Raw genomic sequence first — 288,358 nt, 5'->3', positions numbered from 1 at the left:
TCAGTTTGTTCTCTGTATTGAAGAGTCTCTTATGGTTTGCCTCCTTCACCGTTTTTATCTTATTTTCCTTCCTTTCCTCTGTGTTCCTCTGTTGATTTTCTTAAATTCCACATATGAGTGAAATCATGCTAAGGGAAATAAGTCAGTCAGAGAAAGATGTAATAAAACTTCACTTTTTAAAATTTTTTTGATGTTTATTTCTGAGAGAGAGAGAGATAGCGAGAGCAGGGGAGGGTCAGAGAGAGAGAGATACACACAGAATCCGAAGCAGGCTCCAGGCTCTGAGTTGTCAGCACAGAGCCCGACGCGGGGCTCGAACCCACGAACCACGAGATCATGACCTGAGCCGAAGTCGGACGCTTAACCGACTGAGCCACCCAGATGCCCCAAAACTTCACCTTTAATATACTGCTTACCCGTGTATCATCTCATCTAATACAGACACTCTGGAGTAGGTATGTGATTGGCAGAATTCTCAAAGATCCCCCAGATTCTTGGCTCCTGGAGTACACCCACCTTTTCCCATTATTTGGTGAAACATTATCCTAGGTACTGTTGTGAAGGGATGTTTCAAACATAATTAAGGTCCCAAATCAGTTGACTTTATCAGTTGACATAGAGAGATTACCTAGATGGGCTTGCTCTCATCACGTGGGCCTTTCTAAAGCAGACAGCTTTCTCTTGGTAGTAGTAGTGGAAGTCATCAGAGAATTAAAACATGAAAAGAAGTCTATGTGGCTTCCGTGGCCTAAAGATGGAGGGACCACATGACAGGGAATGTAGGCAGCCCTCCCCCAGGAACAAAGGACAGCCTCATGTTAACAGCCAGTAAGATAATGGAGACCTCAATCTTATGATCCCAAGACAGGGAATTCTGCCAATAGCAAGAACAAGCTTGGAAGTGGGTTTTTCCCAGACTAGGCTGACAGCTTGATTTCAGCATAGTGATACCCTAAGCAAGAGCCCAGCCATGTCTTGTTGAACTGCGGACCTACAGAACAATGAGTTAACAAATGGGTATTTCTCAACCTACTAAGCTTGTAGTTGCTATGCAGCAGTAAAAAACTAATAAAAGTTATCGTAGCTATTCTTGTTGTGGAGGGCCTGAAAAGTTAAGTAATTTTCCCAAGATCCCTTAGATTTCTAAAGGCTCTATTACTATCTTGTTACTCATGAAGCGTTTGGGCAAAAATCCATCCCATTATCTTATTATCTTGTATCATATTTCTTTACTGAATTATATCTGTTTGGAAAGGATCATATAGCTCTATGGGAAATATGCCTTTCATATTTATGGTACTATAAAAAATCTGTTTAATGCATGAGACAGAATGAGAAGATAGGCACCAGGAAGAACAAGTCCATAGGGTCAAACTTGAGAACTTACAGCTTTGAGAAGAGGGGAAATTATTCTGGAAGGGTCAAAGGTTAGAAACAAGCGTAGGTGTTCACAGCTTGGACGTGGTGAAAAAGAGGCAGATCTAAAAGCTGGGAAATTAAAATGAATCAAGGTGAATCAAGGTAGGAGAGACAGCCTGGGGGCTTTTGATCAGGGTCAGAGAAAGGCTCGTGGAAGTGAAAAGGGACCAAATAATCTCTGAGGTGACCTCAACATTCTACAGTCTGGGGTTTTCTCACCTTTATATCGTCTTTTTCATCAATGTTCTCTCTCCTGCTGCTGGGTGGGTCTTGAGCCCGCAGATGAATACAAGTAGTGACAGCGGCTCGGGGACTCAAGGCTGCAAAAGAGATCGGTTCTTCTTTCTTGGCCACCAGCAATCAATTTCATGGATCCTGTGCTAAACCTGGAGCATCACTGTACCTTCCAGGCGGCGATGTTTGTTTTCCTCGTGGACCCTGGAATTTTTACGGATTCTATATTTCATGTCTTACAATTTCATTCCAAATAAACAGAAAACAGGAGGAAGGAACCTCCTAAATAAATCACTGGGTGTTGAGAATGACATTGCAAGGAAAAGCAAGCCACCATCTGTGGTTACCAGAGTTTCCTACGAGCCTAGAAAAAGATAATTCTGACCACTGTCTCCCACAAAGTGAGAGCCAAACTTCCTTGTGTAATCAGAGAATTATATAACATATTCTGAACACTTACGCCTCTCCTAGACCCCTTCCCTTTCAGACTAAAGGAGAAGCAGTTATGCCACTGTCTTGGGTGCCTCCTATTTCAGGAGGTAGTATACTAGGGATGGCTTGACTACTAGTCTGATATTAAATTCCTCTTTGAGGGGAGCCTGGGTGGCTCAGTCTGTTAAGCGTCCGACTTTGGCTCAGGTCATGATCTCAGGGTTCATGGGTTCAAGTCCCACGTTGGGCTCTGTGCTGACAGCTCAGAGCCTGGGGCCTGTTTCAGATTCTGTATCTCCCTCTGTCTCTGACCCTCCCCTGCTCACACACTCTCTCTCTCTCTCTCTCAGAAATAAATTTTAAAAATAAATAAATTTCTCTTTGAATATTAATTACCCAAATCAGGGTACCAGAAGGGGTGAAATAGACGTTAGGTGCCAGCAGACCACATCTGGCAGAGCATCCTTCAGCCATGGTAACTGATTCAGGGGTTGGGCTTGTTAGCTAATCAGAGACAATAAGAAGCACTCTCAGTATTCTGGTGCTTGATGAGGGACTTAAAACTATGTAGACACAAATCTGGAGGTACTCGAAAACACATAATCCTGGGTTTGTTTGAACATAAAAATGACAAGCTCTTCCATTAATAAAGAGCTGACATTTATTAAGTGGCTACTCTGTGCCAGACTGTAGGCTTGACTTTTTATATGTATTATGTCATATAATAGGTCATATCATAGTCACAAGAACCCTATGCAATAGGTAGACTATTATCCCCATTTGGGGTAGATGTAGAAGTGTGTCTCTAAGATCCTCCTTCAGGAGAGGGCTTACTGACTAACTGCTAGAAGGGTGCTTTTAGCCATCACATGCAGAGTACCTAAAGTCTTCTTGCCCAAAGTCATGCCTTCCCAGACGGCTCATATGCAGGGACCAATCCTGTGAGGGCTAACTTGGCTTAACACAAGACAACTCTAATGGTTTATTTTATCTTCGGAAGTTCCTGTGGGAGGGGCCAAGACGGACATCAGCCCTCCTTCTCACTCACACTTCCTTACCTTCTCTTTCCTAAGTGTTAATCCTACAGACTTGACACTCTGAGAACCATCTCTAAAACATCCAGCCCACAAAAGTCCATTCCAGAGTCGGCTTCCCAAGGAACCCACCTGCAACACCATTTTACAGATGGAACAATAAAGCAGGAAACCCCTAGCTAAACCCATCACTTGGCATGGACCAAGTGGCGTGGACCTTTGGGGCCAAGGGTGCTTAAATAGATAAATCTTGCTTAAGACTGCCAAGGCTCGTCTGGAATTTGGAACGGGACTCTGGGAGGTGTCTCTAGGAAACAAGGCAGGGAAGGCGCGGGGAGTCTGTGAATGTTGACTGGAGCTCCACCTCGACTGAAAACAAACAAGCCCCATTTCTGCTTGGTGTCCTTGTGACTGCAGGAGATGACACACAGACCGTTGCAGTAGCCTGCAAAACAATGAACTTTATCTCATTCTCTCCAACTCATAGCCTCTTTGCTAAGAGTGTCAGTTAAAACAAAAACCAAAACCTAAAACAAAGAATCGGGGCATCTTAGCACATTGTTAACTATAGAAGGAGCATCTTACAAATTTAATTCCTTTGTTTTGGCCCTCGCTTGTGTTCCACAGATTTCATGTTATTTAAAATTATTTCCAGTAAGAGGTACAGGAAGACTAATTTATGCAATTTTTTGTAAGCATCACTTTCCATTGTCTTTTGAAATATTATATTTGAAGCTATTATGATTTTTTAAAATTGCATTTTAATGAATTCCTTGGAGGACACTGTGATTGAGAGGCATGATACCTGCCAAATGATGAACTAATAGAACATTCTATAAGGAGTTTATCGGGGCTCTTGGGTGGGTCGATCGGTTAAGCATTTGACTCAGGTCACGATCTCACAGTTGGTGGGTTCAAGCTGTGCATCAGGCTCTGTGCTGACAGTGTGGAGCCTGCTTAGGATTCTCTCTCCCCCACTCCCTCTCTCTCTCTCTCTCAAAATAAATTAAAAAAAATTTTTTTTAAATAATTTACCCAAAGAGTCTTTAGATGGGACTGATTCATCAAGCCACAGGACAAAAACAAAAATGCATAATTCTTGAAATGTTGATAAGCACTTATAATTCACGATTTGTAGGAATAGTGAATGGAATTCCAAAGTAAGGAAGGAAAGTAGCTATAGGAAATGTGTAGGAGATGAAAGTATATCCAAGGAAGAGATGGAATATCTGAATAAATTGGAGGAGAAAAGTGCTAAAGACCAGCACTGAAATCTCTCAGAGTTAAAATCATCTGAAATTCCCTTCTTAGCAAAAGCACTTAATTTCTCACACTTGGAGATATTTATTAAGAATGTATTTCCAAAGGGGCACCTGGGGGGCTCAGTTGGTTAAGCTTCTGACTTCAGCTCAGGTCACGATCTCACAGTTTGTGAGTTCGAGTCCCACATCGGGCTCTGTGCTGACAGCTCAGAGCCTGGAGCCTGCTTCCGATTCTGTCTTGCTCTCTCTCTGCCCCTCCCCCACTTGCCCTCTCTCTCTCTCTCTCTCAAAAATAAATAAGCATTAAAATTTTTTTTAAAAAGGAATGTATCTCCAAAAACAAAACAAAACACAAGCAACAACAAAAAAGGCTGTATCTCAAAATTTTCCATTTGAAATCCAAAATGGAAATACAATAGCTCTTTTTGGATATTCTGTCAATAAGAAACACGGATGGAATCCATTCAATCCACTGGAAGTAGTGCTGTAGAATGGGGTAATTCTTAAATTTCTTTCTTGATACTCTTTAGACACTCTTTAGTGTTGGGTTTCTTTTTGTGTGTGTGGGGAGAGGCAGGTGGGGAAGTGAAATGAAGAGAAACTCAGCAGCGTAAAGGCTTCAATATCAGACAAGCAGAGACATAAGACAAAGCAAGACGAGACCGAGACCAGACACCGCCACCCACCACAGTTCCAGTGTCAGCCTGTGGCCAAAGCAAGGCCAGATCTACACGTGGGCGACAGAGAGAGACTGGGTTGTAAATTGCCCCTATCAGTGATGAAAAAAAACGAGATTACACACAGCAAATGACACCCAGTCGGGAGAATTCACTTTGTCAATTCTGCTAGCTAATAAGCCTCCATTCCAGTTTGATGTGTGGGGGAGAATCCAGCCTTATCCACAGAAAAGAATCAATCAGTCCTAGAAGCCTCTGTCTTCGTCATCTTTGGAGTACTGACCCACCCAGAGGCGGGAAGAGCTAAAGACTTAGAGGCCCCCACTGGCCCTCCTCCACCCCTCCACCCTGAGGTCTAGGCTTCACCTGAAATCATAAAATAGATACATAAGTAAGATTCCAGACATGCTGAACCCATCGTAGCCAACAGACAGGTCTCTCAGAAGCTCAGAGGGGCCGCAGAGCACAGGCTGCCCGATTTTCGGATGCCACGGGGACTCCACTCAGTTACATCGGTGGCAGTCACTGCCTGAGAGCTCTCGGGAATACAGGAATTCAGTTAAACCAATTGCTCTTGTCTCTGGCTCTGGTCAAATCCCTTGCTGTGCTAATGTGATCCGACTCATTCAGCGCAAGCTTCTGCCCCACTCAGAAAGAGCGGCCACCCCCAGCACTCTGGCTGATGTCAAGTTAGGGGAGTTTTCGAAACGTTCCCAGGAGAAAAAATAGGTTATTACCCTCTCTTAACTTACTTCCTTAGTCTGATGTCTTATAATAAATTTTATGAAAGCCTTCTACTGGTAGAAATGTATGCAATCAAAATTAGCAGGCATATCCAGAGTAGCTTCCCAGATGAAACAAAATGCTCTTTGGACAACTACAGACAGCGTGAGCTGTTCTTTGAATGCTCTAGGACCACGTCCACCGAAATCCTGCATCTTGCACACTTGCTAAAGGATTCCTCAGAGATTGAGTCCACTTGTTCTTTGTTTATCTTTATCTCTAACACAAGGACTAGCTCCAGGAAGCCCTATGGAGCATAAAGATCACATATTACACATACTAGTATCTTCTCTGTGCGGAATCTGTGACTCCCAGGAAAATCCAGTGAGATTATAACCTTTCAGGGAAAATCAACAACAGGAGCTCACGGGCTATGCACACGGTCGGCACGGTTGATTTGTATATAACCGTTGATGCAAATTAAAGCACACACCTCTCCAAACCAAAGTCATTTTTAGAAAGCAGACAGCATTCTTGAAGAGCTGAATTGCCGTGTAATTATAATGCATAAATGTAGAATAAAATGATCTCGGGAGTAAGAGGTCTCCATCCATCCCTTTTCCTTGAGTAGGGTCATGCCTTTGGAGAGAGAACTTCCACGTCTTGTGAAAGGAAAACCTCTTTGAAAAGTTGCAAAAGAATAGCCAGTTATGAAACATGACACAGTTCCTGGTGAATGGTAGACATGGCTCTTAAAATTTAGTCGTCAGTCGATTTATCCCTAGGGGAAAGATGGCATAAAAGAGTGGACTGTACAGAGGCAGAGGCAAGCTGTGGAGAGGCTCTGGAAATGTGTTAATACTGTTTTCTTATGACCATAAGAAAAAGAGGGGGCGCGGAGGGAAGCATTGTGAGGCGGTCGCTGGAATAACAATACAAAGCAAGTTAAAAAAAAAATCAAAGGACAGGATCGGCTAGGCAACTGTCCAAATGCTGGCAAAATCAACTTGGAAGGCAAGCCGAGGTATCCATGGAAAAGGTCACAGCCCCTTTCTTTGTCTCTCTCCAGTGCCTGTGAAGAGACATCAGGGTGGGGTGCGATGAAGCACCAGCGCGACCCCAGGTGCTGTGGGCAGGACAGACGGAACGAAGCAGTGGGTTGGGCTTCCGCTGGATACACGCAAAACCCTCCCACGGGGCTCGGCCCCCCGCCCCCAACCCCAGCCGCTCGCGGCGCCCCCTCCCGGCCACGCGGGCAGTGCGCGCCCAGCTCCTGCGCCCAAGCTGACTCCTTGCTTTCAGCCCAGAGGGAGACGGTCAAGACCCTCTTTCTCCGTATCCCCTCCAAGCAGCAGACAGAAACTGATCCCCGGGCTTGGGCTTTTTGCTGCGGTCCAGGCCCTTCTCCAGGAATAACTTACTGAGTGACATAGCAGGGAAGGTGGGAACCGGAGGCTAAACCCAAAAGGTTCCCCCAGCGTGGAGCGCCCCCACTTTTGCAGCTTCATTTTGGAGTGGTGGGGGTCGGTTCGGTGGCTTTCGTGCCGGCTCCGGTTTGGGAAGGGATCGTTGGAGGGTCCCCCAACCTCCACCCCGACCCGGGGAGAGGTCTGAGCGGCGGGTGGGGGTCTCCGGGCCTCCAGCTCCTCCCCTCCGCGTCCCCGCCCCCTGCCTCTCGGGAGCACACTGTGTGGCCGCTTTTCTCCAGCGCGCGGCGCTGCGCGCGTTTTTATCCCCGCAGCCGAGCCGGTTCGTGCGCGGCCAGCGGGGCTCAGCCCGTCCGCTGGAATTGAGGAGCATTCATTGAATCTGCGGCTTTCATGACGTCTCCCTGCGTGGCCCATCACTTTTCGCCCCACCGGGAATTTTTTTTTTTTTTCCGCCACTCTTGCCTTTTCCCCGTTCCCTCCACCGGGTCTCCCGCCCGCGTCCCTCCCCGACGCGCACCCCTCCGCCCCTCCTTTGACCCCGCGCCCAGCCCTCCTCTCCGCTCGCGGCCAGAGGGAGCCAGTTTGCAGACGGCCGCACCTGGCCGGAGAGGTTGGGCGGGTGGAGGGGTGGGGATCCGCGGGAGCCGGGAAGCCAGACCCAGAGCTGGAAGCACCGCCAGGAGAATGGAGTCTCCTAATAGCCTCCCGGGGCTGGTGTGAAATTTGACCACCTGATTCCAGTTTTCTTTCCTCTCCTTTTTCCTTTTTTTTTTTTTTTTTAATTTTCTACCCTCAACATCCATCGTGTAGTGAAATATCATATCTTGCTCCGTTCCAAGAGAGGAGATCATGATTGAGTGAAACCACCCTGTCCACAACAAGGTAAGCGGTGCGCTGAGTTGCTCGAAGGCGAGAAGCTGGCATCAATCTGGGCAAAACGTTTCGTGCCCTCGGGTCCCCACCTCCCCCTCCCCATCGCCGCCGCCGCTGCATGCTCCACGCTGATGAGGAACATGATGCCCAAGTCAAGGGAAAGGCGAGGGAGAAGCCGGTTACATAACAGAAGGGAAATCTGTTTCATACGGTTTTCATTAGCAACTGGAAACTCACAAGGGGGGCGGGGAGAGGAGGGGTCTGCATGCCCTGGGCTCAGAGAAACCCAGTCAGTTATTGCAGACATCATTTCAACATCCATTGGCAAAGAAGAAATGCACTGATTAACTGGCAGGGGCGGCTTGCGGTGTAGTCATTTCTAGTTGGGAAAAGCCCATTGTCTTTATGGAAAGCTGTATCCTTGTTCTTTTATGCATAGAAGAGAAAGACAGAGACGGAGACAGAGAACACGAGGAGAAAGAAAAGGAAAAGTGAGGGGTGGGGAGAAACAGGCAGAGAATACGAAACAATAACTCCTAACTGTTCTCTATCAGTAAAACCAGGGATGTGATGGGATGTGATATGATGGCTACAGTGATAGGAAGCTCCCCCTAGAAGTGAACTGAACTGTTTTGTAATTGGAAGGAAAAAAAGAAAAGAAAACCCCTTTAGATAAAATGAGATGTTTCTGGCATTTAGGGATTGGACAGATCCCCTGACTTGCTTCCTCCTGGGTATATTTTCATTTGCATCAAGACATTAAGCTTGAATTAGTTTTTAAGAGAAATTAACATTAGTATTCCCCAAACCCAGTAAAACCTTGGGTCGATCCACAGGTATATCTCTTGTACCAGCCTCAATATGGAGAGACTCTTAAGGAGGTAACATGTCTTAATAGGAACAGCCACAGAAATGGGGTGAGGTTAATGGAGAAACAGAATACCAGAATTTTCCAAAGAATCCCGCCTCCACTCCCAAAAAAGGAAGAGAGAGAGAGAGAGAGAGAGAGAACTCCAGTGTTTGGGAGTTGGAGATTCATTATATGTTTAGAGTGTCTCCTACTTGCTTTTATCCAAAGTCTGATGGCACTGGACAGCCCCCACCATACAGGGTGCAATGCCACATCCCTACTAGCTCCTCACCCTGCCTGCCTTTCTTCTGCTGAAAAACAGAGGAGGGGGATGCCCAGGAGCTGATTAGAAAGAAGGGGCTTGCTATAGTCAGGGAACTGCTAACTAAGCTTCGCCCATTTTGCCTGGAGAAAGAAAAGAGCTGAGTCTCCATGGCGACCCAGGTGGGAGGGGAGAAGGCAGCTCCAGTTACAAAAACGCGTTGGACAAAACTTTCCCAGCTTCGGGCTAAGAAATAAGCCAGTCGCGTACCCTGTGGAGGGTCCCAGGGACCTGGCTCTGCCCAAGTTGCTGCCTGCGACCCGGGAGGGGGCTGCCGGAACTGGCCGGCACCCACTCAAACCTCCCAAAGTTGCCCAGAGGCCACGGAGATGGTTCCGGCAGCAGGTCCGAATTCAGCACCAAGGCCAGAGCACAGGGGCCAGGTCCCCGCCTCCCAGCTGGCTGCCCCTGGGAACATTATTAGCTCCTTTGGTGACCGGAGCAGTCACTTTCTGTAAAGGAAGGATTCTCTTGCCCGTGCAGAATCTGGATATCTGATTATCCACGGAATTGCGTGGGACAGAGAAGCTTGCAAATCATCCATTTCACGCATGGCGGTGCATCAGAGTAACTATTCAAAATCAAGAGCACTAAAACAGCAAAAGATCCAAGCTGAACTAAGAATGGAGAATGATCCTGTCCTCAGGGAGAAAAGGGGCACGCGGGCGCACTCGCGTGAGCGCACACACACACACACACACACACCCTGGATCAATCTCGGATGAGAGCTGCCTAGTTTCCACCAAGTCCCTTTGGTTTCAAAAGCATCCATTGATTTCTTACCCTGTCACTCTCCTCTTCACTTTGTATCAGGCTTAGGTGACAGAAAGACTGTAGGAACACCCTGTCAGCAAGATACCAGTTAACCAAATCCTGTCTAGAGCTCCTGAGCCCACAGAGGGTAGAGAAATAAATTACTCTCTTTCAGACCTGACGGACTCTGCTAAATAGAGCCAGTGAGCTCCAGGAAAGGGAAGTGAGTGTGCTAGTGAGGTGAGACGCAGTAACTATCTTTAAGCCAGCATGTGAACGGGGTGGCTAGATTTGTAAGGTTGCAGGCATAGGAAACAAGGAAGAAGAAACTGCAAGAGGGGGGGACTGATGATCACTCGAGTCCATTTCGGCATTCATTGAGTGAAAGCAGGTAAGCCTCTCTTGCCATTCTGCCTTCACCTTAGGCAAAGTTGGTCTCTATCCTGCTGTCCTCATCTTGATCGTAGATCCTCACACCCCCCAATACTGCTGAGGAAAAATAGTAGAGGAGGGTGGCAATCACATTTCTGACAGACAGCTTTTAAGAGTAGCACCCAGGTGTTACAGGCACAATTTGAATCGCAGAGCCCAGTCGAAGTTTGACAATTGGTTGGGAAAACTGATAGCACCTTCACAATACACTGGGTTGCTTTTCTCTTTTGAGGATGTACTTATATGCGTTTAGTCTTGAGCTCGTTCTAGGTTGTTCTCTAGGAAGGTAGATTTGGTGAATCCTGATTTTCTTTGCTGGGCTTTCCAACTGTGAGCATGCCCTTGCTTTCTAAAGGGGATGCATGCAGAGCACTTAGGACTTGGTTAAAGCAGTGCGCTTATACCTTCAAATTTTCGTGGTTTTTTTTTTTTTTTTTTTTCATGATCTCTACTGAAGGCAGAAGCAATCTATTCCAAACCTGGTCAAATATGAGAGGTGACACAATTTCTTCTATTTCAATTCCTGATAGATGTTGATAAGTTTATCCATGATGTGATTTATAAGAAGAGTTGCTGCCTAAAGTGGAGAGAGGTGGTGCATGGAGTGCTGTTAGGACTTAAAGGAAGTGTACCCTGGCTTGGTGCCATCCGATATTATCAGCAGATGAGAAGTCAAGACTGGTTATGAAGATAAAGCCATACAAAAATATATATCATTCTATTAAAAAAAGATCGTTTATAAAGTAATGTATTTGTGAGTTCTAAAGCTCTATTTCTCTTATGAGTTAAAAAAAAAAAGATGGGAATGTAAATGATCTAGGTATAGGAAATTGCTCAATCAATGATCTTTAGTTCTGGTAGATTCTATGCTCATATATTCAGTGCTAATTTATCAAACTAGGATTTGCTTTCTTCCTGGGTGGCTAATTGCTGAGCAAAGCATCATTATGTCCTGATGGCTGTCAATGGCATACGCCAAAATAATTGGTTTACCCATTTCAAGTAAAATTTGTTAAGGAGACTTAAAATTTATCCCTGTGCACTTGAAACCTTTTTATAATATTTTTAAAAATAATTTTGTCACCTTACCCTGGCATTTCCTTAACATCAGTAAATAGTATAGATTAACTTTTATGATCCAGGTCTTTATTTAATACATAGGATTTACATAGGCTATTGCCTTTCAGTATATAGAAGTGCTTTAATTCCCTCTCACATCACCCCCCCATCTTGTTACAAAGTATCTCTGCCTTTACAGGATAAAATAAGACATCAGAAGAGCTGTTTAATAAGCAATCAAAAATCACTGGCAATTAAAAATAAATAAATACACCCTTATCGAAGCTTAACCCCATTCTGATGGGTCTACCCATCAGTATTCTACCCATACTGATTTTCATGGGTAGAAAGCATTGCTTTTCCCAGCGGTTGAATTGTGAGGAAGTGAATCTTCATGAAAATACAATAAAGCTTCTTTATCAAAATGGGCAAGTAGGCAAGTTGAAGCTCTTTTCTTTTCTGATGACTCTTCTTTAAACAAATGGTATGTAAACAATATGCAGATTAATAAGGGAAATAGACCAAGAGAGAGAACAAGGGGAAGGAAGCTATGGGAAAAGGCTAGTGTTTAAAGCTCCTGTATTTTTACCAGCTTTAAAGTAATGACACTTTTGGGGCGCCTGGGTGGCTTAGTCGGTTAAGCGTCCGACTTTCGCTTAGGTCATGATCTCGCGGTTCGTGGGTTCGAGCCCCGCATCGGGCTCTGTGCTGACTGCCAGCTCAGAGCCTGGAGCCTCTTTCGGTCTGTGACCCTCTCTCTCTGACCCTCCCCTGCTCACGCTGTCTCTCTCTCCTAGAAATAAATAAAACATAAAAAAAAAAATTAAAAAAAAATACAGTAATGACACTTTTGAAACCAATGTTTTTTGTGTTTGTTTTTGTTTTTTTAACTCAGTGTATCAAGACTTTAAGGTTTGTGGAATTGAGATGTTTAAATGTAACATGTTTGGATTTATAGTTCATTGAGATGGCATTTATTATTTCTTCCTTTTATTTTCAAATGTCACTTTAAATTTCAAAAGAGAATTGATTCACTCTGGATTTTTTCAGAATTATTAACTTAATAATATCAACTAAAGGGAAATTGGTAGTTAAGTTGAAAAATCATCAAGATATTTGTTGAATTAAGATTGTTTTAGTTGTAGTTTGAATGTTTAGGGATATTAAAAAAATAAAATGCAGTCATTTAGGATAACACATTTTAAAATGTATTTTAAATAATTAGTTCTAGAAATAATTAGGATCCTATATAAAGAAGAGTGCCGTAATGGTATTCTGACCCTCCTCTGACAAAGTACTAGAATATACACATACCTGATATCATTTTACTAGTACTAATTAATAACACAAAGTTGTTTCTCTCAAATAAAGAAGGGACAATGTCATTTTTTAAATTTAAATTTGAGATACAGGGGCGCCTGGGTGGCTCAGTTGGTTAAGCATTTGACTCTTGATTTCAGTTCAGGTTATGATCTCATGGTTTGTGAGTCCAAGCCCCGGGCCGGGCTCTGCTTGGGTTTCTCTCTCAATTCTCTCTCTGCCCCTCCCCTGCTTGTGCATGCTCTCTCTCTCTCTGAAAATAAATATTTAAAAAATAAAATAAACTACAATTTGAGATAATCGACATACAGTATTATATTATTTTCAGGCACACTAGATGGTTACTTGACATTTGTATACGTTGTGAAGCGTCACCACAATATATCTGGCTGTCATCCGTCACCCCACAGAATGAGTACAATATTACTGACTATATTCCCCATGCTGTCTATTACACAACATGATTTATTTATCTCATAACTGAAAGTTCGAATCCTCAATCCCTTCCACGCATTTCATTCCTACCAACCACCCCCACCCCCTGCAACCACCAATCAGTTCTATGTATTTGTGTGACTGAGTTTTGTTGGTTTTGGTTTTTTTTTGATTCCATGTGTAAGTGAAATCACGCAGCATTTGTCTTTCTCTGTCTGACTTATTTTGCTTAGCAAAATACTCTGAAGATCTGTCCATGATTTTGCAAATTACAAGATTTCATTCTTCTTATGGCTAAGTAGTATTCTGTTATTTATTTATATATTTATTTCTATGTAAATTTATATATAAAATTATATAAAATATATATATTTATATATAAATATATATTTATATACTTATATAAATTTATTTTAAAAAATATATACACACACACACACCACATATTTTCTCTTAATTCCTTTATCAATGGGCACTGAGGTTTGTTTTCATATCTCGGCTTTCGTAAATAATGCTGCAATGAACAAAGTGCATATGTCTTTTCAAATTAGGGATTTTGTTTTTTTTTTCAGATAGGTAACCACTAGTGGAATTGCTGGATCGTATGGTAGTTCTATTTTTTTATTTTTTGAGGAACCTCTGTCCTGTTTTCCATAGTGGCTGCACTAATTTGCATTCCCACAACCGAGCACAAGAGTTCCCTTTTCTCCACATCCTCATCAACCCTAATTATTTCTTGTCTTATTGATACTAATCATTGATTGGCATGGAGTAATATCTCATTGTGCATTCCCCTGATGACTAGTGAAGCTGACCATCGCTTCATACACCTGTTGGCCATATCTGTATCTCCTTTGGAAAAATGTGCAGATTCTCTGCCTACTTTTTTAATTGGATTGTTTTTGTTATTGAGTTATATTAAGTTTTTAAATACATTTTAAATATTACCCTCTTACTGGACATGTGACTTGTGAATATCTTCTCCCATTCAGTAGGTTACCTTTTCATTTTGTTGAAGGTTTCCTTCACTGCACATAAGACTTTCAGTTTGATGTAGTCCCATTGTTTGTTTTTACTTTTGTTACCCTTGCTTTTGGAGACACATCCAAAAAAAAAAAAAAATCGCTAAGATCAATGTCAAGGAGCTTACCGCCTATGTTTTATAGAAGTTTTATGGTTTCAGGTCTTAAATTTGTCTTTAATCCAATCTGAGTTGACTTTTATATATATGGTGTAAGATAGTGGTTCAGTTTCATACTTTTGCATATAGTTGTCCCGTTTCCCCAGCACCATTTATTGAAGAGACTATTGATTCCCCATTGTATATTCTTGCCTCTTGTTGTAAATTGACCATATATGTGTGGGCTTATTTCTGGGCTCTCTATTCTGTTAATTTACGTGTCTGTTTTTATGCCAATATGATACTGATTTGATTTGATTACTGTAGCTTTGTGGAGTATAGTTTGAAATCAGGGAGCATGACACCTCCAGCTTTGTTCTTTCCCAAGATTGTTTTCATTATTTGGGGTCTTTAGTGGTTTCATACAAATTTTAGAATTATTTGTTCTAGTTCTGTGAAAAGTGTCTTTGGAATTTTGATAGGGATTGCATTGAATCTGTAGATTGCTTTGGGTAGTATGGACATTTTAATAATATTAATTCTTCCAGTTCATGAGCATGGAATATCTTTCCATTTATTTATGTCTTTTTAATTTCCTTCATTGATGTCTTACAGTTTTTGATGTACAGGTCTTTCATTTCACTGGTTCAGTTTATTCCCAGGGATTTTATTAAGTTGAGGCACATTCCCTCTATATGCACACTGTTGAGAGTTTTTATCATAAGGAGTTGTTAAATTTGATCAAATACTTTTTCTGCATCTATTGAAATGATCATATGATTTTATCTTTCATTTTGTTAATGTGGTGTTTCACATTCATTGATTTGTAGGTATTGAACCATCCTTGCATCCCTGGAATAAATTCCACTCGATCTTGATGTGTGATCCTTTTAATGTATTGCTGAGTTAGGTGTGCTAATTTTTTGAGGATTTTTTATATACATTCATCAGGGATATTGGCCTATAATTTTCTTTTCTTGTAGTGTTTTGTCTGGTTTAGGTCTTAGGGTTAACATTGGACTTGTAAAATGAATATGGAAGCTTTCTCTCCTCTTCAATTTTTTGGAAGAGTTTGAGGATAGGTTTTAAATCTTATTTGAATGTTTGGTAGAATTCAGTAATGAAACCATTTTATCCTGGACTTGTGTTGGGATGTTTTTGATTACTGATTTAATCTCTTTACCAGTAATCAGTCTATTCAGATTTTCTATTTCTTTATGATTCAGTTTTGGAAGATTGTAAATTTCTAGAAATGTATCCATTCCTTCCAAGAGGTTCAATTTGCTGGCATATAATTGTTCATAGTCTCTTATGGTCCTTATCATTTCTGTGGTATCAGTTGTAACTTCTTCTCTTATATTTCTGACTTTATTTATTTGATCCCTCCCCCTTTCTTTCTTGGTGAGTCTAGCTAGAAGTTTGTCAGTTGTTTATCTTTTCAAAGAACCAGTTCTTAGTTTCATTGGTTTTTTTTTTTTTTTTTTAGTTTCATTGGTTTTTAAATTGTCTTTTAAATCTTTATTCCATTTATTTCCATGCTTATCTTTATTATTTCCTTCCTTCTACAAAATTTGAATTTTGTTTGTTCTTCTTTTTCTAGTTCCTGTAAGTGTAAAATTAAATTGTTTATTTGAAATTTTTCTTAATTTTTTTAAAGTGGGCCTGTATTGTTATGAATTCAACTCTTAGAACTGCTTTTGCTTCATCCCATAGATTGTGGTTATCATATTTCTATTTCTATGTGTTTCCTGGATTTCTCCTTTGATTTCTTCTGTGACCCAGTAGTTGTTCAATACCATGTCGTTTAATCTCCATGTATTTGTAGATTTTTCAGCTTTCTTCTCATAATTGATTTCTAGTTTCGTATCATTGTGGCTGGAAAAATGCTCACTATTATATCAGTCTTCTTGAATTTATTAAGACTATTTTCTGTGACCTAATGTGTGATCTAACCTGGAGAATGTTCTTTGAACACTTGAGAAGAAAGTCTATTCTGTTGTTTTGGATGGAATTGCTCTGTATGTATCTATTAAGTTCATTTGCCCTAATGTGCCATTTAATGTCAATGTTTTCTAATTTATTTTCTGTCTGGATGAGTTATATATATTGATGTAAGGGAAATGTTAAAATTGCCTACTGTTGTTGTACTGCTATTAGTTTCTACCTTTACATCTGTGAATATTTGCTTCATTTATTTTTGTGCTTCTAAGTTGGGTGCATATATATGTACATACACACATATGTATAGATGCATTTAGATATATATGTTATATATGTATGTGTGTGTGTGTGTGTTTGTGTGTGTGTATATATATATATATATATATATATATATATACACACATATATAAATGCTTTATCTTCTTGCTGGATTGACCCCTGTATCATTACATAGTGCTTCTCTTTGTCTTTTATATCTTTTTCTGATATAAGTACAACTATGCCAGTTTTCTTTTCATTTCCATTTCCACAGAATATCTTTTTTCATCTCTTGTTTTTAAGCAGTTTGTATCTTTACTTCTAAAGTGAATTTCTTATAGGTAGCACATAGATATCTTTTTTAATCCATTCAACCACTTTATGTACTTTTTGATAGGAGAATTTAGTCCATTTATGTTTAAAGTAATTATTGATAGGTGTGTACTTATTGAAGTTTTGTCCATTGTTTTCTGGTTGTGTTTATAGTTCCTCTCTCTTCCTTTCTTCTCCTTCTCTCTTCCCTTGTCGTTTGATGATTTTCTTTATTGTTATGCTTGAATTCTTTTTCATTTTCTTTTGTGTATTTACTGTAAGTATCTAGTTTGTGATTACCATGAAGTGCACATATGTCATACTATGTATAAAACAGTCCATTTTTAGTTGATACAGTTTAAATTTGAATGTATTCCAAAACTCTATATTTTTACTTCCCCTTCTATGTTTTATGTTTTTGATGTCACTTTTGATGTCTTTTTACTTTATGGATTCCTTAAGCTTTATTGTAGTTTTAGTTGATTTCACTACTTTTGTCTTTTAACCTCCTAAGTACCTTTACAAGTTATTAACCCACTATCTTTACTGTGTATTTACCTTTTCCAGTGAGGTTTTTACTTTCATATGTTTTCTTATTATTAATTAGTGCCATTTCTTTTCAGCCTAAAGAACTCCCTTTACTATTTCATGTAAGGCTGGTTTAGTAATGATGAATTCCTTTAGTTTTTGCTTATCTGTCCTTCAAGTCTGAATAACCTTGATCTTTCTGTTTCCTCAATTTGCTTGACTCTGTTTCTATGTGTTAGGCAACATAGCTACCTCTTTCAGGCTTGAAGGAGTATCCTTGCATAGGTGATAAACCTTGTTCAACTTTGTCCTAGCTTATGGTGGTTTCTTGAAACTTTGTGATTGCCTAAACTGCCTGAGATATTATTGATATGCCCCCATTGTTGAGGATGTGCCAAGACCTGTCAGTGTTCTAAGAGGGGCGAGGGGACTCTGTTTAGCATCTAGCTGCAGGCTGACTAAAAGTCAGACCTTCAGGCAGTAGTTTGTACAATATGCAAAGATCTACAGTCTTGGGAGACTGCAAGCATAATGCCTGTTGACCTCTGGGCCAGGAGATCTGGAAGTCTCTCCTTTCAGTTGCAACGGTTGCAAAAATTGGGCCTTTAGACAAGTGTATAAGCTTCTGTTCAGAAGTCTCATTGTGTGGTAGGTTAGCCAAGAGGGTGCATGAGGTTGTGATTGTGTCTCCCTGCTTTTGTTCCCTGGGTGTGCCTCCTTAGCCTCTTGACGTGTGGGAAATCGGAAGCCTGTCCCTCAGAATGAATCTCCAGGCTTCAGTAAGTAGGTCCTTTTCACAGGAAGACCGAAGCTGTGTTTGTCTGCTGTCCTTGCAGTGCCGTGGGGTGGTGGCCTGCCAAAGCTATCATTCTACTTGTTACAGTCTTACGGAGCTCCGGAATGTCAGTTCTCTTAGCCACCAGAGCCAGGTGATCAAGGAGTGTCCCCTGTGTGGGCTGAATGTGCCTTCTGGCTTTAGCAAGTTCCTGGGAGAGGGCAGTGGGCAGGACAATCTCCCTGGCTTCAGAAAGGTGGTGGGAAAAGGTCTTGTCTGCACATGGCTGTGGGCTTCAGCGGTGCAGCAGGAGAGCGTCTCGTCTGGCTTGAGGCTAGGAGCAGGAGAAACTCGTGACTACCGGCGCTGCCAGCCCCAGCCAGGGAGCAGGGGAGGCCGGCAGTACCTCCACCCTCCAGTCTCAGCAAGCAACACAGAGGCTCACCCGGCCCTTCCAAGCAAGTTACGGGGAGGGTGCCTTGTCCAAGCCCTGTTGCCTGTCTTCGCAGGCTAGATAGCGCGGGCAGCAGTCGTGTCCACCGACGCCTCCGTTTCCTGGGAGTGTCCCAGCTGTCCCCCGCCCCTGCAGCAGGTGCCTCCAGATCAACAAATGAATGTCCCTCACACATAATCCAGGTACTTTTTGACCTGCAGGTTTTTGCTGAGGGAAACCAAAGCCCAGCCCTCCAAGAGGGGTATCTCCATATCCTACAGCACGTTGGGACTTCCAGACATCCGCCTGATCGGTTCCCAAGCTGGACATTCTGAGGGCTCGTCTTTCTGGCACAGATCCCAGAGGCCAGGGTGCCTGACGTGGGGCACCAAACTCTCGCTCAGGAAGAAACACCTGTCCGATAAGATCCACCCCTATTGCGTGTTGCTGCACCAGGGATGGGATTTCTTTCAAGACTGTCTCTACCTCTCCTTCCCATCTTAACGTGGCCCTTTTATTCTTTGTTGCGGAGAGCAGTTCACCTAGTTTCCAGATCTTTTCCAAAGGGAAATGATCCATGTGTAGCTGTACATTTGATGTGTCTGTGGGAGGCAGTGAGTTCATGGTATTCCCAGGCTGCCATCTTGGACCTTATCCTTTAGAACAATGTCATCTTAAAAAGAATACACAGTGTTCCCTAAACTGGCAGTAGCCTTGATCTAACCATACCTGCTGATCAATTATAGATATTTATTTATTACTGAACTGCATGGTTATTTAAATAAATCTTGAGAGAATGATTTTGCATGGCATCCAAACGACCATTCAAACCTTTATCGTGTCCAGATGCATTCAGGCCATCATTCAACTTTTCTAATTACCATGTATGAGGTTAGCCCTACATTTGAAACAAGCGGCTCTTCAATTCATGTCTTTACAGATTTATGCTGCTCAGATTAAGCCCCCAAGGCCCCTTCAGTCTCATATTTCACATTTGTTCTCCATGGCTGTCCTGAGAACCAGAGACTGCACAGCACTGATGGTTCGTTTAGTGAAAGATTCTGGACGGTCACCGCCAGTCATACTCTTAGTCACTGAGGCGTGGCTTCTAGCGTGAACACTTTACAACATTAACCAGCAAGTGAATCTATGGGTAAAAAGATCCATATCCCTGCCAACAATTGTTTTGTGGCGCTAAATCTGAACATATATGCAGTGTGAGAGATAAATCTATAAATGAAGTTCAGATGCTGGTACTGTGACAGTTTCCTCTTTAAATTTACAGGCATCTACTTTCTTCTGACCCGGGATAAGAATGGACTTGTGTCTTTGTTTCTTGTTTTGTTTTGTTTTTTGATGATGCTTTAAATCTTCCTCATATCATCCAACAAGAATGTGTGTAAGTGTGACATTGTGCTTGGGAGGTGTCATTCAGTGATGAACGGCACAGGCTCTGGCGTGTCACTAACTGCATTTGCATCAAGCTTTAGGTATTAGTCAGCTCCCAACAGCTTCGGCACAGTAACAGCAGTCTCAGCATCTCAGTGGTTTACAAGACAAAGGTTGATCTCTTCCACAAGCTGCGTACTTTGCTGGTCAGCTGTGTTCCTGCCACCCTGTGTCTTCCTCCTTCTGGGATCCAAGCTGAGGGACCAGTCTGATCTGGGACATTCCATGCTAGCGTCTGAGGGAAAGGAGAATGCCAAATGAAGCAATGGCTCTTAAAAGTCCTGCTCAGGGGTGGCCCAAGTTATGCAGTCAGAGTCTATGGACCAAAACCAAATCATGTGTCATGTCAGTATCAATGGCCGATGAGATGGAGAGGCATATTTATTCCACACTGAAGCACCTGCATTTAGCAACAGGTGCAGATATATAATCTTCTTACAAAGAGGGAAGTGAATAATTAGGGACATTATATAATCCACTACACTAATTATGCGACCTTGATCCACTTTAAGCTCTTGGTTTGCCTATCTATAAAATGAAAATAATAGCGTCCTCCACCCCCGAGATGTTATGAGGATTGATGTGCTAATGTAAGGTTCCTCGCACAATGTCCAGCACGAGTATGCACTTTATGAATAATAAATGCTGTTATTCATTTGGTGCAATATGTCATTAAACGCAGTCCTCTGTGAGGCCATGTAGACTGTATTAATGAGATAGCTGTTGTATTAGAAAATCCCTCAATCTCAACAGCTTAGCAAAATAGAAGGTTGTTTCTCATCCTTGTAAATCTAATTGGATGATGCCATACAAGGACCACACACAGGAGACTTTTAATGATCCAGGCCTGGAAGGAATGTGTATCACTTCTGCCCATATTCTGTGACCTTGCCTAACGGCAATGGCAAGGTTAGCTCTGTGCCCGGGAGGCAAATACACTGGTAGGGTAAGCACACTAGAGTCTTTGGATACATATCCAATATCAAACTGGTCCATTTGGCTGCTTTAATACAAATGTCTGGCATCAAAGAAATACAGCTATTGTAGGTCAGGGATAAAGTGGGGCAGAGCAAATGATTTGTACCCGTGGTGGGAAGATCCCCAGTGGAAACAGTATTTTGTTGAGCTCTTGAATCATTCTTTAGCAGTGTATTAGTTTTTAACAAATTAGTTGGGATCTTTGACTTTGGAGCGAGTGTCTTTGATGCTTACAAAAGAGATGTAGATCCATATTGTTTGACTCCTGGTCGCTGAGCCATTAAAGTAGACACAAAGAAGAAGAATTGACTTTAACAACCCATGCTCAGGAGCAAGTTTCTGATCCTGACAGTTACACCCACATTGTGTCTAAGAATGCTCAAGAATTAGATGCTGTCTTCCAATCTCTCGAACTTGTTGTTGACTAGCAATTTGCATTCTGTCTTGAATCACATAAACATATGTAGGTTAGACACATGCTCTAAGTTTAGGGTGAGTTAATCTAACAATAGTGTGTGTTTTCCTCAAAATAGACCATGTAATTTGTAAGTAGTCTTTGAGAACTCCTGCCTGCCTCCAGGAAAGCAGGTATCCTCGGAAACTATAATCTGTACCTCTTCACTAGAAGGGAGACACCAATAAACTTTTTTAAGTTTATTTATTTTGAGAGAGAGAGAGAGCAAGGGAAGGGCAGAGAGAGAGACACACACAGAGAGAATTCTAAGCAGGTTCCATACTGCCAGCACAGAGCCCAACATGGGCTTCAAACTCACGAACCGTGAGATCATGACCTGAGCTGAAATCAAGAGCTGGATGCTTTCCTGACTGAGCCAGCCAGGGAGATGCCAACTTTAATGCTCAACCTACAATCTAGAAAAGATGCATATTGGGTGGAGGTATGGAAGATAGCTAGGAGAGAAAGAGCCAGAAGAAATATAGCGGCCACACCGGATGCTGCCAGTGGTCCTCCTTCCCTGCCCTCCAGCGTGGTGCCAAAGCCACAGCCCATGCGGGCAGGACCCAAAGCTACCAACCTGGAATAGTGACTATACATCCTTCCGTGGGGCAGCTGTCCTGGATTAAAGAACTCCTGAACACTTTAAATACCTTGCCATTCTAAAGTAATATCTAGAGTGGAGCTTCTGATACATGGAAAGAGTGTTTTTGAGGAGAGAGTGTATTTCACTGCTACCTCCTTTCATTTCTACTTAAAAGGGACACAACCCAACTCAGTCACATGCAGAAAGGAGTAATCAGGATGATAGGTAAGTCCAAATTGTGTGATGTAAGAAACAGATGAAGGAATTGAGGGGGGTTCCCCTACAGAACATGTGGGGGTGGGAGGGCATGACAGTTGTTTTCAGGAATTCTGACACAATATTTTAAGATAAAGGGAGGGATTAACATTGATCCGCTAAGCTCTCAGAAATATACCTAGGACCCAGGGGTGGAAGCTGCAAAGTGACACAGAAGGGAGACTCTCCTATAGGCAGAGCTGGGAAGAGGCAGTATGGCCCGCACTCTCTGTTGGCACAGCTCTGAATTCCCTGTCACTGGAAGGCATGAAGATGCTGGAAGAGCCAAGAATAGGTGTTGGACTGTTTCAAAGTCCCCACATCACAAAGGGCTTGCAATCTTCCGGACAGCAGTGACTACCCTCCATGTCAGTCAACACATCACACTGGACCCCAGCACTCTATGAGTCATGTGGGGAACCATCATTTCTCTCTGTAAAAGAAATGAGTCCCATTCCACAAAATGACATTTTGGTCCGTACGTGAAATGCATGGTCAGTGAGAACAGGCCTGGAACATAGTGACCGCACGACTAAGCTGCAAATCTGTCAAATTCCCCACCCAGGGGAAAGACTTACCTTCTGCTTTATGTTTTCCATCCAGCTCTACCTTCAGTCAACAGTCAGGGGAAGGAATAGATCTTTGGAGGCTTTTCACAATGCTCGGAACTTATTTGTAAACAGCCTCACGCTCTTTTCGGAGCCATGACCCAAGCCACATCAGCCAGAGTACCTTTCAGATCTATGGATATCTCTTATGTGCCAAATACAATGCCTGTGAGATAGAATCCCCACTCTTAAAATAATCCAGTTTCCATAATAGCAAAGAAGGGGTGAATTTCTTCCTTTTGAGGCTGTATCCTGGGGTAGAAAATCTGAATTTTCGTTAGCTCTCCTGGTGTGTCCACGCTCGCCCTGGGGAAGCAGCTGAGGAGAGACGACACAAAAAGGGAACCAAAGAAAAAGGCTATAGTCCGGGAACTCTCATAGAAGGATTCCTTCATTGAGAAAGAGGCTGAATTAGGCAGCTCCCTCTCTTATCAGCAGCTAAGGAGTGTCGAGCCCCAAACTAGCACCCCTCCTGCCTCCCTTCCCACCATGAGTCAGTCTCTGTGGGCAGAAAGAAGCGTCAGAGCTGACAGAAGTCATTTTAGGCCACTGGTTCCAAAACTGTGTCCCTGAACCAACAGCAGCGGCATCACCAGAGAAACTGGTTACAAACACAAACTTGCAGGTCCATACCAGACCCTGTGAGTTCTGAATTCCGGGGATGGGGCCTGCCACCTGAATGTCCCCTCCAGGGATTCTGATGCACGGGAAAGTTCGAGAACCACTGCCTTAGGTTTTCCTCAAATCTGCTTTGAAGAGGAATCTTTGCTCTACCCCTTTGACAGGCTTCTTCCTTTAATAAAGAACAGAGCGCGTTCTTCTGAGAGTCTTGCACATCTGGAAGATGGCCCTTGTCTTCCACTCCATGAGCGGACCTAACCTGGACTCAAAGCCCAGGGGAAAAAGACAATAACAATAGGCCTTTGTTCCAACTGATAAAATACGCACCAGCACACTAAGTGATGAAGATTATGGGCACAAAGCGAGAGCTTTTCTGTTGCTCTCATTGTATAAATAAACTGCTTAGTCTTCTGGAATTCCAGTTAATCCATGCAGAAGTTTTCTAGTACTTATTTTAAATTAAAAGTCTCATCTATTATCCTTTAAATAAAAGACACTATCAGTGAATAAGAAGGGTGTACCCTCGAGAAAAGCCACATTACAAAAATTAAATAGAGGGATTATCACAGTAAACCTCCATGCAGTCTAGTGAAGAATAATTAGTTATGTAACACTTGCTTTTTTTAAAAGCATGTCTTGACCATCTACCTATTTCCAGAAGCTAACTTTCAGTAACTACACCCTGTATGTCATGGCTCCTGACACAGGTCAGTCAACAAATCTTTAATGAGTATCTACTGTGTAGAGAAGACTGAAAGGAAACAGGAAAAAAATTTTCTTTAGAAATAAATGGGGGCACTAGTTGGTTAGGTGTCCAACTTTGGTTCAGGTCATGATCACTCAGGTTTCTGGTTTTGAGTCCTTTGTTGGGCTCTGGGCTGACAGCTCAGAGCCTGGAGCCTGCTCTGGGTTCTGTGTCTCCCTCTCTCTCTGCCCCTCCCCAACTTACTTTCTCTCTCTCAAAAATAATAAATATTTTTTTTTTAAAAAGGAAGAATGTTCAGGTACCTGGGTGGCTCAATCGGTTGAGCGTCTGACCACATTCAGCTCGGGTCATGATCCCATCGTTCATGAGTTCGAGCTCCACATCCTGCACTCTGCTATCAGCACAGAGCCCACTTCGGATCCTCTGCACCTCCCTCACATTTTCTCTCTCTCTCTCTGAAAATAAATAAATAAACTTTAAAAACTAAATAAATAAAATAAATTAAGAAAAGAAAGTTTTAACTCAAACCCGCAAAGGCATTAGCCTTTAAGGAAATAAGAGTATCAATGAAACAATAATACACAACACAGAGAAAGAAGCACAGCCTTGAACAAGAGAGCGCTGGACTTTACAGTACAGGCAGGTGTTGGTAGGGAATCATCCAAAAATATTATGGAACATGAGGAGTCTTGGAAGAAGTAGCATTTCGATGGGGAAATGGAAAAGGAAGGCCTTTCCAGACAAGGACTCCATGTGCATCCTGGGAGTATTAGCAGTGAGGGTCCATCAGGCAGAGGCATCGTCCGCCACTCCAGGGAGAAAACAGAGAGCATCCTTCGGCATGGAACTTGAGGGCGTAGATGGTTGAGTGCTAACTGCTTTGATTGGGGGCTGGGGGAGGATACATGGTAGATTTTTACCTGGCAGCTATGGGCAAGGCGGACTTGAGCGGAAGCCCTGGGAGCAGGACACTACTGGACACTGACAGGAAGGGAAGAAGACCAGACAGAACATGCCCCGAGTAACCTGGCAACAGAAAAATTGTCCCTCCTAGTGCCTTTAGTGGTGCTGAATCAGATCGTTCATCTTGAAGGGATGGATCGCACTCGCTTCTCATTGCAAAACCTGTGTTGCTTCATATCCGTCTGAAAGTCGTTCATGGTCACCTGTGTCACACTGCAATATTTCCTTTGCCCGTGGAGTGAAAGTCATCAAGGCCTTTCTGGAAGTCGCTGGGGATTAAGCCTGGCTCTGAACAGCAGGAATGGAGGCCAAGGGAAACATGGAGTCTTAAGTGAAGCTTCTCAGTGCTTGTCACTCACCTGGAGCTCCCACCAAAGAAAAAACTTAAAATGGGCTTTACATGGACCTGCCTTAGGTCCATGGAATAACCTCACTGGCCTGGCCCACTTGCGCACAAGATGAGCTGGGGGTCAGATCCGGAACTGCAGAAAAAGTGAAGATCATTTTAACAAGGCATCAAAATAATAAAATGATGAGCTAAAATACCTTTCTGTAAATGAGTTTTATTTTTCAGGGACATGGTTTGTTTCATGCGCACCATTGAGATAACAGTCTTCTCTGTTCTCTTGTGCCTAAGTGAAGTCTATGTTCAATTAGCAGTGCCGACTTTTTGTGGAACTTGGCCATTGTGGGGAGAACAGAGAGGGTACGTTGGGCACTAGGCTATAATATCATGGCTCTTTTTAAAAAATTTTTTAATGTTTATTTATTTTTGAGAGAGAAAGACAGAGCATGAGTGAGAGAGGGGCAGAGAGAAAGGAAGACACAGAATCCAAAGCAGGCTCCAGACTCTGAGCTGTCAGCACAGAGCTCGATGTGGGGCTTGAACCCACGAATCACAAGACTATGACCTGAGCTGAAGTTGGACACTCAACTGACTGAGCCACCCAGGTGCCCCCATGTGGGGTTCCCAGATCAGAAAGTACATCTCTCCTGGAAATTCCTGGTTATGAATAACCACCAAAACAATACCCAAGTCGTCCATGATGAGCCACCCATAAAGTGTATAAAGCTTGGATTGTAAAGCAGCTGATAGAGAAGATGATATGGTGGTTATAGAACTTTTCTGGGTTGGGAGAATGTAGTGGTAATCCACCAGTCATTTAACCAGTCAAACTTCCGGGTTTTGTCACTGAGTTCATAAGATTTTCTTAAAATAAGCAGTTGTTAAACTATACTAGACAGTTTTTTTACCCCCAACCCCAAAAGTAGATTGTTCTTTTCCTGCAGAAGCATGGGGAGGTTCTTAGCGCTGAGGAGGGCTCCTGAGTGTCCTTGTGAGAAACTGTAATCTTTGTTCGACTGCTCAAGCTCTTGCGATATGCAAGGTACTAGCACATTCCTTTATTTGGGTAAGGAATTTGGACTCAAGTCCCTTCTTTTCTTGTTAAGTTTCCAGATGAGCAGTTGGTATTGCTAGAATAAAGTGACACTGGGTGTGTGGAGGGCAGTAAACAGAGTACTCACCTAGGTGATGAACCCTGCACCCCCATCCTGGCTTCTCCCCAAGCCCTGTTCTAGACACAGGGTAGAGTCATTTGTTCCTCGTATGCTAAGCACAAAACAGATCAATTCACTGTGTGCTTTTATAGCACCCCTAAGGTTTTGTAAATGACCAACGATATGGGAAAAGACAAGAAAACCCCACTGAGTTGGCAAGGAAATGGAAAATGTTGAGTAGGGCCTTAAGCCCTTAACAGAAGAGAGGGATCTCAGATACAGAGGGAGGGGGAATGGACAGCTGTTTCTAGTAAGAAAAGAGGGAGAAAAGAGCCCTGAGATCTGTGACCAAACCAGAGCATCTGATGCCCTAAAATTTCTTTAATAGGAAAGGAGAGCAATTTCTTTGCTGTCATCTCAGAGGAATCAGAAGGATAAACCAAGTGGCTTCTTGACTTAAATGTCCAGGTCACCAAATCTGAGGTGCCACCCAAATTCAAAGTCGTGCTCTCTCTCACCCCTGAGCTTGTCCCTCTCGCTGTGACGCTGCTCCATGGGCCTCATGGGCTGATGTGAAACTGCATGCTTTGCCTCTCTGCCGGGCTCAAACCTCCTCCCCGACAAGGGCTGGACTGAACCTTCACTCCTTCCCCTCCAGGTTTCTCTCTAAGAGTTTCATGGAAAAGCCATTCAAAATATTGTGTTTGAATAACATTTTTATAATGCCTACGTGTTCTGATTCCCAGTGAGCTCTTGGGCACTAGTAAAATTATTAAAAAATGGTTTTCTTTGGAAAATGAACACAAATAACATTATTCCGTGTAGTCAAATTGTAGCTATCTCTAAAAATTCAGAACCCACTGAACAAGAAATTAAACAACCAAATTTTGTACATGGAGGTCGGAGGCAGACATCTAGGAGGGAAAGAGACTTTTTCTTGTCTTAGAAACCTTTACTGGTGGAAACATCTATTTTATTTTTAGTTTTTTTCTTGTTTAAAGTCTATTTATTTATTTTGAGAGGGAGAGAACATGAGCAGGGGCGGGGTGGGGTGGGGGGGGAGAGACGCCCAAGCAGGCTCAGTGCTGTCAGAACAGATCCAGATGTGGGGCTCAAACTCATGAACCGCAAGATTGTGACCTGCACTCAAGCCAAGAGTCAGATGCTTAACCAACTGAGCCACCCAGGAGCCCTGGGAACATCTATTTTAAATGTCACTCAAATGCAGTATTTGAAAGCAAAAAGAACAGGAATCAACATGTGTCTGAGAGAAGGTGAGGAACATCACTTCTCTGAGTCACATAAAACTTGGTGCGCAGTCACTTTCAGGTCCCTGGTTTCTGACATTTCAGTATTGGTATTTTCCTTCTGGGTTGCTCTGAAGATCTTCAGGACCTAAGCCCTCATGACATTGGCTGCAACCACATTTCTTTTTAAGTAAAGCCCAAGAGATTGGTGTTACCTTTGAGTCATGTGGTTCTTTAGAATGAGCTTTGACAGACAGCATTGTTAGATGAGTTATTTAACTTCTTTCTATATCAGGTTTCCAGCTATAAAATAGGGGTGAATCTGGGGAGAAACGCAATAAATCAGTAAGCTATTTTTCTACCCCCCTCTTCTAAGAGGTTATGGAAAATTAAAATAAGCAATTTAATGATTGGAACACTTTTTAAAGGCCAAATGTATACGGAGGCTTCATTTGTAAACCTGTACAGAAGAAATAACTTTCTGGGTAACATCCCAGAAACACCGCGGGCACCCATATTAGAAAGAATGAACTGTGTCTAGCATTGCTCCCTCACCAAAACAGGGAGGTGAGCTCATGGTCTGGAAAGATCTTTCACAGCTAGACTTGAAGTCTTACAAATCCTAGGTTGAAATTCTGTTTAAACCTGAGTTGAAGAAATAATCAGACAATTCAATGAAACCAGAACACCCCATTCCTGAATTCAATCATTCGGGGCGCCTGGGTAGCTCAGTTGGTTAAGCATTCAACTCTTGGTTTTGGCTCAGGTCATGATCTCAAGTTTCATGAGTTTGAGCCCCATGTCAGGCTCTGTGCAAACAGCACGGAGCCCGTTTGGGATTCTCTGTATCCCTCTCTCTCTGCCTCTCCTCCGCTAATGCTGTCTCTGTCTCTCTCGAAAATAAAATAAACTTAAAAAAAAATAAGGTCGTATAGCAAAGTAAGTACCGAATCTTGTGAGCACAGATGAGGGTCAAAATGTGTCTAGCCTTCCATGGATGGACGAGAAGGGCTTTCCACGTGTTTGCCAATATAACCAGGCAGTCACATATAGGGTTTCCTACAAGTGGCCCTTTTCAGATGCACCCTGGGGAAACTTCTACCCATGGAAATGCACAGAAAGTATGTCTTGGCTTCTAGAAACCAATCTTCTCTTTCTCTGAAAATTTAAACCTGCAATTTTAAGTCTCTCATTGGTTTAACATTTCTACAAAGCAAGAAATGCTGATTGCTAATTCAGAAAAGTAAACAAATGTTGACATTTACAAAGCCTGTGCTCATACAGCTTGACTAAAGATAATCAATACAGTCCATGAATTTTACCTGGCCATTTCTTATTTATTTGCTGCACAAGTAAGCTGTGTACAATGTAGAAACATGTGAAAATTCAAATAAGCTAAAAAAATAAAAAAAGGAAGGCAGGGGGTCAGGCAGATGTCAAAGAAGTTAAGAGGTTAAGGAAGGAAGGAGGGAAGAAGGAAGAAAGGAAAGGGAATAGCACAAACAGTAAAAATATGGGCTTATTTATGGTTTTTAACTAAAATTGGATCATCGTATACACTGTGGATTGTTTGCCTTTCATCGCTGCTAATCCATCCTTAATTTCTTTCCAAGTCAGTAACTGTAGGTATTGCTTGCTTTGTTTGGCTTCATTGCCTTCTGCCTTGAGCCTCACGCTCTGCGCCTCAGCCACCTCGCTCGCTGATGCCCCTGGCTGCTCTTGAACATGATAGGAGCTCACTACATCTGAGCCTCTTCACTCCCTATTTCCATTGCAGACATTATTCCTCCAAATTCCCTTTGTTCCCCTGAGTCTTTATGGCAACGGCTACCTTCTCTGGGAGGGCTTGCATTACCACTCTGTGTATCCGTGACCCCCCCAGATCCTCCACCCCTCTCTGGTATACCCTCCTTCCCCGATTTAATTTCCTGCACAGTATTTGCTACCTTCTGACAGGCTGCATAAATTAGATGTTGATTTTGGTTATTTTCTGTCTCCCTTAAGAGAATGTCAACTCCCTGGGAGTGCCATTTTTCTCTGTTTTGTTAACTGGTCATATTAGATTTTTCTAGAGAAAAAGAATATATATATATTTAAATATATATATTTAAAGAGGTCTATTATGAGGCACTGGCTTATGCAATTATGAAGGCTGAGAAGTCCATGATGTGCCGTCTACAGGTTGGAGGCTAGGGAAAGTACATTCTGTAACTCAGCTGAGGTCCATAGGTCTGAGAAGCAGGGGGCTGGGTGATATAAATCCCAGGCTGGAGGCAAGAGAAAATGAGATGAGCTGTCCCAGCTCAACAGCGAGGCCAGGGAAAAGGGGCAAATTCCTCCTTCCTCTGCCTTTTGTTCTATTCAGCCCTTCAAAGGATTGGAAGATGATATGCCCCCCATACTTGGGAGGGCAGCCTGCTTCGCAGAATCCACTGATTCAAATGCTGCCTTCATTCTGACATACCCAGAAATATCTAATCTGGGTACCTCATGGAACAGTCACGTTGACACATAAAATTAACTGTCGCACCAAGATTACCCCATCATTGCAAACATTGCCCACGACCTAAGATGTACTCAATATTGTTGAATAAATATAGACTATCACGGTCATGGCTGCCTTGTTAAGTAATTCTAAAGCATATTTACTGCATAGTTATTATATCCTTTATTTCGGACAGTTGGGTTGTTTTCTCTTTTCGTTGTTGTCAACACTGCTATTATAAACAACCTACGCACACTGTATCTTGGTACGCACCATATCAGAATGTCTCATTAGTGTAACGTATATACATGTAATTGCTGGGTAAAGAGGTAGGCAGTGTTTTTAAAGCTCCAGTTCACCAGACTGCCCTGCAGAAGGCTGCACCTGTTTGCATTCTACCAGCGCCTAAGAAGAGGGGGATCTCCAATCCCCTCATTCACTGACCGCTCAAGCAACACTAACTGGAAGCAAGGATGTTTGAAAAAACTGGTTGAGGGACTTCTCAGCCATAAGCACCCATACCCACTCAAGCCAGTCAGCCAGACAGACCAGCCCAGTCATAAAGAGGGAATTCATAGCAGACATTGGGCAAAAAAACTCTCCTGTGGCAGAATTCACATGCTACAAGGTTTCAGAAATCCTGTCCCACGCGTTCAGCCAACTGATTCTCGCAGGAACCCCGAGAGGAATGGCTCATGTTGATGTCCCGTTTAGTAGATGGTGAACCAAAGCCAAGTTCACACGAGTGGATTATGCAAGATGACCGTGATCAGAGTGAGGAGTCCCAGCATATGGCCTTGAACACTTCTTTCGAAATTCTTTCAAGATTCTCCCAGACTTTATGAAGATCTACTCTCCAATAACCAAATTATGGAAAGAGCCCAAATGTCCATCAGTTGATGAATGGATAAAGAAGATGTGGTTTATATAGACAATGGGATACTACTTGGCAATGAGAAAGAATGAAATCCTGCCATTTGCAGCAACATGGATGGAACTGGAAGGTATGCTGAGTGAAATAAGTCAGCCAGAGAAAGACAGATATCATATCTTTTCACTCATATGTGGAACTTGAGAAACTTAACAGAAGACTATGGGGGAAGGGAAGGGGAAAAACAATTTCAAACAGAGAGGGAGCCAAACCATAGAGACTCTTAAATACAGAACAAACTGAGGGTTGGGAGGGGGGTTAGGGGAGAAGGAAAAAATGGGTGATGGACATGAAGGAGGTCACCTGTTGGGATGAGCACTGGGTGTTGTATGTAAGCGATGAATCACAGAATCTACCCCCGAAACCAAGAGCACACTGTATACACTGCATGTTACTTAACTTGACAATAAATTATATTAAAAAAAAAAAAGATCCATTCTCTGACCAGTATTCACACAGGCTACCTGTGTCTAAGGTGCATTCTTTAGAGGAGGTTTTAAGAGGGTCAGCAATACTTCCGTGGTGTATTGGCTTCTTATAGCATTATTATAATGTTTGGACTTGAAAGCTTGGGGGGGAGGGTTGGGGAGACCAAGAGAAGACAGGGAGAGGAGGAGAGAGAGAGAGGGAGAGAGCAATCCAGTGAGGAGCAGTTCCCTTAACAATAGCTTTTGTAATATCCTCGGCCGTATTTCAGGACCAAAAGAGCTTTTCCTCTGAGTCCACAAACTATTATTAGTTTCACATGTACAAGAATATCATTAGAAAGATACGATGATTTCTCCGGAGATTATAAACAAAAGATACAAATCTCTTCTTCTTGCCAACATGGTTCCCAGCCCTCCCAGGAGCGTCTCAGCGTAATATTTTCTCAGGAGACAGAATCATCTCTCTCTTTATTAGCTGCTTTCTGCCTTGTAACATAAATGCTCTCATTAGGTGATGGGAGGTTTTTACTTTTAACCAAAGGGGGGAAAACGTCTCTATTTTTTTTCATGTGAGATTTTTACCTGTCTTATTTTAAAACATTGAAAAATACTCTCTTGCCAAAATAGCATATTTAAAACTTTGTCTGCATTCAGACGTCAACAAAGAAACCATGAAAAGATGGCAATCATTATTAACACCTGTAGGTAACGCATAAACTAATAGGAACAGAACTCTCTGTCCCTGGCTATGTCTTTCATTTTTAAGGAGCACAGCTGTGTAGATATTAAAATGATTTCATTCTCCCTGTACCTCTGCTAGCCAGTGCTTTGGCATTACCACCATTTCACAGATGGAAAGGCTGAGACCCAGAAGGGAAGGATTTTATCCTGCAGCAACGCATAACACCTGTGGGTTCCATTCTGTAATTCCATCCACCATCCATAACCTTTCTAGCGCAAGTTTAAAACAGAAAAAAAGCAGTAATGCAATATTGACATTTTTTTAATTTGAAAGAAGTGAAATCCACTGGGAATAACTCTTGAAACGCACTTTGCAGTGGCCCATCTGGAGTGGAATTTTCCATGATCAGAAAAGACTTTAGAGCCAATCTGATGGCCAACTGAAAAACAACAGATTCCACAGACGCCAGGCTGGATCAGACAGTGTTCTCGGGCAGCCCTGGCCACCGGGGCCACGCAGCTACCTTCCCCCAAACATCAGTGGTTCTTTGGAGCCTCCAGGGGACATTGAAGGGCAGCCAGGGTGGAGCACCCACGGCAGCAGGTGCATACAGCCCAGGGTTCAAGGCTTTCTTCACTGACAGTAATGGGCATCTTGTCTTACACTGTCCCATGAGCTCCTGCCCAGGAAGCACGTTCCCCTGAGTCATATTACTTACCTCAGTCCCTGGGCCAACGGGGATCGGGTCCTGCTGGGTCCCAGGGGCTGCATAATGCCCAGGAACCAAGTGAAAAGGCTTTTCTTACTGATGGGCAGAGCAGAGCCCATCTGCGGTGCTGAGGGGACCCCCGAGCTGGGTAGGGAGCAGCTGTAAAGTGTGCACAGGCCTCTGGGGAGGCAAGGCTTAGAAGGCAGAGCCATCCCTTGATGGACACAGCCACCTGAGGTAACACGAGAAACGACAGAGGTTGGCGCGCAGGGGAAGCAGAGGGTCCCGTGACAGGTGTGAGGAGGGGGCGAGGGCCCAGACCCCAGGGACCTGGTTCTCCTGGACCAGGACCTTAGATTTCATTCCAGATGCAACGGGGCGCCAAAGCCAGATTTTAGACAAGGCAGTAGAATGAACAATGTTGCTTCTGGAAAAATGATCATTGTGTTTATCCAGTGGCAGTATCAGTTACAAAACTAAATTTGTCGGTAAGACAGGCAGAATAGAGCTTATTTTTATTTACTTGTTATTTTTTAATGTTTATTTTTTATTTTGAGAGAGAGAGAGCACGAGAGGAAAGGGGATAGGCACAGAGAGGGAGAGAGAGATTCCCAAGGAAGCTCTGCACTGTCAGCACAGAACCCAGTGCGGGGCTTGAACTCACTAACCATAGGGTCGTGACCTGAGTCGAAGTCTAGAGTCCAATGCTTAACCGACTGAGCCTCCCAGGTGCCCCTCTTTTTAGAACCAGTATTCCCCTGGGGCACCTGGGAGGTGCAGTCAGTTAAGCATCCGACTTCGGCTCAGGTCATGATCTCATGGTTCGTGGGTTCGAGCCCCACATTGGGCTCTGCTGACAGCTCTGAGCCTGGAGCTGCTTCAGATTCTGTGTCTCCCTCTTTCTCCGCCCCTCCCCTGCTCACACTCTGTCTCTCTCTACCTCTCTCAAAAATAAATAAACATTAAAAAATTAAAAAAAACAACCCAACATTCCCCAGCACCCCCAGCGGGCCCCACCCCTGCCGAAACCACACGCAGACGCCTCGTCTATGTGATCTACGTCTGGGGGGCTTCTCCTTGGGCGAAGGGTGTACATGAAACACCCACGCCCGTGGTTGAGACCAGGGCTCGCCCTAGGCCCAACGTGGCCGTTCGTTTCTGCCCCCACGGGCCGTTGTGGCCACGGGTTCTCTCTCCCCGTTGCCCCAGCCTCACCTGGCACAGGTTTGGCTGTCATCGGGAGTGACTGTCCTCACACGTTGCTGTCCCTCCCTGCTGGGCAGAGACAGGATGGGGGGGCCACACCCCAGCTAGGGGTCTGCAAGGTAGCAGAGGGCCTTCCTCCCAGAGCTGTCTTCAAAAGATTTGGAAGCCAGGGCGGCCTCCCGGAGTGCAGAGAACGCCAGCGTCTAGATATTCTGCTTAAATCCCTTGGCAAGATGAAGCCACCCGTGGGTTCCCGCGGGCAGATCCCCGGCTCCCCTCCTGGCTCAGAGCCACCCCAGCCCGCTGCTCCAGCCCCGGGACAAATGAATCCCCAGCGGCTGCAGCAGCAGCAGACACTAGCGCCGTCTTTGCCCTTTTGAAGCTCAAGTGCATCTTCCCAGGCAAACCTGTCTCCTCTCCCCTCCGGCTCTGGCGGGGATGCGCCTCCCAGCCCGGTGCTCCCCGCCGCCTCGGGGCCCAGCTTTCTTCCCTCCGAGGCTGTCAGCTTGTCTGTTCCCCTGACAGCCGTTAGCTCCTGCCAGCGAGAACCGCCGAGAGCTCCTACAAGGCTTTGGAGGAGTTTGTTCGGCCTGGAGCCCACCCGCCGCCCCCGCCTGTTCTCCAGGGCATGGTCGTGCAGGGCTCTGCCCTCCTAGATGCCTGTGGCCTTGAGGTTGACACTGAAGCCCAAGACAGGACACCTGGGCCCCTTCACGGCGCACAAGGAAGCGCACGTCCCACCTCGGACACCCCAGGCGCAGCCGAACCACACTGTCAGGTCACTGAGAAGCTCGAAGCCCACACAGGCCTTAAGGTTCCAGGTGGAGGGAGGGTGTGTGAGGTCGCCGCCGGGGCAAAGTGCTTCAGAAACGTCAGCAGATGCCACGGGGCAGCAGGGACTTGTCAGGCCTTTGTGAGAAATGGGTCCGTCTTTAGGGCCATGATGTCACCTCGGGACTACCTGAGAAAGGACAAGATTCGGCACCGAGGATGCGCCTGGCGTTTCCAGCTTTCGAAATAGGCGACTGGAAGGAGGCCCCACTGTCAGGCTTTGGGGTGAGCGTGAGGGGGTCTCTGACGCCCTCTGTCTCCACCTCCCAGCCCCCCGTCCTTGCAGCCCCTTAGAGAGGCAGTCAGGACCAGTGGAAGGCAGCGGGAGGAAAAAGAAATGAGGGCAGAGATGCTGGATCTTGGGAAGGGGATCATGGGGAGGGAGGCTGGTAAGGCCGGGATGCCATCTTTGGTCAGAAACAAAGCTGGGTCCATTCAAGAGTCCAGTAATGCGTCCCCACTAGGAGCGGATTGCCCAAAGGGGCTGGTAATGGGGTTATATTGAGGTTAGCTGCTCCCCACTCTTTCTTGGATGATTCTAGGCCTTTCCATTTTCCAAGCAGCTCAGCCTGGGGAGATGGGTCTCGAACATCAGGGTCTTTGAGGACAAGCCATGTCGCCTCTTGAATCCTTAAGAAAAGCCCTTCTCTTGCTCATCCCTAAATGTCAGGGACTGTTATCTGGGACTTAAAAAACAGCAGGTCTGGGGCGCCTGGGTGGCTTAGTCGGTTAAGCGTCCGACTTTCGCTTAGGTCATGATCTCGCGGTTCGTGGGTTCGAGCCCCGCGTCGGGCTCTGTGCTGACTGCCAGCTCAGAGCCTGGAGCCTGTTTCAGTCTGTGACTCCCTCTCTCTCTGACCCTCCCCTGCTCACGCTCTCTCTCTCTCTCTAGAAATAAATTAAAAAAAAAAAACACCTTAAAAAAAAAAAAAAAAAGCAGGTCTGCTCTAACACGGAGGCTGTAGGAATTTTTTCCTTGCTTCGCACATAGAATTTTAAGTGAGAAAATAGTAAATATGACACCGTGAGCACAATTTATAAGTAAAGTGACGATCTCTAGGTTCTTTTGAAAAATACAAAATTGTCATCACCGCTCTCGCGTTAGCAAAAGAAATTTGGAAAGAATGTTGTTATGTTGGTATTTCTTTTTCTCCTAAAACTGGCTTACATATAGGGACCCAAGAGTGGTCTCAGAAGTTGAGAGCCAAACTTCCCAGGCAAGTTCACATTGCACGTCGGAGCCAAGGGGCGCGAGTGTTGACTCTGCTCTGAATCAGTGTTTCTCAAACTGTAAGGGGCATAGGAACCATCCGGGGCTCTTACAGAATGCAGATTCTGAGCCTGGGGTTATGCATCTGTGCTCCTTGGTCATGCTGATAACACTGTAAGAAACTTCCACTATTCTTCGAGTACCTTACTCCTTTGAGGAGTTTAGACAGATGTCAAGAAATAAAGAATAAGCTTCCCAGACCATTCCCTTCATATTTTTGTGGATTTTTTTTGAATGGCTAAGGAAGAATTACAAGGCTTCTGGAAGTTAAGAAATGACAGAGAATGACAAGGTTTTGATTAGACCATCATTTAACAGATGATTTTAGGATTTCAGAGGGCATGATGTTGGAAAGAACATTAGAGAAAAAAGAGAAGAGGCCAGCAGTGAGCACGGCCTGTTTGGGTCTATTTTTGACACTGCCCTGGGTTATGTATATAGCATCTCTCTGCCAAAGCGGATTACAGAGACTTGGAAGAGGTTATTTATTGAAGTATTTTGGAATCAAATGTTACCTTTTACAATTTAAAAAAAAAATCAACATCTTCTGGTTCCGGAAAGACCAACGAAATTGCTGCTGCTGTCCTAGGAATGTAATCCAGAAACCAAGGCAGACAGAAGTATCAGAAAGCATCAGTTCTAAATAAGGGCGGGGTGGGAGGGCAGTCAGCAGATCAGAGCAAGAGAAAGACCTCCCTCTGCCACCAGTGAACGCCTGCACACCTTCCCATTCATACAGAGCGGGCTCTAGTAGGTGCTCGCCAAAGAAATAAACATCTTTTTGCCAAAAGGGGGATGGGAGGGAAAACGATATCCAGGAACTCAGAGATAAGCAATGAGAGGAAGCAGAAAGATGGATGGCAAAGGAAGCTAAAATCCTTGGGATCGCTCACTTTCCTGAATAGTGATTTCCTCTTAAAAACTCCTTAATAAAAATATTATGACCTCATTTCCAAGGCCACCAGTAGACAAAAGTAGGGATTTCCTTAGACATCCTAAACCTAATGTGCATTCTGCACCCCTTTTCCTGACTTATCAACCCATCTTTGTTTAGCCTTCCATCTCGATCATTGCTTTTATTCAGTTCCCTCATTTATACAAGTGTAAATGTCCCTATATTTACAGGGGATCCAAATGAGCAACCTTCTTCTAAAAACAATTGCCCAAATATACTCCACATTTCCCAATCCATTCATCTCTATCAGATATGTTTTAAAATGCTACATTTTCAGGGGCGCCTGAGCGGCTCAGTCAGTTAAGTGTCTTGATTTGTGATTTCAGCCCAGGTCATGATCTCATGATTTGTGAGTTCAAGCTGCACATCCGACTCTGTGCTGACAGCTCAGAGCCTGCTTGGGATTCTCTGTCTCTCTCTCTCTCTCTCTGCCCTTACCCCACTCATATTCTCTCTCTCCCTTCCGCCCAAAATAAATAAATAAACATTGAAAAAAACAAACCAAAAAACCCTACATTTCTGAAACAGATTCCAGAAAAAATTGGTATAATAATAATATCCATTATATCTGGAAGTGAGAGAGTGTGTATTCTGTGTCCCTTCCTCAGTTTTTGAAATAATTTGTAATAGCTATTAGGAAATGGAGCGAGTGGCATTTTTATCCACCAGGATGGTGACAAGGTTTCTCCTTCACAAGCGGTGCACTGAGTGTCTCTCTCATCATCACCTGTGCACAACTGGGATGCTGTGTTTGACCCGTGTGGCTCAACACATTACCTGCACATTAGCGTCTCCCAGGAGGCTTTTAAAATATACCCATGTCTGCTCCTCACCCCACACTAATTACATCAGAACCACAGCAGGAAGCAGCTTCCACACTGGTGTGTTTTACAAGCTTCATATGTGGTTTTATCGGGCAGCCAGGCTTGAAAGCCACCGCTTTAAAGAAAAATAATCACGGTGCTTTATAAAGATAACTGCGAGTTGTTAAGCATTTAAGCTCTCAACACGAAAATCTTTTACATTCTTCTTGTTACCAAGAACCATTTGAAGGTCATGTGATGTGTATCCCCCACCTTACCATCCTAAACCCCCTCCCCATCGTACATCTCCCACCCTCAACCCACATATACCATGGTCACCACCGCCTCACCTCATCACCACCGTCACCATCACCACCACCACCACCACCATCACCACCATCACCATCACCACCACCATCACCGCCACCATCACCACCACCACCACCATCACCATCACCACCATCACCACCACCACCACCACCACCATCACCACCGTCACCATCACCACCATCACCATCACCATCACCGCCACCATCACCACCACCATCACCACCATCACTGTCACCACCACCATCACCACCATCACCACCACCATCACCACCACCATCACCACCATGACCACGACCACCACCATCACCATCACCACTGTTCCCACCACTACCGTCACCACCATCACTGTCACCACCACCATCACTACCATCACCACCACCACCACCACCACCATCTCCACACAACCACCACCACCACCACTAACGATAACAGCCAGAAAAAAAGTAAAATACAGAGGGGATGCACTTACCTTGAATTATCAGTTTTTTAATTTGGACATTCAAATCTTTAAATTTCTTTTAAATATTTATTTATGTTTGAAAGAGAGCCAGACAGAGCATGAGCAGGGAAGGGGCAGAGAGAGAGGGAGACACAGAAACTGAAACAGGCTCCAAGCTCCACGCTGTCAACACAGAGCCCAACACAGGGCTCGAACTCACGAACCGTGAGATCATGTACTGAGCCGAAGTCAGATACTTAACTAACTAAGCCACCCAAGTGCCCTGGGCATTCAAACCTTTAGATGGGTGATGGGCATGGAGGAGGGCACTTGTTGGGATGAACACTGGGTGTTATATGGAAACCAACTTGACAATAAACGATATTAAAAAATAAAAAATAAACAAATAAATAAATAAAATTCGTATAGGAATGGTCTGGGGTTGGGGCTTATTAGCCTGGGGCTAAAACATTTGCAACCTGGGCTCCCAATGGTTTTTTTAGATTTAATTGGGTGCAGGAAACCCTGGAAAAGCTCCCTCTTATTCAAATAGCCTACAAACAATCAATCAGTGCCCCTTTACGCAAAATTAAAGTAGGGCTTTTTAAAATTATTTTTATTATTTTGTAGCATTTAAGGACACATTTCTAATCAATGCTTAATAATTCTTGGTTTTCTAGCTGGTACGAAACCTTGATAGGTGCAAGGCCAAATTTTGACTGACGTATAAAAGGTATTTTTGCTACAACTAAAAATGACATCCTATTACAGGGTGGAGGGGGCAGGGAGAGAGAGGGAGAAGGAACGAGAAGAGAATAAGCTAACTTGCCTTTATGAAACTCATGTTCACCTTTGAATCTCTCCAGCCCACAAAACTGTTCTATGCAGACAAAAAGGAGTAAAAACTCCTGCCCTTTGCCTTCTGCTTTGCTCATTCCCTCCATGTGTCACCGTCTGGAGTCACTGAAGATGATTCACGTAGATTCGGGAGATCAGGTTCTATACCCTTGGAATTCCTTGGGTTTAACTTCAGGAAGAACGTTCTAGAATTTATTGGCAGACTCTCAATACACATTATTTTACAGGAAATGTTCTTACAAAGGTGCCCCTACAGGCCATCCTGCTACAGGCGACGTTGGAAAAGCTTTTTGGGAAAAACCCAGTAGGTCACAGCCTCACGTGGCACTGTTTTGTTTGCTCCCTTGCCCGCTGCTTGCCTGGATGTGGGGGAGGTGGGGAGAATTCTAGTCTGCGTTCTCCTGAACTGTGCCCACACAGCAGGCTTCCCGGGTCCACAGGACGCGCAGGGAAAAGCCTTTTGATGCTCGGAACTCACACATCCTGTGCATCTGTACGTGGTTCACATTTGCCTGGTTCTCGCCAGCCCCAGAAATCAGAAGTCTCAGGGTGTGCTTCCCCACAGAGGAGGTTCACGTCCAGCCAGGAGTCCGTGTGCTGTATAGACGTGCCCATCTCACCAGGTCCGAGTTCCTGGAGCCATGCCTTCTCGACCCACAGGAGGGGGCCTGGATGCAGAGGGATCATGTGATGTCAGTTACATACTCTCCAGAAGAAAGGGGTTAAGAACAGGCTTCTAGGGCTCAAGTTCTTTGTCTTAGAAATATGACTGGATTGTAGAACCTTTCTGAGGGCGACAGATGTGCCGCCTTCTGATTTCTCTGATCCTGGAACCCAGAGAACCAGGAAGCAAGCAAGACGAATGAATTCCTGCAAAGTGGCTTCACTCCCATGAGTTGAATCGAGTCCCCTGCCCCCAAGACACGCGGAAGTCCTAACCCCATACCTTGGAAGATGGCCTTATTTGGAGACGGAAGTTTCGAAGAAGTCAACGAGTCAAAATGAGGCCATTGGGTGGACCCTAAGCCAGAATGATTGGTGCCCTTACAAGAGGGGACACCAGGGGGTGATGTGCTCACTGGGGGGAAGAGGCCACATGAAGATGGTGTCAGAAATGGGAGAGATGTGTCAACAATCCAAGGGACACCAAGGGCTGTTGGCAATGCCCAGCATCGGGAGAAGGGCATGTTGGGGGCTTTCTAAGCCACCACAACTATCAGGAGCACATTTTCGTTGCTTTGAGCCACCCAGGCTGGGGTACTTTGTTGCGGCTGCCTCCCCCCCAGACAGACTATCCAAGCTTTCCTGTTCAGGGCCAACCTGCCCTGAGCCTCCCTCCCCAGGGCCCCCCTCTGCAGGGGCCCACCTCCCCCAGGAAGCCTTCTCCAAGGCCCCTGCTTGAGCTCACCACACGCTAAGCCTTATCCCTCGTCACAAGAGGCTCACGGAAGCCTTTTCTCCCCTTCGAAGTCATTTGTAAGGAATCGTACATAGGAATCTCACAATCGCAACATTTACAGAGTCCAGAGGCCAAACGTCGCTTCCTCGGGCCTGAACCCCACCCAGGCCCCCACTCCTGGGAGAGAGCAGAACAACCCTTGCCCGTTTAAGGTACAGCAAGTCACGCATCATTTACATGTGTCCTCGGGGCCACCTCACAGACGGCTTCTCGCTCCCGCTTGCAGATGCAGGTGGGTTTGCAGGGGAGGCCGACGCAGCGACGTGTGCCCTGGCCACCTGCTCCCCAGCGGGACCCCAGCCCTTCTGGCCCAAGGCCAGTCTAGATCTCGGCGCTGGGCTTTCTAGCAGGTTTGTCGGTTACTGGGCCCAGCTTGAGCAAACCAAACGCAGAGCCCCTCTGGCCCGCAATCCCCAGGCTCGCCTCCCGCCCACTCCCGGCTTCCAACTTGAAGGAGCCGGCTTTTCCTCTCTCCCGGCCAGGCTTTCTCCACCTCCCTCCCACTCTAGACGAGGGGCTCTTCTCTCTTCTCTGGTGAGAAAACAGCTGCTCTGTCATCACATCTGCTTTCCAAATCTGGAAGTCCTAAGCTTTATGCTCCTCTGAGTCCACCCCCCCCACCGCCCCCCCACCCCCCGCTTTGTGCCTGGTATCTGAAGCCAAACTTTGGAGAACTTAAAAAAAATATCTGTCTGGATCTCACGTTCCTAAGCCCTGGCTCTCCAGGCTGTTTGGATGTCAAAGCCAAGAATGTTGCCATTTAATCTTACCGTTTTTTGCTCCCCCTTTCCCTGGGCCAAAGACCTGTGGCTTGAATGGTGGCAGAGCAGAGGACAGGGAGGGATACTGGGAATGCCACGGAAGCCTCAGGAGCAGGGGGGGAGGGAGAGGGTTCGGGGGGAGTCATAAAAGGTCACCAGCACCCCCAAATCACGCCCTATAGAGAGGCTGCCTGTCATACATCCACTATCTTTCCTCCTCCAGCCCCGTGAGCCTGGGGAGCCAGCCCTACCTGGGAACTGTCGATCTCAGTTCCCATGGACTCCCCACCCCAGCCCTTCCCCAGATTTGCTATACAGTCACCAGATATCCAGCTGCAGCAGCCACAAGATGACACTGGGTCCAACTGGCCCAGCCAGCCGTCTCAGCCCCGCATACAGCTCCTGAATGCCGACTGCCATGGTGGGGTTGGCATTTATGCCCCAACAGGTGGGAGACTCCAACCTTCCTCGAGTGCTGCCTTCCTTTGCTTTATCCCAGTTTGCCTGACTTTTTTTCCACATTTCCAGGGGGGAAAAAAGAGAAGCTGTATCCAAATCAATGAGGCATTTATTGTGGTGAAGTGCTTGAAGTCAAGCTATTTCTAACCTCAGGACCTTTGCACTTACTGTTCCCTCTGCATACGTCACTTCTTCCCCCAGAAAAATGTGCATTCTATTTCTTCTCACTATCATCTGATCAGAGGGGTGATCTCCCCCTAAAATAGCCACCTCCCCATCACTCCTCATCTTCTTTTTTTCCTTCTTTTAATTAATAGACATGCCATTTTCTGAAACTTACTTTGGACCTATGATATGCAGCTATGATTTCTTTTTCTCTGCCACCAAAATGTAAACTCCATGAGGGTAAAGATGAGCCTTGCTCATCGCTGGGTTTCCAGGACCTTGAACAGTAACTGGCATAGAGCAGACATTTAATAAAGATTTGTTGAGTGAATGGTGACAGCCACCACTAAGAATTATAACCAAACTTGCATAGGGCTGGTTTTGCAATGTGCCTACCTATGGTTAATAACTGAGGTGAGGAGGGTATCTTAGTAAACACGAGACCCCGTGCTGACCTGGGCTAAGGCATGACTGTAAAACAGAATAATCCTACCTTGACCCTACAGAGTCGGCATGAGAGTTATTTCACTTAGGCGCTTCCCACACACAGACCTTCGCCCAGGGTCTTGGGGAAGACCTTGATCCTGAGGGGACGACAGCCGAGTGCAAGCAAATCCGGGAACTTGAATGCAGTGGGGGAGGGTGGGGAGGAGGGGTGGGTACAATGCCATCCATCAACCTGGACAGAAGGGCAGCAGAATTTAATAAAGAGCAGAAACCCAAGGTTGAACCAGGCAGGAAAAAAAAAATGAGTGAACTTTAACTAATTGAAACAACATAGCCCGAGCGCTTTCTGGAAGCCAGCACAGTGCTAGGGGCTGGGGATACCACACTCGAAAGCCACCATCCCAGCCCGCAGGGAGCATTAAGCCAGAGGTTCTAGAAAAGGCTGTGAAACCAGAGCGGTAGCTCGACTTTGAAGGAAGCTGATGTGCGGCAGTGAACTTGGGAGGCTCTCAGCCCCACTTTCTCCAGTGGGCGCATTCACAGCCTTAATCATGGCTTGTGTTTAAAAGAAGCTTACACGCCCTCTGCCTTATTACAAGTGCCTTTTGCTGACTATTTTTAGAGGATATTAATCACGTTACCTTTTGATTTGGAATCGGGACAGGGTGAGCTTTAATTACAGGAGATTCTTTAAGGAGCTTGGAAAGACCCAGGTGACCCGTCCCCAAACCCACCTGGTTGCTGACCCTCTACTCCTGCGATCAGGGAGAAGGGGGACACCGGAGATGGCACCACGTGCCCGGGTGTCCCCATGCACAGCTGGGAACAACAGGTATCACAGTCGGAGGGTGATGGCCGCGTACCCTATTCCACCATTAAAAGCATGACCCAGACACTGAGGTAGAGTTATGCTACCTTGAAGCTTGACAACAAAAGATAAAGGGGCTTGTTTTATATATAACCTTTCCCCTTCCCCCCAGGTGTTTAGAGGGCTGTGGCCAGCGGGTTAGAAGTGTTGGCAGCCGGTTGTAGAAGCTCTAGAATGTACCGAGGGTCCACTTCCCTTCTGCCCCACTCTGCTCTGGGAGAATGTCTTGCCCATAACAAGCCATGGCCCTTTGTGTTACGTCATCTTCCAGGAGGTGACAGCCTTCCAGGACACTTTGGTGCAGTAGTTACCAACGTACTACACCCGCCGTGTGACACATGACCACAGAGCCATGGCATACGGCACCTGGCATCTGCTACCTCGTGGCTCTGTGGGTCAGAGGCCAGCCGCAGAGTAGCTGGGTCTGCTCAGGGTTTCACTAGGCTGCAGGCAGGGTGTTGGTGGGCTGCCTTCCTTTCTGGGACTTCTCACAAACGCATGTGGCTCTTGGCAGAATTCAGTCGGCCAAGCGTGTGACTTTGGCTCAGGTCATGCATGATCTCACAGTCTGTGGGTTCGAGCCCCACGTTGGACTCTGTGCTGACAGCTCAGAGCCTGGAGCCTGCTTCAGAGTCTGTGTCTCCCTCTCTTTCTCTGCCCATTCCCCACTCATGTGCGCGCGCGCTCTCTCTCTCTCTCAAATAAATAAACATTAAAAAAAAATTCTCTCCTGCAGGGAAGAGCTCAGTCTCCTTTAACTGCTCACCTGATTAGGTCAGACCCACGCAGGACCATCTCTCCTTTCTCTTAACGTCAACTGATTCTTCAGGCTTAATTATATCTACAATTCCATTTATAGAAGCATCTAGTTTAGCATCTGAGTGGGTGGGTTCCTAGGAGAAGGTGTGTGTACACCAGGGGTGGGGATCTTGGAGAACTCTGCCAACCACGAGCCAAGAGCATCTCCATTCGTGTCTTCTAGGGTTCATCAGGATATCGAACAATGACGGTTGTGAAACTTTCCCCCCCCCTCCCCCCCAGTCCCACCGTGAATGGGGGACCCAGCCAGCCCCGCTGTGTGTTGAAGGGGACTTTTCAAGGGACCCGTGTTCACCTCAGCATTAATTCTCATCCATCCCTCTGCCAAGGTATCCAGGAGCAGTCAGGCTGGAGACGGGTGGGTACGCGGTACAGATGGGATCTAACACATGGTGTCATCTGCTCAGAAAGTGTGGCCGAGCACATACGGTCCACAGGCACTGAGAAGAACTGGGTGGCTTCTCTGAGGATGAGCAACTCTAGATCAGCTAAAGAATAACAGAGAAAAGGCTGGTACAAGACCGCAGAACAGAAGGCTGAGAGGCAGCAGGCACGTACGCAGCAAGGTTTGGGTGATTGATAACTAATGACCTTCACTATTTCATTCTGACTCTAGAGGTGTCAGAAATGTCCCGCCATTTAGAAGTTCAAGGACGGGTGAGTGGCTTAGCCGGGGTTCCCCAGACTGTGGTTCTCAGTCCAGTGACAGCCCAGCCCTGACCAGGTCCCCAGGGATGAGACCCAGATGTGTGTTTATGATGATACTTTGAAGTGATACTAGAGAGGTGCATTGGGAACAGACACAGTGTGGGAGTCTGAGATTTAGTGACTTCAGGCTTTTGCTTTGGGCTTCGAGATGTTGTGAAAGGTTTCTGAGTAAAAGCAACTTGTGACATCAGTGGGCAGGTCTCCACCTTCAGAAGAAGCCGGCAACAGGACTGGAGGAAAGGATGGGAAGACAGAAAACAGAAGACGGGGGAAGAAGACAGAAGGCGAAGGCAGTGGGTTGGTTGAGAAATAGGATGCGAGCAGGTAGAGGCGCCCAGAAAGGCTCAGAAAGGAAGGAGAGAGCAGAGACATGAGTCAAGGCTCCTCCTGCATGGGTCGTGGGCCTGTGAACTTTCACGCAGTAACGACTGACTGTCGGACTCCCTCCAAAGCCACAGAAGGCATTTACCTCACTGACTTCTAGATGTTTTCCTCCGGGAGAGGGATGCAAAGGTGCAGAGCCCTGATGGTGTGCCTGGTGCATCTGGCTCTCAAATACGGAGCCCCTGCTCAGCCGAGATCCACAGCGGGGGATCAAGAATCCGGATGAGCATTCCCCCACCAACCCCAAGGAGAAAGGGTTCTACTCCAGCAACGAAGCAATGTGGCTCCATCGCTTGAGATGTTTTAAATAGATGCCAACCTTCTGGAAAATCTTTCCCCCACAGACATCCCATGAGGCACCAAAACAAAGAACAGGTAAACCAAGGAGCAGATAATACCGTGTCGGTTGCACCTTGACCTCCAGGTGTCTTCCTCTGGTGCTGGGCCTCCGCAGTCACAGGGCTGGGCAGTCACAGGGCTCTTGCAGGCTGCAAAGTCAGAGCGACTGGAGGAACTGAATGTTGACCTACAAAGGACCTCAGCATTCGTAGCCATCAGGCATCACTAAGGACACATTGAACAATTTCAAATCTAAAAGGGATTTGAATGGCTTTGAACACAATAGCCCAAGCAACCACAGAAAACGCCCGGAAGCCACACAACTAGAAAGCAGTAAGAATGACATTCAGGCTCTTCCTCTCTCCGAACAAAGGCAAAGATAGTGCCGGCCTCCCAACCCCCAGATCGGGGCCACGGCCCCACCCCCCGTATCGGCTGCTTGGTCAAGTGGGACCATCAGATGACAAGTTCCCCGTCCATGTTGGTGGCAGCTGATTTCCTCAGCCACGAGACCTGGCCCTGCTAGAGCCGAGGGGTCTGCAGCGATGCCATGGACACATTGCCACCTATTTTTATGATGCCTGAGCTAAGAATGGCTTTCGCGTTTCTGAAAGGTTGGGGGGAGAAACGATATTCAATGGAGACTACATGTGGCTTGCAAAGAATAAAGTTCTATTTAGTGCTTTATTTAGGAAAAAGCATGCCAAACCCTAGATTCCAGCGAAAGCCTACATTTCCAAAGAATTGCCAAAGGCTGAGGGAGGGGAAAAGACTTCTAGAATCGTATGCAGCTATTTGAAGACAGAGCTGGAAGCTAGGACTCAAGTCTCTTATTCTACTCTCTAGAGTGAGGGCTGTCGCAGTGTAAAAGCATGTGAACACACACTTGCACACACATGCACAGATAGACACACACAGTCACACACATACAGTCAGAGTCATGCAAAAACACTCATACACATGTGCACATATGCACATGAACACACATGTACACACAGCACGCACATGTGCACGCAGGCCCCACAGACCCCATGAAGACTTGACATTGGGACCTAACATGAACTAATGATACGGATTTTTCTTCATAACCTGTTAAACATTCTTCTCTGAAGGCAAACTCAAGTGCCCTGGAGGCAGAGGCTGTTTTATGATAGTCAGACCTCAGCAGTACTGTCCCAGTGGGGGGCCATGGAGAATGTACTGGAAGTGCCCTGGGGACGGCCCCAGGACAGATGCCTTCATCAGCAGGGGCTCGTCCACCCTCCTCAGGATGCCTCTTGCTGTTTTCTACAAATCACAAGGACCTTGGCCAAAGGGAGGAAATGCAGAGCCACGCTGTCTGCCCCCTTTCTGTTAATGAGTGACTTTGCAGGGGAGAAGGCTTGGGGACGCCTGTTTCCGGGGAGATCTGAGAGAGGGGGAGACGGGCTTTCGCTGAGCACTGAAGGGTGCAATGAAACCCCACCCCCTCGAGCGGCGGGGTTCTGAAACCAAGTACCCATGCGCAGTAGCTTCCGGCACCCGTATCAGAGAGGTTTTATCCAAGGCGACTTTGACTCCACAGCCGGAAGAGCCGCCTCCCCCCCCCCCCCCCCCCCCCCGGCCCGTACCGCATACTCAGCGCACTCTGTCCACCCGCTGCCTCCTCCACTATGGAAACAGGAGAGAGCCATTCTGGCCACACAGTGGAGAAGAGAAAAGGAAGACGAAGTTTATGGGGTGGAGCCAGATCAAATTTTAGGAATGGAAGGCCTTGGAGCCGCTGAGTGAAGTGCGTCTATGTAGGAAACGCGCCTCCAGAAATCACAAGGGGAAACCCCCGCCTCTGTTTGGATGCTTCCAAAGATGGGAAGCTTGCTACCTTACAAGGAGGTATTGTGCCTGAATCATGAGTCCCCAGTGACCTCAGAAGCCAATACCGATGCAAGAACAAAAGGGTCTTTATTACAAGCTCAAGCCGGGTCTCACCCACCTACCTACAGGGCAGCAGCAGCAGGGGGGAGCCCCGAACAATGGCCAGCAGGGTTTTTAAGGGGTAAGGGATGGGGGTGTTACAGTACACATATAGTACACCAATCACATTTGTACAACACCCCTGGCAACAGCCTTGACCATTCAGTACCTGTGAGGTGTCCAGTTACTTTTGTCGGAGCCCAATTATGGCCTTTTGAGACTCCTTTGAAAATGATCAATTATGAGGTGAGTCAGGCACGGGGGAGCAGCCCGCAGGAATGTTTTTAACCTCCTCTCACTGGCTAATTGGGAAGGGGTTCGGCCTTGAACAATCTGCAGTTTTTTTCTGAGACTGCTGCTATGTGCAGCCCGAGGTTGTTTTTAATGGGGGTCTTAATTTTAAAATGGCGTTATTTAGGCTCTTCAGAGGCCATCTTATCTTTAAGGAACTTTGCTTGTGAGATTCCCAAAGCACGTATCTTAAACGTCTCCCTGTCTGTCTCAGCACTGCACTCCCGCTCGGCACCCGAAGCAGGTCTGGGGACCCAGCTGTCTTCTCATTCACTGTGCCCTGAGTGCCGTGTCCCTCCAAAATTCACACACACAATTCACACCGTCTTTTTGTGTGGACTTCCCTTGAGTGGGCAGAAGAGAATGACTTGGCTCATAGTCCTGGAGCGTCACCATGTGACCGTGTTTGGAGGCGGGTCTCTGGGAGAAGATTAGGGCTCGAGGAGGTCATGAGAGGGGGGGCTCCCTTGGTGAGATTCGTGGCCTTAGAAGAAGAAGAGAAAGCGAGATCTCATGGTCTCTTCGTGCACACGCACAGAGTCAAGTCCATGTGAGGACACAGCGAGAAGCCGGTTGTCCGAGGGCCAAGCCAAGAGTTCGTGCCAGAAACAACCCTTGCCAACACCTTGATCTTGGACTTCCCGCCTCCAGATCTTTGAGGCATAAATGTCTGTTGTTTAAGCCCCCCAGGCTGTGGTATTTTGTGAGGGCAGCCGGAGACACAGACTAAATATACTTACTTTCTACAAAACTTTCTCTATGACAGGATCCCAAACTTTTCAGCTCTCAGCTGCCTTCCTTTGGGTCTGTGCCGGCTTGTCGAAGACACACACATATTTCTGCACCCAGAATGGGCACCTGCTTCAGTAGCTCCTTGTTTCCTGATCTGTCCTCCAAACCGAACCGGGAGCTCCTCAGAGGCACACACACACACACATTTGCAGGCAAATACAAACACCAACTTGTGCCTTATTTCCCATGTATCTCAAGTGCAGGCTCAGTACCTGCTACAGAGAAAGCGCTCCATGAATATTTAATGCATCTGTGAAATAACTACTGCAGGGAGATGAGCTGTCTTATCTGCAAACTCTATGGGAGCCCACGTTTTCCCAACAGTCTTCTTCCTCCTCGGTGTCCCTCGAACGTCCCTCTAAGAACCTTCCCTCCCTCCCGGACCATCTCTACCTGTGGGTTCAAATCTGCACATTCTCTGAAATCTTTTGGAGTTTGCCTTCCAAACATTTGGAGCCCAGTTCTTGATTTTCCTCGGAACACAAGGTCCGTGAGCTGTCTGCATGTTTCCCTCCAGTGGACTTCAGGGTCCAACCAGCTTGGGAAACACTCGGCGAGTGGAGAGGCCCAGGTGGAAACATATTTTGTTGAACCCAAGGAACTCTGTTGTTGTGAACAACCTATTAACCTCTGAAGGATAATGGACCTTAGAATAGCCTGGTTGGCCTTTGCTTGACTGCCTGCTTCCCTCCACCTCCTCACTATTGCGTAGCCCCTGTTGACAAGACCATGTTCAAAGAGGTCCCAAAGATGCCCCCTTTTGGGTGCGTGACTCAAAGTCCACTGGAGCATGGACTTCCCTTGAGTGGGCAGAAGAGAATGACTTGGCTCATAGTCCTGGAGCGATCTAAGCTCTCCTTGTACGTGAGAGTCTGGGCTTCCCCCAAACCAAGACTCCCTTTCACGGAGTCTCTCCAGAATTCAGAGATGGTGTACAGTCGCTTCGCAAAAGCTGGTATGACTCCTTTTTCCTGGACAATGCCTGCATTTTGTCCTTTTGAGATAAGAGATAGAGGAGGAAAGTTTAGGATCCCATGAATTGGTATATAGTGGTTGAAATGTCATTCTGCTGCTTCTTGGGCTTTCCAAAGACCAGGCCACGCTCACATGTCAGCTTGCAAGAATGCTGCTTTTTTCTGAGTATGGTTTTATCCAACCTGGAGCTACTGCCCTTCTTTCCTCCCAAGTCTAGCTTGTGTACATGTGTACATGCAAACACACACACACACACACACACAGAGCTCTTTGCAAGGCAGGCATCGATTTCTTTCTAGCAGCCGGGCATCTGCGTCAAGCCCTGTGATTTCACGATGTCTGTAATGCTAGAGAACAGAACCCACACTGTCGTAAAGGGAGAGAGTGATGTGATGTAGGGTAACGGCCCTTCCCTGTACCTGGAACGACCTCGGGTGAACCCCGGCACAATGACCTTAAAGCTGTCCTGTACCTAACTGACCCAGTGATGGATTGGGGAACAGCCAGTGTTTGTCGTAGCTGATCCCTTCACCCCCCCCCCCCCAGGCTGCCTTGTTCCGGCACAGAGAAGCCTCATAAATAAGAGCTTCTTATTAAATGGACCATCACTGGAAGCCTTTAGGAATATAAGTGACATCCTGGTCCAACAACGAAGCCCAACTTTGTTTTGGAGACGTTTCGTGCTCCCCTGTCCTCAGAGTAAATGAGCTGTTCATGTATCTGCCGTAACCCTATCTACACTGTGAGCCCTGAGGGAAGGGGCAGGGTTTTGCCGTGGCTCGCCTCCCATTGCTCAGCACTCAGCTGACGATCAATACTGGGTGCATGGCAGGATGTAAAGAGCCTTTGTTGAATTGACTTCCTGCTGAAGATTGGATCCTTTTTGCCTTTCTCAATCATTCTTTCCAAAATCTTCCTGCAGAGCGTCATGTGAGCACGAAGGATGATGAGTAGCATTAACGTCTTCCAAGAGCTCACGGTGTAGAACCAGATTCAGGCATGTACACAACCAGCTATAAAACGAGGCGGTATGAGCAACAGGTGGACATACTGGGAGCATCATGGATGACCGCCATTTTCGGACTGGGCGTGTGAGAGGGAAGACAGCCTCCTAGTGGGGATCAGTGCTGGGCCTCCATATGCCATTGACCTCCTCCCATATGCCCCTTTCACCTTTCTTTCCTTCTCGATTCCCCCATTCTGCACTACTTTTATTCTTACCTTTGTGATTCAGTGACACGTAGAGTTTACTAGAGACACTAACTACCCTGATAGGCTCTCCACTGGGTAACAGTGCAGGGGCCCCTGGGTGGCTCAGTCGGTGAAGGATCTGACTCTCGATTTCAGATCAAGTCATGATCTCACAGTTTGTGAGATCGAGCCCTGTGTTGGGCTCCTTACAGACAGCACAGAGCCTGCTTGGGATTTTCTCTTTCTTTCTCTGCCCTTCTCCTGCATTCATTCATTCATCCATTCATTCATTCTTCTCTCCTCCTCTTTCTCTCTCTCTCCCTCCCTCTCTGTCTCTCTCTCAAATAAATGAACTTTAAAAATGCAGATGAATGAACACAATTGGAACAAATAGGCTCCCTGGTTTCAGATCCTGCACCTTCCACCGCCCTGGCCGGTCCTGGCCTCCTGCCTGAGCTGTGCTGTGTAAGGAGGACGTTGGTTGACCAGCAAGCCTGCTGGCAGGCAGCCCAACCCATTCAGGGATGTCTAGAGAGCCGTGCACTGAGCTTGTCTTGTCACTTGCTGACTTAAAATGCTGCTAAATAAATCGCCACAATCTCACAAAGCTATCTGCTTGGAATTTCAAGTCATGGTGGAAGGAAAGAGATACAATATAAGTGGATATATATGTGATATACTAGCTCTGTTCCTCTCTAAAGAAGGTAATTTTTTAAAAAAAAAATCCCCTATCAACACAGCAATAGTCACAATGGGGTGTGACATTATAACTCCATGCCCAGAAATAATTCACTTATCCTCCATGGTTACTTAGTGTGAAACTAACATTTCGCTGTTTTCTCCCTCCAGCCTCAGTTATTCAGCGCTGAATGCTTATTGTTCTACGGGGCAGATTGACAGCAGACAATAATCACAAAAGGAGCTCAGTCTCTGAATGAAGCCATTTAGCCATCCCTTCCTGTGGAGGATATTTTCAGACTTGTCATTTTTTTTTTTTTGACTTATGCTTTCTTCAAGAACATCTCATGATCCCTTTTCTTGCTCTTTAATTTGCTCCTCTCCAACTTGTGTTTTATCTTGCAAAATGTCAAACAAATTAAGTGTATGAACTTCTGGTGCGCTCCACAGAAAGAGACAGACAATATACACCCACTCCTGTTCTGAAACCTGGTATTCTATTAGGTTCAAACTAAAACAACAGGGTCCAAATCTATTAGCTACAAATCACAGGCATGTTCTAATGCTGTCGGTCCTCCCATCGACCGTAGACTGGGAGACTCTGCAGGTGGTGCCCGGGGTCTGGAAGAATGGCCCTCCTGCTTTAGACATTCCGAGCTGTCGAGATAGTCCTGGGCAGGAAAAGTGAGCGAGAGGGAGCTCAGGGGTTACCCATTATCACTGAACCAGCTGTTGCCAGTTTTCAAACCAGGCTTTGATCCCTTCCCTCCCCCTTTTTTAAAAAGTTTATTTATTTATTTTGAGAGAGACAGAGACAGCATGAGTGGAGGAGGGGCAGAGAGAGAGGGAGACAGAGAATCCCAAGCAGGCTCCGTACTGTCAGCTCAGAGCCCAGCAAGGGACTCAAACCCACAAATTGTGAGATCATGACCTGAGGTGAAACCAAGAGTCGGTTTCGCCTAATCGACTGAGTCACCCAAGCACCCCGGTCTGTTTCCCTTTTTACTTACTCCTGTCACTGTGGGTTCACTGCTGGAAGGTGTAGAATGTGCAGATAGCGTCTGTGTGACACATAGGTGCCAAACAGTTTCTGCGAAGCCATTCGCTCTCCATTCAGGGGCTGAACGCTTTGGAACATGACTTGTAAGAATAAAAATGCTGAGTCTGCTTGGACTTGAACCATACAAGATAAACTAACCAGTGAAGGTGCTGGTGTTACAGCTGCACTGGCCAAGCTTTGAGCTCTTGCATTCAGTGGCTTCTCAGATCATTGAACCCAGGCAACCCCAGGTCTGATGTGCTTGGGCTCTTACGTAGTCTTCCCAAAATATAGGGTGTAGTGGATTAAATCATCCAAAACACTGCTTTGAGCTTGGGCTTGGCCAACTTGCCTACTTCCTGTTATCCAGGGTGTGCACACATGAACCTGGCCATGTACATTTCAGAGTGTGTGCTTGCTCACTCACCAACACGCACACATGTACTACTGTGATGCGCATCAGTTCTCCTGTGTAGGTGCATGGGTGTGTCTTTGAGGATTGTGGCTCTGCAGTCACTCCCTCGATTTGAATCTTGGCATGCCCACTTATTAATGGGGTGACTTTGGTCAAATAACTTATCCTCTGAAACCTTTAGTTTACTCATCTGTAAAGGTGGAAATATGGAGAGTTTCTATCCCAAAGGGTTTTGGTGAGAATATAATGAGATTGTGCGTGGAAGGTGTGTACCTCAGAGCGTCACACATCTGGGCCCAGTTGTGGGCTGTCATCCCACACGTTGACACAGGGGTCAGTGTTCAGAAGGGCCCCATGCTTGGCTTAATGCTCTACTGTCATTGTATTGAAATTCTTAATAATTTTTTTAAATTTAAACTCAAGTTAACATACAGTGTAGTATTGGCTTCAGGAGTAGAACTGCAGTGACTCGTCACTTATATAGGACACCCAGTGCTCATCCCAACAAGTGCCCTCCTTGATGCCCAGCACCCATTTAGCCTATCCCCCACCCACCTCCCCTCCAGCAACTGTCAGTTTGTCCTCCCTTGGAAAATGTGTTATTTCTTTTTAGTGTTGATTTATCTTTGAGAGAGTTAGAGAGACAGAGTGCGAGTAAGGGAGGGGGAGACACAGAATCAGAAGCAGGCTCCGGGCTCTGAGCTGTCAGCACAGAGCTCAACATGGGGCTTGAACTAATGAACTGTGAGATCATGACCTGAGCTGAAGTCGGACGCTTAACCGACTGATCTACTCAGGAGCCCCAGGATGTATTCTATCTTGATGCCCTTCTGCAGATGTTACTTCACGGGTTAGGCACTGAGTGATTAACGAGCTTCACTCTCAAAGGCCAGCCTCAAACCACTCCTTGCCCTGTACTGATTGTTCAAAGCAGCCCTTAGGGTGTTCATGCCTCATACATATTTATTTTCATCTGCATGTAAACGTTTGTTTGTTTAATAATTAAACTCCCTTTCCCCCACCCCTTAAAGACAAAGCTAGCCTACATTTTTCAGGGGGAATTTGCCTTTCATTTAAAAATCCACACGTTTCACTTAGGAAAAATTGAGATCCATATGTTTCTGACTTACCTTAAATCCGTCACAACATTTTAACAGCTACCAAATGCCCAAGAAGCACTTTGATGTTTCTTAATAAGTTTTTAAGAAGCTTGTTCTTAAAAAAATATAAGAAGGAACAGGTGGTTGTACTTTGTGAATGAGAAATACACCAACACCAAACTTCTGCCGCTACGCACACATTTCACGCCACAGACTCACTTCTCCGTCTCTGTTGACTCAGCAGTTTCCCCATCTCTCTGCCAGTTTTCTCATCTGTCTGCAAAAGCATATAGTTCTTTGAGTGGCTTCTTCCAGACCTGAGGGGGAGCCATGAGTCATGGGTGAAGAATACCGAAGAATACAAGTCCTGCTGGTGTTATTCAGGAAGAAGTCTCAGCGCCCAGGGCATTATTGTGCCCAGGCTCTCATCTTCTTGTCAAGGGTGGAGCTGGCCTTGGGGCCTCACCTGGCTCTCTTCCATCCATCCACCTGCATGTTCTGCTAGGAAAGTGGGCGGAAGTTCCCAGGGCCCACATCAGCCTTGAACTTCATGCCTTGATTCCCATCCACTGGAACACTCAGCACGCACTTCAGTCTGAGCTCTCGCTCTAGTCTTAGTTACGGGTGCCGGGCAGAGAACAGGATCAGAGGGGTGGACCCAACTCTCGTTCAGTGTCATTGGTGGCTGAGAGGTCCCCAGAGCCATATGCTCAGTCCAGAGCCCACAGCTGGCCTGACTCCATCCATCATCTGGCTTTCCTCATGTGAGTTCTTCTCTACTCTGCTGTCCCCTTGGATGTTATTAAACTCTTGTATCAGTGGATAGTGAGAGTCTTCAGAGCCCTCAATGTCAAAAGGGGAAAATGTAGGCAGGAGATGGAAGGTAGTGGCTGGGAAAAAAGATTCAAGGTTGTGAGAAGCCCAGAGCATGACAAAGAAATCCGGCAGAAGGAGATACAGCGCATCTCTGTGAGACTGACAGACAGTCCCCCAATCCCACCACGAGGCTCACAGGAGCACCCGGATCAGGCTGCGGCCTCCGCCGCAGGACCCAGCCGAGCAGCAGGTGCGGTGGGCGTGGGAACAAGGAAGCCCATGACGGGCATGACAGCATCACCAGATCACCCTTTAATTCTGGTGGGATGACACCCTCGAAAAGTCACTCCTGAAATCTACAAACTTCTTTGCCAAGTATAAACACGGGATGATAAAGAAGCCAAACCGTTCAGGCGCCCCTTGTACCGTACTCACATTCTCCTTCAAGTGATTTAGAACTGCTCTTAATCCCTTCCCAAGAGCAGCGCTTGAAGGCAAAACAAAAAATTATTGAATCGTTTCACTTTTTTTTTTAACGCACTATGTGGAATACCCCAGGACGATTCTGGCAGCGCTCTGAAACCCAGAGATGCAGCTTTCAGTCCTTGCAGACTGGGTTCTTCAGATTCCCAAGAGGCCCCGCTGGGGGGTGGGTTTGGGTCCCTGCCAGCTAGGTACTTGGGCTTGAGCCAAAGAGATAAATACTGGGCTTCAAGTAAAACAAATGCTTAAAAGGTCTGTTCCACTCCTAAGATCTCTGTTTAATGGTGGCTCTTGGTGACATTATTGCTTTCAAATCTTCAATTTATCTAACCAGACACATAGAGCGCTGTGTCCATCTGTGTTTCAGTGGGCCAGGGAGACTCATCAATCGTGTGCCCTCTTAGTGACTGCAACACACACGCGCCACAGGAAAGGGATAACTCAGCGGGCAGTGAAGCCCCTGCGTGCCACGCTTCCAGGATGGGAGGACTTACTACACAGGATGTCTACTTTGGAACTTTGGAGAGCTGTGGTCTTTTTTTTAAATCCCCTACATCCTCCCAAGGATTGGTGCCCTTCTCTACTGGGTTGCCTCTGTGCAAGTGCATTTTCCAACTACCACTGTCCATGGCATCTGACCCCTCAGGCTTGTCCTCGAGAGAACACAGTCCCTCATTCGAACGGCCTTGCCCTGGAGCCCAAACTCTACTACTTGGTGTCCACCAATGGGGCCACAGCCATCTGGTCAACCAACACATTAATGGTAGATGTCTTGGTTTTCTGGGCTCACCTTTTAGAGAATCCCAGATTGGACTTTGCTACCGTGCTTGGCAGTACGATGACATGGGAGGTTGAAAGCAGGATAAAGCTTCCATTTTACCCAAAGGGTGGAAGGGTGCTACAGAGCATACACAGGACCTATGGGCTTCCTTCCAATTACAGTGAAGTCTTCAACTGCCACATTGTATGTATACATTGTTCCAAACTCTTGATGGGCTTGAAATGAGCAGAGTGAGCTAAACTCCAATTATACAAACATGCAAAAGCCTAAGGCAAATGTTCCTATCAGAATCCAGCTTAGCCAAAGCCAAGATTTATTAAAACTGACAACTTGGGAGAATGGTTATACATTTAAAACACAAGCTCTAGGTAATGTGACGAGTCTCTCCCCCCCGAGTCTTAGAATATTTCTATGAATTCATATGTGAAAAGCACAGACAGCAATGCCTGGCATATAGTAGGTGATCAATAAATGTTAGCTGTTCTTAAGATCAGTAGAGGAGTCCTGTAGGAAGAATGGGGCTTAGAGTCCATGGAAATGTTGCTAACAGCCCTGTACCAATAGCAGCGGTTCCCAGGCAAGAACTCTGGCTTCTTCTAGGCCCCCCATAGCATGTGATTCATTATTTACTCCCGAATTCTGCAGATGATTGACTCATAGGCTGGTGTGACAATCCCAAGAAGCAACACACCGCCTAGAGCTCTGCTCACGGACCCACAAAACCTTGTCTCCCTGCCCCCCGCCCATTTTAGGGCCACTGTGAATTCCTAGCACCACATGCAAAGTGTGCCCTTCCATCTTCCTCCCCTTTGATCCCCCTCTAAACTTATGAGGGATACATCAAACACACAGCTTGAGAACCACGTTTTAAAACTGTCACCCACATAAATAACTTCCATGAGTTTTCTGTACTGTGCATTCTGAAGCACATTTTTGGTTCAGTTGAAAACTCCTAGTTCCTGTTCCCTCACCACCGGTGTCTGCCCATCGCAGGAGCCTGCTGTGATTCTGCGTGGGCTGTTACGAAGGTCTTGGGCTGTGTGAGTCCCGTATTTCCCTGACTCATCCCGCCCAGAAGGTCTTCTGCCTTGGTCCGGAGCTCCGCTTCATTCTGAAGCTTCTCTTAACAGCAGTCCAGAGAGAATGAGAGAGTCAGTACTCCATCTCACTCTCCCAAATGCCTTTCTTGATGACGTGTGCAATTTACATCCTGAAGACGCACTGTTTCTAACACAGTACACACATATTCCATTTAATTCTGTGATATTTTCCTTTAAAAAGCCTTTGAGGAAATTTTTTAGAAGTATGTTCTAGAACGGTATAAATCTCTAATCGCAGATCCCATACGACTCACCCCAAAGTCTGCAGTACTTCTCTGTCCATGTAGCACTGTGGCAACTGAGAAGAAAAGAGGTAGAATGTGTTCCCCTCTGCTCCGTGTATTGCAGTGTTTACAGACGGCCCACTGACCATCCCCAATGTCACCGTGGCACTGGGATGCCAGACAGGTGGGAGCCCTGGGGTTCTATCTCCCTTCTCCTGCTGGCGATGAGGTCCCTCCCAGGGGAGGGACAGTCCCCACCCCTGCCCAGTGTTTCCATCCACACAGGGGAGTTAGCAGTGTCTGCTGCCCTACCTGCCCTCCACAGGAAGGCCAAGTGATAATGAAGGTGACCTCCCTCTCCCCCACTTTGCTCTTTGGACACCTTTGACACATAAATCCAAAGTGCAAAGTACCGTTAATCTCTCAGGGCTGGTGACCTTGGATGATCCCCTCCCCCAGCTTTCCTCTGTGTTCCTCGGTCTCATTAGTTGCCTGCTTGTTGTCGTAATATATTTACCACACAGCTTCTGTTATTTTTATCATATGGTTTGTCACCATCTGCCGTGTGGCTCTCTGAGTGACATTGCTCTTTGCAAGGTAAGGTCTGGCCCGCTACACGATCTATTTAGTCTCCCTCCTTTTACCATTTGATCCATTTCAAATGCAGCTTTCGGAAGCCGATAAGATACAAACAAATGCACATGCATAAACAAACGTGTGTAGACATATGAGAGACGGAGAGTGCATTTAACTCTTCTTCAAAAACACCATACCAGCATCTCTGGTATCAATCTCAAAGGGCAAGATAAGGGAACTGTATGTTACCCTAATTTAAAAAGAAACATAAAAGAGTTTAGTTTTCTTCACATTGTCGCTGCTGCAAGCTTGCTGCCCGGACCTTCTGGGGGCCCGGTGACCACTCAGCTGCTCTCACCGGGCAGGTTCTGATCTCTTGCATCTGAGGAAAATGCAGCCTGTGTTGTGCCCAAGAAATCTCAGGTGTTGTTAGAGGGTAATTAAAAAAAAGAAAAGTTAGGGGCGCCTGGGTAGCTCAGTTAGTTAAGCGTCCAACTTCGGCTCAGGTCGTGATCTCACTGTTTGTGGTTCGAGCCCTTCATTGGGCTCTGTGCTGACAGCTCAGAGCCAGGAGTCTGCTTCAGATTCTGTGTCTCCCCCCTCTCTGCCCTTCTCCTGCTTATGCTCTGTCTCCCTCTGTCTCGAAAATAAATAAAACATTAAAAAAAATTTTTTTAAAGAAAAGTTAAGGGACACCTGGGTGGCTCAGTTGGTTAAGTGTCCAACTTCAGCTCCGGTCATGATCTTGTGGTTTGTGGGATCGAGCCCGACTTTGGGCTCTACACCAACAGTGTGGACCCTGCTTGGGATTTTCTCTCTCCCTGTCTCTCTGCCCTCCCCCCAAATAAATAAATAAACTTTTTAAAAAATGTGTAATTTTGACTCTCATCCAAACATAAAATGAACATGTGCCAAAGATTTTCCTGAACTCATTCCTTAAGAGAGGAACTCATATAGATGTCACATGTTCAAAGAAGTCAAAGAACCACAAAGTTCTACGGAGTCCAGGATTGTTGAGATGGTTTTCCTATGGAGAGGGAGACCTATTAAACCTCTGTGGATGGAATTTATCTGTGGGTCTGCTCATGAGAATTATTTTGCCTTGGTAACTATAATTCCATTGTCATCAGTTCTCTACAATTTACAAATTATAAAAATAGCTCCTTGGCAATAAACAGCTAGAAGCAGGAAACCTAGAAGAGTGTGCTCTAAATAATGCATCGTTTTCCACTGAAAACATCCATTATTCACCACTGTTTATTCCTAAATGTCCACACACAAAGCCTGGCTGCCTATTCTTTGCCCTCCATTCTCCTTCTGGCAGCCATTAGCATCTCCACTCATCCAGTGGCCTCCCACCTTGACCATGGCCTTGTGGCGGGTGAGTCTGCTGATTCTAGTCATATAGGAGTCTCCATTTGACCATTCAGCAACTTTCTCTACTGTGTTTCTGATCTACACTTCTCTTGCCTGTTCTCCCTCTTCCGCCTAGTAGCTGCTGGGCAGTGAGCCAATGTCCAATAAGTCATTACATCAGAATGTAACCCTGGCCTCAATATCCAGCTAGCGTGAGGTCTGCTCCTTCAGTAAGAGCTGCATGAAAATATTTGAGAGATCAGGCTCCTGGTTCCATGAAGTAAGAATCAGTGGCCTGTGGCCACACAAAGCCTTACCTTCTCTATCCCTCTTCCATCCATATATGGATGTGATCACCTTTGGATATGATCACAATATTTCAGACTCATGTATTAATTACACTTGTTCCCTTGGGTATCAGTCAAGGTTCAACTGGAGAAGCCAAACCGACAAAAAGTATATAGGAAGGGGCTTATGGCAAGGAATTGGCTTCCATGATTGAGGGACTGATGAGGCATGTCGGAAATCCACAGGGCAGGCCATCAAGAAGGAAAGACTGGAACTCTCCAACATGGGCTGAAACTCTGTCCACAGGTGGAATTTCTTGTCTCAAAGAGGTCTCAGCTCTATTTTTACAGTCCTTTGACCGATTAAATCAGGCCCACCCAGGTTATCTAAAATAATGTCAACTGACTATAGACGTTAATCACATCTACAAAATACTTTCATGGCAACACTTTGATTAGCATGTGAGTGGATAGCTGGGGACTGTAGCCTAGACAAATCAACACATGACTTGGGAAACAGACAATTGCGATTAAGACACAAATTGGGTTATGTTGTAGGGACAAAGAAAAATCACTTGACCAGTGCTAGTCACACACCTTGGGTTCCAGACCTGGCACTGTCACTGAAGCCATCAACCTCAGTGTACATCCTTCATTTGCAAAATGAGCATACCCGGTCCGGGTAGGGTACCTGATCTACTGAACTAGTCGATGCGACGTCTTATATTTGTACAGAGTTGTGGCTGATGTGTGTATTGGCAACTAACTGGAAACTGGTGTGTGTCTTCCAGTTTACTCTTAAGACAACTGCAGGTCTTACCAAATCAGGTTAGCGTAGCCTGTCCCGTAGTGGAAACAACTAGCAGAGAAGACCAGAGAGGGGAAGGCAAGAACAGGAAGTCCAATAGCAGGTGAATTTTACTCCTGTGTCTTCTGACATGTTCAGGATAAAACAGGGCTACATGGGATTATGAAGAAAAATTTAAACCCAAGTTTGTGGAAGCTTGTTTCAATCCATTGTCATGCAGATACCAACCAAATACCAAAAAAATCTTATTCCTCACGTCCCCTGTTTTGAAGCTCAAAGGCCATGAGGGGGTGCTCTCTAAGACAGGGAAATAGTAGATTCTCAGTTGGGAGAATTTGCGTGTTACAAAATTTGGCTTTCACGCAAGGGGGATGATGGCTTATGTCTTTTCCTTCCATTTCTTTAATCATGAAAAACTAAGCTGACGCTTCCAATGATTAGTGCCATTAATCCCATCAGGCTTCAGTGAGGAGGAACAGGAGCTGGACCCAATCAGAGACTATTCATTCATTGATCTCTAAGGTACTGAGAGAATCCATTGTTGAAATATGCCCTAGTTTCATCACATTCACTTATCCTCAACATAAAAACATCACTCCCTTCAACACAGGATCTTGTTTTTTTCACTCAGTCATTACATTGTAAGACACACCGTAAAAACCAAAGAGACAGTGACTGGGTCAAGGTCTTGAGTTTTTTAATGTTAGAGTGTCAGCAAGAGCATAACCTCTTAAGGTCCTTCCAAAAGGATTTGCATCAGGGATCCTGGGTGGCTCAGTTGGTTAAGCTTCCGACTTCAGCTCAGGTCATGATCTTGTAGTTTGTGAGTTCGAACCCTGCATCTGTGCTGATTTCTGTGTCATTTGGATTCTGTGTCTCCCTCTCTCTCTGCCCCTCTCCCACCTGTGCTTGCTCTCTCTCCCTCTCTCTTTCTCTGTCTCTCTCTCTCTCAATCAGAAACAAACATTAAGAAAAGTTTTTAAAGGGATTTGCATTGAGTTCCCTATATGATGTGTACGGATTCCTTCTAAGCTGCCCCCCTTTTATAGAGTTGTTAATTCCATAGGCCAGGGTCATTGGTTCTGCCTCTGGCTCCTAACAGAGGAGCTGAGATCCTCATCCTACAAAACAAGTGCATTCTGGGAGCACCTGGGTGGCTCAGTTGGTTAAGTGCCCGACTTCGGCTCAGGTCACAATCTCATGGTTTGTGGGTTCGAGCCTCGCATTGAGCTCTCTGCTGACAGCCAGCTCGGAGCCTGGAGCCTGTTTCAGATTCTACGTCTCCCTCTCTCTCTGATCCTCCCCAGCTCATGCTGTATCTCTCTCTCTCTCTCTCTCCCTCTCTCTCTCTCTCTCAAATATAAAGAAAACTTTTTAAAAATTAAAAAAAAAACAAGTGCATTCTGGAAGGCTTCTCCACCCTGGGCCTCTGTCTTTCCTCTTCTCTTCTTGTGCTCTACAACACGGCCAAGAACTGGACATTGATGTGGGTGGCACATGGGTATCAAGGAAGAATACCCACAGGTACCTAAAAATGCTCATGCAATATGCCAGTTCCATGTTTTTCTGTACAGATACCTGACTGCAAGCAGAACTTAACGGGTCTGGGTATGGTGATCACTTCTCTAGACTGACTTGTTTTGTAATACATTGAATGGTGGTGAGCAAGCAAATATTTCACTCAACCACTGACATTTTGAAAAGGAAAACTGTTAAGGAATTGGACGTTTCTTTCCTGCGTCTCTGTCAAACGTCAGGTATGGGCGGATGTGTCACCGCAGGCGGCTGTCACACCAGCCCCAGCCCTCCAACGCGGCCAGGGCTGCGCGCCCCGGACGCACTGGCTGTGATGAGCCTATATCTTCAGAGAGTGTCTCCTGGGCTCCCCAAGGCACTTCAAACTCAACTTCCAAACTGTCAAGATCGTATAAGCTCTCACTCCCCTGCCCCCAAAAAATAACAACTTCCATATTTTTTCACTGCTTGAAGAAATAATACAAGGCAGAGAGACTTGCATACATCATAGAACGGTTTGTTTCTTGCACAAAGCCTAGCGATGCACGGATCAGCCGAACATATTCTCGAAGCAGAGCCTTCGTGTAGAATGGCTCCATAAACCCATGAGCTCTTAATTCCTGCTAGTTATGTGTTTTGCCATGCGTAACAAAGTACCTGTGAAAACCTATTTTAATAATGTGATTTCTTTATACACAAAAATCGATTTCAGAGGTCAGCCACACACTGTGAATAAAGCAAAATGGAGCCCAAGACATTAAAAATATGAATGTCTGACATAAGATGTACTTCCTAAAGACTAAACTCTCCAGAACTCTATGATAAAATGGACGCAGCCTTGTTCGAGTCTTACCCAGAACTCTAAACCAGCTCTACCGTACATCTCAGATGGGACTTGTGATGTAGCCATCAAACTTAAGCAGTTGAGGGCTTAGTGTATGGCCAGAGATCCGTTCAGTTCTTCCACACCCTCAGAGGCCACTGTCATTCTTACTTTTGGAGGCAGAGTCCAGGCATTAACAGTCTCCGAATTTCAAAAGCTTTGAACCTAAAAGATCGTCAATTCATGTTCTTACTAACTTGAACAAAGACCAGCTAACAAATCAGGAACTACTCCTCCAAAATGTTAATGAATAAAATAAGACAAAATAAAGCAAATATTTTTAAAGAAAAGAATACAGAACTTGTTTAGCCTCTCAGTTTTACTGGGTTGGTCTTCAGCAGTGCGTTTTTCCCAGCTGTTAAGGTCAAGTGTGTCATTTCCTCACGGGTACTGCTCGACTGTTAGTTGTCTTGAATTCACCTTGTCAGAATCTTTTTTGCCTTTTTAAGAGTCTCTGTTCTATCTCCTGGAAAACCTTCCAGGCTATTGTGTCAATCTGACCTCTTCGCCTTTGACTCAACTCTGCATTTTTCACATTGGCAACAAAATATGTCACTTGTCAGTCAAGACTTCCACTCAGGCTCTTTCCGATTAAACCCCAGGGATGATCTGGAGGGATGACTCAGCAACTTAACCTTTTTAAGGCATTATAACTTCATCTCAAACCCAACAAAATTCACCCAACTAAATCAGCCTACCAGACAGCACAAATATAAGAGGAAGAAGCCCAGTTTCTTCCCATTTGTCTGACAATCCACACCTGGTAATCACCTGTCTCTATAGCAAAGTCAAAATTTGCCAGGTTAGTGCCCAGAGGAGGCAGGTTCCCTGAAGTTGACAGGTGCTGTCTCAGCTTTTCGTGATTTTTAGCTTAAGCTACCTTCCCACTAGGGTGGGAAGAGGTCAACATTTTCTCTGCCATTTCAGCTACTTATTACAACTATCTTTTATGGTTAGATCTGACTTAGATAGCAGGACAGGTCCTCACCAAGCTAAAGGAGAAAAAGTGTGTGTGTGTGTATGTGTGTGCACACACACATGCATGTATGTCTAAAAGTCACATTTACAAAATAGAAAAGATAAATTGCAAGACTTCCTTGCTTGCCAAAAAAAAGACCCACTGGCTGTTTAGATAGTGACCCTCACACCTTGCCCATTGTGCAATAAGTTAGACCTGGATTTAAAATTCACAATCAGCCTTTGGGGAATTGAATTGTACTATAGAGTGAGGTCTACGTAATCATAAATAACCAATGTCTAGCCCTTCCCTACAGCACTCGTTGCCAACCATTGGCAATTCTGGCCCCTTATGTAATATGGAAGCTGGTTCCAAGGTTGGCTTTCAAACCTCGGTGGAGGTGTTGAGGATCAGGGCCAAGGGACGGACACTGGCTGTTTGATTAGAATGGAGATCTGTCCTGCCGCAGGGCTTGAACCGCCTGCCTAACCGTGTGCTGACCAGAAGCTCTGGGGAATTCTGCCTCCCTTTCCTTTCCAGTCTCTGGGTCACCAGGATCCAACATCAGTTCCTCAGTACAGCTGGTGGCCCCCTACTTGCCTCAGGACTGTGAAGGGGTCACTTAAATTTTAGGGGAGCAAAAACTAAGGCACGAGGTATCTCCCCATATGGGGCCCCTCAAGAACTCAGCATATCCCTCAAATGCCTCCTCTCAGTGCTCAGCTGCTCTGTACTTTGTGGACACTGGATAGGGCTAGGATGGGAAGGAGGGGTTCACATGCTTTCGAGAGGTAGTTAGTGAGAAACTGAATACCCTGGGTGTGTAAGAGGGAGGGGTACGAGAAACTCCTATCCCGTCCAGATATAGTTAGTGAGACATTGAAATGCACTAAATTCACTACTCACTACTCAAATACGAAGTTCACTATTGATGTGGTTTGGGAGTGGTTGTGGGGGTCTGGAACCAATGGCCAAGAAAGAATTCTTGAGATGTCTTTGGTATAAAAAGGTGGTTTTATTAAAGTACAGGGACAGGACCTGTGGGCAGAAAGAGCTAAACTGGGGTTGTGAGGAGTGACTGATTATATACATTGGAGTTGGGGGGGTGGGAGATAAAGTCAAGAGGAAGTTGCTATGGGGTGCCTGGGTGACTCAGTCGGTTAAGCGTCGACCTCGGCTCAGGTCATGATCTTGCAGTCACTGAGTTCGAGCCCCACGCAGGCTCTGTGCTGACAGCTCAGAGCCTGGAGCCTGCTTCGGATTCTGTGTCTCCCTCTCTCGCTGCCCCTCCCCCACTCATGCTCTGTCTCTCAAAAATAAATAAACGATAAAAAAAAATTAAAAGGAAGTTGCTAAAAGGACTTTGATAAGCTAAAAAAGATTCACAAGATCCTGGAGGCCTGGCTATTGAGCTAAAGTTATCTTTCCCTCTAGCAAAGCATTAACATTAAGACAGTCGGGGGGTCCTGGAGGAATGTTTTACTCCGCCTGCCTCAAGTAGTGGTCAATGGGCTGCAGGGTATAAAGAAATTTAATTTGGTCTACATTTCCTTCTTGCCTTTGTTCCCCACATCACTATGGAGCGGCAGGTGATGTTAGGGCTTCAGGAAACTGAGTCCATAGGTTTCTGGAGATCACCCTTTTTCCTAGTAAATCATTAAACCAGTTGCAAACTGATGGAGACTCCTGTCTGTGATCTCTATCAGTTAATCATTTGTTTTCTCCTTTCTTTTGTTCCGGGGGTGGGAGGCAGGGGAGGTGAGAGGGCAGCCATTGCTGCAGAGTGTTCACTTGTGCTTTGCCCTCACTTGCCTTTGGCTCCCTCATCAACTACCTCATCATTCTGTCCTGAAGATGTTATGGGCTGAATTGTGTCCCTCCAAAACTCCCAGCACCTCAAGATGTGACCCCATGGTTTTTACAGGGGCAATTCGGTTAAAATGACATCATGAGGGTGAGCGCTACTCCAGTATGACTGATGTTTGTAGAAGAAAAGGAAATTAGGACACAGATGGGCACAGACAGACGGCCAGATGAGGCCGTGGGGAGAACGGTTGTCCGCGAGCCAAGGAGGGAGGCCTCAGAGGAAACCAACCATGTGGACACCTAGGTCTTGACACGTGTAGCCTCCAGAGCCCTGAGGAAATAAATTACTGATGTTTAAGCTCCACCACCACCACCACCACCACCACCTCCACCACTTCCCCCCCCACCCCCACCAAGTCTGTGGCTCTTTGTCACCACAGCCCTAGCAAACTAAAACATCAGAGTGACAGTCTACAGTGGGGAATCAGGAAGCCATGAGTAAATAAATACCAATTTTATGATGATAACAAAACCCGTGTCATCCTCACCACCCTTCTAAGTGCTTTTCATTCCTCACGATGTTCCCAAAGCCTGAGTGTCACATCACCTCCATGTTACAGATGATGAAAGTGAGGCAGAGGGAAGGGAAAAACCTGCACGGTGTCACACAATGTAAATGGTGGAGTTGAGATTTAAACCCCAGCAGTCCGACCCCTCATTACATTTTCCACTCTCATCTAGAGTGAAGATGAAAGTTGCCAAGATAAATAAAGCAGAGAGAGGGCTAGAAAGTGATGGGGGTAGAGAAGACCTCTACACTAGGTCGAGTGTCAGGGAAGACTTGGAGGAGGAGACAGAGAGAGACACGCAAAGACACAGAGGAAGAGCCTCCCTGACAAGTGCAATGGCCCAGGAGGGGATGAGCGTGGTGTGCTGAATGGAGAACCAGGAAACCGGAGAATGAGGGAGTGAGTTATGGGGAGTGTGCTTGGAGAAACTGCTGGGGCTTGTAAATCACCAAAAGCTTAAATCTTGTCACAAGTGTGCTGGGAAGCCATCGGAGGCTTTTCAGCCAGAGAGCAAGACCCTCTGACTTATGCTCAAAGTCAATACTGACCCCAGCTGCCATGTAGAGAAGGGACTGTAGGAGGTGCAAGAGGGATGGCAAGGAGATCAGTTAGGGACAGACCAGGCAGAAAGTGACAGTTCCTCCAGCTAAGGTTGTAGCTGTGAAGATGGTGGGAAGTGGTCAGTTCTGGGATTGACTTAAGACATAGAGCCCCATGGTCTTTTCCCTGAAGGGCTTAAACTCATGTTGGAGAAAATGATCACAGATGAAGTCATGGAAAAACAGGTAAAGGCCAACTTGTTAGATGTTGACTGTGAGTGTGATATGATTCAGGAAAGAAAGGAATCAAAGTGAGGCTGAGTAGCAGCTGGGTTTGGGATTATTCTCAACTGGCGAGGCAACAGAAACAAAGATGGAAATAAGCTTGATGCCTGTGGTGAACAATCCACCTGGATGGCATGGCGGGTAGACTGGAGCCGTGTTGCCATGGGTGTTCAGAGCCAGACAGCAGAGTGTGTTTGATGGAGTATCGACAGGGAGCCATGGTGGAAGGGACACACGAGGTGAAAAATGAGGAAGAATAGGAATTAAAAGACAGAAACCAGAGCCTAGGAGATAAGCTAAGGGGCCATTCTGTTAGTTCAGGGGAGTTTAAATGAAGGTACTCTACCATTAAGAGACAAATACAAACTGTAACAGAGAATCGAAAGCCCTAGTACATCATAACATCATGATTGAGATTCTGGTTTTACCTTTTTTAAGTTGACTGTAATCTCCCATTGAAACCAGGAAATTTCAGACACAAGTAAATCAATAAGACCATTTGCTGGTCTGCCCAAACCCCACATGAAGCAGAGATAGCAATCGTCATCGTTATCCCTACCACTGAGATGCAATGAAACCTCCATCGCGTTGTCAGAAGCCCTGAAATGAAAAACCAGGATTGCTCAGCCCTTGATGCAGGTTGCCTGTGGAGCTTTTGAAGTATTATATATATTTTGAAAAAGCAATAAAAATCCATAGTCAAAATAAAAAGTACAAAATCACGGATAGTGAAAATCCTCCCTAGACACCAGTTCCCGGCCTTCTGGCCCAGAGGCAACTCCTATTAGGAGTTTCTTGTGTACCCTTCCACAGAGAATCGATTCATGTGTTCACGTGCAGGTGTGTGTGCTTACATGTTCTTTGTTTTATCTCCTTTAAAAATGTAGAGTATATACATATATATGCATATATTTACAAATATACATAAAATGTAGAGTATTTATATGTACATAGTCTTAAATACAAGTGTAAGACTGCCATACACTCTCTTTTATAAATAGCCACATCTCATGGAGACTTTCCTTGATAATTTTTCCATAATAAATATCTAGGTAATTATATATGTGTGCATATATATATATATATTTAGAATTTAGAATATATATGTATATATTTATTTAGAATTGTTGCTTACATTAAACCTTAAAGTCCTACAAGTATTTGTATTGTCTTTCTGTCTTTCATGTTGTGTTCTGTGTTTGCTTTGTCCTGTTGTGCATGTTTTTTCTTGAAATTTGCAAACTTGGCAGACCTGTGATCTCATTTTATTCTTCTGTAATATATACTATTGACAGAATTTATTGCCTCTCCACGATAAACTTGATTTAAATTCAGGTTCTTTGACTTTCATCTACCCTTTCTCCTTCTCTTTCATTACCTGATTTTGACAGATTATGTGGTTATTCCTGGTTCATCTAAGGTTTACCTTTATTGCCTTCAATAACATTCTTATAGGTTTCCTACATAACCTTTTTAGTTTTAAACATATCTAATCTTCCTGGCTCTGTACAGTAAGGAGCTTAAGTCTCTTTTACTACCATCATCTCTTCCTCTTGACCACCTGGATTTTGTTAGTTATATTACTTTAACATTACCTTGGTTTTCCCCTCTCTCATCTTTTCTATAATCATAATTCCCATGACTGTTTTATTCTTAAATCTGTATGTAAGTAGATTCATCATTTACTGCAAACTTTGTCACCATTTCTCCTTTGTTCCCTTAGATGGCCGAGGTGTGTTTTAATGGTGTCTTCAAAAAGGCTCAGAGAGAATTAGATTCTTTGAGTGCTTGCATCTTTAAAAGATATCTCTCAGGTATCTTTATGTTGGGATGATCATGTGGCTGGGTATAAAATTGTTTTGTTCCACTTGCTTTCCCTAAGGATTTTAGATAGTGTTCCATGTCTTCTATCATTGAATGTTTTCAGACAGAAGTCTCAAGACTGGTTTTACCCTCTTTTCAGTGTGTGCTTTGTGCTTTGATGCTTATAAGATTATTTCTTTTTCGTTAAAGCTCAGAAACTATATTGGGTTATATAACAATGCCTATGAATCCTTCCTCCTCCAGGATATAGTATGCCCTATCAATGTTAAGAATTTAGTTTTATCAAAAATTTGTCTTAAATGATATGTTCAATATTTTGTCCACTGATTTATTTTGTTTTCTTCTCCAAGGACACATGCCATATGTTGAGTCAATTTGGTCTATAATCCATGCCCATTACATTCTATTCAGTCTTTTTTTTTACTTTTTGTTTGTCCATTTTCTTTTCATTTTGCTGTATTTTCTCAAGTTTGTGCCCCATGTCCTTGATTGTTTTTGCATTGATATCATTTCTCTTTTTGCCAAATCCAGTACTACTTCTATTATCATATCCATTTTCTCTCCTCTTCTAGATGAAGTTTATGTTCGTTCTGTTGTTTTATCATCTCCTCCTCCAGCTCCTGAGTATCTGCGTTTAGCTCTTGAAATATTGTACTTAGCTTTTCACTAGTTCTCTGAGTTTATGGAGAAACATTTTGTTGTATTTTCATCTACTCTATAAAATGTTTGTGTTATTTCCTTGACAGCTTTTAGGTTTTGTTTTTTTTTGGTTTTGGGTTTTTTTTTTGTGTTTTTTTTTGCAATATTTTGGATAGATTCCTGCTCATTCCTAATGAATGAGAGAAGTCCTTCCTTCCTGGATCAGCTATCTCTGAAAGGATGGTGAGAGCAACCAAGACAGCACGGCGAGTTAGCAGGGAGTCTCTCTGGCTCCATGTGAAGCTCTAATAGTGGGTTTTGTCACAGAGGTTAGCCCTTACAGCACTAGAACTAACAAAGATTGAAAATCCCAGAAATGCTAACTATCGCAGTTTCTCCTTTACTCAGCCATACAGAGAAATCGCTTCTTGCAGATCCAAGCATCTTCTAATTTCCTTCTGCATCCTGTAGCCCCTCTGTGATGTCACACACTAACCAAGGAGGCTCTCAGAGCTGATCGTACACCTTTATCTTGTTGTCCTGAATATCACTCATACCTCGGATGTGCCCCCAGGATGGAGAAGGCCATCCTGTGTCGGCTCTGCCGACTGTGTCCTCAGTCCTCTTTCTTCCCTGACTGCCTGCATCCTGGCCCAATTTCTGCTATCTATGGTGCATTCCCCTCTGGTTTGAGATCATAGACATTTCCTACTTTCAAAAATGATGATTCCTTTTGTGTTTCTTGGTCTTTTTACTATTTGTTTTAGAGAGAGAGAGCACAAGCAGAGGCGGGACAGAGGGAGAGGGAGGCCCCTGATGTGGGGCTCAATCCCATGACCCTGGGATCATGACCTGAGACGAAATCAAGTGTCAGATGCTTAACCAACTGAGCCACCCAGGTGCCCCTCTTTACTATTTTCTAAAGGAGGCCGAGAAGCCCTTGTCTCACCATCTTAAAATTAGGTATCCCTACAGAGAATTATTTAAATAAATACCTATTCTTTGCTCCTACACGCAGAGATTTCAATGTAGTATGTCTTCGATGGAGCATTGGGGTCTCTAGGCTTAAAAAGAGCCCAGAGGCGATAAGTGTTTAAAGCGCATTTAGAGAAGCATTCTGAAGGGTGCCATCGAACGCTACTTCTGTCCAGAGTATTGACTGGTGAGCCAGGCAGGAGGATCTCAGAATGGAAAGAAATCAAGTAACCATTGTATTTATCCACAACAGCATCCTAGCCACACACCTCCCCCACCGCAAAGACTGCTGTTCAGATGTGAGTTTGAGGCTTAACCTCACCGTGCTGGTTTTTCACTTTTTTTTTTTAATTTTGAAAAATTTCAAATCAACAGAAGTATTACAAGACGAACACTTGTACCCTGCTTGTACCCTTCACCTAGATTCCTCGACTGTTACCAAGAGTCACATTTGCCGTATTTGTACAGCCTCTCTCTCTTGAACCATTTGAGAATCAGGTTGTAGGTGGAAGGATACTTCACCCCTAAATAAGTGAGCGTGTATCTCCTGAGCACAAGGACGCTTTCTACATGGATCTGAAGCCGACCTGGTGCTGACTTGTTCCTCTAGGTAGAGATAGAGAGCCGGGAACAGAGCCTCTGGTTTCCTACATAGGGGCCAGAAGCACAAAATCTCTCTGGGTTCCAAAGTGAAAGCAGGGAGTAGGGAGAGGGCAAGAGTATGATAGCATCTGCTATCTCATCTCAGGGGAGAGAGTCTGGGCCACAGGAAGGAAATGAAAACATTAAAGCTGGTCGCTGCCTTATGCAGAGGCCTCCTGTCCCTACCCCCACACTAGGGAATATGGCCCAGTGAATGCCGCAACACTGTATAGAATCGCCTCTGTGATATTTAGAAAGCAGCATTCTGTGATTTTAAAATGCAAGGAGCCTGAAGAACTTCAGAAAAATGATGTTTGGACACCCTCACCGCCTGAGCTTCTGGCCATGGCTCCCTGACTGTTGGAAAAAGCAAACACCATCTGCCCCAGCGCCCGGTCCCAGGGAGGATCCAGCCTTAGGAAAGAATTTTTGCCTTGAGTTCCCTGAATCCTACCTCCACTCCCTCCCTCTTGCCTTCTGCTGTCCTCTGGGACAGGGAGCCGGAACAGCTGCTGCCTGTCAAGAGATCACGGCTCCTGGCCATGCTTGGCCAATAGCCTACCTTGTAACTAATGATGGTAGGAGTCATTTTTCCTTTCCTTTGGATAAATGTCAAACAATTAGGAAGCACTGAATTGTCGGTGAGAAGCTCATTATGGGGACTATGTGGTTTTGAGGAAGATTCACTGTGTTTGAGCAGAGCCAGGCTTCGTGGTTCAGCAGCAGGAGACGGCCATATGAACACAGCACATGGTTATGCAATGACTCGTCCACAGGGAGAGGGGCCCCAGCAGATGCAGTCGCTCCCAATTCCTGCCTTTTGAATTGGAAGTTTATGGTTGCATTTTTAGGTCTCATAAGGCATAAGGAAAGCTATTTTTTCTGCTCTATTTGATTTTTTTGTCACAAAATGCTTAAACTGCACAAATGATGCAAACCCATTTTCAGCGACACAGACTCAGAATCTCAACCATCCTCCTCTCTCCTCTGTCTTTATATAGGAAGGTCCCTGGGATACTCCGAACAGAACAAGGTGACGATCAAGGCAATTCTCCAAGAGGAAGGAAAGAGAGGGTTCGAATAGAAAGGCTTATGAAAATGAAAAGTCCATCTCTCTCTTTCCTTTAAAGCCCTGAGATAGGAAAACCACATTCCACTCCAAAACATTCCCATTAACTGCACCCTTGCTGCAACGCTTAGAATGAGGGTGGACCAGAGTGGCTGACTAGGAAGGGAGTGGCACAAGGTGGAAAAAGAAGGAAAGATTAGAAGGATAGAAAAAAAAAAAAGAAACAGAAAAAAACAATTTTTTTAATATTTAGTTTGATTCCATTGTGGTCAGAGAACATAGTCTGTGTGGTTTCAGTTCTCTTGAGTTTGTTGAGGTCTGTTGTATGGCCCAGGATAAAGTACACCTTGATGTATTTTCTGCGGGCACCCAAAAAGAAAGGGTATTCTGCTGTCATTGGGTGACGTTGTCTATGAGTGTTGACCAACCTTATTGGTTGATGGTGTTGTAGAGTTCCTCTGTATCCTTGCTGCTTTTCTCATTAGTTGTTGTAGCAATTGTTGACAGAAGAGTGTTGAAGTTTTCAGCTGTATGGGGTTTATGGGTTTGATTCTTTATCCTTTCAGTTCTATCAGTTTTTGCTCCATATATTTTGCATCTCTGTTGTCTGGTGAGTATACATTTAGGATTGCTACGTAACTTTAGTTGGTTGATCCCTTATCACTATGCAACAGTTCTCTCCATCCTGGTATTTTCTTTGTTCTGAAGCCCGCTGTATATAATACAGCTATTCCTGCTTTCTTTTGACTAATATTTGTATGGAAAATCTTTAGCCATCCTTTTAGTTTCAACCTACCTGTGCCATAATAGGAAATAAAAAGTCTATTGTATTTTCCTACATATGTTCTCATTTCATGTCTTTCTCCCTTACGGTGTTCACAAATCCTTTCTTTTTCATTTCTTCTTTGTTTAGATAGCTTTCTTTAGTTATTCTTTTATTATAGGTCTGCTGGTGAATATGCCATTATCTTTGAAGTGAGTTTCTTTTACACAGCATAGAAATGTGGAATTTGCTTTTTATAAACTCTGTCTTTTCATTAGTGCATTTAGACCATTTATATTTAGTGTAATTATTAATATGTTGAGGCTTAAGCCTTCAGTTTTATTATTTGTTTTCTGTTTTTTCTTTGTTTTTTGATTCTCTGTTTACTTTTACCTGAATTTCTGTGGCTTACTTGAACAATTTTTAGAATTTTATTTTGATTTACCTATAATGCTTTTCAGTGCATCTCAATTTACTTTTTCAGTGTTGTTCTAAGCATTATAACTTATCTACTAGTGCCAACATTTTACCAGTTCCAGGATAGTGTAGAAACCTTAGTGCATTTTGTGACCATTTGCCCTTCCCAATTTATAATATAATTATCTTAAATATTTCCTCCATATACATTGAGAATCACCTTGCACTACACTATAATTTTTGTTTCAACCATCAATATAATTTGGAAAACTAAAGAGAAAAAGGAAAATCTGCTGTATTTACCTATATATTTTTCTTCCCATGTCATGTCTCCCTTTATGATGTTCCAAAAATCCTTATTTTATTATTTCTTCCTTGTTTAGATTAGTTCCTTTAACCATTATTTTAGGGTGGTTCTGCTGTTGATGAGTTCTGTCTTTCCTTCATCTGAAATGTTTTGATTTCTCCTTAATTCATGAAAGATATTTTTGCTGATATAGAATTCTAGTTGACAGATCTTTTCTTTCAATAACAAAAAAAAAAATTGTTATTACCTTCTGGCCTCCGTGGTTTCTGATGAGAATCCACTGTCTTTTGAATTCATTTTCCCCCCAGAGATAATGTGTCCTTACCCTGGATGCTCTGAAGATTTTCTCTAGTTCTCAGAAGTTTGATTATAATGTGGATTTATCCTTTGGATTTATCCTGTGTGGGATTCACTCAGATTTTTGAATTTGTAGGTTATTTTCTTTTTGGTAAAATCTGGGAATAATTCAGCCATTATCCCCTTAAATACTTTTTCACCCCCATCCTCATTCTCCTCTCTTCCTAGTACTTTATGATGTGAATATTATATGTTTTGTGGTAACCCCACATGTTCCTAAGGCTCTGTTCATTTTTTTAGTCTATTTTCCTCTATCGTTCAGATTGCATAATCTCCATTATTCTATCTTCAAGTTCACTGTTTCATTCCTCTGTCTCTCCACCATGCTGCTAAACCTACTCACTGAGTTTCTCGTTTCAGTTATTATAATTATTAGTTATAAGATTTCCATTTGGTTCTTCTCTATACCTTCTAAAAATTTTTGGCTGATGCATATTTCTTTGCTGAGACTTTTTAATGATGGCTGATTTAAAGTCCTTCCCAGTAATTCTAAAATCTGTGTCATGGCAGCGTCAATGTTTATCCTTTCTCATTCAGTTTGATCTCTTTCTGATTCTTGTTTTGACAAATGATTTCTTTCTATTACAACCTAGACATTCTGGGTGCTACGTTATAAGACTCTGAATCTTATAAAAAACTTCCTTATGGCAGGGCTCCTCTGACACCATCTGAGTGGGCTAAGGGGGATACCCCCTCATAATTGTTTATTGGCATGTCAGTCTCCATTGACAGGGTGGAGGAGGATCCTTGTTACTTCTGGGTGGGAATGAGCGTTCAGGCTCCCCGCTGGACTTCCAATGATACTACCGTGGCTGGAATAAAAGAGGCAGCTCATTATGCTTCCCATGTGATCTTTACCACACTTTGGAGGAGTTACATTGTTACTGTTCAGTGGTAAATGGAAGCCCTGACTCTGCACTAGGATCCTTTAATGCTGCCCCAGTGGGAATGGGGAAGCTGCCTCATTACTGCTGAATTTGAAGGTAAATCCAGGCCTCCCATGTAGTCTCTAGGGGACCCATGACCCTTCAGCAAGGATGAAAATCTGGACTTCTTTCTCCGTCTTCTCTGACACCACCCTGGCAGGAGGTTTGGGGCACCTTGTTACAACCTGGCAAGGCTGAAAGTCTAGCCTTCCCGTTCATCCTGTACTCTTGGGGGGGGGGGGTGGGCAGGGGCAGGGTCAGGGTTTGTAATTTTTTCTGTGTAGTTTGGCTGGAGTAGAGCAGTTACGGTCTTAAAGTTTTATTTCTAGGCTGCCTCTTCCCTGGTCCTTTGGCTAGAGGTGGCAGACTTCCCTTGGGATGTTTTTATCTGTACCTGTTGACATTTCCAAGTTGCTGGCTTCTCCAGTATCCACTCTGAGATACAAGAACAAAACAAAACAAAACTTAGGAAACTCAACAGCATGTCGTTCCTAAAACCCCAAGATCCCTGGCTGGTCTGCCTTCTTCTCTCCACTTTTTTTTTTTTTTTTTTTGAGTCTTCTTATGTTTGTTATAAAATACAAAATATAATCTTCAAGGAGTTTTAGTTGTACTTAGTGGGAGGAATAGGGGAAAACTACATCTATCCCTTCTTCCCAGAAGCAGAAGTCAGGAAGGTAATTTTAAATAAGAAGGAAGGAAACACCAAAGAACAACAAATGAAGAAGAAGAAGATGATGATGATGATGATGATGATGATGATGATGAAAAGAAGAAGAAAAAGAAGGAGAGAAGGAGGAGGAGAGGGGGAGGAGAAGGAGAAGGAGAAGGAGAAGGAGTAGAAGAAGAAGAAGAAGAAGAAGAGGAGGAGGAGGAGGAGGAGGAGGAGAAGGAGATTGGAGTGGTGTTTCCTTATTTTCCTTTTTTCTCAGAGATCTGTGCTGCTGAGAATCAGTTGCAAGTACCAAATAAAGGAGTCACTTTCTCTTTCTTCCCTCCTCTGCCCAAACAGAAGTTCAAGCTGAAAATATGTGGCACGGAGCACAAGAAAATGATATGATGTCTATCAATAAATGTTCCTCATTCTACAGCCCAGTAAATGTCACATTTGGTTATGAAATTGAATTTTGAAAAGAAACATTTTAAAAATATTCCTCCAACTTCGTATCTTTTGTAACTGTTGACACAGATGAGATTGAAGAATCAAATCCCGGGTCCCCTCTGCTCTTTCACATGCATAAGCAAGGAGCTGACTTTCTGAGTGATTCCAATAACCGGGGTTCTCAGCTGCTCTGGTGGCTCCACTGTGACACATTTGAGAGAACACACCCCTTCCCTGGATAGTGACAGTGCCCAAGATTGGCCTGACCTGGGAAGGAGCTGCCATTGTACTCCACTGGTTCCCCATCTGATAGGGGATCCCCACCTGGGTCATCCAGTATTGGACAGCTTTGTCTTAAATGATTAATCTCCTGTCAAAATACATGACCATAAGCCTCTCAAAAGCTCTGCAATATCATCGCATCACAAGCCTGAGCCATGAATGAATGAATGATTAAATGAATCCTTTCCTTTGCATCACAACCCAGCCTGTTCCCAAGGGGAAGCATAACGAATGGACTCATGCAGTACAGAACAGCGCAGTCCCGGGGAAGGAAGCTGGCTCATTCCAGCCATTGGAAACTATAGGAAGACATTAAAAAGCAAGAAAATCTTGGTAACCAAGATCCTGCCACAGTACCTTTGCACAGGGCTCTTTAATATAGCATCATTAGACAAACATAAGGCATTCTAGTGACCATGTCAATCATACCACTTGAATGACTCCTTAAAACAAGGTCAATGTGCCAGGTCAGGTGACTATTTTCTAAACATCCTTGATATGTCAAACTAACTAACCAATTACTTGTATTTGACCGGCCTGTCTCAATCATCTCCTACTTCACTTCCACCACTACCTTCTCTGATCCAATCTCCACCCCTCTCTGGTTGATCTAACAAGAGAAACAATTCCATACAAACAAAAATAAAAGGAGTCAGAAGGTTTTTTTTTCCTTGAGTGATGACCACATCTCTGAAATGATTTTAATTTTTTAAAATGTTTTTATTTTGTTTTTGAGAGAGAAAGAGACAGAGCAAGAGCGGGGGAGAGGCAGAGAGAGAGAGAGAGACAGAACCCGAAACTGGCTCCCGGCTCTGAACTGTCAGCACAGAGCCTGACGTAGGGCTCGAACTCACAAACTGAGATCATGACCTGAGCCGAGGTCGGACCCTTAACCGACTGAGCCACCCAGGTGCCCCTGGAATAATTTTAGAATAGCTCTTCTAGGTCTTTTCATTGCACGACTTCCTGGAGCAGAAATCCTTTTGGAATGTTCTGTACAAATGATCAGTCAGCAATCCACATCCAGAAACTCATGACTACACGAGGAAACCCTATTCATCCCACTCATATTTTAGTTTTCCTTCGGGATTTTGTTTTTTCTTCTTTGGAAACAAAAGAATTAATCCTTTTTTGGTTTGCAGCTGTTCCTGAAGTTGTCATGAGTATTTGCCTCTTTTGTACTCTGTTTTGGCAGCCATGGGTCCAGAAATGAAAAGTCCTATGACAGACGATTGCCCAGATGCTGGGGTGCAGACAGTGGTCACCAGGAAAGGGATAGTCAGGGACAATGTCAAGACAATGTCAAACAAATCTGCACCAAGTCCTCAAGGACAAATAGGAGCTGATTGTGCCCGCAGAGAAAGCAGGATGAGGGATGAGCCACGCAATGTGTTCAGGTCGCTAAAGAGGCCCGTTTGGCCGGAGCATAATGGACCTGGAGAAGGAGGTGGAAGCCAGGTCTGAAGCGAAGGTCCTGACCTGCCATGGGATGAAACAGAGCTGGGAGGGCAGATCGGCCATTGCAGACTCGACGTGCCCAGAACTTGGATTGTGGACAAACCAGAAGAGTAAAGGGAAAAGAAAGGAAGTAATAATATGGTATCTGCTCCCCTTCTGGTGAACAGAGAGGGCTCAGCAAAGCTTGTGCCTCAGACGAAGGCAAGCAGGAGAGGCATTGGCCGCTGTGAGGCTTAGGATTCTTGCAAGATCGCTTAGAGGCAGAGCGCCCCTGCGGAGAGCTGCTGGCCCAGAAGAGAAGCAATAGATTGGGTGATGCAAGATGCACAGAAGATCTCTGCTGCCTCCAAGATGCTGTGCTTTGCAGTTGAGTCCCGGGTAGGCTGGGGCTGAACCTGGCACCGACGCCTCCTAGAAGCAGGGGTGCTTGCCCAGGAAAAAGTCCCCTGATGGCTGCCGACTTCCGCTGCCTAGAAATCCTCCGTGTCCTTCTGCAGCCTGGCTCGGTATCTTCTTTAAAAGGAACTTCTTGGTATGACTTTGGTGATAATGCTTGTCCTACATTTGATGATATTTCCAGGAGCTCTAGGAAAGGAGGAATGAGTCACTCATCTTATTCAAAGAAACCAACCACACTGGGCGTTCGGGAAGCGTTGCTGGGATGTTGGTGCCGCGAGTCTAGAGGTTAGCCCACAGAATTTCAAGCAGGGGAGGACGCAGGCAGAGGTGGGGCTGGGGGGCGTTCTGCAGCAGTTTTCCAGCTGTTCGCCCTTCAACCCGCTCCTCCTGGCAGAAGTCCATGAAGCCTGTGCTCCCAAGGAGGCACCAAAGGAGGTGCTCCAAACCCCTTCTTCCAACCTGAAGCACAGGTAAATCGAGGAGATTTAGTACAAGCACAACCTTGAACTTGATTTCATTTTTTAATGACATACTCATACCTCAGTGCATTAGGGCTGTCCCTAGTCTGCTCAATGTGGCCACAGTGATGCCTTTATCAGGAACCCAGCAGGGTGACCTGTCCAGAAGGGATCCTAGAAAGGGTGTCTGGGTGAGGCAGTGGCTCCCCGCCTTTTGCAAAGGAGGCTGTATCACCAGGGGCATCCTTCATGGCCCTGCTTCAAACAGTCCCCACCCCAGGTATTTTACCCGAAACCATGAAAGTTTGAGCTCGCTGTAGGAGCCTTGCACTGAATAAATCAAGGGTAAATACGATCTAAGCAAAATTGTATCATAATCTGAAGGGCAAGTTCTTAATTCTTCAAACCCCTTTGCACCTTGGCTTCCCGGGAAGGGGATGCACCGTTTCCCCAAGGTGCTCATGCAGGTTCAGACCTTGGCCCCCACCCACCCCTCACAGCCTCAAACACCACGCCAGCCCCCGCCGAAATCTCCGTCCTGAGCTACTCGGCCCGGCACCATGGCACCTGGCACCATGGCCCTCCACAGCGTACACCCTGACTTGCAAAGTCAGCCCCGTACCGTCTTCTCGTGCTTGCCCGCTGAGCACCTCCCCCACCTTTCCTTGTGCTCTGTCTCCACCTAAAACACCCTGCCTCGCTGCTCCCCTTCCCTTATTATTCTTCCTTTCTTCTTGACATATTGAAGCCGTTCTTCCGTGGGTTAGAACTTCATTCTCTCCCGTTTCTCTCTCTCTCTCCTCTCTCTTTCCTTCTCTCCCTCCACCTCTTCCCTTTGATGTCCTGGGGAACTCTCTTCCCCTCAATACCATGTATTACAGCTGCGTATGTGCGCTTCTTATCTCCTTGGGTAAGCTGGTAGCTCCTTGAAGGCAGATACAGAGCCTTCCGTACCTGTGTCTCCCTCTTGTTATATTTAGTGCCCATTTTGTGTAAATCAATAAATGTTTTAAAAATGAGTCTAGACAGGATGCTGGATCCTGACCACCAGCCTCCAGCTCGAGCACCTTTGCATCCAGCAGAGCTGGTTCTCAGAGACTAGTTCTTAGGGATGCAGTTCCTAGTCACTGAGTCTTAGGGACGCCGGTGGCCCCAAGGTGAAAAGCGCAGGTGTAAAAGGAAGACTTCTTGGGTTTGACACCCAACTCTGCTCCTCTCCCAGCTGTGTGGCCCGGGGGTAATTTGCTCAGCCTCTCTGTGCCTCAACTTCTCCATTAGCAAAGTGAGGATGCCAGTACCTATTTCATAGGGCCATTGTGAGAATTAAGTGAGATGGTCCTGTAATGCACTGTCCATGCTGCCAGGCTGTCTGCTAAATGGGGAAAAAATGTTAGGGATTATGATTTTTATTGTCCCAAACCATACTTGCATGCTGACAAAAAGCTAACGTGTGGTTCTTAAATCCTCTGCCTTTATATTTTAGTGGCTACTCAAGACAATACATATGGTACCATTTATGAGGGCACTTATTTGATTGGCTATCTGAGGATGTGGTATTTTCCTTTTAAATCAGTCCCCAGGTGACCTGCAATGGCATCACGTTGGGAAAGAGGGGGTGGGACGGTGAGGCTGGAGACCACAGCCGGCACATTTCTAGAACCCTGAGAACAAGATGGGAGGTTGGAGGGCCTCCGCTTTAACCTGGAGGTGAGGTCCAGTTGAGGACACAAGTTCGTAAAATAGCATTATCATTTCCCACTTGATATAAATGTTCCTTTAAACAGTTGTAACTTGAAAAAAATCACAGTTTGGTGACGACTAGAAGGACATATTTTAGGGAGATAAAAATATCCTAGATGTAAATATGACTGGTTTGAAATATATCAACTATGATGAGTTTTCCCCTCATCCATAACAGCTCGCTTTCTGGGGAGCAGAAAGCGAGGCAGTTAGCACTGCGCTGCACACAGACCTCATTCAACCCCGCCAGCTCCTGCCCGTGGCCCCAGGCATGGGCATGGACATGGCATGGGCAGAAGAGCCCCCGTCCACCTTCTCCAAGCTTTGGACACATGACTCCATTCTCTCTCTCTCAATCTGTCCACGCCCCCATAAACACACACACACACACACACACACACACACGTGCGTGCACACAGTTCTTAGTCTTCATTATGAGCTACAGTTAGACTCAGTTATAATTGCCCTCATTAACAACCTCTCTGCGATTTCAGACAGAGGGAAGTATATCTCTGGCACAATCCCCATAGAAAGCCATGCCATCCTCAGCTGAAATAAGAGTGTGGGTATAACTCTCACTCTCTCTCTCTCTCTTTCACACACACACACACACACACACACACACACACCACCAATAAAACCGTTGAGCTTTTATTTGCATCCCCAGGTATAGAAGAAAGAGCACAAACAATAAGAAAACGAAATTCCCACTCTCCCTGAAGGTCTGTATTCTACCTGACGAGTTTGATGTGATTTTAACAAGACATACAGAAGTTGTTCAAGTATCAGTGGGCATGTTTTGCTCTAACACATCATCGTGATTCCTCGAAACTTTAAATGTGTCTGTTATTCCATCAGATGCATGACAACGCAGTGGTAGGTAGAGTAGCTCCTAGAGTAAAATAATTCAATTTTTCCAAGAGGAACCTTGGATTCTGGTGGAAGGTTCTGGAAATGGGGATGTGAGGTGCATGGCCACAAGCCATTGACACCATTCCTCCTCAAATAGCAAGAACAGGCTAGAACCCTCAGCCTCACATGGTGAGAGATGATACACACACGCTCACACACATGGATATAATCCATGAGTGTATTAACAGACATTTTCTCATTATTTCTCACAACGGGCTTGTGAATGAGGAAACACAGATAGACATTCTCTATCCTACTTTACAGGTGAGCACACAGAAGCTCCCAGAAGTTCACAGCAACTGGCTAAAAAATGGCAAAGCCAAGTCCAACGGCTTCGTAGACCTAGGTTCTTTCCTAAGGACTCTCCACCCTCTGTACTTCTCACTCACTCATTCTCTCTCTCTCTCTCTCTCAAAGGGATAAGAACATGCAACCATGACAGACACAGTAAATAAGAACAATAAATCTTCAGAGCAAAGTACAGATCCTGCATTCCTGGTTTTCTTTTCATTTTACAAGGGGCAAATCCATTCTTTATCTCAAATATCAAAACTCTTGCTTCCCAGAAGATACTTCTTTTTATTTTTTCTTCTTTAAAAAATGTTTTTTTCTTTCATAGTTTATTGTCAAGTTGGTTTCCATAGAACACCCTCTGGAAAACAATGTGGAGATTCCTCAAAAAATTAATAATAGAACTCCCCTATGACCCAGCAATAGCACTGCTAGGAATTTACCCAAGAAAGATACTTCTTGGGGCTCCTGGGTGGCTTAGTCGGTTAAGCATCCAACTTTCGCTTAGGTCATGATCTCGCAGTTTGTGGGTTCGAGCCCCGTGTCGGGCTCTGTGCTGACTGCCAGTTCAAAGCCTGGAGCCTATTTCAGAGTCTGTGTCTCCCTCTCTCTCTGACCCTCCCTTGCTCATGCTGTCTCTCTCTCTCTCTCCTAGAAATAAATTTTTAAAAAAAAAGAAAGATACTTCTTAAGGAAAATTCTTAAAGCAAACACATCTGTTTTTTTTTTTTTTTTTAACTTAAGATATTACCAATGCTCACACTGTCTCCCAAATGAAATACGTATGGACACCCTCTTCACGTGACTCACTACTGCCGGGGGCACCTTAGCAAACATCCAACCAGACTGAAAAGAGAAAGCCCAGGATATTGGCAGAGAAAAAGAAAATGACTTGCTCAGGACCACAGGGCTTTTCGGTAGCAGAGACTTCTGGTCTACCATGCACTGTGTCTTGGCCATGCTAGTGGCACTGGTGGGAGCCTTCAGATGAGGCTACTGGGAGGCAGGACTTGACTTTCCCAAAGGCCCTGGAATCTCTTACCCCATTGCAAATGATGCAGTGTGATACAAGGATGCATCGGAGCATGAACAGGTGTAGAAATAAAATTCAGGAAACACACTCAGTGGAACAGAGGGGTGATGCATAGATTTACTTGTGTGCCGTGGAGTTCTTAGGGATAAATTTGGGACCACAGAGAGGAAATGGAGACTGGGGTGTCTGGGCAGAAGGAACAGCGATGGCCAAGGAAGGAAAGTACTTATAACAAGAGAGTGAGCGTGAAGACGGGACCATCCCACCAAGCAGCCCCAGCTCAAAGACCAGGGTTGACTGCTTACCTGCCAGACAATCTGAAAGATTTCAAGCTGGGCATTCCTGGGTCAAGTCCTCATTTTTGATAGATCCCCAGGGCTGCTTCAGAAAACCTCTTCAGTGTGGAGGTGTGACCAGAAGCAGGTGGAAGTAACATTAATGGTCCTTTTCAAAAAAAGATAGCAGCTAAGGGGGGTTAGATTGAAGATATGTGAAATCTTGGGGGTGTGGAAGAAAGAGAGGGAGGTGTGTTCTCAGACTTCTGGCTTAGGCACAACGTGGGTGGTGATGCTGTAAACTGAAGACAGAGAAGGGAGAAAGAAACCTGGGTAGGCGGGCTGGCGCAAGCGTGTCAGGGACAGGGTAGCTTTGGGTGGCTTGGTTTACAGCATCCATGGAGCATCTGGGGGGAGCTGTCCAGCACCCAGCAGGAGTTCAATGGAGAGGTCAGAGCTGGGCACATAAATCGAGAAGTCATCCACCACTTGTGGAAACCAGGGATGTTGTGGTGGAACACAGAGAAGACAAACCTGGGAAACCCCAACATGACACCGAGATTGCTGTGTGAGGAATCACCACACACAGTACCCCCACGGGAGGTGGCCTTTACTATTTCCAGGGGACTAGAGGTTGTTGATGAGGGGAATAGATCAGCGTGGTGGAAATTCCTCTCTGGGCAGGGTATTCAGTTTCCTCGACTGCATCACCGTTGGGTTGGACTTGACCATCTATAAAAGAATCTCTTCTAGCTTTCATATGCTGTAATTCTCAACTTCTCTCCAGTATTGTGAATCTGGTCCCTGGAACATGTACGCTGGAGGGAAATCTGAGCTTTGGAAAAGAAAGAGGGTTTGCTTGGGACCGAGGGTGGGATGCCAGGGCTTTACCAGGCACACGTGCAATGCAGTTGCAGCCCTCAATTCCCTGACAATGAGGAAAGGACAGGAGGAGTTTGAATTCATCCCGTAGAATGACTGAACCACTTACACGGAAACAGATGCCACGGTTCCCACCTTAAGTCATGATATAGATGAGTCAAACCCAGAGAGCTAAATTTAGGGTTTCTAAGGTTCCCTCCCCCACTGGTGTCAGAAGCTCCCATTTGACTACAGGGAAGAGAAAAATGCTGATGCAGGCAGTATTTGGTTTCCCCAGGATTAGAAAATCCAACACATCTGAATTAAAATAACTGCAAAGGGGGCGGGCACCTGGGTGGCTCAGTCGTCTGAGCCTCGGACTCTTGATCTCAGCTCAGGTCATCATCTCACGGCCGTGGGATCGAACCCTGCATACGACTCCTCACTGAGTGTGGAGCCTGCCTGGGATTCTCTCTCTCCCTTTCTCTCTGCCCCTCCCCTGCTCATTGTCTCTGTCTCTCTCCCTCCCTCAAAATAAATAGCTGCAGGGTCCACTCACCAGCAGGAAGCCCTTGGGTCCCAAGGATAAAGTCGTGACACACACAGGAACGTAGACAAAGCTGACAGGGCCTCAGAAGGATATAATGCCTGGAATCTGGGTGCCAGTGCTCTGGGGACATTCACCGCTGGGGCCATCGTGGGAGGGCCAAGCTGAAGTGGTCAGTGATCCAAGGTGAGGACCGAGGGGCACAGAGCCGGAGAATGAAGGAAAAGCAGGTCCTATACCAGGACACAGGGAGGAGCCGTGTTACAAGGGGGTGCCGAACCCGCAACAGAGCTAGGCGCAGGGTTGCCGTGGAGGGTCAACCCAGAGCAAGCAGAGCGAGAACAAGGTTCCTACAGGTCACGGGTAAATTCTCACCACAGAGTTGCTTCTATGCATGAATTGTCAGCAGCCACTAGAGTGAGCCCCCTTTGACGCAGCCTCTGTGCCCATTCCTGTGAGCCCGTGGCCTGTGACAAGCTTCTTTTTGCCTGTCTTAGTTGAGGCTCTAGGCCTCCCCATACTCAGGCTATTTCCGCATCTCGGTGGAAACCACGTGGCAAGCGTAATATCTCGGGTTAGATGCCACTGCAGGTAGGATGGTAGATCACGGTTCCTCAGTCCTTCTGTTCTCAAGGGCAATTTTCAATCTAAGTAAGAGGCAGCACACTGATTTCATTGCTGTGAATTCAGGGCTCATGACCATCAAGTGCACTCGTGATGTGCAGAGTAGTTCGTTGACACTCAAAGCGATCTCTTGTAGTTGGGGAACAGCGGTGCCAGAAGGGTGAATAATCATTCTGTTAGCTGTGCGCCAACAGCCAAGCTGCGATACCCCAACTAAGTGCTCGCCAAGCAGCTGTGACTTGCTCAGGGCTTGACCATGGCCATGGAGAATGAAAAATGCCACCTGTGGCTTCTAAGAACTAAAAGGTTGATGGCAGAGTAGCTGGAGCATGACCACATGAAACCAAGAGTCAGTGACTTACTGATTACATACGAAGGAATACTATGGTTGTTCATAAACAAAAAGGCACAGAAGGAATAATGACAATAGAAAATAACCAGAAACTATTTTCGGCCTATCAGTGTGGCCAAGATTGAGGGGGGGAATGTTCTCATGCTATTGGCAAGTAGGCAAGAACGTAAGGTAATGAATACCTTAAAAATTTTTTTTAATATTCACTTATTTTTGAGAGGGAGAGAGGGACAGAACACGAGCAGCGGAGAGGCAGAGAGAGGGAGACACGGAATTGGAAGCAGGCTCCAGGTTCCGAGCTGTCAGCACAGAGCCCTATGTGGGGCTCGAACCCATAAACCATGAGATCATGACCTGAGCCGAAGTCAGATGCTTAACTGACTGAGCCACCCAGGCATCCCAGAAATGAATACTTTTATACACTCTTAGATTCAATATTTTGGGGGGACAACCAATGTGTGTCAAAATTCTTAATACTCATACTTCCTGAATAATTTGAACCCTAAGAGTTGTCCTCAATACTTAACAGGACAAATGCATCAAAGTGTGAGTTCAGTGATGCTGACCACAGCATTTTATAAACTAGTGGAAAATTGTGAGCAAATTAAATGGAATCCGGTTGAAGAAATTATGGTGTATTCATCCATGATGAATCCTGTACAGTTATTTAAAAACGATGGTGTCTTCTACCTCACTGACATAGAAAGATGTGTGAGGTGGTGTAAGACATGTGCATATAGTGTAGATATTTATATTTATAAAAAGGAATTACATTTCCACATCTGTATATATTCATAGGTACAGAAATGGGAATAAAAAGGTTTTCACCAAAGTGTAAAATAGTTTCCTCTAGGGCGGGTGATTTGGGGAGAACTATATTTTCTGATTTATAATTTTTCAGTATTTTTGGAGTTTTTAAATAATGAACATGTATTAGTTTCATGATCGGAAAAAGAATAAGGCTACAAAAAAGTAAAATAATAGAGGCCAATGTTTCAGCTACTGTACATGTTAAGAACCCCAGGAAATTAAAGAAATATGAAAAAACTGAAGAGAACTTTACAGTAGACATGACCTTTATTCTTGATAGCTCAAAGTAATTTTTTAATTAGGGCAGATTCAATTTATGTATGTATCATTCTGGCTCTCAAACTCAGTGGGAAATAACCTATATCTCAGCTGAAACAAAATGTTTTCAGCCCAAAATAGATATGGTTATAAACCCATCAAAAGTGATAACGTTCAAAAGACCCCAGGAATTTCAAAAAAAAAAGTAAGACAAAGGAAGATGTATGAAATCTACTTAGCTTTTAGAAAAAAAAAAAAAAAGAAGAATCAAATGACTACGAAAATACCAGCTCCAAAAATACCAAAAAAGCTTCACCAGAAGAAAATAGAAAGCAAAGATTGGCATACGGATGTCAAACATCCAGTGTCAGAGAGGTTTTGAAAACTGGTCGTGCGTCACCAATTATATATATCCAAAATCAGTGTGACAGACACTTCCTTCCAAGAGCAATGGCACGTTTTTTTAATGCCCTAAAAATCTCTTCTCAGTGACTGATCGTGTAGCCATAATATGAGATTTTTAAATTCGGTTCATCGTTGGTGACCAAATTCTAATGTAGGAAAAAGAAAGAGACAGAGCTGTATCTGATCTTTTGTGTCAGTCCCCATCTCAGAGGTGTCTTCTACATAAATGTCTTTTCTTCTCATCTCCAGAAAAAGCACAAAGAAGAAACTACAGCGATGGCCAGGTTGACAGAATCCATGAGTGAGTAACCTGAAATTTCTTCTTTATTTTTGGTTTTAAAGGGAAAACCACAAAATCACGCGAAACCCCCTTTTCTCTGTGGTTATCTTTCCTCCTCATCCATTCTCGTGATCAGCAAGGTCTATTTCACATACACGGTATTATGTGGATGTTACAGTGTGCTTTAGTTGGCATTCATCTCATGTGGGATTGAACTCTGTGCTGAAATTGTTACCCAAAGTATGGGATTTTGTTTGTAGGTCTGTGGTGGGGATCGGGACCCACAATAATTCCAATCTCACTTTTAGGAGGTTTAGTTAAAGTCAGCTCAAGTTTTATGTGCAGATATTTCATAGGCTGGATAATCTGAAGAGAAGAAAGAATGGCTTGTCACTGTTAAACCTTTCTGGTGTACTTCAGAATTTTAAGATACAAGGATTTAAAAGTGGAGTGTTTGATGTGAAAGTAACTGGTAATGATTCCGGTTTGGAATAGATCAGTGGTATAATGCTCTAAGCTCTTACGTTAGATAAACAGGATACACAAAGCATCTTTAAGAGGAAAGAGGAATTAATTATAATAAATCCTCCTGCAAGATGAGAAATGTGGTTTTGTACGTTGAAGCTTAAATATTAAAGACCTCGTGGATGTGAAATAAACAGACAATCAGGTTTTTTCCCCCTTTGGAAATATGCATTGTCCAGGTGATAGAATTCATATCTAAAGTCACAAGGGAGGCTTGCAAACACTTCTCCATCATCATTCGGGCCATGAACACCTTATGAAATTTGACCTGCATAGTGAACCATTACTCTTGCCCACATTTATCTTGGCCCCTGCTTCCTCTTTCTGCTATTCCTCAAATCATGAGACTATTAAAACATAAGTGTCCTTCGATAGCAGAGTCAATGAATCCTCATTCCTCAAAGGACTGCCCCCTCCAAGGAAAAAATGATGGTAAAAAGCCCTTTACATTGCATTTTTCATTCCTGACCCCGGATCCCTAAGTAATTTCCTTTACCTTGAGCGCATGCTAATTTCACCAAGTAAATGATACCTCCAGGGGACTTACGTGCCTCTCTCCACTCATTTCTGCATCATCCCTGCCCCTTCTCTGCCTCACCCTTCTTTCTAACACTAGTCTTGCAGACTGAAACATTTCAAAGCATTTGCTACTTGGTTTGAAGAACCCCAAACTGGCTCTCTGCAAGGGAGGGGATCTAAGTCACCGAACGCACTCTTCTCAGACCTAGAAGGAAACAGTGGGGTGGGCAGTACCGTTACAAAACTGATGAACCTGTGTGGTCAAAGTATGCAGGGACCGTGGACAATACCAGCCGATTCGCAATCCACAGCGCTTTTGCAGATTTAGTTCTAATCTCTAACTCCAAAGTCACCAGCACAAAAGACCCATAGATTCTCTGAGTGCTGGAAGGGTCAATGGCCTGGAACCCAGCATCATTATCAACAAATGGTCTTGAGCGCGGGGGCAAATTGAACTGGATGGTGTTGCATGTGAGTTGCGATGCTAATAGTTTTTACAATTAGCTCCATGTTAGAAATTGATATTGTAGTTCAGTGAATTTGTTAACTAGCCGAACTGAATTGCAAAACATTAGGGGTCAATATTTTCGACATGGTCAGTATTTCTGAGAAAGGTGTTTTAATTTTTCTATGTCTGTGGGATCCAGAGGCATTTAAATAAAAGCTCCCCACTGGACTACTGAGTTGTTAGGTTTCAGTTTCCGGGTTACTGCCGCAATAATTTCAATGACTTTGATCTATGAATCTATTGGCCTAAGAGAAGTCTGTAAAAATTGAATTCTACCCCCTTGGGGTAGATGAAAGGGCATAGCCATTCTTCTAATTTGCTTTTGTCTTTATGAAAAAGATTACATGGGTACGGTCCACACACAAGGAAGTTTAAAGAGAGAACAGATCTTGGAATCGCACCCAACAGTCTTGTTGACTGAGCCTTATAGAGGTAAAGAACACTATCATAAAAAAAAAATGCCCCCTATAACTCAGCAATAGCACTGCTAGGAATTTACCCAAGGGCTACAGGAATGCTGATGCATAGGGGCACATGGACCCCAATGTTCATAGCAGCACTCTCAACAATAGCCAAAACATGGAAAGAGCCTAAACGTCCATCAATGGACGAATGAATCAAGAAGATGTGGTTTATCGGGGCGCCTGGGTGGCTCAGTCAGTTAGACGTCTGACTTCGGCTCAGGTCATGATCTCACGGTTCGTAGGTTCGAGCCCCGCGTCGGGCTCTGTGCTGTGAGCCAGCTCAGAGCCTGGAGCCTGCTTCAGATTCTGTATCTCCCTCTCTCCCTGACCCTCCCCTGCTCACGCTGTCTCTCTCTCTCTTAGAAATAAATAAAACATTAAAGAAAAGAAACAACTAATTTGTCTAAAAAAAAAGATATGGTTTATCTATACGATGGAATACTACATGGCAATGAGAAAGAATGAAATCTGGCCATGTGTAGCAACTTGGATGGACCTTGAGGGTGTTATGCCGAGCGAAATAAGTCAGGCAGAGAAGGACAGATACCATATGTTTGCATGTATAGGTGGATTAGGAGGAACTTACCGGAGGACCATGGGGGAGAAGAAGGGGAAAAATAGTGGGGGAGAGGGAGGGGGGCAAACCATGAGAGACCCTTGAATGCTGAGAACAAACTGAGGGCTGATGGGCGTGGGGGGAGGGGAAAGGGGGTAATGGGCATGGAGGAGGGCACCTGTGGAGATGAGCACTGGATGTTATATGGAAACCAACTTGACAATGAACTATTTAAAAATGAATAATTCTTGTAGGCGCTCACTATGAAAGTTAATCATGCAGTCAATGCTAATAAACATTTCATCAACACTAAACTCAGGAATAATGTTATACACAGCTATACATTGATCCTACATAGGAAATCTGCAAGGAAGGAAATACATAATTATGCGGGAGATTCTATCCGTAGGCTAAGCAAAGAATTAGCATACAATTACTACACAATACATTTGATGGGAACATCAAATCCATGGCCACTGGGGAAAAGGGACATAAACAGAACCACAAATGCCCAGGACATAATGCACTGAATGGTTTTTCAGAGTTGGTAAACACTTCGCTTGTTAAACTGCCAAGCAAAAGCCATCTGGTTACGAGAACATCTCTGTGTTTAACCAGAATGGGATTTTCAATTCTCCTGTCACCACAGGGGTCCAAATGTGATCAATGGATATGCAAATAATGTAATAAGGATGGGGTATGTTGTTCACCTTCTAGAGCAGGGATAAGCAATATATTTTTCTATGGGCCATTAATCACCACCTCAAAAAAACAAAAAAACCTATGGTGGTCTCCCAATTTTTTTTAAAAAAGGGCCAGCAGAAGACACAAAAAGGTTAGCAGATTTTTAAATGTTTAGTTAAAAGAAACTTTAATAAAAGTAAGATGACTCTTCAGAATATTTTTATGTCCCACGGTTGAAATGAGGAGGGGGAGCACCTGGGTGGCTCAGTCGGTTAAGCATCCAACCTCAGGTCATGATCTCACGGTTTGTGGGTTCGAGCCCCACACTGGGCTCTGTGCTGACAGCTCAGAGCCTGTTTCAGATTCTGTGTCTCCCTCTCTCCCTGCCCTTTCCCCACTCATTCTCTGTCTCTCAAAACTGCATAAATGCTAAAAAAAAAATTTTTTAAAAAAGAAATGAGGAGGGACAGGAAAAGGTAGAAAAAATAGAGACAGGATGGAAGAAGAACAGATGAGGAGGAAGACATAAAGAGCAAAAGTACACATGAGAAAAATAAAAGGGAAAAAATATATATGAACAAAGACCCAGAGGAAAGATACAAAGTCACAAGGAGCAAAAGAAGACAAGTAGGAAGAAAGGAAAGGAGCTCCAGAGAGGTATTCCCAGAGGATCTAAAATTAGGAAACTGCACACTTGCATTAACCAGCTGTGGACTTTGAACCTTTCGAAGGCTATTGATCTTTTTACCACTGCCTGTTGACATTTTAATCTGTGTCTGCACCTTGGAAGTGGATATATTCATAGTTACACCACCAGAAGCCCACTCTGCATGGTGCAAACAAAACCCGCAATGGAAGAAATCACTCTGAGCTTGACCAGCACTTTCCTATCCCAGCGGCTAACTGGAATCAAGCTGAAAAAGGACGCAATGCCAACCTTGTCTGTAAATCGGCATACGGTGACGCAGACAAGGAAGCCCCATCTTGCACTGTGCTGTCATTGGAGTGGTCTGTCCTGGCCACTGGAATCCAAGTCAGACAGTGACAGTTTGGAGATGTCCAAAAGCGTGCAAATGGCCTGGGAGCTCTGGAATCCTGGTCTGTCGCAGCTGCCTTTGTGGGCTATGCTTATGTAAATTTCTGCGGATAATTCACTTCCAGGTCAAGCCGTGCTGATGCATCATCTTCGCACTTTGAGCTCCACGAAACGTGTCAACTGTAGCAGGGGGTGGGGAGTCCACGTGGGTGCATCAGTAATGTGGATTATAACCAAATATCTATCTTGCCCATCGCGATGGGGTTAGAGGGTGAAACAGGTAGGGACGCTGGCCCTGACGCCTCCTCCAGGAGGCAGGACCCCTTCCAAAGTCCCCCACCCAGCCCTCTGCTGGCGTCACACTTCCGCCTCCTTCCCCACAGCACCAACGTGTCGTTGGTCATCACTGCAGTGACAAACGGTGCGCAAGACTGACCCGGCTAGCTCCAGATCCCGGCAGGAGTCTACTTTCTCGGCTTCCTTTCTCCCGCCACCGCCCAGAGTGTGTCACTCTGGGCACATGTCCCCTAAGCATTCCCCCTGCCAGCCCCAGGAGCCCTTGCTGTCCTTCTCCAGAAGCCTCTCTGCCAGGCCGCACTGCCAACCCCGGCCGCCCTGCCCTCCCCGCGGTTGTCACAACCGCCACACACCTGCACAGGACAGAGGAGTGTCCCCCATTTCGGGACCGGTCCTTCTCAGCACAGGCAGAGACGAGCGGGCCAGCGGTTCCTCCCACCACCTGTAACCAGAGCGGGGGTGGGGGGGGGTGGGGGTGGGGGGAGCCTTCCGTAGGTGCTGGGAGGTCCTGACCGTCTGCACCAGTGCAGAGCGAATCCCTCCTAGGCTGAAAGACACCGCGCAAAGCTAGCCCAGATTTGAAACTGTTTCGTGTCAGAAGAAATGAAGAGTGAGAAGCAGCTACAATCACTGCACATTAAATTAGCTCCATGCAGATGCGGTGGTTTCTTTAATCATCTCTTCCCTCATCGTGGCGATGCTATCCTAACCCTGGCGTTGTGGTAAGGCGTGGGAAAGTCAGAAAACCGGGTCCCTGCCCGCACGCGGCGCGGCGGCGTTGTGGGGAGGCAGGGGACCCCAGCCGCTGCGCAGTCTCATCCTGGCAGTGGCGGCGGGACAAGCATGCAGCTTGGGGGCCGGTGCCCAGCAAGGCTCTCCTTCCGCAGACTTCCAGTGTGTGCGTGCGTCGTAGAGGCACCCAAAGGGGGTGCCGTGCCACCAGGCGGCCATCGGGAATGGGAGTGCCAGCGCCCCAGCCCCCGGCCCAGGGACGGACAGAAGTGCCAATGGGGGTAGAGCGCAGTACTGATGTGGGCTCGCCGCGGAGCCCGGGTGGCACGTGCGCAACGCTCACAGCGTCCTTTGACGACCTGCGCAGCTAGGTTGTCTCCCAGGGAGAAGGGGCTGCGCTTCAGGTTTGCAAGCGGATCAGCCTTTTAGAACGATCGCCTCCAGGCCTCTGAGCAGAGGCAGCCGGGGGCTGCGGCCGCGGACCAGGGTGGACCTGAGTGTGTGAAGGGACTGACCGAGAGGAGGAGGAGGAGGAAGGATGTGGGGATACTGCCCAGGCTTTGCACTTTGGGGAGGAAACTGGTGGAAGCTTCCACGAGCCCCCATGGCCGGAAATGGCAGCAGGAGATGGAGTGACTTGAGGCACTGATGGGATGAATTCAGATCTGAAGGTACTGAGTCAGGCGATGCTTGGTTGTTCAGAGTCTCTCTGTAGGAAAAGTGTCCCCTGCTCTCGCGGGTGCAGATGGGGCAGCTGTGAAAGTGTCTGGAGAGGCCAGGTCATGCTCTGCTGACAAGAAACCATTTCTGCCACTTAACACACACGCGCACACATAGACAGCCATCGGCATGCGCGTCCGTGGTTATTTCTCCTTCCGGCCAGGTGTCCACGCTGGTCGGCCATGCGCTCGCACTCCAGGATCACCTGGGTCCGTCTCCACCAGCGTTACCGCCTCTCCCGCCGTGAGAGGGGGAGAGCACGGCGTTACCAACACGGCCCCTTAAAGTTCCACCCTGAAGTGACACATGTCGCTTCTGCTCTCATTGCATTAGCCACGCGTCAAGGCCACGCCCAACTTCCAAGATGGAAAGGGGGTGCTTGGGAGCAGGGGGGAAGGCCGAGACCGAGGGGTTGAATCACCTGTACGCTGGAAATGCCTAGAAGCCAGACAGAGGGACAGGGAGACAGCTCACTGCTGAGCAATGGTGGGGACACGGTCACCCCTAGGTCAGGGGCGGGGGGTGGAAGGAGGCAGCCCCTTAGAGCCACACAGGGAACAAGATTGCAGCCCGAGGCCCCTCCTAGAAGAGAAACAAAGATCCTGAAAAAATACCTAAGGAAAGGAAACCAGGTGGGAACACGCAACACAAAGAAAATTCCAGGAAGCAGGTGTCAGAATTCTCCTTGAAGGTCTCTGTGTCCCTTAGCCTGGGGGTTCCTGAGACCCGGAGAATGGAAGCACCATCCCCTTTTGTGATCAGCCCAGGGGATACTGTGAGCCACTTATCCCCGTGGGGAAAGTGCCCGCCCTCCCAGACACAGGGTGCCGGTGCCCCAGGCCAGCCCCCTCCCCCCAGGGGCAGGGTGTGGGGTGTTGGCACAACACGGCACTCAGCAGCCCCCTCCCCAGTGGGCAAGGACCAGAGCTGCAGGTCGGAGCACACGCAAGCCGGCTTTGGCCTCGTCCATGGCTGGTCCTCTCTGCTGGACCAGGAGTTGGGGGGACTGGGGGGCGGCGTGTGCAGGACAGTTGAGGCCGGGCAGAGCTATTCTTGGTCTGAAGTCAGTAAGGTGCTGAAGCCCGGCCCACCGGGGAGCACCTTTTCAAACATACCTTCTCCTCATAAAACTCAGACCCTTTAAATATTGATGTCCGTGCCTCAAGCGCAGGCCCGCACGGGAGGGCACAGCATCCTCTCTTGAGTGAGCCACTTAAAGTCAAGTTCATTGCCCCTGACTACTTGGTCCTGCCATCGCAAGGCCTGCATCACACGTCATTACCTCAATCTCTAAATGAGTCCCTCGGTGACAGCCAGCCAGGGAACTCAAGGGTCCTTCCCATAGGGGAGTTTCAGGTCTTCCTGAGGCCCCCTGAGCTCTGGCATCATGAGCTCTCCCTGGCCGCGTGTCCTCACCTTTCCACGCTGCCCCGCCCTCTCTTCCCATCTGCCTTCCCCCGTGATGGGGGGGTGTGCGTCATTGTGCCCCCCTGGCCTCCCTCCACCTCTCTCCAGTCCAGTAGCTCCCCACCCCCTTCCGTTCTCATCTCCCAGCCTCCCGTGTGGATGGGGGGCCAGCCCCACCCCCTCCCGCAGGGGCAGGGATGCTGATGGGCTACGGGCCGGGTGCAGGCCAGCAGGCAGACTGACAGAAGCAGCCCTTGCCTTACAAGCAGCTCTGACAGGTGCTTCTGGGAACAGATTCTGGAAGCCCAGCCTAGAGGCCAGCTCTCTCGCTCTCCCTGGACCCCGGGAGCTAGATCATATCCCTAAAGCAGCCCACCCACTCACGCCCACTGGACTGGCTCTGCCGTCTTGACTAGCAACTCAGGACCGATGCAGCCTCTTTTCTGTGCATTCATTCCTGGCTGACCCGGGGGTCGAGGGGAGGGAAGCACAAGGGTGGACGCTGAGAGGGGCCCGCTCAGAGGGGCGGCGGAACGGAGATCTATCCAGAAGGTCCCCCAGGCAATATACCCTTTCAGTCCCACCGCCCAGCAAAAAAGCTTCCTTTGATCCAAAGCCCAAGACAGTCAGCAGGCGTTTCCCTGTCTGTGAGCCTCCGAAAAGCTGTTATTTTTTTCCCACTATGAGGCACGTGCCTGTCCTTACTGGAAAGCATCTTTCAAATTCAAGGATAATTGCTCTCTAGTTGAGATCATGGGCATGTTCGGTGGAATCAGAGCTCCCAGCTCTGAGGCCAGAGAGCCTGTAATGGATTCTAATCCTCATTCAGCTTAGTGGCCTGAGCCTCCTCCCCATGAGGGTAGGCCCTCCTTCCGTCTGGTTGCCCCTCCTCACCCCTGCCCATCCCTCAAGGCTCCTGTGGTCTCCATCTGCCCCTCACTGTCCAGCCTCCCTCCAGAGGTTGCTCCAGCCTCGCTGTCCTCGGAACAGCCTGTAATTTAAAGGATTTCACTGGTAGAAACACATAGCACATTCAAAACGGCAAAGTGAGTAAATTTCAGCATAGGGTGCCCAATATTTGTATAACTTATTACTGATCTTGGTGCCAGTGGAGATGGGGCGAGACCCATTTTCTCAAGCTCACTTGAGAGAAGTGTCTAAGATCTTGGAGATCACTTTGACCCTCACTTTCCGGTACATGTCGGGCTTGATCACTGAGAAACTCTTTTGACACTTGCACTTTCTCTCTGGAACCTGGAAGATTGAGGTCGAGTTTTCTCAGCTTGGGCACCATTCGCATTTGGAGCTGGGTAATTCTGCGTTAGGAAGTTTTGTGCATCGTAGGATGTCTGATAGCACCCTTGACCTCTACTCACCAGATGCCGGTAGTACGTCCCCCCCTTGTGACAACCGGTGACTTCAGACATTACTTAATTTGCCTTGGGGAGCAAAGCCCCCCACTGCTAAGAGGTTGGGAATTGCAATTCTAGATAAAAGCAGGAAGAAGGTGAACAGACCCCAGTTCCTTATTCTGCAGCAATGGTGGGGTTTGCTAGTCGATTGCAGAATTCACCCACAATGTCCGCCCGCACCACCGCTTCCCACCAACATGTGCTTGATGCAAGAATGATCCACCTGAACCCCCCACCCCCACCCCCCCGGCGGCCAGCTCGGGAGTCTGCCTAGGCTGCTATGACTTTAGGGACAGCCGAGTCATTGTATTTCTATTTTACTGATGATGCAATTGAAGTGCAGAAAGATGAAGTGATTTTTCCACTAGTGCTCATGAGGGGAGCTGGAGAGACCACAGCTCTCAGGGCCAGTAGGAGCCGGAGAGGTGGAGAGGGAGGCAGAGACCCCGGCTCCTCTCGAGTTGCTCTTTCCAAACAGGACTTTTTAGGACCTCCCGATTCGCTCTCTCAATAATAATTTTTCTCATTCGTTTTGCCTTTCCAAGCCCAGCTCTGGGACAGGCACATCCTCTCCAGCCTTCTTCGCTATTTCCATGTGTCCCCATCTCAGGGGGCACCGTGTCATTGGCATTTCGCTGGAGTGGCTTCCTCTCTTGTGTGGGATCAAGGGGACTTTGGGCCTCCCTCATTTTCCCCTCTTTTTGCAGAAGGTGAGCACACACGGGGCAGATGTTCGAGCCATGAGTCACTGTGGTGGCAGCTGCCAGAGCCAGGCCGCTGTCACCATCTGCTGTGGCCACAATCAACCAAAAATCCATCTCCATCCCCTCCCCCAACCCACATGTGCCGCAGCAACAGGCCATGCTCCTGAGCCAGTGGGACATTCAGGTGACTCCCCAGAGCCACGGAGGAGCCATGACTCCTACTCCAGCCCCAAGTGTAGAGCCACCTGTCCAAGCTGGGGACGCAGATCCCCGCGGGAACGGGAAACACGCCCACCCCCACTTGCCTGTGCTCCAGCCCAAAGTAAAAAAGTAAACAAATACATTTTTAAATTCTCTTCCCTCACACTTCCTCCCTCGCCTCCCTACCTCCCACCAACTGCCACCCCGTCTCACTGTCCCTCCCCTCCCTCCTCCCACACGTGGCCACCTGGCTTCAAGAGTCTGCTCCAGCCTCCCACCACCTGCCGCCGGCTGGTGATCCCTCCCTCCTCATCCCCCCAAGCCCATCCCTCCCCCTCTCCCCACGTCAACTGCTCTGCCAACAACAGGTCTCATCAAGAAAGACTGAGGGGAAAACCAGAGGCCATGTGTCCCCCAAGGTGGGTCACCCAGCGGCAGGCTGTGGGGCTGGAAGTTGGGGTCTGATGATTTCTTCTGCACACCAGCAGTGTGACCACAAGGAAGACCGGAGGGTGAGACAGCTGCCCAACCGGGCAACCAAGGGTGAGCATGCAAGTGTGGGCAACCCAGAGTAAGGGAACGTGAGCCTGTGCACGTTGAAGAAGCCTGGGATGAAGCCCCGGGGACCCGCATGAGCAGATGGTCGGAGGGAGCAGTGGAGGATACCGAATTCTAAAGGCTCCAGCTCAGGGCACCTGGGTGGCTCAGTCAGTTGAGCGTCTGACTTTGGATCAGGTCATGATCTCACGGTTTGTGGGTTCGAGTCCCATGTCGGGCTCCATGCTAACAGCTTAGAGCCTGGAGCCTGTTTCAGATTCTGTGTCTCCCTCTCTCTCTGACCCTCACCTACTCACGCTGTCTGTCTGTCTGTCTCTCTCTCTCAGAAATAAATAAAACAATTAAAAAAAAAAAAAGGCTCAGGCACAGCACCAGGGCTGGGGAGGGGGCGCTGGCCCTGCGAAGCGCACACTGTTTCTCTCCCAGACAAATGTGATCTCCTGGGCAGAGGAGGTGCTTTACCTTATGCAGTGTTCTTTGTCTCATTGATATTCCCAGTAAAGCAAGCCCACGAGCTCCCTGAGCTGGGCTGCTGCCCACCCTCCCCCCACACTCCCAGCCTCCTCTCCCTCCTGGCGACAAGCTGGGACAGCCCTGGGCTCACCACTTCCCACTGCCTCCCTGAATTTGTCTGGGGAGGAGAGACAGGCAAGGGAAACACCTGGCTTCTAGCGCTGGGGGAAAACTAAAATCAGGTGGAGGTGGGTGGCACCTCGTGGGAGAAAGTCACTTCCCAGACTTCGCCAAGCCTTGGCTTCCCCGGGAGGCAAGAGCTAAGGGGATCAGCAGTAAAAACATCTCTGCCTACATTTCTCGTGTGCTTTTCTGCTTTGATTCCGTCTCCCTCACAAGATATTAAATTTCAGGCTCAAAGGCTTTAAAAGGAGGGAGGCATCTTGATTTTAAATATTGACTCAGAGAATTGCTTCGCAGCCCAGAACTGCATTCATCAAGGTTTCTACACAATTAGCAAAACATCCCTGGCAGACATGGTGAGGCCAGCACGGTCCTAGGGAGAGGTCTGTGTCATTGTGACCCCAAGCACTGCTGGGGTCCGACAAGATGACCTCCTGGCTGTGAGCCCACCAGCAAATTAACCGTTCTCTGCAACCGAGAGCAGCAAGCACCCAGTGCCGTTTTGAAAATGTACATAAAATTATGTATATGCATATACGAACTAATATGTATATCTACGATGTATATCTACATACCGAAATACAGATAAGTAATTGTATTTGACCGTGAATTCACATGCATAAGCTAATAGGTACACTGAACACTTATATACGTGTAGAATATATACTCTTCTACTGAAAACTAACCTAGAAAGTATTTAGCATAGCAATTGTCCCATGAAACTTGCTATTATTCTCACACCTCATTTTACTTTCTCTTCTCAAGCTATTATAAGAATATTCATATTGTCAGGGTACCCGGGGGGCTCAGTCAGTTAAGCAGCGGCTCTTGATTTCAGCTCGGGTTATGATCTCACGATTCGTGTGATAGAGCTCCAAGTCAGACTCTGCTCCGACAACGGGGAGACTGCCTGGGATTCTCTCTCCCCCTCTCTTTCTGCCCTCCCCTCAAAAATAAATAAACAAGGGGGCCTGGGTGGCTCAGTTGGTTAAGCGGCCAACTTCGGCTCAGGTCATGATCTCATGGTTTGTGAGTTTGAGCCCCATGTAGGGCTCTGTACTGACAGCTCGGAGTCTGGAGCCTGCTTTGGATTCTGTGTCTCTTCTCTCTCTGCCCCTTCCCTACTCACACTCTTTTCTCTCTGTCTCAAAAATAAATAGCGTTAAAAAAGTTAAAAATAAACAAACATTAAAAAAGAATATTCATATTGTCACATTTCATCCCCTTGTACTATATATATACAACTCTCATAAAGATCCAAGAGTTATGACATAGCTCTATGATTTTATAAATTGGCGTTCAGCCCTAAAAATTTCTTGTTGACTGATTTGGGCTACTTGAGAGCTTTTAATATGTGGTGTTTGTTTCCTGTGGTACCTTTGTTTTGACAGGTATTACGGCACCTTACACATGACCTTATGAAAGTCTCCTAGGGGTGCCTGGGTGGCTCAGTCAGTTAAGCGTCCGACTTCGGCTCAGGTTATGATCTCATAATTCGTGAGTTCGAGCCCCATGTCAGGCTCTGTGCTGACAGCTAGCTCAGAGCCTGGATCCTGCTTCGGATTCTGTGTCTCCCTCTCTCTGCCCCTCTTCTGCTCATACTCTGTCTCTCTCTCTCTCAAAAATAAATAAACATTAAAAAAGAAAGNACTCTGTCTCTCTCTCTCTCAAAAATAAATAAACATTAAAAAAGAAAGGAAGGAAGGAAGGAAGGAAGGAAGGAAGGAAGGAAGGAAGGAAGGAAAGGAAGGAAGGAAGGAAGGAAGGAAGGAAGGAAGGAAGGAAGGAAGAAAGAAAGAAAGAAAGAAAGAAAGAAAGAAAGAAAGAAAGAAAGAAAGAAAGAAAGAAAGGCTCCTAATGGCCCCATTGCTATCTACAAGTAGTCTTTTTCAACTCCATCTACAGACACTTCCCTCTTGATGTCACCTGGCACCGATGTGACAGTGATGGTGTCTGCTCCCTGGACTCACACAGCCCAGCTCCCAACATTGAGAGAAAAATCGCTTTTGATTTTCTGACGTCAAAGCCAAAGCCAACAGCACTCTGTTCTGGGTCACTAGGGGTGTTCCTTACTAGATCTTTATTTAACTCAGATCGCAGCTCTCGTTCTCACCCAGGACCTAGTGTCCGATTAAATCCAAGAGTACCCAGTGATCTGTGTGTCCTGACCATGAAACAGTCCCCTTCCCCAGATCGTTTTCTCCTCCATGTGCTATGCCCCTATGCTACAGAGCCATGCCTTTGCTCCCCTGTTTTCTAGCACACAATTGCAACAAGAACACTCTCAGTAAGATAGTGGATAGGAAAAAAAAAAAGTATGTTTTTTTTCCCCAATATCCAGGATGCTGGTCTGGGTTGTTTTTTGTTTGTTTGTTTTTTTTAATCCAGAATGATCACCTCTAGGAGCCCCTGTGGGGCTCAGTCGCTTAAGCATCCAACTTTGGCTCAGGTCATGATCTCATGGTCCGTGAGTTCGAGCCCTGCATCGGGCTCTGTGCTGACAGCTCAGAGCCTGGAACCTGCTTTGGATTCTGTGTCTCCCTCCGTCTCTGCCCCTCCCCTGCTCATACTCTGTCTCTGTCTCTCTCTCAAAAATAAATAAACATGGAAAAAATTTAAAAAAAAAATACAGAATGCTCTTCTCTTGTGTATGTTCCAAATTCTCTTTCCTTGGCTTTAGTGAAAGAAAAGGTGTCAGACGCATCTCTGAGAATCTCTAATGGAGAAGATTTTCTTACCATCCATTCCTGTCAGACTTCTAAATACCACTCTGTGGCCACTGAGGAAGGAAGAAATAATTTATTGAGTAAATCAAGACTCGTATTCCTCAAAAATTACTTTACACAATCCTTCTCTGCATCCTTTTAAAAAACAACCTGAATTTTTAAAAATAAATCAAGAGTGAGTCCATCACAAATAACTACCAAGTAAGAGCAAGTGCTTACCAGTCGGCGGCAGCATGTGTGTGTTGGGGAGGGGAGGTAATTTCTAAAATGAGCCATGCCCTGAAGGCTGACCAGAAGAGTGTTGTACTTTACTCCCCCCTTTCCATATCGGAAAGACAGAATCATCCGTGAGGATTAACCTTGAATCTGCTCCCTGTAAAACACAAAGGTAACAATTTACACGTTTCTGTGCTTGATGATTCTTGGCCCCAGAGTTTCTCAACACAGAAGCTGAGATTCGAAAAAGGAGAGACTCTTCCTTAGGAGTCCAGGAAGGCTTCGGGAAAGCTGGGCCTTGGAGAATGAACAGGGTTTCCCAAGGAGAGAAAAAGGGGGTTACAGTGTAGGTTAGGAGGCGGTGAAGAGCACGGGGGTTGAGATGGGGTGAGGGTCATCCTCTTAGGGGACAATAATGGACACAGAAGAGCACAGGTGTGTATGGAGAGCAATGATCAGGACATACTGACTAATGCTCGAGATTTTACATAGGGAAACAGTAAAACAGTAGATGGGGTCAGTGAGGCATTGAATGTCAGATAAGACATTTTTAAGCCCTCTGACAGACCAGCATTTTCTGAAGTATATTTCTAGGGACATTGGTCCCATGATATCTTCAGAATAGGTTTTTAACAAGTAGAGTTGACGCAGAGTGTTGGTGATGCATCAAGGTATTTCAGGAAGACCTTGCTCCTCTCGTTGAAATTCCTAAGGTCTACCAGTATTTTAAAAAAAGCTTTACGATGCCCCAGATTAAAGAAATCTGCTTAACTTCCACAGCCAGGTGAACAATGGGCCTCCACAAGAGATCCGCCCCCCAATCCCTGTGACTGTTACCTTGTATGGAGAAAAGGCAGGGGGAGGTCTTGGCAAATGCGATTAATTTAAGAACATTGACTTGGGCAGATTACCCTGCATGATCCAGATGGAAAATCACATGTACCCTCCCAAGAGGAAGGCTGAGAGGGATTTGACCTCACAGGACAGAGCAGAGCAAAGAGATGGGGGAATGCTAGCCCTAAAGATTGCAACAATGCAGCTGCAAGCCCCGTGGCCTCTGGAGACCGGAAGAGGCAGGGCAGAGCCTCCGAGGGAGGGCGGCAGTGCTAACGCCTTGGTCTCAAGATTTCTCAGCTCCAGAACTGTGGGAAGATACATCTCTGTTGGTTGGTGTCACTCAGGTTTGGGTAAATTGTGATGGCAGCCTCAGGAAATGAACACAAGAGAGACGTTAATTGAATGACTGTTTCATTTTACAGTGACATTTATTTGACAGATATATCATTGTAGATATTTTAAAGGCGTTAAATGTGACATTAAGAAGAGATTTGGGGAGGGACGCCTGGGTGGCTCAGTTGGTTGAGCATCCCACTTTTGATTTCAACTCGGGTGTTGATCCCAGGGTCATGGGTTCAAGCCCTGCATCGGGCTCCACACTGAGTGTGGAGCCTGTTTGGGATTCTCTCTCTCTCTCTCTCTCTCTCTCCCTCCCTCCCTCCCTCTGCTTCTCTCCTCCACTGAAGTTCTAGCTCCCTCAAAAGAAAAGAAGAGAGGAGAAGAGAGAAGAGGGGAGGAGAGGCGAGAAAAGAAGAGAAGAAAAAAAGATTTGGCTAATAGACAATCTGGCATATTTATCAGTTGGGAATTTTGGATTTTCCTGATACTCATTGACCCTCTAAGTTGACCAGAACCAAAACATGCTCTATTTTGTACAAAAGCCCCTTTTTGATGCCAGTTCCACTAAAGTAATTGGCATTGTTATATCAGACACAGCTTAAATGTTTGTTAGAAACGGTTTGATTCTACAGCCCCTGCACAGAGCGGCCAACCCTCAGTGAACCTACGATGGGGAGAGAGTTTTATTATAAAAGAGACCTGAATCCATGGAGATTTAAGAGTTCTTTGTGAAGTCTCCCACTCACTGGCCTTTGGGAGCCAGCTCTGGCAGACCTGTGGACTCTAACATCTAAAGAAAGCCATTTCGGGGACTCCTGAGTGGCTCAGTCAATGAAGCGTCTGACTCTTGATTTTGGCTCAGGCCACGATTTCACGGGGTTGTGAGATCGAGCCCCGGATGGGGCTCTGCTCTGACAGTGCAGAGCCTGCTTGGGACTTTCTCTCTCTGTCTGTCTCTGCCCCTCCCTCCCCAAAATAAATAAATAAACTTAAAAAAAAAAAGGCACTGGGGAGGAAAATACAATTAAGGAGTCTCTTTGGACCGATAAAAGCAGTAGCCAGTAGTCCCTTAGAGGCTGTGGAGCAGAGGGTTCTGTGATATTTCAGAAAGGAGAGCTGCTGGGTGGCAGGGGCCCCCGAGCTGGTCCACGGATGCTGGGGAGAGTGAACCAGACACCTGGCTGCCCCCCACCGCCTTCCCACCCACAAGAAGTTGGGGTGACCGCCACAGCTCCACACACTCTTCATTGTGAAAGAAGTCTAAGGGCCACTCCCCGATTCTCAGACCATCCATCATAGGGGACTTGTCTTCCTCCAAATGCATCTGGATTCTTCTCCCAAATGCCTCTCGAAGGGCAAACCCGGGGCCACCGGTTCATCCAGGAATAGTACTTGCAGGTTGAACTTTTTTCAGAAGGTCTTATTTGAACCACTGTGGGTAATGCACATGTTTAACAAAGAGGGATGACAGTTTCCTGTGTATCGATTCTCCCCAGTTTGAATCCTTGTGTTGACTCAGAGATGAACTCTTATCTCTGCTCGCTCCTGCCCTCTGCTCACCTAACGAAATCTATAAAATGATCATGGCAATAGAATTCTAATCCGATGTGATTACAATAAAACTCTGCCATTCGGCGTTTCCTATGTGTTTGCTGTGTGTCTGCCCTTTGGCTGCATGAAATGGATGATATAGACTCTGTGCGTGAATAGAATTTTCTAGCTGATTAACCCAAATCTGGTTGACTGGGATTGTCTTATAGCTATATACCATACATTTGGGGAAAATAAGAAAATGACAAAGAAAAAAGTACCCAATCTGCATCCCTAACAGTGTGGGCATAAATATTTAAGGAGATGACTGAAAATATAGACTTGGTTTACAGGGGCACCTGGGTGACTCAGTAGGTTAAGCGTCTGGCTCTTGGTTTCTGCTCAGGTCATGATCTCATGGTTCATGAATTCAAGCCCCAAGTCCGGCTCTGTGTTGACAGGATGGAGCCTGCTTAGGATTCTCTCTCTCCCTCTCTCTCTCTCTCTTTCTCTCTCTCTCTGCCCTTCCCCTGCTTGTGCTGTCTTTTTGAAAATAAATTAAAAGTTTAATAACAATAATAATGACCCTCTGACAGGAAGTAACTGCCTCATAGATATGGGGTTTCCTTTTAGGGTGATTAAAATGTTTTAAAACTAACAGAGGTTACCCAACACTGTGAATGTATTAAATGCCACTGCATTGTTCACTTTCAAATCGTGAGTTTTATGTTATATGCCTTTCGCCTCAATTTTGAGACCGTGACTTCCCATATTATGTTCTGATGTACCAAGGACAAAACAAATCTAGCCAGGTCCTCACTAAACCATGCCAGCAGAAAGGCCCAGAGGCTAATAAATCACTGTGGGAGGGACTCTTCTAGGCTGTCAAACTAGTTGATAAAACGAAAATACTTCTAGGGGCGCCTGGGTGGCTCAGTCGGTTAAGCGTCTGACCTTGTCTCAGGTCATGATCTCATGGTTTGTGGGTTCGAGCCCTGTGTCGGGCTCTGTGCTGACAGCTAGCTCAGAACCTGGAGCCTGTCTTCGGATTCTGTGTCTCCCTCTCTCTCTGATTCTCCCCTGCTCATGCTTGCTCTCTCTCTCTCTCTCTCTCTCTCACTCTCAGAAATAAAACATTAAAAAAAAATTTTTTTAAGTACTTCTAGAAAATTCCATGTGCCCTCTCCATTTATGACTTTCTAAATTAGAATGTCCATTTCTGAGTCTGGATTGCTTGAAGCCTTTCCCATAAATATGGAACCCTCAAAGAGCAAGGAAGATTATAGCCTTAAATTCTAGAGACCATAGTTGTTTCCGTAAGAGAAAATGTCATTTAACTGATGAGGACGTGACATAAATAAACCACTGGTAATTTATTGTTGAGGTTGGAGGTGCAGGGGTGAGGGGGTGATAGGGCAGTGGAGGTGGACAGAAGAAGCAAACCAGAACCAGAAGCTTCCAAATTTCAATGCTGAGGCAAACATTTTTTACATAAAAGTCTGAGTTGGGAAAAGCAGAGTCAAAGAATAAAAATAATTAAAACTGCAGCTTTGAAGATGGGCAGAACTCGTACGTCAGGGCATTTTGATGTATTTTGGCAGGAATCAAGACAAATAATCAGATAAAGGATTAGGTACTTAACAACAGTGCTAGAGGGAAAGCAATGTGAAAAACACATTTGTCAATGACAGCACAGCTGGGGTAGGAAGACGAGACAGGGAAGTGACTTCTCCTGTCAATTACGTGTGGCTGGGGGATAATATGCAATGGACCTGGTCTTTGTCCCCGGGTCCTGGCCCAGAGCTCCGAAGCCGCTTCCAGTCTCCTCCTGAGTGATGAGTGTCTTTGCTCTGTAATGAGGTGACTCTTTTTTTTTTTTTTGAAAATATAAATTCTTTTTTTTTAAATAGTTCATTGTCAAGTTGGTTTCCGTATAACACCCAGTGCTCATCCCCACAAGGTGATCCTTGATGGGCCCCTATGTCACTGGAGGATGGGGGCTGGTCACCTGAAACACAGAGTGTGGCCTGGGTGAGGGGAGAGGAGGCTGGAGGCTGAAGTCATTCGGGAAGCCAATGATTAATAAGCTCGGTGGAGCCTCCTGGCTGATGAAGACTTTGACGTCCCGGGAGGGACGTTTTCTCAGTGCCTTCTTTACAATAAAACTAAAATAGCAAGTGTGGAGCTTTCTTGAGTTCTGGGAGTCAGTCTATCAAATTATTGTATCTGGAGGGGTCATGGGAACCCCGGAATTTATAGCCAGCAGTGTAGTCAGAAATATAGGTCAAAGTGTGCCTGGGTGGCTTTACTTTTTAAGCCGCCAACTTGGGCTCAGGTCATGATCTCACTGTTGGTGAATTTGAGCCCCGAGTCAGGTTCTGTGCTGACAGCTCGGAGCCTGGAGCTGCTTCGAATTCTGTGTCTCCTTCTCTCTCTGCCCCTCCTCCATTCACACTCTGTCTCTGTCTCTCTCTCAAAAATAAATAAACAATAAAAAAATTTAAACAAAAAGAAATATAAGTCAAAAGAGCAGGTGGCCTGGGGACCCCTGAAGTGTGTCTGGCCTCTGAAATGGGGCAGTGTTGTGGGCAACTGAGCCCTTAACTTGTGGGGTTCAAAGCCATTGCCAGGTGATTAGTGGCAGAACTGAAATGCAGTGCATCCGGTTAGAGTGGAAACATTTTATATATTTTTATTGTGTATTTATTACATATATCATAGTTCAATTTCCCCCTCACCAAGCAAGGTGAAAAACATCCTTAAACAGGTAAGAATTCTGACAGTGTAGCTTTGGGAACCAAAACAAGAAAAACTACTTCAGAATTAAAGTCATTTATTTTCATTCATAATTATGAATTCTGAGATAGTCCTAATGCAATTTTTGGCTCTTTTTTTTTTTTTTGTCAGGCAGAATATATATTACTTCTATTCACATGAAATTAGAAACGTAGGTGAGTTTTTTATCCTTATTTTTTCTCTCATCATTTAGCCCAGGTTTTTCTGGTAGGAAAGTTACTTAGAATTTAATTAATGCCTTATTGGTAACCTGGCTTTCTTGATAGCAAAATATAAAAGACGAATGGATCAACTTTCAACAGTTTTAAAAGGCAAAACTGCATTCTTTTAGGGGCCTTTACTTATATCAGAACCAGCAGCATAAAAATACAAGAAAGTGGGGCACCAGTGGGTGGCTCAGTCGCTTAAGTGTCCAACTTCGGCTCAGGTCATGATCTCACAGTTTATGAGTTCGAGCCCCGTGTTGGGCTCTGTGCTGACAGCTCAGAGCCTGGAACCTGCTTTGGATTCTATGTCTCCCTCTCTTTCTGCCCCTCTCCTGCTCACACACTGTCTATCTCTCTCTCTCTCTCTCAAAAATAAATAAATATTTTAAAAAAAATTTAAAATATAAGAAATGGCCGGACTTAAGAAGTCTGACAGATTTACTAGAAAGTATAACCATATAATTTTATAAGTATGGTTGACCCTTGAACAACATAGGGTTAAGGGCATTGACCCCTGACCCCCACCAACAGACAGTTGAAAATTCACATACAACTTTTGATTCCCCTAAAACTTTACCAATAGCCTCCTGTTGACCCGAAGATCTGCTGATTACACAGTTGATTAATACCCATTTTGTGTGTTATATGTGTCAGATACTGTGCTCTTACAATAAGGTCAGCTAGAGAGAAAAAAATGTTACTAAGAAAATCATAAGGAAGAGAAAATGCATTTACATTTACATCTCACTGTATGTATCGAGAAAAATCTGTGCCTAACTAGACCCATGCAGCTGAAATGCCATGTTCAAGGGTGAACTGTAGTACATTATTTAACAGGGAATATGGCTTCAGATGAGCTTTTTTTCTTCTTTAAATATATCATTTCCTTTCAGATTTGTCAAATAAAATTTCAATCTCCAAACATTTGCAAACTGCAGTCCCTCACCATGACCACCTTAGTAAGTACGGACGATGGTTCGACTCTACAGTAGTGCAAAAACAATATATATTCCATGGAAACCCTATTTTGGAATTTGGATTTTGTTCTTTTCCCGGGTGCCAGTAGGAGGTACCCCCTTCTCTCGTGATGCTGAGCAGCCCCAACCCCCGTGGCTCCCAGGTCACGACAACAAACACCCAATACACTAGCAAGAATTCAGCACCCATCCAGCCATACTCCTTCAATTACATGAGATAGGCAACGCTTCGTTATCAAATAGGCTTGGTGTGAGATGATTTTGTCCAACCGCAAGCTAGTGTACATGCTCTGAGCCCAGTGAAGGTGGGCTAGGAGAAGCTATATTTGGAAGGATAGGTGTGTCGAATGCATTTTCAACTGACGATATCTTCAATTTAGGATGGCTTGGTCAGAGTGTAACCCTGTTGTAAGTCAGAGACGGGTAACAGTGGGTTTTTAATGCCAGGAATCGACAAGTCTAAGAAGCAAACAAAAGCACAGCCTTCAGTTTTGAGACAAAGATAGTCTCATTTCAGTTCTAAAATCACAGACAACTTAGCACAATTTGCTCCTCACATGAGCTCATCCTCCATTCCTTCCCCCAGAGAAATGGTCCAGGCAAAATGTCAAATGAAAAGGTCAAATTGAAAAAAAAAATGTGGAATCTTTCACGAGTTGCTGCCAAAAGGATTCAGAACAACAGAAGGAACTGTAAACAAAAAGTTAAAACAAGAACCACCAGAGGCACACATCCAGTTGACCCCGTGTGGATGAGATCACGGAATTTGAAAGACTGTTCAAACGTTCAATTATAATGATTTGAAGAAAGCTTTAATATTAACAGAGAGGCAAAATATACCTGTGAAACATACTTGTGGGCTTAATTTTTTCAGCTCATCAAAGATCTGTTTTATCCCATCTGTTAATATACATACGTTGCCAACAAGCCTTTGAAGTCTTCTTCCAGTGGTCTACCCTCCTATCAATGGGGTACATACCGCTCTTGATCCCTGTCCGAAATGCAAAACGATTCAGTATACATTGCCTACAGCCTTAATACACATCCTGAAATGGGGGGAAATGTAGAAGGAGAAGAAAGAAAGTTCTTTAAAAAAATCAGGAATATTCCTCTTGAAATCACCTCCCTTTTTTTCAGTGAACTGAAAAATACTATTGTGACAAAAAAACAAAAACAATAAAACAACAAAAAAATGAAAACAAGGGAAAACACATTATGACCACACAGAAGACCCAGAAGCCAACTGGAGGGTGATGGGTGGGTCCCAGCACTATGGGGAAATTAGGATTTGAAATTGGCTGTCTTGGCGGTTACTATAGGGACCTACATGTGACAGCACAATGGGGAGGTGGTGAACACCTTCCAGGTGGCATGGCGGGCGGAGGGCACTCACTTGGGCTTCTCTGGATTGAAAACATGGGATTCCCTCCTCATTCAGATGTCACTGGCTCATTAGGAGTCCCCAGGAAGGGGCCCTGCCTTCTAAAACGGCATGTTGAGTGTTTCCATTAAGTGGCTCACCAGCCCCCGCCTTGCAGATGATGTATTCCACGCTGCAGAGGCCCGATGGATGGAGAGGCTGGTTTCCATGGAGACATTCCGCAGCTTTGCTGGTATTCCCTACAGAAGGGGAGAGACTGCCCCAGAGCTCAGTGTGTGTGTGTGTGTGTGTGTGTGCACGCATGCACACACTCAGACTGACTGTACATAGCAAGGCATGTAAGATCGTTAAAAGGGGCAACTGGGGTTTGAAAAATAAGGACCCCATCGGGGAATGTTTTGCAGGAAACAGACCTTTTTAGAGCATCCTTAAGCTCTGGGTTACGTGTTCACCTGGGGATGAAGCAAGGTGGCCGTTTTGGCTGCATTCTGGGCACAGGCAGATGGGCCTCCTGCAAGGATCCCCCGTACCTAAGTGGGCAAGACCTTCTCCGGGGGCCGAAGGGCCTGGCCTGGCAGGAGCTAAAGCCCAGCCCCATCACCCCACCGCCTCCAGGGAGCCGGGGAGACCATGGAATCACTTCCCAGAGTGATTGTCCGTGTGCCTCAGCATGCCCATATCGGACCAGAACACCAGCAATGCCAGTAAGTCCCTCTTGGGAGATTTCTGGGCCATGATGGGGATTCCAGTGTCAGCGGACTTGGAAAGGGCTATCAGAGTCTGCAGGGAATTTCTGGCCTGTGGTGGAAACTCCCTTGCTCTCTCCACAGAGAAAATGCTTTAGAGAAATGCAAGAGCATCTCCCCTTTTATTTGGGAATTTGGTCTCCCCATGGTCTCAGCACCCCATGGTGTGTGTGACTTTGTGACTGTGTGACTTTGGGGAAGTGACTTGACCTCTCTGTTTTGCCATCTGGAAAACAAAATTAATAAACTGGTGTGTATATAGTGCTTAGTATGTGTCAGGGGCTTTTCCAAGCACTTTGTTTTCTCATTAATTCATCACGACAACCGCCTGGGATGAATACAGTGTTATCCTTGTGCTATGAGTGAGGAGGCTATAGCTCAGAGAGGTTAAGAAACATGCTCAAGATTACACAGCTAGGAATAAACAGTCAGGATTCAAAGCCAAGCTCTATCCCAGGGAAGTTAGCCTCCACACTGTAGTACCTCGTAGAACGCTAAGAATACTGAGTTATAAAACAACTTGCCCAAAGGTATACAGCAAGCATGTGAGGGCTCTGCATTCAGGCTCCAGAGCAATTTGGATCACAAGTCGGAAAGCCTGGGGTTCTCTGGGATTCAGCACGATGCGTGAGTCTCCCTGGGGAGGCGGGGAGCTGGCTTCTCTGGGGACCAGAGCAGCATCCAGGCTGCGGCGCTCAACAGGGTGAGAGGCCCCCACCCCATGCCTCCCTCCACGCTCAGCATGCATACCACCCTCCGCGCCCCTCCCCTGTCAGGGGATCCACGGTCAGTGGAGTTCACTTTGAGAATACGGAGGAGCCTCCCATCCCCAAACCAGCACCACCCTGGCCCCCCACCCTGAGGTCCAAGCCAATACTAACCGTTCCAGTGCCGAGACCACCTGGCAACCTCGGTTCGAGAATTCACATGGAGTTGGGAGAATGCATTGTGACAAACAGTTAAACCATCTTGATCCCTAAACGTGTCATTTGTCATCACAGCAGCTTATATTCACGTGCAATAACAGCAACACAGATATGGACCGGAAAATCGGTTATTGTGCCTCCAGTGCTTAGGACACACAAGTATCTTCAAACCCTTGACGTGCCTTCTCCCCTTACTCCCCGTGAGGGATTTTAGAGCTGATGGTCACAAGTCTAAGGCTACCTCCTGAAGCACCAGGGGCCGCCTCTGTCGCTGGTCCCTGGGACAGTGCCTGGCACAGAGCAAGGGTCCATGAAGGGGTCTTGGGAAGGGCTGGTACCGAGTCCCCAGCCCCGGGGTACTTCCCCCCAGACACTCCAGAAGTCCAGGTGAGGAAGCCAGTGCTGCTCTGGGCTTGGCCTCTGCCTGGCTTTGTCCCCTTCATGGGCCAGTGTGGCTGCCAGCTTTTTCCGTGGTCACCTCTAATGAGGGGGTGGGGGCCAGAGGAGGGCATGAAGGCAGAGCCCAGGCTCACCAGGATGCCCACCCTCTCCACACTTTGCCTTTGCTTCTGTTGGGGACCCACCACCACCTCCCGTGCCTTCTGCAGGGGGCCTGTGTGGCCCCTGTGAAACACCAGAAACATTTTGAAATGTGGTGTGTGTGCTCACATCCATTTACATGCTGGGGGTTGAAGCCAAGGGCAAAAAGCTTTTGTCAGACTCCCTCTGGGGAACAGTTCTGGAAAACTAGGATCCCTGTTCCCTAAAGTCTGGGCTCTGAATAGTCCTCAGAGTCAAAGGGGCCCTCACTGCTCCAGCAGGGACCACCCCCACCTTCACCCACGCCTGCTCCAAGCCAGCTGCCAATATGGAGCCCAAAGCCCTCACCATCCATCCAGTCCCCACATTTATGAGGAGCTGATTGCACTCACCAGCCCTGTTATGGTCCCTCTAGGGCTGCTTTATAGACCTGCCTTGTCCACGGCAGAGCGGATGGGACAGATGATCTCCCCAGAGCGCCAACCTTCCACGACCTCCCTAGAGGACGCTCCCAAACCCCATTCTGGAGACTCAGCCCCATTACCTGCCCCCGGTGGCAAAATCCGGCGGGCCCATCACATGGCGTCAGCCCCTCCCCAACTGTCACATCCATTTTCTCATGACAGAGACTGTTCTGTGAAATTCCCAGCTTATCTAATGCCGAGTTAGATGGACACCTTTCTTTTTCTTCTTCCAGCTAGCCATTTGCAAGAAAATATAGACTCTCTGAGACTAAATAATGCTTACTGTGCTCAGTGCTCAGTTCTAAGAGGAACACCACTGTGACACTCCAGTGTGACCAGGGGCTAATGGGGTTGATAGAGTAAGGGTAGCCAAGGAGGATTCCCCAAAGGCTAGAGTGACAAGCATTTGCTTTATAATTCAGAGAGCAGTGTTACATTCTTTCCAATTTACGGGCAAGGAGGGAGCCCACGTTGGCCAATTCCCTTCAGCACTTTCAACGTAGGAGAATATTCCTTTCCTTCCACCTGAGCTATAAAAATAGCCCTGCCGTTTAATTGTCTTGCCAAATTGTGAGCGTTGCAGTTTATCATTCTGAGATGCCTTCTATTTGCAAAATGCTTTACCAGCGTTCTGTCTCTTGGCTAATTTCCTGTCTCCCCTTTCGAGAATCACCCTTTAGCCTTCCCCAGGTGAGCGCTGCCGTATTAGCCACAGAATTGCAATGAATTCATTGCTTCCTGACATATCTGAAGCTCAAAGAGGCTCTGTTAAGCCCCCAAAGATCATTTCAGTTCCAGGGCTGCGTACTTATCAGTGTCAAAGCACATTTTGCTGGCAAAAAAAAAAAAAAAAAAAAGATGAATTAGGACAAACTGTTGCAAATGTGTAAGACCAAGACAAACTTCCCAGCACAAAAATTGTTGAAAATACAAACAGGTTATGCACAAAAGAAGAAACACAAGTTGTTCTTGATCGATGGACATGTGGAAAGAAGGTCAATATCAAAGGCAGTAAAAGAAATGCAAATGAAATCACCTCAGTGACCTCTCTTTGCCTATTGAACGGGCCAAGATTCTTAAATCTGATAGCATCTGGTGGATGGAAGTAGGGAAAACACGCTTTTCACTGCCTGTTTGTTCACAAGTGGATTATCCTAACTTTGGAGAGAAGCTGGGGCTGTGTGGATCAAACCTGGCTCTTGCAATCCCCGCCCCCAACACACACATACCTAATCCTGCAGTTATAACTGGACAGGTGCCCAAAGAGGTATATACAGGGTTGCTTATCTGTAATAATGACAATTTGGAAACAGACTGCATTTCCATCAATGAAGAATTAATTTCTTTAACAGTGATACAATCACGCAATGAAATAGTGTGAAGCCCTTTATAAGGTTGATACATATTAATGATCACATTATATGGAAATATCCACACCAGATATGATTGAGTGAAAAAGGTATCATGTATAGTGTGATCTTACTAGGAAAAAATTGTGTTTGTGTGCATGCGCGCGTGTGTGTGTGTGCGCGTGCGCACACATACCCACGCACACCCATAGGTATTACTCATAAAGAGATATCTGGAATTATATTTACAGAAATGCCACATTGCTATCTCTGCTGGTAAGATATTGTGCCAGACAGGGTAGGATATTCTAGGCTGCGTTAAGAAAGAAGCGTAGGCATGACATGATCCAATACAATGGGAGTTCATTTCCCATTCATGTGAAGTCAAATGATAGGACTGGCCACACATGGCGGGAATTCAGGCTCCTCGCGTTCTGGACGTTGCCACTCCCAGTGTGTGCAGCCCACGGTCACTTTGGTGGAACTCTCCATTCTAGTCAGGCTGGAGAGGAAACGAAAGACTCTGCAACATCACAGGGAAGGCTTTTACTGAGTCAGGCTCAGTGGAACACCCGCCCCACCGTCAGGGGCCAGCTAACTGCAAGGGAGGCTGGGGTATCAGCACAGCTGGGTCCCCACAGGGAAGAGGAAAGGCATTGAATGAATACCCCATATCCCAGATATACCAAGATTTTCACTTTTATTGCCTGACTTTTCCAAATGAGCTTCCATTATCTTTATGTTCTGAAAAGATTAGAGCACATTTCTTTTGATAGAGTCACGATATCTTTTTTTTTATTTTTTTAATGTTTTATTTATTTCTAGGAAAGAGAGAGAGACAGCGTGAGCAGGGGAGGGTCAGAGAGAGAGAGGGAGTCACAGACTGAAACAGGCTCCAGGCTCTGAGCTGGCAGTCAGCACAGAGCCCGACGCGGGGCTCGAACCCACGAACCGCGAGATCATGACCTAAGTGAAAGTCGGACGCTTAACCGACTAAGCCACCCAGGCACCCCTCGATATCTTTTTTGAAGAGGAGGAATGACAGAGGAGAGAGAGTAAGGGAGAGGAATCGAGATAACTGAATGCAGGTACTCCGAGGCAGGCAAAGCCAGTGTAGCTGCGTATCTGGCTCTTATTCTTAGGGTCAACTCTCCTTGGGAACTCTTGTCTTCAACCTCAGTCAACAAGCGCTTGGAGAAGGGAATGATCTCTGCCTTCAGAAACTCATCTTTCAGTTTTGATACCTTAGAGCTCTAGGGAATAAAGTAGGATGATATTCTTGAACTTGATTTTTTTTAATGTTTTTAGTTTATTTATTTTGAGAGAGAGAGAGAGAGAGAGCAAACAAGCAGGGGAGAGGCAGAGAGAGGAGAAACAGAATGCCAAGCAGGCTCCGTGCCATGAACTGTGAGATCATGACCTGAGCTGAGATCAAGATTCGGACGCTTAACCGACTGAGCCACCCAGGCGCCCTGAACTTGATTTTTGACACAGTGAAAAGTCCACTAACTGCCTCTTTAATGGAGTAGCCACTGTCTTTTTTAAAGTGCACACAAAGTCAGGCACAATCTCATAAAAGGGAATGCTTCATGTATTTCTGGAATGGAGCATGGGAAAGCTTACTGAGATTTCCGATGACGTTTCCAACAGTCCATCTTTTAGTTGTTACTCTTGCTCATGACTTTTGTGTAAAGCAGACTGTGGTCCTTTCGCCCCATCTTCAGAATTACATGGTAACTTGATTACCCGTCACTGAAATACTCAGCCCTTTTGAGGTCACGCACGGTATGACACTGAACACTTTTAACATAATGCTCCCATGCCCTATGATCAGATGAATTCCACAGATTTCAGTAGACAGTTAACATGGAAAGTCATCTCGCTAGCAGGTGCTGTTTATTATTTGATTCATGAAAGGATTCATGTAATCATGCTAATCTTATCACACAGCAAATGTGTGACTACCTTGAATTCCTACAGAGAAAGATTGTTGCAGAAGAGAGAGTCCATTGGGGCATATTCTTAAATGTGACAAGTGCCATTGACTCTCCCACAATCGTTGACCGTCAGAGTCACATATTTGCAAAGTTTAGGCTGCAAACTCGTTGCAGGGCTAACCTGCTGCATTTCTTTTCACTGGCTTCATTTAATTAGGCCATGTAGTTTTCTGTGCGTTTCTCTGAAAGCTGGAGGAAAATGGACTAAATCAGCCCCAATGACACCAGCAATTGCTCTAACAAACGTAATTCTTCCAAAGATCATAAAACATTAGTTCAACTACACTCAATGCTCCTGATACGTGAGGTCATGAGATCTTAAAACCTGTTCCCAGATGCACAGATTGTTAAAAGCTTCAAACTAAGCCAATCTTCATAAAGATTTGATGGGAAGATAGAAAAAGAACTTGAAAACAATCTAAACTGTAACAAAATATTTTTTTATTTTTTTCATGTTTATTTATCTTTAAGGGGGGAGGGGCAGAGAGAGAAAAGAAGACAGAGAATCCCAAGCAGGCTTCAGGCTGTCAGCACAGAACCCGATGCAGGGCTCGAACTCATGAACTCTGAGAGCATGACCTGAGCCAAAATCAAGAGTCAGACACTCAGCTGGCTGAGCCACCCAGGTACCCCCCCCCCAAATAATTTAATTTTTAAAGAAATTATGCCAAAAATAAAACATCTTGCATATCCTATTAAAAGTTATTTCCATTTATTATTCCCAGAATAATAAAGCAATAGAGCCAACAAATATATGCCTTTACTGAAATGCTTGCCAGCCACTTCAGCTACAAAAATGAATGCAAAAGGTATAACTACTCATATTTCACTACCTGGTCATAGTATTTATCTTAGCAATTTATTATTCTCAAAAGGGCTAAACTACATTGGATTTATGAAATTATTATCTTTGTTCTACTGATCACAGAAAATTTTTATATTTGGGAATTTATAATCATTATACTCAGTAACTAGAAAACAGGAATATTGAATTTTTCATCCCAAACTTGACTTATAAGGTAAATAGATCCTGGTCATTTGACAAATGAAGTTGAAAGGCCCTCTTTAGGGGGAAGCTGTCTGATCAATAGATCCCCTTAGCAAATCAAGGGAAGCAAGATAGTGAAATCCTAAAGACCTGGGCTGGACTGTGGCTTTGCCATTTACTAAGTGAGCTCGGATATGCATCCTAATCTGTGTTTTCATGGTAATTACCTAATTTTCAGAAAGGCGGATAAGAATACTTGTGGCATAGGCTGCGGGGAGAATTAAATTAGATTGTGTACCCAGCCCTTGACTCATAGTAGACTCTTGACTGGCTCATTTCTTTTTTGCACCTTCCTTGGTTAACTAAGGGTTGATAGTCCTAAATGGAATTCTAGGACCCCCCCCCCCCCCACTCCATTCCCTCCGTGGAGTAAACCACTTCATCTCTCTCTGGAGCCCTCATTTGTAACAATGGGACCACATGTCCATTTTTTAGCAGCCAGTTGCCAGGGTTTCTTTCCGTCTCAGCCATGACAGTTCAGGTGGAAGGGGAAGACTCGTGTGCTGGGCAGACACACCTGGATCTTTGCACTAGAGGCACGTACAAGCTTCCTAAGGTGATCGTAAATTATCACAAAGTGGATGGCTTCAAACAGTAGACCAGTTCCCTCACGGTTCTGGAGGGTAGAAGTTCAAAATCAAGATGCTGACGGGGCCGTGCTCCCCTGAAACCGGCGGGGGTCGCCCCTTCTTGCTTATTCCATCTTCGGGTAGCCACTGGCAATTCTCGGCATTCTTTGGTTCATCTTTGGAGTACTTCCATCCCTGCCTCCCACATCGCATGACATTCTCCTTGTGCGTCTTCATGTTGTCTTCCCTCTGTGCACATTTATGTGTCCAAATTTTACCTCTTAAGGACACCAGTCAGCGGAGTAGGGCCCCCAACTCAATCTGACCTCATCTTACCTTGTTACTTCTGCAAAGACGCCATTTCCAAATAAGGTCACATTCACAGATCCTCGGAATTAGGGCTTGAATATATCTTTTTGAGAGACACAATTTAACACCCAACAATGGGGGACCACAGTGATTACAAAAAGCACTTGGGGGGGTGTCTCTCAATCGGAGAGACAAGCTCAGATAGCAAAAAGGCCACATTCAGAGGTGCAAACCCCTGGTTCTTGTGCCCTAGGAGTGATACTTAGACACCGAATGCCAATGCAGGAGGGAGATGGTGCCTGAGATTGGCAAAGCATATTTTCCTTTTGCAAATATCTTCATTAAAATAACATAATTTTCAAAATTTAAGCAGAAGATTAGGACCACCTGAGGACCTCGGTGTTACTCTGCAGAGGTGAATTTTTTTGTCATATGATTTTTTTTATTGAAATATGCCATAAAATGTATGCTTCCAAATGTACAATTTAGGGGTGAGAGTTATATATTCACAAAGTTGTAGAATCATCGCCACTAGCCAATTTCATGACATTCCATCTCCCCAGAAAGAAACTATGTCTGTTAGCGGTCACTCCACACTCCCCTCTCCCACCCCTCCGGCAATCACTAATCTATTCTCTGAAAATCTGTAGATTTCCTGTTATGGATATTTCAAATACATCGAGTTGTACAATATATGACCTTTTGTGTCTGCCTTCTATTACATGGCATAAGGTTTGCAAGGTTCATTCATGTTCATACTTTTGAGACCTGGATAACATTGCACTCCATGCATATACCACATTGTACCCATCCATTCATCAATTGATGGACATTTGGTTATTTCTACTCTTTGGTGATTGTGAGTAATGCTGCTACGAACATTCATGTGGTAATTTTTGTGTGGACACATGTCTTCTGTTCTCTTCAATATATACGTAGCAGTGAAACTGTTGGATCGTATGTTAACTTTATGTTTAACTTTTTGAGGAACTACTGAAATGTTTTTCAAAACAGCTGCATCATTTTACAATCGTATAAGCGATGAATAATGGTTCCAATTTCCCCACATCCTCAACAACATTTGTTATTGTCCATCTTTTTGATGATAGGCACGCTGGTGGGGGGGGGGCATGGTATCTCAATGAAGTTTGATAGGGAAATGATTTACATTTCCCTAGTGACTAATGATGTTGAGCATCTTTTCATGTGCTTATGGGCCATTTTTATATCTTCTTTGGAGAAACGTCTATTCAAATTCTTTGGCTGCCTTTTAATCAGGTGCAGAGCATTTTTGCTCACACAGATTCTGAGCCCAGAAATTAAAATTCAGAAAGGGAGATCTGGAAAGAAGTGCAGGGCAGACAACATTAGCTAGAGTTTTCCCTGAAAGCATCTTCACTCACAAATGCCTCACCTCCTCCCTCGGTGCCCAGGCCACCTTGAAGTCAGGTCAGGAGTTGAGATGGAGAGAACCCAGCTGAAGGATGAGCCCAGCGCGAATGCTGTGAAGGAAACAGAAGTGGGTAGACTATTGTTATCTCTTCCAGTGGGGAGTGAGTGTCCTGTGTTCATTTCAGTCTGCTAGGATACCACTTTCTTGTCCCTCTGCCTCTGGTCTGTTGTCTGCCATGGGGCTGGGACACTACTTGTCTGCCAATCTGAGGAAGCGGTCATCAGCCACGGTGATGATGTCTGTTATAAATCATCCCCCAAAGCCAATCCCCGTGGTGAAGTGCTGTCCAGTACAGTGTGAAGAGATCCTTCTGCCTGTTAGAATGGCAGGGATGATGACAGATTTTATGACTGTGGCCCAGGCAGACTGACTATAACCCATGAATCCTCTGCCCATTCAGGCCCCTGGGTCCCCCAGACCTATTTCTATGGCAGAATGGCATCTTGTTCTATTAAGCGCATTTGGAGATCTCTCAGATGCTGTGTTATGGGACATGTGGATTCGAGGTCATAGATTCTCAGCCAGAACTGTTGCCTGAAGGAAGATGCTAAAACAAGAAATTAAGTCTCACTGTCTCGTCAGCCATTCTGTGGCCATTAAGGAAGAAGGACAGTCCTAGGCAAGGTGATGGGTTGACTCTTTGTTCCTCCTCACATTCCTGGCCTTCCAACTGGCCCGAAAGAGAGAAATGTAATTTTCGAAATAATTGTCAAAGGCTTGAAGCTTGACTAGTTCCCGATGCTGTGACACCAATGAGCAGAGGAAGCCACCTGCTTGAAACCCAATGACCTTCAAAAGGTTTTGAAATTCTTACTGAGTCTGATAGAGTGGAAAGTATTGTAGTCACTCCTGGGTAAAACAAGTCAGGAGTGAAGGGTCTGAGTGAGTGGGCACAAGACAGAGGAGCCCACTGGCCCCTGGGTGGGAGAGCCTAATGTCTACACATGCAATGTCTACACATGCTGCCATGTTGAATTGCTACTTTAACTACCGTAGACACCTCGTCTCCCTCCTGTGCATTTGTTTCCAAGCAACTCTTTCTTGCCATGCTCTCCTAGGAAGCTCTAAATGATTAAAACATTCTTTTTTTAGCAGGATGGTCACAAAGCACTTAAATTTATGTTGTTTTCAGCCAATAAGTTTGTAGTAATTTGTCACAGCAGCAACAGGAAACTAATATAGATTCATTCTGATGGTCCCTGTGGCTAGAAATCTACAATGGGTTGGCTTTGCTGAGCTCCTTCTGCAGACTCTAGGGAAGAATCCATTTTCTTGTTTTTTCCAGCTTCTAGAGCCATCTATCCTTCTTGGGTTATGGCACCATTCTGCATCTTCAAAGCCAGCAGTGTAGCATCTTCAAATCTCTCTCTCTCTCTTTCTCCCTCCCTCCCTCCTCCTTCTGTCAGCACATCACCTCTCTCTTTTTCCGATGATCTTTACTCACCCTTCTTAGGATGCAGGTGATTGCAATAGGCCTATCCAGATAATCCGGTATAACTTTCCTGTCTCAAGATCCTTAACTTAACGCTATCTGCCAAGTCTCTTTCTCCCTGTAAGGTAACAGATTCACACATTGCAGGGACTAGGAAGACAAAGACATTCGGGGGAGGTCTACATTCAAACTGCCAGTCTCTCAGACCCAAACACCAGGGGATTTGGGGACTCTTCCCTGCAAAAGAGTTTGCATCTTGCTTACAATGGAGACTGAAGAAAGGCCATCTGATGAGTACATAATGAAAGGATGCTTAGATACGCCATCCTTGCCTTGGTTGATCCTTCTCACCAGAGGCAGTAGCCAGCCCAAAACCCCATGCAAAGCCCTCAACATGCTCTGTGTCTGCAAAAAGCACCAAGAGTTTGGTTTCAACTCCAGCTGTACCACTCACAGGCATGGGATGTGGGGCCGTCACAATAGCTACTATTTTATTAACCCACTTGGGTGGTCAATATCTTTCATACCCCAAAAGGTGACTGGGAGGGGCGCCCGGGTGGCTCAGTCGGCTAAGTGTCTGACTTCGGCTCAGGTCATGATCTCACGGTTTGTGGGTTCGAGCCCCACATCGGGCTCTGTGCGGACAGCCAGCTCAGAGCCTAGGGCCTGTTTCCGATTCTCTGTCTCCCTCTCTCTCTGCCCCTCCCCTGCTCATGCTGTCTCTCTCTCTCAGAAAAAAAAAAAAAAGATATTAAAAAAAAAGGTGACTGGGAAAAAATCATTCTGAAATAATTTACATGAAGGGGCTTTTAGAAATAAAATGTCAAATAAATTTGGGTTGTTCCTGGTTATCTCCTTCATCCTGACCACACCCCTGTGTGTTAGGGACGAGGTACGTGTCTCTCCTTCAGTGGTAGAGAGTAGCAGAGCCAGAGAACCAGGGTGGAGATTAGTCATCCAGCCATTTGGCCTTTCTGTGGTGGGGTGAGGGGCCACTTGCCCATAAGCAGCTGCGGGTGTAAGAGGCAGATGCGTCCTGTGAAAAGTGCTGAGAGTGCCCCACAACCAACCTTCCAGATTGCTGTTTGAATATGAGTAGGATGGAGCTCTCCGAGGATGGTGCCCAGGAGAAAGCATGTGGGCGGGGCCTGCGTAGAATCTTAGTCATCTTAGAGTTTCTGTGCCCTGTGGATGCTCAAAGGATGGTGATTTGGTATCAAACCGCACAAAGTAAATGCAGCAGAAATTTGAGACTGTTTGCAAGATAACTCAAACAAAACGGGGGTGTGCTCTCATCCAAAATAGCCAGGAGAATGAGTCTTGACTATTTACAAGAGATTCTGGTCTTCTGAGCTGGAGAAGCTGAAAGGTTGAGTAAGGAAGTAGAAGTCATAGTAAACAAGAACACTCTCTAAGGAAGCGGCTGCTTTTCACAGCTGGTTCTGCCTTAAGCATAGCTCTCCCTTTATTACCAACATCTCTCTTTATCTCTCATCAACGCCCAGCCAAGACGTTAAACCATTCATCATCGCTTCTGTCCGTCTGTGTCACAGATGTGGTCTGGTAATCCATCGCAAGCAGGTCACAACGTGAACTGTGAAGTCTTGCACATGCAGGTTTTATAAAGTCACTGACAGTGGTCAGGTCGGGGTCTCCTCTGATCTCAGGGGGAGAGCACTGATGTATGGTGACCAGGCAGAGGTGGGCCCCCGACAACCAGAGAGCAGGAAACAATGGGGAACGTGGCAAATGGGAAGTGCCTTCAAAGAGAATGATAGCAGAGGCCCTTGGGGAAATAAAGCCCCTGCCCATTTTTGGAGAACTGGCCCTCTTTATGACCCTCCTGATAAGCTAAGTGTGTAAAACGAAGGCTGTCTGATTAGTGTTTCCAGAAAAAATCACGCAGAAGAAAAATAATCAATACTTAAGTCCTACTTTTTTCCTAACTCATGCATAGTTGTAATTCTAACCAAAACCACTATCAATAGAAGATAATATTAGCTTATTTTCCTAGTTTTTATTTCAGTGTTCAGTATAAAGTTCGAACAACCATACCCTTCTTTCCTTTGTGTATTTTTTGCTATTCAGCATGAAGTTTTGGTCCCCATTGTATGTAAGTCGACTCCTTTGTGGGCTCTCCCAGCCTAATGAGGGCTTTCTGCACTCTGTCTTCCCTGCCCATGATCCAGTGTGGGAGACGTGGCCACCTTGATATGTCACCAGCTCAAACCTCTTAGAGGGAAGAAGGCTGCCACAGCTCTACATAACACATCCTGCCTCAACCAGCTTCAGAGGCAGGACAGAGCAGGAAAGGTCTTCTCTCTCATTTTACCTTCGCTCATGTCTTCTGCTGACTTCCTCTAAGGATTGGAAAACGCAGCCAACCCCTCGTTGTAAGGGAGGCTGGAAAAGTGGGTATCTGGCACTTGCAAACTGCTGTGGATAGTAGACTGGTTTAAAAACAACAACAACAACAACAGGTAGAGAATGTCCATTGGTAGTGAGTCAGTAGTGTGGCCATCTTGTTTTCATTATTGTTGTAACTGCATCATGGATATGCAATCAGATGAATTATTTATTCTGAAACTTAGTATTCTGTTGCCCATTCGCTCCAGACGGGGGGGTGGGGGGGTCTTCAGATTGCCACGATTACATAAGGAATCTCCCTTGTTTCACTCTTTATAATCCACACCCAAACCCTTCTGCTGCATGGTAGCTACAAAAGACACAAAGGATAATCCAGAAAGGCCACTTATTGCCAACAGCAGCCATAAACACTGAAACATAGATCATATGGTAAGCAAAGCCATATGCAGGCAAAGCATCTTTGAGGAGACCTGATTCGGGTTGAGGTTGGGGGTGGGAATGTGTGAGGTCCTATTTTGACCTCCTTAAATCTCAGCGTTAGAACCAGGAGGGGCCTCAGAGACCATCTCATCTAAGTACTTAACTTCGTTAAGGGAAGAACTGAAGGTAGAAAGTGAATGAAGACTCACATGATTCTGAATGACACGAAGCTTGGTCCTGTCTATGGCCACTCAGGTCAGGCTACTGGCCTGTAATTTACCACCTTAGACTTCCAAAATAGCCAACTGTTTCCCCTTGACACTGGAGTCAAGCTGTCCTTTGGGTTCACAGGCTTCCTCCATTTTAATGGATTAAACTCTTTTAATATCCCTTTCAATTTGCTTAGTTTCCAACACACTGAGCTCCTTATTTGTCTTGGCAGCATTGTAGCCTTTTCACCGCCACGTGGTGTCCATAAAAAAAGACATGAAGAAAGCTCTAGAAGCAACCTTGGGTTAAGGAGAACATGAACTACACTTTCTGGCCTCAAAGCAAAATGGTGGCCAGTCATCGTTATGTTCTGTCCGGGGAGATTCCTGGTGTTTGCCATGTTGTCCTTAGAAGGTGGTCCCTTCCCCTAGTCTCCCATAGAATCTATAATTTTTCACTTTTCACATGCAAAGGGCAGGATGAGACTATGTCAGACTACATCAAACAGGGAGAAATCCCAGAATGCCTTTGATGTCCCTGATGCCTGAGGAAAATTCCTTTACCCTTTGTGCCTCCATTTCCTCATCTATAAAATGAGTCTAATAAAATGGTTCAAGAAGACACGTAAGACCCAAAGAAATTATATAATTATATTCTCTTTTCTTTTTTAAACCTCAGAGATGGGTGTGATTTCACCTTGTCAGGGAACTAACCCAAGGAAATTCTCTTGTGCTTCTTCAGAAGGGAGACCTGTCCTGAGGGTTAATGTGTCTTTTCTTGTCCTAATTTCCTGCATCTTAATGCCTTATGCTGTAGAAACTGTAAATCACAAACAGGAAAGTTTCCATAAAGCAACCTTTGACCTTCTCACGGACATCTTGGGGAAAACGTCTCCATACTCATAGCCTTCCACGTAACAGCGATTTGCTCCTAACAATGCCAATACTTCGGTTTCATTTTAGTATCTTGATAGAAATTCGTGTAGGAAGTGTTACATTTCCCCCCGCCTTCTTTTAGACTAGGTGTAATCTATAATCTTCTGCCTAGGACTTGAGGTCTGTATTATGAGCAGGCTTGAATCCAAGACATAGTTATGTTTGAATTTTGGTTGTTCTGTCTCCTACTTTATCAGTCATGTCTGCCTTTAGTGCCAGAAAAATGGGGTTTTACATGATCATTACTAGACCTTTCACCCAGTCGTGAACAGAATAACTTTGCTCCTAATAGGTGCCCACTACCTTAATTTTCTAAAATTTGTTTAATGTTTAGTTATTTTGAGAGAAAGAGAGAGAGAGAGTTCGAGCAGGGGTGGGGCAGAGAGAGAGGGAGAGAGAGAAAAAAACCCAAGCAGGCTCTGTGCTTCCAGCACAGAAACCGACATGGGGCTTGAACCCACAAACCATGAGATCATGACCTGAGCTGAAACCAAGAGTCGGATGCTTAACTGACAGAGCCACCCAGCCACCCCAGTTTTTTAAAAGGTTGTTAAACAGCAGGTACAGAAGCCCAATTTACCAAATCAAATACATTGTTGAAAAGTCCTGTGTAATAATTAGGAAATAATAATTAATATTAATTAGGTATTTTCATTTTTCAGTCATTTCATTTTCATTTATCAGTCTCTGGTGTAAACACTCTGTCTGCATTCTTTTGCCTACTTGCTCCAACAACAAATTTTTTAGGTGGTTATTATTTTATTATGTCCAGTTTATAGACAAGGAAACTGAAGCATAAAGAGTTAAGGAAAGTTCCCAAAATGAAGCAGTTTAGGAATAGAAAATCTTGGGGTGCCTGGGTGGCTCAGGGGGTTAGGTGTCCAACTTCAGCTCAGGTCATGATCTCATGGTTTGTGGGTTCAAGCCCCTCATCAGCCTCTGCTGTGACAGCTGGGAGCCTGGAGCCTGACCTGGAGATCAGGTCCCCTTAGAACGAACACCTCCCTTGCGTGGTTCTGGCCAGGACTAAAGGTGATGATGTACATCACATGTCTGTCAGTAAGCCTGGCACTTAGGGAAACTTAGAGATGCGGCACATCTTGCTTTCTTAACCACATCCTGCATTCCAGAACAGGTGTACTTGGGAAGCAGTGGCTTTGAATTCTGTGGTGCGTGCCCATGAAGCCCAAGACCTCTCAGCCCGCAGCTGGGGGGGGGGGGGCAGGGGAGGGTAGAGGGAGGTGGCTCCTGGTGTTACAGATGCTGTCTTCTTCATGGCACGGCCCTTCTGGTTCAGCTACAGCCACTACAGCCTACATTATCCCTGCATGTGTAAGTGAAATAACCTACTTTGCTTGACAAGCCATGAGAAACCAGTCCCTCAAAAAGAAGGAGCTGTTCTTTCATGGATAGAGAACATTCTAGAAATAGCATCTAAACCATGAAGATTTTCTAACTCTAAATCCCTTCCGGCTTCCTCGGGATTAGGCCAATCTCTTCCATCCTAATAAATGGAAAGAATGGCTTTTTCTGGCTTTAATGGTGTTGACAGATCTTCTTTCTCCCTGATTAGGCTCCCAGTAACCCTGAGAGCGACCAGCAGAGTTCCCCACGGGGCACCCTTACCTAGTGCTGACCGTTGGCACCAGCAGAGAAGTGGCTCGTGGCTTTGTGACCTTGCCCTGTGGCCAGGCCTCACACATCACAGGACCCTGGTCAGCCTGCTTTGCGGAAGTGACCAGCCGCTAGGAACCAGATGATTTCCGGGCAGAAAGCAACAGTAACTAGCTTCAGTAGAGTCCTCCAGAGTTTACAAAGATGCCTTGTGTATATCAGCTCATGTAGCCTTGCCTGAAAATGCCCCTTGATTAAACTGGACAGATGTTGTCACTGTCAAGAAGATGAAAGGGCGGGGTGCCTGGGTGGCTTTGTCAGCTAAGCGTCCAACTTCTGCTCAAGTCATGATATCATGGTTCATGGGTTCAAGCCCCATGTCAGACTCCATGCTGATAGTGAGGAGCCTGCTTGGAATTCTCTCTCCATCTCTCTCTGCCCTTCCCATGCTGGCGCTCTCTCTATCTCTCAAAATAAATAAATAAACTTAAGAAAAATAAGAAGATGAAAAGGTGTGGGTAGAGTAAAGGGAGCCAGGCTTTGGTGTCCTGTGGGATATAGAGAAATTACCTACCCTCGCTGGGACTCATATTCCTTACCCACAAAATGCCGTAATGACTAAACCCAGTGTGAGGGTTTTAAAAAAATTTTTTAATGTTTATTTTTTTTTGAGAGAGACAGAGAGAGTGACAGAGCATGAGAGGGGGAGGGGCAGGGAGAGAGGGAGACACAGAATCCAAAGCAGGCTCCAGGCTCTGAGTTGTCAGCACAGATCCCAATGTGGGATCCGAACCCATGAACCGTAAGATCATGACCTGAGCCAAAGTCAGTCGCTCCACTGACTGAGCCACCCAGGTGCCCTTATACCCAGTGTGAGGTTTAAGTGAGATAATCTTTAGCATATAGTAAGTTCTCGATAAATCTCAGCCGCCGACTCCCCCTGGCTTCCTCCCCCTACCCTACTGGACTCCAGAATTTGTGTGCTTCCCCCAATACTGCAAAAAGGGTTGATCTGCTGCTTGCAAATGATTAATACTGTGCTCTTTGAGGGGAGGGACAAAGACAGACACTCCTGTATTTTTCGCAGTAGTCCCCGGGGATGAATGCAGAGGGGGCCACCGAGTTCAGAGGAAACAAAAATAATTAACTTGGTGATTGATCTGGGCAGCCGGTGGCTTCACTGGTGTGTGAGCTGAGGCCAGAGAAGGAGAACTACCTAGAATCAGGCAGGGTTTGCTGGAGACTCAGGGTCTACGTGAGATGATGACGAACCAACCCCAGAGCAGCAAGCAGGACAGGGGTCATGGATGCACCAGCTTTCGTGCCCACGGACGGAAGTATTTCTCCACCTGCCTTCCCTTATTTCATCTTTGGATGAACTTGCTGGCTTGATGCGCATCACATTACTCAATCACTGACAGATAAAGACACAGCTCTCCAATACCAGTTAAAAACCCCTGCCCCATTCATAGGAAGAAAATTAGGTGCAAGAAATAAGGACTTTTTAAAAACAGACTAAAAACAAACAAACAAACAACAAGGATAAAACAACCTTGCAATTTTTGCCGACAGACTAGAAAAGGAAGGCTCCTTATCACCTTGGAGAACTGTAAAAAGCAAAGGCATTTGGGCAATAAAATCTCCCATCAAGAAAACCTTCCACAAGTAGTAAACAGTCGTGGTCTAGAAAAAACATTCTAGAATCTCTTCTTTTATGTACCCTGGTTCCTTCTTTTATAAAATGTAATTTATGTCGATAAAAATAACATTGCCCCAGACTGCCTGTCCATCTCTAAAGGTATTCTCAAAACCTGTCTTCTTGTCAAAGAGCAGTGTTTGTCCCCACCAGTGGCCTACCAAACGCAGCCACTTGCTCAGTGCCCAGGTCTCCCCGGCATGGACCGTGAGATAGAGGACAGTCAGATGTAGATAGAGGGCAGTCAGATAATGGAAGTACTTGTCTTTCCTCAGGGTGAGTCTGGGCTCAAGAATCCCAGATCAGAGCCATTTGGGAGTATCACTATCATATTTCTTCATTTTAGAATGCACAACGAAATCTCTTTTTTGGGTCTTTTAGTGTAAGGTTAATCAGAATTTGCCCTGGAGGAGTGGGAAAGAGCTGGCCATGCGTTCAAGGACAGAGTCCTCCCCTGACCTCGCGGCTGGTCCAGAGGACTCCGTGTGGCTGGAGACAAGGTGCCTCTCGGAGCTGGCGTTCCAACAGCATCGTGGAGCCAACACTTTGTGATGAGGCACCCAATTGGATTGTGAGACAAATTTAAAAATAGACAGCAAAGATCTAGCAAAGGAGAGATCACAACATAAATTGGCTTTTGCAATCCAACTGTGATAAACAGTGGGAAGTAATGGAAAAGTAATTGTGGAGCCCTTGCATGAGGCATTAAACTTTGAGCAGAAAGGATTCACATTAGCAAACACCAGTATGATCCTTTGAAGGGGGGAGGGTGATTTCGACTTGATTAACCTTACCGTTCCAGTCCTGTTTACAAAGTTTCCTCCAAATGCTTGCAAAGGGGTGGGGGAAATGAAGACTTTATCCGGCAAAATTTCCTCTTGCATTTTGAAGAAACCAGAGCCACCCTCCCCTCAGTCATACGTAGGTCATCCGCAGGTATCAGCAATCCACATAGGTTCCAAATCGCTTGGTTTTGTCATACAACCTACGTATCGTGAAGGTGCTAGACATTTTAATCCTGACTCTACCACCCTGAGTGCGTACAACCTTGGTCAAGGAACGTAATCTCGTTAAGCTTTGGGCTTCTCATTTATGAAACGGGGATAGTAGCTTCCATGAGCTTAAGGCTACTTTGAGAACTAAATGAGAGAAGACGTGTGAAACATCCGGTGATCCTGCCTGGTAAAAGGAAGGCATCCATCAGTGCCCAGTACGGTTTCCCAGTGTTGTGTGGCATTAAATGACACAGTCTTTGCTGCTTCCCCCATTTCCTTTCATCTCCCTTTGATAAGAGCTTCTTGGGGATTGACATTTTCTCCCTGATGCAATCAGTGCTGAAGACGGCATGTCTGGTAGTTACAGTACAAGAAGTCACAGAGTTGTGACTCTTTGAATTGTGTGACAAAGAGAGAGGACCAATACCAACTGCAATAATCAGAGATGGGGGGTGAGCCTGGCCACAGCTGAGACTAGACTGTATTCTATCCCAAACTCACTGGGATCTCAGGACGATCCTTGCCACCCACCCTGACCTCCAGCCCTTCCCCATCACCACACATCTGGACCTGCAGTGACCTTTGAGTTCATGAGTTCTGTGCCAGTCTTGAGAGCCAGGAGTCCCCACTCTGACCACAAGCCAATGGATATATGCCCATTGGGGCCTGAGACATTCAAAATTCAGAGCCAGAGGAGAGTTATATTTACCTGCATCATTTATGAATATTTTGGCCAGGGGCACCTGGGTGGCTCAGTCCGTTAACCTCCAATTTCAGCTCAGGTCATGATCTCATGGTTCATGGGTTTGAGCCCCACGTCAGGCTCTGTGCTGACAGCTCAGAGCCTGGAACCTGCTTCCGATTCTGTGTCTCCCTCTCTCTCTTCCCCCTCTCTACTCATGCTCTGTTTCTCTCTGTCTCATAAATAAATATATATTTTTTTAAATTTTTTAAAAAGAATGTTTGGGGCTGCAAATAACAGAGAAGTTTGTGACCCCAGACTAAACCATAGGAAGGAGTATGGTTTTCATATATAACATGAAATTGTTGGTAGGAGTGAGTTATTGATTCAGCCATCCAAAAGTGCCATCCAAAGGCCTAGATTCTTCCTTCCATCTCTCCCAACCTTAGCAAGCTAGACTTGCATCCACAAGCTCGTCACCTCAGGGAGTGTCTTGTTCCTCAGCTGGAGTTGAGTCCCATCACAGGCTAGGTGGCTTCAATAACAAGAATTTCTTTTCTGGAGGCTGTGAGTCTGAGGTAAGCATCGTTGGGCTCTGGGAAGGGCTCTCCTCCTGACTTGTAGACAGCTGCCTTCTTGCCATGTGTTCACGTGGGCTTTCTTCAGTGCACATTCATGGAGAGAGAGACAGAGATGTCTCTGACTTCCTCTTCTGGTAATCCTATCAGATTAGTATCCCACCTTGAGGTCAGCTTGTGACCTCACTTAACCTTCATTACCTCCTAAAAACCTATTACCAAACACAGTCACATTGGGGGTTAAGAATGGGATGTATGAATTACGAGGGGGGCACTATTCAGTCTGTAGCCGGGGGGAAGTGGTTTCCATAGTCTAGGCATTGCATCTCAGGTAGGAAGGAGGAAAGGAGTACAAAAAATACGTCCCTTTTTCAGGAAACAACTCCTTGACTGACTTCCCTTTATGTCCCAGGGTCATCCCTGGCTGCCAGGAAGTCTTAGAGGTGAGATGGAGGTGGCCGAGGACAAAGTGGCCGGGATTGGCTGGGTACACAATACACCAAGGTTGATGTACCTGTTTACCATGATTTCCTTGAGACTCATGAAATGGTTAATCTTGTGGAAGAGTTTTGATCTTTTTGCCAATCAGTCTATCATGCGACTCATTTTTTGTCTTTGAGGAGTTCTTGATAGATTAGTGGAAGAATCCCTCTTAGGCACTATATTAGTCAGAGTTTGCTACATAAAAAACAAAACAAAACAAAACCCTCCCAAAAGTCAACAATTCTTTGGCTTGACAATCACTCAGGCTTGGCCCTGAGTTGGGCCCCTCCAGGTGATCCTTCTAGTCTTCGAAGGACTCACGCGCGTATCCAGGTCTGCTGTCAAGTCAGCTGAAGCTCGCTGAGATGGCTTGTCTCTGCTCCACCTGGCCTCCCTTCCTCCAGCTAGTCTGCGTCCATGCACATGGCACCTGGGCAGGCGTCGGCAGAGGGAGAAAACTGGCCCACCTTCACCTCCGCCATATTCTACTGGCCAAAGCAAAACATACAGTCATCCCAGATTCAAGGGGGTGGGGAAACAGGCACTATCTGCTAGTGGACAAAGCTGCCAAGTCCCATGGCCAAGATCATGAGGGAGGCAGGGGTGGGGGTTGTGCCATGTTTATAATAATCTATCACAAGTCATGTCAGAGGAAGTGTGGTGAACAAATGAGTAACACTAAGAAGGATGTTCCAAATCTGTAGTTTGTTGAATTATGTTAATAACGCTCCCAAAGCAAATTAAACATCTTCCACTAGATAATATATATTATATATATAATATATATTATATATTATCTAGTATGTATATAAAGCAAATTAAACATCTTCCACTAGATAGTATATATTATATTATCTAATTATATATTATCTAGATATATATATATATATATATATATATATATATCTCAAAAGAAGCTCCTAATCCCATAACAAGCTACTGGAATTGGGCCCAAATGCTGTTACATCTTTATGTATTCGCCTTGCATGAAAGCAAAAATGACAAGAGCTTTGATGAACGTTAGTTGTCTAAAACGAAGGTAGGACTCTGGAGGAAAACCTGAGACCCACAAATGCCTTCATGAAGTGATCAATAAGCACTGAATGGTATTCAAACCGCATGAGCCAGTGCCTTGAGCAATAACACATCTTTCTTCTCGTGTCTGTGCATGATTGGTACTTGAGAAATGTAAGAGCCAGACCATAATCACATTAGCTTTCTGTCCGTGACCTGCAAGAAGCCTCTCCCCTGAGGATGGTAAAGACACAGGGAGAGGGGTAGAGGCGATCCAACCCCATTATTCTTAATTAAAGTCCTTGCTGATGGACTCGTGACCTTAAGGAGAACATCTCTGACCTTTCCGTGACTAGGCTCGAACCCATGACTTTAATTAATAGTCCTCATAGTTCTTCTGCCAGTTCTTTCTAATTGCATTTCAGAGTAGTATGCTGATTTTTTTTTTGTAGGCCAATTCCCTCAGGCTTTCAAAATAATCCGTATCAGATTCCCCTGGGCATCAGGCATCACCTTGTCTGCTCTATTCCCAGCATGACTGCTCTCATTAAAATTCACTGCAAGTTCCCAAACAAATATGTTCATGTATTTGGGGATTCCAAGACAGACCGGTGTACCTCTCTTTTCAGATAAGCCATGTAAAAGTCCCATGTATGTGGCTCGGAATGCGAGAAGGCTGTCAGAGATCATCTCCTGAAGGAGATCCATTCTGTGGTTTTCCCCGAGGTGAAAACAGTCAGCAGGCTGTTAGTTTCATATGCAGACAAGGGGAAATGTGTAAATTCTAACTCCTACTCATTTGTTGTGTTTTTTAAAACTATTTTCTGAGATGCTGGCCTGGACTCAAGGTTGAAGACCAAAAACAGGATCCAGGTCAACTGAGGCCAGAATTTGAAAAACAGCACATCCACCATGTTTCAGGGAACGTGTTTCTTAGGTCCTACTATGTGCAAAGCTGTCCCTGGAAAGAGCTCAGAAAGAAGCCCTGCTTTTAAGGAACGTATCATCATCTACTCAGAGGAAGAAAACACCAACAGAGAAAGTAACTCTCGACAACCATAACCAAAATGTTTCACCCATTATTTGCTGAGTTCCTGCCATCTGCCAAGATCCGTATTGAGCACATTGCTTGTATCACAAAGGCTAGTCATCCCAACAGCCTCATTTTAAACATTTATTTTAAAATTTTTTAATGTTTTATTTATTTCTAGGAGAGAGAGAGACAGCGTGAGCAGGGGAGGGTCAGAGAGAGAGGGAGTCACAGAATCTGAAACAGGCTCCAGGCTCTGAGCTGGCAGTCAGCACAGAGCCCGATGCTCATGGGGCTCGAACCCATGAACCGTGAGATCATGACCTAAGCGAAAGTCGGACGCCTAACCGACTAAGCCACCCAGGCGCCCCACAACAGCCTCCTTTTAAACTGAAGAGATCACACAGCCAAAAATAATTAGGTAAGATGTCTAGGGCCACAGCACTAGTGAGAGGCAAATCCAAGAATCAAACTCTGCTCGAGCTCACTGTAGACTTTCTCCACATGAGACAACAAGTGGCATTGGCCAAGTGGAAATGAGGATGGAGAAATGCATCCAGGCTGTGTGTGTGGCCCCTGAGCTCCCACAGCCAAGGTAGTTTGCACTCATGCCTGTTGGCCTACTGATCAGCTAGACTGCAAAACAGGCAGAGGTGACCAGAGTCTGATGCCCCAAGTGGAACAGGAAGGAGCATGTGGGATGCAGGTCCAGCCCCTCTGGCTTGGTCCACCTGAGTGCTAGCCACAAGTCAGGAAGACTCCCTGTTAAGCAGGACGAATAAGCTCTGGAGATCCGTACGATGTTGTACTTCTAGTTAACAATACTGTATTGTACACTTACAATTTTGTTAAGAGAGTAGAGCTCATGTTCAATGTTTTTACCACAATAAAAAACTTTTTTTAAATTCAAGTTAGTTAACATACAGTGTAGTCTTGGCTTCAGCAGTAGAACCCAGTGATTCATCACTTACATAGGACGTCCAGGGCTCATCCCACAAGTGCCCTCCTTTGAGCCCATCGCTCATTTAGCTCATCCCCTCAATCCACCTCCCCTCCAGCAACCCTCAGTTTGTTCTCTGTATTTAAGACTCTCTTATGGTTTGCTTCCCTCTCAGTTTTTATCTTATTTTTCCTTCCCTTTCCCTATGTTCATCTGTTGAGTTTCTCAGATTCCACATATGAGTGAAATCATATCTGTCTTTCTCTGACTTATTTCGCTTAGCATAATACCCTCTAGTTCTATCCATGTTGTTGCAAATGGCAAGATTTCATTCTTTTTCATTACCGAGTAATATTCCAGTGTGTGTGTGTGTGTGTGTGTGTGTGTGTGTGTGTGTGTGTGTGTGTATACCACATCTTCTGCATCTTTTCATCAGTCAATGGACATTTGGACTCTTTGCATACTTTGGCTATTGTTGACAGCGCTGCTATGAACATTGGGGTGCATGTGCCCCTTTGAATCAGCATTTTGTATCCTTTAGACAAGTACCCAGCAGTGCAATTGCTTAGTCATCGGGTAGTTCTATTTTTAATTTTTTGAGGAACCTCAAACTGTTCTCCAGGGTGGCTGCACCAGTTTGCATTCCCACCAGCAGTACAAAAGGGTTCCCTTTGTCCCACATCCTCACCAACATCTGTTGCTTCCTGAGTTGTTAATGTTAGCCATTCTGACAGGTATGAGGTGGTATCTCATTGTGGTTTTGATTTGTATTTCTCTGATGAGGAGTGATGTTGAGCGTCTTTTCATATGTCTGTTAGCCATGTGGAAAAGTTTCTATTCATATATTCTGTCCATTTCCTAACTGGGTTGTTTGGTTTTTGGGTGTTGAGTTTGATAAGTTCTTTATAGATTTTGGATACTAATCCTTTATTCGATATGTCCTTTGCAAAGATCTTTTCCCGTTCTGTCGGTTGCCTTTTAATTAAAAAAAAAAAAAAAAAAAACCCTCTCCTACCTCTATCTCCCTGTGGCATCTCATATGTCTGGTTTAAGTGCAGTGGGCCAGCATCATACCAAAATGGGAAGTGTTAATATTACCAGGAGGGCAAATAGTTTGCATCTCCCATGGCGCCGCCAACCCCAGCTGGTTAATACTGACTACTTGGAGAACTGAGCTCAAAAGCATTGTGAGACCATGTTAGGGCTCATCAGGGAAGAGGCCCATGCTCATTAGCAATGTCTACCATGGAAGAGGGAAAAGAGGAAAGGGAGTAGTCACATACGCACTACCTGGTTAATGATCCTAGGATGATGGCCATTCACACCCGTGTTCAATCCCCACCACTGCCTGTGACCTTCAGCAAGGGAATTCACCCTTTCTGACCCCCAATTTCTTCACCCATAAAGTGAACAAACCTTCCTCAATGATTTCTTTTGAAGATTTTTTTTAATAATGTATGGTCTGAATATCTGCGTCACCGCACATTTCATATGCTGAAGCCCTCGTCCCCACAGTGATGGTACTGAGAGGTGGGGCCTTTCAGACGTGAACAGTTTTAGATGATGTCATGAGGGTAGAGCCCCCATGATGGGATAGTCCTTTACCGGAAGAGGAAGGGCCACCAGTGAGGACACAGTGAGAAGGCAGCATTCTACAAGCCAGGAGGAGGGCCTTCACCAAGAACCAAATCTGCCAGCACCTTGATCTTAGATTCTGCAGCCTCCAGAACTGTGAGAAACAAGTGACTGTTGTTTAAGCCCCACAGGGTATGGTCTTTTGTTACCACACCTCAAGCTAAGACAAACATATAGAGTTCTTTGCACATCACCTTTCTGCTGTCTAGTGTAAGCACTCGACAATGACAGATGTCGTTTCTATTTGCTAATAGTGCATTCTGACTAATGCACATATTAGTTATCCTGTGTCAGCAACATATAAACAAAATGTAACAATAGCAAAACCCCAATGCGCCGGGAGAATGCAATTACCCTGCATTATCATTCCCCGATGTTAAGACCTGGGTGCCTATTAGATATGGGAGTACATCCCTGGGTCTTTGGAAACTGCCATGAGGTTTACTGATTACCAACAGTGTAGATTTCCCTTGGCTAATACAGTGCTAGTCTATAATCTCCTTTTCAGTGAGTTTTGAACATTCTCTATAATGCCCAGAAGTCACTTGTAACACTGTTTTCTGGTCCCCCTCATTCTTGGGTGCATTTAAAGCCATCCTAGCAATGATAACCTGAATCCACTGGTTCCCACCACTGGGTCTCAGCCTCCATCAGTGCCCCTTCCCCTCTCCAGGAGGCTATGGGCAATCTCAGGGACAGCACTGTCCCTGGGGCTCTGTGGTCCAACGAGGTGGCTCCTTTGCTCCTCTTTACTGAAATACCTTCTTTCAAAAAGGGCCAGACATGAGTCTGGGGTTTCTTAGAGGATGCATTCATAAGATAGTCCCAGACTATGCTCAGAATCACCCTTCCTCTTGATGGCGGACGTTTAGAAGAACTGAGAAACCTATAGTGAGTTTCTAGAGGAAACTATGAAATTCACCCAGAAGAACCATTTTATGAGAATCCTGAGAGCATTTGTAAGAGATAAGCCATAACAAGCAGATGGAGAAACAGGGCTGCCGGTTGAGAATCTTAACATCCAGGTCTGCCAGCAATTCACACATCGCTGGAGCTGGGCAGGCACATGCTCTGTGCTGAGAACGACAGATCAGTCCCTGGACCTCTGAGTAGCAGAATGAGTGACAGCAATCAGAGGACGTCCTCTGTGACTCAGTGCAAGGGAACAGTGTGCAAGCTCCCTAGGTGCTGAGAGGCTAGGGGCGGCCCTCTACTACCAAAATGAGGCACCCGGCCTGAAGGGCAGGTGTGAAACCAAATACCTATAGCTCACGATGTACTAGTTTTCTAGGGATGCTGTGACAGACTACCCCAAAGTTGATGGCCGAGAACAACAGAGATTTCTTCTCTCACAGCTCTGGAAGCCAGAAGTCTAAAATCAAGTTGTTAACAGGGTCATACTCCCGCTGTTGTCTCCATGGGAGAAGCTTTCCTGCCTCTTCCAGTCTCTGGTGGCTCCTGGTTTTCCTTGGCTTGCGGCCATGTCCCTCCAGTCTCTGCCTCTATCCTCATATGGCTTCCATGCCTTCTACCTTCTGTCTCTGAGTGCCTTCTCTTCTTACAAGGACAATTTAGGATTCACCTGAAATCCAGGATGACCTCATCTCAAGATCTTTAACTTAATTACATCTACAGAGACCCTAGTTCCATAAGGTCACATTTTGGGGTCCTAAGTAGACATGAATTTGGGGGACACTCTTCATCCCCCTACACAGGCCAGTTGGGAAGCCCAAACTTCTCTAGAGTCAGAGACAGAGGGAGGGATCTGGCTGAAGACGGGAAGGGCCATGGACAAAGCAGACTTCAAGCAGGTGCTCACAGCAGGGCAGGATTTTTAACATATGGAGCCGGGAACAACGGCAGCTCTGGGCTGGGAAGCAACTGGCGGTCAGCGAGACCAATGTGGGCCAGGCCACCGTGTGGACACAGCAGTGCCCTGTGTGTCAGAACAGTTTATGTTTGGAAGCAGAGTTGTGAGCGGGATGGCCAGAGAAAGCTGGAAAGAAGGAGGCACCCATGGAGGCCATAAACACTGGGCAGACACAGATTCAAAGGGGGGTCACCTTAGCTCACACTGCTGTAACACAAATCCACAGCAGGGGGCCTAAACAATGGGCATTTAGTCTCATGGTTCTTGAGGCTTCAAGTCCAAGATCAAGGTGCTGGCTGATTCAGTTTCTTGTGAGACCTATCTTCCTGGTTTGCGGATGGCCGCCTTCTTGCTGTGCACTTACATGGCCTCTCCTCAGTGCCTGGGAGTAAGGAGAGAGAGAGAGAGCTCTCTGTATCTCTTCTAACAAAGGCACTAATCCTATAAGATCAAGGATCCACCTTTATGACCTCTTTTAACTTTAATTATTTCCTCAGAGGCTCCATCTCCAAATATAGCCACACTGGAGGTTAGGGCTTTAACATATGGATTTGCTGGGGGCGGGGGGATCGTGGGAAGAGGACACAAACATTCAGTCAATAACAATAGCAAAGATGATTTGATCAGTCAAGAGACTAAGTCAAGAGACCAAGGATTCCAAGTATTCAGGTGTCAGACCTGGCCGGTTACACAGATGTTTGATGCATAACCTCCTTTCTGGTTGGGTCCTATTGTGCACTGAGCTCTGGGAATCACTGGGGAAGAGGCTTCTCATGGAAGCATCTCTCGAGGATTCCTGAGCTCAAGGCACAGCTTTGGCACTGACTTCATGTGACCTTGAGCAGTCCCTCTTAACTTCCGTAGAACTCAGTGTCTTCCTCTATAAAGTTAAGATGTTGAGCCTGACAGGTTTGTTCTGGACGATCGCATGATTCAAGGAGGTGGTATCAGGAATGTGCTGGGTAGCAGGAGGAAGCTGCCTGCAATTAGACATGTTCAGGGCCTAAGTCACAGGCAGGTGACCAAGAAGTGGATGGGGATGGAGCAAGCATATCATTTATCATCCAAATCAGGTCAAACTTAGGGCCCCCAGGGTAGCAGAGGAGAGGTTCATGGACTTGGTGAAGGAGGCCAAGCACCCTGAGGAGCCAGCCCTCTAGAGGAAGGCGAAAGGGCTGAGTGAGTCAATAAGCACAGCCCTAAACATCTGTAACCGTGTGTGTGTGCGTGTGTGTGCATGTGTGTGCACGCATGCACGCGATAGCTCCCTCATCTACAGTTTCACTTTCTGAGGTTTCATTTGCCCGCGATCAGCCAGGGTGTGGAAGTGGATGGTTCTCCTTCTGATGTACCATCAGGAAGTCAACGGTAACCTGAAGGCACAGCGCCTACATCACTCACCTCAGTTCCTCTCATCATGTACGTCCTTTATCATCACCCGTCGTCACATGAAGGGTGAGGACAGTGCAGTAAGATATTTTGAGAGAGAAAAAGATCCCAGTCACATAAATTTTAGTACAATAGGTTATTATAAGTGTTCTATTTTATAATTAGTTATTGTTAATCTCTTACTGTGCCTAATTTATAACTTAAGCTTTTATCATGGTCCTGATGTACAGGGGAAAAAAACCACATAGTACGTATAGGGTTCAGACCTATGCAGGACCTCAGGCTTCCACGGGGGTCTTGGAAGGTGCTGCCCATAGAGAAGGGGGGCTTCTGTGTTATGTATGATTTAGTTTCCTATCACTCTTGTGAGAAATTACCACCCATTTGGTGGCTTGAAACAACATAGATTTGGCCTCCTATGTTCTGGGGGTCAAGAGTCCTCAGATCAAGGTCTAGGGCAGGTTCCTTCTGGGGGCCCTCAGGGAAAACCCTTCTCCTTACTTCTGGCTGAGAGAGGCTCTCCACATTCCAGGTCCTGGGGCTTTGCGGCATTCTGACAGCCACTTCCACTTGCTCTCAAGCTCTCTCTCTCTCTCTCTCTCTTTGACCCTCCTCCCTCACTTTTATAAAGACCTTTCTAATTACTTTGGGCCCACCCACATAATTCATGATAATCTCCCTATCTAAGGTCCTTACCCAATTAAATGCCAAGTCCCTTTTGCCAAGCAAGGTTGCCATATTCGCAGGCTCTGGGAATTGGGACAATGCCTCTTCAGGAGGCCCTATTCCGATTACTGCAGCATGAATGTTTGTATTATGTACTATGTGTATGTGTGTTTCCAGACGGAAACCGTTTGTGCTTTGCGCCCCCCCCCACCCCGGATTGGGCAGTGCTGGGCTCACAATCATGACCTATCAGCAGGGGCTAATCAGAAGCCACTCGGTGGACCAAAGGCCACAGAATCTCGAGCTGGAAGACTGGATATGAATTCTGTTTTGCTTCTTACGGGCTCTGCAACCACATCCAAACGGCTGATCTTTCTGGTATCAATGGTCCAATCTGTAGACTGGGGGATGGTAGACTCTACTTCTGTTACTATCACAATTAAGGAAGTTTGTGCTTATAAAGGGCTTAGCCCAGTGCCTGGCTCATGGAAAACTTTGGCAGATGGTGCTTTACCCTATTCCTCATCACAATCTTCTTTTGTGCACCTCTGTAAGTCTGAGTTACCACTTTCTCACGAGAACATTCCTGCTCCGACCTCCCAGGGCTCCTGCGTCAAGAATGTGAAAACACGTTCCTTCTTCCTAAACCTAACACTTCCAGGCTCCGAGAGAACACCTCCCCGTCTGCCTCCTCACCCCAGCCTCTGCCCAGGTTTGGATTATGCCAATGCGTGAAAATATTTGTCACATAATTAAGGCAGCTCAGATACACTGCAAAAGAGAGGGATCAAACCTGACATCCCTGAGGAGAACGTGTGCGGTGTCAAGAAGCTTCCGTCACGATCCACATTATCAAAAACTCTATTTGGCTAAAGGCAGCATGGCTGGTGGGCTGGGAAAACTCCGCTGTCGTGAGCCTGGACGGATCGTGCAACAGACCCGGCGCATGAAGTCGCCATGCCCCGCCCTGTCTACCCCCTTCCCCCGCCACCGTGACTGTCCCTCCCGAACTCGCTTCTTTTTTTTTTAATAGTAATTTAATTTTGAGAGAGAGAGAGAGAGACAGAGTGCATGCGGGGGAGGGGCAGAGAGAGGGAGACCCAGAATCTGAACTTGCTTCTTAGAACTAAGGCCTTTGTTGGAAGGTGAGACTGACTTCTTCCTTTCATTCTTTTGTCCTTTTCTTTCTTTTTAATTAATATGCTTTACTTTTTAGAATAGTTTTAGATCTATAGGAAAACTGAGCCCAAAGTACAGGGAATCCTTGATACCCTCTCACCCCCAACCGCAGTCTCCCTGTTACCATCTTGCGTCAGTGTGACACCTGTGTTACCATGGTAACAATGTGGATGAACTGGTATTGGTACATTATTATCAACTAAAGTCCACAGTTTACTTCAGCATCCCCCTTTGTGCTGTACATCGGATGGGTTTGGACAAACGTGTAATGACATGTGCCCACATCACAGTGTCACACGGAGTATTCTCACCGCCCTAAAATTCCTCTGGGCTCCACCTGCTCCTCTCTCCCCCCACCTTAGCCCCTGGCAACCACTGATCTTTTCCGCTCTCTCCATAGAGGGGCCTTTCCCAGCGTGTCATAGAGTTGGAATCACACAGTACGTAGTCTTTTCAGACTGGCTTCTTTTACTTGGTAATATGCACTTTTAAGTTTCCCCATGTCTCTTCATGGCTTGATAGCTCATTTCATTTGATTGCTGAATAATACTCAGTTTCCTTCTTTTCTTCTCTCAAGGTAACAATTCTGATCCGTGTTCTGTCTACAAACCTAAAACATACCGAATGACCCCACCTACAAAGGAACAGCAGCAGGCAGTCAGGGACCCCTGCCCCCTAACTTACCACCTCCCCAAACACACACACACACACACACACACACACACACACACACACCCCTGTGCAGTGAGATGATACAAGAAGTCTCTACAGCCTGATAGGATAAGAACCCAGCCATGAGCCCACCTAAACCACACCAAATCCAACAGCACCACATTCTAAAAGCACACACCACACATTGTTACATTTTTATTTTGAGGTAGATGCTTTTAAGTATATACACCTTCAGTTGTGACTCTAAACAGTTCACTTCAGCACCACATGGCTGCACAGGCAAACCTTCAAAGGTAAAAGTCATTCCGGAACCAATAGCATATGTTCTTTTACAGAAACATTAACGTTTTCTTAAGGAGCTTGTACCTGAGGCGCCAGGGTGGCCCAGTCGGTTAAGCGTCCAGTTCTCGATTTCAGCTCAGATCACGATCTCACGGTTTCATGAGCTCGAGCCCTGCATTGGGCTCTGCACTGACAGCGAAGAGTCTGCCTGAGTTTCTCTCTCCCTCCCTCTTTGCTCCTCCCCACCACTTGCACTGGCTTTGTCTCTCTCAAGATAAATAAATAAAGTTAAAAAAAAAAAAAAGAGAGAGAGAGAGAGCTTGTTCTTGCTTGACCAGAAGCTCCAGGAACCCAACCAATTTCTGTACTCCCCAGGGGCCCCTGTGGGGGCTTTCTTCAGCCAAGTTCTTCTCTCCCAGACAGCCTCCATGACTGTTCTGTCAAGTGAGCGCTAAACCTTTGAAGCAGAGAAAATTCTCCCCCTAGGTGTGCAGTGGGGTCTCTAGTCAGATGTGGGGCAAGGACTGGGCTTTTGACAAGTTCATGGTCCCCACATAGCAGAACACCCAGCTGCCCCCTATCCTACTGCTGAAGGTTCAAGTAGAGTCCTCAACAGTGACCTCAGCATGCCGACCCAGAAGGGCTGGAAGAGCATCAACTGCCCCCCCCCCCCAAAGCTGCCCCCGTGAGGGCTGGAATCAAGTGTGAGAGAGGACGTGGTTCTGGGTGAGGTAAGCCTGTGGTGCCCTACGCAGCCCGCACAGATAAATGACTCAGGGCCTGGGTCAAGGACGAGCACCCTAGATTTCCTAGGTGCAGCTGAGGTGCTTTGCTCGAGTGCAGAATTCCAGAAGGCACCAGAAAACTCAGAAATCAAAGCAAATACTGTTTTAAAGCAATAGATTTAAAAATGAAAATGAGGGGGCGCCTGGGTGGCTCAGTCGGTTAAGTGTCCGACTTCAGCTCAGGTCATGATCTCAAAGTTTGTGGGTTCAAGCCCCACATCGGGCTCTGTGCTGACAGCTCAGAGCCTGGAGCCTGTTTCGGATTCTGTGTCTCCCTCTCTCTCTGACTCTCTCCTGCTCTCTCTTTCTCTCTCTCAGAAATAAATAAAACATTTTAAAAAAATGAAAATGAGGGAGCCACTGAGGGCGGCTCAGTCAGTTAAGCATCTGGCTTCGGCTCAGGTCATGATCTAGAGGTTTGTGGGTTCAAGCTCCACGTCAGGCTCTCTGCTGACAACTAGCTCAGAGCCTGGGGACTGTTGCAGATTCTGTATCTCCCTCTCTCTCTCTGACCCTTCCCTGCTCAAGCTCTCTCTCTCTCTCTCTCAGAAATAAATAAAAACATTTTAAAAAATGAAAATGAATGCCAAAAAAATGATGGCAAACAAATTTTCAACATTTTATTTTTTTAACATTTATGCATTTATTTTGAGAGAGAGCGAGAGCGAGTGGGAAAGGAGCAGAGAGAGAAGGAGACAGAGAATCTCAAACAGGACCCACAACTGTCAGTGCAGAGCCCCATGTGGGGCCTGAACTCACGAACTGTGAGATCATGACCTGAGCTGAAACCAAGAGTCAGACAGCCTACTCAGCCACCCGGGGAACCCAAAAATATCAACATTTTAAAGAAAGACAGAACCCAGCCCAGCGCATGCATGACCTTGAGAACGCGTGCCTCTCCATTCTCATCCTGTTTCCAGCCCTAAGGTGAAATAATGGGCGTGAACATGCTTTGAACACTGCAAACACAGGGCACTATATCACTATGAGTGTATAATTATCACAGCTAATAAGGTCAGTGACAATTCAGAGAAGAGACAGCTGTGTCTGGATGGCCCCAGATGGCTCAAGAAAGTGTGAATCAGAGCTGAACTTTGACAGACAAGTGGGGTTTACAGAACCAGAATGAACGATACTTCAGACAAGGGAGCCAGAAACGGGCCAAAGGCAGAGCAGAAGATCACTCACCGTGTTTCTCCCAGGAGGCAGGGGACTATGTGAGACAGAGATGGTGGTGATTCCAACAGAAGATGGGTATTGAAGCATCAAAGGAAATATGGTAGGAAGGAGCCAAGGTCCAGGGGCCTGAAAGTGTCACCCAAAAGTTTGGGAGGGATGTAACAGTCAGAGTAGTTTCTCAAGCACAGAATCCTAACATCAATTCATTAAAAAAAATTTTTTTAATGTTTATTTTTGAGAGAGAGAGAGAGCAAGCAAGGCAGGGGTGGAGAGAGAGGGAGACACAGAATCTGAAGCAGACTCCAGGCTCTGAGCATCAGCACAGAACCCAACGCAGGGCTCAGACTCACAGACCGTGAGATCATGACCTGAGCCGAAGTCAGACACTCATCCGACTGGGCCACCCAGGCGCCCCAATCCTAACATCAATTCAAAAGCAAGAACTAATGAACAGAAGCAGAGCTCTGGGTGCTTTTTATATACATATAACTTTTTGTGCCGCCATAAAAATAACACAAGCTCATTCTGTAAAATTGGAAAAATACAAAAAGGAAAAAAAGAAACATATCCAGAGCTTCGATCCATTCTCTTTCCCTGTTCTCTAGAAGAGAAAGAGTTCTCTGGGAGGAAGTAGTTCCGTTTGGAGGGCGTGTGCGACAGGCTCAGATCAGAGGAACCTGAAAAGTCAGGGATACGGAAACACATACTTTGAGAAAACAAAGTGGCCATGAGTGGGAGAAATAGGTCTTTCCTTGGGGGACTGTCGCTCAAGCAAGCCCCAGGCTGAAGACATAACTGTACCCCGATCAGCATCCTCTGTCAACAGACAGCCCTAGGAAGCTTCTGCTCAAATAAAACCTTGCTATAGAACACACTAGGTTCTTTTTCTAGCCTCGGCAAAGGTGAATGGCCTTAGTGCTTTGAGTCATGTTTTCTCGTCTTATTTTCAAACATCTGCGACCAGCTTGAAGGTTAAGAACATCAGGAACATTTTCCTGTTCTCTGAAACAGGGGTTCATTCTTGGGTCTCTGCCTGGCACAGAGTGAGGATGCCCTGGGCTCCTGGCACAGGACTGCAGGTTCGAGGGGTGCTGGGCTATAATCCAGGGTGGCCATCCCGATTCCTCCCATGGGAACCCATTGTTTTCCTTTCTTCTGTAAAGGTTAAGACTCCTTTCCATGCACCCACGAACTATCTCTTTCTATCAGCAGATACCAGGAACACTGGCAAAAGAACCAGATTGGGAAGTCCGCACCAGATCCCGATTTTCCTTTGAGCGAATAGGCTAGATTTGTGTTATATGGATCCCCAAAGTGACAGCAGATTTGTGGCCATAAACTCCACCTGACACTAATCTTTAAAAATGCAGTTTGAAAAAAAGTACAAAATAAGAGAAATAAAAATGCAATTCAACCTGTAGAAAAAGATGCCCATTCTTCACTTTTAAGTAACTAAAGGGAATATTTAGGACTTAGTTCTTAATAAAAATAGCAACCATGAGCTTAACTCTATTCTAGGTCCTGGATTGCACTCAGGGACGCTGTCTTGGAGAAGACAAAATGCATGTTAGAAAGTATAACAATGCAGGCAGAACTATAGATCAGACATAGGTCCTAAGGATCAACCCGTGAGCGCTGGATCAGTGCTGAGCAACATCGTTAGGAGAATGTGGGGAAGGGGAACTATTCATTGGGAACAGGACCACAGAGATGGGACTGAGCTAATGGGGGAGCAGGGGGCAGGAGCAGATGACAATGACCTTCGTTTCCTGGGAGAATAAGAAGTAACCCTGCAGAGGTATGAGTTGCTATGATCTCCTAAAACTCTCACCACAATTATTTAACCTCTTAAACAATCCTATAAAGTGAAAGCTCTACTGTCATTTTACAGATGAGGAAACTGAGACCCAGAGGGATTAAGAAACTTGCCTGAGGGAGGTCCCACATTTATCAGGTGCAGAGCTGGGTTTCCAGACCAGCCTTCTCATTCCAGAATCCTTGTTCTTTTTTTTTTTTTTTATGTTTTATTTATTTCTAGGAGAGAGAGAGAGACAGCATGAGCAGGGGAGGGTCAGAGAGATGGGGAGTCACAGACTGAAACAGGCTCCAGGCTCTGAGCTGGCAGTCAGCACAGAGCTGGACGCGGGGCTCAAACCCACGAACCGCGAGATCATGACCCAAGCGAAAGTCGGACACTTAACCGACTAGGCCACTCAGGCGCCCCCCAGAATCCTTGTTCTCAGCTGCTGTACCATGAACAATGATGAGACATGAATAATCCATGCTGTCAACAGTTCATGACCAAGATCAACGGTTCATGACGGAGATAAGTTTGACTTGATAAGCGGAGAAAGATGTGGTCAAAACAAAACAAAACAAAGCAAACAAATAACAGCCTGTAGGAAAATCACCACACCAGAATGACTCAGAGAGGGCCAGAGGGTAAAGAAAAGTGGAGAATCTGGCATGAAATAAAGAGGATGTGGCCAAGGGGAAAGGAATCACACCAGGAGAGGCTGCTTCAGACTGGACCTATGGAAGGCATCTTCAGAAACCCAAGACCAGACTGTGGGCTGGCTCAACGGCTGCCCCAGAGTCCTGATGGCATCCTGTTCCCAGTGCTGTTAGCCCTGCTGTGGGCATCGGGCAGGAGGCCCGTTAGGTGCCCACAGATGGTGGCTGGAGAGAACTAGAGGTATGATATCTGTGTGCGGCAAAATCCCAGTTTCCACGTTGGGAACACGGTTACAAAGGAGAGTGGACAACCCATCTTCCTCTCCAAAGAACCCACCCCCAAGGTGGATGCACTATCCTGTGTCACCTGGGCATGCACTGTCCCATATCACCTGCACATGGAGGGGGCGGGATGAAGGGCAGCCTTAGCGCTTATGCCCATTTCTACTCCCTATTTACAAGGACTTTCCTTACCAGGAACTGTGCTGGTATTGGGGACATCACGATATATAGGACTCGGTGGAACACTGCCCAGGACGGGCACCAGCTAGAACCCAGCATGCTACAGACATGTACCAAGAGTCTCCTCTGACCCACCTGCCATGTCCCAAACTTGCTCAGCTCCTCCTATGAAGCCAACCCACTAAGGCAATATGGAATGAAGGAAAACAACAAATATGCAATTATTTAGCTCTTACTGCATACAGTCCACTGTATAACAATACCCCAAAGACACAAAAACCCAGAAGACCCTGAGACTGCCCAGGAGGGGCTACATCATTTGTGAGAGCAATAAGGTGGGCACAGAAAAAGATGTGTTTTCTCACTGATTATGAATTGGCTAATGTATTATGGATGAAAAGAATCTTTCCAACAAACTCATCATTTCCCCCCCAAGAAGATGCAATGATTTCACAGTATCCTTGTTGAGTTAATGCTGTGGTATTGCATATGTACGGCATATATGGTAGAGTATAGGGAAATGGCGGCAGACATCTTCAGACTAGCAAAATATGTAAATTATATACTTATACTGTTTTAAATGTACTTTATCAGATTTAGGGGAAAATAAAAATTTTTTGAATGTAAAGTAAAAGATGTAAAAAGTAAAGATAAAAAAGCCAAATAAACTTCCCCAAATTTTTGGCTGCGAGATAGTAAAGAGCAAGAGAAACATATGCTATACAGATAAAAATTGGAAAATACTAAGGTGATAGCATAATCGTGAGACATTCTAACCAAGTCTCTGAGCTTTAGAAATTTGTCTTTTAAAATTAAACCCATTCAGAATATTTAATTCCGCAGCATTGCTTTGGATTCTCTTTTCTCACTGTTGGAAAAATAACAGGGTACAATTTATAAATGTGATGATTCTAAAATAAATATTAAGGGGCACTTGGGTGGCTCAGTCAGTTAAGTGTCCGACTTCGGCTCAGGTCGTGATGTCACATCACGGTGGGTTCGAGCCTCACATCAGGCTCTGTGCTGACCGCTCAGAGCCTGGAGCCTGCTTCAGATTCTGTGTCACCCTCTCTCTCTGTCCCTCCCCTGCTTGCTCTCTCTCTCTCTCAAAAGTAAATAAATATTCAAATAATTTTTTAAAAATAAAATAAAATAAATATTAAGTGCCTGAAAAAAAACAGGTGACTTCTATCAGCTGTTACCTATAAACTGGTTGGATTTCTACTGTACAATGAGCATGTATACATACGTACATGTGCATTGGCATGTGTGTGTGTGTGTGTGTGTGTGTGTGTGTTTCTATCAAGCAAATCCCAAACTGGAAGATTTCCAGTTCACCGAGTGGGTATAAACATAGTGCTATGTGCAACTGATGATCAATTCTCCTAACACTCTATTTCCACTGGGCAGCCTTTTGAGATTAGAATATGAAAACTCGTCTTTCAAGTATCATTTTAAAGCACTCTTTAATTTTTGATTCTTTGTTTTTATGGTAAAATGTCTTGCAAAGTAGGGACATAGTCAGATTTACCAGGAGTCCAGTAAAAGGCAAGCTAATGAGATAATATTCTTCCCATGCAGAATTTTATTTATGGACCAGAAGCTTGTGGATAAGTGTTTCCTAAAATATCTCTCATGAAATTCTAACATAGCAATGCCCAGAGGGGGAAAATGTTGCATATTCAAATAAAATTAGTAAACACCTCATATTCTGCCCCTTTTGGACCTTCATGCCCAGAAGCACTGTAAAGGCTCTGAGGAATCCTGAGAGAGAGGCATCTCTTGAAAATCATTTCTCAAACTTAACTGCCCAGAGAAAGCCCCGCCTTTCCCCCTCCCCGCAAAAAAAGCATGGTTGGGGAAGTTTAAAGTGATGCCCATAGGACTATAGCTACCTCAGCCAGAGAGCATTTGTTACAAACTAGGTGGTCATTACTTTATTTTCTATGGGTCGGAACTGACCATTTGCAAAAATCTCCTTGGATCCATCAGTGCCTCCGTTCCCGCTACTGAGACTGATGAGCAAATAGCCATCCACACTCCCGCCGAAAGGTTAGGTCAAGTGTATCAGTCAAGTTTTGCCAGAGAAGCAGACTGAGGAAGAGAAATCTGTTAAGATTTCCTACAAAGAATTGGTTTATGTCATTAATAATGATAAATGAGGGGGGGAGGGAGGGAGGGAGGGAGTGAGGAAGGAATGAGCAAGTCAGAACTTGGCCACAGACAGAATCTTCTTCTCTGAAGGAAGTGTCAGTCCTGCTTTTAAAAGATTTACCACTGATTGAATCAGGCCCAGACAATCTTTTACTTAAAGTCAAGTTATTATTAGATTGAATAACATCTAGAACATACCTCCCCAACCACATCTAGATTGGCATGTGAGTAAATAACTGGAAACTGTGGTTTAGCCATGTCGATATATCTAAAAGATCCCCACAGTCCACTCCAGGTCAACTTGACAACCATGCATGTCTCCTTCAACCATACTTAATTTTTTTTTAAATATTTTTATTTATTTGTAGGAGAGAGAGAGAGAGAGAGAGCATGAGCAGGGGAAGGTCAGAGAGAGAGGGAGACACAGACTCTGAAACAGGCTCCAGGCTCTGAGCTGGCAGTCAGCACAGAGCCCGATGCGAGGCTCGAACCCACGAACCGCGAGATCATGACCTAATCGAAAGTCGGATGCTTAACCGACTAAGCCACCCAGGTGCCCCCAACCATATTTAATTTCTAAATAAAGACACAGCAGTCATAATTCCACTTGATGGAATATACATATCCTGAATACAACCAAAAACATACTTAACCTTTTTCCCCAGAAAGGATCCAAAGCCCTGGGGTGATGTCCTGTGTTCTTTGATATTCTGTACCTTAATTGCTGAGATAGGAAGTTAACTACTATTAAAACATCTTATGTTAAATGATAAAGGGATAAGAGGAGAAAGAAAAGGAAAATATTCAGTATATATATATTTTTTCATAAAAATATTAGGAAGAAATGCCCATAACTATTACAGTCCTCATTTCTGCAACTGTTCCTATGACCAAAATATCTAGAATGGTCTTTACTTAAAGTCAACTGATTATGAACCATAATAATCACATCTATAGAATAATTTACAGCAACGTCAAGATTAGTGTCTGAGGAAAACTGGGGACAGCAACTTAGTCATGTTGATGTATCTAAAAGACCACCATTTTTGTCTAGTGGGACAACCCAAATCTTCATTCTTGAAGAGTGTGGATCACTATCAGTCCTGCAAGCATTGGGTTTTGTGTTTTTTCATTGATTTTAATCACATATTAAAGATGTTGATTTAAAGCATGTACTGCATCTTTGAGGACAAGGGATTTCCACCCAGCTAATATTATAAATAAGTCTCTAAAGGGCCGTTCCACCATCTTATCAGGACAGCTGCTTCGTGATGATGGGGAAAATGGTAAAACTAGTGAATTCCATGAGTGTGGGCCCATTACCACTCTTGATTTGTTGTAAAATAAATTCCTTGATTAAAAGCAATGCTACGTGCAATACTGTGACACTGAGGGAGCTATTGTCTAAATCCATGGGTTCTAGTTTTGGCAAAAGCATTGCACACAGGGAAGGCAAATCCAGACCAGTATCTATTCATGTAAAAGCCAAGTGCTGCCCCTTCCATGTTGGAAATGGCCCAATGTAGTCAATCTGCCACCAGATAGTGGCTGATCACCCCCATGGAATGGTGCCATATTGGGGAATCCACACTGATCCAATCTGCTTCTCAAAGATTGAACATTCAGCTGCAGCTGTAGGCAGGTTGGCCTTGTGAGTTTCTGACTCACCCATTACTTCCATCCCCACCACCATGGCCACTTTGTTCATGAGGCCATTGGGCAATGAGAGGAGCAGCTGGGGAAAGAAGCTGACTGATATCCACAGAACAGATCATCCTGTCTACTTGACTGTTAGGCTGTTTCTCTACTGAGGTCACCCTTTGGTGAACATTTACACAGAATACAAACACCTTCACATTCTTGGCCCATTCAAAGAGATCTATCCACATACCTTTTCCCAGACCTCCCTGTCACCAATTTTCTTTTTTTTTTTTTTAACGTTTATTCATTTTTGAGAGAGAGAGCATGAGCAGGGAAGGGTCCGGGGGTGGGGGGTGGGGGGAGTGCAGAGAATCAAACATGGCTCTGTACTTGACAGCAGTGAGCCCAGTGTGGGGTTTGAACTCACGACCTATGAGATGATGACCTGAGCTGAAGTCAGACATTCAACCAACTGAGCCACCCAGACTCCCCCCCGTTACTAAATTTCAAATCATGTTCTTTCCAAGTCCCTGTCTATGCAGCCATACTACTGGTCACAGTACGTGAATCTTTATAGGCTCATACCTCTGGCCATTTCCTCTTCCAGACAACACGAACAATCAGCTGTACTGATTGTGAACTTTTTCCCACTCTCACGTATACCCACCTCATATACATCACTTCCATTTTATAATAGAGTGTTACTGTGCATGCCCAACTCTACGGTTTGGTAGATCAGACAATCATCAATTCATGATGTCTATAGCTGAGTTCACCTGGTAATTTGGTGGCCTATGGTCAAGTGTTCAGGCTCTACTAAGGAGGGGGCCAAAAAGTTTTTTTTTTTTTTTCCAAAAGGAAAGTAATTATCCCAGAGGATGGCAGAGCTTTGCTACAAAATGGGAAGGACTCAACTGTGATTCAACTGTAGAAGCCTGCCAACAGCTTCAAACAGCATTTCTCTCTGCCACTGCCACTTCAGGCGTAATCAGATCTGCCGGATCATCTGGCTTAAGTGGCAAAGCAGCTTGCATGGCAGCCTGGACCTGTTGCAGAGCTTTCTCTGATGCTGGGTCCCACTCAAAACTAGCAGCATTCCAGGTCACTCAATAACTTGGCCAGAGCCTTCTCTGGTTCTGGGTCCCCCTCAAAACTAGCAGCATTCACTCAATAACTTGGCCAGAGTAGCATCCCCAACTAATGAGTATGTTGCCTCCAAAATCTAAAAAGACCCACTGGGCATTGTGCTTCATTTTGGGTTGTAGAAGGGCTCTGATGCAGCAAATCATTTCTCACCTTAGAAAGGCCATTTCGACACCCCCTGTGCCACCGAACCCCTAGGTGTTTCATCAAGGTGTAAATCCCCTAAACCTTTTTGTGGGATTTATTTCCCAACATCTGACATTCAAGTGTCCCACCAACAAGTCTAGAATCTTTGCTACTTCTAGGTCACTCGATCCAGTCAGCACAATGGCATCAATTTGATGAACCAGTGTGATGTCCTGTAAAAGAGAAGGGTAATGCAGATCCCTGAAGACTATGACGTGACATTCGACTGCGGAGTTGATATAGCCCTGAAGTAGACAGTGAAGGTGTACTGCTGGCCTAGTTGGAAGCAAACTGTTTCTGGTGGTCTTTATTAACAGATATAGAGTCAAAAGCATTTTCCTAATCAGTAGCTGCATACTAACATGCAAACAGCTACCAAAGGATATGTTAATTTGCTCAAGCAACAAAACCACATCTGGACCAGCCGCCACCATTGGAATAAGCATCTGATTGAGCTTGTGACGATCCGCTGTCATTTTCCAAGACACATCTGTCTTTTGTACAAAAAGGCAAGATAAATGGGGGAGTGGGGGGACATCACCAGCCCTGCATCTTTGAAGTCCTTTATGGTGACACTGATCTTCGCAATCCCTTCAGAAATACAATATCATTTTGTATTTACTATTTTTGTAGGGAGAGGCAATTCTCTTGACTTCCACTTGACCTTACCTACCATGATAGCCTTCACTCCCTAGATCGGGGAACCAATGTGGAGATTCCACCTGTTGCTGGGTATATCCATTTAAATTATGCATTCCAGAACTAGGGAAATAGCCTACGGGGATGGCTTTGGGGACCTGAGTCCCCTGTGAGACAGACCTGACATCGATCACCTAACTTCCATAAGCTCCTCCTCTGACTGATGGTCCACAGTGATGTTCCGGGTCTCCTGGAATCAACGTTGGTTCAGACCCAGGGTCCACTCTAAACTCTAAAATGTCTGATTATTTCCTCTCCCCAGTACATAATTACCCAGGTAAATAGCTTAAGGTCCTTCTGAGGAAGACTGGGGGAAGGATAAACAGCATCAAATGTTGGCAATATGCTAAGGCCCGTGGTCAAGGGGATCTGGCCTCCCCTTCATTTAAGAGGTTCTGGGTCTACAAATTGGCCCAAGTCTGAGAATTGATCAGGGGCAATGATTCTGTTTCAGGGGGTCAAGTTAGATTTCCATTCACTAGACCTAATGCTCTTCTGCTCATACAGATCATGTAAGAATTCGATAGTCGGTCCATCTGGTTCTTTTCTAGAGAGAGAATGATCAACCAGCCTGTGCCATAGGTCTTAGGGAATCAGTCCATGATGATTACTGCTTTGACCCCACCATCCACCACAGTTACCACAACCATCTTGCATTTTGCAGTTAAGTGCCCATACTTGGCCCCTGCCACCCTGGGATCCAATTATCTGCATTGCGCTTAAGGATTTCAGTTCGATGGTAGCAGTTACCATCATATTTTCTGTCCTGCAGGGAAGAGTGAGCACAGATCTCCTCCAGGATATTATGTTTCCCCACACCAACTGATTTCTCACACTCATGGTGGGAGGAGTGTCCCATGCACCCTCCTTGAGTGAATGAGCAGATCTTATGTGATAATTCCTCTTGAACATTCCAATCTACCCAAGACTTTGGTTTACTTCCTCTACATGATACTAAGGCAGTTCTGGCATTTTAACGTCATTTGACTTAGGCCACTTTTCAGTCTGTGATTCAACTGAACAAATAAACAAGGTTTTAGGGTCCTTTCTGGCCATCCAGATAACCTGTTGAATTTGGAAGTTCTGCCTCTGGCCATATCAACGATAGTCTCAAAAAGAATCGGCAGCGTTCTGAGGCAACCACGGTGGGGAGGCCACAGTAAAACAGGAAAAATCTCTTCAGAAAATTGTAGAGAAGCTCTTCTACTGGCTAAGAAGATTGGGCAGAGTTTAGGGGTTTGGGTATCCCCAGTCTCATAAGAATCTGCTCGCATGTCCCCATTACAATTCTCAGGACCCAGTTCTTTACGATTGATTCCCCACTTGAAACAATTTTCAAACTCTCTTCTCTGGAGCTCTGAAATTTCTCAGAGGAAAAGGAGCCATAGGGTGCTGGGTCTCACAACCATCTCATCTAGTGATGCCTGGCTTTTTTCTGTTACAAACACTGAGTTTCTATGCAAAATTGTATTTGGAAAAAGACATTTGAAAACAAGACCAAGTCAGGTCATGATTCTTCCCCAACAAGGAAAGTATTCAGTTGTATGAAGCTGCACACAAAGCAATGTGTCTGAGGGGGTGTACTTTGACAGTCAGAGGCTGGAAGGGACATATTAGTAGCTTATCAGGAGGACTAGACACTTCAGTTTTCAGCTCTAACATGGCATGAGCTCTTAGGGGAAACAACTTTCACATGACAGGCTGTCCAAACTGACATAGCATTGGTGGCACTCAACCTCAGCCTAATGCCCTCACCCCACCCCATGCTGCCCCGTGCCCTTTGGAACCACACCGCCCACCTCCTGGTCAAGCTGGTCAGCATCGATTTGACCTCGGAATAAGACAATCGTACACGTTGTTGGAGCCTGATGAACCCCAGGTTCCCACAGAGGAGGTAACTGCACTAATTGCACTAACCAGAGTCCAGTGGGAGATGAAGAGCTGCGGAGTGTCTGTCACCAGCATGCAGTTAACACTTACCGTCTATGCAACACTCCCAGTCACTTCCTGGGATGGAGTCCTCAGGCTAATTCATCACGAGAGCTCTTCCCTCCTGCATGCTACACCTGAGTACAGATGAACTTCCACCCGAGCTGTGGATTCACCTCCAAAGAGTGGGGCTCCCCCAAAACGTTTTCCACGCCAACTCAGAAGACAAATGCGCCTTCCATGCAGCTGTGCTTTACCATCGCCCTGCGATGTCCTTGAGGCAACTTGTCCTAAGAGGCAGCGGGAACTACAAAAGATAGAGAAAAGTCCTGTGTGTGAATCCCAGGTCAACTTCATACTAGAAGCTCTAGGACAGTTCCACTCTGAGCCTGTCACCTCATACAGGCGATAATGCCTGTATCAAGGAGTGTATGTGAACAAAGTAAATCAGGTGTAACAAACCCATAACACAGTGCCTGTGGCACATCATAATCAGTTCTCACCCTTTACAAAACAGAAAAATCGAGAGGGCATAAGATTCTATGCATTATGTAACTCCAATGCCACTTCCATCTTATAAATTCAACTGTTTTATTTCAGTTGCTCAGTTTTTCGTTTTTCTCCTTCCTTCTTTCTTTAGCTTGATAATTTGGTAAGAATAGTGAACAGCCAGAAATTTTGGAAATACAAGTATAATAACTCCTAAACTAGCTTAGACGTCTTCTCATAGTGTTACTATTAATGTGCTGATGAGGAAGCCAAAATAAAAGCACACGACCCCTCAGGGAGTCCCCTGAATGTCCCAGATGTCCCTGACTGCCATGTCACGCATTAGATGGCCCTGAGTATCACATCACACAGAGAAATCCCTGACTACCAAGTCACATGCAGACATCCCTGATTGATGTCCGTGACTGCTGTGTCACAATGACCCATATGGATGGCCTCGGAGAATCAACTTCACTAAGCAGCTCAGGAAGGATGAACAGGCTGACATATGGCTGAGACAAAAAAGTCAGACAACTTGCAATGACTCATACAGATGCTAGAAAATAAAAAAATCCATACACAGCCACCTACAATATTTTAATTTAAAGTTTTTACCCAAGTCCTTTGGAAGTATAATTTGCATGAAAGCCCACATTTCTAAAAGGGTTTTCAGTTCTCACACATGATTTCCCAGACCTCCAGACTTCTTTCTGTGTCTCCTTCTAAGTACAGATCATTCTCCAAGTTTTGCTGTATAAGAAACAAACACCCTTCTAAGCTGCAATCTAATCAATGCGCTCTTCTGGTGGAAACGGGAAAATTAAATTCAAATTCTCATCCGAATTTTTTCAAAGGCAACTTCAGGACTTGGGGAGGGAGAGGAAGAACATCTTTTGCTCACCGTCCCTTCTGGCTACATTTCTAGCCTCCCTGCCCTCTCCCGGTCCTTCTCCTCCCGGCGGGGAGGTGGTGAGACGCCCACTCACTGAGACTCTGGTGTGACCAGCGTCTCCCCTGGAACAGGCTGCTGATCTGCTCTGGCTGCTTCCTTCTCTGTGAATGGTGGAACTTGAACCATAGGGTTCAAAGGTCCCTGGCAGACCTTACGTATCACACCCTCCTCTCTGTTTGACACTTTTACCCCATCCTATGTTATCATTAGTAGATCTGAAAGCCAGTCTGGAAACACACATGAGGACACGTACCTAGGATTTCTCTAGGGTGAGTATGAGGCCATCGTATCCCTCCAAGGCCCTGCTTTCCCCCCTGGACAAAGATGTGTGTGCCACAAGTTTAAGGCTATCAGATACGACATCCAGAATGATTCTGATCCCCTACACAGAATGCCCAGCACTAAAAGTGGTGTCAAGGGGAAGGGAGACCCTCAGAATATCAAAGTTGGCCTCAAAAGCCTTGCATCTTGTTATTCTAGATTCTATCTTCATTTCCTTCGGCGCAACTGACAAACAAGTGAAGTGTGCCTCTTCCCTTCGCGGGGAGCCTGAGTTCCCTAAGAGCGATGTGCCCTTCAGATGCTTCCTCTCTCCAGGGTGCCATCACAGTGCCCCTTCTTACCCAGAGCAGCCCATTCTGTTTCTGCTCCCAAAGTTTACCTTTCCTCTTTGCTCTTCCTCTGGCTTTTGCTCTGAATGGACTATAATGGGATCTAATAGATTAAATGTATGAATGAAGTCCCGTGTGGATCGCAGGCAGTTACCGCGTTACCCACTCCCATGCCTTCGGCCCCTGTGCCCAGACGGCCTAGCGGCCACCCAGAAAGCCTGGACCAAACCCTGGAGCCAAGCCTCTGGAGCAGATATTTAAAGAGTGGTGGGTAGGGTTTCAGTGTGACCAAACCACATAGCAAGAGAGCCATCCCATTCCACCCACCCAGGGAACCAGCCAGGCACCTGTTGGCCTTCCTCTCTACCCTAATCCCTCTCAGAAAATAGCTTCCCAGAAGTACGCCATGCTTTTTCTGGAGGAAGCTTCCTGAACACATTGCGTAGGACACAGAAGGAGGGTGTTACGTTTAACATCAGATAACTTGGCAGCTTCTAGCCAATGGTGTGTTGGTAAATGATGATCAACAGGTTCTCCAGGCAGAAGAATGCACACCCAGACACACTCAGACACACCCAGACAGACACACCCAGACACACGTTTGCTATACATTTTGCTGATCTAAAGGATGTATGTCTAGCACATAACGTGCTTGTAATACTACACATAATCACTTTTATTGTAAACACCACAACGCCAACTGATTTTTACAGAATTTTTTTTTTTTTTAATTTTTGCTGGACTCCTGCTCCAGCAGCCAACCTGTGGCTGCAAATGATGAATGAGTATAGGTTCCAACACGAATGTTGGTGGAGATCTTTGTTTCGTGAAACAAAGGAAGTCAAGATGCACGTTGGGATGTCACTCATTCGTCAAGGTCGGGAGCAACTTCTTTGCTAATCGAAAAATAATTTTCTAATACTGGAAGAATCAGTTTCTTTGTGGTATTCGCAATGGAATGGATACGGACATGACATACTTTTAAGTATAATCTACATTATTAATTGCTTCCTTAAATCTAGACCAGGATTTCTCAACTTCACTCTTGACATTTCAGACAAGGGAATTTCATTGTTCTTTGCTGCAGGCTGGTCCTGGGTACATGGAATGTGTCATGTGACACCACTCACTAGATGCCAGCAGCACCCATTCGTGACCATCTGAAGTGTCTCCAGATATTGCCACATGTCCCCTGGGGCTAAAACTGCCCCTAGTTCAAAATCATCTATCTTGAGGATTAACAAAACAATAAATCAAGGCTCGATTGATTGCATTTGACAAGTTGCATCGTATACATAAATACTCCCACTCTGACTGACTTCCAGCTATCAAAGCGATGTCACCACTGGGAACAGATGCACCGTGGAAGGCCATTACACAATATTGCCACCATACAGGTACAACAGAGGTAAATAACTTCCAGAACACAGACACAGACACATAAGTAGGAAGGTGATGAGTTTTTTTGTATTGATTACCTTGGCCTTTAGTACACTTAAAGTGTGAGTTTACACAATTTAATTTTTAACAATGACTATGGTTGACAACCAGCTCATATAAATTCTGGAATATTTAAGTCAGGTCTCCAAGCCAGGACAGCGGCTCCAGCGCATTACTGCTTCTAGAAGGTGCGCTTTGGGAGTGAGATGTCTGTGTTGCCTCTAGACCTGCACGTGGTTGCAGAACTTCGGGTTTGTCTGCACGACCTGGTTCCGTTAAGGCCTGTTCCGGAAGTACTTTCAAAGCCTGAGTTCACTCGGTGACCAAGTACGCCCTCCCCCCATAAAAAACAAACCAGCCAGCAGACTTCCTGGAAACTCATCAGGGGGCCTCCCATCAAAAAGTAACACACTCCTTCAAACTTTTCTTCCGAACATGGCTGGCTAACAGCTTCCTGTTCCTTTGCTCCCTCCCTCATCTGCCAGCCTTCCAGATACCCTGCTAATGGCTTACACGGATCCGTTTTCTCACCCTGTTACTTTGGAAGAAGAGAGTCCCTTCAAACCAATTGCTTTTCTACTCATTTCCACAACAAGACAGCACCAGCCTTACAACCTCCTTCGTGGGTGTCTTTGTACATCAACAGTGTCTGCTGTCAATTCCCACAGGTGTATTTGACCTATGACTCAACCGCAAGTTAAATGCAACCTTTGTTAAAATAACCTACTTTAGAGGCGCCTGGGTGGCTCAGTCAGTGAAGCATCTGACTTCAGCTCAGGTCATAATCTCAGGGTTCTTGAGTTCAAGCCCCATGTCGGGCTCTGTGCCCCGTGTTGGGCTCTGTGCTGACAGCTCAGAGCCTGGTGCCTGCTTAGGATTCTGTGTCTCCCTCTCTCTCTGCCCCTCCCCCACTCACGCTCTATATCTCTCTGTCTCTCAAAAATAAACAAACATTTTAAAAAACTTAAAAATAAATAAAATAACCCACTTTACTAGTCAAGGACTTGGTTCCCCTTCCAATCAAGCATGGCCTTTGAGTATATAGTGATATATGGGCGAGTTGGGAGAAACCAAAGGTTTTTTGAAAGAGCAAAGACCAATCATTTATTTAGAAGACATTCATTAAACACTGCCTACGAGCCGGGCACAGCCCAGATACCATAGGAACAGTCGTGAGTCATATGGACGCGTCCCTCCCCACCTGTAGCAGATAGTCCACCGGAAAGCCCGTGGTCATGCAGATAACCGCTCAAACACATCATCACAAACAGTGCAGAGGTGGTGAGAAGGAGGTGGCTTGGGAACGTGTGTGGGGAGGCGCCCAGTGTCTAATCTGCTAAGAGACATTCTAACTCAGAGCCTCATAGAGAAAGAAGGGTCTGACCAGCAAGCCCTGAGGCTAAATTTTGACCCTCCCCTCTGCCCTTCTTGGAGGATCTTAGGGACGATTCAGAAGCCTAAACTTGGCTCTGCCAGCCTCAAGTTCTACCACACCCACGTGGAGGGAGGGTGGCCTTGCACTGACAGAAAGCCTGTCACATGGCTGGTCCACCCAAGCCCGGTTTTCTCAGTCATCCATGAAGCCAGAGGAGAAATAAAACCTTGGACGTGGCTCCTTGTCCTCTGCAGCAAGGGTGAGCCAAGGCTCTGACTGGTTCTTCCGGGTGTGGTGGGTGCTGGGTGGCTTCTCCCATGCGTAGGGACGATGGCCACCTGCAGTTCCCTGTGGGAGACCCTGGCAAGCATTTAGCCACTGAAAAACCCCTCTCCAGGCAGGGATTCCAAAGTCCCTTCCCTCTCAAAACAGCAAAGTTGGGCTTGCTGAGGGCACAAATGTCCCCATTTGTCCTATGGATACCCTGTAAGCTCTGTGCAGACAGCCTGGGCAGGACACAGAAGGGCGGGGCACAGAAAGGCAGGACCAGCCTCAGGAACCAACCTTGCCATCCTTGACCGTAAGGGAGGAGACCTGCCCATGACCGCCAGGCCTGAGGGCCACACGGACTCCAGACGTCCCGGACGAGAGCTGGCATCGCCGTCTTGGCAGCTATCCAGATCCCAGGGGGGCCTGGGTGTGGGCTCTGAGGACCGTTTGCAAATGTTTCCTTTCCGGAGATGGACTGTCTACCCCCACCCCTGTGGGCAACGGTGTGCAGAGGTGTGGGGCCAGAGTGGCAGGTGCTGAGGAATGAGGGGGCAGAGTTACACGATTCGGTCCGGCATCTCTTCACCGGGCACAGAGGTCACAGCTGGTGGCACAGTGGAGGACATTATAGGTCTTCAGCCTCCAGGCTCAAAATCTTAAAGGGACCACAGGGATCGAGCCAACACAGGCTGGTTGTGTCCCTGAGCGGAGGGTCCACCGGCTCTCTCAGACCCCGCCCTTCCAACACTTGGCCACTCGTGATTCTCAGCCAGTCGCTGCCACACACAGGCCTCTGTCCGCCACCCAGGCCACGGTTGGGGGGGAGGGGAGGGTGCTGGCTGGGGAGCGGTGTCCAGGGCCAGACCAACAGCCCACCCCTGAGGAATTGGGCTTCTGAGAAAGAGTGCCATGGAGTCGGTGGGCAGCGGAACTCTGGTCTGAAATGAAGAGGGTGGCTCTCCCGGAACACAGAAGGCCAGTGGGCATTGCACTAAGTAACACTGAGAACGAGGGTGGCAGGTAACCGCTCACACCCGTGCCCGGCCCTCCGTGCCCGGGAGTCACCCCAGCCTGCAGCGGGGGGCGCTAGGGTGGGGGGTGCTGGGCAGCCTCCCCACACTAGGGCTTAGTCCACGGGGCTGCCTGACACCTCAGGTCCCCCCATCCCCCAATTCGGGGTCAAGGTGCAGTGATGTGAGGAGGACAGAGAAGGGCCAGGAGAGGGCCCAGCAAAGGCCCCATGACACACAGAGCCACCCACGCTGCTGGCACGGCCCAGCCACGCAGAGCAGCCCAAGGGGCCAGGACAGGCCCCGAGGTGCCCCCAGCATCAGGACTTGGGAGCAGGGCAGGGGCACGTAAGAGGCGCAGCTGTTCAAATGAGAATCACCTCCTTGACTGCACCCCTCAAGCCCCCCTTGCCTTCAAGTCCCGGGGGTTGAAAGAGGGGTCTGCAGGGCCCCTCCTGTGGGGTGCAGCGCAGGCCGAGCGGGGGCCACAGGCTCTGCCCCATGGGAGTGGCACTCGGCCGGGGTGGGTGACGCCAGCCTGTGTGCTCTCCAGACACTTTGGAAAATTCCTCTCTCGTGCTTCAGATGTGTCCGTGGCTCCCGCAGATCAGTGGTTTTCGATGACTCGGGGCTTCTCAGAAGCCTCGGGGAACCACGGTGAGGATGGCGTCATTCAGAGCAGCCTGTCCTCAGCTGCCACACTCGTTCCTCTAAGCAGATTCCGGGGGAGAAAGAGTCCCCTGCTGGAACGAGCCCTGAACGTCTTTCTTCTCAGCCACTGCCCGTAAGAAACGGCTGGGGGGTGTGCAGACTGGCCCTGCTGGGCCCCCACCCCAAAGATGGCTGATGGCTGCCACTGCTCCTGGATGTTGGGGGCGGGGGGGGGGGGCACTGAGACGGTGGAATTTTCTTGAACCTCCTGGGATCCGGAAGTACAGCAGCTCATCCGAACGAATTGTAAAAGGTAGCTACGCACATGCACGAACATCCGAGGGTGTGTGACTCTGCCAGACTGGGCCTCATAGGGTGTCAAGGCCGTGGTGTTATTTATCTGCTGGCCTTCTCAGGGGCCCACCCTGCACCTCAGTGGCAGACCCTCTCGGTCCCCGTCAGCAGGTGCTCCAGTCTGTAGGCGTCAGCATACAAGTGTATGGACTTGATCTCGCCAGCGTCCTCTGGCCTCTTTGTGGGAGCGCCAGTGAGAGCGCCGGCATGGCCAGCTCCTGGAGGCGGGCCCACGTCCCCTTTGAGACTTGGGCCCAGCCAGCCTGTCAACCCAGGACTGGACACCCTGTGTCCGGCTTGGTCTTTAGGTTTGTAAACTTTCTAGTAACTTGGGCAGGAAGCCTCGTTCCCTGTTCCTCTCAGGAGCTGCCTCTCACAGGCCAGGTGTCTGCCTCCGCCCCAGGAGGGCCCCAGCAGCGTGGCTCTGGGTGGGCAGTACATGCGGACACACTACGTGCGGGGACTCCCAGGGCCCCGAAGCTGAGCAGGGCCCCCAAGAAAGCAGGGAAGCCACACCGGATGGGCTTTTACTGTCACTTCCGTGGGACACTGAGCGCTTTCCTCGGGGCCTCTGGATGAGGGGTAGGGACACGGAGGGCTCCTTACCGCCCCCTCTGCACCAGCTCTAGCCAGGCCTGTGTCCAGAGAAGGGGGAAGTCTCCTTGACAGAGTCTGGCCTGGGAGGGGGTGCCCGGCACTCCTGGCTTGGGGACACTGCCGGGCCACATTTTACAGCAGCTGCAGGGTCACTACATCCTCAGGGTGACTGTCCCGCTAAGGCGGAATGGAGGAGATGGCTCAGATGGAGGGCGTGGGCCTCCTGATGAAGGGGGGGCGGTGCGATGCTCTCACCAGGAAAAAACCTCAACACCCAGTATCTCAGATTTCAGGTCAAATCTGGTCCACACATTTGAGGAAAACTAGCAAATGGCAGACAAATGTCGCTGCGGTCAGGTGCTTGAAGTCCCTGGCTGCCCCAAATCCATGTCAGCTGCTCCCCTTCTGTTCCTGTTTAACTCATTTCAGGCTCACGACGCTGCCCTCTGCCCCATGGTCTTTATGGGGCTCGGGGGTAAAATGCATCAGAAGTTCAGCATGACAAGCAGAGGTGCACACATGCGAGCACACACACGCACACCACATGCACACACACGCATATCACATGCACATACACACACCCCATGCACACACACACATACACCGCGGCCACATTTGCTTGCTGGGTTTCATGAGCCTGAACTCAGAGCCTCAGAACCCATGATGCTTGACTTCCTTCTGGCTCCTTCTCCACCACCCTGGCTTTGTCTGAGCCAAGTGTCCCTCTTTGAGCCCAGACACCGCACCTGAGGGCCTCTGGCCACTCCCTTCTCCACTCAGGCCTCACGGCGCCCCCTCACCCCAACTCCAGAAAGAGGTTTTGGAGGGAAAGAAAGGCCCATTACCAGCACAAGTAAGGAAGAAAGGGGACTGAACTCTCTCCATTCTGGGCCCCCAGTTTGGGATGACATCAGGGCCAGGTAAGCTCTGACAAAAGGCAGGAGGCTGGCCTCGTCAAGTCTTAGAGGAGGCTCTTGTGCCCAAAAGGCCGCAGACAGGGATGAAAGGAGAAGACAGGGTGGCAAGTGGGAGGAGCTCGCTGGGGGTTCAAAGCAGACATAGGAGCAGGGACCCCAGCACATGACGAGGTGATGGCTGGAGATCCGGAGGCAGGACTCTGAGTCCCTGATGAGGAGACCAAGGCTCGGAAGCCTGCCTCCCATTGGCAGGGCCGGGATTCGCATCTGGTTGTGGAGGCGAGGGCCCCGGGCTTCCCACCACCAAACAGTCCCTTGTTTGGGGTACATGGTCCACAGGTGCAAAGGGTCTGGGGCACAGGGAGACAGCTGGTGTCATGGTTAAGGGCATGGGTTGTGCAGCCCAACCGCCTCTGTCTGAATTGTGCTCTGTGCGATCTTAGGTGAGTTGCTTCACCTCTCTGTACCTCTGTCTCCCCACCCACAGAACGAGGCCAATGACAGCCTTTCATTCTGCAAACTCCCCCAAAGTCAGTTGCTTAAATAGCAGGAAACCTCACGTCTGGAAGTTTCTGTGGGATTTGGGGCCGGTCAGGTTCAGGATTGCTGTAGGCCCCAGTGGATGTTGGCTGGGGCCACGGCCATTGGAAGGCTCACCTGGCTGGGGGTCGGTTTCAGGGGACTCGGGCCCAGAGCTGGCCAGCTGGCACTGGCTGTCGGTGGAGGAGTGCGTGCCTCCTGACGGGGCCTCCCTGCAGGGCCACAGCCAGCAGTGAGAAAGTTCTTCCCCCAGAGGGAACAGCCCCAGAGAGACAGAGCCGGGAAGCGGTCATCTTTTTTACGAACCCCCTTCAGAAGTTCTGACATTGTAGCTCCCACCGTGTTCCCTTTATCAGAAGAGCCACTCGCTCAGTCGGATAAGCATCCGACTTCGGCTCAGGTCATGATCTCACAGTTTGTGGGTTCAAGCCCCACGTCAGGCTCTGTGCTGACAGCCAGCTCAGAGCCTGGAGCCTGTTTCAGATTCTGTGTCTCCCTCTCTCTGTGACCCTCCCCTGCTTGCTCATGCGCTCTCTTTCTCAGAAATAAAAAAAATATAAAATTAAAAAAAAAAAAAAAGAGCCACTCGGTCTGGCCCACATTCCAGAAGGAGCAGAATTAAGACCCACCTTACGAAGGAAGAGCAGTCCAAGAATTACCGACGTGGTTTGAAGCCACTGCAACGTGTTTGGTCAGAGGAACACATACTGAGCAGTTGGATAAAATGCTTACAGGACGACATGAAAGCCAGGAAGGAAAACAGTCGGGGGCTATATGGGGACCAGGAGAGCTCCTCACATGGCATGATTGGGGAAGGCTTTCCAAAGGGTGAAGAGAAGCCAGAGCTAGGGTAGCCCAGGCAGGAGCATTCCAGTGGATGGACCCGCAGCTCCAGGGCCCCAAGGAGAGAAAGAATGTCAGAGCTTCTGGAACATCGGGGAGGGCAGGGTTATGGCCACCGGTGAGCATGTGGGCGTGACCAGACCCCGGGCAGAGAGCCAGCCTCCCACTTCCCTTCCTGGCGGCTCTTCCTTTGGACTCAGTCTCCAGGTTCTCAAATATTCTGCCACTGGCTGTGGGGGTCACCACCTTTCCCAGCATGACGCACTCAAGGATGGTGCGGGGAGGGCAAGGGCGGCAGGAGACGTCAAGGGCGCTGAGGACGAGTCGGGCCCAGTGGCAGACCAGCTGGGAGCCAGCAGAGAGGAAGAAGGCGACAGCGAGCTAGGGCCAGGGATGTGTCCAGAGGGACAGTCAGCTCTCCAGGCCGCCTGACCTACAGGAGCGGGAGGCTGAACTGGAAGGGGGGCGGGGTTAGGGGGCTAAGTGGGGGGTAACCTCCTCCCAGCCTTGAACTCAGACCAGCTCGCCGCTGAGGGGCACATGGTAACCAGGAGGCTGTGAAGCAGAAGGCTCAGACTAGGGTTCTGTTCTTACTGCATGACCTCTGCACCTCAATTTCCTTGCCTGCAGGATCGCAAATACTTAGCAAATGATTCTTAATTAAATGAGCCGGCGCCTCTGGCTCAGGAGAGCTGCCTGGTAAATATTCGGGGACTTTGTGGGCTGGCTAAACCGCTAGGCTTGAAATCAGCCCTATGGGTGCATTTCTACCGTGGAAATCGGCAAACATTGCACATCAGGGCTTCTTCCCCACTCCCACCACACTCCCCTCTCTGAGGGCCGGTTTACCAGCCACACCATGCAGACTTATTTTAAGAACTGAAGGCAGAGGTAGCATTTACAGCCCCTGCACAAGGTAACCGCCCCCCAAACAGCTCCCGCGAGTCCATACACTCCCCCCGCTCTGCAAACACACCGACCTCAGCACACGCTTTGGGTGGAAAGACAATACAGCTGTAGGAACCCGAGAAGTCACTCTGCATCGGCCCTGCAAATGTCTGCAAACAGTGAGGTTCACGGCGACCTCCACCCCCCCCCCAGCTCCATGCCCTCACATTCCCACTCTATCAAGGGCTTCACGCCCAGAAGCCTGAGAGGAGAGCCAGGGAGAGCCAGCCTCCCCGAAACTCCCCCCACCACGGCCAGGTAAAGCATGCCGCCCAAAGCAGATGCAGGGACCCGTCTCTCACCACCCTCCACACCCTCCCCCTGCCTACTTAGGCCTTGTAAGCCACCACTTCCCTACACGATGCTAGACAGTCACTCACAGGAGGTGAACAAAGGCAGGGACCTGGAATCCAAAGAACTCAAAGGCCGAGATGTGAGATTCTGAGGCCCTGAGGTGGTGGTCGTTATTATTTTCATTAAGAATCGGTTGCTAAGGGCAACATTTTGTGGTGGACTCGAATATCAGGTCTGACCACCTGGGCTCAAGCCAGCCGATTATTACGATGTGTGACCTCATACAAGGCTGTAATATGCAATGATTGCTTTGACAATAAATGAGATTATCACTCTTTTAAGGGCACTTACGACAGCCTCGACAATTGGCCCCGTACGCCGTGCATTGCTGTGAAGCCGGCCAGGCAGCCTCAATGCCAGGGGGCCTGCCCTCCCCAGGGGGAAGGCAGGGAGAGCTGTGGGCACGCTCTGGGGGCCAGGGCCCCCTCCCCGGACTGGGCTTCTGTTTCCACACACATGAGCCATCATCTCCCTGGGCGGCAAGCCAGCCCGATTCCCAGGGCAGGGCGCATCTCTGACACTGGGGTCTGTGGCCCACACCGTCTGCTTGTCAAGGGATGCCTTCACGCTCCCCTGTGTTTATTATAAAACAGCATCCAGGCTTTCATTTCTGACACAGAATGAGCAATCATCTGTGGTATTGTTTATTTTCTTGGAGTCAATTTTATGCTTTTGTTCATTTTTAATGATGGCTCTGCCCGGGTCGTAATGGAAGCCACCACCGAGAGCGAGGAGTTGGACAAGCTTATGTCCCTCGATCTCCATGCAGCCTCCGGGTGCGTGTCACCTCCAGATAAAGGAGCCGTGGTGCTGTCCATCCATCCATAGAACCCAAAGGAGGCTTCATCCAAAGGCATCTCAATGAAATGAACCCCGCTGGGCACTTATTTTCCCTCTCCGTCTCTACCGAGTGACCATTCACAGACATGGAGTGAAGACTTACAACAGCTTGTGCATTTGGCATGAAGCGCTCACCCAACAAAAGGTCCCCAAACATTGATGGCTTCACCAAGGGCCAACAGGAGCTGTGTGAGAAGCAGCCTTTGTTCGACTGACCACTGGGCTCTAGGGACCCACACCACATCCTCTTCTCCATCCCTCTCGCTCCGGGCGTGGCCCCGTGGTAGCACCCCCTCACTCAGCATGGCATCTTGCGAGCTGAGCAGGAACCTGAGGTGGCTGTCCTTCCTTTCGGGCCCAAGGCACAGAGGATGCCTTTGCAGTCTTCCCAGTTATGGCCATCGAAAACATGGTGGCTTCAGGTCCTTCTTCCCGTTAATTGCCTATCATGACAAAGTGCACAGATTTGCTTCTCCAAACCCAGTGTGTTGTTGTAAAGAAAACCTGGCCTCTCCCTGCTTTATCTTTGGTTTTTCTTAAAAAAAAAAAAAAAAAAAAAAAGACTTTCAACTACAGATGAAAAGCACTCAGGCAGCATTTGAAGATTTGCAGGACTTCGAGAACACAGAAAAAGTCTCAGAAACGCGTCTTCTATCCCTGGGGCCAGCTTTTCCTTGCCTTCTCTGAGAACCTTTGTGTGTGTGTTTGTGTGTATGTGTGGGTTTTTTTTTTTCATGATGCCACTGAGCATAGATTTTCCAGAAATAGACAACCAGGGACTATAAAAGTTAGCCAAGCTCCTTTTGATTCTATTCCTTCTTTCTTGTGATTTCTGCTCCTTCTGTAGCATTAGAAAATTCTGTTTATCTTGACTTTTGATCAACTAAGCCAGTCACTGCTTTTCTGAGATCTACAAGGAGGTCTCACACAGGTCTTGGAGGAATGGAGATTTGTTTCTCTGGCAGACTCGCAGTCTCTGTGTTTTACTGATCAGCACATATTAGAATTGGCTGGAGTGTCGCTCTGCTCCCTGGTGAAACTCCTCGAGTCCTGAGATACCTCAACTGCTCCCACCTCACCTGCATCACTGCTCAGATGCACTTACCTGTGCCAGCCTTGTGGCCCACAGCCCTGGCATGGGGTCATGACCCTAGGCTATGGCTGAAGGGCTAGGGACACAAACCCAGAAAGGAAAAGAGGTTGCCCCCAATCCTGAGGAAGGAATCCCAGGCCTTCCGTCCACCATCACAAACATCAGAGGTAAGAAACGTATCAAAACTAGGGAGATGGCAGACCTAGCCACGCCTTCTCTCCCCACAGCTTATGCACAGCCCCTCGCTTGGGACCGCGATTCCTGGTGTGCATAGTCCCTTCACCTACATCATCACCAGAGCCTCACACACCCCACCGTATGAGGCACATGACGGCATGGAGTCTGGTGTTCTGTCGGCTACAGACAGTCTCAAACCTGATAAGCCAGAGCCAGAGGAGATAAGGACAAAGTGTGTTACTTTCATTTATGCATTCAACAAATGACACATATTGGGTTCTTACTAAATGCCAAGCTCTGGAAAGACACAGTCCATACCAGAAGCTTTGAGCTATCGTGACCAACTAGAAAAAAGTCAACAAGGGGCACCTGGGTGGCTCAGTCGGTAAAGAGTCTGACTCTTGAGTTCAGCTCAGGTCATGATCTCACAGTCCATGAGATCAAGCCCCACATCAGGCTCTGTGCTAAGAGGGCACAGACTGCTGGGGATTCTCTGTCTCTCCCTCTCTCTCTGCCCCTCCCCCATGTCACAAGCTCACTCGCCCTCTTCCTTTCTCATTCTCAAAATAATAAACTTAAAAAAATTAAAAAAAGAAAAGCAAAGAGCCAATGAAACCCCTTCTACTTCAGCTGCTTCTTGGTTTTGTAAAAAGCCAGTTTCATTTTGCCCAAGCAAACAGCACTGTAGAGTGACAGTTTTGTCTCATTGGGATCCCAGAAGCTCCCCTTTCTGGGGAAACATCACCGTGCTCAACTAAACAAAGGGGAAAAACAAACAAACCAGGAACACATTCTCAGGGATGGCCTGGCACGTCCTTGACCTAGAGATTGTCTTCCTCCAGTGATTCCTCTTCCGTGTGCCAGTCTTTGAGGATAAGTTTGCAGAGGACATCCATGTTTAACTCTGTTGGTTGCAGTATCTTATGTATTTCCCAGGCCCCAGATGGTTTTAAACATTCATGAAAACTAGCTTTAGGCATGCCATCTTTTAAGATTATTTTTTTAAGTTTATTTATTTACTGAGAGAGAGAGAGAGAGAGAGAGCAAGCTGGGGAGGAGCAGAGAGAGGGACAGAGCAAATCCCAAGCAGGTTCCAAACTGCCAGTGCAGAGCCCAATTCAGGGCTGGAACTCACGAACCGTGAGATCATGACCCGAGCTGAAATCTAGAGTCAGACGCTTCACTGACTGAGCCACCCAGGTGCCCCTAGGCATGCCATCTTTGATCTCAGATCGAAAGGCACAGCCCTATGCTCTGAAGTCATTTAGCACAGGCTCAGCGGTCCAGCCCTGTTCCCAGCGGGATAAAATCCAACCGGGGAAGAAGAGATCATTCCACAGGAGTGAGCGCAATGATATCAGATGCTTCAGAGGCAGAGGAGAGTGAAGACTGGGGCCAGCCCCTGCTTTGACAATCGGAGGATCCCAGTGACTCTTTCGAATGTAGCCTCTTACTTTGCAAGGGCTCACCTATAAAACACACCACAGTGACAGCGTTCCTTTGTTCCTTCTGCAAGTAATAGGTGCTTCACATGATGAAAAGGAACAGGGAACTCTCGGAAACACATTCTTCCTTAACATCGTCCAAGTAGCCTTTCACCTGCTTTCTCTCCAGATTTCCCTTTCAACACCAGAGCTGAGCCCGGCCAAGAACTTCTTGTTCCTACATGCTTACCAGGCAGACGGCTGTCCACCTCTCCAGATCCAGTCCCTGCTTCGATTTTGTTCATGAGGTTGGGACAGATCCTCACTGTGTGAATGCTGCAGCCTTTGCAAACTGTATACCTGGCCAAAGCTTCTTACACTGCGGTCCGTCTTCCATCAGAATCCATGGGTCTCCATGTTCTGCGTACAGGGCTCTAGGGAACATCCAAGATCACAGCTATCATCCAGGCCGAGAAATGCCATCTGGGGCCCTCACTGTTCCCTCGGGTTGTTCTGAAAGTTCCAAGCATCTTGCTTCCACCTGTGGGCATCGGGAAGCCCCCACAGATTTGCAGAGACCCAGGCTGCCTTCCCTGGCCTGGTGCAGGCCTGTGCTACTCAAGGAGTCCGTTTTTGCGAGGCAATTTCCACGTTGCCATCTCAGCCATACTCAACACGCAGCACCGCCTCTGGGACTGCTGTCTCAGAGGCCTTCCCCTGACTCCCTGCCTGACAATTTAATATACACCCAACTTGAGTATAAATTCCTTCCCAGGCAGAGGCAAAGTGTTCTGTTTCCCAGAGTCCGCCATTCCCCCCACAGCTTGCAGAACCCTGAATTCACATCTTAGTGCTGCTTCTAGACCAGCCTGGCTCGCTGTGTAGACACCGAGGCCTAGAGAAGTGAAATGCAGGCACTGGGTTCCTTGAGGTCCCAGGAAGTCAGTCTGGTCGCCTGTAGCCACCCAGCCAGGCTTCCTGGGAACAGAAGCCTCATCTGTTAGCAAGATTTATCAGCACCAATGGGGTCTGGTGGCTCTGGGGACCCAAGAGCAGGAAGTCGGCCATGTCTAGGACCCAGCCTCTCCACCTCTACAACTCTGCCTGCCCCCATCCGCTCCTGGCTCTGCTCCCTTCTCCCCTCCTCCCGCAAAGGTCCTGCTTGCTGCCCTCCTGTGCCCTCCTTGACTTCCGTGCCTCCTACTACCTCTGTCTGGCTCACGCCGACTTCCAGGGAGGGAAGAGACCAGGTGAGTGGCCACCATCCAGTATAATCATCTCCTATTGGACAGGGCTCCACGTCAGGCCACCTCATTGGCTGCTGATCAGCCTATAGCAGCTGTCTTCTTGATCACATGCCCATCTCTGCTCCAATCAGCTGTGAGCAGAGTTGCGGGGGGGCTTGGGATGAATGGGGCAGCTCATCCCGGAAAATCGCTCTGAAAGGGGCCGAGGACGGCAGGTTCCGGTGCCCAAGGTCTTGTGAAGACACAGAGCAGCCTGCGTTGCGGGTGCACCGCTTCTCTGCTTTCCATTTGATGGACAACAATCCTTCAGATGCCCGGAAGGCACACTTTCAATACCCAGCGAAAGCTGGACTGAATTTGCGAGGGAATAAGATTACCATCAGTTGTAGACAGATCGCTTTCCACCGCCGAGCATTCTTTAACTGTGCCGATACACGCTTTTTAACTTGGTGTATTGTTCATACCGTGAAAACGTCTTCCTTCCTTCTCTCTTTCCTCCCTTTCTTCTTTCCTTCTTTCCTTTCTTCTTTACTTCCTTCACCAAGGGTGCACTGAGGACTTGCTATATGCCATCTGTGCTGGAGCCTGAGAATCCTGAAGTCAAGAAAACACAGTTCCTGGCTTCAGAGACCTCCTAATAGGAAAGACCGGACGATGCTTTGCTTTGTGCGATGTTCGTTTTCTACATCATTCTCCCTTCTGCTGAAGATTTGGGGGGAAGTGGTTTAAAAGGTGCCACAATTACACTTTTAAACTCAGCACACAGGAACCGAATCGCTTTAGCCACGACCCTTCTGTGGCACCATAAATATTATATTTAGAGGGAAGCTCATACTCCGAGGCGGAGAGTCTGGGGGCAGCTGGACTCCCTACAACCGTCCAGTCCCCGGGGTGGGCTGAGCAGAGAAGCTTCTCACACTACTCACTGCACTCAGCCAGTGCAGACTCACCAAACACCGGCGAAGCAACCCTCGCACTTCACTCCCAGCGCACGCTTACCTGTAAGTGTGAAGAAGGGTACATCCTTATGATAATGTCAGTGCCCACTTTCTTCCTCTTCCTCCTGGGCCCCGCACTAGCGTGAGGAGAACCAAGCCTCTGCCCTCTCAGCGTGTGAGCAGGTCACACTTTCCACATTTTGCTAATAGAATAGCAGTCCAGAATGGCTCACACTATAGCCACATCGTGGAGTTCGGCATGAAATTTCAATGAGAAATTAGACACTTAGCAAATGTTCGTGCCATCGAGAGGAGCTCCCATGGCATTTTCTCTGTGTGTGCATCTCTGTCTCTCTTGTTCTTAGCCACCCTGTCCAAATAAGACAATTCCTTCCTGGCTCTCAAGGATCTTCTCTCAACTGTCCAGTGGCGCCTTCAAAAGGACATCATGGAAACATCATGCCAAGTAGAAATAGAATCCTGTCATTTCAGATGATTTGTAGTTAGTTTCATTAATTTTATGAACCCTAAACACATAACAAGGGCTTTTTTAAAGTGTGTAACAAGATCATAACTTTAGACAGTTTTCCTCAAGTTTTAGTTTCTAATAAAACGATTACAAAACTGTAGGCTTCTGTGCTTTGCTACCAATAAAGCAGCAAACAGGATTTTTAATGTTTATTTATTTATTTTTGAGAGAGAGAGGGGGGGAGAGAGTGTGCACAAGCAGGGGAGGAGCAGAGAAAGAGAGAGGGAGCCAAAGTCAGATGGTTAACTGACTGAGCCACCCAGATGCCCCCAAACAGTTTTTAACCTATACAAATGTGTAACCCCCCAGATAAGGGTTCAGATCTGTGGCTTTTTAGCCCAGCCCTTACCTCTTCTAAGACAACATTCTACTGACAGTCTGTTTGAACTTGCTTAAAGGTCCCTTGGTGACAGAAGGAGGCAGAGCGCGGGCAGGTAGGATTATTACCCTTTGACAAATTCACTCACTCTGGCACATTGGCTCCAAAGGCAGTGGTTTTCCCTGAATCCCATGCTGCCTCCATAGATTATATCCTTGTAGCAAGCTAAAGAACTTGCCTAAGACCATTTTTCAACCTCTAGCATCTTTAAGATTCAATTTTTAAGCTAATAGACTAAAGTCACTTTGGATCATGACCCACACACGACTTTCCTGGTTCCCTGCAATACCGTGAGCTCAAATGTGAAGCCTTCCTTTATGTTTGCATGTAAGTCCCCTTGGAAGGAGGCCAGGACAGCCCTGACATCTCTACTTTGTCTCACAGCACAAAGAGTTACGGCCACGCTCCGGGCATGGGTGCAATAAAAGGTCCATCTCATGCAGCCAATAGCAAACCAAGTCCAAGTGTGTTTCTTAAGCAGCTCCTGCAGGGCTTCTGGCACAGCCCACGTTCCGTCCACCACTAGAGGATGTTTCTTCCAGTGATGGTGGTGTTCGCCCAGCCTTATCCACATATATTCATTCTCCGCCCAGCTGGTTCCCAAGCACAGCTGCTCCTGGCTCTGCTGTGTGCTCCATGCGTAAGTCCAGCTTCCTGGAAAGAATGCCAATGCCTGCTCCTGCCCTCTCTCCCTGGGCAGACATGCCCCGTGGCCGCCTCCATAGCTGCTACCACTACCCAACCCGACGCTTACCTATCACCCAAACTGCCCATGCCCCAACGCAAAAACTATAGAGATCCATCTATACTTTTCTATAATTAGTGCCTCCTACCAAAAAAGTACGTGTATGTGTGTAAGAGAGAGAGAGATGACATTTGAGGGTTAAATATCCCTTGCTTACTCAAGACTAATAGATTGTTCTTTACCTGATAAAACAGCACAATGCGAAGATCACATAGGAATATGTCATGCTTAGGTCTCTCTTACAGTTTTGTCCCCTGTTCGTGGCTTCCAAGTGTCAAATCAATAAAACCCCAGTGAGGGCGCTCAGACCCACTGAGTTTGTCCTTTGTATGACAAACTGAGTACGAATTTGAGTAAAGTGGGCAAAAATGACGTTAAGCTGCAAGTTCCTAGAGCAGCCATGAACCTCAGTGTAGCCCGTTAGGAACTGAGAGTCGGTGGCAGGAGCCAGAGACCCGATCTAATACTCAAAGAAATCACCTCGGAAACCTTCTGCTGAGACCTGGCCCTTGTAATTATGAACACTGCTATTTTCTATTCCCAGTATACCGATTCTGCCATATTGTCATCAACATAAAACAAGCTCTGAGAAAAAAAAAAAAAAAAACTCAAACACTTCTGTGATTTCTCGGGTTGGACTCCTGACATCTGAAAGTCTTGTCTACTCCTATCCTTGAAGCCATGGAGCCTGGCCCCCACCGCCTAGCCCACCAAGCCACCCTGATCCAAACACAACTGAAGACCCATCTCTTTGATAGGCTTGCTCTGACAAGTACAATTCTGCAACAATGCACATAGTCTTTTATTTTTATTTTTTTAAATTTTTAATGTTTTATTTATTTCTCAGAGAGAGAGAGACAGTGTGAGCAGGGGAGGGTCAGAGAGAGGGAGACACAGAATCCGAAACAGGCTCCAGGCTCTGAGCTAGCTGTCAGCACAGAGCCCGACGCGGGACTTGAACCCACAAACTGTGAGATCATGACTTGAGCCAAAGGCGGAACTTAACTGACTGAGCCACCCAGGCGCCCCTCACATAGTTTTTTAAAAAAGCCTCCATTAGCAAAGCAGCTGTGGGTCCCTGGAGGAGCCCTGCACCTGATCTGTGCCTCTGCCTCTTCGGATCTCTAATTCTTTCTACTTCCAGAGAGTCCTAGGTCCTCTGCGTCACTTGCCAGCCATCTCTCCCTAAGTTCTGCCATTGGGAGGAATAGGTATTCATGCTATCTGTAATTGAGGAGGGAGTGTGGACTGCCTTATTGATTTAGGGAGAAGTGAATTTTCCTGCAAAAAGTTCAAAGTATTTTCGTGAATAGAACATTCTACTCCCCACAGATCTTTGTCAGATTATTAGATAGGAGGGATAACAACGAAGGCAAAGTATAGAGAAATGGCACCAACCACATTTAAAAGTCATAACTGAAAGGGTTTTTTTAATGGTTTAAGTAGGCACCCTGTGGAAAGGAAGTGTTTGGGCTTTCCAATCAATACCTCAAATCAACCTGATACACAACCAGGCCATCTACAGATATGTGTATGGAACACACACACACACACACACACACACACACATTCGTACAATTTTATGCACCAACCAACTCAGTCTTTCAGGCAATGTCTATGGAGCCTCCCTTGTGTTTCTGGCTCCACCACAGACCCTGGGCTGTGGAGAAAATGTGTGAGATGTAGCACGTACCTTTGCAAGTTCAGGATCTGTCTGCGCAAAGTGGTGTGGAAGCCAGCCACTGTCATGGGCGTGCTGGGTGCCATCGTTGGACAGGCGCTGGGTGCTGAGGATGCAAACTGACTGGCTGGGGACCCTCCTGGGAGGGGAAGTTGGAGCTGAGTCCTAAGGACTTAGCTAAGTCGTGGGCAGTGGGGAAAGCATGGGTGATAATGGGGGCATCACATGGAAAGACACCACACGGAAGAACGCAGTGCCTTGGCCATCCTTGGGTCTCTCCGGTGTGGAAGCGAGATGGAAGGTTCAGGCAGAGGGAAGCCAGGCTGGCATCATCAGTGGCATAGGGAGCCCTGCCGAGGAGCATGGGCTTCACCAGAAGGCCACTGAACAGTTTACTGCAGGGCAGGCTCATGGTCAGGTCTGAATGGAGGAGAGCTCTGCAGAAAAGAACGGGGAAGTACAAGAGCCTGGAGCCGGGGCCCAGACTTGGACATGACAGCTGTAATCCAGATGGAAATTGATGAGGGATCTAGAAAGTACGTGAATGGGCCACCTGCGTGGCTCACTTGGTTAAGCGCCCTACTTTGGATCTGACAGTTCATGGGTTCAAGCCCCACATCCGGCTCTGTGCTGACAGCTGGGATCCTGGAGCCTGCTTGGGATTCTGTGTCTCCCTCTCTCTCTGCCCCTCCCCTACTCATACTCTGCCTCTCTCTCTCTCTCAAAAATAAATAAACATTCAGAAAAAATTTAAAGGAAGAGTAGCACTCTTGTACGTGTCTTAAGAAAAAATTAAAAAGAAAAAGAAAAAAGAAAGGTGAACAGTGCCTACCTCTGCTGGCAGGACCCAGGGTGAGGTTTTTGCTCTCTTCTTTATAATTTATACCTTCCCGCATTGCTTAAAATGTTCTCCAAGAGGATATATTATCTTCTTAACCAAGAACATAAAAGCTTTGTGGCCGTTGTTTAGTAAAAACTGGCATCCACCCCGAGAAACTGAAGATGCAAATGGGCAATAACCAGACCATAGATAAAAATAAAACTCTGACCCACAAGCCGCAGCCGCCGGGCCCAGGAAACCTGCCCCTCAGGTCCAATCCACAACCCAGGTTGCCAGCCAGCTGTGTGTCACGCTGCACCTCCAGGAACAACCCAGGGAGCTAAACGACGACTTCCATCGTAGCTGGCCCAGGATGGCCAGGATTCGATGAATAACCCACGGCCTCCTTGGTGCTTCATTCTTCTTCCAAATTAACACCAACTAGAGAAAGGCAAATACGTACCCCTGATTAATCACTTAGGAGACCCGACTGCTAGCTGCCTATGGGTCCTCCAGACCCCTAGCCTCCGTCAGGGCCTGCCTGCAGCCCTTCCGTTTCTCCAGCGCGAAGCTTTCCTACTCCCCTGCCTGCCTTTGGGTCTCTGCCAAAGTGCAAGTGACGCGGCTGACAACCTTGCTGTCGCAAACTCTAAATAAATGATAGCCTTTGCTTTCTCATTGGTTGGGCTTCGTTTATTTCCACATCTTGAACAGTTCTGTCACAGTGGAGATAGCAAAGGGCGGGCATGAGGAAAATCTATGAGGACAAAGCTGTGACACTCGGGGTCTGCTGGCAGTGGGGTGAAGGAAAGAGGCAAGGATGCATCTGGCTTCTGACTTGGGGTTCTCACCACAAGCCGCTGCCTTCTGTGGAGTCACGTGAAGGGGAGGAACACATGGTAGAGGCATGTGTCAGGATCTTCAGGAGACAGCATGCACACCTGGTAGGGGTGGACAGAGGAGGGCTAGAAGATTCTGGAGGCACGGGATAGGCCAGGGGAGACGAGCCATGGATGGGGAGGCATGCCAGGGCTGGGAACAGCTGGAGCCATCACCCTGAGCCTAAAGGTGCAAAGGGAGAAAACTAGACAGAACCACTAACTGAGAGTATGGTGGTAGGAAGAACTCAATCCATTGCAGCTCAGCCTGGAGCCTACAGGAAGATTCCATTTCCACCTGCCCTTCAGTCTCCTGCCAGTGCCTCCCATGAGGAACCCAGCAGGAAGCCATGGGACATGAGAGACTAGGTGCATCCATAAGAGCCATTCTACGGGGATATAGAGCATCAAAAGGATACAGAGGGGCTCTGTGGGGGCAGATGAAGAACAGTTAGCCCAGACAGCATGGGGATGAGGAGTTCCATCTTGAAATCATTCACTTTGAGAATCCCGCAAGGAGATCCAGGCGACATCTCATGGTGTCAACATGGCGGTGTAGAAATTAAAAGAAAGATTTCAGTTGCAGAGCCAGATGTGAGAGTCATCTAAATAGGAGGAGAATTTCAGAACAGTCACCTCTGCCTGAGAAAGGGTGAGGTATGAGAAGAGAAGCAGGCTGAGGACAAACTCTGGGGCCTCCCACATTGAAGTGGGGAGGCAAGGGAAGAGGCCAGGGAGAGCCACTGAGAAGAGGAACCCAGAGGCAGGATCCAGAATGTTCACCAGATTTTCAGTCACACTTTTCTGCAGTGAGGTCTACCAGTAGGTTGGGCAAAGATCTAAGCCAAAGGTATAGAATCAAACCAAACCCAAGTAAGTCTTAACATTCGTGATCTTTGGGGGGCCCCGGGGAAGGGCAATGAGGAATGGGTTACTGGTGATTACAGCGTTTGCACTTTCTTGAACATATTTTGTAAAGTGATCCCAGCAAGCATCCTTGACAAGCCAATCTGGAATAATTAACTGACTTGGCGAGAAAGGGCAGGGTGACAGACTGTGTGACTGTCTATATAGGTGATGTCACAGTGCTTCAAAGCTGGGACCATGACTCATTCCTTCAACACTGGATGCCTGTGTCTGGCAATTATTGTTATTTATTTTATTATATGTTATAAATATATAATTTAATAATATATTAATATATAATATATAATTAATTATAATTTAATAATATAAATATTGTTATTTATTATATATTATTATATGTTATGTTAATTATTGGGCTCTGCACTGACAGTGTGGCGCCTGCTTGGGATTCTCTCTCTCTCCTCTCTCTCTGCCCCTCCCCCACTCACTCTCTCTGTCTCTCTCTCAAAATAAGTAAATAAACTTAAAAAAATTTAGGAGTCTCTTAAAACAGTCTTTCTAAAGGACAAGAAATTAAAATTAAATAGACAACATACATTAGCAAATCAAAAGACACAGTACCTTCTTTTACCTCACTCTTTCTATTTGCAAATGTTTGTTTTTCCGTGAGCTGCCTTCCCCACCGTGGTATGCACAGCAACAGCAGGAAATGTGATCTTGTCTGGATTCTCCAGCCAGGCACACACCAGGTATGGCTGGTGTGCAGAGAGCCAGCTCACACGTGAACAAGCTGGCTTCGTGGCCACCACTTCCAAACTAAGCTGGAAAATTGTTTACACTCCCGTGTCGGGAATCCCCCCAACTCTTTCCAATCAGTTGTGCTCAGTTCCAAATCCTTTTGCATTTTTCCCCGAATACGGGGTCCTCGAGTTAGCCTCTTGCATAGGTGATCCTTTTCTTTCCTGACTTGGGATAGCACATTGGCTGCCCCTTAACGTTAATGCCATTTCCAACGTACCAGAAGGAACAGGCATGGCTGAGGACTGGATATTCTATAACAGCCCTACTAGTGGGCGTATAATGCCAGCTACACGTATTATCTTAAATTCTGCAGTATGCGCACTTAAGAGTAAAAAGAACTGGGTTAAATGAACATAGTGACATATTTGATTTACCCACTTTATACAGAATATTGTCATTCTAACAGGTAATCAAATGGACACCACTGATGAGAAGTTTTCCATGATTACCTTTCACACTATAGCTTCAAAATCCCATTGAGTTCACACTTAGACCACATCTCAATTCAGAGCTGGCTCATTTCAGATGCTCAGTAGCTGCACGTGGCCGGCGGATGACACATTAGACAGCACGGGCCTGTGAGGTCACCCGAGACGGGGGGGGGGGGGCTTCCTGTCTCCCCCTCTGGGGACAAACACAGGCCTCTCTCCAGCACTAGTTACTCATTTTTTTCCTGATAAAATGAGCCCATCGGCCCATCCAAGCTAAAGAGGATCTCTTCGTTTTGTATGAATCAAGCAGTTATCAGAGATTGCTGACCAAGGAGGAGTGTATAATCCACACGTCTCCCCATGTTATCAAGACTACCAGCATTATTCAAGTTAGTGCAGGGTCCATCTAAAACAAACACACAAAATTTTTCCTGGTCCACCTGAGACTTTATTTGACAAATATTTCCTGGGGCTCAGGGAAAAAGATATAATTAGGAATAAAGTGGACTCTTAAACAACACCGGGGTTAGGGACGCTCACTCCCCACAGTCAAAAATGCATGTATGACTTTTGACCCCCCCAAAAAATGTACCTATTAATAGCCTACTGTTGACCGGAAGCCTTACAAATAATGTAAACATAAAAGTCAATTAACATAGCTTGGGTGTTATATGCCGTATACACTGTGTTCTTAAAATAAAGTAAGCTAAAGGAAAGACACAGTTAGTAAGAAAATCATAAGGAGGAAAAAACACATTTACAGTCTTGTCCTATAAAAAAAATTCCATGTGCTAAGGATGCCTGGGTGGGCTCAGTCAGTTAAGCATCCGACTCTTGATCTCAGCTCAGGTCAAGATCTCACAGTTTGTGAGTTCAAGCCCCACATGGGGCTCTGCACTGATGGTGTGGAGCCTGCTTGGGATTCTCTCTCTCCCTCTGTTTCTTACCCTCCCCAGCTTGTGCTCACTAACGCTCTCGCTCTCTCTCTCTCGCTCTCTCTCTCAATAAATAAATAAGGCTTTTTAAAATTTTTTTAAAAACTCCATGTGCTAAGTGAACACCTATTTGTTCCAACCTATGTTGCTCAAGGACCAGCTGTACTAGATTTCAGGTTATGAACACCAACATCGGTGAATTTACAATGTAAGTCAAAAGTTTGCAAAACTGGATAAAACATGACTTTTCAAGGACACGTCGTTCGTTGAATTCCACCAGTGAAGGCAGAGTTGAGAGAAGGGCACAGATTCTTATTTTTCCTTTTAAAAAGAGCAGATGTAATTACTTCGGCACCTGTACTTGTGCTGCGACTTCAACGAAGTGACTTTAAAGAAATCAAATAAACCTTTGCTGGAGAACCGAGAGACAAGACTGATTCAGTGCAGGCTCAGCAGAGCACACAACAGTGCCAATGGGCCTCAGGGGAGGAGCGCCGAAGCAGGAGAAAATGTAATTTTAAAAGGACTAGATCCCAAGTGCACGCAACCCAAACAGCACTGCAGCCGACAGACCACAGGAGCAGGGGAGCACTACGCTGTTTGTAATCTATGGGCTATTAATAAGTCAGCTCTAGGAGATATGGAATGCCAAATGGGGCGTCATAGTTTCCCCCAAGGGCTGCCTGTCACCACGGCCCATGCCAATTGTCTGTGTGAGCTGAGAATCGGGAAGCTCACAGTCTCCCTGTTAAAAAATAAAACAAAAAGAGCATGATGCAAACATTGAACAAACACAGCATGAGAACGTTCCGGAAGCCCCTGGCCTGGAACCCATCTTTCCAGCCAGGCCTCCCCTAGAGCTGAACAGGTGCAGAGCCCAGGGAGAATTTCCTCAGGCTGCTGTCAGAGTTTGCTCCCTTTCTACCTGAGGCGTCTTCCATAAACAGCACACCTCAGCCACACACCTTTCCATAGTAGCCAAGCTCACTCACAGTCAACTCAAAACGGAGACCTGAAGACCCCAAGACTGGAAAGAACTTGATACCCCAGACAGGGCCACTGTAGTGCTACAGTGGTTTGTTGTGTAGTAATTTGCACCTTTTTTATTTTTTTAGAGACAGAGAGAGAGAAAGAGCATGAGCAGGGGGAGGGGCAGAGGGAGAGAGAGAGAAAGAGAGATTCTTAAGCAAGTTCCATGCTCAGCACAGAACCCAACATGGAGCTCGATCCCATAACCCCGAGATCGTGACCTGAGCTGAAATCAAGAGTCAGACGTTCAACTGACTGAGTCCCTGGGCCACCCCTGACCGCTTTCTGTACAGAAACAGTCCCATTCCAGAGCACCGGACTTGGTGGACAAAGAACAAGCCAGAACTTTGCTCCGACTCTGTCCCAGAGCCCGCTCAGACTCACCCTCACGAGGCTAGCAAAGGACAGAAGGGAATCCTGATCAAAGGATCAGGAAAGATCTTTCCAGAACTCTTTGCTTCCAGAACTGGAGACTCAGTTCAAGATCAGTTGTGGTCAGAGCTGCCTAAAGGTGTTCCCCAAGGCAAGGTGATTTGCTAGGGAAATTTTCTTCCTTTTAGCAAGATGACATCAGAAACGAACAAAAATAACAGGCAAAACTCTGCAGAGAAAGCGCCATCTTGACATGTCCTTCAACTTCACTTTACGAACGCACCTCGACCATGCAAATATTTCCAATGGCTGATGAAAAACACCACAGTTTAAAGTGGGGAAGTGTATCAAGGAGCAAATGAATGATAGACACAAATCCAGCTGACTTCTGGCCATTCTAACCCCGAATGTGGCTTCCTCATCTAGCAAATGAGAGGCAAAGGGAAAGAGGCCTTCTCCTGGCATCAGGCTGTAACACAGAGTGGGGCTCTCACGGAGAGATCAGGCAGTGCTTTCTAAGGAATTCTGCCAACCCATCCCTGACATATCCATGCCAGCCTAGGAAGAGAGTGTTGAGCAATAGAAGGAAAAGTCCAATGTCACTAAAGGGAAAACATGGTGTACCCAGGTAAATTCTTGGAAAATTGATCTCAGAAGAAAAGCTCGGTGTCACCCAGTCAACTACAATGGTCCCATGGGGCAACTTGTGTCCAGTTTGCATGAAACCATGATGACGGGGGGGACCTCCAGTCGAGTGACTATGAAGTGCTGTAGTCAGTTGAAGTTCATGGGAATTCATCACAGCCACTGGTTATTAATGACTTGTCAGATGTTGGGGCTTCAGACCACGGAGACAAAGCATGGTTCATGTCCAGGGAGAGGCTTCTCCAACCAGTGATGGGGACTCTACCTGCCTGGTGCTCTTGTCTCCCTCCACCTCCCCATGGGGGCAGTGGCCCTGGGCAGATGCTCCAATATGTTCTATCTCCCAGCTGCCCGTGTGGTTCTCAGGCTCAGACAGAAGAAGACGCCGTGACTTTCTTGACAGATCGAACTTCTGGATTTTTACCATCCAAAGCAAATTCTTTCTTAGGTGAAACTCAAATGACCATAAAAACTAACCATTTTATAGTACATTTCAGGAGCATTTAGTACACTGACAACATTGCACAACCCCCTCTACCAAGTTCTCAAGCATTCTTATCATCCCAAAAGGAAGCCCCATGCCCATTAAGTTGTCACCCCATCCTAAAACAACCTTTAAAAGAATATCTTATTTAATTCCAAAAAGTATCTCCCCCTATCTCCTACCCTGACCTCAGACCAGTTTCCAGCCACAAAGGAAGCTCCCGTGGCAGAGATGTATGTTTTATTCATCTTTATGTCCCCACAGCCCTGGTCCCGTGCTTGGCACGTGGTGCCACCCAGCTGAAGTTAGGGGACAAAATGGTAAAGACAGGGCGCTAATGGCAAAATGGCAAGATGGCACTTCAGGCGTAAGGGACGCATATTTCCGTTCATCTGCTTTGAGAGTGAGCTCCGAGCCACATTCCACTTCTTCACATAGACCCAGCATGAAGTTCGCCAACAGCCTCGCTGCCTGGGAAGCCAGTGAGAACCAAGAGAGAAGGCTCCTTCCTTTATGGAGTCCTGTCCCCCAAGTGTGTCTCAGATGGCGCATCCCATAGGTGAGCTCCATGACGCCATTCCACCTCCCCTTGACAACCCAGCCGTACGTGGCCCATGGAACGTCATGATGGGCAATAACATCACAGTGGAGATAGCAATCATTTTTCAGGGAAAGGCATTTGATGGTAGCATGTTTTTCTCCTAAGAATTCTGTCCGTCTCCAGCAACAGCAGCTGCTGCTCTAGAGATGAGGGCCTTGCCCTCCACCTCCACCAGCGAGGCTATCGGGGCCTCATTCAGAGCACTGCCCCTTTGTCTTCTTTCTCCAGCCCAGGATTTCCACCAGACAAGTCACTTGAAGAACAATAAGTCACTGCAGGCTTTTAGCACCCCTCCCTCCCCACAGCCCCACATGGTCCTCTCTGGGGAGAGTCAGGGACTTGCATGGAGCCTTGGTCATGGGCCTAGTCAGGACACTGGCACCACCTCCCTCATTGCCAAGTCAAACCTGTGGGCCAAGGTCAGGGGGCTCTTTGCCATCCTGAGAGGGACCACCACACTCGAACACAGACTGATAGGAAACACGGGTTGGGCAAAAGTGGAAAAGCACCACCAACAATGTGTAGGTAATTCCCCGCCTTGGGCTGTCCCCATTTCTGGTTCAGTGATTCTATTTTAGATTCTTTGCTTTCATCCTCCCCTCGGAGTCTAGCAACAGAGTCTAAGCTAACGTCCCATTTGTGTCGGAGAATCTTCCTCTATTTGGATAATATGTCACTCTCGTCTTCGCTCCTGGCTGGTGACTGAGTCACATCTCTTTACAAAGGAGGCAGGGAGGGTGCAGGTGCGTGGATATGCTCAGGGAACAAGGGGGACGCGGAGGGTCGTGTTGGCAGCAGCGTGGGGCCGTGTCGGAGGCAGGGAGAGCCAGGCACCGACTCCGAGTCAGTTGTGAGGCCGGTGAAGTGTAGACCTGACACTGTCCAATTCCATGTGTATTCCAGGAATCTGCAAACCGGATATGTTTCAAATACATGTTCTTCAGAACACGGTCAACCTGAGCTTCAATGAGCTGGATGAATTCTGGGAGAAACAAATTTAAGCAATTATACATAATTGTAGTACTACCTATAATGATAATTTTATGTGTATAACACGATATCTCAGAACTGTGACTACGCTAACTTGTTCTAGAACTCTCCGAGAGGGAGGCAGAGGAGGCAACATTTCCTAAACCCATTATCAGTTCATCTGCCTTCCCCTCCTCCCTCGCTCCCCACCACCTCTCAGACAATCCCTTTGTCCTCGCTTCTGGGATGTGGGATTTGATCCAGTGGGTGCTGAAGTAAGCTCATTACAGCTTCTGAGAGGTGACTGTTAAATAGCCGGGAATTTGGGGGTGCCTGGGTGGCTCATTCAGTTAAGCATCTGACTCCTGATTTCGGCTCAGGTCATAATCTCATGGTTCATGAGTTCGAGTCCCACATCAGGCTCTGCGCTGACAGCAGAGTCTGCTTGGGATTCTCTCTCCCCTTCTCTCTCTCTCTACCCTTTCCCTGTTCATGCTCCCTCTCTCTCTCTCTCAGTAAATAAACTTAAAAAATTTTTTTAATCTAAATAAATAAATAACTAGTCAGCAATTTTGAGAGCCAGTGAGTCTGAAGTCAGCCATGGCGGGAGTTTTTATATCACAGATAGTGGCAAACATTCAGATCAGAGCTCTTTTCTCCCCTCCCCTCCCCTCCCCTCCCCTCCTCTCCACTCCCGTCCCCTCCTCTCCCCTCCCGTCCCCTCCTCTCCCCTCCCCTCGCCTCCTCTCCCCTCCTCTCCCCTCCCGTCCCCTCCCCTTCCTTTCCCTTCCTCTGTACAGCCACATTAATAGCACACCAGTGGACCTAGCCTAATTTGTAGAGTCTGCTGAACTTAGAAAGGGCTTCCGGGGGGTTGAGGATCCCTCACATCTTGGCCCCTCCCCCAGGCAGTCCTTGGACTTGATCCCCCTTTGCAGGGCCTGTCGAGGGCTCAGCCACTAGACACAGACTAAGGAAGGGAGACACAGGGTGGAGGCACGTCCCACGCAATGCCTCCCCCGTGGGAACACCTGAAGCCACGCTCCACGCTCAGCCCTGAGGCGGGGAAACCCGCCACATGCTGTTTGTGAATTTCTTCAGAAAAAAAAAAATTATATCCCCGGAACTTGGTGAAACAGAGAACCAGAAACCCACATCCAGCCTTGACATTCAGACCTCTGCTTGTCAGCTTCTCGAAGGCTTCGGTGCACCACACGCGGTGATTCAAACAAATGAGAAAGACGCTTAAAACACAAGAGACAGCTGCAAAGGAAGCCGGTGAGCTTGGATGGGCTCCGAGTCGGCTGGCGGCCTGCCAGCAGTCAAGTGCCATTTCCCAGAGATCCCAGAGTGCTGGCTCACGCTTACAGAAAACCCAGTTATCCAGGAAGTGAAGGGGTAGGTGACAGAAGGGCCACACCTGTGTGTGTGACGCAGGAGGGGGAAGCACTTCCTGCCCTGCCACCTGAAGGAGCTACAACCCTCATGGAACCCAGTCGCACGTGTGAGTAGATGGGGGTGGCTCTCACGTCAGCTGAAACTTCGAGAACTTAGGGCTAAAATCATATTTCATTTGCTTTCCAGAGAAAATAGGGTGCAATTTACTTTGCTGAACAGAACACATCAAGCTGCCTCTTAAAAAGAAATTTCTTGGGGCGCCTGGGTGGCTCAGTCAGTTAAGCATCCAACGTTGGCTCACGTCATGATCTTACAGTTCATGGGTTCTAGCCCTGCGTTCAGTTCTGTGCTGACAGCTGGGAGCCTGGAGCCTGCCTCAGATTCTGTCTCCCTGTCTCTCTGCCCCTTCCCCACTCATTCTCTGTCTCTCTCTGTCTCTTAAAAATAAATAAACATTTAGGGGGCGCCTGGGTGGCTCAGTTGGTTAAGTGTCCGACTTCAGCTCCAGTCATGATCTCACAGTTCATGGGTTTGAGCCCCGCATTGGGGCTCTGTGCTGAATGCTTGCTCAGAGCCTGGAGCTGCTTCGGATTTTGTGTCTCCTTCTCTCTCTGCCCCTCCCCTGCTCATGCTCTATCTCTGTCTCTCAAAAATAAATAAATGCAAAAAAACTTTTTTTAGATAATAAATAAAAATAAACGTTTAAAAAATTTAATAAATAAAAAGAAATTTCTTAGGGCCCCTGGGTGGCTCTCCCAGTTGAGCATCAGCTCAGGTCATGATCTTATGGTTCATGAATTTGAGCCCTGCATCGGGCTCTGTGCTGACAGCTCAGACCCCACTTTGGGTCCTCTGTCCCCCCCTCTCTCTATCCTTCCCCCCTCATTCTTTCTCTCTCTTTCTGTCTCTCTCTCTCAAAATAAATAAAAGGAAATAAATAAAAAGAAAATTCTTATTTCATCCTAGAAAAAATTGTGGATAGTGAATATTTTTTAGGGTGGAAGGTGGTGGGGTATGTTGACTACCAACTGTCCCTGGAAGATGGACACCAAGATGCAGGGAAGTTAGGGCAGCGGCTCAGGATAAGGGACCAAGTGGCTAAGTGAGGACTTGGGTCTTTAGATCTCAAACCCAATGCATTTCCCCCCACAAAACCCCGGCTAGGGAGGTACCCACTTCCCAGTGCTAAGACAGGGGCTGGAGAGCGCCCACTTCCCTGTGAAAGACTCTGAAATACCAACTGCAGTTTCCTCCAGGACAACACAGACTTAATGAAGTGCAAAATGTAGGCTTTTTTGCATTCTGATCGAGCTTCCCTAGGAATTCAAACCACATCTCAGTAAAAGTAATTCTGTTTTATTGATGCAGGAATTAGTGTAATTGCTGAAATACATTCAGAGGACAAGCCTTCGTAGGGAATGAGGAAGTCGGCATTAATCTGTTCAAAACAAATAACGTTCTAGTGCGAAGTTTAACAACACGATGCCTATAGTGTGTGCATGAAATGGGAAGTCAAGGGGGTAAACGACGCAGGGAAATAACAGTTTTCTTGTCAAATGAAACATACCTTTTTAGAGCAGAGAAGATACCCTCCGAGTCTGTTCTCTGTGCTCCCTCTTTTTGCCGGTAGCAGGTGTAGCCTGCCAACAGGTGTTTGGATGTGGGCATCCATCATCTCAAACCCTCAATTATGTGGTGACTGCTCTGAGTGAATTACCCAAGACTCTTCTTCTCCTTCTGAAACCCAGCGATCGCTGCCCCCAGGAGAAGGATAGCAAAGGAAAGGAAATTCCATTTCCCACTCGCTTGAGTTCTTAACAGAAAAGGGTTTGTGGGAAGTGGGCCAAAACATTTGTCTAAAATCCGGACTCTGGCTACTGTGAGGGTTGGAGTCCGTGTTCTTTCCTCTGCTGCAAAGGCCCGTGACGTGGTGTGGTCTGAGAAGCCCCCATAGGTCTTGCCCCAGCGAATCTACAAGGAACCATCACACCCACAGTCAAGGGGCTTGGTGTTTTGAAAGAGCGTCCCCTCTCCTCACTCCAGAGCTAACCAAGTCCCTTGTAGAAGATGTGGCTTCCCAGGATTTTAGAATCAGCGGGAAGAGGTCTTGTGCTTCGGCTCTACTGAGGGACTAAGAAACCGGCCCTCCTCAAGACCAGAAAATCAGACCATTCTCTGAGCTCTGCGGGAGGATGGCCAACTCCATCGACAGAAGGAAGAACGAACTGGAAGAGGTATCATCATTCCGAGCTGGGCCCAGCCTTGCAGACCCCTCTGGGCCTCGCCTGGTGCCTTCGGCAGACAGGAAGGGGCTGGTCTTCTCTCTGAGGGCAACGCTCAGCCTCACGTTCCGTTCCTTCCCAGCCCCTGGGAGATCCTGCTTGCCCCTGTCTTGGCCTCCCCCCCACCCCCAGGTCTCCCATGGCTCCGTGCCCCTCGTTTGGAAAACCAGGCTTCCCCCTTATTGTTCGCAGCCACTCTGCCACCTCCCTCCTTCTCCTACCGACAGAATGCCTCTTGCAACTTCCGCCCACTGTCACCTCCATCTCGATCACATTCAGAGTCACCAGTGGTCTCGCGGCCGCCGGACGCAAGGGCCTCTCCTCTGCTGAATGCACTGCTGTGGCCTCCCTGACCTGGACCCTCTCCTCTCACCTCCACTGCTCGCTGCTCCTCTCGGCCGCCATCCGTGAACACCCCTCGGGTGCCTGTGCTTGGTGGCCTCGGTGGCCCCTGTGCACTGTTGTCCGCCAGCAGCTCTTCCATCCGCTCAGCACCACTGGGCTGGGGTGGCGGGAACTTCTGTGCTGTCCGATGAGCAGAAAATGCCCTCGACTTGGGGTCAGACACCCCCGACCAAACACGATTCCAACTGTGACCTTGGGCAAGGGCTCTTCAGCCTTTCTCAAACCAGTGACACCACACAGCTGTACGCAGGATGGGAAGAAACAGGAATGATATGCGGAGCCAGACGGCTCAGGGCAGGCACCGACTAGGGAGTCAGTAAATGTTCATTCCGCCCTGTCGGTCCCCAAAGATGCCAGAATGTTCCCACCTACCAGACAGTTAGCTGACGCAATAGGTCCTAGAAAGTCTTGTTCAAACCCTTTCCTTTCTCTTCCATTTCCACCTCCCCCTCCCTGGACTTTACCCCAGAACAACCCCTCAAATCCACATGCCTGTTTCTCTTCCTTCACTGTGCTAGGACCATCCCCTCCAACAGCACACGAGTGAGGGGACATCCTTCTTGCCGCTGCTCTTTCCTTCACATCACATGCACATGCACACACTCCACACGTGCACGAGCACACGCATACACACACACATGCATGCCTGCCATACACGTGCACATGCCCTTCCTCCCATCTATCTGCAGGACCAGGCCAGCCTGATGGAGAATGCAACCTCCGCCCTGTTTTCGATGTGTCCAGCTTCCGCACGTGGCACATCCCATCCGACCTCCATTTACAACACTAGCCCAGTACTTGGCACATAGTAGATGTTCAGTGAGGGCTGGCTTTCTTCCTGTCATACTTGAGGGACACAGCCTTGTCTCACCTCCCTCATGATGCCTTGCCCTCTGCCTCTAGAATGCTAGAATATTCTTCATCTTGTGTCCGCAGCGTAGAAGGCAACAGCACATTCTGTGAGACAGTGTGCAGGTCTTGTGTTACTAGGCAAGCTCTTAGCTTCCAGATGGGTCTGCCCATCTGCGTCTTGGATTGCTTCTGAATTTCCCACAGTTTCCAGAACAATGTTGAGCTTTTAAAACTCGTGATTATTATAGCTGCAAGTTATGTACCTTCCTCGACCCAGACACTGTCATAATTGTTACCATTTGTTCCATATCTGCTATGGGCCAGGTGCTATGTCTGCATGATTTATTGTTTTCTCGCAGTCGCCCTGCAAGATAGGTCTTACGATTCTTGTTTCATCCTTGGAAAGGTGTAGGAATAGAGGAAACTGAAACTCAGAAGCAGAAGTGGCCTGAACAAATGCACACAGGTCAGAGGTAGGAGAGCAGGTTCCAGTCCAGCCCTGTCCAGGCCAAAGCCCATCACCTTGTCACCCAGGCTGCACCGCTGGGTGCGTATCGTGACCTTTGATTCTCCCATCAACCCAGCAGGGTAGCCCTGAGCCTGTTTGACAAGTAAATAAACTAGATGAATCACTGGGTTCTACTCCTGAAACCAAGACTACATTGTATGCTAACTAACTTGAACTTAAATTAATTAATTAATTTAAAAAGAAGAAGAAGAATTTGTGGTTCCAGGTGTCCTGGTTAGGGGTCCACAGAGCAGGGATTCCCCAGATCCGGCTAAGCCCGAGCCCCACACTGGAGTAAGCAGGAGCCCTAAAGGATTCTTGCTCCAGGAGGAAACCAGCAAGGAAACCACTGTCCTTGTGCAGTGGACAGCCCACACAACTGTATGCGGCGGTCCTAAGAGGCTCCCAGTGGTTCTGACTGTCTAAGATTCTGATTCTTGAAGTTCTTTGAGAAGGAAATCAGGTTATTAGATGTCGATCTCCATCCAGCCCAAAACGACCTGTCACTTCTCTCCTTTGAGCATTGCAATTGCACATTTTACAAAGCCATATCCACATGCTGAGCAGCCACATTAGTCCTCTGACCTTGCAGTGGGGACTAGACATTCTAAATTTAGGTTCCCGTTGTGGAGCCCCCAAGCTAACATTTTAATAAGAGCCTTTGCCCTTTGGTAGCTGTCACATGTTTCCAGCGGGATGTAAGAGCTGTTCTTCCACACAATGACATTAAACTCTCCAGTCCCTCTGGATCCCTGACTCCAGTCACCTCCCAAAGTCACGACAGCCCTAAGTACAGGGCAAATAAAACCTGCCTTGCCTTCTCGTGACACATCAGCCAAAGGTGCCCAGCATCACCAGTCCCGGGGACAAGCTTCAGCTAAGGGGCTTACACAAGAAGGTGAGCATATGTGCCAAGGGCCAAAGGAAATGGATCCTGAACTTTGGGCATGACTGGTGACTATAGCGCTGAGTCACCCGTTGTATGTGCCTCCGTCCTAAAATGAGGGAAATGGGAGCAACAATTGAACCGTGCAGGACTGAGCAGGCAGGAAAATCCCCCTGCTCAGGCTGCAGCATTTTAGAAACTCTCATCTCTCATATATGCTTTTCTTTTTTTAATGCAATTTACTTTTTTATTGTGGCAAAATATACAAAACATATAATTTACCATGCTACCCATTTTTAAATTTTTTAAATGTTTATTTATTTTGAGAGAGAGAATGAGCAGGGAGGGGTTTGGAGAGAAAGAGAGAGAGAATCCTAAGCGGAGTCTGTGATGTCAGTGCAGAGCCTGACACGGGGCTTGATCCTACAACCGTGAGACCATGACCTGAGATGAAATTAAGTCAGATATTTAACCAACTGAGCCACCCCAACTTCCCTGCCATTTTAACCATTTTTAAAATATAATTTATTGTCAAGTTGGCTAACATACAGTGTGTACAACGTGCTCTTGGTTTTGGGGGTAGATTCCAGTAGTTCATTGCTCACATACAATACCTAGTGCTCATCCCAACAAGTGCCCTCCTCTATGCCCATCACCCATTTTCCCCTCTCCCCCAAATCCCCTCATCAACCCTCAGTTCGTTCTCTGTATTTAAGAGTCTCTTATGGTTTACCTCACTCCTTCTCTGTCTGTAACTACTTTTTCCCCTTCCCCTCCCCCATGGCCTTCTGTTAAGTTCCTCAAGTGCCATGTATGAGTGATAACATATGGTATCTGCCTTTCTCTGACTGACTTATCTCACTCAGCATAATACCATCCTGTTCCATCCACGTTGCTGCAAATGGCAGGATTTCATTCTTTGTCGTTGCCAAGTAGTATTCCATTGTCTACATAAACCATGTCTTCTTTATCCACTCTTCAGTTGATAGACACAACCACTTTTAAGTGTATAGTTCCATCGCATTGAGTACAGTCACATTGTTGTGCGTGCATCTCACAAAACTGAAGCCTACGCAACACTAACTCCCATCTCCCTTGCCCAGTACCCAGCACCTAGCACTCTGTGTTCTTGTCTCTATGGACTGACTGCTCTGGGAATGTTACGTAAGTGGAATCATACAGTATCTGTCCTTGTGTGTCCGGCTTATTGCACTCGGCATAATGTCCTCAGATTTCATCCGTGTAGTAGCAGGTTTCAGAGTCTCCAAGACTGAATAACATCCCACTTCATGTATGTACCACATTTGGCCTATCCATTCATTTGGGGGGACACTTGGGTTGCTCCCCCCTTTTGGACATTGTGGGAAATGCCACTGTGAACAACAGTGTACGAATACCCGTTTGCATATGCTCCTCCTGACCACTAAGCCTGGGAAAAGTTTGGCCTGATCTTCAATTGTGCAGAGTTCGGTTATTGGCATTGCCAGATGTAGGTTTAATTCAGTGGGTCTGTTGGAGTATGGTTTTCTAGACATCTACACTGGAAAACGAGCCGAATTGAAGCCACTTGACCACCCCAAACCTAAGAGAGATGTCGCCACCGCCCTCTCCGTCTTTCCCTCCAGTCCTTATCATCGCTACCTCCCTGGAAGGAAGTTTTGCCCCCTTCTCTGTATTTACCCAGCCCTCCATCTACAGCATTGGACTGACCTCTGTTCCATCAAACACCTCACTCCATCACCGTCCCTTCCTCACAGGGGCAACGTCTCCACTTTGGCTTCTTCTCAGCACGTAGACACCCGACACACACGCACACAAGGTCCCCTTCCATCTGCCCCCTTCAGCTCTCAGACTTGAAATGCATCGTTTATACTTCTGTTTCCTCACCCCCGTCCTGGCCAATCCCTCCTCAAAACACTGTAATCTGACGTTAGACCCCATCATCAGATGACATAAGCTCCCATCAGCTGGATTAATTCTATCAGTTTACTGTGGTGGTCGCATAAGTCAGTACAACATGAGTGGCCTAAAACGACAGAAATTTACTCTCTCATCCCCTCCTGGAGGTCAGAGTCCAAAATTACAGTGTCCGCAGGGCCACGCTCCCTCTGAAAGCTCTAGATCTCTCAACCTCTGACGGCTAAGCACCATCGCCTGAACCCCTTCCTCTGCCAGCATGTGGCCTTCTCTGTGGCTCCCTATGTCCTTTTCTTTCTCTTACGGGGATGCTCTAATTGGATTTGGGACCCACCCTAATCCAGTGTGATCTGATCTTAGTCCTTACTTTAATTATATCTGCAAAGACCTTACTTGCAAATAAGATCACATTCTGAGGAATGGGATAGACATGAATTGGTGGTGGGGACACGACTCAACCCATTACACTGGTAAATCCCAATCGCCAAGTCCAGGGGACATTGTTCAGTAGCTCTGTGCAACGTTTGCTTTTGTAACTCAAAACTGAAAGTCCTTGATGCTTCCTACTGATATTTTAGATGCTAGGAGCATATTAAGGGAAAATTTAAATATAGAAAAATTGAAAGAAAGCAAAATCACCCACAAACATACAACTCAGAGATTGATTGAATTAATATTTTGGATTGCATTCTTCTCTCTCTCTCTCTCTCTCTTACACACACACACACACACGCACGCACACACACATTAATGTAACATGGCAATATATGCAAAGGACTATAATTTTCTTATTCTGCTTTTTCACTTAACATTGTGACACGGACAACCTACCAGGTCAATAAACCCAGGGGACCCGTTCATTCTGTACACAGGTGCTGGCGTTTTCCATAAGTCAGTCACATTTTCCAGAGCCTGAGATCCACCAGTGAATGAAACACACAGAGATCTCTGCCATCGAGGAGCACACCTTCTGACCAGAGGCCAACAGACATAAGAAGTTCACATAATATGGGGCACCTGGGTGGCTCAGTCTGCTGAGCATCCAACTCTTGACTTCAGCTCAAGTCATGACCTCACAGTGGTGAGGGCTCCGTGCTGAGCGTGGAGCCTGCTTGGGATTCTGTCTCCCTCTCCCTCTCTGCCTCATCTCCACTCACTCTTTCTCTCAAAATAAATAAACATTTAAAAAAAAGTTCGCATAATAACTAACCTCTTTGATGCCAAGAGTGAAAAGTACTATAGGAAAAGCAAACAGTAGCACAAGAAAGAGTGACATGAGCTCTGGGGCAATGATTGCAATTTTAAAAGGAGGGGGGAGGGGCATAAATTTAAGCTTCAGTAAGAAAGTGATCTTGACACAAAGGATCAAAGACCCCAAAACACTGGAAAATCATTTTTAATGGCCACATAGTATTCCATTGACTGTATCTGCAATACCATGTTCAAACAGTGCTTGATGACATACAGTTAGGCTGTTTCTAATTTTTCACTATTGTGAGAGAGGCTGAAATATACAATATCCTAGTACACGTGATGGACGTTTGCAACATCGTTTTCTTAGAAAAATGTCTAGACGCTGAATGGCTGATCCAATGCATCTAATCACTCCCAACCTGCCCTCCAGAAAGATCTTTACTGTTACTCTGCCCATAAAGTGTAGGTGTTCGCAATTCCTCTGTCCTCCCTGACACACACAAGCTCCATATACATTTGTCACTTGGTTCTAATTGTGCCAACTTCAGGGTTAAAAAAAATGTTATTGTATTTGCATTGCTTTTACTTGGTTGAACAGTCTTTCCATACATATGCTTTTTAGCTCTGTGTATTTCTTCTTATAAACTCCTTATTCATTTCCTATGATCATTTTTTTCTACAGAGGTATTTATTGCTTTTGTAAATTGGGAATATGTATGTTATGTGTTGCAAATATTTTTCCTGGATTGTCTTCTTACATTTTTAACAAACACTTAAAAATTTTTATACTGACAAAAATACCAGTCTTTGAAAATAGTTTCTGGATTCCTATCATGGCTAGAAAGGCTTTCTCAACTCTTAACAATTATAAAAATATATCTTCTACGCCTTCTGTAAGGCTTTTTTTTTTCTTGGCATTAAAGTCCTTAATCCACTTGGAATTTATTCTGATATAAGAAATAAGGAAGAGAGTCATCGCTTTTCTTCCAAGTGGGCATACACATGTCCCCACAGCGTGTGCCAAGTCATGTCCCCTTTGTCTGCCCTCCAGGCTGGAGTCCCACTTACCTTCCTGCCTTGCTCTCTCCTCCCACCCCTCACACCTCTCGTCCCTTCCTCTGGCCCCGCCTCTACTTCTGATTTCTTAATGTAATTAATTTCCAGGGTCCTGTCTTCTATATCCTTTTTTAACTCTGTGCAATCTCCCCATGGATCTGTCATCCATACCCACAATGGCAGCTCCCCCTTGCATGCTCTGATGATCTTCCCAGCCCGGAGCCCAGTCCAGGTCGCCGCTAAGCCTCAGCCCCCCACCCCTGATTGCCCACAGATGCTCAACAGAACCAGCCCAAACCCACATCTTCCTCTGCCCTCGGGCTTCCCGGACCGTCCCGCCATCCCCCAGAAGGTTCCCTGCCCACAGCCCTCTGCGGTCGCTCATCTCCTCATTATGATAATTCTTCTTATTCGATCTTAAATCCAGTGCCACCTCTTCACCCCCATGACTGCTCCCTTAATCCAGCACCTAGCTGCTGCTGCTTCTTGCTGGCGCCCTGTCTCCAAAATTCAGCAAATCCCGCCTGCAGCCTCTTTTTGTGCTGCCCGTGAGCTAAGATTAGTTTTACATTTTTGAAGGGCTATAAGAAGCTTTACAGAAACAAAGAAGAATATGCAAAAGACACCAAGGTTGCCGACAAAGACTAAAATATTTACTATTGGCCCTTTGCAGAAAAAGTTTGCCAGCGCTTGCCTCTACTGTATACTCCACATGACTACCTTCCAGAAGGGTCTTTCTAAAATAACATAAAGTATTCAATCATATCACTCTTCATTTTAAGACCAATCTCCATAGCCTGGTACAGAGGCCTTCAGGGTCCAGCCTGACTCTCACCCACTGTTCTCCTAGCTCCGTCCATTTCCCTGACACGTGCTCCATTCCAGAATCTCCATCATTCCCAAACAGAGCTGCTTCACGCCGTCAAGACTCTCACGCATGCTGCTCTGCTTTTCAAGTGCCCCACCATTCCAGCTTTTGTCTATCGGGAAGCAAGCACACACTCACTCCTTCCTTGAGCAAACTCATCCTGCTGTCCACCCAAGACAGACTTAGGTTTGAGCTCGCTGCTATCTTCTCAGTGCCCCTTTCCCTCGTCTCCGTTTTCACATCATATTTTAATGTGCTGCTTGCTTCTGGCCAGAGACATTCCTTCCCAGTGAATGGGAAGAGCTCAGTAGTAGACCTCACGTGGCAAGATACCTTGCGTTTTAAATTGCCTCCTCTAGCCGAGCATGCTCAAGCAAATGTACCACGTTCTTTCGATTCAGGGGAGAAAACAAGAAAGTAAAGTGAAAGAAAAGCAAGCCACACCTGACAGACCATCTAGGGACTCGCAATAACACAAGAACTATTTGAGTAGGTCTTTCTTTTCAATTGTGGTAAAATATATGAAGCATAAAATTAGCACCGCAAATACTTTCAAGTGCACAATTCAGTAGCATTAAGTATACTCGCAATGTTGGGACACCATGACCACTATCCATGTCCAGAATTTTTGTTACCATCACAAACACGTAACTCCCCATCCCTTCCTTCGCCAGCCCCTGGTAATCTCTATCGTATTCTCTGTCTCCGTGCATTTGTCTAGCCTAGACGCCTCACATCAGTGGAATCATGCAATATTTGTTCTTTCGTACCTGACTTATTTCACCTAACGTGATGTTTCCGAGGTCCGCTCGTGTCATAGCATGTGTCAGAATTTTATTCCTTTTCAAGACGGACTAATCTTCCATTGGGTGGCCGGACCACATGTCACTGATCCCTTCATATGCTGCTGGACATTGATGTGGTTTCCCTTTTAGCTGTTGTGAATAGTGCTGCTGTAAACATCGGTGTGCATGGTTCTGTTTGAGCCTCTGCTATCAGTTCTTTCAGTTTATACGTAGAAGTGGAATGGGGGGATTGCGTGGTAATTCTACGTTTATTTTTTGAGGAACTTCTATACTATTTTCCACAGCAGAAGCACCATTTTACATTCCCTCCAGCAAAGCACCAAAGTTCCAATGTCTCCACGCCTCACCAACACTTGTTATTTTCTCTTTTTTTTTCTTAATGGTCATCCTAATGGGTGTAAAGTGTTAGTGTGGTTTTGATTTGCATTTCTCTAATGGCCAGTGACCTGTTCATGTTGAACATCTGTGCATCTTTGGGGAAATGCCTGTTCTAGTCTTTGCCCATCTCTGAACTAGGTTGCTTTTTTGTTGCTGAGTTGCAGGAATTCTTTATATATTTTGACTATTAGTCCCTTATCTAATATATGCTCTGCAAGTATTATCTTCCATTCTGTACATTGTCTTTTCATCAAGTAGGTCATTTTTTTTAGCTTTTACTTAAATTGCAGTTAGTTAACTGTATGTTACAGTGTAATATTAGTTTCATGTGTACAACATAGTTATTCAGCACTCCCATACATCACCCAGTGCTCATCACAACAGTGCACCCCTTAATCACTATCACTTATTTTACCCATTCCCTCACCTCCCTCTCCCTTGGAAGCCATCAGTTTCTCTGTAGTTAAGAACCTGTTTCTTGGTTTGCCTTTCTCTCTCTCTCTCTCTCTTTTTCCCCCTTTGCTCATTTGTTTTGTTTCTTAAATTCCACAAATGAGTGAAATCACATAGTATTTGTCTTTCTCTGACTGACTTATTTCACTTAGCGTAATACTCACTAGTTCCATCCATACTGTTGCAAATGGCGAGATTTCATCCTTTTTGATGGCTGAGTAGTATTCCACTGTGTATATGTACCACATCTTTTTGATCCATCCATTAGTCAATGGACATCATCAGGAGGTAATTTTTTTAACTTTTTAACTTTTTTAACGTCTTTATTATTAAGCGACAGAGGATGAGCATGAGAGGCGCAGAGAGAGAGGGAGACACAGCATCTGAAGGAAGCTCCAGGTTCCAAGCTGTCAGCACAGAGCCTGATGCAGGGCTCAAACTCACAAACCATGAGATCATGACTGAACCAGAGTCAGACATTCAACCGACTGAGCCACCCAGGTGCCCCAGGAGGTAATTTTTAATGAGGAAGCAAACTGGTTCTGTACCACTAAGGGTCCTCCTCAACAAATGACGCTGAATTAAGACCACCAGGAGAATTGCATACGTTCCTTTTCTCTTGCATCTCATTGTAACAACCACCCGTGTCTTCAGGCCTCCCCTCTCTTGTGGGGACGGCTGGCCAGCCCCAGGGACAGCGGGCTAGTTTTGTCCCATGGGTCCTGCCCCTCACCTCCCCCGGCATTCTGTATTCCCACTGCTGCTGTCCGAACAGTGCGGGTTTCGTTATGATTTTCTTAGATTCCTTAAATCTTACACCAGAAGAATCTCAACGCTGTCTTTGAATATTCCTTTTTTTTTTCTCTTTGATTCTAAAAGTAATATAAACTCATTCTAGAAAATTTGCAAAAATCAGAATATTTTTTTAAAAAATTTTAAAGCACCCATACGCCACCCACTCAGAACTACCTACTAACATCTGAGTGCCTTTCCTTCCAACTTCTGATTTCGCACATGCGTTGGAGATGTCTCCTGTTTTCCTGTCGGGTTTTCCCGAGCGCATTAAAAATTCCTTAAGTCGTTTTTGAACATTGCCCTCGGCAGTGGAGGCATCACCCACAGAATTCATACATAGTTTGAAATGGAACGATTTCCCATCAGGAGAACACTTAAACTGGCCAGGGCACCAGCGAACCCCTCCCTCCACGAGCCCAGCTCCCAAAGTCCGGGACCAGGCCCCTTCCAGCATGGAGCTCTGTCATTGTCATTTCTCCTTTCAGGCTAAATTTCTGCACTAGGCTGTTTTGTACCTTGGCTTGTTTTATGCCAGATGATCACCTTTTGAACAGAGAGAGGGGAAAAAAAGAGACAAGGATAAAACACACACACACACACACACACACACACACACACACACACACACAGCAACAACTACTGGCTTTATCACACAGATCCACATTTACTCTAAGCCAAAATTCAGAAAAGCAATTCGTCCAGTAAATGGGGATCCTGGGGGCTGCTGCTGCGTTCTCGCACACCCGTACAGGTGCCGAGAGTTCCTTCAGGTTCTGTCTGGTCAATCCACCCGCAAAGAGTGGCGCCTGTGGTCAGTGGGGCTGAGCATGTGGCCGCTGCGCATGCGCGGCAGGGGCGGGGCGGCCCCAGAGCCAGTTTCTGAGCAGTGGAACAGGGCCAGAAGTTAGCATCACCGGCTGTGCAGGACCCCCGGGGACAAATGTCAGCTTTCCCACGTGCAGCTGCTGAGTGGCCCAACACGCTTGTGCAAATGCAGTTCAGGGCTCCCCTCAAATCCACACCAGGGGTTTCAGGCAAGAAAAGAATTGTTTTTTTTTTTTAATGTTTTATTTATTTCTAGGAGAGAGATCGAGACAGCGTGCGCAGGGGAGGGTCAGAGAGAGAGGGAGTCACAGACTGAAACAGGCTCCAGGCTCTGAGCTGGCAGTCAGCACAGAGCCCGACGCGGGGCTCGAACCCACGAACCGCGAGATCATGACCCAAGCGAAAGTCGGACGCTTAACCGACTAAGCCACCCAGGCGCCCCAAGAAAAGAATTGTTAAGAGCCGTCACTGACATGCCCGTCTGTATTTCCCCGGCTCGCGTTTGCATTCCCACGCACAGTGCCGAGCCTCGCTCCCAGCTCAGACCTGGGACGCCCCTCTCCCTGGTCCAGGGCTCCCCGTGATTGCTCTGGATCCTGCCCGGAGGCTCGGCCCCTCCTCCTGCACACTCCGCACGCCCTTCCTCATTGGCCCCACCCTTCCTACCCGTTGGGACTCCAGATCCAGTGTCTTCTATGCCACCAAGCCCTCCCACGTGTCACTGGCTTTTTGGTTTCTCTCACCCCTGCACCTGCCCCGGCACCTGTTAATCAGAAGGCCCACCCTTTACCCCCCACTGCCCAGAGGCAACATTCTCCCCTCCCCTCCCTGGCTCCCTGGCGAGGCCTAAGAATTAAGCTGATACATTGGCTCCCGGGTGGCTCAGCTGGTTAAGCGCCCAGTCATTTCCGACTCTGGTCATGATCCCAGGATGTGTGTGAGGGAGCCCGGTGTCAGGGTCTGAGCTGGGTGTGAAGCCTGCTTAACATTCTCTCTCCCTCTCTCTCTGCCTTGCTCCTCTGCTTGCACACTTGCTCTCCCTCACTTTCTCGAGGGAAAAAAATAATAATAATTAAGCCCACTTGGAATCACAGGAGAAAAGCACACATGTACATGGGAGCCTCACAAGAATACAGACATAAGGAGTGACCAGAGCAGGAAGATTTCAGAGCTTTTAGACAAGGAAACCATCAGTGTGTGAAGAACGGTCAAGACAAGGGGGGTGGTTCATAAATGGTAAAGGAGTGACTAGGAAGATGTGGGTTCACTTAACAAAGTTTGTCTACACAGCCTTCCCAGCCCTTAGTTTTCCTTCTCTGGTGAAGACAATCTCTCATGCTCTTGACCCAGAGAGGGCGCCTTTCCTGAGAGATTTGTCTCCTGCTTTCAGGACGGGAGGGTCAGAGTGTCCTTCTTTCTCTGGCTATTTCAGAAGTACCTTAGATTCAAAATATCCAATACATCAAAGTGGCATGTTTCGGGGGTGATGTCTTCGGAACCCCTTCACCGTCTTCCCATGGATGCACCTTGCCGGCATGCACTGTCTCACCTGCAGGGCACCTTAAAGGTCACCTTCCCATCCCAGCCCCCAGGAGGCTTGGCTATCTTTGTTTGATTACATTTTTATTTGTTTTTATTTTTTTATTTATCTTTTTTATACTTTTCTATTTATTGTTTGGCTCATTTTATTCATCTCTTAAACAGAGGAAGGTACATGGAATACACCCAAGGAATTTCCAAGTTGCCAAAGCTCGAGAGGCTCTCGCAATGCCTGGGTGGCTCAGTCACTTAAGGGTCCGATTTGGCCTTGGGTCCTGATCTCTCAGTTTGTGAGTCTGAGCCCTGTGCCCGGCTCTGTGCTGACAGCTCAGATCCTAGAACCTGCTTCTTATTCTGTGTCTCTCTCACTCTCTCTGTCCCTCCCCCACTCACATGCACGTGTGTGTTTTCTCTCTCTCTCTAAAATAAACGTTAAAAAAAATTGAAAAGCTCTTAAGTAGCATAGGCATTTATATCTTCCCCAACGCCAAGCCCAAGCATTGGACTAACCACATGCCAGTTCATTGTAGACGCTTAGACTCAAACATTCCATCCTGACTTCCTCTCTAAGAGCTGCTCTTTCCCACACCAGTCACCCCGCCCCCCACATGACTCTGCTCTCTGCTTCTCCACATCAGTAGTACAGCCCCTAAAATGAGACATAAGACTGTATTTGATAATAGACACAAAACACACAATGGCTCAAGCCTTTTTTGTCTTGTTTCTAGTCAGATGGCAGCTTTTTGCCACTAACCCAGGCCCCTCTACCACCTTCTGACTCCACCATCCTCCACAGAAGGGTCAGGGGCGGAGGAGAGGGCACATCCCCCTCCTGTTTGAGGCCTTGACCTGATAGGACCAGCTCCAGACCGGCCAGGACTCTGCACTGGCCACCTCTCACCGCAATGGGGACTGGGAGAGGCGGTCCAGTCCTGAGCTAAAAAAAGAAGAAAAGAAAGAAAGAAAGGAAGGAAGGAAGGAAGGAAGGAAGGAAGGAAGGAAGGAAGGAAGGAAGGAAGGAAGGAAGGAAGGAATTGGAGGATAGACCAGCAGGCTCCCAGGAGCACTGATCTCTGCTCACTCATTAACCTCTCAGACAGGTTCCTCCAGGCCAGGATGGATGCCTGGATTTGAAGTGACAGCCCAGCCGGAAAACGCAGAAAAGCCTCTTCAAACTGGGGGCCTGGGGAGGAGGGTTGTATATTTCCTCTGTGACATTTGAAAGCATGAAATATCACCGAAGACTGTTAAGAGTCAGCTAATCTGACAAACCCTCTTCCTGGGGATGAAAGGAGTGAAGGACTCAGGGACACAAAGGCTCATGGTGGCTTTGCCCAGTCAGAGGGCTGAGCCCCCCGGGTCAAGGCAGAACCTTACCCCAGGTCCACTCAGGCCCTTGCGTCCCGCAGACAAAGCCTCCCCAGCCTAGTGGGTTTGAGCCCTGGGTTTATCCCCCATGAAGCCATATTGAGAGACTCCCAATCAGGGCAAAATCAGCAGCAGCAAGAGCTCGGGCGAGACCACCCTGGGTCACGAACACCCCACTTGGTAGGGGTGCTGGCAGGGAGCAAAGCCAGGGCTTTGGCTTCCATCCCGATGCCGCGCCCCACCTCCCTCCCTCCCGTCCGGACCTCAGCTGCTTCCCTTTGAGGCCTGTCCTGGTTTCTCTGTTCGAAGAAGAGAAAGAACAAGCAAAAGTTTCTCTTTTACAAATGAAGGCGATTGAGGGCAGTGATCTAAAAGTCAAAGTTGTCAAACCAAACAGCAGGTTTTGCAGACCAGATGCTGTGTCTTCCTTGGGCTGAAACATAAAAGCGGATCTATGGGATTGATTTTTAAGGAAACTAACCTACCGTGAACAAGGTTAATCCATAAGCGAAGTTGGAACCACTTATGTCCTATCCTAAGCTATGTTCTTATTCAGATAAATGTTTTCTCAACCAATCGTGTTTCTCCTCTAACCCAGGGGAGAACGTAGTTACCGCAGAGAAAATGCATGGCAGACCCAAAGACACAGAAGGAAAGCCTGAGGAAAGAAACTGCTTATAAAACTTTTAGAAAGCTTTAAAATTATTGGCTGAAAAAGTCATTTTATCCAGTGGTTGATGTGCTTACTAGCAGCATCATGTCCAAATTTCCCTTTGCGCTCAGATTCTAGAAGAGTTTTCCTAATGCACTGTTAACTAACGACGGTACCAATGCATGAGTCATGACAGCCGTCAGAAAGGACATAACCACCAGCCAAACCTGCACATGTTACATGTCGAGGCAGAAACCAAATTAAACATGTAACACATAGAAAGAGAGAGAACATTGCCCCGCACCTTTTTTTAACCTTGGCATCAAATCAGCCATCAGAATACAATGCACACATCCTTACCAACCGAAACCAGAATTTTCATTTTTCAGTTCTGAACTTCGAGTGACAATTTAAAGAGTTCACTCAAAATTCTGGCAAAGAGTTCACTCAAAGTTCTGGCCCTAGGGGCGCCTGGGTGGCTCAATCAGGTAAGCGTCCGACTTCGGCTCAGGTCATGATCTCACAGTTCGTGGGTTCAAGCCCAGCGTCGGGCTCTGTGCTGACAGCTGGCTCAGAGCCTGGAGCCTGCTTCAGACTGTGTCTCCCTCTCTCTCTGATCCTCCCCTGCTCATGCTATCTCTCTTTCTCTCTCTGTTTCTCAGGAATAAATAGAACATTAAAAAAATGGTTTTTTTTTAAATTCTGGCCCTAAATGGAAGGAGAGCACTAGCAAAGTGCTGGCAGGCACATAGCACATACATCGTTCCATTTAACTTTACAACAACCCAATAAATTGCATATCGTGATCACCATTTCATAAATGTGGCAACTCAGGCTCAATGAATCTGGATAGTGTATTGGTCTACTCAGGCTGTCATAACAGAAGACCAGAGTACGGGGCAGGGCTGGAGGTTTAAGATCAAGATGCTGACAGGATTCCTTCCTGGCCACCTTGGGTGGGTTGGAAGACCTCTCTTCTTGGCTTGCAAATGGAGGCCTTCTCACTGTGTCTTCACTCGGCCTTTCCTCTGTGTGCACGCCCCTGGTGTCTTTTCCTCTTCTTATAAGGACACCAGTTCTATCAAGGCACCTCCCTTAAGACCTCATTTAATGTTAGTTGTCACCTTAAAGCCCCTATCTCCAAGTACAGTAACAATGGGGGTTGGGTCTTCAATATGGATTGGGGGCGGGGACATGATTCAGCCCATTCAGACTGTCTGAATTCAAACATTTCTTTATTGAGCGTGTGCTGGCTGCCATGTAAAGGCATCTCAGATAGAGTGGGAAGGCATTCCATCGAGGGGCTGGCTCCCAGAACTTGCTGGTAGGGAGACCATTTCACAGCAGCAGTAAGCTCTGTCCTGGTGGGAAGGGTGGGGAGGTACTTACACAAGCTAGATGGCAGAGCACAGGAATCCAAGTCAACCGAAGGCCCGTCCAGAGATGCCAAATAAAAATGGCTTCATCTATTCTGTGAATAGCTACACAAATGTTCAATTTCACTCCCATATACCAGACACAGTGCAGTTTCCGTGACCCCAAAGAACCAGCATCTCATTCAACTTTTCTTTTCTTTCCTCCAAACCACCAGCTAACGTACTTGAGGGCGACTCCATGGATCAGGATGTTGAGAGCCCCGTGGCCATTCACCAGCCAAAGTTGCCTAAGCAGGCCAGGGATGACCTGCCAAGACACATCAGCCGAGACCGGACCAAAAGGAAAATCCAGAGGTACGTGCGGAAAGATGGAAAATGCAATGTCCATCATGGCAACGTGAGGGAGACCTATCGCTACTTGACCGACATCTTTACCACCTTAGTGGATCTCAAGTGGAGATTCAACCTGCTGATTTTCGTCATGGTTTACACAGTGACATGGCTCTTTTTTGGGATGATCTGGTGGCTAATTGCATACATCCGAGGAGACATGGACCACATAGAGGACCCCTCATGGACTCCCTGTGTCACCAACCTCAACGGGTTCGTCTCTGCTTTTTTATTCTCCATAGAGACAGAAACCACCATCGGTTATGGCTACCGGGTCATCACAGACAAGTGCCCAGAGGGAATTATTCTCCTCTTAATCCAATCTGTGCTGGGGTCCATTGTCAATGCATTCATGGTGGGATGCATGTTTGTAAAAATATCACAACCCAAGAAGAGGGCAGAGACCCTGGTCTTTTCCACCCATGCGGTGATCTCCATGCGGGATGGAAAACTGTGCCTGATGTTTCGAGTAGGGGATCTTAGGAATTCCCACATCGTAGAGGCCTCCATCCGAGCCAAGTTGATCAAATCCAAACAGACTTCAGAGGGTGAGTTCATCCCCTTGAACCAAACAGATATCAATGTAGGGTATTACACGGGGGATGACCGTCTATTTCTGGTGTCACCGCTCATCATCAGCCACGAAATCAACCAACAGAGTCCTTTCTGGGAGATCTCCAAAGCCCAGCTGCCCAAAGAGGAACTAGAAATTGTGGTCATCCTAGAAGGAATGGTGGAGGCTACAGGTAAGACAGGCTCCTTGCGGGGGCATCTGTGGGATCAACATTCTTTGTAAGCTGGACCTTATTTATGATGAAATGTGAAAAACTGAACCTTACTCACTATTGACTCCATCCCCTTGGGTTTCATGACATGCCATACCTGTGTGTCCTCTAACCTAGTGTAGCCACCAAAAAGTCTAACCATTTAGCTTTTTTAAAGCTTTTGGAAAATAAACTAATCAATACTTTTTTTTGAAAGCACTACTTACTATATTTTAAATTTCCAAATATTTCCTTAAAATCTTATCTGTCTCTGAAGTGCTTTTAAATGGCTCTAAAACATTGCTTAATTTAAATACTTGAGGTTATTTAATAGCAAGCCAAGAGGAAAAAGTTAAGCCTTTCAAAGGAAGACTGACAAATTGCTTTAATAAAAATGCAATTTCACCCCTTCTTTGGGAGTCATTTGCAAGAACTGGGGCAAGGGCTCTTCTCTGATATCAAGTGAAAACTGGGTGTCTTTCTGCATACTCTACCTGCTGAACCTCCAGCTGATATAATGACTTGCAGTCAATAATCCTAACAGGAAAGGGAAAAAAGTGAAAATCCATTCATCACAATCCTATTGACCCTTCTGCTGTTAGTGGCCGATCATTGGCGTGTTCTGGGGAAAACGATCCGTTCTCAAAATAGGGAAATGATCTGTCTTTGTTGAAGTCCTCGCTCATATCTGAATTTGACACGTGGTATACAATCCCAAAAGCAAAGCAGGTCCTGCCTATATTTATCGGTAACATTCCACAAAATAGAGCCAGACATTCCTGACTTCAGCTAAGAGTAATGCCCCACAGGAAAAGTATAAACCGGAATCCAAATTCATTATTTTTTTTCGTATTCTTTGGAGTTATCAATAGTAGCCTTAAAGTCCTCTTTAGATATGCAAGCTGCCCTTCTGTGCTTTGAAGTCTGCAACCTGTGGTTCTGGGTTCATTTATATAATCTGAAAATGCATGCCCAACCGCCCGACCCCAGATTCTTCTTCAACCCATAACCTGATCTCAGCCATCCCTTGAAAGTCATCGACCCCATCTTTCTGCTTCCCTGTACCCAACAGTCAAGGTCACAGCCTCTAACTAACTTCTCTCAGAGTGGTGGAAACTTTTACAATCGGTTTTTTAAATGCATCCAGCAATGGAAGTGTGAGTAAAAGTCTCTGCCTGGGGCTCAATGATAGGAGTGCGATCCTTTCCATAGAACAAGAGGAACATGGACCTAATCCGAAAATGGCTTTAAAGAATGACAAAATAAGTTGGTCCGAAGGTTGTGGGTTATCGTTAAGCTGATTAAGAATGACAAAATAATTCACACGAAATACTCAGAGCTGCACATGTGAATGGGGTCATGTGTACCTTGACCCTGACTTTCCCCCCAAGAATACTTTCAAGGCAATGCTGTATGGAGGAAGGAGGTAGAAAGAGGAGAGGAGGGAGGGGAGGAGAGAGGGGAGGAACCAATCCAAACAGGGAGTTCGGTCATTTTCTCATAGACCAGAAACTTCTCCCACCTCCCTGAGCACAGGGACTCTGTATCCCCCTAGTGGTGACCACTGTCATACAGCCATGTGTTGCAGTCCTTATGGTAGATTTCCCATTATAAACTCTCCAAGTAGGACATGAGGGAGATGAGTGGACAAGCCTTCTTATCGTTGCATCTTTGAGCTCAAGAAGCAAAAGCCACTGGAGATGTACCCTCTGGTTACTGGGGTTAATCAGAGCTTCAAGTTGCAGGAGCTCAGCTATGAGTTCCCTCAGATGGAAGCCCAATCTCGAGAAAAATAAATGAATCCCGAATAAGCCCATTATCTTTGTAATGTCCCTGAGCTGGAATTCTCCCTGGGGCAGACTCTGCCTTTCTGGGGGCAGCTTGTGATGAGTGAGAGTTTCTAAAGGGAGGAACAATGTTTTCTTGGTAATTAACAGTGATACTCGCCTCTGGGCATTCAGCTGGGCCTTTCTTACTGCTTTCTTAGAGAAAACTTTGTAGTTGCAGGCAAACAAAAATCAAAACACTTTACCACTGTTCCTGGGGAAAGGCAACTGCTCTTAAATTAAAAAAAAAGTTTTCTCATTTCCGTTATGTGGAGAGAACAATGTTCTAGAAAGTTCTGGGTTTGTCTGGAAGCTGGATGTATTTTGATCTTTTCCTGACGGGATTCATAAAGGTCGATACTTCCAGCCCATCTGATCTCTTAACCTTCAGCGGGATACTTTTTTTTGTGAATGAAAAGCACAAATGGAATTTATGGGTATTAAACAGGCCCTGGAGGTTTGGGAAGAATGCTTCAAGGAGTCAAAGCCACAGGGGGAAAAAAAAAACAAGTGTAAACCAAATACACACCAAGGAAAACAAATTCACAAGGATCTAATTATTCATTACGGGGCTAAATGGGATGTCAAGAGCCTTGAAAACAGAAAGCTGACCCCAAACGATTTCCACTTTATTCATCCCTTCTTTCAAAAATGTCTTAGTTGCCCTTAAACCACTATCAGTGAGCCCAATTAGCGGGCATCTTCCAAGCATGAGCCCTGCACTGCAACCTCACCACAGTGCTCTCTTCCTTTCATGCATGTTGCAAGTATACAGTGATTCCAATATGGTATTTTCTGGAAATCTGAACTATCCTGCAGTAAACCCAGTATCCACCGGGATCCTTCAGTCTGCTGAGCACCCGGGTCCAGCACAGGCCAGTCGGTGTTCTGCTAATGCATTATATTCTGCACTGCAGCAAGCCTGCTTTGCACCCTCACTTAGAGTCAGGCTCCGTTTTAGAAAATGAAAAGTAAGCTCCTTGAAGACAGGACGTGATGTTGTGCAACATTGATGCCCTGCAGGTCTTAACATGAGTCTTCCACTCAATAAGTCCTCTAGCCTCATAAAAGACAGACTCACACCCATAGCAGACAGACCCACATCCTTGGTGGAGGGCTTGCGTCTGGTCCAGCCCAGGGTCAGAGGGAGGTGCATGGTGACCTCCTGAGAACCTTTCAGTCATGTGATTCTATTTTTGAAAACGAATCAAACCCTGGAAAATTCTGACACCAGCCACCCAGACATCTGGGAACTGGCCGTGTCTCATCCTGCAAATATATTTTTAAAGGGGGCCCTTTATGTTCCTGACACATGGGCAATTTTGAGATAGTGATGTTTACAAAAGGGTTCACAGCTACGTAAATAAACATGCTCGCAGCTGTGACAAATGTGCTTTAAAATAGTAAAGCATTCATATAGACTGTTATTTATAGAGGGCAAATTGGCCTGGAGGCTAGATGACAGCCACACAGAGCTGGGCCGGTTGCCAGCTAGCTCCTCACTATAGCCTTTCTGATTGATGAACTTCCATATTTACCCCCCAACGATTATGCAACTCTGACGAGCAGTCCTTTCCAACACCTCAGCAAATGTGCCTGGTTAGCCGGGATGAATCCCCATTAAGCTTTTTAAGCTTTTTTTTTTTTCACGTTTTATTACAGAAATCATAAAACTTATACAAGAGTAGACCACAAAGGATAACTAACTCTCATATACCCATCATTCAATTTCTAGAATTGTCGATTCACAGCCAAACTTGTTCCATCGGGACCAACACTCCCTAAGTGGCCCTAGGCATCGGATCATTTTATCTACAAATCTTTCTTGTGTGTTTCTAAAAGGCAAGGGCTCTCACACGTCACCAGAACACCACCGTGGCACCTAAAATACTTAAAATAGTGATCGTTCCTTAAGATCCAATATTTAGGTCCTCCAACTTCTAATTGTCCCACAAATGCCTTTTTTTATTATTGTTTTCAAAGCTGCTTGTGTGAAGCAGGATCCAAATGAGGCTAGCACGCTGTGACTGGTTGGGATCTCACGAAAGTCTCTTAATCTGGGAGCTCCATCCACCTCCATCTGGCGAGGGGAGGGGGGGAACGGGGGTGGAGTCTTTCTTTCAAGTATTTCTCAAAGAAGAGAACTTCTGAAAGATTTAAATACTGCACAGAAAACTAGGGAAAGTGGAGGCTGGAAGGAAGCCAAATCTGTGGAGATACACTGACGAGGTAGGGGTGAGGAAACAGGGCCTACCGAGGAGGAGGGGGAGTGGGCATCCTAAATCCGAGAAGGCAAACCGGAAGTAAGTGGCAGCAAACCAGAAGCAGAAAACAGGAAGTGGGGGAGGGCGAACCGGAAGTAGTTTCCGTCCTTCACCGCAGGATAACTCAGCTCCGTCTCTCGAATAGTGTGCATGTGGAGAGGGTTTGGTCGCATAAATCACATGAGAGATCACAGGATTCTTTGAGTTGGAAGGGCTCTTCACCAGCTCTTATTTTACAGAGGGGACGGAGGCCTGACTAGTGACTGGGCTAAGGTCAAAGAGCCACTGGCAGAGAAGGAACTTGAAACCCAAGATGGCTGATGTCATCCAGCCTCTGCGTCCAGTGCTCTTTGCATGGTGAACGCCTCCAGTTCGTGAGGACTCAAGAGAGAAGTGCACCCGAAAAAAGTGTGCAAGCAGGCTGCCTTCTCTTTTCTTTAAGGCTTCTCCGTTGCTTTCTATTGTTATTGGTTCCTTTTGAAACTCTTTGTGCATTCACATGAATTTTTAACAACCATATATTAAGATGAAATGTGGTGCAAACAGTTCTGAAATCTAAATTAAGTAAGCAACGTCTACACAAATACCCCTGGAAGAGTATGATGTTCTGTCCAAGCTGATTTCCAAATACCATTTTTCTTTGCTGTGATCAAAATGCCACTTCACTATAATAGAGGAGAATATGAGATCACAGATTTTGAAAAGGTGGCGTTTCGCAGATAAGGTGGTTGAGTGTTTGCCTTACAGTACTCTCAAGCTATTTCTAGTAATGATATTTCATACCCATTACATCTTTCAAATCTTATTTTCTCCTTTTGATAAGTTACTGCTAATCCCTCCGTTGGCAAGTCATTATCGCAAGATTTACCATTTTTCTCTTAAGAGTTATAACCCCAGCTACCTAACCTGGAGAAAGGATTAATTGATGTGATCTGAGATGTTAAGAACTTAGGTGAAACCCTCTTGGTAAATCTGTATAAGGAAGAATCCAAAAAATTTCGGGGACACGTGAATGTATTTTTCCTCGGTAGAAATCTACCATTCATCAACATCAAGACATCCAACTATACTTTTTTCCTTGAGCAATAGGTTCAGTGATTTGTTCAGAGCTTCCATCCAAAATGTCTACCTCAATATACTGTATCCCAGTAGTGCCATTCGCTGGATAAAAATCGATGATAATTGCTCCCCTAATATGGTACCTTTTGTGACCGTCAGCAGCTTGGGGACACCGTGTTCTGGTTCATCACATGTCCTAACAATCTGAGGCTGGATGCTGTAGAGCGCACACGGGGTTGTAAGCTTTTCCATAACCCTCTAAAAGGAAGAATACTGCAACTCTGTTAAACAATATAACTTTGTTAAATATTTCCCCTAATTTAGGAGGCGTGTAGGGCCCTATAACTTAGAAGGCCAGTGCATCAAAGTCACCATCGATTATCATGATTGACAACATACTGGACAATTATTACATTTTCGTTATTAAAATGCCAGTACCAGACAATCCTTTGTCCTTCCCTTTCTGAATAGGCCATGAGGAGCTACCGAAATGGGTGTTCCATAAAAGTCAATGATGGATACACAGTATATGCAATTTAGATTCAAACCCAAGAAAAAAATTGAGCTGGCATTGAAAAGTTAGCTCTGGCCCACACCAAAGTCAACACTCATGTTGGGAAGAATCTGCACCATTCAAATTAAGAGATGAGTGTCCATATGAGGACTTTGTGAAGACACAAAACAGATGAATATAAGGGAAGAGAAGCAAAAATAATATAAAAACAGGGAGGGGGACAAAAACATAAGAGACTCTAAAATACGGAGAACAAACAGAGGGTTGCTGGAGGGGGTGTGGGAGGGGGGATGGGCTAACTGGGCAAGGGGCATTAAGGAATCTACTCTTGAAATCATTGTTGCACTATATGCTAACTTGGATGTAAATTTTTAAAAATTAGTTAAAAATAATAAAAAATAAAAATAAATTTAAAAAGCAGCAAGGTGAAAACCAGTATATATAAGAGAAAAAAATACTTATAAGAAATACAGTATGATCACGCTTTACAAAGAACTAATGTGCATATATATATGTGCTGAACATTTCTGGAAGGATACTGTAGAAACTGTTAAGAATGGTTTTCTTGGGGGGCGCCTGGGTGGCTTAGTCGGTTAAGCGTCCGACTTTCGCTTAGGTCATGATCTCGCGGTTCATGGGTTCGAGCCCCGCATCGGGCTCTGTGCTGACTGCCAGCTCAGAGCCTGGAGCTTGTTTCAGAGTCTGTCACTCCCTCTCTCTCTGACCCTCCCCTGCTCACACTGTCTCTCTCTCTCTCCTAGAAATAAATAAAACATTAAAAATAAATAAATAAATAAAAATAAAAAAAAATAAAAAAAAAGAATGGTTTTCTTGGGGTAGAAGGTAAAAGGGACTTTATTTAATATCTTTTGGTACTCTTTGATTTTTTTCTTTTATCACCTGTGTTACTATTATAATTAAAAACAAGCAGATTAAAATGTAGATAATTGTTGAAGCTAGAGCTTAGTTACAGTATCTCTATTTTTATGTATGTTTGAATTCTTCCAGAATAAAAAAGGTCTTAAATTAAAAAAAAAGAAATAAAAAATTAGAGTAACGAATTAAACTTTTTATTATTGTGTAAAATAAGAAAAAAGAGATGAGTGTCAAATAGTGTGACGCCTCTAGTTAGCATATCCTTAAATACATAGTTTTATTATTTCTTAAGACATTCCATAATATGAGTTGGGACAGTGAAGTGGTTCTCCCAGACCATTTCTAATGACCAGGAGTGAGTCACTGGGGAAAGCCATGTAAATTATTCACACACACACACACACACACACACACACACACTGATCTAAATAGCCAGAGGTGCTTCCTCTCCAGTTAAGCATGCTCTTGCCTTTCTGTCCTACACCAATCCACCCACAAGTTCTGTTTGTTATATTAATTATTCAGCGTGCCTCTTTTCTAAAAGTCATTTCTCTCAGCGGCAGCCAAGCTTCCTTGTGTTTCTTTGTGTCATTTATAGCGTCAGGCCATCCCGGGCTCAAACCACAGTTGCTGCATTCACTGGTTTCCTTAACCTCTCTATGCCTCGAGATTTCTTCCACACTAAAATTGAACCAAGAAGGGAATCTACCTCACAAGTGATCTTTCAACTTCCTGGTTTTGCGAGAGCAGATCATTTCTTTCCCCATAGACAGGCACGGGTGAGAGGCCATACAGAGCAAACCTATGCCAGGGTGGGAAGCCTGGCATTCCCAAGGGCCAGTCCCCGAGAGTGGCTCCATTGTCTTCAGGGACCTCGCAGCTGATGCCTCGACAGAATAACAAATGACCCTCCGAAGGCCCTCTGCATAGTCAAAAAGGCAAATGTTAACTTATGATCGCCAGTTCAAGAAATGCATACTCACAACTGAGAGTAAACGCCAGCCTGGCCTCTGCCCCAGTTACTTACCATGAATTACAAATCGATGGGATGTGAATTAATGAGGATCACTGGGCTCCAAAAAGACTTTGTGTTCCTATAGATAGTAACATTTCATCATTATAATTTCTGCCCAAAGTGGACATGAATATAGATTATTCTCGGGTCTTCTGAGGCAACAGCTCAGTGAGGACAAGACCAATAGTCTGCATTTGAAACCAGTATTTCTGTGTTCCCAGATCTCCTCTCAGGCCTCCCATAAGAAATCTAAGGTATCAGTTGACGTCCCAATTCAGAGAATGTAGTTTTGTGCTGGCCACGCAACTAAATTATATTTACTTATGTAATAAGTCCTTAGAGATACTTCTGCTTTAAACTATAGATATGCTTCAACAAAGCAGTCAGTTGACCCTTAAATGACATGGGGGTTAGGGACACTGACCCCCCCCCAGCAATTGAAAATCAATGGGTAACACTGACTCCCCAAAACTTAACTACTTATAACCTACTGTTGACCAGAAGAATTTCCGATAACAATTGACTAACACCTATCTTGTATGTTATATATCATGTATGCTATAGTCTTACAATAAAGTAAGCTAGAAAAAAGAAAATGTTAAGAAAATCCCAAGGGAGAGAAAACACATTTACAGTACCATATTGTAAAAAAAAAATCCACATATGACGGCACCCACATAGTTCAAACCTGTGTTGCTCAAGGGTCAAATGTCAAGAGTAATTTCTGTAGAACCAACTTCATTGTTCTCTATTTATTAAGAAAGAATGATAAAGATACTGTAGCAATCTGCCCCCTATAAGTTATGCTTCAGTAGCAAACAACCATAAGGGCTTAAAACACATGGGTTTATTTCTCTTTCACGTTACACGTAAGTTACAGCTCGTTCCCATCCTGTTTACTCCAAGATGCAGATTGAAGACGCAGGCCCTAGGTAGGACGTGCGGCACTCATGGCAGGGAGTAAAAAGAGAAATGACTGGACACCTCACTTCCGCTCGTCATGTATTAGTCATACATCGCAAGTCATATGGGAGTGATTGATATGCATGGAATGGGGAAATATGATTGCTTCCCAGGACATGGAATAAGCAAATGAGAACAGAGTAATACAATCTACCACAGGTTAGCAAGTGGTCTTGAAAACCACTAGTCTGCGTTAAAAACCTTTTGTGAGTTAGGGTTTAAAACGTACGGCAGTCATTAGTGCTCTTGGCCAAATGTGTCCAGCTTTCATCCTCCCAGACCCGTGTCAGGGTCCCCTTCCCCTGTTCCTGTTGAGTACGGCCATGTGATACACATTCTTCCAGAAGTATACACATAAGCCATGCATATCACTCTGGTGGAAAATGTTCCCTTCCACGTGTACGGTACTCAAAATACACATCACATGGGAGCCTCCATTATCCTGGACTGTAGACTGGCTTTGAAGAATAGACCCTGGCAAGTCCCTCGGATCATATAGCATGACTGAGAAATAACCTCATGTTATTGGCCAATATCAGGTTAAGCCACTGAAAATTGAGTTGTTTATTATGATGGAGAAATCTAGCCTATCTTGTCTGATACAAAATATCACACTAACATTTTGACAAGTTGGCTCATGTATCCCTCATGGCTACAGACTAGCCATGAAATGAATCTGTAGCTAGTTCCTTTGCAGAGCCTCCCGTCCCTTCTTTAAGTCCTATCTTCACAGGTTAAGCCTTTCAGTTCAGACAGGCTGACTTCAAACTGTTTCCACACCTGACTCTCAGTGAAATTGGGCACCTCCTCTTCCTTAACTTTACCAAACCTCTTTTTCCACTCTGAAACATGAGAATAGTATTTAAACCTACAAGAAAATTCCATGAAATAATACATATAAGTCACTTATCACGGGGCTTAATGCATAGTAAGTGCTCAATAAATTTAGAGAGTGAATCTCTAATTCTGTGAATCACACTATTTTCATCCATCGTTCCTGGAGTGCCTATCGGATGCCAATTATTTTAGTATGTGCCTTGCACATAGATTATTTTCAATCCTCAAAACAATTCTAAAAGGTGGGTACCATTCTCGCTTAACAAATGAAGAGTTGACTCAAGAGTAGGGAGTTAGAAAGCAACTTCCCCGAGATCACCCACCTGGCAAAATGGTAAAGATAGGATCCAGTCTCAGAGTTGCCCACCTCCTCGGTCTGTCAGCCCCATGCCTCTCCAGGGGACACATGGTGCATACGGTCATGTTTAAAGGAGCAGTTAGTGACTCAGGTTCACTAGTACACTGACAATTATGGCTCGATGATATATTCTCCTTAGATTACCAACTGGCTTTGGCCTGCCCATCAGGCTCACCTTTCCTGACCATAAAAGACAGAAGCAATCTGCTTTTCCATAACATGTGGCACTGAGTCTCTTGAAAGGACATCTACTTGCTCATTCTCCAGATTCTGCCCAAGTCGGGGCTATCAGGCAGCCATGCCAGTTGATGCTCTGGGCCAACCCCATCCAAAGCAGGCTGGTGCCATGCCAAGTATAACCCAAAGTGCAATCAAGCAGCTGGCTCACAAACCCTTAGGGGAGGAAGAAATAAAATTTCATATTGAAAGGGAAAGATCACTTTTGACTGTGAACTTGCCTGCCAGAACGCATGATAATAAAAAGATGTAGGCTTTGACCAACCTAATCAAACCTTGCTGGGGGTTCCAGCAAATACCCAGCAAGACTCTTTCTGGGGTTTGATGATGATGATGACAATTTTTCTCTAGGCACTGAGGTTATCCTTACAAGATTTTAATTAAACATTTGCTGAGTAAATGCATTTCTTTTTACATTTTTTCAAGCGTATTTCATATATGGTGAATATTAATAGGACTCTCTGGAAGCTGGTGGATGAGAAGGAGCTGATGGTGATGACATTAGAGAGGCACTCATAGTAAAAGCACCAAGGATACAAGGCTAAAGCTTGAATCAAAAATGGATTAATGCCCTATTCACACTGACCCCGAATCAAGTATCTTTAATACAAGTCAGAGAGCTTGCAAGAGCAGTAGTGTGAGTCCTTTACTTGCTTTAGATCCTTGGCTTTCTATACCGTCTGTCTCTCTAAACAAAGTCGGAAAAGTTCTTAAACTTTTTTTTTTAATTTTTTTAATGTTTTATTTATTTCTAGGAGAGAGAGAGACAGCATGAGCAGGTGAGGGTCCGAGAGAGAGGGAGTCACAGACTATGAAACAGGCTCCAGGCTCTGAGCTGGCAGTCAGCACAGAGCCCGACGCGGGGCTCGAACCCACGAACCGCGAGATCATGACCTAAGCGAAAGTCGGACGCTTAACCGACTAAGCCACCCAGGCGCCCAGGAAAAGTTCTTAAACTTTAAAGGAACAAAAATGATGCTGGTCCATGACTCTTGCCGAAGTTCTTTCTTAAGAATCCAGAAGGTCTAGGGGCGCCTGGGTGGCTTAGTCGGTTAAGCGTCCAACTTTCGCTTAGGTCATGATCTCGCGGTTCGTGGGTTCGAGCCCCGCGTCGGGCTCTGTGCTGACTGCCAGCTCAGAGCCTGGAGCCTGTTTCAAATTCTGTGTCTCCCTCTCTCTGTGACCCTCCCCTGCTCACGCTGTCTCTCTCTCACGCTGTCTCTCTCTCTCTCCTAGAAATAAATTTTAAAAATATTTTAAAAAAAAGAATCCACAAGGTCTAAAAATGGGCAAGAAAGATTTCCAAACACCTATGAGTCTTTCCAGCATAATTCCTTTATGTTCACCCAGAGGGACCTCTGCATGTTCAGCCTGGACTGGAGACCCTGATGTCAGTCCTCACAGCCAGGGAAAGAGAGAGGCCACATTCATGAAGCCGACAGCAGATGACTATATTTAGGAGGTAGGCCACTTGACTGGTCATGGACAAACCAGGCCAAGAGCAAGGAAGGGCAGGGATGCTCCTAGTACAACTTTGCAGCCTTCACTGCTGTGGAGATTTGGCACAGAGTCACACCCTATGCTTGGTGGATGAATTAACAAAATGCTCCCCTGTAGCTGGAAATGCCCTTCTTGACTTTGAAGAAGCTAGCTGAGGGCACCGTGAGTTCCCGTGTCAACAAAGCAAGGTGTCCTCTATTGCCACATTGAAGGGTAGAATGTCACAGTGGCATTTCTTTCCTTGAGTTCAATCTGATACCTGCTCAACCGGGTGGAAGGGGGCGACTCATGAATAATGAGCATCCATAATCTGCAAAGGCAGTGGTCCAGTAGACAGGAGACAGGAAAGACATTAGATTAAAATGTGTAGTTGCTTTCACTGCATCTCACATGTCCTGCCCTAGGGTGTCTTCTTAGGAAGACACCTTGGATTCTGTGGACGAATCCAAGGAGTATGCATTTCGATTTAAATGCTTAGTCTCTTCGTGTTCTCATCCACCAAAATCACAATTTCTACTTCCTCCTCTGTCTTCAATCTAATGCTACTTCTTCTTAGACAACAACCTGGCTTCACACTTAGTTCAGAAAAGAGAAGTCATCACAATGGACCAGTGGTCTTCACTCACCCATGTCTACCACCCTCCTTGGGCCTTTAACCCCTGTCTTCCCTTCTGTTCTTGGAGAATCCCACTCAACCCAGGGCCAACTCTGGGTCCCACCCCTTCAGCCTGCTCAAAGATTTTCAGACCGCACCATCTTTCTCTTTCTTCCATCATCAATATTTTCTCTTAATAGTCTATTTCCACCAATATAAAAATATTCCCTAATCTCCGCCATCTTCAAGAACAAAAACAAAACTATATATCTGTTGGCACCATGCCCCTTTCCAATACAATACTGTCCCATTTCTCAGCTCTCCTTACATTACTTCTAGAAAGAATTGTCCATCATCTCCACTGCCATCTTTTAACTTTTCATCCCCAGTGGGCTTCCATCCCGAGCACACCACTGAAACTCCCTCGCAATCCCCATCCCGTCAATTCCAAAGACCAGCCTTCTATCCCTGTCCTACTTGGTCTTTCCGCGTCAACACAGTTGACCACTGCTTCCTTCTCCAACCTTTCTCCCCTGGTGTTAATCACTTCTGCTTTCCCTCCTTCAGTGACAGCTCCTTTCCATCCTCCTCTGCGACCTATTTCTTCTTGCCTCAGAGCCCATTCTATCTGGAATCCTCTTGTCTATTTTCCCTCTGAGCCATTTCAGCCAGGCCCAGGCCCTTGGCTTTGGTTGCCATCTTTTTTTTTTTTTCTTTTTTTGCATGTGACATCAAATTTCTGTCTCTGGCGTTCTGCACTCAGAGATCTAGCCGCATACTTGGCATCCTTATTTAGATGCCTAACAAGCCTGTACAACTAATGCAGCCAAAGCAGACACCAAAGATTCTAGAATCCCCTGTCAGTTCTTCCCCTCTCCACCTTCCCCATGTTCATAAGTGTTATCATCAATCATGCAGTGACTTACATCACAAACTGCAGCAGCGTCCTTGATCCATCTCATTCCCTTACCATCTGGAAGTCCCATGGATATGGCTTACAAAATATGTCTCTGGCCATGGCTACCTCCCCAGATCAGGTCATCATAATGTGGGGGGAATGGCATTCTGCTGAGTCTCCCTGCTTTACTCTGACCATCCTACAAAAGTCCATCTTGCCCACGGCATCTAGAGTGCTTTTAATAAATGTAAACCAGAGCAAGTCATTCCCATGCTCATAGTGCTCCAACAAGTTCCCACAGCACTTCGGAAATCCAGATTCCTCGCCATGGTCTACAAGGTCTATGTGGCCTGGCTCCAACCTGCCTGTCTGCTTTTACCTCTAACCGCTTTTCCATCTGACTCACCAGGCCGCAGCCATACGAGGTTTCCGTGCTGAGCACAGAGACTCTCCCTCGGGGAGGTCTCCTCCAACCACCTAAGAGAAACCAGCTTCAATCACTGTGCATCCACCATGCTATGTGGAACATGTCACCAGTTGACATCATCTTTTTATGTATTTATTAACAATCAGGATGTTAAGCTCCATGACCGCAGTGCCTTGCCCTGTCTTTGTTATACTCTCAGTACTGGGAAGAGTTCCTGGACCATAGCAGGCACTGGATAAGTATGTGTCAGGATAAATGAATGAAGGAATGAATAAGATATCCTATATGGTCACAAACAGGTCTCTTAAGCTCTAGAGAAAGTCTAGAGTCATTAAAAATTGCCCAAAAAAATCCATCTGGCTTGCCTAAAGGCTCTGCCTCCTGACGTTGGGAATCACTCCAGGAACCAGCTCCAGCCACCCTCCTCAGTCTTCTTCAAGGCTCCCTTCCACTATCGGCCACTGAAAATTTCAGTGGGTCCCCAGGGCTCTGTCCTGAGCTCTGATCACTTCCTTCCAGACATCCTCCCAAAGCAAACCATTCCTTGCCTCTTGGAGCCAACTCTTGTCTGCTCCCTCTTCTGCAGTCCACACTTTGATGCATAAAACCACTAGTCTCCCAGTTGCCCAGATCAGAAAGCTGGCTGTCATCCTCCACGGTGATGGCCCTTGGGCCCTGTAGCTTTCTCACTCCCAGCCATTTCCCCAAGCCCTGGACTGCAGCTAGCCGGTAAGACACCTTGTGCAAAAGAGGAAAAGGCATCCCTCCTCAAGACACTCTACTGCCATCTGCTGGGAAATTGGTGTAACAAATAAACAAATTCATACTTCGGTGTAATGAGTTGTCCAGTGTGCATCCTGCACAAACATATGCAGCAGCCGTGGCTAAGCAGGTCCATTCCAGCTCATACCTGCCTGTGGTATCCAACTGTTCTCTTCTTTCCGGCATCTCGGCCACCACATTGGTTCACAGCACCGCCCCCTCCCCCTGGACTATTACCTGCTTCCATACCGTCTTCCCTAACTGTAGAGTTTTGTTTCGGCAATTCCCTTCCTTACGATTGTCAGAAGCAACCTTGTAACCTACAAATACCATCCTCTCACTCCCCAGGTCATTCTCAGCAGCGTCCAAGTAGTTGAAGAATAAAGACCAATGTCCTTCGTAGGTCTCAAACAGGCACCCGTCCAGATGCTCTGTCCCTTCCTCCACTCCATGCATATGTGGCTGAAATTCCTGAACGTACCGTGGTTACTTTGCCTCTGGCCTGCACATGCGCTGTGACAGTATCTCCATCTAGAATACACTCCTCCATTTTTACCTTTCTGATAACTCCTACTCATCCACCTAATTCCCCTGCAAATGCCCCCTCCCCCCATACAGGAAACATTAATGACCGCTTGGTTCTCCGTGTCTGCCTCCTCTACGTTTCTACACATTTCCATCATGTCTACAGCATTGTGGGTGATTGACCACATGGCCGGGTGCCCCCAACAGACTTTACATTTTTAAGGATAAATATTGTGCTTTTTTCCCCCATTCTCAACAACTAGTACAATTTGGCATGTAGCAGGTGCTCAATAAAAGGGATGAATACATAAATTATTTTTTTAACATTTATTTATTTTTGAAAGACAGAGAGAGACAAAGCACAAGCAAGGGAGGGGGAGACAGAGAGAGAGGGTGACACAGAATCCGAAGCAGGTTCCAGGCTCTGAGCTGTCAGCACAGAGCCCGACACGGGGCTCGAACTCATGATCCACATGATCATGACCAAAGCGGAAGTCGGAGGTTTAACCGACTGAGCCACCCAGGCGCCCCCATAAAGGATTTTTTAAAAAGCAGAGTCTGGCCTTCCCAAATGTGTCTCAGGCACTCCGATACATTTCTTCCTCACCTGGCACCATGTTATCTCAACTCTACCAAGAGCCAAGGGCTACATCTGGCTTCGTTATGAGGCTGTTATATCATTTAATTTAAAAATTAAAAGGGCGCCTGGGTGGCTCAGTAGGTTAAACATCCAACTTCAGCTCAGGTCATGATCTCATGGTTCATGAATTAGAGCCCCGCATTGGCTCTGTGCTGACTGACCGCACAGAACTTGGACCCCACTTTGTGTTCTGTCTCCCTCTCTCTGCCCTGCCCCTGCTCACACTCTGTCTGTCTGTCTTTCTGTCTGTCTGTCTCTCTCTCTCTCAAAAATCAATAAACACTAAAAAATTAAAGACACATTTTATTAAAAGAAGCTGTTTATTCTACAAGACCCTCTCCCCACCCAACATTCAGCATGCATCTTATAAACTCCATCTGGTACTTAACTGCAGATAATTTAAGGCAGAGATCCAAAAGATAACCTTGTCCCAGAATTTGGTCTCACACTGCACAAGGGGCTCTGCCAAGTAGAAATACCCTTGATCCCCTTCTGAAAGCAGGGCTAGTCCAATGGAGACCCTCTTGGGTCCAGGAGACTGGGCTCCCAGAGCAAGTCTTCCCCATGGCTTTCATCTCACCTCGTTCCATGCACAGAGAGTTCCCTCTGATACTGTCGGATTCTGCTCGCAAGCCTCCTCCCCTCTGCCAAGGGATCAACCAGGCAGATCTCTCAGGAGAGCAGAGCGTGGGAAAGGCTAAACCTTTTCCGAAGTTTCCACCATAAGGAACAGTCTCCCTACACGACCCTTGCTCGCCAGAGTTAATGAAGGGTGAGCCGATGCTAAATCAGGACATACCACCACACCCTGACACCTCCTAAGAGGCCTTTCTGAAGGTCAAAACTCAACAGGCAGGGTGTCTTAGGCTGAGGTGTATTCGGGCTGCAGGCAAGGATTTCCCAGAAACATCCATGGGTGTCGCACGGTACAAAGTTAGAAAAACACAGTCCTGTCCTTAGGGCACTCACATTTTAGAGCAGGGGAGTGGCCAGATGTTTTTTATAAAAGGGCCAGGTAGTAAATATTTTAGGCTTTGTGACACTTCTGTCACAGGGACTCAAGCAGCCACAGGCACTAAGGTGAAAAATGAGTGTGGCTATGTCCCAATAAAACTTTATTTATGGACACATAATTTTCAGGTGTCATAAAATATTCCTCTTTGTGTTTTTCCCCAACCATTTAAAAATGTCAAAACCACGTTTAGCCCTCGCCGGTTCCAGTCATCAAGATGACACAAACAAATCACAATAAGATAGATACAAAACGGGATAACGGACGTAAAGGAAACGTTTGGGAAACTCAATTTTGAGTGGGGGAGGCGAGCACAGCGTCCATGGGCTCTGCTCGGCTGATCCCAGTCGGAACTGCCCTGCTCCACGTCCTCACTGTCAACCAGAGCAGCAGGCAGACACCTCCTGGGGAAAGGAGAAGCGGCTGCAACCCACGGAAAGATGCGATCACTCACATCTGCATCCTGCACAATGAGAACACAACAGGGGGCAGAGGTTTCCCGTCCTTAGAGAGAGCGCTAAAACAGAACTTCTGTTGAAAAGCAGAGATGCGTTGGTAAACAGTACTATAATAACATCGTGTTTTAAAGAAAAAAATAAAGGGATGTGAGCAGTTTTGTTTACTGGGGGTGGGCGCTGACTCCCCATTTCCTTTTTTGCTCATTCTGTTTTGCTCTGGGTGAAAAGTCCTCCCACTACTTCAAGTTTTCTGACTCTTCTCAGGGCAACATGCATTCTTTTTTAATGTGTATTTATTTGTTTTTGAAAGAGAGAGAGAGAAAGTGCAAGTGGGGGAGGCAAGAGAGAGAGAGAGAAGGATAGAAATTCCAAAGCAGGATCCGCGCTGTCAGATTCACAAACTGGGAGATCATGACCTGAGCCAAAATCAGACTTTTAACGATTGAGCCACCCAGGCGCCTCGTGGGCAAAATGTACTCTCAATAACATCAGCCTGTCTGGTGGATGAAGGTTCTAAAGTCCATTACATCCCGAAAGAGACTCTTTTTGGTCCAAACTCCACTCTGCCCCCATCCCCGTTTTCTTTAAGAGATCAAGAGGAACATATATTAATTAGCCATCAACAAAGACACACAACCTTTGCTATAAATGACATATCCACACAACACAACCCTGAGTGCTATCAGGCAACCAGGAGACACAGGCTAGACAGAAAGGTGTCTTTATCAAACTAGTCCATGATGCTTCCAATCATACAGAAGAGCTTGCCGTCAACACGGCCCGCAAGTGACATCACTCAGTCTTTCTAGTATCACCTACCAGACGTGGTAGGTGCGAAGACCTCACAAAGCCTCTCTGGTGTGCTTTGACTGTACTTCTATCCAACCGCAGGATTTTTTACCAAAATAATTGTACTCATCTCTTGAGTCACAGTAGCACTTAGGAAATTTCCTTAATAAAAATTGTTTTGCCAGGGCTCCTGGGTGGCTCAGTTGGTTAAGCATCCGACTCGTGATTTTGGTTCAGGTCATGATCTCATGGTCCTGGGATTGAGCCCCGTGTCGAGCTCTGTGCTGACAGTGCAGAGCCTGCTTGGGATTCTCTCTCTCTCCCAGTCTCTCTGACCCTCACCCACTCACTCTCTCTCTCTCAAAAATAAAAATAAATACACTTAAAAAATTGTTTTCCCTAGAATGGATTTTCACTGGAAAATATACACCGGGAAGCGTCGGGTTCTCTCCTGGTTCATATTTGTTCTCTGTCTTTCCACACTGGCTTCTGTAGCTCCCTTTTCCCACCAGTCTGAATTCCCCAGACACTGTAAGGTCCAACAGGTGCCACCTCCTCCATGAAGCCCTCACGTGATGCAGCTGGCCCTGCATTCTCTCCTCTCAGGTCCTGTACTATTTCCTATTTTCCTGAGTGCTGTTGCCTTCTCCCCAGTAGACTGTGAGCTACACTGTGGAGAGGCCCTAATCTTCCGGTCTTCTCTCTCCTTTACCCCATGGCCCCACGCCGAGCACCTGAAGACCACAGTGCCTGTTTGCAACAGTGCAGGGACCAGTCAAGGTACCTCTTGACCTGCCCCTGTGGATCCAAGCCATGCCAAGCGTTCTTTGACAACAATGTGACAATCGTTGGGACAAGAATTCCCTATGAGTTCATTTATAGACATTGAACATAGCTGAACCCTTCCACAAATTGATCCTGTTAGCCATGCTCCATCACAAGTCAGGGCAGCAGAAACAATCTTCCACATTTCACCACATTTGCTTAATCATCCTCTCTAGATCTGGAGGCAGATACCAACATAGATATGTGTGTGTGTGTGCATGTATGTGTATTGAAGATTCTTTTTAATCATTTGAAAGAAAGCTGTAGACATGACTCCACTTGACCCCTAAATTCTTTAGTGTATGTTTTGTAAATGTGAAGACAGTGGTAGAAAACCACAGTGTAATCATCAAAATAAAAAAATTGACATTGATACAATGCTATTATCTAATCTGTAGACCTGATTCAGATTTTTGCCAAGCTTCCAAATAATTTTTTTTAGTAGGATCCCAGATCATACCCTGTTGCCAAGTCTTTTCATCTCTTATAATCTAGCAGAGCTCCTCTGTCTGTGTTTAACTTTCATGACATAACTTTTTTGAAGAGTACCGGCCCATTACTTTCTACAATGTCCCTCGATTGAGATTATGTTTTCATGTTTCCTCTTGATTATATTCAGTTTCCGCAGTTTTTACTAGAATAAACAGACCTGATGCTGTGTTCTTCTCAGTACATCATATCAGGAGACACGTGGTGTCAGCTCTTGCTAATTGGATGATGTTAACTTCAATCACTGGTTAAGGGGGGTGCCTACCAGCTTTTTCTACTGTAAAGTTACTACTTTTCACTTTGTAAAAAATATCTTATGGATAGGCACTTTGAGACCTTGTAAATGTCCTATTCCTCCTCAAACTTTCATTTTAGCATCCATTGATGATTCTTATCTATGTCAACTAGGTACGTCTAGGATGGTTACCAAGTGGTGATTTTTCTAGCTCCATGATTCTACATTGATGTGTTGGCTTTCAGCTATAAAGAAGAGCTTTTCTCCCTCCATTATCTATCTTTCTATCTATCTATCTATCTGTCTATCTATCTATCAATATCAGTATGGACTCACAGAATCTTGTTTTATTTAATGGATTACAATCTATTATTATTATTTATTCACGATACTCTAGTTATCCCAGATTTGGCCAGTGGAATCCCTTCCAGGCAGGCTTCTTGATATTTGAAAATTTATCATTTTTTTGTGTTCTTCCTTCCTTTATGGTACAAAAAGATGTTCTACGCTTCCCCCATATTTTCCCTGTGCCCATTATGGAATCGGACATTTCTCCAAAGAGTCTTCATTCCCTTTAGTAAAACATGCTCTTTAGAAGCCAAGACCTGGACACCAGGAGTGCTGAGAAGGCACCCGTATTAGACTCCTTTGGTCACAAAAGAAAAGATCAGCTCTACCCCAGCTCCGTTGACTGCTAAGTGTTTATATCTGAACTAAACCAGTAGCTCAAAAACACTGCCCTCCAGGAACTTGTCAGGAAGAAAGTCCAAGCTCTCATCACCTCCAGGATTTATCAGAAAGCTGATCTGGAGTGAAACAAATGGGGAGGAGTACATATACCATGCTCTTCCAGTAGGCCTAGAACCCAGCTTTCTTACCTACCAGAGAAGCAGAGGACAACCCCGTACTTAGAAGCCTGAGGCAGGAGATGGAAGAACGGCCCCCTTAATCTGAGCCTGTGTCTGCTAGGAGGTGGTGTTAACTCTAGGTCAGGGCCCCAGCCCCCTGTTGCAAACTCTTAGGGGAAAGTTACGCACGTCCGAGCACTAAGAAGAGATGGACTTTTGCTCGGCATTGGCTTTTCCTGTGTGTGATGGATGCTGTAGATCCTGTAACAAGCCAGCTCTGCTCTGTGGTGGCAAGAATGCCTCGGACCAAGTGTGCCTTGCATATAGCAAGGTGGCACGTCATTATGTGTAGGTTTCATAATGAATGGATCCTGGTGCTTGTCGCGGCCCCATCCCAGCTGGGCGCTCTCTCCGGGGCATCACCCCCGTCCTGATGGGCGCCGTTTATATACTCTGTGTACTAGTTGTCTAGGCCCGCCGTGAAACATACGACAGGCTGCATGGTTTAAACAACAGACATTTATTTTCTCAGAGTTCAGGAAGCTGGAAGCCCCAGATTGAGGCGACAGCAGATTTGGTGTCTGGTGGGAGGTCTCTTGCTGATTTGCAGACAGCCGCCTTCTCCCTGTGTCCTCACTTAGCCCTTCCTCTCTGTGCTCAGAAAGGGAGCTCTCTCCTTCTGAAAAGGACACCAGTCCTCTTGAAACAAGGTCCTACCTTGATGACCTCATTTAACCCTTATACTTCTAATTAAGCTCTATCTACAAGTACAATCACACAGGGGCTCAGGGCTCCCGTGTCTGAATTTGGCAGTGGGACACAATTAAGTCCCTAAACCTGTATCCTGCTATATCCTTTGTGGACCAAGTCAAAGTAATAATAAGTGAACACAGTGCTTTCATTCTTGCCAGGAGTCTGCAGGCTTTGCAGAACTTCCCCACACTTGACTGCCGTGTCGAATGCCAAACCTCCCACTCTGCAGGCTGGAGTGGAGCAAGGGCCACGCCGATGACCTGATTAATTGTACTTTACCTTAAAATTACGTAAAGTAAAATGCACTGGAACTTGGCTCATTATTCCATAATCAAACAGTATGGAAAAATCTTCAAGTGTTCCATCATCCCTCCCTCAAAGTTGCCCACACCCCTTTTCTCTTTATTGGAACATCTGAACTTGGCATTGCTAAAAGAGCCATCCAGGATGGGAAGGTCAAGAGCACTGCATCACTGTCCCGATGAAAACCACAGACACAAGCATGCAATAGGACGTCACGGAAAGTGCCTTCATAAAAAGCCTGAGGGCATACGGCTACACATCACATATGTCCCCCAGCATAGACTTTTCTCCCTCCAGAAACTTCTCTACACTTAACCTCCATGGCCCTCAGGCAAGAAGGGTTCTATCTCTACCCAGAGTAACCACAGCATCTAGAGTTGTCTCTCTGCAGATCTGGGAAGCTGTGTTCCAGCTCATCCTGTGATGCTTCTGCATTCGTTCCAAGATTACATATCAATTTGTTTTGCACTATCATCTCTGCTGTGTCACGCACACTCCCCCAATCTATTCCTGCCTAGCACTGTCCAAGAGGCTCCATGCTCTCAGGGCATCTGTCTTCTAGAAAGGCCCAAGGCCCCCACACAAAGCTCCCATCCACCAACTGGTTGCCCTTCCCATCTTCTGTCTTGGCTCAGAGCCACAGAGTCTGCTTTGCCTGGCCTCCTTTCATATCTGCCTCTTGCTCACCAGATTTGGTCATTTGGACTACAGCTGCCATCTCTAAGACCTGACCCAGAATTCTCTTATAGACTCATCCATCATAACCCAGACCTATGAGCTCCTTCATTCTTCAACCCCAACAGACCCTGGGGCCACCCTCTTTTCAGAGAGGACGTTCAGACACCAGTCCCCAATAAGTGACATTAATCTAGAGAAGATAGCATTTCCATATACCGTGCTTATGTGTCATTGAACTAGTCAATTCTACCTTCAAGAAGCAAGAGAATACCCACAACATAGTACTCAGTCCCATCTATTTCAGAAGGAAAAAATTATGACATTTAAATCATTGATCTGATAGATTTCCAAATTGGATTAATGTTATTAATTTCCTGCTGTCAAAATAGAAATTATCCCAGGAACATTTCTCTTTACCCATTAAGCCTTTTTTTAAAAAGCTGGAAAACAGGGTGGAACCAAACAGTGTAGCCAGTCATTACAGAGACCTTTTTTACAAGGTTGCTCGCAGAATTCATTTCTCTCTGCTTACATACAACACAAAGAAAGGCTTATATAAAAATGCTATCCCTTTTTGGTATCTATAATTAAGAGCAAATTTTATCTAATGCAGCTCTTCTATTCTAACTTTAACTAAAGAACCATTTACTTGAGGAAAGTGACTTTAGAACTGGGACTCACTAGTTAATTCTTTGGCAGGTCACTGGGTGACTGTGGGTCTCAGTGGGAGATCTGTGTCTTGGAGAACACCCACTTGTCGACATCCGTGTCTCTTGGAGAATGAATTGTAAGCATTCTCCCATCTTCCTGATTCACTCCAAAGCCAGGGTCTAAGCTTTGTATTGCAGAGAGAAGGAAGGGCTCAGCCATTAGCACCCACAGTCCTACCAGAATCAGAAGAAGATAGTATGTCCAGTTGATACATGGCTCACATTGGCCCTCACATCCCATTATTTTACAGCCTTTTCTACCCAGATGAGACTCGTGGGTAGGAAGCTAGTGTTACAGCCTGTAAGTGTAGGAACGGAAGCTGGTACAGCTGAAGAGATCTTTCTTGCTTTTGTGTCTACGTTAAACCAACAAGCTTTAAACACAATTCAAACTCCGTATGTAGCACCTTGGAAATTATTCTGAAAGGGGAGAAAAAACTGCGATCCATTTATTTTTCAAAAGTAGAGGGAGAGGAAGCTGAAACACAGAAGTTCAGTGGAAACGTGGGGGCCACTCAATGGTTTTTTAAACTCTAGAAGTGGACGTGTATCAAATTCTCTTGCCACAAACACCAAGCGACCATCCAAGTGTGTTAGAATTCAACTACCTCAAACATCATCGCTTGAAATAAACAAGCGGTCAGAGGAGGTTAGAGACGTTGTTTTAATTATACAGCAAAACATCTCGAAAGAGGTAGTTGATCCGCAGGGGGAGATCACAGCTGCAGTGCACTGAACGAAGGAACACATTCGCTTGTCATCTGTTCAACTCAACGGTCCAGCGAGGTCCGTGGCGTTCTGGTGGCTGTGCTCTCTGGGCACGTACAGGTGTGCTGGTAACTGCAGACTCGACCCCTGCCAAGTGGCCTCCAGCCATGTCTCCCTACACCCCACTGACATGATCAGATACCAGCTGGTGCCCAAAACTGCAAAGCACTTTGAGCGGAAGCTGTTCCTGAAGGCTGTCATAGCCAGAGGCAAAAGTGTGAAGCAGGCATGGAACAAGACATCTAGCAAGACCGGAAGCCAGGCGTGGCTGGTGGCCCCATCCGGTGGGTGTCCGCTTCTTCTACCTTCCAACAAGGGCGGCCCACCGCCACGTGGCCTGTGCAGGGCAAGTGGTCAGAACCCGGTTTTGTGTCCCAACTCCTCACCACGCCGACAGTAGAAAGTCAGAAATCTATGATTAGATCCTGTGTTTCCAGACCACTCCATCCCTATACCTGGACAGCTGCTGTCGTGATCGCTTAACCGGACTAGTAAACCTGTACCGGCAGCCACCACGTGGTGCTGTCTCCATCCTTCCTCCTCAAAGGTACAGCTTAAGAGTGCTCGGCGTGACAGTGAAAATAACCTGAAGCTTCACCCATGAACTATGTTACTTTCATCTATACGTGCTTATGACCCATTTTCTGTTTGGAAAACAAAGGGCTCTGTGGCTTTTTTAAAATTCATGTTTGTGCCCACAGGCCATCTGTGTGGCTCAGTCAGTTGAGTGTCCAACTTCAGCTCAGGTCATGATCTCATGGCTCAGGGGTTCGAGCCCCACATCGGGCTCTGTACTGACAGCTCAGAGCCTGGAGTTGCTTCGGATTCTGTGTCTCCCTCTCTTTCTGCCTCTCCCAGGCTTGTGCTCTGTCTCTCTGTCAAAAATAAATAAGCATCAAAAAAATTTTTTTAAAGAAAAAATTCAGGTTTGTGCCCTGATCGCAGCCTTAGGTGATTAACTGAGCCAGTTGCCATTCTTGGTAACTATGATACTGTCCGCAGAATTCACAAAGGTCTTCATAGGCCTTGGGCAAGTTCAAAAGTCCTGAAGTTTCCTAAGATTCCCACAGCCAGACCCTTTTCTCCTACCAATGCCAGTTACAAATGCAAAGATGTGTAGCTCCCCTGTGGACAGCTGCTGAAGCTAAAACTCTCCCCACAGAGTGCCCACTTATTTGACCACAGATGGATACTTTATTAAAAGTCTTGTCATCATCAGTCCTTAAACTTTTACAAACTTCAACAAGATTCAACGGGGAGATGATTAGTGTCAGGTGCATGCTATAGAGTGGAGAGGCTTGAATATAAATAATAATAACAATAATAATTAATAATAATAATAAATGGAAAATGAAGGGCGTCTGGGTGGCTCAGTAGATTAAGCATCCAACTTCCGCTCAGGTCATGATCTCACCATTCATGAGTTCAAGTCCTGCGTCAGGTTCTGTGCTGACAGCTCGGAGCCTGGAGCCTGCTTCGGATTCTGTGTCACCCTCTCTTTCTGCCCTACCCTGTACACACTCTGTCTCTCTCTCTCTCAAAAATAAATAAACATTAAACATTTTAATAAAAATATAAAAGCTATAAACCTGAAAGTTCTGTAAAAAAGACTTCTTACTTCGTCCTGTACTTCAACTGTACTTTCAGGAACTGGATGTGGATATCTGTCCATATTATACACGCATATATGTACACAAATATACATATGTGCACATTGGTGTGTATCCATAATACATATATTTAATGATATCTTCACTGCCATTGAATTACATTAGTTCAGTATATACTCGAAAGCGTCTCCATGTGACCTCCATCATGCTCTCTTTGCCAACACTGTCATCCCTAATGTCACTGTGTCTACTAAATACCTTTCGTAGAATACCAGGACAAAGAGAAATTACCTCCTAAGCAACCAAGTCTGGTTTCCAGCCAATACCAGCAAGATAGGTCTCATTAATGAACAATCTCAGGTATCTTAGCTGACACTCGCATCTCTCTTCTGCACCTCTCTGGCTGTTAGAAGTCAATATCCCAGAACGAAGCTTGCCAATGTTAAAGCAAAACCAGAGCCTGATAGTAGTCAAAGTGGTAAAGGCAGATTTTTCATCAGGAACTATTGCAATAGGGGAAGGCGACCTCAGTACAGAACGGAAGTCAAGCCCAAATACATCACAGATGAGTGGGGATTCTAGCTGAGGGTAGTCAGTGGATGGAAAATACCAAGAGGAAACATAGGGGTCGGGGCATTCTGGGTAACCCGACCTAACAGGATCCTTGCAGAAGGCAGGCCGGGTGGTCAGAGCTCACCTGTGGGATGGCGAAGGATGAGAAGTCCGATCAGGTACTCAGGGCGATCAGGTATCAGAGTGCGGGAATCTGGCTATCCCGACTTCACAGGACTTGGGCGAAAACTGGGCAATGCAAACATAAACACAGAAGTCCAAAGGTCAAGGCCTCTTTGGGGAGGGCAGGTCAGAGGAGCTTGACTGAAGTGGGGTCAGGAGCGTCTCTGTCGCCAGCAGTGGGTCATGTGGCCCGTACCCATGTCATTGTTAGATTCCATTAGGCTAACAGATGAAAGTAGGGTTCCCAGGGAAAGCCCTGGGCTTGTGATCAGAAGATGTACCATGTCCTTGACCAAAACACCTGGTTTACCTGGACCCCAGCTCTTCTGTCTGATCAGAGGTGATAATACCTGCCTGGCTGGGTTTGGATGATTATTAAATGAGATAATGCAAAAAAAAAAATTTGGCATAGAATCTGAAATACAGTAGACATTTGAGAAAATGACAGTGCTTTTAAAATAGTGGTGGATCTGCTCGGAGGTTCTTCTCATCTGTGAAGTAGCAGGTGGTTTAACGATCTAAAAACGTCAAGTTAGAGAAAGCACTCAGCTTCCTTATTAGCAGGCAATTCTTTCTTAGGTTGAATTTCAACAAGATGAGCTGGGGATCCGGTCGCGTGTAATTCAGATACATGAGAACACTTTAGCTCTAAAATTATCCTTATAAGGGGGAAAAAAATACCTGTCTGCCAAGCCCATATCGAGGGTTCTTCTTCTCATCATCAGGTCTTTTATACCCGAAACAGATCAGGCAAGAGGGACCTCTTCCATCTTGCATGGAAGGACTCAGTAAACAACAACAATAACAACAAAACAAATCATCCAAAATCATTGAAAAGATAAACAGAACAAGGAAACTTTTCACTCATCAGGCATTTGCTTCTCTGCTAACTTGATACATCTAGGACTGCAGAATACAAGTTAAGAACCCAAAAGCAAGGACAGAAATGCAACCACAAAAGATACCACAATGTCCATTCACTGACATCACTGAGCATAGTGTCCGAGACTGATAGGAAGATAAACAGAGCCTGCTTCTTTCTTTTTGCGAAAAAGAAATCCTAACAAACTCAGTCGACTGAAGTCCCCGACCAGAGCGGACCGGAAGCAGCAAATAAAAAAGAAGGCCATGGGTTGACTAAAAGCTGGTGTATGGAAAGCAGGGAGGGTCGAGTCTAACAGCAGGTAAGAAAAGCCCAGAGCTCTACATCAAAGAAATAAGAGCCCAAATGTGTAGGGGTCTGGAAGCTCTCTCGAGGGAAGGAAACACCCCTGCCCTTGGAATCTCCCGAGGTCAGGTCTGCACTGAGGGACAGAACGATACTTGAGGTCTTCGGTACAACAGCTCTGAGGCATGAAGAACTTAGATTATACAAGGGGTAGCCTGCTTGCAAAGAAGTGTCTGCCTCAACCTGGAAAGGTTTCTGGCTCACCTGTGAAGTGGTTTTTATTTATATTGCAACTTAAAGGGAAAACCCCGCTCAGCTGGAAACATCCATCACGTGGCATAGGATCCCACATCGTGGAGACACCTGCTGGGGCCCCACTGGACTTTCCTTGCTCCCAGAGGCCAATTTCCCCAGCCCAGCCTGTCCTGGAGTGGGGGCACGCTGTCCCCGTGTTGGGGGAGGCGGGGATGGGGAGTGTCAGGGTTAGAAGTGAGGGGTCAGCAGGGACCAGCAGAGGGGGTCCCTGCTGTCAGCATGGGCACCAGCTGGCCAGCGCCACACAGGAGTCACTCTGGGCCTCACTTTCCCCATTTGGCAGAGAATTTCTTGGGAGCTTGGCTCTATATTCCTCAGGAGTATGCCTTTAGGAAGGAAATGCACTATGGGTTTTCCGCGGCCCATCCCACCCTGCCCCGGCACCCATTTTCACACTCCCTGTGATGTGTCCTGGGCCCTGCGTGCACCGGAGTTGGGGGCCCGTGCCAAACGCGTAGGGCCGTGTGCACCCTTAGGTCCCGACGGCATCTAACACAAGACAGGGGCTGCACAGAGGTTGCAAGTTAGGAATGCCAGAGTCAGCACATATTTTCTTCAATCCCAGTAGCTTTTTCCTTCCCAGACAGTAGCTGCCTTAATCTTCCGCCCGCATCGCCGATTTGACTTGCGTGATGAATCTCTCTTTATTTGCTTTGGTCTAAAGCAATTAAATTTGTCTTCTCGCTGTCCTCAACTGTGTATTAAAGGAGAGCATAGACTAGTGGCCCAGAGCAAAACCTCTTTATTGCCAGAAAAGGATCGATTTCTTATTTCTCATTTTTTTCCTGTAAAGTTGATGTTTTTGCATTAAAAGTAATACTTGAGAATGGTAAGAAATTCAAATAGCATAAGAGAATACATAATAAAAATACATCCCTCCCATCCTCTCTTCTCCAGCCTCTCCATGGCTCAGTCACATGTATGCCTTCCAGAAATAGTTGATACTTATCCAAGCCTATGTACATGCACATTAATACATATTTGTATTTTGTTACACAAATGGGAACATGCACTTTGCCCATGGTTGATTGTGTTTTTAAAATGTAATACATACTGCAAATTTTTATTTACATATTCTTTTTTAACATTTATTTTTGAGGGAGAGACAGAGCATAAGTGGGGGAGGGGCAGAGAGAGAGGGAGACACAGAATCTGAAGCAGGCTCCTGGCTCTGAGCTGTCAGCACAGAGCCCGACGTGGGTCTTGAACTCAAGAATCATGAGATAATGACCCGAGCCGAAGTCAGATGCTTAACCGACTGAGCCATCCAGGTGTGACCCCCCCCCCATATTTTTTCTATTGTAAGAAATAACAGTGTAAGGATCTCTCTGATTTCCGTAGGATAGATCCGTAAAGGTCAAATGGACGACGCGACAGAGGACATGCATATTTTTCCTTAAAAGATATTGCCAGATCGCCCTCCATGGGGCTGTGTTGATTTACAATCTTACCTCCAGAAGGGAATGTGTGTCACACAATTCCATCCACACTGGATAAAACAACCCAGTGATCTTTGCCAGCAGGATTACGGAAAACTCAGTGTCATTTGCATTTCTTAGAGTGAGTTGCACATCTTTGAATATATTTGTTGGCGTTTCTTTGCCGGCCCTTTGCCCATTTTTCTAGTGGATTTTTAGCCTTTTCTTACTGATTTGGAAAGGCCTGTCTTGGATAAAGGAAATCGGACCTTTGTCAGTTACATGTTTTACAGTTTTCATAGTCTGCCTTTTGTTTCGTGGACTTCTTTGTTATAGCTTTAGGTTTTATATCTTTTGCCTGCAGAATATTTTATATTTTACGTAGTGAATATCGACATTCTCCTTCGTGAGATCTGTTTTAGGTCAGTGAGATGTTTGTGTTTTATGAATACAGAAATAGCTTATGTGGTAGGCCCTCCCTGTCCCTATATTATCAACATAGAACAACTCTGCTTCATTTCCTTGTAGTCTTTTGAACAATGGAACTTTTGGACTGAGACCTGTGAGCCGGCTAGACTCAGTTGGGGCACATGGCTTTCCCCCTGTTCTGCGTGACTGGCTGCTTGGCTCTAACACTACCCACTGAACAAGCCGTTTTCCTCCACCAACTTGAGTGTCCATCGGCTTTGCACTCCGTGATTCTTGTCTGACCCCTCTTCAGCAAAAGACGACAAAAGTCAATAAACACTGCCGTCCTTTGGGGTATGGTGACTGTTTCAAATATCAGTCCAAGCTCAGTTGCCTATGCCAACTCAGATTTCACAATTGCTACTGGTGATGGGTGGCCCCTCCAAATTCCCAGGGTGAAGTCCTAACCCCCAGGACCTAAGAACATGGCCTTATTTGGAAACAGGGTCCCAGCAGATTTAATTAGTGAAAATGCGGTCCTACTGGAGGAAGGTGGCCCTACTCCCATACTTTTGAAAGAGGGAATCTGGGGGCACCTGGGTGGCTCGGTTGGTTATGCCTCTGACTTCGGTTCAGGTCATGATCACATGGTCTGTGGGTTCAAGCCCCGTGTCAGGCTCTGTGCTAACTGCCAGCTCAAAGCCTGGAGCCTATTGCAGATTCTGTGTCTCCCTCTCTCTCTGACCCTCCCCTGCTCACTCTGTCTCTCTCTCTCTCTCTCTCTCTCTCAGAAATAAATAAAAACATTTAAAAAAAATAGAAGGAATCTGAGGGCTCCTGGGTGGCTTGGTCAGTTAAGCTCAGGTCATGATCTCGCAGTTCGTGGTTCAAGCCCCACATCGGGCTCTGTGCTGACCACTCAGAGCCTGGAGCCTGCTTCCAATTCTTTCTCTCTCTGCCCCTCCCCCGCTCACACTCTGTCTGTGTCTCTCAAAAAAATGAATAAATATTTTAAAAAATTTTTGTAAAGAGGGAAGCAGGCACAGGCTCAGGGAGGAGGCCGTGTGCAGATGAAGGCAGAGACTGGGGGATTGCATAAGAAACCTACAGCAAACCACCAGAAGCCCAGAGAACCCTGGAGCAGATTCCCCCTCACACACCCCCAAAAGGAACCAAAGTGCCCACACCTTGACCTTGGCCTCTTGATCATGTCTCTGGGACCGTCAGACAACACGTTTCTGGGGTCCAAGCCACCCAGCCTGCAGTGCTCTGTAATAGTAGCCCAAGCTGTCCAATAGACAGCTACAGGGAAAGTTCTATGATTCCTTACTTAGGACGGGACACCTGGGCTTTGGCTGTGGGAGAAGGCACGTTGAGGGACAGCCCTGCTCTGTGGAGGTCAGCCTCCCAGACAGGGTCAGTGTGCCCCGGGGACCCCCAGGGGGAAGGAAACGCACCCCTAGCCCACCTCCAGCAACCCCACACAGTGTGGCCCCTGCTCTGTCTACCAGGGAAGAGTTTCCTCTCTGGGTGACGCAGCAGGAAATGGCCCTGGGCCCAGGTCCACACCACCCGCCCACTCACCTCCGCCCCTGTCTGCCCCCTCCCCCACTGGGCTTGCTCTGAGCTCTCCCTTCCTCTTCCTGCAAACAAACAAACATGCTGAGATGGAGAAAACAAGCCATTCTGACCCGCAAAAACGACCGTGCATCTGAGGCTCCTCGGCCAAGAAGCAATGTGTGCAACGGCCAATAAAATGGTAGAGAAGCCAATGGACTGAAGGGTGGGAGGTGGAGATGGGAGGGAAGCCTGAAGAAGGATCTGTTCAAAGCTGCTCTCTTTAAATGCTGTTTTTAAAAAAGCAAAAGCCTTGCGAATCCCTCCGGGAATGGGGGCTTCTCCAGCTGCTACCTCACGATGGCGTCCGCAGCCATTTCTGTCACAGGGGAATCCGCATTTGCCACACTGGCTCCGTCTCTTTCTGCAAATATGATTTTTCTTTGGGGCTGACTTTGTGCGTCTGTGCGAATTTGGGCTGATATCTTGCAGCCGATTTCCTCCCTCTGGGAAGACACAGCTGAAGAAATTATAATGTAAATCAGGGTGGCAACATGATTCAGAAGACACGCTTTTCCAAGAACGCTCCCCTCGCATGACACCAGAGAGGGAGCAGTGGGAGGCAGGAAGCGGGGTCTCCTTGGGGGAAACAGAGGTGGGTCCGAACAAGACTGGAGCTCTCGTTTGGCCGGAGCACAGTTTCCCAAGGGTTTGGTGCTTTGTTCCCCATCGCTCCAGAGCTTGTGGTAACTGTGGGGCCTGCAGATCGCCTCTAGCAGGCTGCAGGCACAGGTGGAGAATTCCAGAAGTTCTTGGGTCGACAGAGAACCACTCTGGTCACTGCCTGGGCACCAGCCCACCTGCAGTGGGCTGACTGATGGCACCCAAAAAGGTATGTTCACACCCTAAACCCCAGTACCTCTGAACATGACTTTATTGGAAAAAGGGTCTTCGCAGATGTAATCAAAGATTTCAGGGGATTATTCTGGATGACCTAGGTGGCCCCACATCTTGTGACATGTGTTTTTATAAGAAATAAAAGAGAAGACACAGGGGTGCCTGGCTGGCTCAGTTGGTTAAGCGTCCAACTTTGGATCAGGTCATGATCTCACCGTTGGTGGGTTCGAGCCCCACGTCGGCTCTGTGCTGACAGCTCAGAGCCTGCAGCCTGCTTTGGATCCTGGGTCTCCCTCTCTCTCTCTGCCCCTCCCCGCTCGCACTCTGTCTCTCTCTCAAAAATAAATAAATATTTAAAAGAAATTTTAAAAAATAAAAGAGAAGACACAGACACAGAAAAAAAGGCCATGTGAAGACAGAGGCAGAGACTGGAGGAACACGGCCACAAGCCAAGGAACATCTAGAAGCCACCGGAAGCTGGAGGAAGTAGTAAGGATCCCCACCCTCCAACCCTAGAGCCCTGAGTGGGGCACAGCCCAGCTGCCAGCTTGATTTCAGACTTCCAGCCTCCAGACCTGTGAGAGAAAAAATTTCGGTTGCTTCAAGCCCCCAGTAATCTGTAACCATGGGAATTTGTTACGGCAGCCCCAGGAAAGGAATATACCATCCCTCCAGAGACCCCTGGCCCTCTGCTGCCTCCACAGAGACCACAGCTATTTGTGGAATGAAGGAACCAACAGAACAGTAAAGCGACCGGCCAAGACCAGTCCCTCAACATCCGGCCACAACAGACCTCTTTCCCCTGAATAAAGAAATAGACCAGCAGGTGTCCCTCAGTGTCAGCAGTCAGCCAGGACCAGCATCACACACCTTGGTGGTCTCCATGGGCCAAGGTGGTTGCTCAGAGCTTTGAGCTTCCAGAAAACTCGCTTTGGGTCACTCCCTCTTTCCCCTCTGTTCTTTTTTAATGCTGCTGTTGCCCGCTGACCTCGCTAGCGGAAGCCTCCAGCACATCCATATTCACAGAGAGGAAGTTGGATGAATGGCAAGATGATAAAACATTACTCATGTTTTCACTGCCTTCAGAAGCTCCTAATCGAATTACAGGTTTATATTTCGCCCCAGGCAATGCAGGAGCCTGTGCTAAAGTCATCAGTAGGCACCTGTCAGTCTCCCTTCAGACAGGAACCAACACAGGAAAGACCCACGGAAGGCGAAGAGAAGAGCCCGATCAGAGAAGCGTGGCTACTTATCACATTACCATCTGCCTACTTTCAGATCATTCTTTATCAGATCACATTGTCCTTGCCTAAACCTTGGGAACTTCCTCCCCGAATTCGAGAGCTTCAAGTTGTTGGCATCAAATAAAAAATGCAAGGAGAAGTAAAGCATATGAGCTCTCAACCCCTGGAGAGTAGGAGAGAGAAAAAAAGACTTGGACCTTGGCATTGTTATTTCTCACTAAGGCCAAGGGGACCTAAGTAAGCTCTTTACCCATCCATAGCCAAGGAAACAATTTGTTAAAATTAGTTAGAGGAGCGCCTGGGTGGCTCAGTCAGTTAAGCATCCAACTCTTGATCTCAGCTCAGGTCATGCTCTCACAGGTTGTGAAATTGAGCCCCATATTCGGCTCTGCACTGACAACATGGAGCCTGCTTGGGATTCTCTCTCTCCCTCTCTATCTCTCTGTTTCTCTGCCCTTCCCTTCCTCTCTCTTTCTCTCTCTCTCAAAAATAAATAAATAGACCTTCTTTAAAAAGATGAGTTAGAAATTGTGCAGTCAGCTTTAGGGGTCCTAGCTCCTTCCACAACCGACACGATCCTCAGCCCATGATGTAGATTGGAAGCACTAAAGAAACAAGATTGGGGGTTAGTGGTAGGTGATGCTGCTCTGGGGAACAGACCCTCTGGGAAGCAGTGCAGTCCCAGAGATGTGCATCAATGAAGCTCCATGATGGGTGGTAGAGATGGTGGCTCCAGAGTTCTGCGCAGTATGCATATTATTCGGGGCTCTCCAGAAAACAGAACCGATAGGAGATAGATAGATAGAGGATGGATGGAGGCTGGTGGGAGGGAAGGAGGGAGGGAGGGATGGATGGATGGATGGATGGATGGATGGACGGATGGATAGATGGAGGGATGGATGGATAGATAGTAGATAGATAGATAGATAGATAGATAGATAGATACTTACATACATACATACATACATACATAGACGGATACATAGAGATAAATAAAGAGGCTTATTGTAAGGGGTTGGTTCACATGGCTGTGGAGGCTGAGAAGTCCCAGAATCTGCAGCTGGCAAGCTGGACACACGGGAGAACCAATCACATAAGTTCCGGTCCAAGTCCGAACCAGAAGGGAGCAGGAGCCTGATGTCCCAGCTTAAAGAGAGTCAGGCAGAAGGAGCAAATCCTTCCTTCCTCCACCTTCTTGTTCTCTTCAGGCCTCCAGGGGTTGGGAGGAAGCCACTGACCCCACACGGGAAAAGCACTCTGCTTTATTCAGTCTACCCGTTCAGATATTAACCTTCTCCAGAAACACCCCCACAGGCACACACAGAGTAATGTGTGACCAAATATCGGGGTACCCGGTCAAGTCAACGCACACGAATCACCACAGTACGGGTACCCCGGCTCTCAGGGGTGGCCACACACAGCCCCGAGTTGGCCGGTCAGCTCAGGCAGTGAACTGCCAGAGGATGGCTCCGGCCGGGCCCATGGGTCCCTGAAGGATGGACGGTGTCGGCAACGGAGGGATGAGATTGGCTGCGAGATTCTTTCTGGTCACCAGGCAGGCATCTCTGCTCTGACTGGGGCTCAACTTTATTTTATCATTAAGTGTTTGGGGGATGACACATAAGTGGCATTTGCCTTAGACAATGATTTCTGATGACAAATTTCTTTGATATGTAAGAATTTCCCAGAACATAGATTTGTAGAAGACTCACGCATAACCTTATCAATAGTGATTGAGGTAGGGGATTTAGCTGCTTATCCTATGGGGAAGGAAGCTATCTTTAGCACAAAAGGCAATGTTTTTAGCATAAAAAGGGTGAAGTTAGTTCTTTGTGAGTAGGGGTCAATAGCTTGTTTGTTTAAGGAGAAGTATTAAGAAAAACAGGTCTTTCAGGAAACACAATGTTTGCTCCCATAATCACAAAAGAAAGAGTTCCTCAAAAGGTTCCTTCACAGGGTGCAATCAGCATATTCAAGGCCAGAATAAGTCACTCCGAGTACTGATCACAAGATGCCTTGGGGAGCTCATGCTCCAAGCAGAAACAATTGGGTGGGGGTGGATATCTGTCCTTAACTCTAAATTAGGCTCTTTGTCTCTGGGCCAGGCTCAATTGTAATTCTTGTGCTCTTAGCCCCCTTTATTGTGTAAGTCTTGGGTCTGCAAGGCCCATAGGAAGATCCTTCTGACAATCGTCCACAGTGCTTTCATCTAAAATCTCTTTTGAAAAGGCAGGAATATGCTTTTCCTATGAGGAATCTGTGTGGGGAATATCGGTCTGATTTGGAATATGTGAGGCCTGGTCAATACCCGCAGGCTCATTTCCAGCACGAGCCAGTAGTAGCAGAAGGAGATCCCAGTTTTCATTTCTCATGGCAGGAGCTGTGCAAACGCTGCCGTTTCCTCTCTGTGACTGCCATCCAGCGAGGCCAGGACGGCTCCCAGCAGTGAGCATCTTGGGAGACTGGGGCAGTCTTCGAACTTTTGGTAAGGGGGGCAGGGGTGGGTAAAACACGCTAGGGGGTCATGGGAAGCACAAGCCTGAGAAACAGCCCCATCACATGCCCTCGACAGCAGCTAAATATATTTTGGGAGCCAGTGTGGCTGCAGATGCTGTTTTCTTCCCTTGCGGGTGCTCTTAGAAATTCAGTCAGTTACTCACCCGGGCCCCAGCCGATCAGACCAGAGCCATAGTCCGTGGTGAAAAATTCCGTTACCTTCACACCCATCACTCTTCGCCACATATTTCTCTCTGCTGTGTCTTGAGGGGGCTTGCTTCCTTAGGAATTTCTGCCCTGAGTGGGACTCTTCTGAGCCTTTTGACTCCAACAAGGGGGAAAATGAGTAAGCAATAACTAAAAATGGGCTGTTATTTATATATACTCTTGGCCAGTAGGGGAAACCAGTTGAGAGAGAAAGAACAGGATTTACACATTGTGCTTTTATATCAGAGAAAGAAAAGCATGATTCACCATATGCCATTTATTTATGTACAAATATCTCGTTATCATCAAAGAAGGATTTTAATGACAAAGAAATCTCAACAGTAACTGGCCCTTCTGCTGACTCAGGGCATCCCTGGGCACCCACGCTCACAAATACTCTTGGTTGCTTCAAAAATGAATAATGAGCGTGTTTGGTAAAGCTTTTTAAGGTCAATATACAGGGTTCTTTCAACCAAGATTAGAGGAGAGTGAGTGTGATAATGCTGAATCATCACAAAAGGCAGCTAGGAGTGAGGGAGACAGCAGATGCCGGGCTCGGCGCAACCCCAGTGCACAGAAGGCCCCCCACGGGGAAGCTGGGGTCCTTTCATTCACCCCCTCATTGGCCAGCAGACCTTCCAACCCTTGGGCTGAGTCTGGAGTGGCTGAGCTTTTGCCAAATGGGTAAGAGGAGTGTTGATTTCCATCCTCCATCCGTTCCGCACGAGCTCTATTTCTTCCCCCTTTCCCTGCCTTTGCCCAAATCCATACAATTACCACTCACACTAGTTAAAAACAATGGTCATTTATTGAGCACTTCCTGAATCCCAGGCACTGAGAACTTTACGTGTACTAACTCACAAAATCCTTACACATCCTCTGCGAGGAGACACCGTCATTACCACCCTAATTACATGGGTGAGGAAACAGAGGCGCCAGGGATTGGATCGACTTGCCCAAGGGCACCTAGCTCCAGTAACCATCTACTGCTGCACAATGACTTACGCAAAAACTTTGTGGCTGAACCAATGGGCATGTGTTGCCCAACAGTTTCTTTAGGTCAAGAATCAAAGGATTAAAAAGAAACTCTCCAGAGGTGGCTCTGTGGTGCAATGGATAGCGCATTGGACTTCTAGTGACGAAAAAGAAACTCTCCAGGCCAGCTTGCTCTCTGGGCGGGACACAGGGACGGGGGGGAGGGAACACATGCACAGTGCGCATCAGGACCAGAGTCCAGGGTCAGCACTGAGCTGTTGCCATGGAAAAGCCATTGTCTCTGGGGCTGTGCTTGTACAGGCGTCTGGTCCCTTCTCACCCCCAGGCTGTCACACCACGGCTGGTCTTGAGCTACAGGAGGGTTGAATCTGGCAGTGAGAGGCAACGGTCTAAGGCCAGCAGGCGGTGGGCACTGGTGGCATCCTGACATCTGGGGAAAACCAGTGATGGAGGTCTGCCCCCGGACACTGAGCCCTCCCGGGAGCAGCCCCAGCCCAGGGACTTCTGCCCTACAGTCACTGCACTCGCTCCTAATAAGGTCTCACGTCCCAGCTCCGGGGACAGTGGAGGCTCTGAAGGGGACCAAGAGCCACCATGAGAGACTAGAAATTTCCAGTAATGCAGGGACACCGCTGTGCTTTCTCACGCCGCTCCTCTCGGCACTGCTGACATTTGGGACGATCCTGTAGCACACCTGGTCTCCACCCTCCATCAAAGCGGGTCTTCAGCCAGCCGTTGTGACAATCAGAAGTGTTTCCAGATACGACCCATGTCCCCAGGTGTGTGATGGGGCCCCTCCCTCACCCCCCCCCCCCCCCCAGAACCACTGCTCTGGCAGGAAGGGCGACCGCTCTGCTCTGCTTTCCTACTACTTCATTTGCAGCCTCTCAGATGGCCGGGCCCTGCGCACGACGCCCGCGGCCACCTGCCGGCGCGCTCCGGCAGACCACACTGCCCGGCACAGGCCCCCGGGGCTCAGTGCTCCCCTCGCGGCCCTTCCACGGACCCTGGGGTGGCCTGTCCAAGTTCATGATTCATTATTCCACCATTCACCAGGTGCCTGGGTCAGCCGGCAGAGGGGCGCAGTGCTGAGCAAAGCACAGGGCCCACCCTTGGGAGCTTAGAGCCCACCTGCCTACCTGGCCATGTACGCCTGGGGGTCACAGGACACAGGCCTGACCCACAGCGGGACCATCTTCTAGAGTAAGACACCCCCCTCCCCGGGCTCCCTCTCAGCGGCTGACCCAGTGGCCATTCCCGGGGCAGGGACGTCGCCCGCTTTGCTGGCTGCCCTCGGCCACCTGTCTTCTGCTGACGCTTGGCAAGCGTCGGGGCGCCCAGGAAGCACTCGGGGATGGTGTTAAAATGTAGGCTCGGATCCCGCAGGTCTGGGTTCTGTGTGAGGGCAGGCTGATGCTTCCGGTCGTGAGGGCCACAGGTGCAGGGTGGAGGGCCAAGTTGGGAAATCTGAGAAATGGGCCAGCCAGTTGGTGCTGTGGCACCGGAGAAGGACGTGGGGACGCGCTGAGGTGACTCCGGCACAGGAAGGTGGGAATGGGGTAACCGAGCACCCTAGGCCGGTGTAGGCGTCTACCTGCCGGTGTGATACTGCTTCCAGGACAGGCGAGGGCCCCGAGGGGCAGCCTGCAGGGTTAGAACCTAGAGGTCAGCCTGGTCAGGACGTCCACTCCTGTCACATGCCTTCTCCTCGGGGTCGGAAGTGGAGGCAGATAGATGGCAGGCACCAGGGACAAAGGCGCCCCCTTGGGCTGAAGCCCTCCCCCTCCCTAATCGGAGCTCCAAGGAAAGAACAAAGGTGCAGCCCCTCCAGAGATGGGGGCGCCCAAGGACCAGAGGAGCAGCCCGTGGCCTCGGGCAGCAGCGCGGCTCGCCCACCAGCGATTGTGGGGATGCAAACCCGCTTCTCTTCACCCACCCGGTGGGTGGCCAGAGCCCGGGGCGACCCCGGTGGCCTGAACGCCCTGAAGCACAGGCGACCGTGAGCGCCACCTCGTGGTGCAGCGGCCACACAGGCAGGCCGAGCTGCCTGCAGACTCCCGGGCACCTGGTCACACCCTGAAAAACACACCCTGGGACACTACGCCTCTCTTCTGAGATGTAATCTGCATGGCATTTATATCTCGGAGATATAGTCACCGTCTCCGAAATCACAGATAACAAAAGGCAAGGCCTTTGGGGTTTGCACTGACCATTAGTTCAAACGTTTACTGAGCACCTACTATTCCCAGACAAGGCAATACAGCAGCAAACAAAATACATTATCGCTCATGGGGTTAGTCCAAGCGAGACTCCTGGAGAGTGCTGTGAAGGATGTGTACTGGCTTAAGCCGAGGCCACCAGCGGAGCTCTGAGCAGGGCTACCAGAGCCCACCTGGGAGGCGAGGGGGCAGGACAGGGCTGTCTGGGAAAAGCAGCTCTTGCCTCTCCTTAACTACCCTGATTGAGCAAGTCGTCCAGCTCTTAGACATTCATTCATTTGTCATTAAGTGAGGACATACTACGCAGTGATGTGGGGACACAGCAGTGAGTACACCAGGTTCCCGATTTCATGTGTCTATGTGCAAGTGAGCGGGAGAGAGACTCAGCTGGAAATGAGAATGTCAGGGTCAGACGTGCTTGCAGGTAAAGGAAGCAGGGTCCGAGCAGGTGGCATATGTGGGGCACAGAGGAGTCAGGTAAGGTCTGTCTGAGAACAGGCCTGGGCAGGAGAGGGTGTGAGCCATGGAGATGGTGGGGGGAGAGCGTTCCAGGTAGAGAAGACCTTGCAGCCATGGGCGCCTCCAGAAAGGCTAGGAAGCCACGTGGCTGGTGAGAAGGTGCGTGAGCCGTGCTGTGGGGAATGAGACTCAGGCGCCCTCGCGGGCCACTGTAAGGATGCCAGCTTCTGCTTCCGGAAGGGACCGCCGGGAGCGTTGAGGGGGGAGGTGAGATGTTATAGGGTTCCCAAAGGGTCACCCGGTTGGTATGTGAGCCGGGGTGACCAATGTCTAGGTGTGCCTGGGACTGAGGGGTTTCCCAGGTCATGATTGGACGTCAGTGTGAAATGTGAGTCACAGGCAAGCCTGCAGGGGTCCGTCACTCCTCCGCAGAGGGAGGCGATGTTGGGGCAGGTTGGACTGGAGATGAGGGACGTGCCTGTGAGCCCCACAGTCGGCACCTGGGCATAGACAGGGACCGTGCGTTCCTCCCTGGCCCCACACTCCCAAGTAGCCTGTTTTCCCTGTCTCCATGGTCCCTGGCTAGAAGGAAGGGAGACCTCGGGCTGAAAGTCACAGCGTGGACGTGGACAGGTAAGCCCTGCTCTTCAGCCACTGTTCTTCTAAGGCTCCTTCTGTTGTCTCCAAAGCGCAGCCCGGGCAAGTCCCAGTGAGAGCCTCCTCCCCTTCTTGCCTCCGTTGATCCACCTGGTAAACTCCTATTCATCCTTCAAAGCCCATCTTTCTTGAAAACTTCCTTGCATCACTTCCATCTAGTGAACCCCCCCTTCTCTCTGCCTCCTCTAGCCCTGAACACACATCTAAAATTAAATGCACCGATATGTCTGCTCACTGTGCACGTCAGTGTCCGCATCCTCACCTGATGTCCCCGCCGGGTCCTTGCGCCAAACACAGCGTCCAGTCCATAACAGGCGTGTGATGGGTGAGTTGGGTGCAACCACAGAAACAAGTGGGCCCAGCCACGGCACAGAAGTGCTGCTCTGAGCACACCCTCCTTTCTGAGGCTTGGAAATGAATCCTGGGCCTGAGAAAATGAAGGCTGTCGCCCCAGAATGGAGGGTGGATGAACTCAAAGAGCCCCTACCTGGAAAGAAGCAGGGGAGGGGGAGGAAGAGGAAGCAGCCCTCCCAACAGCCCCTCCTGACCTCAGGAGTGTCTTACAAGAGCAGGTGCTCGCCATGTTTTCGACCCACACGCAGCTGAGGTCAGGCCGCAGGGGCCGTGGGCCCCGGTCCACAGCCAGCCTGTCCCCGGTGGTTCTCGGCCACGGCCGCGTCAGACCCATTGGCTGAGCTTTGAGCAAAGCCACCGCAGGCAATGACATCAGAATGTCACGGTGGAGCCCAGGCATTCATTCCTTAGAGAAGCTCCCGGATCTCCGCTGTGCGTCCAGGGATGAGAACAGCCGCACCAGCAGGTGCGCCTCTTCTCTACGGCCACGGCCAGGTCGGCTCTGGCCCACCCTCACAAGACCTGGGTCTCAGCCCGGGGGAGGTTGGTCCCCAAGAGACATCTGGCAGTGTCCAGAGGCATCTTAGTTATCACAGTGGAGGATGAGGGGCCCTGGGCAGAGGCAGGGGTGCTGCCCGATGTCCTACAGGGATGATCCAAGACCCCCGCCTCCTGCGTCCCATTGAGCTCTGTTAAGTCCGCTCCCACCAGACTTCTGTGGGCCGCCTCTCGGCGGAGTCCAGAGGGGATGGATATGGCTTGGGGCCTCTCTGTGCTGTCGCGTGCCCTGCAATCAAGATCATCCAGCCCCCAATGCCCATGGCAGGCCGCTGAGGAGCCCCGACCTAGAGGTTCAAGACAGGAAGGAAAAGGAACCAGCACTTACGGGGACTTGATCTACGGTTGTCTCTTCATCTGTAGGAGGAGACGATGGCAGAGGAACTAGTGCTGTACCCCCGTGTCACCGCTGACATGATGCGGCAGCGGTGAGGAGACAGCACTGCCCACAGGAAGCCCAGACTAGGGCCTCTTGGATCAACAGAAGCTGGCTTTGCCCGTACCCAGATCCGTCCTTTCCCCCGCCCCCCCGTGAGCCCCTACCCCGGGTTTGAATCCCTTCACTCCTGGTCGTGCGCTTTTTGGAGAATCACTTAACCTGTGCGTGCTCGTCTGTTACCTACAGAAGGGAAGTATTCTCTTCCTCTTGGGGTCTCAGGGTGGCTGTGGGGTATAAAGTGAGATCCCACATGAAACCCAACTAGCAGAGGAGCGCCCAGGTGGCTCAGTCAGTTAAGCGTAGAACTCTTGATTTTGGCTCAGGTCATGATCACAGGGTCGTGGGTTCGAGCTCTGTGTTGGGCTCTGCACTGAGGTGGAGCCTGCTTAAGAGATTCTCTCTCTCTCTCCCTCTCCCTCCCTTACTCATACTCTTGTGCTCTCTCTCTCTCTAAAAAAATTAAAAAAATAAATGATTAATAACGATTTAAAAAAAAAAAAAGGAAAGCAACTGGCAGCGTCCCTGGGCGTCGCAGCACGCTCGCGTGCACCCATCTCTGTCTCCTCCTCCCACCCACATGCCACCCATTCTCTAGACTCATGTGTCCCCAACCGTGTCTGACACCTCCATTCCCTGAATAACTAAACCACCAAACCTTCAGCACGAGCTCGCGCATCACCCTCAACCGCTGTCCAGCTCTCCATCAGGATATTTTCTCAGATAGACTTTAAACTGCTAAAAAGCAGCAGCTTCGAAGTACAAAATTGTGATCCTTGTAGGATGGACGAACGGCTTCCTATTCCAGCTTCCCCCTCCCCTCCTGGAACCACGGGGCGGGGGGGAGGCCGGAGAGGTTCACCCCCCAGGACAGAGCTGTATGAATCCCAGCTCTCTGGGGAGGCCCCTCCGCCCAGGTGACCATGCCCGCCCCACCCCCCCCCCGCCTCGGAAATTAGGTAGAATCATTAAAAATTACCTTCCCACCTGATCTCACTATTTCCCTTTGCAGTTCAGAACTGCCTCTGATTCCCGTGAGGTTTGTTCACATCCTGCCAATTGCTAAAGGTTTATCGTACAGCCAGAGTGAGTGATGATTACCTGTTCCCTGGAGAAATGACTCCCGGCAATGATTACAGACTTCCCCCGCCGTGGACTGCATCAGCTAGGCTCGTGGGCTCCACCTCCCCAAGTTAACACTCTGTTTTACTGTAGCAGGATCCATAGTAATGATAACAATGGTTACCATTTATTTAATGCATATCCCCCCGCAAGCGACTTCCACTCCTGAGCTCCTTGAATCCTCACAGGGATCAAACCTATGGGGTTGGAATTACTATCATCCCATTGAGCAGATGACTAACTGGAGCCTTAGAAGGAGTACTTCCTCTTTTTCCAGCCTCTGTAGGACTAGAGTTATCTATCCCTAAATGTCTGAAAGAACCATTTCCTTTCCATGAAGTCTTTTAACTGATGTACTTTCTCTAATAGTTATAGGACTATTCAGGTTTTTCTATTTCTAGTTGAGTCAGTTTTAGGAAGCCATATATATATATATATTTTTTATATGGAAGCCATATATACATATATATATATATATATATTTTAGGAATTTGTCTATTTCATCTAAATGTTCAGGTTTATGGGTGTAAAGTCATAATATTTCTTATTATATTTGTATAGCTCCACTGAATCTTTAGTTATGTACACTATTTCATTCCTAAAGTTTTTTTTTCATTTAAATCATCTTTCTTTTTGACTCTGTTATCTCATTAGGGGTTGGTCGGTTTCATTAGCTCCAACGACTCCAGTATTAATCCTTTTTGTTGCATTTTTATTTCCTATTTCATTACTTCCCGTTACCATTTGATGATCTCTTTACCTCTTTTTCTTTGGATTATTTCTGTTACTTTTCCCCCTTAATACTTAACAATCACTTGTGGGGATGAGCACTGGGTGTTATATGGAAACCAACTTGACCATAAACTATTTAAAAAATAATAATAATAAACATAAAATAAAATAAAAAATAAATACTTAACAATCGTTCTTCGCTCATTCATTTATTGTGTTTTTTGTCTTTTCTAATACAATTTAGGGTTGGTTTTCTAAGATTCCCTTTGGTTTCATCCTGTAAGTTTTTATATGTAGTTTTTTAAAAATTATTGTTTAATTCCAAGAGTTATCTCATTTCTATGATCTTGGATTATTAACTGATAAATTATTTAGATGGGACTTTATTTCCAAAAGCACGGCATTTTATTAGCCTTGTTATTGACCTCTAACTTAACTTCATTATGGGAACTGCATGGTGGTTTCTTTAAAATTTATCAAGCCTGTTTGTTGCCTTTGTACACAGTCCTTTTAATGACTATTCCACATGTGCTTAAAAAGAACGCAATCCAAGTCATCGAGTGCAGTATTTGATGTATGTTCATGATATGAAGCTTGCTGACTGTGTCCTTTGTTTTTCTACATGCATTCTTACTGATTTCTTGTCTGCTTATCAGTTATCAATAGAGCCTTCAATACAATGGTGAATGTGTCCCAAAGGGCACTTGGGTAGCTCAGTTGGTTGGGCATCCAACTCTTGGTTTCGGCTCACGTCATGGTCTCCATGTTTGTGAATTTGAGCCCTTCATCGGGCTCCGCACTGTCGGCACAGAGCTGATTGAGATTCTCTCTCTCCCTCTCTCTCTCTTTCTCTCTCTCTCTGCCCCTTGCCTGCTCATGCTCTCTCTCTCTCTCTCAAAAAAAACTTTAAAACATACAGTGGTGAATGTGTCCCTTTCTTCTTGTTATGTTTAAAAACTATATTACTAGACACACATAACTTTAGCAGTTTTATGTCTTCTGATGAGTGGACCTTCTATCATTATGAAGTAACCCTTTCATCTCTTGCAATACCTTTTGCCTTAATCCATTTGTCCCATGTTAATGTATCTACACACACGTTCTTTCGTTACTGTTTGCCTGAAAGCTCTCTTTCTATAATTGTTCTTCAGCCTTTCCATGTTCTCCTGTTCTAGGAATGTAGTGGATTTCTTAAAAATTCAGGGGCACCTGGGTGGCTCAGTTGGTTAAGCATCCGGTTTCGGCTCAGGTCATGATCTGTGGTTCATGGGTTCAAGCCCCGTGTCGGGCTCTGTGATGACAGCTAGCTCAGAGCCTGTCTTCGGATTCTGTGTCTCCCTCTCTTGTCCCTCTCCTGCTCGTGCTGTCTCTCTCTCTCAAAAATAAATAAAACAGTAAAAAATTTTTAATTCAGTAGGACCATCTTTGTCTGTTTTCAAAAGGATTAATTGAGTGCTCGGGGTCAGTGGTCTAAAAGACAGACTACCAACTTTTTTATTCATATGCTCCTTAAAATTTTTGGCAAACTAGTGGCTTCTCATATAATTTCAATGTGACATCTAATATTTTAATTGTAAGTTTAAGTAACTGCAAGAGAATTTTTGGCATATTGTAAATATCGACATTAACTATAAAATAATTATCTAATTCATTTCAATATATCCCATAGAACATAAATCTCTAGCAATCCAGTAACTCATCATCAACCATTTAAAAAAACCTAAGACAAGCTCCTCCTTACACTTCTGAAATTTCAGCGTCCTTTTTTCTTTGAACCTCTGTCTTCATTTCACTCCCCCCCACAGAATTTTACCCTAATGCCTTACATTTTTACACTTCAAAATCTTTTGATCTTAAAATCAGATTTCTTTGCAACAAAAATATCTACATAAGTTTAAATTGAAAAAAAAATTCCTCTGACCATGAGTGCAAGAGTCAAATTATTTCCTATTTCCTTCTAGATAGCTGTCATTACCACATAAATAGGACATGGGTGATCAAAATATGGATATATTGGTTTTTGATAAGTAATTATTAAGTACAAACAGCAGAATTTTAATAAACACACATCTCTTAGGGATGCGAGTGGAGTTTTTATTTCTGACATGTGGCTACAGATTAGTATTGCTTCTTGGGAGTCCGAGAGAGAGGTCAGCTAATTTTTTTATTAGTGTAGCTGCCAGAGCTGATAAACATCATTCCTCTAAATACATAAAAGGGACGAGAATGAGTATCAACATAGAAGTCACTCAGTTCATTTGTCTTCTTTGAGGTCATTAGTTTTAAAAATTGGATATTGATTAATCATCAAAAATTATTTTACATGATCTATAAGCTGATAAATGAGCTAGGTCCTGTTTCTCTTTTGCTGAAAGCAAATCATTAGAGACCAGTTGACTTACTAAGAGATTTGTTATTAGTTATTACAGCCATTATTAAAGTCAGTCACATGTGCGGTCTCCAGGAATTGTATACAAAAGAAGGGCTTTCTCAAGACGTGTCAAAGAGCTATCAATTACGTCAGTTACTTTTATAACTGGAGGCATCACTTTTAGCCTGATATTTCAGAAGATTTTAGAAAAATAGAAGAATTATCCATTTCAATACACCCCTGCTGAGAAAATTGGAATAGGTCAATGATGAATAGGGTATTCGATTAAATTTTGGCAAAAGGTAATAAAAATTGTTGCCCCTATAAGTCTGAATATATGTTGAAGAAACTGTAAAACACTATCTTAGCTCTGAGATCTTCCCCCAAAGACATTATGGTAATTACGATAGTCCGCTGAATGTGGTCACTTTCACTTTCTTGTTCTTAAAAGCAGGCAGATGATCCCCAGAGGGAGACACCTGTGAAAGACGGGGCTCACCAGGGTCAAGGAGGGCTAATAAAGACGAAGTATGTCCGGTGCCAGTATCCGATGCTATGAGCTGCTTGCTAACAGGCTTTTTCTACGTCTGAGGATGCGGACCATGCCGAGGGGCCGCGCTGAAGTGGGCGAAGCCAGCTTGTCTTCTCCTAATCCCAAATATTTCTGACACAGGCATAGGGCCTTCCGTGTGCCTGCTGTGTGGGTGACGGGATGCACCGCCGGCCAGAGTCTTTGTTGGGTCTTCCTGCGAGCAACGCATTCCGTAGCCTAGTGGGGAATGGGAGGAGCCAGGTGGCTAAAGGAAAGCCAGCATCAGGTGGGTGGGGAAGCAGGCTCTGGCCCAGGCCACAACATATATGACGTCCCCACTTTGCAGCCCGGGCCAGAGCATGGCTGCCCACTCAGGACAGTGCATGGAAGACACGGACTGCTCCGAAGCCCACCTGTAGCATGGGCACCCCCATTAACGGGGTGTCCACTGCACTGGTATTTCACATGGTCTGGGGGCTCAAGAGGTTCTTGCGCTCTGGGGCATCGATGCTAATGAAATGTAGCCATTCAGGGTCAAGTGCGATGGGACCAATCATGAAAGAAAGGGAGAACAAAGACTCCCGCAGAACTGGCCCAGGCAGACACGCTTGGGAAAGGCCACCTGGATGGTGAGGCTCTTCGGGTGACGCTCTCCCGAGCCCTCTGGGGAGAGTCGCGTGTCCAAGTGGACACAGAGCAGTCTCCTGAGGCGTGGGGTCAGCCTCTCCCCCGGGGCCACCTCACCACAGTACCCTGCAGCAACCTGGACCTTCATTCCCATTTCCTCTCTGGCTTCTCAGGATTTCCCTCTCTCTCCAGCTCTGTTTCGCTCCGGCACCTACATTTTTATCATGTACCCAGAGTTTTCAGTATTCGGGAAGGTGACAATTTTTCAGGGGCTCTACACAGGCCGTACTTCCAGAAGTGAAAATGCTTCGGTAATTGTACAAAAGGCTTTCATCCCCTGCCCATTGGGGAGGACCGGGCGTAGCCATAAGCCTGCGAGATTGGGTCCCGAAGCCACAAGCTTGAGGAGGAGTCACCATATGCGTGACAGCCCCCATGTGCCGAGACGACCGTGGTCCCCCCCTTTGGGTTGAGGCTGGAGAACGCCGGGTCATGTAGCCCCATCTGCATGAGGAAGCTGAGGGTGGACCTCGATGGCTCCCCCCGGTCAAGGTCAGCCCTCAGGCAGTGGTCAGCGCAAGCACCTGTGCGCCGGTGAACATCACGTCCAGTTTTGTCTCAGCAATTTGCCTCCTTGATTCCTGTTTCTTTCTCTTTCTCGTGCTTTCCCATTCTCACATTCTCGGCCATAACTCAGACCTACCTGTCCAACCCCAAGGAGAGCTTCTAGCACCTCCAGCACTTGGGGTCACCAAAGATCTGCCCTGTGTGTGAGGGGATGGCCGTCGTCCCCCACCCCGCTCACAGTGGGGGTTTTGTTGCCAGTGAGAGCGTCCTGAGAGCAGGGACTCAGCTCTTAGAGGGTGCTCGCCCCTACCTTGGTCCCAACTTTTTGATTCACAACTACGATTTATTAGGTGCTGAGTTCATGATCAGAAATGCAACCTCACAGTTACACACTTTTCTTGTGGAACAGTGTGATCCGATCGGGCTGTGGTTTCTAGGAGTGCCTGGAAAAACAAAACAAAACAAAACAGGGACAGCCTGTAACTCTTCCTCTGGGCTCCACCAGGGGCTCTGAGAACGTCCGTGAAGTGAGTTCTAACCAACTCGAGCCTTGACAAAGCGGCAAAGCATTTAAGGCTAGGAAACATTATTAAAATGCATCTCATTTGAAAAATGAGCTAGGAGAATTCCCATCTCAGTTTCCAGCTAATGTAAACGCTGAAAACACATTACTCATTTAGGGAGTGAGAACAAAGAGTTTTATGTTTTAACTGTGGGAGCCAACATTTCTAGACAGATCCTTAATGCTTGGGGGGGGGGGGGGGGGGGGAAAGAACGGAAAAAGGACCAGCCTGGGAAATGGAGGGTCCAGGCTTGCCCCAAGCTCTGCCACCAGCTTGCTGGACAGCCTGTGCCAAGTGGTTGCTGCCTCTGTTTCTCCATCTGTAGCAGGAAAAGTAGGGATGGTCTGTGAAGTCCCTTCCAGCCCCGATGGGCCAGGATTCCAAGCCACAGAGAATTCTTTCCGCCTCAGTATCCCTTTCCCTCCCATAAGTCAGTCCTGCTTCTGGTGTTCACACTGCCTGGTTATGCCCTTGGGAAGGGTCACAGTAGTCGGGTATATTTTCTTTCCATCCATTCTGCAGACAAGCCAAAAAAAAAAAAAAAATCTATCCCCATCACCCACTTCTTCAGGGCTTTTTAAACCATCAGAAAGTTACACCGAACATCCCTTCTGCGAGCTTGCTGCAACATTGTAGCAAATGAAAAGCTCTTCTGAAATGTTCTGCACTGCAGATATTTTAGGACCAATTTAAAATGGCTGCACAGCAGCAGACATTGACTGAGACACTCACACATGTGAGGGCAAATCCAAGACGTCTCAGTTTTCTCGTCCAAACAAAATTGCAATGTCATGCTTGTCTTCAGGGACCCAGTGCTTCCGTCTCTCCATTTAATGCGCTGTGCATTCCTCCCATATGCTTGCAATGCACTGAGCTCGCCTTTATTTTCTACTTAGTCTCTAAAATGAATGTCTCAGTCATGCCATGGCTGCAATGGAATCAGTTAATTGGGCCCTTCCTGCAAACCGCTATGTCCCCTGCCCCGCCCCCGACCACGTGCAAAGCCGTTCTGTGTTATGTGCAATAAAACAATCCATAAATATTTACAGGCACGGGAGCATCATTTTACCAGAAAACACCCAAGTTACAAAACGAATCTCAAACCCTGAGTCCAGTCCAACGTGGGGTAACAACCTTGGGTGGCCGACAGCTCTGAGTTCCCGTCCCCACTCACCGCTTCACCAGCTTGCACAAGTCACGGGAAAGACACGGATTTCAGGTGTTCCCCAGAAGCTTACTTCGTGGTGTAGGGGCTCCTCCAAACCAGGCGGTGGCCTGGACAGGTCAGTTATGACAAATCACTTCACTTGTCTTTTCACCAGGAACACGATGGCAGAACTAAAGGAGTGTGATTTTCAGTGAGTCCAGAAAGTTTGGGGAGGCCCTCTGGTTGATTATGGTCACCCCAGAGGGACGGGGTCCCTCCAAAGAAGAGACAAGAGAAGGAAGGGAAAGGGGCCCTCTCGTCTGTCCTCTGTCCCCCATCAAGCCCTAACTGGCTCTCCCACTGCTAGGAGAAGTGGAGCAGACTCCCACCCATCAAGGGACCACCCACCCACATGCTGGGAGAGCGTCCCCAGACCCACCCCTAAGCTTCATGGGGTCAGAGCAGAGCACAGATGGAGCGTCCCAGACGCACCTGTTCTCACCTGTCTCCATCTTCCAGCTGGTCCAGGGGTGGTCCACTGACGTCACATGAGCCATCGTGCCCACCCCGCCCCCCCAGTTATGCCAACTTGACAGCCTTCACCAGCAAAATCCCCAAGCCCACAGGGCGCAGTGGGGATGCTGAGAGAAACCGGGTGAGGAGGGCCGAGGTGTGATCCGAGATGCTGTGCAACCCCCGGGGGCCGCATGCGCAGGACAGGCCCACACCCGAGTCTGTGCAGGGGGATGTCAGCAGCCACAGAAACCTGGGTGAAGAAGGTGGTGACAGCAATGGAAGCACAAGGCGGGTTGTGCATGCAGACGCCCGCCCCCGGCGCCAGGCCTACCCGCTGGCCTTCCTCTCTGATCTGGCGCCTCAGCGCCTGGCTCTCGGTCATGATCTCTGAGGGAGAAATCACCAGAGAGCCAAGGCCAACAGGAACGCCCTGCCCATCACTAAGGAAAGGCCCTGCACCCAACACCTTCAATGGCCAAGAATCAACCAAAGGGTAGTTGAAGCTCATTGTATGCTTGAGTGAGACTTGTCACTCGCAAAGGATTCTCACATCATTCTTCCTGTCCATCCCACCTGTGTCCTGCCTTCTCTCTCTCTCTCTCTCTCTCTCTCTCTCTCTCTCTCTCTCTCTCTCACACACACACACACACACACACACACACACACACACNCTCTCTCTCACACACACACACACACACACACACACACAGAGCCTGCATGGAGATCCACATAAAATCTAGAATTACTTCTTCCTTGGAACAAAGAGTCTCTTGAAATTCTTCTAAAGAACGGCCAGTGAGTTCATTCAGCTTTCCTTATAAACAATAGCAGTTTTGATCTGTAGGTCATGTTCAGAGATGCAGACTTTGAAAGATGTAATTTCTGAGTGCATAATTACTGCGGGAAGTAATCTGGCTACCACCGTGGAGGGGGTTCATCTAAGAGCTCAGAGGTTCACATCCCAGCCCTGGGTATCAGTTACCCACTTCGCTGCAAATAACACAGACACACACAGACACACACAGGCACACACACAGACAAAGACACAGACACACACACACACAGACACACACACACACATACACAGACACACACACACACACACACACACACACACACACCCTGCAGCACAAAGGCAATGTGTTCAAAGACCAGAAGGACTAAGATACAGCTTCACCCACAGGCTCAGACGCCCTTGTGATCTTCCCTTCTTCTGTCTCTTGGCTCCACTTGCTCTGTGCTTCCTCTAACTCCCACCCTCTCAAGTTCAAGTTTAATGGGGAAGAGCTGTGGTCCTTTCCCATAGCTCCCTAAAGTTCTGAGAATCCCAGTGACTGAGCTGGGTTGTAGGTGGCCTGGGGACATCCCTGCGTCTTGATGGAGAGGATGAGAAAGAAGACGGTGGGGAGGCAACCATACATGCTGGCTTCCTCCAGACTTTCAGGAATCTTCTGTCCTTGCTGATTGGGGAGGTAGAAGACACCCAGTCCCGTAGAAGGGCTTCCAGCTGCATCTCTCTGCTGAGCGCGCAGAGAGGGGATGCTGGGCTCCTGCTCACGTCTCCCCAGCACCTTCCTGGTGCCTAGAACATAGCAGCGCTGAGAGGCATGTGCTCGCTGGCACCGCGGACCAGTGAATTAAGAACTGAAAAGATGGAGGAAAAGCTAACATAGCAGGCCCTGTGCTTGAGGCTTGACATCCTCAATCTCTGATGCTCATAAAAATCCCAGTAGGGGTGCCTGAGTGGCTCGGTCAGTTAAGCATCTGGCTCTTGATCTCAGCCCAGGGCATGATCTCATGAATTTTGAGATCAAGCCCCATGTCCAGCACTGGGCTGACAGTGCCAAGCCTGCTTAGGATTCTCTCTCTTTCTCCCTCTCTCTCTGCCCCTCCTCTTCTCGCTCTTTCACTCTGTCTCTCAAAATAAATAAACAAACAAACGCAAACTCTATAATCCCATACATACTCGTTTCCCACCACAGCAAAGCACTACAGACTGGATGGCTTAAATCCCAGGAAGAGATTGTCTCCCACTTCTGGAGGCTGAAAGTTCGAGACTGAGGTGTGGGCTGATTGGTTCCTTCTGAGGCTATGAGAGAGTCTGTTCCTAGGCTCTCTCCTCATTCCCTTGGTTTGTAGACGCATCAGCCCAATCTCTGCCTGCATCTTTCCATGGCGTTCTTCCTTTGTGCCCGTCTGTCCCCTTTTTATAAGGACACCAGTCATATTGGATTGGGGCCACCCTGATAACCACATTCTAACCTAACTAATTACCTCTGCAATGACCCTATTTCCAAATGAGGTGACATTCTGAGGTGCTGGGAGTTAGGACTCCACATGCGAATTTTAGGGGCACACAATTCTACCCATAACACCATCCATCCTAGAACGGAAGACCAGTCAATAGTAATTTCCCGAAAGCCTCTAACTGCATTTGCTTTGCTTTCTAAAGCACATTTAGAAAGCTTGCCTCTGGGGGCGCCTGGGTGGCTTAGTCGGTTAAGCGTCCGACTTTCGCTTAGGTCATGATCTCGCGGTTCGTGGGTTCGAGCCCCGCGTCGGGCTCTGTGCTGACTGCCAGCTCGGAGCCTGGAGCCTNTAGCTTTTTTCATAAAAACTTGTTGGTGTTTTTATACAAGATGCATTGTATTTGTATATTAGGGACAACTGAAATTAAATAATGTTGAGTCATTCTATGCAAAAGCAGGGAAATACCTTTCTATTTGAATCTAATTTTGTAGGGTTTTTTTTGTTTTGTTTCAAGTTTTTATTTAAAATCTAGTTATTTATGGGGTGCCTGGGTGGCTTAGTTGGTTGGGCGTCCGACTTTCCCTCAGGTCATGATCTCGCGGTTCGTGGGTTGGAGCCCCGCGTCCGGCTCTGTGCTGACTGCCAGCTCGGAGCCTGGAGCCTGTTTCAGTCTGTGACTCCCTCTTTCTCTGACCCTCCCCTGCTCACGCTGTCTCTCTCTCTCTCTCTCTCTCCTAGAAATAAATAAAATATTAAAAAAAAAAAAAAAAGAAAGTTTGCCTCTGCCGTTAGTCAGTCACCGTCCTTTCCGCTTTAGTATGTCTGTCCCTCCCTTCCTCTGTCCTCACATCACATTAAGAGCCTGCTGGTTGACAGTCACACCTGTAACCTTCCCACCCTCGCACCCTGTGGCCCCTGGCACTGCTGGTGACAGGCTCGTGTCCGGCTCAGTCACCACTTCCATCCTGTTGCCTTGGAACCTTGCCTTCAACCTTACCAGGAACCCCAAGGCATTGATTTCACTCCCAATCCACCCTCATTTCCTCTGGTCACCTCCTTCTTTACCCAGCCTAAGTTACGTGGTCTGCCCAGTTCAATAAAAGGCTTGGCAGGAAGTTAAGTCTTCCCTCCCCAATTTTTTGTTGCCGTTGTGGTGATGCCTCCTGGAAAAACGTCAGCCCTAGAGGAAGCCAACCACTGACATCTCTGCGGGATGATCCCACACACACAGTGGGTAAATGGACATCGTTACAAAGTCACGGCGCCCAAGCCCACACAGCCCTTCCACACCAGCCGGCACCACTACTGGATTTCTCTGGCCACCTTGTGCTCAGAGGCTCGAAAAGAGGGCATTGCAAACTTTCTCCACTCATCCTCCCTCAGCAAATGTTTGTATCTCTTCCTTCATAAAAGAGATAAAAGATGTCAGATGGGCAGCCCCCAAGGTCCCCACACAAGCCTACAAACGCTCCTCCGTCTCGGTTCATCCTTTCTTTTGTTTCCATTGCCTCTCTGTGAAAGCCGGTTCCTGATCCAGTGCTTTGGATCTCATCCCCTTTGTTCTCTATAAACTCAGGTGAGCAACCACCCCAGTTTATCCAAAGCCGTTCCGGTTTCACGCTGAGCATCTTGTACACCAGGACGCTGTCCTGCACAAGCTGGGACAGATGCTCACCCTAAAACACCTTAGGTAATACCCTCTTTCTTCTGAATAGTCAGCCTCTCTCTTGCCAGCGGATCCTTTGCAACAGTACAGAAATGTGTTGGAGTCTCTCTTGTTAAAATAAAACAAAGCAAAATAAAACCTTCCTGTGTCCACAACTCGCCATTGCTTTCTCTCTCCTTCCCTCTGTCAGCAGAGTCCTCATGAGAATTGCCTGTGTCTCCCCCTCCCCCTTCCCCTTGCCTGTTCACACCTGGGCCACTACCGTGGAGTCTAACCCCAGCTCCCTACTGGCGCCTCTCTTACCCAACTCTCCAGGGACCTCAGTCTTTCAACCCACTTAGCTGGCTCAGGTCTTCATTTCGTTTGTCCCTCCCGCAGTCTCTGATGTGGACCACTCTTTCCTTCTGGGACTCCTGTCTTCCTTGGGCTCCTCTGACATGTAACCCTCCTGGCTTTTCTTCCCCTGTCTATGTTTCCCAAGATCTCTTCCAAGGTCATAGTCCCGTAACCAGCATGAAATGTCTGCTGCGCTGCTCATGGCCCAAGATAAGCCCTCTGCCGTCTCACTCTGTTCTGTCTCCAGTTCTCATCTCACCCACTTCAGTTGCCATATGCCAGTGACTCCCAAATTGACCTCTAACCCAGGCCCATCCTTGGAGTTCCAGAATGTTCTATCCAACAGCCCGTTTGAAATCTCCTCTTAGAGCTTGGGGGGGTCAAAAACACCACAACTCAACATATCCAGACTGAACTCACGAACACCCCCAACTCCAGTCCTCTCTCCCCGGAGTCCGCGTGTCAGTGCAAAGCCCCCATATTCAGTTGCTCAATCCAGAAACCTAGGAGGCATCCAGATACCTGCTTCTTCTCCAACACCGTCTCCAGTCCAGTATCGAGCTGGGCCCATTTCTGCTCCTACCTGTCTTCTGCATCCATCCGCTCTCTCCCTCTTGTGACCATTGCATCCCACCTGCCACTGACTCCCGTCCAGACTATCGAGAAGGGCTCTAACTGCTCTCGCCATGTCTGCTCTCACTGTGCCCCAAAACTGTGACACTGAGGCTCTTTCCCCAACACAGATCAGGGTCTTTCTGTTTCCTCAAAACCCCTCAAATGACATCTTATTCATGAAACTCTTGGTAGGGGCAGGTCCCTACCACAGAGAGAAAACGCTCACTGAATCAGCTTCACGCCACACTGTCACCTTCCTATTTAGTGACATAGCATAAACATATAGGAAATAAATGTGGCTAAACTGGAACCCAGGCTCATTCATTTGGAAAGAGCCCCTTCAGAAACATCGGGAAGAAGCAGCTGGTCAACCGAAGGCTTTTAGGGATTGATGCCCACATCTCTGTGGCTTCCCCAGACAGCCTCGGACAACAGGCTTCTGTCAACCCCACCACCTCCCACTGCAAAAATCCTAATCTCCAACTGATTTTGTCATGGGATTGTGGTGGAGGGCTTTTTGCAACTTGTAAAACCAAAAACAAAAAAATTCCTCTTTCCATCTCCTTCAATGTCTCAGTAATAAAATCTGTTTCAAGTATGTAATTGCAATGGATTCTGTGTCTGATAAAACAATATAACCAATGAGTGGAAATTGGAGGTGGCTGCCAGAGGGGATAAGGCGTCACACCTTCCTCTTAGAAACCTCAATGCTAAGATTCGCTGCATCAAACTGTTCAGATTTCTTCCGTAACAGGTCATGGTTGGCTTGCAAAAATGAAATATAAGTCAAGGGAAGGAAAAGGCGAAACACAATGAGGGATGGACTTCCTTTCATAAGTAGCCAGTTTAAAAAAAAAAAAAATTAAACTTTAAGAACCCAAAGGAATGAATCCAGTATGATGTGACTGTAGACATGATCAATCCTTGGGCATCTGTGGGGCTCAGTCAGTTGAGCATCTGACTTTGGCTCAGTTCACGATCTCTCGGTTTTTGAGTTCGAGCCCCGCACTGGGCTCTGTGCTGACAGCTCAGAGCCTGGAGCCTGCTTCGGATTCTGTGTCTCCCTCTCTCTCTCTCTCTCTGTCCCTCACCGGCTCACACTCTGTCTCTCTCTCTGTCTCAAAAATAAATAAACATTTTAAAAAATTAGAAGATGCCACATCTGCAGGCTCCACTTGGCCTGACATCCCCCCAGGCGCACCTGAAGAGGGTCTGTGGCAGCACCACCCAGCCCGTTGGGAATAGCCGGGAATAGCCAGCCCGTCTTGGCTATGCCAGGCCAGAAGGACTTCCCGGCAGCCTCGGAACAGTCACGGACTACACATGTGACATAGGACACAGGGAGCTGGCCCAGAAGCACCCACTGCGGGTGGCACAGTCACCCCCTCCCACTACATCTATGTAAAGCAAGCCCTGGACACTGCTCTCTGTGTCTACCAGGTGGTGACAGTTTTTGTTTTGTTAAAGTTTATTTTTATTTCTTTTGACCCGGTTGAGGGGGGGGGGGCGGCGGCGCAGAAAGAGAGACAGATTCCCAGTCAGGCCCCACTTGATGCAGGGCTTGAATTCATGACCCGTGAGATCATGGCTTGAGACTAAATTAAAAGCCGACACTTAACTGACTAAACCACCCAGGTGCTCCCATGTTACCTGTTTTATTATTTTTTTAATGTTTATTTTTGAGAGGGAGAGAGAGAGAGACAGAGCATGAGCCGGAGAGAGAGAGAGAGAGAGAGAGAGAGAGAGATACAGAATCCGAAGCAGGCTCCAGGCTCTGAGCTGTCAGCACGGAGCCCAACACGGGCTCGAACCCATGACCTGAGCCAGAGTTGGACGCTTCACTGACTGAGCCTCCCAGGTGTCCCCGTATTAACTGTTTTAAAACACAGCGCATCAGTAGAAAATGTGAGGTTCTGTAAGGCCAACAGGTCAGGAGACAACTGTCACTGCAAGGTCACTTTGTTGCCACAGATCTCAGGAGGTCGGGCACCGCGCTGCGCACCAGAGCGTGGAGGAAGCACCAGGGGTGGGCAGGAGGCGGGGCTGGAGGGCGCCGTGGCTGCAACTTTTACTGTAGTCTCTGTGGGAAGGAAGGAGCAAGGCAGGGTGACCTGAATGACTTCAGTGGACGCTGGCCATGGGGGCTGTCGCCAGGGTGATTAGGGCCGGTGAGTGAGAGCCCCAGGGGGGTTGGGGCGTGGGCTCTGGATCTGTTGGTTTGTGTCTGAAAATCGCTCCCACAGGCAGGCTGTTTACCATCTTTCTGCGGGGACAGGCTGCTCTGGGGACACGGGTCGTCCCTCCAGGGCCAGCAACCCCAGATGTCAAACCATAGGGACACAGAAAATAAAAGATATGGTTAATACTTGAACTCAGAACAAAGCTCCTCTGCCCTCCCCACCCCCCGGCACCCCTCAGCCAGATCCTCACATTTAATAGGACATTTTCAGAAAGACTGAAAGACTCACAGCATCGGAAGAAATGAGCTGAAATGTAGGAATCACATGAGCGCTCCTAAGGACAACTGCGGTAGTCTTTGGTGACATAACTATGGTGTCATTGACTGGAACGTGTTAAGTACTCTGCACGGTGCTAGATACTCATGAATTATTCCACCTAAGAGATGGCTTGTCTCCCTCACACCGGGACAGATGAGGGATATTGTCCCTCTCCTTCACCTGATCCATGCACACAACCCAGCCCCTCCCCGCCGTGCAAGCTCCCGCTGTTGTGACTAGTCTAAATGGATTGCAAACATGCCATGACCCAGAATCCAGGTACCTGCTGTTCCCCATCTCAGGAAGGCTGGGGAACTTCCCCGGCATGCCGACTGGAACATACCAGCCTCCCTCCGGAAGGAACAGTAAAATGAGATGGCAGAGATTAGCCCAAGGAAGAACACTGTGTCTTTTGTTTCGGTGCCTCCTTGCCTTAAAAGGCAGGGCCAAGTAAATGATGGAGCTGTAAGAATATTGTATCTGCCGGGGAGAAAACCAAGCTACAGGTGTGAATACAAACCAATGAGGACAAATTCCCGTCACTTCCTCCCGGAAACTAACAGGCCAGAATTTGGACACCAGCCGGTGATCTGTGAGCTCAAAGATGAATCAAGACGAGGATTTATTTGGGGGCACCTTGTTGGCTCAGTTGGTTAAGCGTCTGACTTCGGCTCAGGTCATGATCTCACAGCTCGTGAGTTTGAGCCCCGCATCGGGCTCTGTGCTGACAGCTCAGAGGCTGGAGCTGCTTCCGATTCTGTCTCTCTCTGCCCCTCCCCTGCTCATGCTCTGTCGCTGTCTCTGTCTCTCAAAAATAAATTTAATAGGATTTTTTTTTAAAGATGAGAATTTATTTTGCCAACCCAAGTTTGCATCTGTTCCTTGGGGGTGTTTGATTCTTATCTTTAAACCTCAAAAAACCCTTTGAGGGTTTTATTTGACACGTCGGTCCCTCCTGGACTACATTTTTCACCCCTACATGGATTGGAATGAGGAACGTAGAGATTAGGTGGTATATTTACTTTAAATCAATACTTCAAGACCAGACTTGGACTAAAGCAGGCTCTCATTTCTAACGGTATTACGCATGTGTTTACAAGGCTGTGCTCATTCAGAAGGCTCGCCTCACCCTCTACACACCCAACTACATTTCTGACAGGTCAGGAAAGCTTCCAGATCTGAAGAAAGGATGCAGGTTCATTAATAGAGCCGTATTTAGAATTTGCCACAATCTTGTTAACCATGAGTGGTGAGTTGAAGGACGAAGACATTCCTACAGATCACAAGGAAGGCTGTAACTATTGCTAGGTTCCTGGACATCTTGAGACATTCCTGACAGTAAAAAAAAGGATCAGATGTATGAGGGAGTTCTAGAAAAGGCTCCTAAGTGTCCCCCACATTGTTTTTGAGCCTTGGAGCTGCCACTGGAGGAGGGACGGCAACCAACATTTGCTGCAGTCCCGGGGCAGCCTAGGCAGCAACCCCTGGGGATCTTCAGACAAAAGCTTACTTGTGGCACATTATTCAATCCATTCGATGTCACCAACGTCCAAACCCTTATGAACACCCAGGATGTGAACTACACTTTGTCAGCATTTGCCGAAAATTTCACCTTAAGACCACATTTATTAAATAGCCCCTAAGAAGATGTCTTTGCTTTTGTAAATACATTGCCTCTGTCATATTACCTTCCTGGCACTGGGTTTGTGAATCGATCTGTAAAGATCTTATTTGCACTTAGAAGTCCATTGCTGCGGTGCCTGGCTGACTCAGTCGGTGGAACCTGCGACTCTTGACTTTGGGGCCATGGGTTTGAGCCCCGGGTCAGGCATAGAGTTTACTTTCTTAAAAAATGATGAAACATGGGGCGCCTGGGTGGCTTAGTCAGTTAAGCGTCCGACTTTCGCTTAGGTCATGATCTTGCGGTTCGTGGGTTCGGGCCCCGCGTCGGGCTCTGTGCTGACTGCCAGCTCAGAGCCTGGAGCCTGTTTCAGTCTGTGACTCCCTCTCTCTCTGACCCTCCCCTGCTCACGCTGTCTCTCTCTCTCTCTCCTAGAAATAAATAAAACATTTTAAAAAATGATGAAACATACAAAAATTTAAAAAGTCATTGCTTTTGGTTAAAAACCCATTAGAGTCTGTTTTTGAAAAGAAAAAATACCTGTTTCCTTACAGTCTTTCGTCCATCAGTCCTCCTCCCCTGTGGGAAGGACCCCTTAGACTCTTTCTGGAAATACGAGGACAAGAAGGAGGACAGGAGTTTGCTTATTGTTTTACAAGCAGGCTGTCAACTTTAGGAAGAATTTCAAACAAGCTCGGGGCATTTCCTTGTTTTTCCGGTTTTCCTGAGATATAACTGACAAGCAAGAGTGCGTGACTTTGAGGGGACGTATGTAGATTGTGGGATGCTTACCCCAGCAAGTTTCGTTAACATCTGTCCTCTCACATAGATACAAAAAAGAAAAAAGAAGAAGAAGAAAGGAAAAAGGGGGGGAAAGATTTTTCTTTTGTTCTGAGGACCCTTAGGATCCACTCTCTTAACTTTCAAACACTCCATCCAGAGCCACAGATCGGATCCCTTAACTGCATGACTTGCGTGTTTGTTCTTAGTCCAAGTGTGAGATTATAGCCTATAGCCTCCCCCCAGGCATTTCCTTCTGACGCACCACAAGCGAGGCAGAGTATGAACGGTCCTCTGAGAACGTGGGGGGTATAGCCCTCCCCAGACCGATGAAGCGTGACCCTGGAGGTGCAAAGTTAATACAGCACAGTGAAGATAGAGACAATGGCAAAAAGCAACAAAAGCGAACTACAGCTAGGCCAGGCCTGAGCTCTACTTAATTTTCAGGGACCGTTTTCCAGTGTCCGCCAACTTCTGCAATGTCAGAGTCACAGGCTCGGAGGAAAGTCAGGAGGAGGGATTTTACATGTTCTCCTCCCCTTCCCACACGTGAGTCCTCTAATCACTAAAAAGGATCATGCTGCATATGTGTGTCTTAGAGGCAGAGACAAATCTCAGTTTGGGAACTGAAGATTGGGTTGTTGTTTTTTTTTTTTTTTAAGTTTATTTACTTAGTTTGAGAGACACAGATACAGTGCGAGCAGGGGAGGGGCAGAGAGAGAGGGAGAGAGAGAATCCCAAATGGGCTCCAGGCTCAGCGCAGAGCCCAACATGGGGATTGAACTCATGAAACTGTGAGATCAGGACCTGAGCAGAAACCAAGAGTTGGGTGCCTAAACGACAGAGCCACCTGGGTGCCCCACTACAGATGGCTCCCCTAGGTGTTGATGGCCTTGTCTGTTTGCCCAGTCAAATGCACATCAGCCGACCGTCTCCCTTGTGGTCACTGTGCTGCCCTCACAGACACCCTTCTGTTTGCTGTCCCCCGCCGGGAAAGCTGGCCAGATGCACATCTGTGGCAAAGAGTGGTCTCGGGACCTAAGTGACCTGAGGCCAGGAGCATCCACAGAATGCCAGATTTCCGGAAGGGTCCATTCTAAACGGGATCACCTTCGTCCACAGCTTGTGCGCAAGTGACACATGGTGGGTCCCGCTAGCCTGAAGTGTGCTCCTGCCTCTTCCTTCAGGCACAGCCAAGGGCATCTTTGTGCAGACGCCTTCCCAGCCAGTCAGCCCTGTGGTCTGTAAGCTGGGGCCCTCTTTGGGCTGTGTGTCTTAGTCTCCACCATACATTACATTTTCTTCCCAGTTGAGGGCATTCTCTCTCCTAGTGGATTCGCGTCATTGTAAGAGTTATCTGTGTAAGGCACCTTCCTACACTGTTGGTGGGAATGCAAACTGGTGCAGCCCCTCTGGAAAACAGTGTGTGGAGTTTCCTCAGGAAAATAACAATAGAACTCCCCTACGACCCAGCAATAGCACTGCTAGGAATTTACCCAAGGGATATAGAAATGCTGAGGCATAGGAGTACATGTACCCCAATGTTCACAGCAGCACTCTCCACAATAGCTAAAACATGGAAAGAGCCTAAGTGTCCATCAACGGACGAATGGATCAAGAAGATGTGGTTTATCTATACCATGGAATACTACATGGCAATGAGAAACAATGAAATCTGGCCATGTGTAGCAACGTGGATGGACCTTGAGGGTGTTATGCTGAGTGAAATAAGTAGAGAAGGACAAATGTCACATGTTTGCGCATATAGGAGGATTAGGAGGAACTTAACTGAGGACCATGGGGGAGAAGAAGGGGGGAAATGGTGGGGGAAAGGGAGAGAGGCAAACCATGAGAGACTCTTGAATGCTGAGAAACAAACTGAGGACTGATGGATGTGGGGGGGAGGGGGGAGATGGGCATGGAGGAGGGCACTTGTGGGGATGAGCACTGGGTGTTACGTGGAAACCAATTTGACAATAAACTATTTGTAAAAAAAAAAAAACAAACAAAAAGAAAAAAACAAAAACAAAAAAACAAATAAAAGGAAGATGACAACAACAACAAAAGAGTTATCCGTGTAAGAAAAATTGGCTGTACTTTGTAATTTCCTCTTATCTCTTTAGTCCCCCAGATCTTTATGCAGCAGCTACCGTGCCCCACATTGCAGCCAGCTCCAGAAACAGAAGCCAGACACAGTCCCTGCTCGTCATGACATTCATGTTCTATCAGCAAGAAGTCCCCCCGGGGAAGGTGGGGTGTGATGGGCGGGTGTGACAGAGAGACCTAACTCGGTGCAGACATCAGGAAAGGCCTGCTGGAGGGGCCACATGGCCCCTGAGGAAGGTATATAAGTCAGGCAGGGGAGCAGACCCAGAGAGACCACATAAGAACTTGGGACCTTATTTTACCAGTAATAAGAAGTCACTGAAAGGCTCTAAACCAGACAGATATCATCAGATCTGCTCCAAGGTCACTCTGGTGTCGGGAGAAGACAAGCTGAAGGCCGGGGATGCTGCCGGACATGAAGGTGGCATGGGCCAAGGTGGTGGTGATGGTTTTGGCAACAGGGAGACAGAAACGGAGATCCAAGATGTGTTTCAGAGACAGAATTGACCATATGCCTCAACTGACTGGATGTCGGCTGCACCACTGACTGGAATCGGGAATCTGGGGTGAGAGGTGGGTTTGGAGGGAAAGGGGATACAGATTACACGTGTTCAATCAGGGGCACTGAATGAGGCACCCAAGGGGAGATGCCCAGGGAGCAGGTGAATGTATGGGTTTGGATGATCAGGCATGAGGTTTGGGCTGGAGGTTAGAAAGTCAGCAGCTCGTAAAGTCACATGGGTGAATGAGATCATCCAAGGAGAGAGTGGAGACAGAAGTTCTCGGAGCCCATGGGGCGCCTGGGTGGCTTAGTCGGTTAAGCGTCCGACTTTCCGACTTTCACTTAGGTCATGATCTCGTGGTTCGTGAGTTCGAGCCCCGCGTCGGGCTCTGTGCTGACTGCCAGCTCGGAGCCTGGAGCCTGTTTCAGTCTGTGACTCCCTCTCTCTCTGACCCTCCCCTGCTCACGCTGTCTCTCTCTCCTAGAAATAAATAAAACATTAAAAAAAAAAAAAAAAAAGAAGTTCTCGGAGCCCAGAGAAAGGACCGGGAGGCCAGGAGGACTTAGAAGGGAGACACGGCCAGCAGGGTCAGCACAGAGCCAGTTCAGTGAGCTTGCAAGTCATAGTGGCTGCAAAACCATTTGGTCCGTAGAGGACCTAACAGCCAGCTGGTTACCTCTTGTCGCTGTGGCCCCACCTGAGGTTTTGGTTTGGAAGCGCTAGTAAGTAGGATGAGATCATCATCTAGGGTTTGCCTCAATTAGTTTTAACTCTTGGTTGCTCCAGATGTAGTCCGTGGCTCATATAAGTTTTAGTCTTCTTAACAACACAAACTTACTTTTAACACCAGTGAAATAATGTGCCGGACAACGGTCCACAGGTCTATCAAAATAGCCCATCTGGAAGTCCTTTATCTAACAAACAGATCCTAAGTCTCAGGGCGTCTGGGTGGCTCAGTCGGTTAAGCATCCAACTCTTGATTTCAGCTCAGATCGGATTGTAATCTCACAGTCATGGGATCAAGTCCCGCACCGGGCTCCACTCTGAGCATGGAGCCTGCTTGGGATTCTCTCTCCCCCTCTCTCTCTGCCCCTGCCCCACCCGCACATGCTCTCTCTCAAAATAAATGAAAAAACAAAAAGTTCCGAGGGGGCCTGGGTGGTTCAGTCGGTTAAGCATTCAACTTTGGCTCAGGTCATGAGCTCACAATTCGTGAGTTCAAGCCCTGTATCTGGCTCTGTGCTGACAGCTCAGCGCCTGGAGCCTGCTTTGGATTCTGTGTCTCCCTCTCTCTCTGCCCCTTCCCTACTCATCCTCTGTCTCTCTCAAAAATAAATAAGCATTAAAAACATTTTTTTAAGTTCCTAAGTCTCTTACTAAAACTGAATTCCCCATCCCCCAACTCTATATTGTTCTAATTATCAAACTCAAAACTTAAAGGTCTGCGCTTTTTACTAGAATCTTAACGTCAGCTGAAATAAGATGTTTATGTTCAACTATTCAAAGAGTAACAGAATCACATGAGCTTCGTGAACTCTCCAGAGGGCACTCTCAGGACACAAACTCTGCTTTATTGCTCCAAGATGAAGTCATTTTAATTATAAATGTCATTGTTTTGTTTTATTTGGGAAGGATAAGCTCTAAGAATTTTAAGCCAAATTTTTAAAACTATGTCCAAGGAGAGATTATAATTTATAGACTCCACACTCAGATAAGTAGAAATAGAACTGACTTTGTTTCTCTGTGACTGAAATTAACTACTCTGCTTTCAAGCCCCCTGTTTCCCGATAGAAAAAAAAAAAAAAGCTTACGTTTGCCAATTAAAGGTAACTTGATCACTTCCAGCTTTAAATGTGGTTAATCCAGATCTAAACTGTCATTTAAGAAGTTCCCCTCTCGGACCCTAAGAGCCATCTGCATTGGGGTGGGTTAAACATCATTTGGCATCGGTGAGGAGGTGTGGCATCCTGCCTCCTCGCTCTCCCCACAAGGTCTTTGGGGTATCATGGAGCCTCGCTGCGAGGTTCCAAGTGTCCACCAGACTCCTGGGCTAGAAGCTGCTGGGTGCCTCTCCCCAGGGTCTTTCCAACACCGCCACACGGTCACACACTCCTGCATACACACTCCAGAACACACACACTCGCACACACAGGGAAGCCCACAAGCACAAAAATGCACGTGCATACACACTAATACACTAACATACGTGCACAGTACACTCGCATGCACACACTCACCCACAGGCCCCAGGCCACCGACTAGACACACCTCCTCATTTAAATGATTTACAATTTTCTTAAGAGGATAACACAAGCAAACCCTAAAAGGAAATACAGGTAGAAACAAACGAACCTAAGAAGACATGAAATAGATGACAGGCCACATAGAAAGGAATGAATTCAAGCAACTTTTAATTTTTTGTTACATTTATTTATTTTTGAGAGACAGAAAGAGACAGAGCACAAGTAGGGGAGGGGCAGAGAGAGAGAGGAAGACACAGAAGTAGGCTCCAGGCCCTGAGCCGTCAGCACAGAGCCCGACGTGGGGCTCGAACCCACAAACCATGAGATCTTGACCTGAGCTGAAGTCAGACATTTAACTGACTGAGCCATCCAGGCGCCCCCAAGCAAATTTTAAACACGGTACCTTGATTATACTGCCTCAGTGAAAGTATTCTAAGATTTAAAAGAAGTGTAAAGAAATTCTTTTTAAATTTTTTAATTTATTTATCTTTGAGAGAGAGAGGCAGAGCATGAGTTGGGGAGGGGCATAGATAGAGGGAGACACAGAATCTGAAGCAGGCTCCAGGAGCTGAGCTGTCAGCACAGAGGCCAACGTGGGGCTCAAACCCACAAACTTCGAGATCATGACCTGAGCCCAAGTCAGACATTCAACCAACTGAGCCACCCAGGCTTCCTGTAAAGAAATTTTTAATTTTACCTTACAGGTTTGTGGTTGATAGTGTCAAAAGGACAAACAGCATCTTGGGGGGCGAGGGGAGGTTAAAGTGGTTTATTCAGATCTTATGAGTCTGTTACCATCACTCTCCTTCCTTCCAGAAGACTCTGATGACTTTGAAAGGAAAGTGAGTTTTACAGAGTAAAAGGAGGAAGTCTTAAGAAGGTCTTTCTTCCTGGCTTGTAGAAGCCTATTCTAACCAGGCTTGTAGATGGCCACCTTCTCGTTGTTTCCTAACATGGCCTTTTTCGTGTGTGCATGCAGGAGAGAAAGCTCTCTGGTGTCTCTTCCTCTTAAAAGGACACCAATCCTGTCGGATTAGGGCTCCACCCTTATGACTTCATTTAACCTCAGTTACCTCCCTAAAGGGTAGTTAGGGCTTCAACATGTGAATTTTAGAGGCACACAATTCAGTCCATAACACCGTTGTTATCCACGAAAGTTACTTAAACTTTCTTTGCTCTAGTCTGATCCTGCGTAAGATGGACATCACAACAGCATCCCTGTAAGAAAGCTGCTGCAAGGGTTGGACGGTTGATGCACAGAACGCGTTTCGTGCCTGGCAGAAAACAGACAACCGATAACACTTAGTATTTAACTCAATACTTATTCGTTAATTTTGTCAACTACTTTGGTGAGAGCAAAATTAGGAGTACGCACATAGAATGTCTTTTTTTTAGACATTAAGAAAATGGACATCTCCATTTATTTTTCCATAGCTGGAGGTGAATCTCAGTGGCCCCCCCCAGTATTTGGGTAACAGGAAAAGTACAACTGTTTATTGAAGACACTTTTAACCTGAGTGTAAGGCAGGGCTCATTGTTACTTAAATAATCAGCAGTTGGCTGCAACTACTGAATGAAAATTATTATTATGCTGTAGCAGAGATTACACTGTACTGCTTCTTTTTGACACTGGGCTTGGGAAATCACCAACATTCTTCTCCCACACAAACACTTATAAACCTAAGTGCAGAACACTTTATTACTGTGCTAATTCAGTGCAGTTCTTACTGAGAACAGCAAGGAGTAAAGAGAAACACCACGTTTGGCCTGGCATTTGAAATAAGGAGGCAAAGCCTCTACGGTCGATTCTTTCTCTCTGAATACTAATGATCCATATTGATTAATTTTACAGCATTCAAAGTGGTGATGGTGGTTTGTATCCATTTTATTTTCTTGGAATCATATTCTCCAGGTGGTTTAGATGTATTATCTACCTACAGAGAGAATCCCTCTGGCTTTATCCAAGGGGCTGTCTCTTGAGGATGGCTTTCATCATATTGGTATTCTGCTTAAAACATTTCCCGTCATAATTTGCTGCTGTGAATCTAAAAATAGAGCTTTTCCTGTTAAGTTGTGTTGCAGGGCCCGACCCTGCGCCTGCTCAGCCGCTGTGACAGACTCCTTAGGGCCACAGTTTCGTTTCCTGGCTTCTGGATGGACTGGGCTTGGTGCCCACTGCCAATAACATGCACCCCCTCCCCTCCACTCCTGGCTCTTACATAGTCTTACTCAAAGAACGAAATGGCTGCTGAAAAGATGGGCTGTTTCTAATCACTTCCCTGCAGGTTAAACTCTCGGAAGATTAATCAGAGATACAAACAGAGATGTTCTCAGAGGAGAAATTATGAAATCATGAAATGAAATAATTTTTAAAAAATGTTTTTATTTATTTTTGAGAGACAGAGAGAGACAGTGCAAGCAGGGGAGGGTCAGAGAGAGAGGGAGATACAGAATCCAAAGCAGGCTCCATGCTCTGAGCTGTCAGCACAGAGCCTGATGTGGGGCTCGAACCCACGAACCGCGAGATCATGACCTGAGCTGAAGTCGGACGCTTAACTGACTGAGCCACCCAAGCACCCCAGACTTCCTTCTCTTCTAATAGAAGTATTTAGACCTATACATTTTTCTCACTTTCCATGTATCCTATAATGATGACATTTAGAATTTCAGTATCATTCAGTTCCAAGTATTATTGAATTTCAGTAGAGTTTCTTCTTTGACAGAAGCTGTTTAGAAATGTGATTGTATATCATTATGAAAGCTGTGGTCATTTTTAAAATTCATCTCTTTTTTTGTTTTTTCAATGCAAATCACATCTTTAAAGAATGGATTAGGACCAATGGCAATATGTACAATAAGAATCTTTCTGCAAAAAAGGAAAATTATCAATTTACGCTAGAAACTCTTTTTAATATTGTGCTGTTGCATAAATACACTAATATTATTTTTGTCCTTTTTTAAATGAATTAGGACACCACAAAATGAATTTAAAAAATGGAAAAGCATCCATGAGCATTCATTTAAATCTTGCCTGTTCACCTTTTATTACAAAAATTAAACAATCTCATTAAAATGGTACTATGAAAAGATATTTTACTATTCCTATAGAATTCAATGAGTTATTCGTTTGCTAGGTACATTACAAAGTAAACACAGACTGGGAGGCCCACACAACAGAAATTTATTGTCTCATAATTCTGGAGGCAGGAAGTTCAAGATCGAGTTAGGCTTGGTTGCTCTGGAGGCCTCTCTCTTTGGCATGCCAATGACCATCTTCTTCCTGCGTCTTCTCATGCTCTTTCCTCTGTACATATCTATGTTCTCATCCACTCTTCTTCCAGACTCTGGTCATATTGAATTAGAACCCATCCTAATGATCTCATTTTAACTTAATGATCTCTTTAAAGACCCCATCTTTAAAAACAGTCACAGCCTGAAATATTGGGGGTTAGTACATCAACATAGGAAATTTTAAGGGAACAATTCAGTTCATAACAGTACACAATTTCTCCACAAACCAAGTCAATAGTTACATTTCCCTCAACAAATAACCCTACCACATACCTTTGAATCATTTTGTTTTATTGAATAAGCAAACTATGGCATTTCCATATAATGAAATAGTATAATTGCCATATAAATGGAATAACCAAAAAATTATACCAAAGAAAAACATTTATATTTGCCTATGTAGCTACCTTGATCAATGCTTTTTATTTCTAGATTTGAGTTACTATCTAATGTCCTTTTACTTCATCTTGAAGGGCTCTCTTTAGTATCTCTTATAGAGTAGGACTGCCAGAAATCAATTCAGTTTTTGTTTATCATGAAATGTCTTAATTCCTCTTTCTTTTGGGAAAGATAAATTTGCTGGATGTAGGCTTCTTGATGTAGAGTCTTTGTCTTTAAGTGCTTGGGATGTGTCCTCTCGCTGCCTTCTGGCTTCCGTGGTTTCTGACAAGAAATCCAATGATACTATTATTGTAGATCCCTTGTGGGTGATGGTTGTTTATATCTTGCTGCTTTTAAGATTCTCTTTGTCATTGTGTTTCAACAGTTTGATTATTGATGTGTCTGAGTATGAATCTCTTGAGTTAATTTTACTTGGAGTTTAATAAACTTCTTGTAAGTGTAGATCAGTGATTTTCAATAAATTTAAGAAGTTTTTAGCCATTATGTCTTCAAGTATTTCCTCTCCCCCTTTCCTCTCTCTACTCTCCTGAGATTTCCAGTATGCATATGATGTGCTCAATGGTGTCCCACACATCTCTGAGGCTTAGTTCAGTTTTCTTCTTTCTTCTCTCTTTCTGTCCCTCAGACTGGAAACCATCGCAATTGACCTGTTTCCAAACTCACTGATTCTTTCTTCTGCCAGTTCAAATCTGCTGTTGAGTACCTCCAGGGCATTTTTATTTCATCTATTATACATTCTAACTCTAGAATTTATTTAATATAATTTAATTTATATTTGTTTTTTTATATATGACTTGTATTTCTTTATTGATATTCTCAACTTGGTGAGACATCATTCTCAAAACTTCCTGTAGTTTTTTTCACATATTTACAATAGTTGAGTCAGATGAGTCCACTGTCTGAGTGAGCTTCTAGGACAGTTTCAGTTGACTGTTTTCTTCCTATACATGGGCCAAACTTCCTTGTTTCTTCATAGGTCTCATAAATCTTTAAAACTGTATTATTTAAATTGTATTATTGTATTATTTAAATTTTGTATTGTATTATTTAAGTAATACAATGTGGCAACCGTAAATATCAGATTCTGCCTCCTTTCCAGGGTTTTTCGTTGCCTTTGCTGTTTGTTTAGTGACTTAGCCTGAGAATCAGGAAGTCTGTATACTTTCATATATAGCACCCTGAAATCTTTGCTCAGGTAGCTTCGTAATCAGCTAGTGACTGGACAAAGATTTCCTTAAATGCTTGGAACCAGTAAGTCTCCAGTCTCTGCTAAGGAGTGCTGTGTGCACGGTGGGGCATGCCTTCAACACTGAATTAGGCACTCTACAGCCCTGCCTTCACCTTCACTTCCTGCTTGCTCAGAGGCTCAAGGTCAGCCAGGAGTGAGAGCCCAGGGCCTTCTCAGGTCTTTTCTGGGCATTTGTACAGTTCTAAGGGTCTAAGTGGTCTTCTAGATTCTCAGGAATATGACAGAGTTTTTGAAAGTTCCTTATGGACATCTTTCTCCAGCTTTTGCTTTTGTTTCTTGGTTAGCTTATTGTTTTCCCCAACTCTTATCACTGCCCCCCCACCCCCACCCCAAGCAGCCGCAATATTAAACAATTGCCTGGCTGCTTCTGACAATTGACCCAAGGTAAAAGGCTGTTTGCATCGGGGGAGCTCTCTGCCAGGTCAAACGAAGACAAGGCTTGCAGGTGAGGTTTGCTAGGGAACTGCCAGACACATCAAGCAATGATGAGAATGGGGCTTTGCAAGAGTTCCAACTGTGTTCTGACCCTTCCAGTGGCTGTTAGGCTGATGGTTTTCACCACAAATTTTAGGCTGTTGGCTGTTGAGGCTCATGAAGTTGAGCTGGGGGAGTTAATTTTCCACAAAGTTCAGGGTTCCTACTAAAATTCAGCTATCTTTTCCTGCATAACCTCCCCTGGAATTCATTTACCAAGTTCTAAAAGAGTTTGTTTTGTCCATGTTTGCCAGTGCTCTCACTGCTCTTACGGGGGAGAAGGTTTTCAGAGGTTCTTCCCCCCCCTTCCTGGTGACAACCTCTTGGCTGCATCCATTGTTGGTTCTTCATACCTATGTTCCAAGTGTCTGATTCCCTCTTCAGCCTATTCCAATAGGAGTTAAAGATCCATTTAGATTTTAACTTTAATAATTGTATACTTCATTAGTTGTATTTGGTTATTTATACAGCCAGAATTGAAAGCCTAGGCAGATTTTATTTTATTTGACCATTGCTGGCTTCTAATCACTTCACAATAAACATGTACCTCCTTTAAGGGGAAAAAAAAGTTCTTAAAGTTATATTATCACCTCTTCCCCTTGACTTCCTGTGTATTCCTCATTCTGAGTCCATCTGTCTCTGCCATCACCTATCTTCCCCCATCACAGCCCAACACAAAGAGTTGGCAGTTCAGAAGAGAAACACTGGTTGAGAAATAAAAGCAAGACAGGACTCTTTTCTTCTCCATATCTAGAAGCTCTGCAATACTTATTTTAGAGGCATAAAAGAGGGCTTCTGTGGATTATCTAGAGAAACACTGTCAGAGGGGAGCACTCCGTTTGGGGATTAAGGAGGAGTGCATAGGGCTAGAATGAGGGCAGTGCTGACTCAGGCCCTGACAGCTGAGTGGGGTGAATCGCTTAAGTCCCTGGCACCCCAGTTTCTTCTTCTAGTCACAAGGAGCAAGTGCAATGCTCTGGGAATATTCTGTAGCTCCAAACCCCTCTGGGTAAATACCCTTATGTATTCTCTTCTCCTCACTCCGCCTGCATTCAACACAAAGCAGTTGCCTGATACACCTCATTGGCTGTCTTAATTAATGACACATTGGCTGACTGGCTGTTTCCTTGGATGAATGAACACTGGCCAAAGGACACTTTTGTACGTCATAGGTAGTTTTACCTTTAAGGACCCCTTATTCATTTTTTTAAAGTTTTAATTACAATACATTTTACAATCTTATTAGAGTAAAGGTGACTATTTTAACATTTTCTTCTACCTAAAAGTTTATTTTTTTCTTCTGATTTTAAAAGAATTTTTATATGTCCCTAAACAGTATTGTGGGCCCTCCGCCCTGGACCTGTCTAGTCATTCAGGAATGACTTAGTGGAGGTCTCCATGTCCTGAGAAGTTTCATAGGAGAGCCCTTTGGCCAGTGCACCAATGCCTTCCCCAGATTTTGTGTCAAGCCAGTTGCCTAGTTTTCTTAACTAAGAGGATGGGTGGAGTTTCCTTCATTCTGTCATTTCATATTTAAATAAAGCTGCTCCCGACGCTGGGCTCCAGTAACTCATATGGTATTTCTGTGCAAAGTAGAAAAAGGTTTCTTATCTTTAAGAAGAAGGCAAAAACAAAACAAACAAACAAAAAAAGCCTTTAAAGTATTATGTTTATTACACAGTCTGAATAACTATCCTCAATGAGCCTGGGGAGAGTACAAAGTCAGGGAGACATCCCTTCCCACTTCATTTCGGGCCACAGTCATGGCCTGCATGGTGTGATGTAGGACAGTAATGCTAATCCATGATGTTCAGCTGAAAGCCATCCTAGCTGTAGCTCCATAAACCAAACTTGATTCTAAGTCTGTGGCCAGAAAGCTCAAGTCTCAGCAGGACTCCGGCAAAGCCCCTAAAAGCAATGGGAGGCCAGACTCATGGCCTCCAGTCTCTCCCAGAGCGAAAAGTGGACGAGGCACAACCACACGAATGTGCCCCTGTGCACAGGTGCACACATGCTTTTCCTGTGTGTGTGTGTGCATGGCTTTGCAGGCAAGTGTGGTTTGCTGTGAGCCCAGAGCCCTCCCACTACTCCCTAGAAGTCCCCACCTCCAGCAGTCCTGGAAGTTCCACCACACACTCTTGTATGTGTTAGCGTACATCTACAACACGAATAACACTCCCTTGGTTATAACACCCTGCGCGGGGCACAATCGGAACAGCTACATGCAGCGACCCTAGCCAGCCTGCTGAATCCACTTGCTGGTGGAAAGCCCTCATGCACATATACTAAAGTCTCCATCCATTCCCTTCTTTGCAGGGATGACATGCCAAGCTCGGAGCTCCTACATCACCAGTGAGATCCTATGGGGTTACCGGTTCACACCTGTCCTGACGCTGGAAGACGGGTTCTACGAGGTCGACTACAACAGTTTCCATGAGACCTATGAGACCAGCACCCCATCTCTCAGTGCCAAAGAGCTGGCCGAGCTGGCCAACAGGGCGGAGCTGCCCCTGAGTTGGTCTGTGTCCAGCAAACTCAACCAACATGCAGAACTGGAGACCGAGGAAGAAGAGAAGAACCCCGAGGAACAAACAGAAAGGAATGGTGATGTGGCAAACCTAGAAAACGAATCCAAAGTTTAATCTAGCTGGGCGGCTCCTTCTCCTCTCCCCTCACACAACCTTTCCTCGTCTCTCATTCTCTTTCTTTTTGTCTCTCTTCCTTGGTTGTTTATTTATTTATATTTAATTTTGACATTACCAGAAAACAAGTCTTCAAGGTGTAAAATATCTACCTGCCCTCTCTCAATTAATTCAGATTGACAAGGTAGACATGGATTTGGTGAAGGTGCAACGTGCCCTCATTTGGGGCCCGAGCTTGTCCTCTTCCCGAAATACCACACATTCAACTCCTAGGGATTTAAGCTACTTACCTGCATGTCCTGTACAATACCAGATCACTCAAAGAGTGTGTCAAAGATTTCACCTGGGATACGACAAGTTAGGTCTCTGGTGCCTATTTATTCATGCAGCGAGACATAGCATAGAACCCTCAGTCTTATAGATCCCAATAAATTTCATCCACAGGGCGAGGTGCTTGCCCGATACAGGCATTGTACTTACAGGACCCGGGTCAGGTAAAGACAAAACACTGTACATACATATGCCTTATGTAATTATTTTTTCTTTTTTGCAGTTAGTAATAAAACACAGCATGTACAAAAAGTACTGTAGGACAGAACTTCTAAATAATGTACATAGATGTATAATTAATGTAGGTTTAGATATATAACTTTAGAAATAAGATGCAAAAAAAAAAAAAAAGATTCCCAATGTACAGTAGGCATTTCAGTTCTGATGTCTATGCTTTCTGAATTTCTTTGGTCCCATCAACCACTGGCCCTTAGTGCATGGCCTTTGTTCTGTGTCCCAGACTGGTAGTGTTTGGGTACTCACCGTTCCCCTGCTGATCCTTTCATTGACTCTAATAAGCCATAGGTCTGGGAGAAGTTAGGAAGTCCAGTATATGGCAAAACCCACTACCAATATGCTGATATGCTGTGAAATGTTTACAAAACTGAGGTCGCTTTTTCTAGTAACAGGAGCCTCACTGACTAGCCTGGGAGACTATTTCAGGGGGAGGACACTCTCTGGCATGTCAGCAATGATGTGCTTATGCTTTTCACATGAGCTGTCACCCTTTGTAGTACAAGAGTTTGGGAAACTCTTCTTCTGCAAACCCATGGATTCTCCACCTGTTCCATTCTGTAATTGTGAGAAACTATACACTTAAAGACATAAGACATAGTAACTTAGCAGAAGATGGTTTAGATCCATGACATTCGTGAAGGCATGCAGTGGGTGACATGTATTGTAATCATTCACCTCACACGCAATGACTCCATTTGGCTCTCTCCCTGGCCCGTCCAGCTTATCTATCAGCCTTTCTTGCATTTGTATTTATTATTATTCATATTCCTTTATTATTATGAAATGACCAGAGCTCAATAGTCAAAGATTAGATTAACAATCTAGGTGACTATGAAATCTCTCTAGAGCATGCCACAGGTGGGAAATCAAATCCAAAGTGTCTCCCAATTAGAAGAAAACAAGCAAAAAACTGCAGCCTTAATTCATTTTACTCTATAAAGATAAATAGAAAGAGAGAGATTAAGAGAGAGAGAGAGAGAAGAGAAGAAAGAGAAGAAAGGAAAGAAGGAAGGAAGGAAGGAAGGAAAGAAAGAATTTTGTACTAAAAAATCTAAATTTCAAAATGAAAAAATCAAATAAAAAGATGAGAAAAGGAAGAGAATGTTAAGACAAAATCTCAAGGGCAGGTGGAAATTTTGCACTGTAACAGATCTTTCACATTAATTTCTCAATTTTAAACTCTTTGTTCCCTAAAACAATCGCCCATCATAAATATTCATTGACTGAACTCAAGCTCATTTTCAGCTCCTACAGCTGTGCTCAGTTTGAAGCTTTGTGCCTTGGAGGTCAAAGGACTCAAACTGGCTCTCACTCCCTGTTATCCTTGACTTCCCTGACCAGATTGTACAGGCCTTCACTGTAGTTTGGGGACTTGGCTACTTTTAAAAAGCATGTCCCAGAGATAAGGAAAGTGGCTCCTCCATTCAGCATAGGGGTCTCTCTCCTCCCACTTCCTTGACCTCGCATCAGGACAACTGCTTCTTGGCACTGACGTCACTGAAAACAAAACTGTTGGCCATATAGCCCTTTCCTGTTTGCCAACATTTCATTTTCTGCATTGAATATCTGTTGAATCATTTATTCATTCCGCACACTCCAAGGAGGAGGTTGTAGTCAAGGGGGAGGAGGGAGCCCCATATACTTCCTGCCAGGCTGTTGGGAGGTACTGTGGCCTTACCTCGCTGTAGCCTTAGGAAGGGCGCCCTTGACTTGGGGGCACTAACCCCGCAATGTCATCAGACTTGCAGGGAAGGCATGGTAGCACAAAGCAAGATGAAGCAGGGGCTGCAAAAGTCTGCTAATTAGCTCTTGATGACTCAGTGGGCCTTTTTTTAATCCATTACCAAGGTTCAAAGGACAACACACACCCTGTTGTGTGATTGGAAGAACAATTCGGGGCCCTTTAGCACAACTGAACGAAGAGCCTTGACAACCTTTGGTCATGCACATGTGTCAGTTCTGTATCTGTGACAGGGCACCCAGGTGTGAGGTCTCTTCCTATTTCTCATTGTCTTTGGTGTCAATGTAGTTGGAGACAGAACATGAACCAAATCTCGTTTTTGTAATGTGAGCCTCTGGATCTTTCAACAAGGATGCTCCAGAAGAACCTTTTACTAGAATGTTCCCTATCAAACATGTCTATTTTTCTACAATTATTGATAACACAGTTTAACAGTGTATTTTGTGTCAACTGTTAAAATTTGGAATTGAAAGAAGTTCATTGAGACTGAATTTTCTAAGCAGCAAGTATTGAATGGTGTTTTTCATGAAGACCATATAACACAGATGAGCCCACGATTTCTATTCATTCTATTCCACCATATCCAGTCCCCATTCACTCAGTCACTTTCTTAGCAAATCAAGTGTTATGAAAATAAATAAGCCTATTTTAATGCAACAATCCCCATAACTAATGAGGATCACTCTCAACTTGATATTTTGGTCTGTTTGGCTGGTGTGCTTGAGTCACTTTCCATAAAAGCATGGTGGGATCCAATAGCCAGATAAGAATTTTTAACTAAAGGGTTATGGTTTGCCACACTTGACGCCAATCTGGAGAAAAGGGCAGATTCCGCTGGAAGCATGACCTCCCCAAGGGCTGCTGAGACCTTCAGATTCTCACTCCACCCACCCAAAAATGCTTTCCAATTGGAAAACCTATTTGTTTATAAGTCAATTTTATGTAACTAATAAAATTGTTTCTGTTTTTGGCTGTCCCTTGGACAAATGATACTCTTTTGAATTGACATATTTGCAATCACTGTAATGTCAGGTCATCGTTTATCCATTCCTTCATAACATGGCATTGCAACCTGTTGACCCAACATATAGCCATTCCATGTCCATAGGAAGGAATTCCCTCCTTCCCCCGTTTTTTTGCTCCACGTGTCTGTCTCTTTTGTGTTTTCCCTAACTCTCCAGTGCCAAGTCCACTGACTGAGTTCAGTATCTTATGTTCCCTAACAAAAATTCAGCTACTGTCTTTAAATATGTCAACTTATTTCATAAGCACAATTTTTCTCTTGGTTTAACCAAACTAGGGCTCTGAAATGTCTATTTCTCACTGTACTCTAATTAAAAAATTATTTATGACTTCATTCAAAAGCCTAAATTTTGAAATCCCCAGAGCAACATCCTTATGCCTTCCTTCCCTACATTTTCTTACATTTTAGGTTTCTTACTTCTTCCCCTTTGCTTTTTTATTTGATTTAAGCCAATATCTTTGTGATGTGCAGAAACTGTTTACTAAAGTGGGAGCTGGTGGACACAGAGGTTATAAAAATACCAGTAGAAAACTACTTGAACTCATTCAAAGAGTGTGAAATCATTTGATTAGCTGAGTAACTCAAGATAGAAAAGAATGAAAATATTCGTAGTCATTTCCAAGACAGCTTGCCAATGGTCTGACTCATTTTCAGTCTTTCTTTCCTTGACTTGGATGGTACTCTATGTGACTCAGAAAAGTCAAAAGGGTAGCTGTAATTAAGTGCCCTATAGAAATGGGAAATAGTATCTTCTATGATTTCCTTTCAACGGATGGCTATAAAGTTGAAAAACATCGTCAGTATCTGCATAATAGATGATTCATTGATATCACATTACAATATAGTAAAATCATATTATCTTGTTTCTAGACTTCATGGCCAACCTGCGTTTAAGTAAAAATAATCCTTTCATTTAAAATGGAGTAAAACACACCTCTTCCTAATATTTCTGCCCTTAATGTCTTAGAGAATTCCCATTGCAGTGTCATCTAGAAGTCAAAAACTCTGTAAGGCTACAAAGAGATTTTGACAAAGCACAATATCAATACACAACACAATGGCAAGACAATATTGCACTCTACACTGTGTTCGGTGTTAGGAAACTTTCAGAGCAATTACACAAATTATGTCCTTTAATTCTACTCTACCGTGAGAGCTTGAGCATTACAATTTACATTTTATAAAAGAAAAACTAGGGTTTAGGCAAATTGAATAACTTCCCTGAGGTTATGGGTCCAGTAGTAACAGATCCTGGTCTCAAACCCAGGGCCAAGGCTTAAGCCATGGGCACTATGTATACAGAAAGGGTCGGCAAACCAAATCTATTCACGGGCTCTAGCCCAATGCCTGTTTTTGCACCACTTATGAGCAAAGAATGACTTTTACATTTTTTAATGGATGCAGGGGGGAGGAATATTTTCTGACATATGAAAATTGTATGAAATGCAAATTCCAGTGTCCATAAATAAAGTTCTATTGGAATACAGCCACACCCATTCATTTGTGTATTGCCTTTGACTGCTTTCACACTCCAATAGCAGAGCTGAGTATTTAAGATGGAGACTATATGGCCAGAAGACTAGAATATTCCTATCTGGCCCTTTACACAAAAGTTTGCCGACCCCTATACTCTATGTACTATTAAGTACTATTCATGTATGAAGTACTAGTAATTATTAAATATTGTACTGTGCTACCAACAGATTCCTGGACAACTTAGAATGAGGACATTATTTTCCAATAAAAATGCATTTCAGTCACTCATAGATCTGTTCCAAGAAAAAAATAACATAGTCATATAATCAAGTGTCAAAGGAAGACTCCTTCCTCTTCACAACCATTCTCCCAGAGTGCTAAATAAAGAACCAGTCAAGATTCAGTGGCCAACTCAGAAAGTGACAACGTAAAACAACTCCTTAATAAACAAAAAAGAAATGGGAATCCCCAGTCCAATTGACTGAGCCATTGCGTCCCTGGTATCTATAGGTGTTTAGATATGTAGATAGTTGGGACACGTGTCTCCACCCAGTGGGGTAAACTGGACCTGCAGTAGTTGCAAGGGGAGCTTCCCCTCCCCCACCTGCCTTCTCTCCTATGCTTCCTTGGACTATGGAGCTGTGCCTGTGTCTCCCTGCTTGTTCTCTCTAGCCTGCAATTGATCAACGTGATGAAGATGAACCTTGAACTATTGCTCCCGTCTAGCTGTTCTAGTTCTGGCTCTCTCCAGCCATTTGGCCAAAAGTTTGATTTAACATGAGAATTCTCTTGGAAAACCCAGAGGTTCTTTGAAAAGAGCTCAGGGAGAAACAGGAGAGTAGTAAAGGGTTGTTGGATTGTTTGTTGCTTTCTGAGTCCAAGACACAAAGACTGGTAATTACAGAAATATTGAAAGTAAGAAATCAGACAATGGAGTTTTGAGATAAGTCAATATTAAATGACATTCTTTAGTATCGCTAAGCTGAACGCACTTGTGTTCTAAGAAAGCATTTCCAAAGCCAGACATAGTTCAGCCAAGTAAGGTTCTTTATCTCTAGTTCTATTGTAAAATATATCAGGTTCTCTTATGAGTGCTTTCCTGGAAATTAGGTGGGGGGAAATTTTTGTAACAAATCCTTGTGATGTACTGCTGACAGATACATGATGGAAACTGATATGGATTTGGTCCTGTGTCTGAAACTAAATAGCAATGATATCTGCAATGTAGATTGCAAAAAGCTCATAACCCTGCAACTGCATGGAACAGCATAATAACTACGTGGTGGGGGAAAGTATCTCAAAGTTCAACACCATAAAGCTTAAATAAATGTAAAAGGAGTCAAACTTTTACTTGGCCTCTTTGCCTTGGTAAAAGAAAGCTTGATGCATCCACCTAACTCAAACAAGGGAGTCCTAAGGAGGAAGCGAGGACAAAATAGCTCATTGAGATGGTCAGTGTGATCAAGTGATGGAGATTCATCAGCAAGGAAAATGGCTTTTATAAAGTTAATTTTAGATACTACCCCCCAGACATGAATCCTAATGTGTTCTGGGGTCGGCCAGAGAATTGTGACCACACAGGCAATAGATCTTGATTTCAGAGAATGAAATGTTCCTACTATCAAAGTGTAATTGGCCATTTCAGGATTAAGACTCTGCACCCATTGTATTAACACTGATCATAAATACTGTGATATCAACCAGCCAACCTTTATAAGAATCTGAAGGGCTGTTTTTCTCAGGCAATGTAAATATCTGCTACCAACAGACACTAGTGAAATAAACATGTAATGCATCATTATTTCTAAAATTCTGATAGAAATCATAAAATATCCATCCAAAGGAGCAAGAAATCCTGGGAGCCTAAGTTGACACCTCTTTGGCCATTAAAACCCCAGTCCAGTATGAATGCCTTATGGAGTATACCAAGGTTAGGTCTAGCAGCACTAAACACAACTACAGAACTGGATCGACTACAGCACAGAGAGCTGGGCTTCCATCAGTGGGGCGTGATCAGAACCTCTAATGCCATGGCCACTATTCTTAGAGGAGGACAAGGAATCTGTTCTCAGATCCAATTGGAGCCATTCTGGCATCAGCTCTTGGCATTATTGCATATGGGAATGGGTGCAAGCAACCCTCCCTTGGGTCAGTTTGGCCATGCCCACCTGCTGCGGGCTCTCTAGGTGAATCTCTCCCTCCAGGTCTGGTTCCTGCTCATATAGACAATGACCCCTCCCAGAAGACACTGGCGAATCGTGTCTTTTGAGCTTATGTTGACCAGCACCCTTGACCTTATAGAACACCCACCTGGATCAGGGATGACAACTCTCCCAGGAAGAAATGAAGTAAGATGTTTTGATCTCCTATGCACAGGGGTGTCCCTCCTATACAGAAGTCGAAATCGAACAATACTATTGAGTAAATGGAGTTAAGCATAAAGAAGTCCAAAGAAAGATCATTTTCCCATGGTGATTACCTGTATGACTCTTTTTTCCTACATATCTAATTCTTCAGCCTCTGGAAATTCTCACTTTTTAGTATTGTGATGCTGCGTGCACACTCAGTTGGCCCATTGGGCAATCCGAACCATCACCCTAGATGGTCTGACCCTGTTTTTTTTTTTAAGTAAGGGGGTCTGATCTGTTCAAACCTACCCCTCATCCAATCTAAATGCTGGCCTGTCCAAGAAATTTCACATCCTCTCTCTTTCCTCTAATAGGAACCAACAAACAAGGATGTCATTGTCAAGAGTCTCCTCTTGATTTGCAAGCAAATCTCCTGGATTGCAGCACTTGGAGACAATTTATACTGTCCCCAGGTACCCACAGGGCTACCATGTCACCACAGGTTATCATCCAAACATTCTGCCCAGTTACTCTTTCTGAATTCCTCCCTTGGCTCACCACCAGAAGTCATCTTTCCTGGCACTTCTGAGCTCCCATTTCATGTTTGAGTGGCAACCATGAACCTATTATCAAGGCTAGTCCCATCCCTTACACCTAATTGTTCACCACCAGTTATAACTGAGCATGTAATGTGTTCATGGTCTGACCACCTGCGACCCAAAAAAGGTAAAATATTTCATTGCTGCCCCCATACACACCTAGAGAGTCCATGAGTGATGACATTAGCCCATAACTGAGCAGAGCATAAAATGAGGTCTTGTGTTGAAGGGACAGCTGGACTTTTCCAGGGGAATCTTCCTGTCCTTCGCAACATGCACTTAGGCTAACCAGCTTGCCAGAGACGATCCTGACTAGTGGAACAGCATTTAAAATGAGAGTCTTGCAGGAACAATAGTGAACTCCCACACATGTACAAGATCCTGAAATGATGACCTAAATATATGCCTGTGTTGGCAAAGTGGCCTTTCCTCCCCCGCTATCTGCACAGACTGTGCTCTGGAGAAAAAACCAAGCACCCATGTGGCGCCTGGTTACCCAGGATGTGCATGGCTGCTGCCATGGCAACCTGCAGCCTATCAGCCTAGATCTCTCCACAGAGTCTCTGAAGAGAACTGGCAGGGGCTCCTACGGGCTGGAGCTCCCAAAGGCTTGTCCACCTGCAGGCAGCCTTGGGGAAACCTAGGAGCTACAGGGCAGTGCCCAGGCAAACAGGCACTCACTCCACGGCCAGGGGTAGGATATTACTATGCCTTCTTCCTAGGATATTTTGCACTCAGGTGGCCAAACTGTTCCTTTGAAAAAAGCTATTCTTTAAGCCATCATCCTCATCCCACATGCACACCCACACCCAAATCACATTCTCCTTTAAGAAAAAAAAAAAAGAAAGAAAGAGGAGTTCCAAAACTAAATTCACATTATCCAATGCAATAGATATCCAAAGAGCTGCCATTTTATTAATCGTTAAATAAGCTTTGCCAAAATAGTGTTTCCGTAATAAGCCCAAGTGTAAACAGGAGCAATTTAAAATTTTTACTTAGAAATTCCTTCAGGAAAAAAAAAAAAAAAAGAAAGAAAGAAGCCAGAAAACCTGACTTCAAATGTTCATTTTTGCCTCCGAGAGGCAAAGTCTCCAGAATACTATTTCTCCATGAACGTGAACTTGCCACTTTCCATTTTCCGGCTTTGAACCTGAGAACAGACTCCTTCATGTTGGCAGGAAAGGTTATACAGAATGCAGCACTGAAACTTTCAGAGTTAAATTAGGTCTGGCCCTATGAACTCAGGTAGGAGTAAACTTTGCTAACCAGGAACAACTCTCCATCAATGTTCTTAGACACCAGCCTCTGGGAAGTTCTAGACATGGAAATTTTGCTCAAGATGATGGCCTGCTTTCAGAGAGAGGGTGGTAGTGTTCGAATATCTGAGTCATGGCCATGCACATGCCGGACCAGCTTACCTGATTGCCCAGTCAGCTGGCTGTGTCCATAGGGGGCATTAGTGAATAAATGAGAACTTTCTACAATCCAAATAGCCACACTGGAAGACCTTTCTTGCATCTTATTTACAACGCTGTTACAACAGACACCAACGAGATGTGTGGCTTATTATTCCACAGTTCCTCTCTGCTTGTAACTTCATATTTTTTTCCTTTTCTAAAAGAAAGAAGGCTCCTCTAAATGTTACATGATGCAGTGGTAGTACAGCCCTTTGTGACTAACACTTTACCAAATGCAACAACCCTTTCCCCACATATACACATGCAGGCACATACATATGTATACATATGTATATACACAAACGTATATGTACATATATACATATACACAAGTATACATGCACTCATACACACACACACACACATACTCACACATACACTTCCCTCCTCTAATCAGTTATGAGGTGGTCCACATAAGTGAATTTACATAAAACCAGAGCCCTGAAAATGATGATAACTCCCTCCCTTAACCATCACGGTGGTATTCTTTCTAAAATGCACCATAGACCTCCCTGAACTCACAGGCAATGGGTCATAAAGTAGACTTTTTTTTTTTCATTGTTTTGTAGAAACCCTGGATTCAGTCTGAAGAGAGAAGGATTCTGATCCCGGTTCCATCCCCAGATGAGTTATATGGTCTTGGATAAATCACTGAACTCAAAAAGTTTTCTCATCATTTTCTATTTTTGAGTAATAATAACCTTTATCTTTTAGCACAATTTTAGGTTCACAGCAAAATTGAGTGAAAAGTACAGAGAGTTCCCATACATCCCCCTGTCCCCACAACATTCACAACCTCCCCCATCATCAGCACTTCGCATCAGAGTTGTACACTTGTTACAAATAGTGAACCCATGCTGACCCATCCGCATCACCCAAAGTCCATGGTCTACACTAGGGTTCACTTTTGGTGTACATTCTATGAGTTTTGACAAATGCATAATGTATAATGATATGTATCCACCAATGAAGTATCGTGCAAAATAGTTTCACTGCCCTAAAAATTCTCTGCACTCTATTTGTCTCTTCCCCCAAACCTTTATAGTTTATAGTTTTGTCTTTTCCACACTGTCACATAGTTGGAATCATACAGCATATAGTCTTCCATATTAGCTTTCTTTCACTTAGTATTATGCAGTTAAGATTTCTTCATATCTTTTCATAGCTTGATAGTTCATTTCTTTTTAGGGTTGAATAATATTTTATTGACTGGATGTACCATGGTTTATATATCCATTTACATACTGTTGTTTGCTTCCAAGCTTTGTCAATGATGAATAAAGCTGCTATAAACATTTGTGTGCAGGTTTTTCTATAGACAAAGTTTTCTATTCATTTGGGTAAATACCAGGGAGCATAATTGCTGGATCATATGATAAATCTATGTTTAGTCTCATAAGAAACTGTCAAGCTGTCTTCCAAAGTGGCTATACCATTTTACATTCTCACCAACAGTGAATAGAATTTCTGTTGCTTCTCATCCTTGCCAGCATTCGGTGTTATCAGTGTTTTGAATTTTTTGCCATTCTAATAGATGTGCACTGGTATCGCATTGTTGTTTTCATTTGCATTTCCTTGGTGACATAGGATACGGAGTATCTTTTCATAAACATATTTTCCATCTGTACATCTTCTTTGATGAGGTGCCTGTTAGGTCTTTGTCCACTTTTTAATCAGGTTGTTTGTTTTCTTATTGTTGAGTTTTAAGAGTTCTTTGCATATTTTGCTTAACAATCTTTTATCAGATGAATCTTTTGCAAATATTTTCTCCCAGTCTGTGGCTTGTCTTCTCACTCTGTTGATGGTGTCTTCTGCCAAGCAGAAATGTTTTTTTTAATGAGCACCAGCTTATTAATTCTTCCCTCCATGGATTATGCCTTTGGTTTTATATTTTTAAATTCATTGCCATACCCAAAGTCATCTAAGATTTCTCATATATTATCTTCTAGGAGTTTTATAGTTTTGTACTTTAGATCTAAATCATTTTGAGTTAGTTTTTGTGAAGAGTTTAAGGTCCGTGTCCAGGTTCTTTTTTTTATATGAATGTATAGTTTTTCCAGAACCATTTGTTGAAAATATTGTATTTGCTTCTGTGTATTGCCTTCGCACCTCTGTCAAAGATCAGTTGATTATACTTCATAGGGTTCTATTTCTGGGCTTTCTTTTCTGTTTCATTGATCTACTTGTCTATTCTTTCACCAACACCACAGACTTGATCACTGTAGATTTATAGTAACCCTTGAGGTTGGATAATGTCAGTCCTTCAATTTTGAGTTGGCTACTGTGGGTCTTTTGCTTCTCCATAAAATTTTTAACAGCAGTTTGTTAATATCCACAAGTTAACTTGCTGGGATTCAAATGCATTGAATCTGTAGATCAATTTAGCAAGTACTTGACAGTATTGAGTCTTGGCAATATTGAGTCTTCCTATCCATGAATATAGAATATCTCTCCATTTATTTAGTTTACTTGTTATCTTTCACTAGAGTTTTGTAATTTGCCTCATATAAATCTTGTACATATTTTGTTAAATTTATATCTAAGTATTTTATTTTTGGGGAGGTGCTAATGTAAATAGTATTGTTTTTGTAATTTCAGATTCCACTTGCTCATTGCTGGTATACAGAAAAGTGATTGACTTTTCGTATATTAATTTGTATCCTGCAACTTTGCTATGATGTTTTTTATTGATTCTTTCAGATTTTCTACACGGACATTCATGTCATCTGCAATCAAAGATAATTTTATTCCTTCCTTCCCAATTCCTTCCTCTAAGCAGTGTTTTCACTGCATCCCACAAATTTTGACAAATTGCATTTTTATTTTCATTTAGTTCAAAATACTTTTCAAATTCTCTTAAGATTTCTTCTTTGGCCTATGTGTTATTTAGAAGTGTGTTGTTGAATCTCTGAGTATTTTGAGATTTTCCATTTCTTTCTGTTGTATTTCTAATTGGATTCCATTGTGGTCTAGAGAAGACACTGTATGATTTATATTTTTTCAAGTTTTTAAAGTTGTGCCTTATGGCCCAGAATGTGGTTTATCTTAGTGAATGTTCCAATGTGAGCTTGAGAAAATGTGTCTGCTATTAGTTTCCTTGTCTTTTCTTTTTGTCTTTTTCAGCAAGTTGAATCCTCCAGTCTCTGTTTCTATGACTCTAATAGCAGTTCGAGTCTCTACCACCCGTACATTAGATAGCCCCCGACGCTTCAGCTTTAAGTCTTAGCTGTTTTTAATAGTTTCACTAATTCCTATGGTGCCAGGAACGAAATTCTGCCACCATCCATACACTTGTCTCTAGGATCTCCTTACTAAATACATCCTTCTCTCCTGTCTTCTGCCACCACTAAATCCCATAGCAAATAGACAAGTTATGAGTTAGGTGCCTTCTAGACAAATGAGGTGTTACTGTACAAGCACTACAGTCTCCTCTACAGTAGAAAAAAAAAAAGACCCTAAAGTGGTTGGGGCCTTTGATTGAAAATAAGTGCATGACTACATCTGGCCACCTCATCCATAAATACTTCAATCAGCTCCAGCAGGTTATTGGCAACTTGCTTTTAACCTGAATCCATCTCTACCTTCCATGAAGCATGCACTTAGGACA

The 288,358-nt window shown here is 46.2% G+C and overlaps 1 protein-coding gene across 1 annotated transcript; it reads left to right on the top strand.

Moving 5' to 3' along the window:
* Positions 1 to 165,899: 165,899 nt before the first annotated feature.
* Positions 165,900 to 275,539, top strand: KCNJ6 (potassium inwardly rectifying channel subfamily J member 6). The gene is made up of 4 exons (XM_039229763.1): positions 165,900 to 165,967; positions 169,881 to 169,975; positions 202,850 to 203,770; positions 275,214 to 275,539. The coding sequence occupies exons 1-4, from the start codon at positions 165,900 to 165,902 to the stop codon at positions 275,537 to 275,539; spliced, it is 1,410 nt and encodes a 469-aa protein (XP_039085694.1).
* The last annotated feature ends 12,819 nt before the right edge of the window (positions 275,540 to 288,358 follow it).

The sequence above is a fragment of the Hyaena hyaena genome, unplaced genomic scaffold, assembly GCF_003009895.1.
Source record: "Hyaena hyaena isolate Hyena2069 unplaced genomic scaffold, ASM300989v1 scaffold_2, whole genome shotgun sequence".
Lineage (NCBI taxonomy): Eukaryota > Metazoa > Chordata > Mammalia > Carnivora > Hyaenidae > Hyaena > Hyaena hyaena.
This window is presented reverse-complemented; position numbering and strand designations above follow the sequence as displayed.

Excerpts from the sequence above, each read along its gene's own strand:
- KCNJ6 (XM_039229763.1), top strand. The coding sequence starts at position 165,900 with ATGGAAGCCACCACCGAGAGCGAGGAGTTGGACAAGCTTATGTCCCTC. Across the intron at positions 165,968-169,880 it reads GATCTCCATGCAGCCTCCGG|GTCCTGCTTGCTGCCCTCCT; the intron begins GTGCGTGTCACC and ends CCTCCCGCAAAG. Across the intron at positions 203,771-275,213 it reads AGGAATGGTGGAGGCTACAG|GGATGACATGCCAAGCTCGG; the intron begins GTAAGACAGGCT and ends CCTTCTTTGCAG.